The following is a 243,793-nucleotide window of genomic DNA, read 5'->3' on the forward strand; positions in this document are numbered from 1 at the left end:
CTATGGTATATTCTGTTGCTGTCATTAGGAGGAATTACAGTCTTTTAGCAGGTCTGTTATTGGATTTATTTCTTAATTCTAATTCAATATTTTTTAAACTTTCAGAATTTAACTATCATATAATAAAAAAAACTAAACCCAGTAGGATTATGGGTAGTTTATAATGCTTTGCTCAATATAAACTTCACTTTTTGCATTCATATAACCTTGAGGATTATACTTTGAAGTGTTCATCTCCTTTTTTCTATTAGCATGCTTCCTTTGATCATTATTGCTTTTAGGACAAACATTTCAGAAAGGCAGTTATCAAAATTTGTTTTATTATTCATATGTAAGGCCATTAGTGTATTTTTAAATTCCAAAGTGAGCACCTAAATTGGAAACAACAAGTAAGTTCATTTAACATTATTTACAAAGGTCTTACCACAGTACACAGAGAGTATAAATAAATCTGAATAATATGCTATACTTGCATTGAGGGAGTTTAAGCTTTAGCTGGAGATAGACACATATACAGCTAACTAAAATACAATTTAGTAACTGTCATTTTATGACGTTTTTATGGAAGCAAAGGACAGGATCTATTAATTATGTCTGAGAGGTGATTGGAAAGGCTTCACATAGGAGATTATATATTATCTTAAGGTCATGCCAGCTTTACCAGAAAGGTAAAACTTATTTATATATTATGTTTATTAGTGAAAATATTTTTAAACAACAAATCTCTTGGTAACACTAACATTATAAATGAGGGAAGATTCTTAAGGGCAACAGTTTGGTTGGGGAACAGACAGGGAAATTGTCTCAAAAGGGGTATTGCATAGCACTCATAATACTTAAGATTATATGTCACAGATCAACAAGAATAGCATCTGTAAAGATGCTTTTATTTATGCTTTATTTAGTCTGAGGCAATGTCATTGTCTTTTTAATTTTTTTCATTGTCCTTTTTAAAGATCATAGTTAATTTACCTGAAGAGGTTGATAGAGATTATTAAAGGAGGACAACCCCTTCCATCATCTCTTGATGCCACCACTGAGATATGTTTCATTCATATTATTTAGCTGCTTATTTTGAAACTGCATGTTTCTGTGATGTTTAAAATTTTCTTTTAAATATTTATTTATTTGGCTTCACCGGGTCCTAGTTGTGGCATGGGGGATCCAGTTCCCCAACCAGGGACTGAACCCAGATCCTTGCATTGGGAGTACCAAGTCTTAGCCACTGGACCACCAGGGAAGTTCCTGTGATTTTTTTTTTTTAAATAAGTATTTATAAGATTCTAATGAACATGTTCAAGACTCTAAGTGTTATAATTATTTGCCATCAAAATTTTCAGCTGATCAGGTAAGAATAGTGCTCTGAAAGATTGCAGAGAAACAAAATATTCGAGTTCCACTAGACTAGTGTACTTCCAAGAGGTAAAAATGATTAAAGTTATTATCCTTATAAATGTAACCGTTCCTGACTGGAAAGCAGACATAACCTAATAGAAGAAATGATAAAGGAGAAAGTGATTTTACACTTCAGTATTCTGTTAACTCTAATAAAATGATGATCACTTCTACTTTTGTCCATTCAACTAGTAAGTCAATATTTTGATTTTTTTCCATATTGGTCAGAAGAAGGGATATTTGAGTATTTATATCCATAGATCCTTATTTATTTGACCACCAAAATGCTACTTAAAATTTATTATTTTCATTGTGCAAGTTTTTAAAGTAAATGTGAGATAACATTGTAGAACAGTGAATGTGACTAGACATTGTGATATGGTAATTCACTGCAAGTCAAGACATTTTCTTGAGTCTTAAACATTTAACCCCTTCTTGACTTTGACAATTAAACATGTTTTTGGCTACTCAGACTGATTAAAATTGGTGGATTATTGAAAAAACTAGGTAATTGAGCTAAAAAAAGGCAAAATTACTACATGGGATTAAACTGAAAAATTAAAATACAGCTTATAAATGGATGTAAAAGGAGACTTGGGTATATAGGCTTTTTCTCTCCTGCTGTGTGTCTTATGGACTTTTATTTCAATGTAGTCCTCAGACATTTATTTTGAGTTACTGTTAAGTGGCATAACTGTAAACACTTTAACTTAATGTATACTTTAGTTTTTGTTTTAATGGTTTTTTTAAAATTTAGTATGTTTTCAACAATTCATGTTAATGGGGTTATACAATTAATACTTAGAAATGAAGTAAATCTACGTAAGAACAATAGTTTGTAAAAGAATAGTTCACAGGATAGCCAAGTTTTTAAAAAGTAGTAAAAATGTAAAGATTAAATCAGTTGAAAAATTGTTCAGTTATTGGTGCTTCCTACATGGCTCAGTGGTAGAGAGCATGCCTGCCACCACAAGAGACACAGATTAGATCCTGGTCGGGAAGATCCCCTGGAGGAGGAAATGGCAACCCACTCCAGTACTCTTGCCTGGAGAATCTCATGGACACAGGAGCCTGGAGGGCTACAGTCCATGGGGTCACAAAGAGTCGGGACGTGACTGAGCAACTCAAAGGGCATTTATAAGCAAAACCATTTTGTACCTTGTAACATTCCTTAGGCCTTTTCTTTCGAAGTTCTTATTTTAAAATTAGTTCCCAGATAGTAAAACACAACTACATTACATAATCTAAATGTTACATGGAAACAGGATAATTGCTAAAACACCACTATCTTATTACTTATTGATTAATATACAGTGCTGGGAAAACTGGGTACCTACTATGTTAAAAAGAAGATAAAAGTAAGAGGCACAAACTTATGTATGGAATAAGTACAAGGAAATGTTGTACAACATGGGGAATATAGCCAATATTTTATAATAACTGTAAGTAGAATATTACAGAGGAGGAGATGGATGGTATCACCGACTCGGTGGACATAAGTTTGCGCAAGCTTCAAGAGTTGATGATGGACAGGGAAGCCTGGCACGCTGCAGTCCATGGGGTCACAAAGAATCGGACACAACTGAGTGACTTAACTGAACTGTAGTAGAATATAACCTTTAAAAATTGTGAATCATAATATTGCACACCTGTAACATACAGCAACTATACTTCAATAAAAAAAGATGTCTTCTCAGTATCAAGAACTTCCAGATGGAAATAGATTTGTGAAAACATAAAGCCATGAATACTAAAAAGAATACCTGGAGTAAATATGTATGGAATATTAGAATGATTCCCACTTAAGCATAGCACCTCATGCAGAAGTCATAAAGAGAAATGTTGGTTGATTATAAAAATCCATGGGGGATGAATTTAAAGCACACTTAGAAAAGAAGTTTCGAAATATATGTATGACAAATGACTAATATTCCAAAAGTCTGAGGCATTCTTACAAATAAAGTTCATAGAAAAGAGTTCATAGAAGACATAAAAGTAGTCCAAAATTTATGACTAATTCAATCATATTAGTAAAAGATAAAACTAAAACAGTGAGAGACTTCATTTGTTGAATTGGCAAATATTTAACAAGTTAATACTCAGAATATGGTACAAGTATTGTAAGCAGAGCAGAAATGGACAATTTAGCAATATGTATCCAAACTGTACTTTGAAGCTGCATTACCATTTTATGTAGGAAATTATTAATAGAAAGTGGATACAAAGATTCTCTTACAACAAAGTTCACTACTGTGTTTATAATGGCAATTATGGAAAGCGTTCTAATTTTTCAGCAGTTAAAGTGGTGATGTTTCAGTGTTCTTTATTACATTTCTGTAAAATATCATTTCAAAATGATTTAAATAGGAATGAAAAAACTTCAGTTAAGCTTATAATAAATACTACTAAATATTGATTTGCTTACTCTGCTTCAGTTTTCTCAGTGATAAATTGTGGATAATGATAGTATCTACTCATAGGACCATTGGGACAATGAAGTCAGTTAATATATGAAAAACAGAATGAATAGTGCCTGACAGTAACGATAGTTAGCAATACTGTGTCGTATATTTGAAAATAGCTAAGAGAGTAGATTTTTAAAGTTCTCATAAGAAAGAAAAAAAAATGTATATTAGGTGGTAGTTACTAAAACTGGTAATCGTTTCACCATATATATATATAAATATAATATCAAATCATAATGTTGGGTACCTCAAACTTAAACCATGTTAGATGTCAGTAAAAGTGGAAAAAAAGTTTTAAAGTAAAAAGAGACTCAGACCCTAAAGAAAACATAGTGCTTGATACATAGTAAGTGCTAGGTGATGTTTGCTGTTATTCATTAATTCACAAAATACTTCTGAAATGTGAGATAATATAGAAAAATCTAGTTTTATGATATGCACATTATAGATACATGTATAAAAGATTTGATTCTTCTAATGAGATGGATGAAACTGGAGCCCATTATACAGAGTGAAGTAAGCCAGAAAGATAAAGACCATTACAGTATACTAACACATATATATGGAATTTAGAAAGATAGTAACGATAACCCTATATGCAAAACAGAAAAAAAGACACAGATGTATAGAACAGACTTTTGGACTCTGGGAGAAGAGGAGGGTGGGATGTTTCAAGAGAACAGTATTGAAACATGTATATTATCTAGGGTGAAACAGATCACCAGCCCAGGTTGGATGCATGAGACAAGTGCTCGCGCCTGGTGCACTGGGAAGACCCAGAGGGATCGGGTGGAGAGGGAGGTGGGAGGGGGGATTGGGATGGGGAATACATGTATATCCATGGCTGATTCATGTCAATGTATGACAAAAACCACTACAATATTGTAAAGTAATTAGCCTCCAACTAATTAAAAAAAAAGATTTGACTCTAATTTGGAAGAAGAAAATTGACTGACTTTAAAAAATTAGCCTAGGTTGACAGTAAGTGACCAAAGGATTACACTGTTAAATGCACTAAAATTGTTTGGAGGTTTTGTCCCTGCTACAGCATATCCTCTATGCCGATCTCAGGTTTATTTTGATATTAAACTATATCTGCTCTTTTCTTTTGAACAGGTTGGCTCAAAGCTAATCTCCTGTCACAAACTGGCATTGGCTTGTGTTATTCCCTACTTCAAAGCCATGTTTCTCTCTGAAATGGCTGAAGCCAAGCAAACACTGATTGAAATAAGAGATTTTGATGGTGATGCAATAGAAGACTTGGTAAAGTTTGTCTATTCTTCACGGCTCACTTTGACAGTTGACAATGTCCAGCCTCTCTTATATGCAGCCTGTATTCTACAGGTTGAACTGGTGGCTAGAGCTTGTTGTGAATACATGAAGTTACATTTTCATCCCTCCAACTGTCTGGCGGTAAGAGCCTTTGCAGAAAGTCACAATCGAATAGACTTAATGGACATGGCGGATCAGTATGCCTGTGAGCATTTTACTGAAGTGGTGGAGTGTGAAGACTTCGTGAGTGTGTCGCCTCAGCATCTCCATAAGCTTTTGTCCTCCAGTGACCTAAACATTGAGAATGAAAAGCAGGTCTATAGTGCTGCTATCAAGTGGCTTCTTGCCAATCCTCAGCATCATCCCAAGTGGTTGGATGAAACACTTGCACAGGTGGGGACAAATAAGATTGTATATAGAAAGGAAATGATAGGGAAACAAATCAGCATGTTCCATTTACCATAAAAGGTGGGGATTATCGATTGCTGTAATATAATGTGAAAATAGCTTTGACTCTCACTTTCCTGTACCATTTAAGGATAAGTCTGAACATGCTATATTTGAATTAGAAATGTCACTACCTTCTTTTTAACTTGAATATTTACAAAGCCCCTTTGAGATAGTAGTAATGAATATTTTATTTATGCTGAAATGTTCTGAGGAAACAGCTCTAAATTAATTTATAACTATTGTTTTATAATATAAAGTTTCTAAACTTACTGAACTGCTTTGCTAATGAAAGTTTATCTGTTCCTAGTGCATATAGATTTGTTCTCGAAAGAATTAATAAGACATCACTTTGTTTTCTTCCCTCACCATTTGTAGCTTCAAAAATGTCTCTTTTTGTTTACTTTTCCTATCAATAGGAGTTTTCTTAGATAGGGAGATGACAAATAGGCCTTAGAATTACCTTAACAGTAAGTTGGTCTACAAAACCAAAAAGTTTTATTATCTTGCACCTGTATCATATATTTGTGTATGTGTGTGTGCCTTTAACTCAGAATCACATTATGGGGTTTGATCATCCCTTTAATATACTAGACAGTCAATGCATCTTTAAGAGAAGAATGGTGAGTGCCTCTACTGAAAGAAGGGGATTATTCCTGAGTATAACCTTCCAAGTTGAAGAAAACAACACCTCTTTGCTTCAGATATGAGCATGTGTGTGTGTGTAAGAAATCACATTTGCATATGTTTGGTCTTAGCATTAAAAGGCAAACAAACATAGCAGCATAATTGTGTTTTGATTGTACGTTTTCTTTAACAGCAAGGGGCCTTAGGATTATGACAGTACCATTTTTGGAAGTGAATAAGTAGCTTGAATTAAGACAATTGAATTATTTTATCCAATCTACTTAAATCTGTTTAAAGGGGAGGATATAGTTAACATATAATCTGATTTCATTAGTACCGACCAGTACTGGGAGTTGCTTTAGAACTTGGCACAGTGAACTTCATGCACATGTTAGAAAGTAAATGAGATTTGAGGAGAACATTGCTGCAGTGAAAGTAGAGAATGAGCTATCCAATTGCAACTTATATTTATATCTGCAACTATTCATGATCTTAGGTTCGTTTGCCGCTGTTGCCAGTTGACTTTCTCATGGGTGTTGTGGCAAAAGAACAGATTGTCAAACAAAATCTAAAATGTAGAGATTTATTAGATGAAGCAAGAAATTACCACCTTCACTTGAGTAGCAGAGCAGTACCTGACTTCGAATACTCTATTCGGACTACCCCAAGGAAACATACTGCTGGTAATTAAATTACTCATTTTATCAACTCTGCTGGAAGGAGTTTTGTTCTTTTTGAGGGTTGTTCTGTGAATGTCTAAACCTGATTGTAAGATGATTTAGTATCGATTGTCTCAAAATAGTAATTGGCAAATAAGGTTATGTATGAATTTTTATCGTACATGACTTCAGATAGTTTTATTAATAAGCCAATTTTTTAAAAAGCCATAACAAGACATATACACTCTGAGGAGTCTGCTGAACTATCTCTTTCTTGAGAGTCTTTTTGATTTCCTCTAAGCAGAGTTAGTTCCTCTGTCATTTTTGCTTAAATGACACTTGCATTGCGCTTTTTTCACTGTGTTGCACTGAAATTTGACATGTTTTGAGCCCTTCAAAGACAAGTAAGTATCTTAATAGGTTTGTATCACAGGTACCAGGCATGGAGCTTGATACATGTTATATTTTTAAATATTTGTTTTTTCATTTCACCACAGCAAAACAAGGTACTAAATACATCTAATGTTAGTATAATAGACTATATTAGACTCTTAGAATATAAAGCTCTTATACTTGAGAGGCAAGTAGTTTTGCCTTTATTTGTCATAGTTTTTATGAGAAAATAAGTATGTTCACTTACGTTACTCTTCATAAAGAATATGGGACAAGGGGAAGTAAGTGTGGCCTATGAATTTAGGAGTCAGTAGTCTGAACAGAGACTTCCTGTACATCTCCTGTGGCCTAATGGGGTTATTAAATAAAGAGATTCGTGAAATAACCTAAAAAAAAAAGGCAATGCATGATCATGAATAGTGGGATTTTATCTAAATAGTATGAAGAAAGTTTGAACGTGGTAGATCTGCCTATGAGGAAGTTGTTGTTCGGTCACTCAGTCGTGTCCAACTCTGTGACCCCATGGACTGCAGCACACCAGGCTTCCCTGTCCTTCACCATCTCCTGGAGCTTGCTCAAACACATGTCCTTTGAGTCGGTGATGACATGCAACCATCTGATTCCAGCTTGTGCTTCATCCAGCCTGGTATTTCACATGATGTACTCTGCATATAAGTTAAATAAGCAGGGTGACAATATGCAACCTTGATGTACTCCTTTCCCAATTTGGAACCAGTCTATAGTTCTTCTAAATAATTAGTGTAACATGAAAAGGATGGCTTATTTATTTTCCCTCTTTATAGGTTGATATCAAGTATTAAATTTTTGAAGTGTAATTTTTTTTAGCTGTGAATCCTGTTTCAAGGGTTAAGGTGTTTAATTCTTCAGATTCAGATGTAAATTCAAAGATCTTGGCAGTCTATATTATATGCCAAACGTATATTAGACCCTCATATCCATGATCTCTTACATGATTGCAAGAACTTAGTGAAGGATTTGATCCTTATTAGAAAGATGGTGTTACTCTGTCTTATGGATAAGGAAAAAAAAAATCAGAGAGGGTCAAAAAATGCACAGGGCCACATGGAACAATGGAGAAAGGATTTGTGTCCTGATCTTCATTTTAATTTTTTCCATTCCATGTCATATTCCTGGATGATCTATATAGCTGAAATATTAGGGTCCACTTAACTAAAATCTAATTGGTAGTTGAGATTATAGTCTTGGATTGTAATTCCAGCTGTGCCATTAAGCATCTGTAATTTGGGGCAGATTTCATAATCTCTGAAGGCTTCAGTTTATTTATAAATAATTTTGGTTATGTGATCTTTAAAGTCTCTTTCAACTTTAAATTTCTCCAACTTTTAAAATATTGAATTAGTTGAAAAAGATGGCACAAGCAGTTCTGGTCACTCATTTTATGCAGTCATTTCAGCAAACATTTATTCAGTGTCTGTGTGTGCCAAGTTCTCACTTAGGCATTAGAAATGCAAACATAGGACTTCCCTGGTACTGTCCAGTGGTTGAGAGTCTGCCAGCCAATGCAAAGGACACTGACTCCATCCTCGGCCTGGGAAGATCCCACATGCTGCAGGGCAACTATGCCCAAGCACCACGACTTCTGAGGCCAAGCTCTAGAGCCCTTGGGCCACAACTTCTGAAGCCTACATGCCCTAGAGCCCTATACACACGCCCTGAGCTCCAGGACAAGACTAGCCACCCCAGTGAGAAGCCCAGGCACTGCAACTCACAAAAGCCTATATGCACAGCAGCGAAGACCCAGTGCAGCCAAAAATAAATAAAAATTATTTTTTAAAATAGTATTAAGAAGAAAACAAATGCAAACAAAAATAGAACATAGCCATTCCTGTTTTGAGAGAACTTTCAGTCTGATCTAGAGAAATAGACATATGAGTAAGTAAATGCAATAAAGTGTTATAGGTGCTTTGATAAAATCACAAAATAGAGAGGGAAGCAAAAAGAGTGGTTATTTTTATTTTAGAAGGGCCAGCAAAGGTTTTATAGAGAAAGTAACCCCCAGTCTTAGTTTTCAGTAATAGTTGTTTTTCTGGGTGCCAGTATGAATGGTAGTTTCCAGAAGTTGCTGTCAGAGCATTGAGGATGATCACTCTATGGGCTGACGCAGGAGCTTGAACATTAAGGTAAGAGAGAGAATCGGGTTATAGACCCCGCAAGGCCATTATGCCGTACTAAGGCTTTATCTTGTAGAGCAGAGGTTCTCATAGTAGGAGGCAAGTGGTGGCCTCTTGACCAACAGCATCAGCATTCACTTAGGAGCTTTTTAGAAATTCATAACTTTGGACCTACCCAAACCCACTGAATCAAACTCTTGGGAGTGGGGAAAGGTCAGGCCCAGCCATCTTGTGTTTTATGAAGTTCTCCTGGTGATTCTGAATGAGAATAAAGTGTTGATTTTTTCTTTTTAAACAATGTGGTAAAATGCATATAAAAATTGCCATTTTAACCTTCTAAAGTTAATTTTTAATGGAGTATAGTTTTACAATGTTGTGTTTGTTTCTGCTGTACAGTTCACCATTTTAAAACAGTTAGTGAAAATTTTTAATGATTACTGATACAGGTATGACAGGCTGTTGAAAGAGCCTTTGAATTATTCTGTTGACAATCTGAAAGCAGAAAAGAGCACTGAGTGGTAAGAGAACAGGATTTTGCAGTAACAGCTGATGAGGCTCTGAACTGAGGGTGGCAGTGCGGATAACAGTGCGGTGAAAGTACATCTCAGGGAAGGAAGAGGATGTTTACATAGGTGAGGAAGGAAGACCCTTCTGTGTGGGGTATGAGGTGCCTCTGGGACACCAAGTGGAAACGTGACCTAGAAATGTATTTTGGAAGGCATTATGATACGATGGAAATTTTAGTCAAAGGATTGAACTTTTCCCATTGTGAGTATGAAATATGTGAGAAGCAGGCTGAGAATGAAGCATAGAAAACATAGGAAAGAGAAATGATTGGAGACAAAAGGAGACTTTTTGACATTACGGAAATCAAGAGAGTTGAGTTTCCAAAAAACAGGGTGATCAGTATATCAAATGTTGTATTCAGTCAAAAATTATGAGCTTGTTGAATTTTGTCATGACTTTATTAACAAGAGCAGTTTATCAGGGTGTGTGAGGATCTCAGCATATTGTAGAGGGGCGTTAGCAAGCAGAGAAAACTGATGTTAATCCTTTTGTTGTTCAGTCATTCAGTCATGTTTGACTCTGTGACCCCATGGACTGCAGCACACCAGGCTTCCCTGACCTTCTCTATCTCCCAGAGTTTGCTCAAACTCATGTCCATTGAGTCAGTGATCCTGTTCTTTGAGAAGTTCAAATCAGGGGAAAAATTAAAATTAGATTTTTAGTAGTATAGTGATATTAAATGCTACCCAAGTAACTTTTTTTTTTCCTGTTAATCAAAATTTTGACTTCCTAAGTTTCTTTCTACACCTTAAAATATTTTTTTTTAAATTAGGGGGAATTCCCTGGTGATCCAGGGCTGTCACTGCCAAGGGCCTGGGTTCAGTCCCTGGTTGGGGAACTAACATCTCACAAGTTGTGTGGCGAGGTCAAAAATAAAAGATAAAAATAAAATTAACTGTAAGAAAAAAAAATTAGGGAGCTGTGATTTTAACCTATATCTTGTGGTTTTACCTTTAGGTGTGCTGTTTTGTGTAGGTGGTCGAGGTGGATCGGGTGACCCCTTCCGCAGTATTGAATGCTATTCTATCAACAAAAACAGTTGGTTCTTTGGACCAGAAATGAACAGTCGAAGGCGACATGTGGGTGTAATCTCAGTGGAAGGTGGGTCTGCTTTTGGGTGAAATCCCATCGCGTCATCACAGTGCTCCTGTTAAATATTTGAACTTTGGGAATTTCTTTCTGAAGAAAATTCCTACATTGTAAAATATGTTTCAGTATATCAATAAATTATTTGGGTGGTGAATATTTACTTTTTGCCCAAAGATGCTCTGTGTACAGTCTCTTGCATATAGATGCTTAATAGGAGATGAGTATTAAGGAAAAGGGAGTTAAATTTTTCTGAGTTTTCACAAAATAACCAAACTAAACAAAAATATTTATTGAACCCAAATAGTAAGTATATATCAGCTTTTTTTCTGTACCCATGTATGCCCACCCTATTATTTTTGAAATAAGGTTTTTTTAAATTAATAAAAGTGGATTAATTGCAAAGTCATAGATAAATTATTTGGAGACTTTAAAAAATCACTTATGATTATAAAAGTTATAAATGCTTTGGGGAAAATATAAAAACATTGTAATAAAAAATAAAAATCATCTGTAATACCTAGTTATGGCTAACATTTTGGTATGTAGTAGTTCCAATTTTTGTTTCATTTAGAACAGGTTCGATGTATTAAGGGTTTTATATTTTATTTATATAAAAACATTTCATTTTATTAAATGTTCTTTGTAAGGATGACTAGTGATTTTGTCTAATAAATAATAAAAAGTGGAGAAACCTAGGGGTGCAATACTGTATAAGCATTTAAATAACTTCTTGTAAAATAGAATTTTTCAGATGTTTTATTAGTAGAATCTTACATTTACTTTCATTTGACTACTGAAGTGACATCATAATGTTGAATAGAAGAATATTTGTTAAAAGTTAATTTATCATGCTATTTTAATTATATATTCAATATATAAATTTATTTGGAATCACATGAAAATACTTCTCTACTTGACAGGTAAAGTGTATGCAGTGGGTGGACATGATGGCAATGAACATTTAGGTAGCATGGAGATGTTTGATCCTCTCACTAATAAATGGATGATGAAGGCATCAATGAACACAAAGAGGTAGGTCAGTGTGGACATTTATTGTTATTTGTTGGTGGAAAATAAAACTTCCTGTATCTGAAAGAGCTAATTTTTCACTCTTTACATTTTTAGAAACTTTAAATAACTTCTTAAACACATTTTGTTGAAGCATCCAATATGACTCTAATTTTAGAAATTTTCCTGAGAATCAAGAATAGAATCATGTCTTTGAGTGTGATAATGGTTGTCATCATTTTGACTTACACCTGAGCATTTGTTGTTTTAAGTTTTTATTTTTAAATAATTTTAGATTTTCAGAAAAGATTAAAAAATAGTTGAGTTCCTATGTAGTAGAGGTTCTCAACTGAAATAATTTTGTACATGGGGATCCACTGCCATTTAATTTTCTCTTCTTGATTAATTTAACAGTGTTCTTAACTGAGTTTTCTTATGTGGTAAAAATATGAAAAATTAGTGGACAAATAGAGTAACAATGAAACATAGACATTATTGTACGTAAAATAGATAGCCAGTAGGAATTTGCTATATGATGCAAGGAGCTCAAAACTCGTCCTCTGTGATGACCTAGAGGGGTGGGAGGGAGGCTCAAGAGGGATCCGGACACATGTACACCTGTGACTGATTCATGTCGATGTGTGGCAGAAGCCAACACAATATTATAAGGCAAGTATCCTCCAATTAAAAATAAATTTTAAAAATATGGAAAATTAGATGGAAACGTGAAAAGATTTTGGCCATCTTTTCCCACTTATGAAGAGAAGGAATCTTACTAGGAAAATCCCTATTCTTAACATATGCTGCTATGCTACTTATCTATAAATGACCTTTTAATACTTTAGTAGGGCTTGATTTATGCTACATGGCAACTACAAATCAATGGTTTAAATTCCAACAAGTGAATTAAAAAAGGGGAGAAAATCCTAAAGTACATTTTTAATTTTTATATCCTTGCCTGTTTATCTGCTAAGCTGATTTTTTAGCTGAGAATTGAGTGAAACTTGTCTAACAAAATAGCAGTTGAATTTCTTTAGTCTTATAAAATATGCCCTGAATGCTGCCATACCTTTCCAACTGTATACAGAATAATATAACTGCAATTATTTCCTCACATTATTTGCTTCTATAATTTGTATCCCCCAAATGATTGTTTCAGTGTGCACTCCAAGATCATACTCAGGTGTTAAATGGTTTTCTTTATTGTCCTCCCCTTTCTTTTTTATCTTTTCAGTAGAATGGATACTGGTGTTTGTTCAAGTTATAGTTTTATTGAAACCCATCATCCTAACAGAGCATCTCTAGGGGTTAATTTACTTTTCAGTAAATACTTAAGTGCCCTTTGCAAGATATATCAAGTGCTGAAGATACAGCAGTAAATAAGATAGCCAAGGTCTCTCTACCTCCATGGAGCTTACACTCTAAAAGGCGAGATAGAAATAGACGTAATTACATGGGTAATAATGTTAGCACCACATAAGTAAAAGATGCTTGAGAATGGATATCGTAATGTCAGTTTCATAGGTGAGAAGTCCAGCAATTTTAACCAACTTTTCCACCTACAGTCTCAGAAGTCAAGATCAAGGTGTAGGCTGTAGACTCTAATGGAGGTTCTGGGGAAGAAACTGCTTCCAGGTCATTTAGGTTATGGATAAAATTCAGCTCTTTGCGATTGAAGGACGGAGTTTGTTTTTACTGGCTGAAGGCCAGGGGTCACTCAGCTCCTAGAGGCCACTCTTACTTAGGCCTTTCCAGGTGTTCCCCTCCATCTTCAAACAAGCAAACAGCTTGCAGAATCCACCCCGTTCTTTGAGTTTCTGACCTGTCTTCTGCTACCAGATGAAGAAACATCTCTGCTTTTATAGGGCTTATGTGTTTAAATCAGGCCGGTTCACATCATCTCTATCTTGCCACATAATGTAGCATAATCAGGAGTAAAACTAGAGAGTGAATATTGTGGAGAGAGGCATCTTATAATCTGCCTAGCACAGGGAGGTGGACAGTAAGCTTCACTTTAGATTAAAGTTAAGGTTGAAGATCCAGACAGATTTGAAGTAGAAGTTGGATGTATGTCTGGAAATATATATTAGTATTGTCATAAATCCATGGAAAGAATCAGATTGTCTATAGAGAGAGTGTAGGGTGATAAGAGGCCTTAGAGAACTTCACAATTCAGTGATGGAATAGAGAAGAATGCACTCATGAAGGAAGCTGTAGGAAGCAATCAGAAATGTTTTATGCCTTTGTAGTTTAAGGGGTGAAGGGTCAGGGGAATTACACTCACTTATGTCATGACATAACACCTGTATGTTCTAGAGTGCACATATGTGTTCACCCACACCTGGAAGTTTTTATAACAGTATTTTATAAGTCACTGCTTTATACTCAATGGAAAAGAGGTTAAGGAAATGAAATGAAGGATAATGTTATGTTTAAGAATTCTTTCCAGAGTACTATCTTGATAAACTGAGAGTTAGACTGTCAGTAGAGCAGCAGCTCTCTCCAGTGATGACGACAGCTAATACAGAGCACTGACTGTGGGTCAGTCACTGTTCTCAGTGCATTACGGTATTGACTCCTTTTATCAGCTGTGTCTGCTCCTTCTCAAATGGACAGATGAAGAAATAAGGTAGTTATAGGTTTAAACAATATACCTTATGCAGAGTACACACCAAGTCAGTGACAGATAGGTTTTAGAAAAGTTCAACTTTTGATGTCATTTTTTTAAAAAATTGATGTAATTTTTTTGATACAATTTTTTTTTCCAGTCACCATTCTGATGAATTAGCTTTTCACTTAGGCTAAGTCTCTTCTGTTCCAAGATAAATAGATGCCCTTCAGAAGTAAAGCAATGTGATATAAAGCTTGTAATATAAAACTGATAATGCAGGAGACCCCAGTTCAATTCCTGGGTTGGGAAGATCCCCTGGAGAAGGGATAGGCTACTCACTCCAGTGTTCTGGCCTGGAGAATTCCATGGACTGAAAGTCCACGGGGTTGCAAAGAGTTGGACACGACTGAGCGACTGTCACTCACTCACTCTATGTGATGTGATGAAATACTGGAACAAAATGTGCTCTGCAGTTACATGAATTTAGTAATGAGATTAACTTTGACCTCTCTAGCAAACCATTTTTGTCAGTTCATCAGCCTCTCACTTCTGCAGCTGACTGTTGTACTAATTGAATCTTTCAGACTCCATTTATAGTGTTTTGTTGGATTTTCCTTTATTCTTTCATTTAAGTTTAACCTGTATTTGTTGTTTAGTCACTAAGTTGTGTCCAACTCTTTTTGCAAACCTATAGACTGTAGCCCACCAGGCTTCTCTCTCCATGGGATTTTCCAGGCAAGAATGCTGGAGTGGGTTGCCATTTCCTTTTCCAGGGGATCTTCCTGACCCACAGATCAAACCTGTGTCTCCTGCACTGCGTGGTTCTTTTACCACTGAGCCACCAGGGAAGCCCTTAATCTGTGTAGGCTATGCAGTATAAAACTCCAGAGGGCACTGTTCACATAGAATCGCACAATTTGACAACTCTGTAGCCATCTACTCAGAAGCTTTGATAAATCGAAAAATAATGTGAGAAAAAGCCACATTGACATTTAAGGTGATAAATGAATGCATTAGCACACTTTTTTTGCTGCCTTTTTTCTGGAAACAAGTCAGAATGCAAAAGCGTGTTCTGTTTTTTTGCAGGCGAGGAATTGCCTTGGCTTCCTTGGGAGGCCCAATTTATGCCATTGGAGGGTTAGATGACAACACTTGCTTCAATGATGTGGAGAGATATGACATAGAATCTGACCAGTGGAGTACAGTGGCACCAATGAATACCCCCCGTGGAGGCGTTGGCTCCGTGGCTCTCGTGGTGGGTTACATCCCAGCTTGGTCACTGGATTGCATTGTATTCCATCCCTGACTTAGTAAGAAAGGGTCTGGTACATTCATATCTCCAGTATGCAGATTACACACCAGATTATTTCACGAAATACTGCTCTCTTGCACATTTTGGTCTACCTTTAGGACAGCATATAAATCATTTCAAAATCTAATGTTTTTATATTTTTTGTCTTTGTTTAGAACCATGTTTATGCAGTAGGTGGCAATGATGGAGTAGCTTCTCTGTCTAGTGTGGAGAGGTATGATCCACATCTCGATAAGTGGATAGAAGTTAAAGAGATGGGTCAGCGAAGAGCAGGCAATGGAGTTAGTGAGCTCCATGGTTGCTTATACGTTGTTGGTGAGTGAATGGTTTTCTCTAGTTTAATTTTTTACAGGACATACAATGATAGTGTCACAAAACAACACAGTAACATAACTTACTTTCCATTTAGGCTCAAGTGGAATCAGTCCTAAGATCTGCTCTTGCGTTCTTCAGGTTCATGGGCTTGCTTCTCTGTTTACATCTTCATCTTTCATGTTTAAAACTCTGCCTCATTGTTTTTACTTAGGAGTGGCAAGTATGTCTAAAGTGGGAGATTACATTGAAATATGAATATTTTTTTAAATGTAAGGACACAGGTTGAATGTGCTTTGCTGCAGTAAATCTAAGACATGTTTTTCTCATCTTCAAGGGAATTGTGTTGACTGCTTTAAGCAAATCAGTAGGTATTTCGTATTCATGATGGTGGTTAGCATCTCTGTATTGCTTTTTGACTTTTTACTATATAGTAGAGTTGGAGGGAACCATAGGGCAGGTAGTACTTGTTAGGACTTTAACATGCATATGAATAATAATAAGATATTGTTAAATTGCAAGGGAAGGGTCCCAGATTCTGTAACAGCTCATAAGTGATAGTATTATTTCTGGTCCACTCAACACATTTCCAGTGGCAGGGCTTTTAAAGGACTATGAGATGGAAATAATAATGTCTATTTTTAAGAATTAAGAATCTGAGATTATGTTAAACATCTCAGCTGTGTCTACTACCTTACCAGTAAATGGGTAGCTATATTGTGATTAGTAATCCCTTCCTTTATAGGAGGAGATGTGTTTGGAGAGATGGTCACTAGCCTCATACTCTCTCATGTTAATATGAACTGGTGTTACAAAATTCAGAGTGCTTGATAAGAGAGTAGGATATTGTTAGCACTTAAAACATCTGCAAGTAATACAAGTCATATTGGATATCTCAGTGCTTACATGTATTAAAGAGGGAAAATAACATAATTTACCCTTTTAGTCTTGTCTGATCATCACAGCACCTCTTTGAGGTGGTCAGAAACTGAGAGAGTGAATATTTACTCATAGTCACATGCCTAAGTAAGCTGACAAAGCTGGAATTTGAAGAAGGGTCTGTGAGAACCCAGAGCTGTTTACAGTACACCAATGCTCCTCTCACAGCTCCCTACCATCATTGTTTCTGTTACTTGTTAAATTTTCTGAGCCCTTGTAGGTAAAACAGACATGATAAAAATAAGACTGACTCAGGTTGAACCTTTAAAAAAAAAAAAACCCCTCTTGTTCATCCAAGTCCTACTTAAAACATGTACAATTGATTTGAATAAGAAAACTTTGAAGGTAAACTGTATGTCCAGTAAGCTAATTGCATCCTGACTTTTCTGTTCCTTTGCTCTGAGCTTTTTTTTTTTTTTTTTTTAGCTTTGAGCTTTTTGTTCAAGATTTATATGCCTTACCTAGGAAGAGTATAGGGAGCCAAAGAAAAAGAATGCCATCAAAAAATAGAACTACCTTGTATTATAAACTTAATCTCCTCCATTAACATCAGCAATAATTAAAGCTAAAGCCTTTTTTGTAGTGGAAAAATGTTTTATATCATAGTTGTGGTGGGGATGGCATGACTACATTTGTTCAGTGAGTTTTATCTGTTGATTTAATGAAATTAAACCCATTACAGAAGCTGACTTTGTTGATTTATTTTTTAACCTGACCTTGTTTCTAAAAGGACTGATCATAATATCAACACTTCCTGTCCCAGGAAAATAGGCTTAGTCACCCAGACCTGTTACTCACATAGACGGAGATGGAGCCTAAAAAGAGACACGTTTATTTTTCAAAGGAAAGAGCATTGTTAAAATAGTAGTCTCTATGTTTAACACTCAGGAACATGATAAGTAACATTGTTAAGATAATCTATAGAGAGGACTGTCAGCATTGAGAAATGTAGCATGAATATAGTTAAGGCAAAAATTGGTAAGAATTCAATCATAGTCCACCATCTCTGCAGTTATGATTGCAATTATAGTACTAAGGGAAACAGTTGGAAAATTTTGACTTATCTAAACAAGTCAAGTAATTTAGTATGATTTATTCTCATCTCAAGCCTTACTGTTTAAAAATCTAATATATACACAGAAGTAATATATGCACAGAAGGAATCTCAGTATTTTTTGCTTGCCTCTAGGATGCTAAGGAAAAATGATATTAAATGTCTGTGGGTCTTTTTCTTCCTAAATCATCTGCTTAAATATAGGGACTCCAGTTTTTCTCACTTTAAGATTTTTAATCCTAACACTGAGGAAAGTAATACTTAAATTATCTTGAATTGTAGAAAATGTGTAATAGGAGTTGGTAGTAGTGATAGATGTTTGGGTTTTCTAAAATGTTTTGAAAAGATTGGCTTTCAAAAGCTTTTGAATTGAGATTTAATGGTTAATTTCTATGAAGCATAATACTGTTTTAAAATTTTTCCTTTACATAGGTGGTTTTGATGATAATTCTCCTCTGAGTTCTGTTGAACGGTATGACCCTCGAAGCAACAAATGGGATTACGTAGCAGCCCTTACCACTCCCAGGGGTGGAGTAGGGATTGCAACAGTGATGGGCAAAATCTTTGCAGTTGGTGGCCATAATGGAAATGCATATCTAAATACAGTGGAAGCATTTGATCCAGTGCTGAATAGGTAACTTTTATGTTTGCTTTATGCTTTAATGGGATCTTCCAGTAACAGATTATTTCAGAACACTAAAGTGTTGCTTTTTGTTTGTTGAGTTGCTGAGTTATGTCCGACCCTACGACGCCATGAACTACAGCATACCAGTCTCCCCTGTCCTTCACTATCTCCCAGAGTTTGCTCAGACTCATGTCCATTGAGTTGGTGATGCTATCTAATCATCTCATCCTCTGCCGCCCCCTTCTCCTCTTGCCTTCAGTCTTTCCCAGCATCAGGGTCTTTTCCAGTGAGTCAGCTCTTTGCATCAAGTGGCCAAAGTATTGAAGCTTCAACATCAGTCCTTCCATTGAATACTCAGGACTGATTTCATTTAGGATGGACTGGTTAGATCTCCTTGCAGTCCAAGGGACTCTCAAGAGTCTTCTCCAACACCACAGTTCAAAAGCATCAATTCTTCAGTGCTCAGCCTTTTTATGGCCCGACTCTTAGATCCATACGTGACTACTGGAAAAACCATAGCTTTGGCTAGACAGACCTTTGTTGACAAAGTGATGTCTCTTTTTAATATGCTCCCCAGGTTTGTCATAGTTTTCCTTCCAAGGAGCAAGTGTCTTTTAATTTCATGGCTGCAGTCACTGTCTGCAGTGATTTTGGAGCCCGAGAAAATCTGTCACCACTTCTACTTTTTCCTCTTCTGTTTGCCATGAAGTAATAACATGATTTTAGTTTTTGAATGTTGAGTTTCAAGCCAGCTTTTTCACTGTGAGCTTTCATAAAACCTCATCAAGAGGCTCTTTAGTTCCTCTTCACTTTCTGCCATTATAGTGGTATCATCTGCATATCTGAGGCTGTTGATATGTCTCCCCGAAATCTTGGCTCCAGCTTGTGCTTCATCCAGCCGAGCATTTCGCACGAGGTACTCTGCATAGAGGTTGAATAAGCAGGGTCAGTATACAGCCTTGTTGTACTCCTTTCCCAATTTTGAACCAGTCAGTTGTTTCATGTCCGTTTCTAATTGTTGCTTCTTGACCTGCATACAGCTTTCTCAGGAGACAGGTAAGGAGGTCTGGTATTCCCATCTTTTTGAGAATTTTCCAGTTTGTTGTGATCCACAAAGTCAAAAACTTTAAGTCAATGAAGCATAAGTAGATGTTTTTCTGGAATTCCCCTGCTTTCTCCATGATCCAGCAAATGTTGACAATTTGATCTCTGGTTCCTCTGCCTTTTCTAAACCCATCTTGTACATCTGGAAGTTCTCAGTTTACATACTGCTGAAGCCTAGCTTGAAGGATTTTGAGCATTACTTTCTAGCATGTGAAATGAGCACAATTGTGCAGTAGTTTGAAAATTTTTGGCATTGCCCTTCTTTAGGATTGGAATGAAAATTGACCTTTTCCAGTCCTGTGGCCACTGCTGAGTTTTCCAAATTTGCTGGCATATTGAGTGCAGCACTTCCACAGCATCATCTTTTAGGATTTGAAGTAGCTCAACTGGAATTCCATCTCCTTCACTAGCTTTGTTCATAGTAATGTTTCCGAAGGCCCACTTGACTTCACACTCCAGGACATCTGACTCTAGCTGAGTGATCACAGCATCATGGTTACCTGAGTCATTAAGACCTTTGTTGTACAGTTTTTCTGTGCAGTTTCTTTTTTGTACAATTTCTCTTCTGCTTCTGTTAGGTCCATACCGCTTCTGTCCTTTGTTGTCCCCATCTTTGCATGAAATGTTCCTTTGGAATCTCTAATTTTCTTGAAGAGATCTCTAGTCTTTCTCATTCTGTTGTTTTCCTCTATTTCTTGGCATTGTTCATGAAGGAAAGTTTTCTTATCTCTCCTTGCTATTCTTTGGAACTCTTCATTCAGATGGGTATATCTTTCCTTTTCTCCTTTGCCTTTTGCTTCTCTTTCCTCAGCTATTTGTAAGGCCTCCTCAGACAACCATTTTGCCTTTTTGCATTTCTTTTTCTTGGGAATGGTTTTGGTCACTGCCTCCTATACATTGTTACAAACCTCTGTCCATAGTTCTTCAGGCACTGTCTAATTAGGTCTAGTCCCTTGAATCACTTCCACTGTGTAATCATAAGGGATCTGAATTAGGTCATACCTGAATGGCCTAGTGATTTTCCCTACTTTCTTCAGTTTAAGTCTGATTTTTGCGATAAGGAGTTCATGATCTGAGCCACAGTCAGCCTCTGGTCTTGTTTTTGCTGACTGTATAGTTTCTCCATCTTTGGCTGCAAAGAATATAATCAATCTAATTTTGGTATTGACCATCATTGGTAATGTCCATGTGTAGAGTCGTCTCTTGTGTTGTTGGAAGAGGGTGTTTGCCATGACCAGTGTGTTCTCTTGGCAAAGCTGTTAGCCTTTGCTCTGCTTCATTTTGTACTCAAGGCCAAACTTGCCTATTACTCCAGATATCTCTTGATTTCCTACTTTTGCACGTCAGTACCATATAATGAAAAGAACATCTTTTTTGGGTGTTCTAGAAGATCTTTAGGTCTTCATAGAACTGTTCAACTTCATCTTCTTTGGCATTAGTGGTTGAGGCATAGACTTGGATTCCTGTGATATTGAATGTTTTGCCTTCTAAACAATCTGAGATCATTCTGTTGTTTTGAGATTGCATCCAAGTACTGCATTTTGGACCGTTTTGTTGACTATGAGGGCTACTTCATTTCTTCTAAGGGATTCTTGCCTACAGTAGTAGATACAATGGTCATTTGAATTAAATTTGCCCATTCCAGCCCAGTTTAGTTCACTGATTCCTAAAATGTCGATATTCACTCTTGCCATCTCCTGTTTCACTACTTCCAATTTGCCTTCATTCATGGACCTAACTTTCCACGTTCCTATGCAGTATTGTTCTTTACAGCATCAGACTTTACTTCCATCACCAGTCACATCCACAGCTGGGCATCATTTCTGCTTTGGCTCAGCCTCTTCATTCCTTCTGGAGCTGTTTCTCGGTTCTTCTCCAGTAGCGTATTGGACACCTACTGACTTGGTGGGTTCATCTTTCAGTGTCATATCTTTCTTCCTTTTCATACTGTTCTGTTGGTCTCAATTGGTTCATTGGTCTCAGTTGGTCATTGTCAAATTCTGATGGCTGGCCACTAGTCTCTTCCTCTTCAAGGCTCTCATCATCTTTGCAAAATTTCTTGAACCACCCTCACTGTATGTTCATTAGCAGTTCCTGGGCCAAATGCATTGTTGAAGTTGTAAGTTGTCTGTGCTGCTTTACAACCCATTTTAAACTCAAATAAAAAAATCACTTGAATTTGTGTTTTGTCTAACATCATTTCTATAATCTAAAATAAATATAAAATAGCAAGTAATAAGTCAACAAAAAACATAAAGCAAGAAATGCACATTAAAATGATGTGTAACATAAAGCATTTATTTAAGAATGTATTCCAATATCAAACCACAGAGTTCCACATGAGAAGCCACAGTTACTTTTGCACCAACCTAATACTTCCCTCCACTCTTCCCCAACAGCATACTGGACACCTCTGACCAGGGGGGCTCAACTTCTGGGTGTCACATCTTCTCGGCTTTTCATCCTTCGTGGGGTCCTTGTAGCAGGAATACTGGAGTGGACTGCCACTCCCTCCTCAGGGGACCATGTTTTGTCAGAACTCTTCACTGTGACCCATCCATCTTGGGCGCCGTGTGTGGCATGGCTCATCATTTCATTGAATCACATAAGCCCTTTCACCATGACAAGGATGTGATCCATAAAAGGGAAAATGCTGCTGGATGTAGTTAAAAGAAATGTTTGGGGTTAGCTTACTGTCTTTCAAAACCAGTCTCTGAATAGGGAGTTTTTGTTTTGTCTTATGAGTGAAGCGAGTCATGATTTAAGGTAACATCCTTTCTTCTCTGTCTTTTCAGGTGGGAGCTTGTTGGATCTGTGTCTCACTGCAGAGCTGGAGCAGGTGTAGCTGTATGTGCCTGTTTAACTAGCCAAATCCGAGATGTAGGTCACGGATCCAGCAATGTGGTTGACTGTATGTGACTTGAGTTCGAGTCACCAACAGTTTAGTCTTATCTGACAGGCAAGAAAGACAAGGAGGATTTTGTAATGGCCACCTTTGAGCAGTTTTAACTATTACTAGAGTGTCATGTAAATGTAAACTGTTGTATGTGACTGAGTGCAACTTTTGGAATGGTAGCTGAAGAATTACTAGTAATAAAGTTAATATTTCCCACTTTAACAAATAATTAAGTAGGGAAAGAAGACAGTCTAAGCTGAAACCTCCTCCAAAAAAAAAAAAAGAAACGTTTAACAGAGTGGAGTGCCAGAACCTTGAAATTAACTTTTTTTTTTTTTAAGTGTGGATGAATGAAAATGCAAAATGAAGTCACTTGCTGAGCTTTACCTTTTGCCTAAAGGCATTGACCTTAGGCATTGGATTTTCCCTCTGGGGAGGTAAGAACCTGTTCATCAACTCAGAGATACCAGGACTCCTAACAGACCTGCTCCATTTGAAGATCATTTCTCCTTGGTGCTGATGAATTTATGCCTTGCTTTCTTCTAGGTGTTGATTTGTCAATTCCTTGGATATTTACAGAAGTAGGAAAAATATTTCATCTTTCTGAGTGTCCCTGGGCTGTGTTTTCAGAAGCCTATAGGATTATAGGCTTCATTTCAGTTTGAATTGTTAGGACAACAAAAGATCTAAATGAACAGTTCCATCTGAATGAATCTACACTTATTTTTTCATGTGAAAGGGGTTTTGTTTCATAGTAATAAAAATGGAATCACATGAGATTATTAGAGGAGAAAGCTTTAGAGTCAGCATTATTCTAGTGCCCACTTGAGACCTTGATTGAATGGGAGTGGTGTCCATTATGCGACTCCCTAATGATGCAACTCCGAGAATGTGTTTAACACTCTTTGATTTAACTATTTCATTCTGAATCTGAGATTTATTATCCTTCTATTTTGCTATTTGCCACCATCATAGTTTTTCTAACTGTACAGAATTTGGATTTATTTATTATGAGAAATTGAATTCATTTCTACAAAAGCCCTTTACAGACTTTAGTTGAACTGTTGATTAGTTCATATCCGTCTTTACCAATAAAAGATAATTGTAAAAGCAAAGGAAGATAAAACTTTTTCTCTTGTTACATTTCTCTCCAGTGTACTTACTGAATTTTAATTGAAAATATTTCTGTACATTGCTTTGAAGGCAGGCTGTTTATACACCTGTTGATCTAACAGCTCTTCATGGTTTTACCAGCATTATAAAGTGACTTACTCATTATATGTATATATTTTTATAAATATTTATGAAGGATATTAAATTATTCTATTTTGTATTTGCAGTGCAGTTTGGTACTTCTCTTCCAGACGTTCTTGAATTCTCCTTTAGTTATGCCTTAGAATTTAGTATAGTTTGTTGATGTCAGTCATCTTTTTCATGAAGAAGCTAGGGCAATGCAGAACACTGCTCCATCCACCCAGTCCTGAAGTTAACTGCCTAGTAGCTGTGATGGGCCTTGTTAAATGACAGCCTAGACTTGTCAGTACAGCAAGGCAAAAAGCCACATTACAAAAGCTAGTGCTTTGTGTATATTCAATCAAAAAAATAAGGTAAAGAAAATATAAAAGAGAACTCAGCTAGCAGAAAAAGGTCTTTCATGAAGCCAACCTAAATGTTCCTAAATTATGGCAATTTTTGCTGTCAGCCTGTGGGCAAGTCCATAAGTCATTGCTGAATCTGAACTGATGTTCTCTTGTACAACTGTAACCGTATTTCAGTCAACCCCCAAAGCAGATAACTCTGTAGCACTCACTGGACTGGCTACAACTGGCTGCATGTGGAGAGTAAGGCTCAAAACCTGGCTTCAGCTCTTTCCCAGGTCTAATGGACTTCCTGTATTATAATACTTGTCTAGGGATGGTTGCCTAATGTCATATTTATTTTGGGAGGTGGATCTTTTATTCTTTCTAAGGTTATTTAAAAAATGTTTTTTCTTTTATTTCTGCCTTTGTCATGAGTATAGCATTTGAGAGCATGAAGGTGTTATATTTCCATTACTAGTTTTATAAATATTGGAGTCATCTAACATTACTAAGTTGGTACTCTAGCTACCCATAAAATATGAACTACTCCTAAGGGAAGTAATGTGAAGTAAACCACACATGGCTAACTGTTACATTATGTACAGGCCATCAGAAGTACAGCCCTGAAGGACCTGACAATAGTATGAAAAGATTAAAGTGGATTCAGTATGCAGTCTCTTTATTAAAAACATTTTTTGAGATATGAAGTGTGAATCATGTCGAAGGAATTCTGTGTTTGAAAGGTGATTATACTGATGGGAATAGAAGGATGAAATACTCAAAGATGGCTACTAAGTTGTGAGGCCTGTCACTTTAACTTCGGATGTTAATACCATCTACCAAAAAGACGTAAAAGAGAGCTAAAATTCTAAATTATAAATGGAAAACAAGAAAAAGTAAAAATTGGCACATTTAAGAAATATTTCTAGGTGCTTTTGAGTGATTCTCCCATACTGTCATTAAAGCTGCTGCATTTACCTGTGTTGTACTGCCACTTTAAAAATAAATTACTTGGTAATGTTTTTGCTTAATTTCACTATATTCTGTGTAACTATCTTTTAAACATTTGAATGACCTTTGTACTCTAAAAAGTATTATTCTGTTAACTCCTAAATGCATTTTAAACTCTACAATGCTGTTAAATGCCTAGATAAGACATAAAATTGCATAAACTACTCTTGAAGATGGTAAACTTAAAAGAGTTTTGTTCCTTTTTTCCTCCATGTCTTATAGAAAATACATTTAGAATCTAATTCATGTCTTACCAGTTAAGAATGTTTTCTGTGGTTTCTTATATCAGACTCCTAAAGAAATTATATTGGGATGTCACTGTCTCTTTTTCTGCTTTATGTAGAGTGACAAGTAGCAAAAGAACTTCTCTATACTATTTTCTTAAAACCATATGTAAATTTGTGTAGTAATATTCCAGCAAATCAAAATAGTAAAACTCTCATATATACTACCAAGTCCAGAGATCAGAAAGTTGGATTCACATCAGTGCTATTTATTGATTCAAAATATATTGTGTGTATCTATTATGAATAGAAATATGAGTATTATGTGTCTGTTATCCTTTCTGTATAGTGTATGTAACTTTGCTTTTGTTTTTGCTTTGATAGAATCTTTTCAAAAGGATGTAATTGTTTATTCTCCATCCTTCAAATACAAAATTGATTTAGTAGGTTGGCTGAAATATTTTTTTCTCCAAAGAAAGGATCTTTATGTTTAATATGAAGATTTTTGTTAACCCTTAAGGAGCTTAAAGGCAACAGACTGAGCAGTTGTCTCTTCAGCAGTTGTAGACTTATACTATTTAGAAATAAGATTCTTTATGCATTAAGATGTTGTCCTTCCAATTAGTAACCTCGTGAATCTTTAATTTTGTTTTCTGCCTGTCTTGCCATTGCTAAAAACTTTTCTGAAACTCTTCCTTGGAAACAACCTGAAGATCCATTTGTAAGTCATCCAAGAGAATTAGTCTCATCATAGTCATACAAGAACAAACGTGGTTGCCAGAGGAGGTGGATGGGGAATGGAGAAATAGGTGCGGGAGATGAAGAAGTATAAGATAACTTGGTTGCAAAATAAATGTGTCATGGGTAAGAAAACAGTATGATAGTTTCTTTGAAGGGAACTCTGGGAATTCCATTGTAGTGCAAAAATTCTGGTGGTTTTTGTTGTTTTAACAAGTCATTTTTCCATTATTTTATTGGTTGAGGCTAAATTCAGCCTATTTGAACTATAAGGGGTTTCTTAAATTTGGGTAGTAATCATGGGGTGTACTGATAACTTCAATTTGTTTATTAATAACTACAGTTTAATGTAATGCCTGCATCACTCACTTTATAATGACATTTTAATCTTTACAGTAGTTCTGCAATTGAGAGCTACTAGATACAGGAAGTAGCTTGTCCAAAATTTACAAATAGTCACTGGTTAACCAATATTCCTCTGACTGAAAAATTCTACTGTTCTACCTAACTAGCTGTGTCTCTGCTTTCTCAAAAAGTATGCATATTTAAGGAAGGATTTTGTTTTTCATAGCTGCTGGTTGGCAGTATAAAAGTGTTTCTGGTCACTACTACTCATTTTTTGGACACTTATTTCCATTTATTATATTGAGATATTGTTATAAGTTTTATGTGTACAACATAATGATTCAGTATACATATACATTGTGAAATGGTCACCACAAGAATTCCATCATCATAGTTTTTTCCCTTGAAATGAGAAGTTTTAAGATCTATTCTCTCAGCTCCTTTCAGATATGCCATACAACACTATTAACTATAGTCACAATGCCATACGTTACATGCCCAGGACTTATTTTTTTATATTTGGAAATTTGTATTAATACCTTTTGACCCCCTTTACCTATTTCTCCCATCCCCTACACTGTCTCTGGTAACCACTGATGACTGTACTTCTTTATTTAATATTTGATAACATAAGTGGAAATATTTGTGTGACATGTAAGTTTTTAAGCATAGTAATGAAACACCTGTGCATTCAGTCCCTAATTATTAACATTCCTGGTAGTCCTGACTGTGCCTTTTGTTCCTTCTCAATTCCAATCCCCAGCCAGCCGTTCTCGCTAGAGGTAAGTACTGTCCTGAGTCATTCGTCTCTTTGCGCTTTCTTGTTTTCATACAAATATGAAAGCTACATTGTGTACTTTGTAATTGAAGAGTTGACGAGGCCCAGAAAACTCCAGCCCTTTCAGACCTGCCTCAGATCCTTTGTCCTGTTGCTATCGGAGAAGGCGAAGCACCTTCCACCTCCCAGTGCTGCTCTGGGGCTGGACCTCCGGATCTCTCGGTGAGTGCCTTTGGCTCTCTCGTGGTTCACGTACTGGCTGCTCATACACATGCATACCCTCTCAGTTGTTATTAACACTGCAGAGGTCTTATACCTGCTTAAATTGTGGGGTTCCTGAGAAACCTATTTTGATTAGGATATTATGCACAGGTTAAAAAAATTTTTTTAATCCTACTTGCCCTGGCTAGTTTATGCTTTGGAAGGATGAGGATTAAGTGGTCAGAAATTTTAGCAGTGACGGTGGTTTACTTGCTAAGTTGTGTCCGACTCTTGGAACCCCCATGGACAGTAGCCCACCAGGCTCCTCTGTCCATGGGATTTCCCAGGCAGGAATACTGCAGTGGGTTGCCATTCCCTTCTCCAGAGGATCTTGCTGACCTAGGGATTGAACCGAGAGCTTGAACTCGAGTCCCCTGCATTGCAGGTGGATTCTTTTACTTACTCCTGAGCCACCAGGGAAGCCCATATACTACTAGATCCCTCTGTGAAACTTACCTGTTGAGTATCTTAGTAGACCTTAAGCTTTTTGGTCCCATGTATTTATCATGTCTAAAGTGTTTTCTCAAATTTAAATGGAGAGTTTTTAATTCATAAACTGTTTCCTTGGTATAGCTGTGTCTATTACTTTGTGCTTCTCTGCCTTGAGTGTCTGAAGTATGTGGTTTTATTATATACACCAGTACCTTTTAACAGCAGTGTGCTAAATCCCTTCAAAATATTGATGTAGATTCAGAAAATATTTGTGTTCTGCCTGAGACTTTGCAACTTCCCTTTGTTTTAAAAAAAAGTTTCTGCTTTGGCTTTTGGCCAAAAGTAATAAAGTTCCTACCTGACCATAAATTCCCTGATTTCCCCCTATGCGTCTGCAAACAATTATCTTTTTTCCTGTCTGGAGACCAGAGCTCAGGACTGAATGACACAGTGGCTATTTGCCTTACATTCTAACACAGTCCTCTAGGTTCTTCCTCTTCCTCGCTTCATTTCTCAGTACGTATTTTAATGCAGTACTAAATCAGTGTGCTCGCATAGGAGCCAGATTTATTGAATTGTAATTCATATGATAAAAAACTGACCCACTAGATTTACAACCTATGATTTAGTAAATATAGAGTTGTGTCAAATCAGGGCTTCCCAGGTGGCACGAGTGGTAAAGAACCCGCCTGCTAATGCAGGAGACATGAGATGTGGATTCGATCCCTGGGCCGGGAAGATCCTCTAGAGAAGGGCATGGCAGCTCACTCCAGTATTCTTGCCTGGAGAATCCCATGGACAGAGGAGCCTGGTAGGCTACCGTCCATGGGGGTCACAAGAGTTGGACTAAACTAAATTGACTAACACACATGTGCCAACATCACCATAACCCAGATTTAGTTCATTTCCATCATGCTCCCCAAATTTTCATGAGCCCCTCTTGGGGTCAGTCTTCACTCCCTCCCTCTTTTCTTCTCTGCTTCTCACTCAAGGCAACCACTAATGTGGTTTCTCTCCATAAACTTGCCTTTTCTGAGTATGTCATGTAAGTGAAATCAAATGCTCTATATAGCATTTTGTACCTGGCTGTTTAACTTAGCATAATGTTTTGAGGTCCATTTCACCTGTACTGTAGTCGTTTTAATACTGAACAGTAGTAGTCTGTCTTACATTCTTCGGCCATTTACCAGTTGATCATTTCAGTTTCCAGTTTGGGGGTATCACGCAAAATGCTGCCACAAATGTTCATAAACATGTCCATGTGAACATGTTTTCATGTATCATGGGTGAATTCACACAAGTGGAATTGCTGGTTTTTACAGTTATCCACAGGGACTGTACTATATTCCCATCAGTACAGTAGGAGGTTTCTGCTTTCTCATCATCCTCTCTAACACTTTCTCTTTGATTACAGCCATTCTTCTGGGTGTGAAGTGGTATCTCATTGTGATTAAACCAGTGTATTTAACAGCAATTTTTCCCTAAAGGAAATAGTTGTTGGTCAGTCACATATTTGTGTCTGACTCTTTGAGACCTCATGGACTGCAGCACACCAGGCTTCCCTGTCTTTCACTTTGCTCAAACTCCTGTCCACTGAGTTGGTGATGCCACCCAGCCATCTCATCTCTGTTGCTCCCTTCTCCTGCCTTCAATCTTTCCCAGCATCAGGGTCTTTTCCAGTGAGTCGACTCTTCGCATCAGGTGGCCGAAGTACTGGAGTTTCGGTCCTTCCGGTGAATATTCAGGGTTAATTTCCTTTAGGATTGACTGATTTGATCTCACAGTTTAAGGGACTTTCAGGAGTCTTCTCCAATACCCCAGTCGAAAGCATCAATGCGCACGGCCTTCTTTATGGTCCAAGGAAGTGGCTGCTCTCTAGTGGTGCATTCCTCACATTACACTTGGGAAAAGGGCATTAATAGGAAGCTTGAAGCTAAAATGTGTTAACGTTTACATGCGTTTCAGGCTGTGCCTGCATCATTTAGCTCACTGAGTGCAATTTGAGGCCCGGGTCCAAAATGTTTTCTTAATTGCCTTTTTTAATCATCTTCAGAACCTGGCTGTGGCTTTTACTTAATCCCTGGAGGTGCATTATAATCAAGCCAAGGTTTTGTGCTTCGGATCTCAGCTACTTTACATACTCGGCATCTCGTGGCATAAAGGTTTACACCTGTGGAGTGGCTAATGCCTATGAAGATAGGGAGGAAAAGGCCAGAGACAGTTCTGTTGACTCAAACTTACTACATCCTTTCAAATGACAGCCAGAGGAATAAACAATTCTTACCAGTGGAACGAATGTAAATTCCTTTTAATGAATTGCACACAAATGGAATGTCTGGAGGTTCCTGGTATTTTCAGGTAACACTTTGTAAATATGCCTGTAGAGAGCTGTAAAACTTGAAGAGAATGGGTCTCAGTTGCCCCAGGCTCTCGGGGCTCTCAAGCAATGAGAGCACTCGGCACATTAAAGATCGTGAAGAAATTGAGCTCAGGAAGGAACCTGGCCAGCCACTGGATTAAGGAATGTGTATTTGTGAAGTAAAGATGTGGCTTCAGGAAATTAGGGTAGAAGGAACTCTTTGGCCAACTCAGTACATATGTGAAATATTAAATTTCCCTAACCTCTTAGGCCTTAGCACAATGCATTTACCTAACGATGCATTTTGCTTTCTTGACATGTTTGTAAAATGATCATGTATGTGTCTATGTGTATACACAGACACACACATGCATGCCTGAGTACAAAGTAGTTAGAAAGCATGATGGATGAGCCGGCCCATGGCTGATTTACTGCTTCAGTCAAATGGAGGAGGTGAGAGGAGAGGCTGGACCATCCACCTGTGACACTTGACTACACAGTAATTCTACTCTATAGTAAATGAAATTATGTTATCAATTGGGTGGATAAGGGGGTATAAGATTTAGGGTAGATGATACATAGTTTGACTTCAGGATACACACTAGATAGGAGGCAAATTGATATTGGAGAATTAATTTTAAACACGAATCACAACTTTAAAAATGTGGTAATGAATGTCACCTTTCAAAAGATTCATATGTGGAAGTTTTGATTAATCTGATGTCATCACTGCCAAAACAGAACTTATAGAGACACTATTATTTAATGAGGACCGTTTTTATCCTCTGCCTTTGTTTTGGAACCAAGTCTGGTGATTTATATGAAGAGTATTGTTTAAGTCTTCCCAGAAAAACTATCATAAAGTAAGTAGGATTGTATGTATGCTTGCCTGTCCAGTTCTACAGTTTTTTCAAGACAATTTTATAAACTTGTGATCAAGGGTGACAAGTGTGTAGAACCCCACTTTATCCCCCCCATGATGATCTTGAAGGACAGTGATCTTTTAACACATGTTTAATAGGGAAATGTTTGATTATTAATATTTTCACTATGTAGACTTTAGGATATCATTTATTTCAACTTTTTTTTTTTTGCTACAGATGAGGAAATAAATACAGTACCTTACATTCAGGTAACTTGACAAGACAGAACATGATAGTGGTTTTGCCTAGACACTGATGGAAGTGAGAGGTGTCCAGCTGGGGTCCAAGATACTCAAAGCCCTCAAAGTCTTCAGTTTCTGAGTTAAAGTTTTATTTGGTCCCTTTACTCTCAAACTTGGAGGACCCAAGGGGAATTCATGCTGCTACCTGGTTTAGCTATCTTATATTTGCTGGTAATTGAACCTTTACAGGTTACTTTACATTGTTCATGACTTTAAAATTTTTATGCTAATTTCTTCAAGGGTTTATCACATCAAATTTTACTCTATTTTTTTAATTTGGCTGCACCACTTAACTTATGAGATCTTAGTTCCCCAGCAGGGATTGAACCCTGGCTGTGAAAGGGCAGAGTTCTAACCACTGGAGCACCAGTCCCTATTTCTCTTTATTAAGAAGAAAACCTATTGATCTCAACAGTCACTGGAAGTATACTGTTGTCTTGACTAGTTCTGGTAAATGGTGAAAATCCACAGGACAACATGTATAGCAACATCAGACGGGGTCCCTCCTGTTGTGCTCCTTAAGTTTCCATGATGGCAAGATTTTCAGGACTTCCTGCTTTATAAAACCTAATTCCTGCTCACAATCCAGTTTTCCTGATTGTCTCCAGTAAAGTGCAAAAATAGTTAAATGTTAACAGTGTTAGGATACTGGTTGTGGATGACATTTAAACAGCTTATAAAAGTCACTTTAGTTCCTCCTAAGCAAAATTTCTTTTATAACTTCAAGTCAATCAAGATGTGTATCATACTGAGTTTCACCTACTACTAACTGCTTGACCATAGATATATAAGCCTAAATCTCATCATCTGTAAAGCAAGGTAATGAAATGACTAATTCAAAAGGTTTGTAAAAATACACACCACGGGCCTTCTCGGCTGGACTACGGTAAAGAATCCACCTGCCAACCCAGGGGGCCACGGGTTTGATCCCTGATCCTGAGTATCCCATGGAGCAGCGAAGCCCGTGCACCACGGCTGCTGAGCCCACAGCCCTAGAGCCTGTGCCCTGGGACGAGAGAAGCCACTGTAAGGAGAAGCCTGCTCACTGCAACTAGTGAGAAGCCCCCTCTCGTTGTTTAACTAGAGAGAGCCCGGGGGCAGCAATGAAGACCCAACACAGCCGAGAAACAAAAACGACTATGGAAAGTACACAGCACACGAGCTTTAACACGCATTCTTACCATATTTCACTTTCCAGGTCTGTTGTGCAAAAGGGAAGGGAAAGTATCATGGATGTAGTGAATGAAAGGAAAAAAGGCAAGGTGGCTCTGTTTTGCTGTGGGGAATTCAGGACCAATACACAGGCATAGGAGGAGTGTCCTCTGCCTAACAGATAAGCTGGCTTATGCCATGCTGTCCAGCTTGAAATAGCTCAGTCCGACCAGTGTAGCCACAGTGGTTGGCTTTAAAATAGCACCTAGGTTACAGAGGGTCACTGAAGGCTGTGACAACAGATGTTTGAATGGAAAGATCCCTAATTTGAAGTTACCTGTCAACCTTCATGAAGAAGAGACATGCAGTTCAGAAGCTGGGCACCCTGACGTACACTTTATGCCAACGTGCATTCTGAATGGATGGCAGAAAAATCTCACAGGGATGAAAGATTACACTCTTCCCTTGCCTTTCACCTTTATTTAAAATCAAAAGAGCGACTTCCTTGGTGGTCCAGTGGCTAAGATGCCACAGTTCGATTGCAACAAGACAGAGGCTCAATCCCTGATCCGGGAAGATCCCGCGTGCTGAGGAGCAGCTAAGCCCGCAGGCCACCTCTGCACCTTCTGAAGCCCGCTCACCTCAAGCCAGTGCTCGAGGGGAGCCACCACAGTGAGGAGCCACATGCAGCGAGAGAGCGTATCCCAGCAGCCACCACAGTGAGGAGCCACATGCAGCGAGAGAGCGTATCCCAGCAGCCACAACTAGGCAAGCGTGTGCAGCAAGACCCAGTGAAGGGAGAAGCGTGTGCAGCAAGACCCAGTGAAGGGAGGGGAGAGAACGGGACTAGTCAAGTAAGGCACGGGAGTGACGCATCACAATGAAATTTTAGACTAGATCCATGTGGGCCACAGAGAAACCTATGGTGAAATTCACCCTGTACCTCCAGTGGGTTTCAAAACTTCACCAGAATTTTACAGCTTCCAGTTTCATCCAGGAGAATGGCATTTGCTTGGACCAAGAAGTAAGTTTTAAAGATGAATGGAGCTTCAAACCCTAAGGACCCATGTCAGTGATGTGATCACTCACCCGGACATTGGCCCTGGCCTCCAGCATTAGAAATGATGGGAAATGCTGTAAGCGGCCCATGATGTCTCCCAAGGTGCAGGCAATGGAACAGACTTGGGAAGAATCATGTAATCAAAAACCTAGTCCAAGTTTCTTAACTTACAAATGAGAAGGAAAAGATAATCTCACAGAAATGAGCTAAATATAGGACTACACACTCCACAGAATTAAACACCAAGTGGCCAAATAAGTTTGTGGCAAAATGGTTTATTTCAGATGTCAGAGAATGCAAATTGAGGTAGTAAAGACTTTTACTTTGCAATCAAAGTGGGCAAGAATGTAAGCTCATCCACAGTTGGTATAAGAGCTTTTTGGGAGAAGTGGTTTGGTAACAAAAAAATTCTTTAATTGGTCTGTCTTTTGACCCAGACAATCCCCCTTCCAGAAATTTATCCTGTAGTAACACTTGTAAGGGCTTCCCCGGTGGCCCAGATGGTAAAGCATCTGCTTGCAATGCTGGAGACCCGGGTTCAATCCCTGGGTTGGCAAGATCCCTGGAGAAGGGAATGGCAGCCCACTCCTGGAAAACCCCATGGACGGAGGAACCTGGTAGGCTATAGTCCTTGGGGTCGCAAAGAGTTGGCCATAACTGATCGACTGCACTTTCACTTCTTTTCAACACTTGTAAAAATGCAAGACAATATGTGGACCAAGAACCCTCAGTGCAGCACTGTTAGGCAACAGCTGAATAACTGGGCCAGGAGCGGCTTCTGGGGGCTCAAATGATAAAGAATCTGCCTGCAATGCAGGGGACCTGGGTCCGATCCCTGGGTCAGGAAGATTCCCTGGAGAAGGGAATGGCTACCCACTCCAGCATTGTTGCCTGGAGAATTCCATGGACAGAGGAGCCTGGCGGGTTACTGTCCATGGGATCACAAAGAATCACGACTGAGTGATGAACACACAGGGGTGGCTTGCATGCACAAAGGGATAACGTTTAGGTAAATGATTTATCTTTACTTGCACAATATTTTTTACAGCCAAAATGATCAACATAGAAGACATAGAGTGGGGAAAAGTCTGAATGTAGTTCATCCAAATTTGTGTTTAAAGATAAGTGCCCAAAGGTCCTGGAAGGAGATGCATCAGACTTGATGGTGGTTTACTCTGGGGAGGAAGGGATAAAGTCGACTTGCTCTTAGGCTTTTTTTGCTCTATGTGCTTCTGTGTCATCTGACTATTTGTAAATCAGTTTGAAAACAATCTTTTAAAAACTTCCAAAATGGGGCTTCCCTGGGGGTTCAGTGGTAAAGAATCTGCCAGCCAATGCTGGGGACACGGATTCGATCCCTGGTCTGGGAAGATCCCACATGCGGGAAAGAACTTAAGCCTGTGCACCACAACTACTGAGCCCGTGCTCTGCAACAAGAAGCCCCTGCAGTGAGAAGCCTGCGTAACACAGCCAGAGAGTAGGCGCTGGTTGCCGCAACTACAGAAAAGCCCTCACAGAGTGACGAAAACCCAGCACAGACAAAAATAAATTAAAAATTTTAAAAAGTCCAAAATGATACTTATAGATATGTAGGCTTCGGAGAGCTGCAAAACCACTCTACCAGTCACTTATTCCCTTGAGATGCTTGTAAGTCCTCAGTTGTGACCTTGTGTACCAAGTCCTACCTGCAGGAGAACTCTCTTCAGAGACCACAGAACAAAGATGAGAAAGGAGGGAGTTGAATAGTTCACTAAAGACCTTTTCCTAAAGCCCATGCAACTGAATACACTTGGTTTTCCAACAGTGTGTAGATACGTAGGAATGTATGGGGGGCGGGGGCACAGGTGATAATTTACAGGAATATTTAGCAGTGGAGAGATGCAAACCCATAACTGTTTCTGTCTCCTACATGTGAAATAAGGTAAATGAGATGTTGGGGCTGGGTCCCAGTAATAGAGAAGGGTGATATAAAGCACTTATCTGAAGCAGGCACATGGTCTTTTCAAGCTATAATAGAAATGTCTGTTTACAAAGTATTTCAAGGCCCGCCCTCCAGTCTGTCCAAAGGGCACAGGTCTTTATTATCAGAGACTAGATGTCTCGCTGGAGTTTTGGCTTTCAGCTGAGCATGGTCCGTGGAGAAACCACAAACACTGAAAGAAGCCTAAGACAAAACACGCTAGATGGGTACAGTTATCTAATCACAACCAGAAGAGCAGATAAACCCTCAATTATATTTGGGTAAAGACCTACTGGTCTTCAGAGTTTAAAATGGGTTGAAGAGTTTTGAACACCACTTAGGGGTCCTAATTTAAAGTGGCCTGGACTGTGACAATTCACATTCCCGACAACCATGGCAAATAGTGAACAAATATTCATTTAAATAACAGGCTCCAAAAGTGCCTGAATACTTATGAAGAGACAAAAGGACACGCAGAGAGGTGTGTGTCTTACCTTCAAGTTGCTGCCGGTGATCAGCAGTAGTAAAATTGTCTTCCAGTGTCTGGCAAACAGTCCTTACATACCTTGAGATACCAAAAGCAGAAACTGCAGATGTTGGTAGAAGCGGGCCTACTTAAGACTCAACAAACTTTGTTTAAAAATGCTATAATAAAAACTGCAAACCAAAAGATAATTTGGAGAGAAGTATTTACAACATAGTTAAGAGGTTAACCTCAAAAGGAAAAAGATGAATATCCTGGAGGAATAATTTCTTTTTTTTTTGTTTTTTAAACTGCTCCGCATCCTCTTCCTTTATTAATGAAACGCTTCCTAGTGGTGAATTCATTCCATATGACTTAAATGAAAACTTTCCGTGTATCTACCCAGCTAGGCTCTTGAATTAGGTCTAGAGTATTAGCCCGTAACCTCTGCACTACAAATGGCAACTTCATATGTAACGAAAAACACATCAGCACCATAAGAGTGAAAATGTAAATGAAACCATCAGATTTCCCACCGATCAACTTGGGTCACCTTTTCCTTTTCATGTTTTCCAAACATAATAACCATGGTTAGTAAAGGACCAGATTATCAATGTATGCTAAAACCTCTAAGTGAAACATGGTTGGTACAGGGCAAAGCCCATATTTATGAGTTTTGGCGACTGTATCCTCACCACAGACTTGAAGTTAGCAACACTAATAGGAGCACACGTAGGGAAAAACAAATCCAAGATGTAGGACATTGTATTAGGAAATGCATGCTGATGTTTTTAGGGGTGAAATAGACACATGCACCCATTTTACATAAAGAAAATATGGGGAAAAACTGTTGAATGTGCACAACTAGCTTGCTTCAGGGATGGCTGTGGAAGCAATTCTTTATACTAACTCTAAATTAGGGATAACCTCAGTGTTTAGCAGGGTAGTTGGTATTAAATAAACTGGTTACAAACATACAATGAACAACTATGGAAAATTCATAATAGACAAGCTATGACATGGCAAGGTTTTGTGAAAATTCAGACCCATCTTTTAAGGCCTAGTTCAAGTGATAGCTTTTGTCTGAGCTTCTCTTAATCGGGGCTCCATCACCCCCTTTTCCCCCACTTGCCACTGCAGACTTACCACCGTCATTGCTGGCTGTCAACTCTACTGTGAGCTTGCCAAGGGCAGGTAGGCCCCTGTTTATTCGTGAGGACTGATAAAAGTAGAGGTCAGCCTAAAGTAAGGAAGAACAAATATCAAAGTAGGAGAGGTGGGGAGCAAGGTCTTTATCAGTGTTCAGTCAGGGACCGAAGGTCACCTGTGGGAATACCGCAGCACAGTGAGGGGAGGCGGGAGGTTTAAAAAAGCCCCCAGTCTGAGTGTTTAGGGCAGAGGCACTAGACTAAGCACTCTCTACACCATCTAACGTGCTCCTACCTAAGTAGATACCAAATCGGTTTTCGTTGATGAGAAAAGCAGCCCAGACAGGTTAACTAACTTGCCCACGGTCACACAGCAGACCAGAGAGCAGGATTTGAATTAGACAGTCTCATATTTCAGCATGTAGAGTATTATTCCTTTCGGAGTAGCAAAGGGAAGGGAAACCAGATGGCCTTTAGAGTCTTTCCAATATCAACATTCTACAAATATGTCCACCCACACCCTGCAAACTGCAAAGAGGCAGATTTGGTCACTTGCACCTGGCAATTGATGTTAGGATAAGCGACCTAATGCTGGTGGTATCAGGCTTGTTTGTGAATGAGGTCTTGTAACTAAACTGAACAGAAGGAATCGCTACCTTCTCCCTGCCCCTTTTCCATTTCAACAAAACACACTGTGAATAATGGCAAATTATTCCACGTGAGACTCTCCCGGGCTGTGAGTGGTAACTACCTATAGCAATTTTAGGAATTCCTTTACAATTACAGGCAAAGTGAAAGCATGCATTCCACGCCAATGATTTCTCTAAACTTTTATTAATTTTTTTTTTTTACAGCTCGATCCTCTAGTGAAAAGTAAAGAATCTGAAGACAAACAAGTCAATTACATGTTTTTTTAAACAGCAATGAATCCTCATTACAGAGAACAAAAGATCTGTGGCACATTATCTTTGGAAAGATCTTTTGCAAATTTTTCTTCTAAAAAAAAAAACTATAATTCTCACAGATCACGTATGTCTCTTTCAAAGGACCATACAAGGCAGCTAAATTTTGTTCACAAAAGCCCCAGGTCGCAGTTCCGTTGCTGAAGTAGATAAAACACAGAGTCCCCCTTCTCTCTGTGCTGCACAACTTCCCGCTGGGCACGTCACTGCTTCCCTATCCTACGTACAAAATCACTGTGTGGACTAGATAGCTGGCACCTTATTACACAATAATTAAAGAAAAATTCATATTATTTTAGAGATAGACCAGTGATCTTCATTGATCGACTGGACGATTTATTCTTTTTTAAACAATTTTAATAATACCAAGATTTGACTTTCCTCTAAGGTTACAAGAAAGCAAAAAATATATAATATAATATATAATGGTAATAAATTAAAAAAAAAAAAGGCAACCCTGCTCAGGTATCATCCAAAACATGACCACATTCAGAAGAAAACACACACACACACACGATTTGGGACACACGTGTATAAACACACACACCAACATGAACAGTGTACACTTGATATCCGAGGAGGGGGTGTGCAGTCTTAACAATACATGTCGATGGCCTGAACAAAAGGCGGATCCTGCCTTCTGTCATTAAACAAAAGTTAAATTGACAAAAGGTAATACTGCCTGTATTAAGCATCGCTTCAACATCTACTTTTGAGCAAAGAAAGCCATCTTGCTTAGGTCAGCCACTGCCTGGTCTGACCAGCGCAGCGTGGCCAGCCTCAGTGGTCTTACGCCCTTGTCCTTTCAGGCCGATAGAGTAATAAGATCTTAGCTCCCAGGGGGCTGTAAGTTTCCTGCCTGTCCTCTTGGGCAGAGAAATACAGGCAACTTCTCAACCCATCACAGTACCTGTTGCTATCCAGCACACCACGGAACAGAATGTAATGTCTTTCCCTGAGACAGCGGGAAATGTACAGCCACCTTAAGAGATGTGGTAGACGGTGCTTGTCAACTCCTCATAAATAAGAACTAATGAACATGGCCAGTGGTCACAATTCATTCCCAGATTTTTGGTGACTGACATAAGGGGACTGAATAGTTGAAGTTTATATGGTAGAAATACCACTTGTCATGTTTGTTGGAAAATCCCCCACACCACTCTGCCACTCCACCTCCTCCCACCAACAAAATGACAAAAGAAAACTACAGGGGGGAAAAAAATCCATAAATTCTAAGTAGAACCAAAAACAAAAGAAGCAACTCACTAGAGAAAGAGAAAAAGGGACCAAGTACCGCTCTCTCCCTGACGCACCCCCACAATGAACGTATCTCTATGCTTGTGTTTCTAAAAGGCAGCCAAATATTCCAGCAACATTTAAATACTGCTAATCGGCAGTAAAGAGTGTAATAGATGGAGTGACAAGGTTTTTCACAGATTTTGTGTAGTGTCTGGGAAAATAAATCCTTGAGCAAAAAGTAGGCTCTGTGGTGGGAGGTAAGGAATCAGAGCCTGATTTGATTCATTTACATAAAAGATGCACAAATACATCTCCAACTTTATGAGAACAGAAGAGAAAAAGGTGTAAGTTCCACCTGATGTCTCTCAGAGCCATGGCAAAATGAATACAGCATTATTCCAAAATCCGGTTCGGTCAACAAAGGCACAATAAATATATTCAATTCAGTCAGCTTCTTATTTTCTGTGTATGCATGTCCACACACACATTTCCTTTCATATATTAGAGATAAAGAGTTCTGTTCATTTTGGAGGGCACGATGGTTTTTCTTTTTTTGCTTCTAAAAATTATTGAACAGGGATCATAAAATAGTAAGTTCTTGATCCTGACATTAATATTTGAGGTACCAATTAAGGCAAGTTTTTAGCCAGAAAGGGGTATAGTTTGTTAGCTTCTAAACATCCCAAGATTGGGAATTAAAGGACACAGAATGAGGAAGATAAATGAGGAAGATAAAAATAAATTTCCCCAATTTGTCTTGGGGAAATAGTTAAACATTTTGGTCAAAACAAATTGTAAAATAAAGGTCCTTTTGTTAAAAAAAAAAAAGATGCCTTTTCCATTCAGTATTGAGGTTAAATCATAGCATCAGATAAGTCATCCTTCTGCTATAGCTCTACTCCTGACAATATGCCAGGTGGACCCTCCCATCTTCTACCATAGATGGCACATGGCCAACGTTTCACATTCTTAACCCAGTGTAATTTGGTAAATTTCAGTGAAATGTCTTTCATTGTTTATCAGGGCCCTCAGTCTGGCTAAAACCTTAAATTCAGTGATTCACATTTTAATTATCTCCAGGAAGGACAGAAACATTCAACATTTTATAAGTAAAACAGTGTTCTTCCATTTCCTAGTAAAGATGGACAGACACACATACATACACACACATACAAACACGAAACTGTAGTGCCAAAGGCAAAATTTTTAGACTCCATTTTTCACTCAAGATGTTCTGCATTTGCCTCACTGTGAAGTGTGTACTATTATGGTTGTTATAAGAACTTCACATATTCAAAGGCTTAATTTTATAATCTAGTCCCTTCAATTATCTACTGCGGTACAAATTTTGCCTTTGGGAAATTAAGCATGCAATGAAAAAGTGCATATGACTTAAAAATCCTTTAGGTTTCTATATACAACTGTAACAGTGAAAAGACATTATGAACATGAAGGATTTATCAGCCACTACCCTTTACATCCTCTATTTTAAAAGTTGCCATTAAGAATTCTTTTGGGCACAATGCATGTTGCAGTTAAGAATCAGAAATACTCCATGATCAAAATAGTACAAACTGATCTCTGCAAGGGACAAATAAAATCTTTATATAAAGGTCAGGGTGGAAAAGACACACACACAAAGCATAAGGCCGCTGAAAAAGCAATCGCCTCTTCTAGAAATGGCTGGGAAATTGACTTGGGAAATGTCTTGGGAAGACTTGGGGAAATGTCTTCAGTTCAGGGGCACTCGGCTCCTGACGAGACACACACACTCGGCGTGGTCTGCATAGATCGGAGCCTGTCCTTAAGAACAGACCCTTCCATACTGACAGGTGGCTTGCCCTGGGGAGTGATGGGGTGAAGGGGCTGGGAATGACCAAGGGAGTAAGAGGGGAAAGAAGGTGTTTAGTAACCACAGAAGCCTGATTCTGGTGTCTCGTCTCCTACACAGAAGAGCCTGACACACAGTGCCGCAAGCACACGACCTTCCAGGCAATTACTGTTCATGTAACAGGCTGCTTTTTAAACGAGGAGTTTAGAAAGGACCGTGGCTCTGCCTTAGAGCAGCAATAGATGACATCGGTCCATCGAGATCGCACATCAGTTATTACTGCTACTGTAATTCTCTCGCTCTAACCTAAGCTGGCGATAACCGAAGAACAGGCTGGATAATAAACGATATGGAAGGAACAGCTTCACACAAACAATTTATATTGCGAAAAATAAGCTTCACTCCCGTCCTCTCTACATCCCTTTTACGTAGTTACCAAGAAAGTTCTTACATTCATCGTATGGACTTTAGACCTCTTCATTATAAATAAAGATGGCACGCCCTTCTTCACTAATAAATAAATATGACAATGTCCAACACGCTTGGGAGGAAACAACACGCAGGGAAGTGGAATGGGATGAAGGAAGAAAAATAAACCAGCTGCAGCGGTAACACTCCTCAATTGTGATACATGTGCAAATTCTACTTCTAAAAGGGATAAAAAGAATTAGCTTCTAAAAATACTACATTCGTAATAATGCTTCCAATAATAACCCTCAAAGTTTCAATGAAAAAAATTTGTGCTTATGGATATGTGGGAATTCTGGGGTTTCATATTTTTGTTGTTCTTTATTTCCCCCACATTTAGGTCATTCAAAATAAACTTGGCTTAATGTATAGAATCTGGCAAAAACAACTTACAGGAAGGCCACAGATCTTCTTCAATCTAATCAAATCCAGTTGACAGTGTGCACTCTGGAGTGAAGGCATGCGGTGACTTTATTATTATTATTAAGTCCAATTAACTACCCCAAATCTCCACAGCCTCTCAGGGAGTTAATTTCCCCTAGACAAAGACAATCAAGGGCTCTCAAAGTCTAATTTTGCTATAAATATAAAGTAATTCGTAGCAGAAAAATATAGCCTCTCTAAGAAGTAGATTTCCTTTTTCTTCGTTCGCTGACAAAACTCTGAGTCGGTTAGACAACGTAAGTTTCTGTATAACCAGGCCACAGAGCAGCACCTCAAAATCCAGCTCTACTTCACAAAAATTAAGAAGCGTTTCAACCCTCTGGTCACGGGTGAGTGTTGATTCCCCTCTTCCCCAAAGCAGAAAATGCAGAATACAGTCAATGTGACTGCCTCTTGCCGGAGCAGGGGATGGGACGGCGGCACTAGGCCCTCCGCAGCACGTGGCACGTGGAGATGCGGGCGGCGCTGGCGGTGGAGATGCGGGTGGAGATGCAGATGCTGTAGCTCCGTCAGGGCCGCCTTCCAGCACCGGAACGGGGAACTCGGAGCTGGGCTGCACGTGCAGTGTCCAGGCAGCGGGGGTGCTTTCAACTTTATATATTAGGACAATGCCTGGTATTATCGGAGCCATTGCTCACTGGCAGGAGGGGGGTGCAGCGGAGTCCTCCACAACTCATGTTTTATGGGTGACCATTAGAATTTATTAAACAAATACTCCCCCCCACAACTTAAAAAACAGATTACCCACAAAACCCTACACCACAACTCACTGGTTTAAAAAAAAAATTTCCTTCTGGGAATGAACTAATGTGGCTACTGAGATGATGTGAATTTGATTTCAGAGTTGAAATTGCTTCTCCTCATTTCATTCGCATTCTGCTGGTTAAAAAAATATAGAAATGTTTCTAGACCAAGAATACGCCCACTCAGGCTACATTGCACTTCCATCCTTTAGTTAGGAAAGGCAAGATCATCTCTGAGGCCAGCCTCCTTCCTTTCTGCTTCTGCAAAACCATCCTGTCCAACCAGCGATCCCACAGTTCTCAAGCTTCAGTGAACAAACGTCCTGGCCACCTCATGGTGCTTCTCTTCTTGAGTTTGGTATTCTAAAGAGACAAATGTCTGGACTGTTTTGAGGCTTCCAATGTGCAAAATAGTTCCCAAGGCATTGAATCCACCTGGGCCTCCGTTAAGGTGTTTTGGTTACTTGTTTTAGCCGCTGGAAACCCTGTCTTGTATAGTGCACCAGATCCACCAAACTGCTGTTGAGGGCCAAAGTGCACACACTTGTGCTGAGCTGAGCAAAGAATTCTGCGAACAAAGCAAACCCAAAACCACGTAAACACACTCGCACATGCAAAAATAAAAACACAAAACATCAAAGAAGTCAAGGTTCCAGAAACTTGATCCCCACAGTATTCTGTACTTCCTCTAGCACAGCAAAAAAAAAAAAAAAAAAAAAAAAAATCACAATCTACTGTAATGGTTTACTAATTCTCCACATCTCTCCAGTGGTTCTAAAAGTGGAGGAACTATGTTTGTTTCAGCATTGACTCTATAATGCCTGGCACAGTGGCTGACATCATACTTTTGGATCAATGGATGCATGAATGAAAACAAACAAAAATACCCAACATGTTTTAAAAAAAAAGCACCATTAGTTTGCTAAGGAAGAAAATGAAGTTTCAGGAGGCTGTGAGGAATTCTGATTGCTTCTCTATAGCCAGGCAAGAATACGTCCAGGCTTTCATCTGGTATTTACATATATGCTTTTACTTAATGGTCACAACCACCAAACAGTTCCTCTGATAGGATGATCGATCATCTCCTAAACCTTGGATTTCTCCAAGGGCCTTCTTCTCAAACAAGACTCAAGACTGTTCACTAAGCTGTATTTTTCCTATATGGTTGCTAACCGTCTTTCTTGATGTACACTGAAAACTAACAATAAGCTCAGTATTTTAGGTGATGCCACTTCCCATGTCAAAGGTGTTGTGCCTGGTGAGAGCTGATGCCTTTCCTTCTGCACTTTCTTTGCCCTTTCGCTGGCACTTTGGTTCACGGGGAAATAATGATACCAAATGCTTCCCTCGTAGCTCAGCTGGTAAAGAATCCGCCTGCAGTACAGAAACCCTGGGTTCAACTACCAGGTCGGGAGGACGCCCTGGAGAAGGAGAGGGCAACCCGCTCCAGTATTCTTGCCTGCACCAGGTCGGGAGGACGCCCTGGAGAAGGAGAGGGCAACCCGCTCCAGTATTCCTGCCTGCAAACTCCCACGGACAGTATAGCCAGGCAGAGACCCTAGGTCCATGGGGTTGCGAGGGTCGGACATGATCTAGCAACTAAACCACCACCAATGATACCAAAACTTCCAAAGGGGCACAGTGCAGAAGCCACTTCTAATTTAATTTTGTTAAGACTGAGTCACAGAAATCCATCTCAAGGAAGACCTGTGACAGAATGGAGAAAATGCGAGAAGAGTAAATAGCTACAACTTCCTCTTCTTCAAAACACTGAACAGATGGTGGGACTGTAAGTTGGGGCAGTCACTGTGGCAAACAGTATGGAGGTTCCTCAAAAAGCTAAAAACAGAACTGCCACATGATCTAGCAACTCCACACCCCTGAGCATATATCCAGACAAAACTCTAACTCAAAAAGATATATGCACCCAGATGGTCAATTCATGATGATGCATGACAGAAATCAAACCAATACAGTAAAGCAATCATCAATCAATTAAAAATAAATATTTTTCTAAAAAAGAAAAAGATATATGCACCTAGACTTTCACAGCTGCACTATTCACAATAGCCAACGCATGAAAAGAAACTAAATGTTTACCCACAGATGAATGGACAAAGACATAGTCCATATATCCAGTGCACTACTATGCAGCCATGAAAAAGAATGAAATAATGCCATTTGCCGCAACATGGGTGGACCCAGAGATTATCATACTAAGTGAGGTTAAGTCAGCAAGAGAAAGACAAATACCATAAGCTGTCACTTGCATGTGGAATCTAAAATATGACAAATGAACTTACCTATGAGACAGAAACAGACTCGCAGGTATAGAGAGCAGACTTAGTTGCCAAGGTGGAGGGGAGGTGAGCGAGGCTGGATTAAGAGTTTGGAGTTGGCAGATGCAAACCATTACATGTAGCATAGAATGAATGGATAAACAACCAGGTCCTACTCTATAGCACAGGTAACTATATTCAACAACCTGTGTAAGCCGTAATGGAAAATAATAAAATAAAGAATATATATATGGGCAACTGGATCACTTTGCTTTACAGCAGAAATTAACACAACATTGTAAATCACCTATAATTGAAAACAACAAAAACAAAAAGGCCAAAACACTGAAGGGAACACAAAATGTTATTCCCCGCCCAATCCCCATGGCCCGATGACGACCACCACAGAACCATTTACCTTTGTTCTTCCTGGTTAGGACCTCAGCCTGTTCCCACAGGTCAAAGGCAGTAAGGACGTGGGAAGTAATGCTGACGTAGGAGGATGTCATGTTCTGGATGGTGACTGGGGTGCTGATGGTGGGGGGCAGTGCCCCGCTCCCCACGCTGCCCGCGCTTGACTGGGACCCTATGGAGCTGGCCGGAGAAGGGATCGGTGAGAGGGGGGACGGTGTGCCTGTGCCTCTGGGAAGCGGGAGAAAAGAGAACTGGTTAATCACCTAAACTGCTTCTGGAACGGCAGTCCCAGTCACCCGGTCTCTGCATGTACCTGCCAAGATGCCAGTCACTTCTGTGAGGTCCAAGAGGCGCCCTTCCCCTTCAGGATGTTGGAAATTTATTTGCTAAAGCACAGTGGCATCGGACCCTCCAAGTGGAAAAAGGAACTGGATGTGGGGAAGGTGGCCTTCCCTGGACACAGAACTGGGTGGGCCGATCCGTATTCCCAGTGTACTCCTGGGCCCTCTGCATCTGGAATCTCTTCTCTCCCCACCCCCTAACTCCAGCTTCTCCTGGGAAGACAACACTTCCCCTGAGAAGATGCGCATCATCTCTGACATATTCCTTCTTTCATCCACTCAATAAACATCCCTGAGCTCCTCCTCTGCACCTGGCGCTCTCCCAGACCCTGGGGACACATCCCAGCTTCCTTCCTGTCACCTAACTCGTCTCCTTGCATTTATCACGTCTCCTTGCATTTATCACGTCTCCTCCTACTTTTCTATTGCTTCGCCTGCCTCACGAGCACTGTCTCTGCACGTCTAGGTGCTCTGGGTAAACACCTGCTGAACTTGTGACTGGCTGAACAGGGGACAGTCCACGAGGAGACTGGGCCTCAGAGCCTCACAGCGCGCCCTCTGCTCTCCAAGGGACCGTCCGCCCGCACCTGCAAGCGCGCCTTGACATGGATCAGATGAGAAAGCAAGTGCAGTCACTCAGACCTAAGCACTGAGGCATATGAACGGAAAGACGGGCCAGCGGCCGTGACCTGGTGACACCCGCCCTGGGCTCGGTGGGGCCTCAGGGATCCGACGTGTCACCGGCAGAAGGCACGCTTTGAAGGACCAGAGTAGGATGCCCCGCTGAGGGCAGCAGTTCCTGTCTGCCTTGTTTACTGAGGCTTTCCTGCACCTACAACAAGGTCTGGTACCAGGCGGGTGCTCAGAGTCGCCTGGTGAAGGACCGATCTAAAAGTATGTGAGTGATACAGAGCAAGAAGTGGCCTATGGCATCCCTTATGGGTGGAATCTAAAAAGAAATGATACAAATAAACTTGTGTACAAAACAGACTCACAGACTCAGAGAACAAAGGTATGGCGGCTAGGGGAAGGAGGGCGGGAAGGGGCGGTTAGGGAGTTTGGGATGGACGTGTGCGCACTGCCTGCTGAAAACGGATAACCAGCAAGGGCCTCCTACAGCTGAGGGGACTCCGTCCAATGTTACGCAGCAGCCTGGATGCGAGGGGAGTCTGGGGGAGAACGGACACATGTGTACGGAGAGCTGAGTCCCTCGGCTGCCCACCCGAAGCTACCACAACACTGTTAACCGGCTACACTCCAATATAAAATAAAAACTTAAAAAACAAAGTGACTGACAACCTGTTATTTGGGAATAATACCTCAGAGGTGGGAGTCATTTTCAGAGGTAAAGAATTTCGTTCTCAATCAGGACTGTTTTTTTTTTTTTTTTTTTTAAGAGAAACCATGTGGGAATCTCCTCTTTTGAAGCTGCTGGAAATGGGGCAGGCTTCTAGGTGATGCTCTTAAAATAGCAAAACCCATCAGAACTGGGAGCTTTTCAAGGAGGATGACCAAATTAAAAAAAAAAAAAATACTAGACAAGCACTAAAGGGCAGGAAATTCTGTATCTTCACCTTAAAAACACCTGCACAAGGACTCTGCTTTTTGACAGCTCATGGGATAGCAGTTCACAAAGTGGGGGAAGGAATTTGGCTTTTCTTTCTTCGTATCTGTTACAGATCCTGAAAAGGTGGCAGGCAACTGGTTCTGCAAACTTCTCGTTTAGTGAAATGCCAAGAAGGCAAGCTGTACAGAACAGTGGTTCCCAGCCTTTTCAGCATCAGGGCCCAGTTTTGAGGAAGACAATTTTTCCATGGACTTTGGGGGGTGGTGGTGGTGGTGGTGGTGGGCATGGGATGGTTTCAGGATGATTCAAGCGCATTACGTTTATTATGCACTTTATTTCTATTGTTATTACATCAGCTCCACCTCAGATCATCAGCAGGCATTAGATCCTGGAGGTGAGGGACCTCTGGTCTAGAAGGATAAAGGACTTTGGTTCTACTAGCTTTGCCTGTTGCATTGTTGGGCATATCTAAACATCCTCAAGTTCTGAAATATGGACCCTGTATTCTTTGCAATTATCTTTTTATGTTGCCCAACCAGCAAGTATCGTGATTTCTAATGACTCCTCAAAAAGGTAGAGATGTGCTGGTGATTTCAGTTGAAGAAGCAAGACGGCACATAGAAGTATATAATTTTTGACATGCTGAAGACGCACACACACACAAATCACTCAGTCGTCTCCGACTCTTGGCAACCCCGTGGACTGTAGCCTACCAGGCTCCTCCGTCCATGGGATTCTCCAGGCAAGAATCCTGGAGTGGGTTACCATTGCCTTCTCTAGGGGATCACCTCGACCCAGGGATCGAATCCGGGTTTCCCGCATTGGAGGCAGGCGCTTTAACCTCTGAGCCACCAGGGAAGCCCAGAAGGCACACGAGAGGCACATAAAAAAGCACTTAACACTGGCAGTTATTTCAGTTAGGCTAGTCATTACCTTGCAATGCATGGAGAAGGTGCCTGGGCAACCTTGGAAGAAGTCTTCAAGAAGTGTTCGTTAAGAGTGCGGGAATACTTTATTGCCATGTCTTTTTTACAACGAAACATCGCCATGTTCAAAATGGACTGGCAACGCATGCTGTGAACATAAACGTAAGTGGAAATGAAGCACTGCCTTGGAGACATGAGTATTACCACTACAGACAGCAAGCCACCAAACCTTTTCCACCCTGAGGAACACCACTGGATTTTCCTCATTAACAAGCGGAGGAACACCAAGAATCTCCCTGTACTAGCACCAGAAGTAAATACAGGTGAAACAACAGCGATATTTGTTGTTGTTCAGTCACTAAGCTGTGTATGTTCGTCTCTTTGCGACCCCATGGACTGCAGCACACCAGACTTCCCTGTCCTTCACCATCTCCCAGAGTTTGCTCAAACTCATGTCCATTGAGTCAGTGATGCCATCCAACCATCTCATCCTCTGTTGACCCCTTCTCCTGCCCTCAATCTTTCCCAGCTTCAGGCTTTTCCAATGAGTTGGTTCTTTTCCAATTAATGGGCTTCCTTTGGGGCTCAGACGGTAAAGAATCCCCCTGCATTCTAATGGTCAAACACAGATATACATGGATATAATTTAAGTCACAAGACCAAAGAATCTGAGTCATCAGTAAAATGGCAGTAGACGACATCTCATAACAATTAACCACCAGTGGGATTAACCCCTTGACACACATCCTCTCACTTTCTGGTACTGTTTCACCTTTCATTATTATTTTCATTTTAAGAAAACAAGATATCAAACTCTCTTGGTAACATCAAGAGATGCAAAAGCAAATGTAATGCTCTTTAGACAAAGGGAAAAATACACACCATAGAACAGCAAATATCTTCTCCTGTGTTGGTGTTGTGGCATCCGAGAAGGATTTTAATGACAATATGAACCTACAGGAAAATATACATGTACATCAAGTCAAAATAGGCAGTCAGAAAACTCCAGGCACAAAGACACACTATGTTTGTCTTGGTTTCATATTGATTTTTCCTAAAGATGTAACGACACGACGGCAGCATAGAACACAAACGAGGCTTTGGCGCGATAATTCAAGCCATTCAGAAGACGAGGTGAGGACATGCCTGCTCTCTCACCTATCCACCTGCGTGAAACCAAGTAGACCTGTGTTCTTACTGAGTCCCCTGCTGAAACGCAGGTGATAAAGATGAGAGAGCTGCAGCGGAGACGAGAGGGCATCTGATAAGTAAGTCAAGCTGGAAAAAACCAACCCCCTCCCTAAAGGGACTGGCATTTCACAGTTCACTTGGCTGGACCGAGTTATTCTGGTCAAGCACTTCACCTGGAACACACTTTCAGTTTATGATAAAAAAAAATTAAAAAAAAAAAAAACCAACTTCCTGGATCAGTGACTTCTTAAAGACTCCCCTTTGTTAAGTTGTCCTCATACCGAAGTTCACATGGATAAAAGCCGTCAAGGTGAGGGCAGGAAGTACTAAGAGGAAGACAACACGGGCAGGCACTCACTTAATGAGGTCCACGGTTTCCGAGTAGATGGAGTATGCCGACTTGGACGCGGGGCTCTCCGACTCCATGGCGATGCCGCACTCAATGAAGGACAAGGCAGCCTCCAGGTATTTAAAAGCCTTCCCGACCTTGTCCGTCTGTGGGTGAAGAACATGGTCCTTGTTAAGCCTAACACAGACTTTTCCTTAGTTTCTCATACATGTTCTTTACAGAAACTGGCCTCCACCGTTCTTAGCTGAACTATGGCTGGAAGGAAGTCAAAGACAGACTAACTTAACCATGATAACCAAAAGCCCATCCGCTCTGACCTACTGAGAACTTTCTTCCAGCAAAAATTCAGTAGGAAAGAGAACACAATCTTGTATTAACACTCACTTCTCAAAATCTACTGAAGTACATACTCAAGCTAAGGGAGTAAGTACACGGTCCCCTTGTTACTAGCGTGCAGTTACCCATTATATGATTTTCCTGAAAAATAGGTTATGCTATACATCTAGGATAATGCATTCACAGTTTCTTTCTATGTGCTGAACTTTATCTTTTAACAAGTAAAAAAAATGTTCTGGTTTACAAGCATCTCAGGTATCATGTTGAACAATAATCTTTTGATGTATTTTACAGCCCAACAGATCCCCTCTTTGGAAGCCTGGGTTAAGGGCACAAGGCGGTCCTCTGGGTCAACAGGGATAACATTTCAGAGTCCCTCAACGGGAATGCAGACGGAGGAATGCAACCAGATACTGGCGGTCAGTTAAGCCTGAATACACATTTTGTCACTTAACACTCTTCTCACTTGGTGGAATTCAGCCAACTCAACAGAGACTGGGGCGAGAGCCTCCACTTTCCTCTCCACATGCATATGCAGCACACGGTGTAAGAGCAACTGATCAACCTGACATGTGCAAGGCTGTAGTTTCTGCTAATGCCTCTAACCTGGTATGTTCAAAAAGGAAGACTGAAAACCGTAAAGACGTAGTGGAGTGTAAAGAGATGGTGACGAATTAGCAAAGAAACATGGTCTGGCAAAGAAAGATGGCTGCTACCTTTCATTTTTAAAAATTAACTTGATTTTAAGACATTTCTTCTAGAGAAACCAGGCTCAGAAAATCAGTGACAGAAAGAATAAAAATCCAATCAGCATGCCCCAAATCATCAACAGTAAAGGGTCTTATTGGTTTGCTTCACTGATGGGAATTTAACTCTTCCAATTTACTTATCCAACACCATCTCTTTCATGGGATTTTCAAAATTTATATTGGCCTCAGGGTAGAAACAAAAATAACTATACTAAGGCAATTTGCCAATTCCCACTTCTTTGAGAATTCTGTAAGGTCACTAAGGATAATATTCCTGTGATAACTCTACGGGCCTCCTGGGACAGTGCTAAAGGTGTTACATGCTGCGCTAATGTGCTCAGTCGTGTCAGACTCTTTACAACCCCGCAGACTGTAGCCTGCCAGGCTCTTCCGTCCCTGGGATTTTCCAGGCAAGAAGACTGCAGTGGGTTGCAGAGTTCTAATTTCCTTACCCAACAATAAGTAAAAGCAGAACAGAGATGAAATACATTCCTCTCAAAGAGTTGCACAAGACTGAGCGACTGAACTGAACTGAATTGATACTTAGTTATGGACAACTGTCTGATATGCAAGATGGACATGTTTAAGACATTGTTAGTTATGGACTTAACTATCTGATTCGCAAGATGGACATGTTTAAGACATTGTGCGATTAAAGGAAAACAGAATAAAGAGGCTGGCCACTCAGGTTTCCATCCAAACCAGCATATTTTGAGAGTAGAATGAGTTAATATTGTTTATTAAAATGGATGCAATAGCCATAGGAAGGGAGAAAGAAGATGTGCATATGTGCAGATGAAATACGACATACAAAGAAGTTCCCAGGAGTCGTAATCTTGTTTGAATAATGAGGGACTCTAGTGCTGAAAGTGCCCAATGTCAAGATAAGCTGTCGGTAAGTGGCAAAGTACCTGATATTTACTCTATTTCAAAAACCCAAAGATATATACAGTTCTCACAACAGCCTCGGAGAAGTGAAAGGAAGAGGCTGAGGACATGGTATTGGCTGGTGTAGCTTGAGGCAGCTTAGCCTGACTCAGGTTATCCCGGTACAGAGTCACTTTGCAGATAGTGCCTAACTTTGCCTGTGACCCTCTTACGGCAGCCAACACGAGAAGGACTCAATAAGCATCCTACCCTGATGAACAGTGACCTGATAAAAGGGACTTCGCCCAGCCCTCCCAAGCCTGAGAATAGATGCCAGTCTACAGACTGGGGGTGAGGAACACTGAGAGGGGTGGGTGTGGATTTTGAGGCCACCATGGATGGATCCCATTCAATCCCCGTGGACCACCAGAGTTTGTGGTTACGTCTGCATGTGGCAGAACCAAAGCAACTGACGCTGCTGTGGTACAAAGTTCAACATATGGTCTCTGCATGAGTTTGGGTGTAGGGAATACACCACGTAAATAAAACCCCAGAGTCTTAGATGTTTAACTATGACCAAGGGCAAGCCTTATCTGACTATACTGCAGCACAGAATTAAAAGCAGATTTAATTATGTATGCAACTAACAAAAACTGCCACCTTCCAGAAGGTCCAACAGCCACCAGGGAAAGAGAGTTCCTTGCCTGTCTACCAACAGAGCCATCTTCAGCCTCACTGTAAAATCTCCTCTGATGGCACTGGTCCACTGTTCACTGTGAGTCTCTCTGGGGCTTTCAAATAATTTCGGAATGCAGGCTACCTTACTTTTTGAAATGTTTTGGGGTGAACACAAACTGACCAGCTTTCAAAAAGCCAGAGTTGTTTTTCAGATCCAAAGAACGGATTCAGTGGGACAAGGAAGCACTTGTGTGTATTACATAAAACAGTATCAGGCAGATCAACTTTCACTCATGTAGACATAAAACACACGCTGATACTCTATCTGCCCACGATCAAACTGAATCAATGAAGCCACAATCATGTTACTCCACTAGGAAGCCTTCACCCCTCACTGATTCTGACCCTGCTGATGCTCTTATGCCCCACGCTGCCCTTCCTTCCCCCACCACCCCACTCCACGGTTAGTGATGTGGAATACGGCAGAATGAGACGGCAAGTATTTTATCAGAAAACATTCCACCCAAGGGAGAACGAGCCAAGACGGACCACTAATTCTGCTTTGTCCTTCAACCTTTTGGCTTCCTTCAGGTGAAAATCGGCTTGTTGTCTGAAAGAGAAGAAAAAGACCATGAGTGGGTCACAGGAAGCTACAGGTACTGGACTGGAAGGAAAGGACTAGAGGGTGAAAAGGACGGGGGGACAGGGGGGTGGGGGTGTGTGAATGGGAGGCAGCGGGGGAGGAGGTAGGCGAAGATGAAGGGAGCAGCACCCAAGGTCTTACTTGTCAAACTTCACATGAGGCTTCCCTGGTTTGGAGTTACCATTTGGCAAAGAAGGCACTGGAAAACGGTTTGCAGTATCTCCAGAAGATCCCTTGAAAAAAATAATCACAATGATCACCTTCTCACATTTAAGATCACTGATGCAAACCTATTCGGTTGGTGCAAACGTAACTGCGGCTTCAGACCGTGAATTTTAAATCATTATAACTAGGCTCGAACACATATTTATTAATCAAAACAGGAACTATTACAATCAACATATTTTTGCCCATGAGAAATAAGTTTATTTATTCCCATAGTGTAAAAATCCGTGCTGTGGGATTTGATGAACTCTTGGAAAGCATTTTCTGTCTCCTGCTGGTTGTGGAAGCATTTTCCCTGCAAAAAGTTGTTGACATGCTTGAAGAAATGGTAGTTGACTGGCAAAAAGGTCTGGTGAATATGGCAGATGAGGCAAAACTTCGTAGCTCAATTAGTTCAACTTTCAAAGTGTTGGTTGTGCAACGTACGGTTGGGTGTTGCTGTGGAGAACTGGGCTCTTTCTGTTGACCAATGCTGGCTGCAGGCGTTGCAGTTTTTGGTGCAGCTTATCGAATCACTGAGCACACTTCTCAGATGTAACGGTTTCGCTGGGATTCAGAAAGCGGTAGTGGACCAGACGGGCAGGAGACTATCACACAGTGACCGTGACTTTTTCCTGGTGCAAGTCTGGCTTCGGGGCTGCACCAGAGCGTCTTCTTCAACCGCTGACATCGCCGGCTGTCACATACAATCCACTTTCCGCCGTACGTCACAATCTTATCAAGAAATGGCTCACTGTTGTTTTATAGAATAAGATGACCCTTCAAAACAATGATTTTTTAAAATTTCTGATCAACTCATGAGGCACCCACTTACCAAGCTTTTTTACCTTTCCAGTTTGCTTCAATTGACAAACAACTACAGAACAGTCGATGCTGAGTTCTTCAGCAACTTCTCGTTAAGTGGACCAGCTTCAATGATTGCTCTCAATTGGTCATTGTCAACTTCTGATGGCCGGCCATTATGCCCTTTACGTTAAGGTTCTTGTCTCCTTTGCAAAACTTCTGGAAACACCACTGCACTGTACCTTCATTAGCAGTTCCTGGGTCAAATGAGTTGTTGATGTTGCAAGCTGTCGCCACTGTTTTACAGCTCATTTTGAACTCAAATAAGAAAATCACTCAAATTTGCTTTTTGTCTAACATCATTTCCATAGTCTAAAATAAACAGCAAGTAATAAGCCACTAGCAAAAAAACACAAAGTGAGAAATACGCATTGAAATAAATGTATAACACATCATACTTAAGAATATATTTCAATACCAAACGGCAAATTTCAACAATGCAAAACCACAATTACTTTTGCACCAACCTAATACTATTTCTCTAAATTAGCCCAAAAGGAGCTCAAAAGAGAAGAACTCAAACACTGCACACTTTGGCTTAGTCAAGCATTTTCTCAGCTAAATTCAACTGAAACTGTAGATTTTTATTGTATCGGGGACACAGAAAAGTCACAAGACAAGAATATTCAAAAGAACAGACTATCAGCAAACCAAATTTAACACTTACTCTCAGGCAACACACACACACACACACACTCTTACCCATTCCAGGTTAACAGGAAGAAAGGAATTTGTATTTGAGAAAGCAAATTTTTCCCCCCATTATCACTAATAATGAAAGTATCTGAGATCAAACATCCAAGCCAAGAACTAACCATGTTTTACTGCAAAACTCTGACAGAAAATTAACCCAAGCATCTATTCTGTATTTTCATGTCTGAACTTAAGAATAAACTGCCACCTAAATGTTCATGTGACAGAACTGCTTCTTACTCTCCCTCTGCAAAGTGAAGATTTAAGCACAAATTACACTATTCTGGCTTTATTAAAAGTGATGAAATAAAAAAAATAAAATAAAATAAAAGTGATGAAATAGCTGTGAAATACCATCAGTCAAGACTTATTGGAGCATTTAAAGATCTACCAACATGTCCCCTATCCAACATGACTGCGTCCCTCCTTACTTTGTGTTCTGTGGAGCTTCCTGAGACCTTCCCCTCTGCTTTTCTGTGTTTGGAGGCGGAAGGGTCTCTGTGGCTGCCCTTGTTACTACTGGCACTTTTGGGGGGGTCCTGGCCGCCGGGGTCTTCCTGCCTTGGCCTCTTCTGTGCAGGTTTGGCTGGCTTCTGGGAGGACGAGGACGAGGATGACACGAGTGAAGGGGGAAGCATTTCCTTCTTTGAGGGCTCAGAGGAGGGCCTGGACATTCTGGAATGAAACATGATGCAAACGAAGTTAAGGCAGAACACGAACCACACAGCTTCGTTGTTTGGCTTAAAAGGACAAAGTAGCTGTTGACACGAAAGATTAAGATATCACAGAGCATGAAATCCATTTTTGTGGAAAGGCCAAATTTCAGAGCCTTTTTTTTTGAAACCTTTGAAAAATCGAGTCCTACCTATGAGTAATAAATGAGGTTGATAAACGAGGTTGCGTAACTTGTCACGAAGCTTGAGAGTCTGCCCGCAGTCTTAAACTTTTACCCAAACGACTCTGCCTGCAGCAGCCGCTGCACAACCTGCACCTCCTCGGCCCCCTCACCTCCGACCCCCTCCCCCTTCTCTCTCTCATCTCTGTTGGTTCACATGGTGACACGACTCCCTCACTTTTGCCAAAGCTTTCTGTGCTTTTGATAAATCTGAGTTTGCTGCCAAACCAACCACTCCTCTGAGGTCCTCGTGGAGGAAACAAAACAAATTTAGCGTATCGTCAAAATGAACTCCAAAGAGTTGACTATTCTCTCATTCTGTTGCAGAAGGAAAATGTTTGTCAGGGCACATGATCCAGGAAGCTTTGATCGCCTTTGCAGACTGTTCCTAGCCTCTATACTCACTTTGATTTGGAAGATTCCTTGTGGGAAGAGGAAGATGACGACTGTGACTTGACTTCCTTCTCCAGCCTGACTTTCTTGCTATCGTGGTCTTTTTCTGCTTCACCCTATTATTGTATAACATTAAACTGTTACAAACACAACTGTGCAGACAAAATAGAGAAAAAAAATACACAGCAAAGGCAATGAGAACAATGAGACTTGTGGGAACATCTAAACACACACGGCAACCTTTCAGTATCCACACTGTGTTTTGGGAGAGGGCGGGCGGCAGACCATATAGATGTGATGTGATTTATACTGAGACAGACTTGTGCATCAGGAAGGACTATTCCTCAAACTCAGGAAAAGAAGGATATCCAAAAAAGGAAAGAACCAGGTTTTTCTCTTCCCAGGAAGCGAAACAGTTGTGTTATTCCATGACAACATGTACATCCAATTTATAGAGGGTCCATATGCGGGCTCCTCCCACGGGCCTAAGCTCACATGATGGCCTATAGCGAAGAGTCACTAGCTTCTAACAGGACAATAAAGTGATCAGTGGGAGTCCTTCAATCAGCTCAGGTGCATCAGACCTAAACTCCTCCGACTATCAGCTCACCAGGAAAGAAATCTGGGACCAATCTAAGCCAACCCCTAAAAAATCGAAATCCTCTCTTCGAGCCTTAACAGGAAAAACATTTTTCACGTGATCCAATTGTAGGAGGCCCTGGTTTTCACCACAGTCTCTCCCTTGTTCTCTGAATGTCTCCAAGAAAAATGAATAAAATTAAGATGTGTGGGTTCAAGCTCTGCTAATAAGCAGTCTGGCCTTGCTAAAAAGAAGGGAAAAGCAGAGACATAGCCTACCCTACCCTCCCCCCCAACCCTCGCATTCCCCAAGCACAGGTGCTTGGGTTTGTGTCTCAATCCAGCCTTTCGCAAACTCTGCTGAAAACGTTTATCTCATTTCAAAAGATAAGGTGGTGTGTGTACATTAGAGGGGAAAATATGGGTGGGGAAAGAAACTCCAAACCAAGGCTTGTGCCCCTGGAGACAATCTCACACTGTCTCACACTCCTTCCCAGAGCCAGACAGGCGAGTCTAGAGCGACAAATGAAGTCAAGGACTTTGTGCAAAAACGGAGAATGTAATCACTTTCCTACTGATGAAAAGCTGAAGTGCCAATATTTTAGATACACTGGATTAAACTATTTAAATTGTTTTCACTGGGTTTTTTTTCCCCTTTAATATTTTTAACGTGGCTACCAGAGAATGTCAAATTATGAAAATGTAAAATTAGATCACATGATATTGCTACTGGACAGATCTATTTTTTATACTTTTCTAGGTGTGATGTGAAAAATGGACCTTGAATTTCCTATGAGCTGATGCAAATGAAGAACTACTTGATGTACAGGTTAAATAAACGAAAAACAAATCAGCTGCTCGTGATGAAAGACTGGGGGACAAAAGGATCTTGAAGGACCTAGCAAGGAGCGAACACGTAATGAGAATAAGCACATCCCACGGGCACAACTGAATCACAACAAGTGATTTCCCACGGCTGTTTGCTTCTGGTGTGGTGGGCAGCGCAGGTGGGCAGCACAGGCCCAGACACAGGTCAGGAGAGATGAGAGAGGGACCCTGGCAGTGGCCGGGGGGCTTGCTGGGGCTCAGCATGTAACTCACCCTGCATTCAACAATTCACAATGGGAACACTTTGAGGCACTCGATGTTGGCAGAGAAACAGAATAAGCCGGAAATGACCGGTTAGAACAGAACTGTACTCCTGGTGGGCACCTCATCACTGCACCCAGTGTGCCCAAGAGGCTCTGCTACCAACGGCCCCCGGGGAATTTCTCTTGAGTTTCAGATTAAAGGCCACACAGCTGGCCCAGCAAACACTGCAAGAGGTGGGAAATTTATCTTTGGGAAAGGTCACAGAATGTGCTAACATATCCAGACAGATGATTAACTTGCACACAAAAGTGAAAGTGAAGTCGCTCAGTCATGCCCAACTCTTTGCGACCCCAAGGACCATAGCCTACCACGTTCCTCCGTCCATGGGATTTTCCAGGCAAGAATACTGGAGTGGGTTGCCATTTCCTTCTCCAGGAGATCTTCCCGACCCAGGGATTGAACCCAGGGCTCCTGCATTGTAGGCAGATGCTTTACCATCTAAGCCACCAGGGAACTTGCACACGAAGTTAATTATTAATACACTGTGGCTCAGCTGGTAAAGAATCCGCCTGCAGTGCGAGAGACATGGACTGTATAGTCTATGGGGTCTCAAAGAGTCGGACATAACTGAGCGACTTTCACTTCACTTTTTTTTACAGAGTTGTTTTGTTGTTTTCCCAGCCACAGTGCATAGCATGTAGCATCTTAGTTCCCTGGCCAAGGATTGAATCCTCATCCCCTACAGTGGAAGAGCAGACTTCCAATCATACTTTAAAAAAAAAAAAAAAATTATATTTTTAGCTGTGCTGGGACTTCATTGCCACTCAGGCTTTCTCTAGTTGTGGCAAGTGAAGAGCCACTCTTCATTGCAGGGAGTGGGCTTCTCATTGCAGAAGCTTCTCATCTTGCAGAGCACAGGCTCCAAGGCACTTGGGCTTTAGAAGTTGCAGCTCACGGGCCCTACAGCGTGGGGTCAGCAGCTGTGGTGCACAAGTTTACTTGCCCGGCAGGAATATGGGATCTTCCTGGACCAGCGATTAAACCCATGTCCCCGGCACCAGCCGGTGGGTTCTCAGCCCACTGCACTACAAGGGAAGTCCTCACACTGTTTTAAATAGAAGGCATCTCCAGGCAGTTAACAACACAAAGGATAAGTCCTGAAGATAAAGTTAAGTATAAATGGTCCACAAGGTTACTTTCTAAAGGAAACGGCAAACTCCAGAGGCAGAAGAGTTAATTTTTGTTTGTATACCTTCATGCTGCTTAAGACATGCTAGTTACGACTAGAAACCAAAGTGGCAGGTCTTACAAACCACACATGAAAACATGATTCCTAGTGAGTCAATCCCCACAAACTGGTTTAACTCCGGCTTGTGCCAACTGGTGACTCAAAAGAACAGCCCAGAACCAAGGATCACCTTTGACGTTAGCTTTAGCAACTGTGCTGGCACTTACTGGAATAATATGCTTTATACTGACATGCAACAACTTAGAAGCCGGTAATATTCTGTCGGCTGGTAGAAAGTATTAGGTGCTCAGTCATGTCCAATTCTTTGTGACCCCATGGACTGTAGCCTGCCAGGTTCCTCCATCCATGGGGTTCTCCAGGCAAGAATACTGCAGTGGGTGGCCAATCCCTCCTCCAGGGGATCGTTCCGACTCAGGGATTGAACCTGGGTCTGCTGCATTGCAGGCAGATTCTTTACCATCTAAGCCACCAGGGAAACCAGTAAGCCATTACACCAATTAAGCAAAATTCCCTTCTGCTGATTGTGTCTGCTTTGACGGAGTGCACTCCCATGAGCCTGGGTTGGTATTTTCACACTTGGAACCCTCGCGTCCTCTGCAGAAACAGTCCTGGAGGCGTCCCTGGAGCAGGCACTCTGTGAACTTTCTCCGCTGGCACAGAAGCCAGCCTGCACTACCTCTAGAAGTGGATCTAGGATTAGGCAAAGGGCCACTGGAGAGGGAGTTGTCCCATCCAGGGGGGTAAGGGAATGCAGACTTGATCCAAGACTGGAAAGCAGAAAAAGGTGAGGTGTTCCTGAGAGGTTTCTGGGTCAAGAGACCATTTGAAAGAGAGGTAAACATGATGCTTTTTTCGGGAGGTAAAAAAGAGTCTCCTCTGCCCCGGGGCTTATCCACAGATCAAGTCTCAGGTCTGGGTCTTGGAAGTTCCCTTTTTCCAGAAAAACAATGTTCCTATGGTGCCCACATCTCCACTAGGAGGAAGCTCCTCGTGACTCACTTGTTGACTTTTCCTAACCTGGTGGCCCAGGAAGCCTCAGATTACCTGCCAGAGGCTGCCCTACCTGCAGACTGGAGCCAAAGGACGAGAGTGATGACCATAAAAGGAAGCGCTGGGGCTGTGCGCCGCTGAGCCGGTTTCTGGAGAGGAGGCCTCCAGGGCACTCAACTCACCAGCCAGGTATTGCAAGTAAAAGGGGAGTTTGTTGTCGCTAAGTTGTGTCCGACTGTGAAGGCTCCTCCGTCCATGGGATCTCCCAGGCAAGAGTACTAGAGTGGGTTGCCATTTCCTCCTCCAGGGTATCTTCCCAACCCAGGAATGGAACTCGCATCTCCTACTTTGCAGGTGGATTCTTTACCACCAAGCCATCAGGGGGAAGCCCTCAAGCCTTTCTGGATCCCATCAGTGAACAAGATGGGATGGCTGAACAAGAGACGCATGAGGTCCAATCCTAAACTCTATCACCCTCTCCCATGGGGAAGCAAATCGACTTGGCAGCACACGGAGCAGAGCAGAAGTGGAGAAGCAGCCTTTGGGGAAGTTCAGGTGCTTTGCCAAGATCTGCCTCTGCAGGCGACTCAGTGAGACAGCAAGGCAGACGAGTCCAAGCTGACCCCAAGAATGAGGGTGGAGACTGACTGAGAAGGCGGGTTATATTCACTGGGCTAAGTACCGCAGAAGAGCAAAATGTACCCACTTTTCCCCTTCTTTCTCATCAGGGAAACACAGGCATTAGACTGGCCCTAATACAGCTCTCCATGTGATGTTTCTCGGGTAACTAACAGGCATGAAGAAATTAGATGTAAGTGGTTTTAGGAAATTATAGGGATGACTTCAAACCCTTGATTTTGAAGGATAATAACCAGGAATGTCTATCTGGAGAAACAACCCAAGAGAAAACAGGCAGATCTTGGACAGAAGGGAAGGTCTAAACCAACCATCAAGCAATAAAAATGCACATTTTCCCACCAGATCCCATAATTTCCCTCCCCCTTCCTCAAAACACATATAAACCATGCAAGGCTTCCAATGTGCTTCTAAAAGCATCCAACCTTCTTGGTCAGTAAAGCAATCATTTAGAAAAAGGGAAAGACTGGAAAGAACGTAACCTCCCTGTTTTGGTATTTGCCTAAACGAGACTGCTGAGACAGTCTAGAGTTTTATTTGAAAGACGTCCGTAAGGTGACTGAATTAAATGAGATTACCTATGAGAAGTAATGAAGGACAGAGTCACACTTGTAACTGAACAACATCATCTACAAAAAGTGCCTAGAGCAAGGCTTAGCTCTCTGAATGTTTGGTGCGCTTTTAGAATCCTTTCCTTTGTACTGCCTTGATTATATACTGTGTTGTGCCTCTAAACTTCAACTTCTCTTCCAAGTCTGGAAAACAGGAAGCTTAAAAATTACATAAAAGAAAATATAAGTTCTAGTTTAAATTCTAAACTGTAATCAGGTAGAAGAAATTCTGTAGTTTAGGTAAAGACCACGTAAGTTCATGCCCATTTACCCTCATGATTTTCTCTACTTTTTCTCATGAATTGTCCCCGAACCACTCCTTTAAAGTAGAAGAAAAGAAGGCAGGTACACTTCTACAGGTACCACATTCGATGGGTTCATCACAGCTGTTAACCACCATTAACTCCTTACAATCATCTTCTCACACTTTTGAGTCTAAAATGGCTTCAAGGATCTGTTGTGCGTGTGCGTGTGCATGTATGTCCGACTCTGTGACCCTGTGGACTGTAGCCTGCCATGTTCCTCTATCCATGGGATTCTCCAGGCAAGAATACTGGAGTGGGCTGACATTTCCTTCTCCAAAGGATCTCTCCAAACCAGGGATCAAACCCACATCCCCTGCACGCATCTCTTGCATGGCAGGCAGCAGATTCTCTACTGCTGAGCCACTGGGAAAGCCCCCTCAAGAATCTGTTAACAATCTGAAAATACTTAATAAATTTCACGGCAAGAAAGGGATGGGAAGTAGCAGGTACATTATTCAATTGCTCTCACTACTTCTTCATGGAGCTTTTTCTAGTGTTCACACTCGATATGAAGACCATGAACATTATCCAAATATGGAAGAAAGCACCCAAGCTTAAAAAGAGATCTGGGTGGGACTTTCCTGATGGTCCAGTGGTCTGTACTTCCAATGCAAAGGGCCCGGGGTTCAATCCCTGGTTGGGAAACTAGACCCCACAGGCTGAAACTAAAGATTCCACATACTGAAACTTAAGACCTAGCGCAGCCAAGTAAACTAAATTTAAAAGATAGAGAGAGACCTGGGCTGCCCATGGAGCAGCCCCACTCAAAGGGTGGCAGCCACGGCGCCCTGAGCAAGCAGAGTCAGGGTCTTGACAAGAAAGGGGGAGCCTGACCCTCACAGAGAGAACCTGAGGGTACGATGTTCAGTCTTAACACCAGCTGGAATCCAGCAGGGAGTAAAACCAATGACACACGCTTCTCTGATCATGAAGTAACCACGCAGTCGGCGGCTGTTTGTATTTGTCTAAAGGCTCCTAAGTAATGTTTGTAACTAGTGACATACTTCAGATCAGGAATTCCTAGATCTATGATATTTAAACGCACCACACTGGAGAGATTTCTCAATTCACAACCACTAGCTCTGTACAATCCTGCCCTGGCAACAAGCTTCTGCTCCAGAGCCTTAGGCATTAGGTAATCTGAGGAATAATCTGCCTACAGTGCAGGTGACCCAGGTTTGATTCCTGGGTCGGGAAGATGCCCTGGAGAAGGAAATGGCAACTCACTCCAGTACTGTTGCCTGAAGAATCCCATGGATGGAGGAGTCTGGTGGGCTACAGTCCATGGGGTCACAAGAGTTGGACACGACTTGGTGATTAAACCACCACCACCAATCTGAGGAGTCAGAAGATATGAGGGGAATGGGAGGAATGTTTAAGAGGGAGGGGCCATATGTATACTTTGGCTGAAACCAACACAACATTGTAAAGCTTATCCTCTAATTTAAAATAAATTAAAAAAAGGGGGGGGGGGGTGGAGAATAGTAAAGCAAAAAGGAAAAAAGAAAACCACCAATGGGGAGTGTGCAGGGTGATGCTCATCCCTCTACCAGGACTCAGGGCTTCCCAGTAGATGGGGACATGCAGCCAGGGTTTGGACTCACTGGTTCAGATCCTGATCCTGTCACTCCCACAGCAAACAGGCAGGCCGCTCCCAAGGCCAGATTGCTCAGCTGTTTGCCAGAGCTTTAAAGCAAGCATGTACTTGCCTAAGCTGAGGGGGTCATTACTTCTCCATCCTTTGAACAGGAAGATGAATGAGCTGCCCCAGCAGAGCTCAGCCAAGAGCTGCAAGTGGCTTTCAGAGGACACAGTTCAGAGACTCAACAGGGAGAGCCAGCTTCCTTTGGAGGAGCTGCAGGCAGAGCTTCTAGACTTGCGCTGGAGGGTGGACTGAGCTGACAGCCGTCCAGGGAGACTCCAGTTTCCACCTGGTTAGTAAGCGCTTTAGAAGCTAATACTTCTCCCCACTTGAATTGAGGCAGAAGGTCAGCCATGGAGACTAGATAACATTGGGGCTGGCCAAAAAGTTCGTTTGGGTTTTTCCATAAGGTGTAATGGAAAAAAACTGAATGACCTTTTTGGCCAACCCAAGGTTATGGTAGCTGGGAGACAGGTGATAAAAGACTTCCCAGGAGGAAGTAAAAGAGTGCATTTTTGAGGCTTTCTCGGGCATGTTATATGTAGGCACCATTTCCCTAGCCTGGTCTATCACCATTTTCTCCATGAAGTTTCACACCTCTTACATACACACATTGTTTTATAAGTTATCAGGGGACTTCCCTGGTGGACCAGTGGTTAAGAATATGCCTTCTGATGCAGGAGATATGGGTTGGATCCCTGGTCAAGGAATCAAGATCCTTGGGGCAACTAAGCCACAACCATAAAGAAATCCCCTCCGCCACAGCAAAGATCCAGCACAGCCAAAAAGAAGGGGGAAAAAAAAAAAAAAACTACCAGGCACGTGAAAATGTCTGCTTCTAGCTGAAACAGCACTGCCAGTTAGCACATTTGATCCCATCCCCACTGGGCTCACCCACTGCAATTACGGTAGTAATACACCCCCTCACGGCTCATTGGACAAGGTGCTGGAGAAACTGGCCCCTTTACTATTTGGTAAAGTCATGTTATATTTTTAACCTCATGGAGTAATCAGTCAAATCAGACATGACAGCAGGCTTCATGATCTTTCTGTCCTTGTTATTCTTAGTTCAACTTCCGTAACTGAGAAGTTTTTTATGTATCTGCAGGAGTGTTAAACTTTTTATTCCTTCTCGGCAGGAAAGAGTTGGCCCTTCTTGTGCCTTTCATTCTGAATCTTGGGTAGGTTGGTTTGGGAATGTCACTGGGGCAGAGGGGAATTCACCAATATCTCATCACCCAGAAGCAGTGAAAAAAATACATCGAGAGCTCAGTAATTCAGAATAAAGGTTGAAAGGACACTGTTCAAAATACCGTATGTCCAAGTAAAGAGGGTCTTAAATAACGCAGAGGTTACTGTTTCTTTTATTATGTTTATTCCTTAAGTGAAGCTTCCAAACACTGCTAAAAGACAGACTACTTCACAATGCACCATAAGAGCCTATATTACTCAAAAAGATGCCCTAACCATCTCTGTAATAGCCCTAAAACTTTTTTCCACAATGCTCTTATTATTAAAAGTCATTAACAGAGGTCATAAATTCTCAAATATGGTGGTTTCAAATTAATGAGGTATTGTGTTGCCATGAGTTAAAATATGGACGTAATATCAGTATTAAAAAGATCAAACCACAGAGGTAAAATTCAGTGTCCATCATTTCTGTCAGTACATCATTTCATTTCATATAAGGTTTTAATTTCTAGAGGAAAACCTAATGGGCCAGCACCTCCCTGGCGGTACAGAGGATAAGAAGCGGCCTGTCAATGCCAAGAAGACAGGTTTGATCCCTGCTCTGGGAAGATTCCATGTGTCACGGAGCAGCTAAGCCCATGCGTCACAACTACTGAGCCAGTGCTTTAGAGCCTGGGACCTGCAATTACTGAGCCAGTGCACCTCTTGCTCATGTTCTGCGGTAAGAGAGGCCACAACAGTGAGAAGCCCCCACACCACAACTAGAGAGGAGAACCCCGCTCTCCGTAACTAGAGAAAAGCCCATGCAGCGACAAAGACCCAGCACAGCCCAAAAAATATAAATAAAAATAATAAAACTAGTGGGTCAGGTGTAAACACCAATGTTGTCCAAACAGATAAAACACATACCCTTAACGCTATATTATTCTAAAGCAGTATGTCCTTCTCAATGACTGCCTCATCTTTATTTCAAACTAGAAGCCTGTTGAAGTAATCTGACATTTATTAACACTCATCTACAGTGAAACACTAACTGGTACTAGTCACAAAAGCAACAAGGAATCCAAAGATTTCCAGCCTCTTCTAAGACAGTTCAGGGTTATGTGAACATAAACTTCTAAAGACAATCTAGCGCCAAGCACAGCCCCTGGAGTGCACGCTGGAGTGGTCCCTGGAGTGGCCCCTGGAGTGGTCCACGCTGGAGGGGAGGGTTGGTCTCGCACACTCACCTTTCTCTTTTTGGCCAACTTGCTGGCGTTTTCTGAGCTTCTCTTCTCAGGATCTGGCTTCTTCCCTGCTGGTGGCTGTTTGTCTTCCGGTTTCTTCGGGCGGCTGCCCTTCCCTGGGGGCTGGGGTATCCGAGACAGGAGGTCGAGCGTGATCTTCACCACCAAGCTTGGTGGCGGCAGAGCGTCCCTGAGCGGGGAGAGCAGCTTGGTGTCTCTCGAAGGCACCGGGGGTTTGTCCTTGCGGCGGTCCTCCTGGACCACCACGGCCAGCCTGCAGCCACTAGTCCTGGCGCCAGCGCCGCTGCCGCCACCGCGGACAGGGCCCTGGCTCTGGGTCAAGGGAACGAGCGCAAAGTGCTCGGGGCTCCGGTCCTCTGCCGCCGCGTCCTTCGGGGGCACCTTCGGGGGGCCGCTGCGGTGCTTCTTCCGGTCGCTGGGAGCGGGCACCGCCGGCTTGGGCTCCCGGCTGTCTGCGGTGCGGGGACGCCCTTTCGTCTTCACCTTGGGCTTGTCTTTGGAGGGCTGGTCCTTGGAGGCCGGGGCAGGAAGTCCGGGCTCGCTCTCCACCTGCAGGCAGGCGCGCGCTTCCGCAGGCGCATCCGCGTGGCCGGGGGCGGAAGCCTTGATGGGCTTTTTGGGCTGTTTACTTCCCACAGTTTGCCTTTGGGGGGGCTCCTGCTGGGCAGGGGACTTCTGACAGCTCCTCTTGCCCACGTGGGGGCCTTCGGAAGGGACCCGGGGGGCTTTGCTGGAGCCTTTGGGGAGAGGCTCTTTGGACTCTGGGCGCTCGTGGCCCGCGGTGGCGCTGTCGCCGCCCTTGCCCTTAGTGTCCGGGTGTCGGGCCGGGGGCTCCGTGCTACCCGGGGCCTCCGTGGGCACCGCGGGCTGGCTGACTTTGGTCAGCCAGTTGTCCAGCTGCCATTTGTTGGTTGTCGGAGGCTCGGGCTGCAAACAAGGAAAAAGAAGACAGGGTTAGCTAAACAGTAACATACTTCTCCCCTGGGTTAGTCACCCAGCGCTACTGGACTATCCCGGGGAGATGCAGCCACTCCAAACCTAAGAATTCAGGCCCTTTTGATCCCCCTCTAATTACAGATTAAATAAATCCTATAACAATTAACTCTTAAAACGATCTTCCCATTGTTCATGCTGCAGGAATTCCAGCTGTAGCAGACACTAATAATAGACCATTAGATACTGACCGGTGCTGACCACTGTCAACTGCTGAGAAATCTGCATAATAAAGATTTTGCTTCACTGATAATTACAGTATAATTTAAACAGAATTTTCATTTTGACTTGTGAAGTATCCTATCAGGAAATGATAGGAAAGAATGAAGAGTAAAAAGAACCCTTTTATCAAGGATTTTCAGAAGAAGGTCAATGAATAAACTAAGTCTTGGTGGTTATGGATGGGTTTCGTGGTTTATCCCTTTTTTTTTTTTACAAAGTCATCAATCGAAAATGACTTTCTTCAAGACTTGATTTCTCAATGTACTTAAAAACACTAATACATTATAGTTTATCACAGATATACTGTCTTCTGAATTTCAAATTTTACTTCCGGGTAAAAAGAACTAAGTGAGGTCACGAGTCAACCACGAGCTCGCCCCGCCCCCCGAATTCTTTAAAAATCAAACACGAAGCCTCTTGTTACAGGTAGTCTGGTTTGAACAGCACCTGTTTTTCTAAGAAACACAGGGAGGCCCCCGAGCACACAACTGAGAGAGTGAGATTATACTGTGCAACTCACTAGGAGAATAAACAAAAGTCCTGGGCTTCTCCTGTTATCCTAACAGCAGATATCGTGTTGAAATCTTTGCTGCTGACTATTGGTGCATCACATTCTCTCTCTCCCCAACTGGGCTATTAGATCTCATTAAAGGAATGATAAGGACGACTTCATCTCCAAATTCTACTTTTATGTCTTGCACACATTGGTGTACGTGAGATATTTATTTCGGCACTTCTACTGGTATCGTGGGGCTTCCTGGGTAGCTCGAATGGTAAAGAATCTGCCTGCAATGCGGGAGACCTGGGTTCGATCCCTAGGTTGGGAAGATCCCCTGGAGAAGGGAATGGCAACCCACTCCAGTATTCTTGCCTGGAGAATTCCATGGACACTGGTATATTACTGTACCTGTAAATTTTACGTTCTTTGGGAAAATATTCATGTGTTAACAGAGTAACGATTACTTTCTTTTTAAAGGGCAGTGTATCACTGGCATGCTGCATGTTTTTCTTAAGATCCATTCTGACAGGTGGTTTGTATGAATGACTAAATTATTTCCACAACACTCCAGGAAGTTAACTGAAAGATACCTCACGTGGGATTTAACTGATTAGATTATGGATAAGGCCGATCACTCCAATAAGTGGATGATATTTTATAGGGGAGACTGCTGCTAACAATTTTTCCAAGTGGGATATCCCAAACGATTCAACTCAAAACACACACACACACACACACACACACACACACACACACACACAACATGTCTAAGAAATGTAGATATAATGTAAAGGCTTTGGGGCCAGGAAAAAAATTTTAGGTAATAAACTGGTCCAGTAGCTAGTTTGGGCTTAGTATGATGGTAGTAAAAGAGAACTTAGAGGAACTCTAAGGAAAGAGGGCTACAGAATTTTGCTGCTGTTTTCCTGCTTAAGACCATGTATCTTCGTGGTACCTCCCTCCACTTATACCAACTCTATCCCCATGCGCTCATTCCAATTTCAGAGCGAGGAGGAAGGGAAGAAGGAAAAGCTACCCTAACCAAGTCCCACATGATTTAAAACTGCACTCAATATTCTAACAAGACAGGACGGTTGTTTAGGGTAGAGAAAAGATTCACACCCAGCTCTACTTGTCAGACGCTATTTCTTGCAAAGACTTGAGGGGGTGGTAGTTCTAATCCACTGGGAAGGAGCCAAACCCTTCAAACACTCTCAGGAAAGGTACAGGGAACCCTCACCAGGGCTATGCTGAGAAGCCCACCACAGCAAGGGACGCTCTTGCTCTCTAGAGGAGCGTTTATACATGAACCAAAAGGGAAGGTCATCCCTGGTATAAATAACAGCTGCTCCCCTCCCCCAACCCCAAACAGGGCTTTGATACATTTAGTAGTCCCTAAAGGAATGTCCTGGATACAGAAATAAAACACATTTTCTACCACTGTGGTCCTAAAAATGGCCAGAAGGGAGGCCTATGGCCCAATTGCAGGGCAGAACTGAGTATGTCCAGACAAGGGGAAGGGGTGGAGTGATCCTTTTTGTACTTACTATGACCACGTAAAATGGACAGAATTCCTTTAAGGCTAGGTATTATTTGAGTGCTGAGATGGGGGAAAGTTTTACATAAGGGACTGATGAAAACTAGACAGGATCCAGGTTTAGACTTTTGATTTTCCTCACCCTTTCTTCATGCCCCACCCCCAATCTCCTAAGGCGGGATCAACCCAAACACTGCACAGAGGAGGTGCAAAAACATATGAGCCTTTTAATAAACGTCTGGCTGTATGTCTCTTTACTTCTCACTTCTCAAGATGCAAATTTCATTTATTTTAGGCTGAATTATTCTGAAAGAAAAGCTCTGAGCTATGCACAACATACATCCACTGTTTTTGTAAACCAACATAGTTGTTGTGAGGGAGTACAACTCCAAGACTTAGAAGAAAAAAAAACACAACAGAGAGAAGAGGCATGGTGTTGTAAGAATAAAAGGCTTCCTGGTTAAATGGCTATGGGTTTCAATTTTAGTGCTAATACTTCCTTACAGGTGAAAAGAAAACTCCCAACCTTCTAGGATTCATGGTTTTATCACATAATTTATGAAGAAAGTATCAAGAGCTTAGCAGATAATCAACCATGGTAGTTTACTACCAAAGCACTGGATTAGAAAGAATTAGATTAGAAAACTAAGCAGATGCTTGAATAACTGACAATAGGAGTCATTTTTCCCTGAACTGTACTTAAGCAGTGAAAGGTTGATGCGTCCCATATATTCTGAAAAGCTGAGGTTTACATGCTGACTGACTATAAAGCAGAGACTCAAAGTGGCTTTCCCCCAAGTTCACCACCAGCCTGTTGGCACACATATAACATTTCCTATCTCGTAAGATCACTGGATGACTTCGTCAAACGAATTTTAAATAGACTTTTAAGAAGTGAACTTCTCAGCATTAAAAATAAAACATAGAGTGAAAAAGTTAAAACTAGTAACTACAGGCTATTATGGAATTCATGTAGTGCTCGACTAACTCAGTTTTACAATAATGCAGGTATTTATTTTAAAAGGAAAGAAAGGTTGTTAAATAACTCTGGGGAAAATTGAAGGTTTAAAACCTAGACAAAGACAAAAACAGGTCTGAGGAAGCCAAGCCTTGGTATGTAACCAACAAAACCATACTGAAGTCTAAGTTTGCACAGTAACAGAAATGTAAAATATGAACCTATTTAGAAAAGTGATTTTTTAAAAAGTAAAGTAGAATGGGAACATCATTTTGCATCGAAGAGTCTCTAAATCTATTCTATTCAATAACCTCTTGAGCAGTAAGATACAACCATTGAGTTGGCCGGAAAGTTTGTTCAGATTTTTCCATCAGGTGGTACAGAAAAACCCAACCAAACTTTTAGGCCAACCCAATGTTTCATTAATACAAATGCCTGATTAAATTTTTCTTACGAGTTTCAATTATTCAGTCAAATCTGTGCCATTTCCATTTTATTTTGATCGAATTTTATGATTTAATTGGATTCTCTCGCTTATCATAGTAACCAAACAAGCATGTAGATTTTCCTTCGTGAATAAGGTGAGATCTAAAGCAAAGACCTTATGAACAGTAACCTGAACAAGCACATAGTTTCTCTGTAGAGAATATTCAGTAATTTTTCCCCTGGGGCATAGGAAAATTACTTCAACAGCAACTTGTGCCTCAGGAGAGACCAGCTCCCAGAAATACAGAGTAGCTTCTAAAATCTGAAAGGCACTTCAAGTGCAAAAATGCTGATCTATGTTTATTCACTCCAAAAATATTTACTGAGCACTTAACGCTATGCCAGACATAAACTGGTATCTAACAACAACAACAAAATGATACTCGGTTACTTCCTCATCCTCCCTTGCCCTCAGACAGAGCTTCAGCCAGGACACCATCTCCAGATGTATTTAGTTAATGCACTAATGCAGTGGCCTTGTTTTCTTAACAGCAGAGACAAATACTGAAAACTTCAACACTTGTTTAATCAGGAAGTCTCATTTCCTGGGATTCCTACCTGAAATACACAGAATACTTTTCTCTATACAAGTGGGTCTGGGTCTCTAACAATGCCTTTCCGTGCAAACATTTTTCACTGCTCCACCAAGTGTAGAAGACTGGGCAACTCTTACTGTTACTCCATTTCTTGTACTCAGCACTCCAGTAAATAGCATATATCCTCCAGATAAATTTAGTGCCTGAGATTTTCAGTCTCCTCTGTTTATCTTTACAATACCTCCGGAGGGTGGCGGATAGGCAACTTGGGGCAGAGGGACCAAGAAAGACAGCTCTGGCAAAACTACTTTGCCATCCATTTAATGCACAGGCTTTTAGTGATTCAAAAATAGAACCTCTGATGGCTCCTTTCTAGTTCACTGTTCCTGCCCTTTGCTAAAACAGGCTGTCTCCTTTTGATTGAATTCATGCATTCCTGAAATTTCAAAACGCTTTCTCATTAATATGAAAATAGCTGCCTACTGAAAACAGTCTTCGGTTCTCAAAAGAAGGGAAAAGAAAAGGGGGTGTACATGTTCTCAATGAGTTTCTTTTCAGAATGGCTCTGGCAGCCACACGGTAGGACCCATCCTTTTCAACAGGAGGGAGAAGACCTCGCCCCCCAAACTCCACCATCAGATGCCTGGTGAGCAAGTAAACAAACAGCCGACTGCGCGAAGCAGGAAAGCGCCGCCCCGGGGGATGGGACGGGGCGGCACCCGGGCTTCCAGCCCCGAGGTCGACGGCGCCCCGGTACCTCGGGAGCCGGGGCTTCTTGGGGCTCGTTCTCCTCGCTGTCACTGGAGCTGCTCTCGCTCTCCGAGTCCGAGGAGCTGTCGGAGTCGCTGGTGCTCTCCGACTCGGCGCTGCTGGAATGTGCTGAGGCCGCGGCTGCTGGCAGCGCCGGCGGAGCGCTGCGGGGAAGCGACAGAGGCAGTCAGAGACCCAGGCGAGGCGGATTCCTTCCCTCTTTACTCACTCCGCTCTTTGCCCGCTCTTCTGCTACTCGAAAGAACAAGAGAACCCTGCAGGTCCTCCTCCTGTGTAGCGCACGGAACAATGCTCAGTGTCATGAGGCAGCCTGCATGGCGGAGGAGTCTGGGCGAGAATGGATACAGGTGTATGCAGGGCTGGGTCCCTGTGCCGTCCACCTGAAACCGTCACATTGGCTATATCCCAATACGACATAAAAAGTTTTTTTAATTTTTTAAAAGCTAAAAAAAAAAAAAAAAAAAAAAGCCCAACATAATAAAAACTAAGCGAAAGTCGCTCAGTCGTGTCCGACTCTACGACCCCATGGACTTCTAGAGTCCATGGAATTCTCCAGGCCAGAATACTGGAGTGGGTAGCCTTTCCCTTCTCCAGGGGATCTTTCCAACCCAGGGATCAAACCCAGGTCTCCTGCATTGCCGGCGGATTCTTTACCAGCGGAGCTACAAGGGAAGCCCAAGATTACTGGAGTGGGTAGCCTATCCCTTCTCCAGTGGATCTTCCCGACCCAGAGTGAGCTATCAGGGAAGGCTTAACAAAAACTAATGCTCTATCCAAAAAAAACCAAAAGGGGGGGTGGGGATAACCAACAAAGACCTACTGTGTAGCACATGGAAATCTGCTCAATGTTATGTGGCAGCCTAGATGGGAGCAGAGTTTGGGGGAGAAGGGATACACATACATGTATGGCTGAGTCCCTCTGTTGTCCACCTGAAACTATCACAGCTGTTAATCAGTTATACCCCAATACAAAGTAAAAAGTTAAAAAAAAAAAAAGAAAAAAGATTACCTTGCAGTACTACAAGGCATGACCATGATATCCAATTGACAGCAAGGCCTATCCGTGGTGGCTCAAAAATCAGTGAAAACCCTTGAAACAGCTCACCAGATAACTGCCTCAAAAGCCTGGGGGATTTTTCTGAAGAACACTGCGAGCTATGTAAACTGCCAAGATGCCAGCTGCTCCAGATTAGGTGTTGACAAACCATGGCCCGAGCTGGCTGCCTGCTTTTCTAAATAAAGTTTTATTGCAATACATCCACACCCCTTATTTCCTGCATCGTCCGGGTCTGCTTCCGCACTGCCAAAGCAGAGCTGAGGAGCTGCAGCATAGGCTTTATGGCCGACAAAGCCTAAAGCCTTGACTTTCTGACCTTTCAAGTTTGCTGAGGCCTGCAATATAAAACCCAAAGAAGTTGACTTATAAAAGAACAGCCAGTCCATTGAAGTGTCCCTGCAGTCTCGATATGAGAACTGCAGAGTAGCCAGAGGCTGCTGAATACAAATGGCGTTCCTTTGGAAAGTGATAATCCACTCGCACTTCTGGGGAGATGATAAAATGGGCCTTCTTTGTGAGAGGTCTAGGATCATCCCCAAATATCAGCTGAATATCAGAGAGAATAACAACTGTTAAGTTTTCAGAACAGGGCAAAAACTCTAGGCCTCTGAGAAAACATAGTGATCACGCTGCTGGACATACAAAGAATGGCAAAGTATATCTTAAAGCCTTGCCCCAGATGGAATTAGCCAAAGCAGTTAATAACTACAATTGTGAAAGCCTCCGGATCTACTCAAAAAATTTTCAAAATAACCAATGTATTAAATAACTATATTAGAATAATGAAAAAATTATTAGACAGTAATAAAGTCACTAGTTAAGGCGATTTTTAAACAAACACTGTATAAAAACAGAATTTTCTCATATCAAATTTGTAGTAGCTTAAGCCAGTGTGAGTCAGCAAGAGATACACTTTCAATATTTTTCCTGCCTCTAATGTATCCTCCACTTTGCAGGGATTTTTTTTTCCCCCTCTTTTTTCCCCCTCCTCCACTCCTATGACAAAGTTAGGTTACTTTGTCTTATTTTCTAAGTTGTTACAAGCCATGAGAAATGACTGAACAAAATGAGCTATAAATAAGCAGAGTTTACGAATCCTTAATATCTCACATAATTAAGTGAAACTCCCCCACATTAACAGAAACTCAGCTGGATGAGAGGTTTTCAGCAGTGAGCTTGTCTCAAAATGGGTGACCACCTCTCAAGGGACTAACACAGCTCCAGGGAGCTGGATGCTCTGTCCATGGAGGACAGATACTGGCATATTAAATCATAAAATTCAGTGCCAAAGGAGACGGTAAATAAAGGTAGTTCAGAAAATTTCCATTTTCAGCAATGAAAGCATTACATTTTCTAAAACACGGTTAGCTGTTTACAAAGTGAAAAGGGTGCCATTTTCTCACACTAAAATGTACTGCAGTTCATTTCTAAAAAGCACCTAAAGCAATTGGAAAATCAACACAACTGCAAAGACAGGGACTATGGAAAACAACTTCTAGAAATAATTCGGCTTTAGTTTTGAAGACATAGTAAACCTCTCCCTTTCATAAAAACACTGGGCTCTTCAATATAACTTCTCAAATGCTGGTTACATAATACTGATGGAAGTGATTAAAGCTTATTTTAAAGGCTCAAATTTTAAACATACAAAGCCAACTAAAGATTCAGGTGGACACAGGGACTCTTTCTCTTTTATAAACAACCTCTCTAGGGCTGACTTAAGCTTCCACAATATTAAACAGGTCCTTTCTTTTACCTGTGATCTTCCGTCTCCTCCCATGAAGATGCTATGAAAGTACTAAATGAAACTAATTTCCCCATTTGGTAGGAAAAAGCAAACATTCTGTGTAGATGGGGAGAAACCAGAACACAGTACCTTGGAGGTGCAGGTGCGAAAGGAGGCTTCTCCGAGGTCTAGGCATTCATAGTAAGAGGAAGAAGGACCAGGAAAAGAACAAAAAAACAGGGTAAGTGGCTCTGAAATACTGAGGATTAAAGGACTCTTGGTATCACGGGGTGTACAGAACTTACTTGATCGCTGTCACTGTCCTCACTGTCACTGAGCTGAAGGTCATCTTTGAGCATGCTGGAACAAGCAGGGGCAGAGACATTGCAGAATTTAAAATAATGTCCAAAAACGCTTTTTCACATATAAACAGGAAAAAGTGCTTAATGTAACAAGAGGGAGTGGGACAGGTATAACTTTTTTTAATTCACCAAATGCTTCATTTTCCTGGAAATGTTACGTTTTCCAATTTAAACACAGAAACTTGTTCAGTCCAAGCTCCTTATCATTTCAAAGCTGAATGTTTCACACATTCAGAGCATTAAAAGCAGAACTACAAGTTCTACAAGGGGTTTGTTGCCAGCCCTGAGACTTAAGTTCCCAGGTCCACACAAAGAAAACAACAAAAACAGTGCCAGACACTTAAAAAGTACTATTATTAATTAATACTTATGTATTATATTATTCTAATAATACTTTTCATTAAATAAACTATTAAATAAAATAATATTATTAATTTAAAAGTACTATATTAACCTAATAAATACAGAAAAAGATGTATGAAGCTTATTGAGGCAACTGTCACCAGTTACATCTTTGTCCAAAAGACATTATTAACATTGAACTTTTTTATACACACACAAACCTCTTCCTCTGTCTGCTTGAACACTAATCAGTAGACAAAGCAGTAGACAAATGCAAATAGGATTGTTGTCTAAAAAATTATTAACCTTACTGCTATCATTCAGGTAGAAATTATGAAAGAAACTCAGCTCATGTCCTCAAAGTTATATTAAGACTTATCTCTAGGCATTCAGGCTTATGATGAACCTAAATATTAAAAGCAAACATTTTCCAATCTGTACATGTTTATTCCGATCTTAGTCCCTTCCCTACCCCTCCTCTTCTTTACCTCCTCCATGGAGATATCCAACATCAGAGGAATAAATCAGTAATTGTTCCCTCCCACTTCCCCAAAATTTACAAGCATGACTATTTGAGGATATGTTGCAAGTGAAACTGGGGGAAAAAATAGGGAGTATTATTGATGTTCCAAAAAGCAAATTATATAGAAGTTACAATCCTTGAGTACTTCTAAAAATACCTCTTCAATATTCTTATCAACAATTTTTATTGCAAACTCATTGTTCAGTCACTAACCTGCCAGTGAAGTAATAAGCAGGCATTATTTTGGGGGGAATCTATGGTAAAAAAAAAAAAAAAACAAAAAACACTTCAAATGCACTAAAAAAATCTTGTGATAAGTTTCTTCACAAAAAATGAAAACTGTTAGCCACTTGTAAACGTAGACCTTGCTCAACATTTATCTATGTGTGTTCGGCCGTGTCCGACTCTTTGCAATCCTTCAGACTGTAGCCCACTAGGCTCCTCTGTCCATGGGTTTCTCCAGGCAAGAATACTGACGTGGGTTGCCATTTCCTCCTCCAGGGGATCTTCCCAACCCAGGGATCGAACCCGAGTCTTCTGCATCTCCTGCCACCTGGGAAGCCCAATATTTACCAAGTAGAAGCTAAATTCCTATTTTAGCAAGGCTAGAAGACACAGCCTTCAGATGCAGAACTTGGCAGCAGCAATCATAATGATGTACAAGAAAAAGTCACTCAACAGGTTTACTGCTTTAAAAACAGCCTGGCTGGGATATACACAAGCAGAAGACAAAAGATACATCTTTCTGTAAAGCAATTATCCTTCAATAAAAAAATTAATTAAAAAAAAAAGATATCTTTGGAAGAAATGTTAGATATAATATAACTAGGGGGAAAAAAAAAAACCTGGCAAAGTATATTCAATATAAACCAGCAACAACAAAACCACAGTAAATGGAACTCTTTGTTTCCCAGTCATTGGGTTTGTTTTGTATAAAGCTGATTTGCCTTAATTTCCTGAAACATCAATGATCATGTAATCCAACCACACTTCCTGTTGCAAGCAGAGGGCTAACTAAAAACTTTGTTTGCTTAGCTACTGAATGCCGAGCTTCTGCGCTATATACTCTCAAGTCAGAAAGTATATAAGATACTGCATGTGCAGTTAACTCAGAAAGGACTTGTTCTGACTTCTACTCGGCCTGCTCTGAGGGAATAAAAAGGGACTAGAAAAATGCTGTCCTAGATCCTTCTCCTCTTCAGAGCATTAGGTAGGCAGATGATAACAAAATAGGCCTGCAGGTTATTCAAGACCGAAAGGGCTGACCGATAGTGACCTGTAAAAAAGACTGCTGAAGATACCTCCAAAGAAGCATTAACTCAAAAAAGAAAAAGAGAGAGAAGAAACTAATAATGTCAAACAAAACCAAACACTTATGTAGGATGTACTAAGGATTTACACGTGGTATTAGGTTGGCCAAAAAGTTCCTTTGGGTTGTCCATGCCATCTTACAGGAAAAGCCTAAACAAACTTAATGGTCAATCCGACATTTCACTTATCAAAATTCATGGGCATCATTTATTTGACACAAGAGTCAGCAGACATAATGTATTATGTCTTGCAACTGAGCCAGCAGTAGCCATAGACTCTTCCAGAAACCAAGGTTTATTCTATCGTTAGTGATGGGTAGCTCAATATAAATCAGTAGTGGGGAAAGAGATATTTTCTCAAATTTTGGATAACAAACATATATTGCATCTCTAAAAAGAAAAAAGGTTACTTAAAAAACATGACTAAGGTTTGTTAATATGGAAAATTAAACATCAATGCCATTATAATTTTTTAAAAAAGAACCTACATAGTTGGGAAAAAATGTTACTTGAGGACAGGTAAAGGTGTTATGTTTAAAGGGATCAGCTGCTAAACTCCCCTACTTGTGCCACGAATACCTGAATTTGAGGCCATGCATATCACTAAATTACCATACCAGTTATGTTTTAGGATATTCATATAAGATAAATTACTATACTATGCTTCATATACTATACTCTATTGATATATGCAATAGACTGGTCTTTGAATGTAAAGATGACAAATTACAGCACATCTGGGTGAGCACCTTTGCACCAACTAAAAGACAAGCAAACCTCTTAGATCTAGTCTCCTTCATACCAATAAACCTAAGTTAAGAAACGGAAGACCCGAGGGCCATACTGAACTGTAAGCTTTTCTGAAGTAGGATCAAGTCATTTTCGCCTTCATATTTTATCTAGAACTTGGTAGGCAGCCTAAGAAACTGGTTGAATGAACAGCTTCCCTTTTACTGATTAAGTAACAGTACCACATAGCTGTGTCCTTTCTGTGATCTGAACTTGCACTGATTTTATGCACATCCCCATGGGCTGGCTCTGATCACCCCCTCACATCCTAAGGGATGAGGAAACAGCTCAGAATAGTCACCTAACGTGCCTAAAATCATGAAATTGGTTATATGCTGGAGCTGGCACGCAAAAGCCATTTCATTGGATGCCATCTCCTAGCTCTGGCCAACATAGGACAGTTAGTTCATTCCCTAACTGAGGGAATGAAAACGAAGTGCCAGAAGCCACTGAGAGAAAGACTCAAGTTTAAAAGAAAGTAAGAACTATACTGCTGGAGTAAAATGAATACACTATTCTCCTCCTGCCTTCAATCTTTCCCAGCATCAGGGTCCATTCAAATGAGTCAGTTCTTTGCATCAGGTGGCCAAAGTATGGGAGTTTCAGCTTCAGCATCAGTCCTTCCAGTGAATATTCAGGACTGATTTTCCTTTAGGATGGACTGGTTTACATACTACTTAAACTGGTCAAATAATGAATTTCATTTCCAAACTTCAAGGGGAAAAAAAAAAGTTATTTCAAAGCATATGGAACCATATGGCCAGGCCTGGTACTGTTCAAAAGAAAGCAAGTGCTCAGGTAAAGCGACTCTTTGAACTACCATGTAGGTTTAACCACATTTTACATGATTGGTTGCGTAAACTTCTTCCTGAAGGTTCACAAACAATCCTCAACCCCTTTGTCCAACTGCGTTCCTCAGACAGCTGTTCTGCAAAGCTGAAAGAGCTGCATACAGGTTCCAACAGGCATGCTGCAGCAGCTCAGAGCCTGCTGGTTACTGTGTGAAGACACACCAGGCAAGCCTTTCTTCTTTTACTATCCCTTAGTACTAGGCTTACCCAAAGCTTCAACTGCCAATATGCTGTAACATCTTAATTCAGAACCCCAAACTCTTTCAATACACTGATTTCTTGGCTTAACATTTCCTATGATCGGGCCATACCTTTGATTTGGAAAAGAGCAAGTGGAGGCAAGCTCAAAGTAGTTGCTTGTGATTAATAAGTCACAACTCTGGCATGAGGTGTGCCCACAATGGCAAATGAAGTGATATGTACTTTTCAAAAACCACTAATGAGCATGTGAGAACGTGTAAACCTGCACAATTCTCATATTTCCCAAATGTTTAAATTACACCAGGATTTGATTTCTTTTTTGGTGACGTGCAGAAATAAGGACTGCAAATGCTATGTGCAGCAGGTGATGGGAGGTGACAAGTTATTTAGAGGGCTCCACATGCCATAAACTTTTAAAAAATGAAAAAGTGGAGCCCCTAAGACACTGTGACACAATATAAAAGGGGAGACTCTCGAAATGGTGACATAATTGGCAGAATTCAAGTTTATGGAGAGACCGTCTATGGGAGATGGTGGGCTAACAGGGAAAAGTGACTGGATACATGATTCACTATAGTATGTGACCTTAAGGTTAATAAGGCAAAAATTATAGCTAGAGGTGTGAAAGATTATTTAAACTCCACAGATGAAGTGAAGATTTTCTGAAGTCAAACAAGGACATGAGAAAAATCACAAGGGTATAAATGAGGGAGAAGTCGAAGTCTGTGTGTGTTAATAGCTCCATCATGTCCGATTCTCTGTGACCCTATGGACCACAGCCAGATATGTTCTTCCATCCATGAGATTCTCCAGGCAAGAATACTGGAGTGCGTAGCCATTCCCTTCTCCAGGGGATCTTCCCAATCCGGGGATCAAACCCAGGTCTGTATTGCAGCAGATTCTTTACTGTCTGAGCCACCAGGGAAACCCACTGAAGTTAATAAATAAGATTAAGTCATTAAGTATGATAAATAAGATACTAGTACAAGATAACATACTAGGCAACTGGAAACAAAATCTAGAAAAATGATTACTGAAAATGATATTCTATTAAACATTGCTTATAGGTATTTAATCAAGTTTATGTGCAATGTTTTTTCCTTCTATATTTACTGAGTATTTATTATGTGCCAGGCCCTGCTCTGGACTTCATGGATACAACTCTAAGCAGACAGAAATCCCTGTCTTGTGCACTCAGAGCCCAGGGGAGGCAGGTAAGTAACCAAGCTACATTCTTTCTCAATGTATAACAAGGCTGCAGAGGGGAGAAAAGCATAAAAGAGAAAGATGGGCATGGGTTGTTCTACATCAGGTTAGTTAGGGAAGACTGTACTGATAAAGGGATGCCATCCAAGGAGGCAACTGAAAGGAGGAGAAATGGAGGAAGAAATGGTGCAAGAAATGGGGGAGGGAGATTAGGGCACAGAAAACAGGAGCAAAGCCAGTGTGGCCAGAGTGGGAAGTATGTGTGTGAGTTCGGGGTCCTGGGGGAGCATACAGGAGGAGGTGAAGAGGTAGGTTATAGGTTACGGAAGGCCGTGGAGGCCTCTGCAGGGTGGCTGAGTAGGCAAACTCTGGGGTCACTTACTCGAGTAAAGTAGCAGTATGATTAAAAGTAAGACTTAAACAGTCTCTTAAGGACACCTTGAAGTTATGTCTTCCACACGCAAATGATCACTTCAGAGTGGTCACTTCCACTAGACCCTAGACAGCACATTAAAAAAGCAGAGGCATTACTTTGCTGACAAAGGACCGTCTAGTCAAAGCTATGCTTTTTCCAGTAGTCACGTATGGATGTGAGAGTTGGACTATAACAAAAGCTGAGCGCTGAAGAATTGAAGCTTTTGAATTGTGGTGTTGGAGAAGACTCTTGAGAGTCCCTTGGAGATCTAACCAGTCAATCCTAAAGGAAATCAGTCCTGGGTGTTCATTGGAAGGACTGATGATGAAGCTGAAACTCCAATACTTTGGCCACCTGATGCTAAGAGCTGACTCATTGGAAAAGACCCTGATGCTAGGAAAGATTGAAGGCAGGAGAAGGGGATGACAGAGGATGGGGTGGTTGGATGGCATCACTGACTCGATGAACGTGAGTCTGAGCAAGCTCCGGGAGTTGGTGATGGACAGGGAAGCCTGGTGTGCTGCAATCCATGGGGTTGCAAAGAGTCAGACACGACTGAGGGACTGAACTGAACTGAGTCACTTCCAATAAGAATTGTTGCTGCTCAGTCACTCAGCCATGTCTGACTCTTTGCAACTCCATGGACTGCAGCACGCCTGGCTCTTCTGTCCTTCGCTCTCTTCTGGTTTGCTCAAATTCATGTCCATTGAGTCAGTGATGCTATCTAGCAACCTCATCCTCTGCTGGCCCCTTCTCCTTTTGCCATCAATCACACCCAGCATCAGGGTTTTTTTTACCTCAGCATTATTCCTTCAGTGAACGTTCAGGGTTGATTTCCTTGGTTTTCAAATGCCTTTAGAGCCTGCAGCCCATCAAGCCCCTTTTAAGGTGGCAAGTATTATCTGCCTCCCTCTCACCATTCAGGTTCCAGATCAAATGCCACCTACTCTGAGACACTTTCCTGAGCCTCCCAGAAGTATCAACACCACCACCACCCCCAAATACCTCCTCAAGCCCGTCCCTATCACATCACCTAGTTTGTATTATATGCCACCTGCATTTAGTTACAAGGCATGGAAGACAAGGGCTTTATCTTATTGGCTACTGTTTCCCCAACCACCAGCCACACAGCATATGTTTAAGAATTAAGTACTGAATGAATGAATGGAGGCAACTTTTGGAAGCATCTCCAAATTGCCTGGTACCAAGCCCAGAGAATAATATTTATATAATTGGGGTCAAAGCATGTTAAAGAATGAGAATGATTTTTCTTATGCATAACATAAACAAACTCATTTACGTAACACCTACTGTACAACAGGCACTTGATAAACTTATTCTTCTTGTCCATTTCATTTGACCTTTGGTCTAAGACCAAGTATATATTATCATAAAGGGGTGCTCCCAGAATAGTTCAAACCATCATTTGAGAAATATATATAGATCCAAGGGGAATACTTTGGAGATGACTGTCCAGCACTTTAGCAGTATTTTTTATAATTATTTAAAAGATGCTTTGGACTTCCCTGGTGGTCCAGTGGTTAAGAATCCATCTGCCAAATCAGGGACACAGGTTCAGTAACTGGTCCGAGAGGAGTCCACAGGCCTTGGGGCAACTACTGGCCCACCTGCCACAACTACTGAAGCCCATGTGCCTACAGCCTGTGCTCTGAACCAAGAGAAGCCATTGCAATGAGAAGCCCATGCACAGCAATGAAGACCCAGCACAGCCAAAAAGTTAATATAAAAATACATATATGTGTGTCATTTCATGGCTTCACCAGAATATCCCTTCAATATTAAGCAAGTCCCTAGCATAAATTTTCATACAATGTTAAGTTAAATATTGTCCTGCATGAGAGCCTAGAATATGGTCTACTAAAGCCAGAAATCCAAGAATTAAATTGACTATTCCAAAAGACTGCAATTCTACCATGAAAGGAGGTGCTTCTGCATTTGGGAGTTTTACCATTTTCCAAATATTGATTTATGTGTTCCGGTAACTGTAATTCTGAAATAAGCAAATTTTTCAAACACTGTTCAGAATGACCACTTGTTTGCTTTCACCCAAGCATGGAAATTTTCAGTACCCAGTATTATAAATTCTCACATCTTCCACAGCATGGCTAATAGTAACTCATTAAAAAAAAAAAAAAAAAAAGCTATGTTCCTTATTCTCTTTCATTTAATACCTCTACTTTTTTCTCTTGAAAAACAGAACATTTTCTTCTATATCTAGGTCACTAAAATAATTATGAATACCAGTAACTTTGGATTCACAATTACTTATTCAGTTGGGAATAAAAACAGAGTGCATCTTTTTCTAGCAATGCCAGATATTTGAGAACCAAGAATTATTATTATTAATGAAAAGCTCTTTATTTCCATTTTGCGAAGCTGAAGGTTTAGGTAGACGTACAAATGTATCACTGACCAGCACAAATATATGTTCCTTGTTTTCAAAAGAGCTGAAGAACTGTGAATAAGGGACAGGGGTATACTCGCAAGGACAAATAATTTATAAGTTTAGCCCCTTAGGGTAACTTCTACTATTAATACTTCTTTCAAACATTTATCAGCAAATAGCCCTTTAAGTCAAAGCTGTCAGCTGAAATAAAGATCTCAGGTGAGACACCTTCATAAAGCACAAACTTTTTTGTTAACTGAAGTTCAGATGACTTATAATGTTGTGTTAATTTCTGCTGTTCAGCAAAGTGATTCAGTTTTACATATATATATATACACACACACATATATAAGTGAAAGTATTAGTCGCTCAGTTGTGTCTCTTTGGGACTTTATGGACAGTAGTATGCCAGGCTCCTCTGTCCATGGAATTTTCCAGGCCAGAATACTGGAATGGGTTGCCATTCCCTTCTCCAGGGGATCTTCCAAACCCAGGGATTGAACCCTGGGTCTCCTGCATTGGCAGATGCATACTTTACCATCTAAGCCACCAGTGAATCCCGATCAAACTTCCAGGACAATCCCAACCCCAGTCTTCAGGTTCAAATGGTTCCCCTCATGTGAAAAGAGATGTTCCAAGTAAGTGATAAAAATTTCAAATTGCTGGGCTTCCCTGGTGACTCAGTGGTAAAGAATCTACCTGCTAATGCAGGACATCCTGATCCCTGGATCCAGGAAGATCCCACATGCTGTGCAGCTATAAAGACCCAGTACAGTCGTAAATAAATATATTTAAAAATTATATTTTCAAATTGCTGTAATTGTTCACTTCTCTAACTGATAATTTCTGCAGCAAAAACAAACATAAAGGAGGGCACCATCTAGTTAGGACCTGGCAACGTGGGGGGAGGTAGAGGGTGGGAAGGAGAAGCAAGTCAGTCACAACAATGCCCATCAACTCCTGTATAGTTTCTAAAACACTAGCACGTTATCCCTTTTGAGAGGTTGGCAAAAGCACTGATACTAGGAAAGTGTGTCTGAATGTACTACCCACGATCACACACACGAAGGAAATAATGTGGCTGTTGTTAGTAAGTCATAGCCAACTCTTTGTGACCCCATGGACTGTAGCCCACCAGGCTCCTCTGTCCATGGGGATACTCCAGGCAAGAATACTGGAGTGGGTTGCCACGCCCTCCTCCAGGGGATCTTCCTGACCCAGGGACTGCACCCTTGTCTCCGGCTTCGCGGGCAGATTCTTTACCACTGAGCCACCTACCTGGGAAGCCCAAAGGGCATAACAGCTGTACAGAAAAAGAAAATACTTTGTACTGCGCCCTGAGAACTCAACAGACCTATCTTAGAAAGGCAGAGAATTCCAAAGCTAGGAGCCCTTAAATCAACATCCCCTCCCCTAAACTTGGGAGCAAACAGCATTGGATTCCTAGCTAATCCCTCCCCTGTGGTGCGTGGTAGAATGAATTCATCACTTGACAGCTAACTAGAGTTTCAACTACATAGATTAAAAGTAACGGATTCAAGACATTTCTGTCACACCTACATCTTCTACCACCTGGCTACTGCCCCCAAGTCTGGACAGATGTTAAAAGTTAACACAGACTCTCCACAGCTTATTCTCCAGTACCAGGTCCTCTGTTCCCCCCTTTTATAAGCATCATTCCACTTTTGCAAGGAGGCCCAAGTACTAGGAACTCTGAAACAAAAAGTATTAAGGCCTAGATTGATTTTTAAAACCAAAGTACAAATGACCCTGAAATTAACATCTTCTTTCCTGACATTCAAAGTGCATTAGACGGTCTCCTGCCAGGCTCTGGGCCATTCAGACAGTTTAACTGCTTGTCAAAGAACTTCAAGCTGACACAAGATCAAATGAGCCTGTGAGCGCTAAGAGATCGGCCATACTAACTCTGAAACAACACTTGCACTCCACAGAGTTAACTGGGACTTGGCTGTCATCCAATCTCCATAAAAGTGAACCTTTTCCCCATTGGGACATTTCATGTCGGCACTAATCAACACTGCCAACCCCCTGGGCATACAGCCCACCATATTCATCCAGCCTCAAGACTTCTCTCTCCCACACCCCTCTGGTTCTCTCTACCTGCACCAGACCCTGCTTTCCTCCCTTCTCCAAATCTATTAGGATCAAAACAAACGTTCTTCTCCAGGTTAATTTTATACATGGCAAAGCAATAGTTTTTATCCAGAAAACACTACAGGGACTTCCCCAGTGGTCCACTGGTTAAGAATCTGCCAGCCAATGCAGGGGACACAGGTTCGATCCCTGGTCCGGGAAGATTCCACATGCCACGGGGCAACTAAGCCGGTGCACCACAACATTTGAGCCCGAGTGCCGTAGAGCCCACACTCTGCGATAAGAGGCGCCACGGCAGTGAGAAGCCTAGGTACCACAACTAGAGAGTGGCCCCTGCTCGCTGCAACTAGAGAAAGCCCTTGCACAGCTACGAAGAGCCAGTACAGCCAAAAAATAAATATACATGTAAATTATTTAAAATTTTTCAAATTAAAAAATAAAGAAAACACTACACGTGTCACAGGATATAAGCATATATCATATAACAAAGTTGCAGACACCTCTGATTTCAGTGGTTTAACTCACTTCATCAGGAGAGCAGCCCCAAGTAGCAACATGGTCAGAGAAAAGGCTCTGAGTCCCTACGAACGACCTCAGCCTGAAAGTGGATGGAGACCAGAGTGGGCAGGGGCAGCTCGGACCGGGTCAGATCCAGCTGCCTTTCTCCCTCCACACACCGGCCGAGGACACAGCCCCTTCCGTCCTTGGGTGCAGCTGCCCCCGCTCGCTCTGCTCCTCAGGGAGCTCCTGCTCTCTGCTCTTATTGCCCAGTTCTTGTACGGTTGCAAGCGCTTCAACTTGCCTTCCCTCCCTCGCTGCCCTCGATAAAGACATTAGCCGGACCCTCTTACGGTCTATGCGCCTTTACTACCAACCATTACATCAAGAGCACAAGGTGTAGCGCCTGAGGGAACTCACAGAGCATCCACAGGGTTATTGCAAGTGTGAGTGTGGTCCCTGGAGGCGTCCTGTCGCTCCTTCACCAGCCATCAACTGGCTTAACCAACCACCTGCACCTCTAAATGCAATCTAAGGCGGTGATTCTCGAGCTGCAGAATGCAGGAGTAAAAACAAATTTTTCTTTAAGCAAAAAGAAAGGGAAAAAGAAAAGGCAAAAACAACAACAACAAAAAGGCCAAGAATAACTAACATAGGGTTAATTTTTTTTCTAGTAAAGGAGAATAAAGCAAAAATTCATCAACAGGTTTTTATTATACACCCAAATCCAACCTGGAAACTATAATAAATTTTTCTTTTCAACAATAAAAACAACAACAACAAAAATAACCAAACTATTTTTTTTCTTACTTTATCATCAAGAAGTCAAAGTAACTACATCGAGGACCGGGCACTGGAAATAGTTATTTTACCCAGTCTCATATTCAGTCATGGTGAAGACAGAAAACCACCTCTTTGCCTCAACTATACAGTTTCCAAAATACTCAACCCAGCACAGCACCGCCTTCCAAAAATGCATGGGACAAATACTAGGCCTTAAAATAAGAAGAAAGTTGAAGTCCTCAGAGACAAGCAATGCTGTGTTAGTAACTGATCAAATATCTGAGGCAAGAAAGATCTCCTCACTCACTAGCTGAACCACTGCTAGTCATGAAAAGAATTATTACTTCAATACCACCAAGAAATGACAAATTAGGTCAAAATGCTGGTTTAAAATTCTCTACTATGTAGTTTCAACTGTTTCAAAAACCCCAAACATATCTGGACTTACTTGGCCTTAATAAAGAACAGCTGGGCAGCAAGACATTCTTTATTAGTTAAAACGAGGCCAAAAAAGTGGCAGAAAATCTGAAACTGTGCACATCCCCCCAGATTTGCTTCCAAAAGCTAAAGCTATTTAAGACTGAAATTTATAAAGCTAAAACCTTCTATTTTCCAGAGTTAACATGTAAATAACGGCTCAAATGCCTTTCTTTTTGAGAAAACCCCTTAGCAAATGCTTAAGGTGCCTAAACTTTCAACGGGAGAACTTAACCCCAGTAGAAATGTAGGTCATTTCTTCCCATCACAACTCAGCAGTGTTTTATGAGTCATCTTTTGAAAGCAAGGGGGGGAAAAAATCTAAGCAACAGATTTACATGGGAAATTATAACGTTATAAACTTTTAATAAACAAAAGCATGTTACTTACGATGTTCCCTGCTGAGAATTACTATGAGTTTTTGAAGATGTATCATATTGTTCTGTGGAGGAGGGAAAAATGATCAGACGAGCATAATGACAAATACAAGACTGCTAGTTATAAATCCCCTCTTTTTTTTTTTTCCTGCTATTTCCCCACCACCTTTTCACCTAGACACTTAGTACACTTAAATTTTGTCAACAGAGAGCTATTATCAAATAACATTTATGTTACACCTTGAGAGAGGGCTTGCTCAGAACTGGAAAACCCTGAGTACTACCCTGGCAGCCGACCCCTCCGCACCATGATGCCACCCCACCTGGTCTGATGTCACACATCCATCAGCGATTTGCTAGCACTCTCTTTCACAGCCTCTGTCCTTGGCCACCTGTGCTCCCACCTATCCCCCCATCTTTCAACACCCCCGATTCATTCATTCAACTGCTGGTCACAAACTGCCTTTTAGACACCAAGATGCTCAAGACATTTGTCCCCATCCTCAATGAGCATACAGCTGACTGAGGGACAGCAAATAGGAGCATGCATCTACATAAGATCAGCACACAAACCCATCATCTAAATGAAACACCCTGGGAATCTAGAGATTCATCACTCCATTGGTCGTGATGAAAGAAGGCAAATCAGAAAAGAAAGAAAATTAACTGTGTGTGTTGCGAAGGATGGGTGAGATTTTTTAGCAGAAATGACTGTGGGCAAGAGGGAGATAAGGGTGAAGGCGGCTCTCAGGCAGGAGACGATGTGAGGGAAGGCAGGAAACGTGGGAGCAACTGAAATGGTGCAGGTGAGAAAGGGGAAGGCTGGGGTGCAGAGTGTGTGGAGGGCAGCACGCGGGGCCCTGGGAGGTCAGAGGGCTCCAAGGGCCATGTGGGACGTTAACACTTTGAGGCGCCACCAGGGCACGATACAACAGTTTCTCAGAAAGAGTAACCTGCTGGTGCTACCTGACACAACCCAGAAAGGAACAGGAAGTGTTAAGTGTAGAGACTGAAGGGCAGCTGGGAGACCGTGCTGTGTCTGGACCTGATGCAGAAGCTGAATGGTAACAAGGGTGCCTTTCAGAAGCGGGGACTAGAGCAACCACAAACGACCCAGGAGACCCTGGAATAACTGCAGTTCAGGCCTTCGTCCTCATGGGGGCAGCAGCTCTTACCTGGTATTTTTAGATCATTTCCCCTTCGGGCTAGCAAATTAGGGCTGGGATGACAAATTAAAGGGGCTAAAGTCCACGCACACAGGCTCCCACACAGACATCCTGACCAGGTCCTAAGCTCCATGAGGCTCTGGTAATCCTCAAGCAGCTGTGTTTTTTGCACATGTGGACATAAATCCTGGGACATACAGGGATGTATAGATGGGATGTACTTCATTCTCTGTGTGCATGCATGCTAAATCGCTTCAGTCATGTCTGAATCTCTGTGGCCCCATGGACTGCAGCTCACCAGGCTCCTCTGTTCATGGGATTCTCCAGGCAAGAATACTGGAGTGGGTTGCTGTGCCCACCTCCAAGGGATCTTCCTGACCCAGGGATCAAACTCCCGTCTCTTTTGTCTCCTGCCTTGGCAACCGGGTTCTTTACCACTTCATTCTCTACAGATTCCAAAAGTTTTCATGAAATTTGAATTTGCTTGTTGGGCATACTTTGAGAAACAGATGTCACGCTTCACTTTGCTGAAAGCTATTATCTGCACATACTCCACTCCATCTTAAAGCAACACACAACCAGACCCCTCTCGGGTCCGATCAGCGCCTTCCCCTACACCCACCCACATTCTCACAGGGGTAAACCAGCTTTCCAGAACCCATAGACAAAATGGCAGCAGCATAGAAGACCCCAAGGTAACAAGCATTTGCTGAGCCCAGACCTACAGAAGACCTGCCAGCATCTGAAAACTTCTCATCAGGGCAAGGAGGACTCAGCCTACACTATTCCACAGGCCTGGAGGGCCTCCACCCCTGGCCAAGTTCAACTGTATTTTGGTAAAAGGAGAAATTACACAATTTAAAGGATCACAGGGTCTTTTTAAACCAGGAGGTAGCAATCATGCAGGCTGTGAGTGACTCAGTAGAAGGCATATAATATGCATGACTGGCAGCCCTAGAGCGTGTGGCGGGGGGAGTGGGGGGTGGAGAAGCAAGGACAGGGGTACAGAGCAGTCCTGCCCACAGGTGAACTGTGCCACTTCACTTGTAGTCTATCTTTGGACAGGCTGCCAAGAGGTTGAGAAACAGAGATTTCCCAATCTGCCCAATACCATGCAAGATGGTCAGGTCCATATCTCTGCAATTGGGGGAAATTTAGTTAGGAATTATTTACAAGGTCTTACTCAGTATCTGTAGAGCAGGGAGCAGCAAACTTTTTCTGTAAAGGTCTGATGGTGACTATTTTAAACTTTGCTTGCTATATAGTGTGGGACTAACAATAAATGAATGAGCATGGCTGTGTCCTAATAAAACCTTCTTTACAAAAACTAGCTGGGCAACAGATTTGACCCTTAGGCTATAGGCTTCCCCTATTCTAGAGGAAGACTTTTCCACTTCTTGTTTTTCCTCATCTCTTTTGTTCTCCTCAAATCCTTGCAATTGAAACAACTGGATAATCAAGGGAAAAATATAAGTGAGGGAAAAGAATGAGATGGAGAGATCTGAAGAGTTACCTTCATGGAATATCTATGAGCAACCTTCTCTCACACATATAAACACACCACACAGCTTACTATGGCCTCCCTAAGTCCTGTGAAGACCGAAGCATCGTAGCTTGGGCACTTACCCTATGTTGATGAACTAAATGACTGGAAGTACATCAGTCATTTTTGTAAGGCTTGAAATGCCTTGGATATAGTTGGGAAACAAAGAATTTAGTGAACCAAAGGGTTACGGATGAAGAGAAAGGCTAGATGCAATTAAGGTTCTGTTTCCTCCTGAATTCTCCAGTATTTACAATTCATTTTAAAGAACCAAAAAAGAATTATATGGCCAATATATACAGAAGGTCTAAAGAAGCTGTCCGCTTCCTTGCAGAAATTTCTTTTGTTTAAAATAAATACAAGAAACACAGAAAATACTCCAATCTGTTCTTTTATACAATTCCTGGGTAACAATGCTTTTAGAGTCACTCTCAAGATATTGATCGCATGTCAGGTAATGCCAAATTATATTTGTTAGGTACTTTAGTAAGACACTTTCATTAGCTCTTTGTGTTAATCTGAAATTCCACCTAGAGAACAGCTTTATATTTGCCCTTCCCAGCTTTAACCTCATCTCTGCTGAGGTTAATCTCATCATTTTCCATGAATGTTTTCTATATTAAAACAGTAAAAAACATGCTTTATTCTCCAATGCCATAATCAGTTCCACATATTTACTTACTTTGGTTTGGGACTGCAGAACTGATATGCTGAGAATCCTAGAAAGAAAAATGAAAATCTCTAGTTAATAAAATATTAAGGTTTGTAAATCCAAGGTTGTGCCACTGCTGAATCTGATCAATGCTGATAAATCTAATTTTTACATAAAATGGGTTTTCTGTCTTCTGCTGTTCCCTAGAGTTCATTTTTCCTTCCAAAGTATAATGCTTTACCTTAAAATCAATAATGAATATTTTTTAAGAAAAAAATTATCATTAAAAAATATGTTTAGTATCTAACATGGGAAATTCTGGTTTGGGTAGATTAAAATCTCAATGACATCATGGAAAGGAATAGTGATAATATGTCAACAATATGCATGTATACCAGGCTGGAATGAACACAGATCTGAGGTGACATTTCTATATTCTGAAGGTTATCCAAAAGTACAAAAACCAAAACCAAAAAAAAAAAGGGCAATGTTTTTAATATATTGATCACAAATACTTCAACAGAATCTTGTAAGTCGGCAATTTACCTTGCTATTAAAACCACCACAAATGTAGCTGATCACATTAAACTTTGAAGCAATGCAGGAGGTGTGACAAGTATAAAAGTGTGTCTGTCTGTACCTAGATTCTGTAGTAGGAAACAGACATGCCACCTCACTTTTCCCTCTGTACCTCTGTTGTTCCCCCTAAGGAAAAGACTCTAAAAAAAAAAAAAAGAATTTATTATAAGGTCTTGATTACTTTCATACTCTACAAAATCCTACACACATGTAAGACGTTCTTATTGACATAACTGAAGAGTGAAGAAGCATTTGAAAGCATTAGGAAGCACTTTAGGAGCTAAATTAATTGCAATGTTAACCTATTCTCTAAAGAGTTCAATAAATAGTACTTGATTAATCCAGCACACAGCAATACTTCAGACCTTGTCACTGGTGTGGATGCAGTGCCTGCTAGACTCGTAAGGAATTACCTTTGTGGGAAAAGGAAATTTGGAGGGCTCAGCTGTACTAGGCGTGTGTATTGCTGTCAAAGGAGGAGGCCATGAGTGGGTCATTTCCTGGAAAGAGATTTGGAATGGGAAGAAAAAGTAAATTATAAATAGAACATTTATTGCTACTTAAGTCAACTTTTTAAACGGAATGCACAGTGGAGTGATGGTAAATGGAAAGTAAAATCTTAAAAGTTATTTCAGTGACTTAAAAAAAAAAAATTCCTACTTGGTGGGCTCTGTTCAAAAGCTGAAGCTCTCCAACAAACAAAACTAAAAAGAGATCAGTTTGAAGAAGAAAAACAAGAGCATAGAACATGAATGGTCTGAACATTCTGAACAGCATGAAGCATAAAAAACGGTAGTAGGTGTTACTGGCTTATGTAACTACGAACACTCAGTCCTGTCTCAATGCTTTCTTTCTCCCTTAGCGTCTTTATTGCATTTCCTGGAATTATTTAAGTTCAAAGGAAGAAGAACTTTCCTGTTTGACTTAAGCAAACAAGTAATTCAGGTCACTTGTTCCACTTGGGAGAGTTTTAATGGATTTGACCCTTCTCTGGTACACATTATTAGGACATAAGAACTTTTGCAGAGAAGGCGTTAAAAAGCGACTGGCCCTTTCCATTAACAGAAGTTTCATTTCTATTCACTGTTTACATGCAAGCAAGATTTGTTTTACAAATTAATATGTTTCTCTTGACATGAGTCCTGTTTTTCTAAGCTCCTTCACTGGCTAAAAAACCAGAGGCATGGGGTGGGGCAGGTGGGAGGGGCTTAAGGAGGGAGGGGACACATGTACGCCTACGGCTGATTCGCGCTGTTGTTTGGCGGACACTGACACAACACTGTAAAGCAATTATCCCCCAATTAAAAATAACTTTTTTAAAAATGAGAAACAAAATGTTAGATGAAAGGTGTCTAATTGCAAATATGCACACACAACACATATGCATGCACACACTTTGTTCAAGAGTTCAAACAGCCACTGGAGATTATCACCAGACCTTCCCTTTCACAGCTGAGAAAAATGAGGTCTAAAATGTCAGGGGCAGGTCCCCCAGGAAGCTGAGAGCTGCGAGTGCAGGGAACGGCCCCTCCGCGGCCGTTCTAAGAGAAAGAAGCCCATCCCTGCATGGGCCAGACCTGCCGGGAAAACTGGCTGAAGGTCTAGCAGGCAACCCTCCAGGACTAGGCTGGGGCCCGCAGATGACACCATGTTACCTCACCTGTAAAAGGCACTGTGCTTTTACCCCAGTGCTGACCAACCTCTCCATCTCCCCTAGAAATGCCATCTGATGCTTGTGAGACCTGGAGATGGAGCTGGAGGCAAAGTATCCCCATGGCCCACCTCCACCCACATCCTCCCCACCAGTCCCTGCAGCTGCCCAGGACAGACATAAAGCACCTGGCACAGTGACAAGCAAAGTAACCGATGCTGGCCTCAGGAATTTTTGTTAAAGGTGATATCATGCCCTCGCTCACTTGACTAACCATTGTTCAGTACAAAAGAGGAAATCTAAACAAAAATAGAATGGAAAGAGTAACAGCTCTGGAGCCAAAGTCCCAGAATGGATCTTAACTCTGCTGCTCAGGTTAGCCTGAGGGGTTTGCATGCTCCAAGCCTCAGTTCCCAGGAATAGGCAGGCGAAGACCAGTTCTTTTTCCAAAGTACAAAGTGCTAGAGGGACTTCCCTGGTGGTCCACTCTCTGAGCTTTCATGGAACTCTGCTTAATGTTACGTGGCAGTCTGGATGGGTGGGAAGTCTGGGGGAGAATGGATCCATGTATGTGTATGGCTGTGTCCCTTTGCTGTCCAACTAAAACTACCACAACATTGATAATTGGCTATATCCCAACACTAAACAAAAAGTTTTTTTCTTTTTTAATGTACTATAAAAAGAAAAAGAAGACTCTGCTTTCACAGTAGGGGACACAGGTTTGATCCCTGGTTGGGAAACTAAGATCCCACAAGCTATGTGGCCAAAGATGAAGAAAACCATAAACCAAAGAAACAAAAATAAAGTGTTGGAATATATGATCAGAGAAAGCAATTAAAAGCACTACATCTTTTAATTAAAAGCCTAGATTTTAAAGAACTTCAATACTGCACCAAAGAGCTTCCTGCTGTTTTATTTATCTGACTATACTTGAAGGTGTGGGACCATAAAAACGATGGTTATGATGTAAGAACATGTAATAAGTGAGGCGTCTGAAAGTACCACCCTTCGGTCTTCCAAGAATTTCTTTAGAATCCCAACAGTGTCTATGCCTTTTAGTCACCAGTGATTCCCAAGAAACATCCATTGTCCTCTCACTGCCTAAGGCTGCTCCCAACTATTAAATTAGGCAGTTGGAAAAGTGTGTAAACTCTTTCAGGCCTTAAGTGGTTTGCTGGGAGTGTGAAAAGAATTTATATACTTCCCTAAACGCTGAGCTTACGAGAAGTTAGGCCTTAGGAGGACTGGGGCCGTAGGAGAGGAGGCTGCCCAGAATCGCCGGGCCCTGAATTAACCCCTGCTTCACCAATGGCTTATCACGTGAATGCGGGCAAGTCACGGAGCACCTGCTTCGCTTCCGACCTTCCAGGTGCCATTGCTCCTATCTCCCCCCACCCTCCACCCTGCTCATTTTGCTCCAGACTCACCACTCCTCTTCTAATACGCCGACCTGCTCTCACCTCAAGGCTTCTGCCCTCTTTCCTCTGCTTTCTCGTCCATTCACTTGCCTGCTCTAAGACTCACAGTGCTTACCAACAGCTGACACTTACATATTTATCTTCTCCCACCATGATCTTCACGAGAGGAAGGGATTCCTATTCCTATGGCATTGATTCTAGTGCTGAGAAAAGTATGTGTGTCTTCACAGATACTTGCTGAATAAATGAATGAGTGAACAAATCATGGTGCTACCACTCACTGGACCAGTGTCCCCGGAATGCTGCACTGAGATAATGTAAAACAACAACAACAACAACAACAACACTGCAGAAACTTCCCCAAAAGGCTCCAGGCTGTGGCACTGGAAGTGGAAAACCTGAGCCGTTTCACAGGCTCACTGAGGGCACCATCCCCGTCTGGACCCTTGCTGATAACCAATCCCCGGTTTCTGGTAGAGTCTGTCTATTTTCTCACCCTGCCAGTCTGCTCGAGTCATAGGCTACCACTCACTGCCCCTTCAGTAAAAGACTTCCACTCTTAGTATTTCCACCGGAGAGGACTAGTTACTGTTTCTATCACCCAAGAAGATCTTTGTTAGGATTCCTGGCAGTCTTTGTGTAAATTACTGGTAGGAGATAAGAACAGGAACCACAAGGCAGAGGGAAGTTATCTGGATGGACAACAAAGAGTGAGAGCTGCATTTGACCCTGGAGTCATCTACTATCTACCAGCCTGGGGCTGTCACCTTACTCAGGAGGAAACTGAAGTCCAGTGACCTAGTGGAGGCCCATCCATGCCCCTCTTCAACCAGCATAATCTGCAATTTACTTTCTCTATTATGATCTCCAAATGAACACACTCATCTGTGGCTTGCATTAACCATCTACTTTCAAGGATTTCCAGGTAAGCAAGAACCCATTAACGTGATGTTGGCAAAGAGGCAAGGGAAGATGGACGAGTTTATTAAATTAAAATTGCTCACCTGATGGTCTAATACCATCACCTTACATAAAGGACTTGACAAGTCACATAGCGCATCAAAACACAAGAGAAGCATCTGACACATGCAGGAGACGAATAATCATTATTGTTGCATTTACTTTTGAAACAACCATGGAACAAATCATACACAATTTCAGAGAAAATGCTAAGGTCATATTTTACAACTAAGACGTGTATTACTTTTATGACTCATCTTACCAAAGAATTTCAAAAATACCAGAGGGAAAGGATAGAACAAAAGCCCGATCAAGAGTACTTATTAGTACTTATTTGCTGATTGGCAAAAAATTCTCATTTTCAGCCAGTACAAAGTATGTTTCCTTAGAGGTATTTCTTAGAAAATTCTAACTATAAAAGTAGGGGACCAAAGACAGTAAAACAAAACTAATGGAACTGTCTCCCCAACATTTGGTTAGATACCACATTTGTCAAAAGCTGTACAAATGAGAAGGTAACAAATACACTTAATTACTGGTTTCAGCACCAACTCACTTAATACTTTACAATGAAAAATTAAGCCAAAAATAACTGGTAAACATATATTTTGAGGGAAAAAAGTATACAGTAGAGATAAAAATTAATAGGTACAAGTGTCACTTTTCTTCTACTTAAAAAAGAAACCAACCAAAATTCAGAAACATTATAGTAAAAGATAAAGTGAGAGTATCACTAAAAGTTACATGGAAGAAAATTAAAAGCTAGAGAGGAGGAATGAGAAATAAACAAACAAAACTCTCAGTTATTACAGCTACTGAACTTGAGCATTAAATTTAGCTCTAAATTTCCTGGAAGTTAAAGCCAAAATGGGAAACATAACAGTTTGTATAATTCTCTGATAAAAAGGAAGCATGCTGGTTCATGAGAATTTTTTTTTCCCCTGGAGCTGAATTCTAGAAGGAATTTGTTATCCGTGTGTAAGGAAAACTGAACAAATGGATAATGGCTTCAATGATGTATTTGTAGAGGCAGCACAAATGTTCCCAGCATGGTCTCAATCAACAAGAGCAAAAAATAACCCTTTCAAGGGAGGTCTAAAGATGTCCATATATTTTCTGTTTTTCTTTTTATCCCTTTAAAAAATTCATGGTCTCATTGAAGATGGGCCCGCACCAATGATGTGTCTCCCATAAAACACCAAGAGGTGAAAATCAAGCACTCCTTAACCCGGGGTGCCTCCCACTGCAGCAACACAGTGAGTCTCCTCTCTGCGGGGTTAGGGGGGTAAGGGGTGGGAGTGTTGGTGACTGATTCCCTTGAGTTTTTTATCAGAAAAGCCTGAGGGAGGGGTCCAAAAACTCTGGTCCAAATGTCTTGAAGTTTGTAGAGTTCATTTCAATTAAAATCCATCAGAGAGTCTGATGGTTTCCTAAGCCTCCCTTTGTTATTATTCTGGTTAATTTGCTTTGGGAGGTATGATAGGGAGGAGGTGAACTGTTTAAAGGAGTTCAGAATATCAACTGTTCATTCAAGTCAAATAAAATGAATGTATGTCTGCCTACTTAAGTGTGTCTTCAAGCGAGGAATAATTATCAATCATCTCACCTTCAGAATCTCTTCAACACAATGGACTTCATTGGAGTAGGTCTGCTGTAAGGGAAAAGCAAGAAAAAGATTAGCAAACAAAACAAAGATTAGCACACAAACAAAAATAACTACAGTGTTGGTATTAGTGGATGCTATTAGTACTTATAGCAACACTTCTTGTAAGGACAATCACCCCAGGGCCCCCCTTTTATTACTACTAAAAACTAAGTAAGAGAAACTTCACATTCTATCATGAGATAAAACCAGAGATAAACCTGACCTAATTGTGAAAAAAAGGGTTCTGCTGGAGACAATGACAGATGAATTGTGACCCGCAGGTCAAGAGCTTCTGATGGAACATGTGTATATTAAAGAAAACGAGTACATTAGTGAATCTAGGGGAATAATAGATATAACAAGAGTGGAGGGAGAAAGGGAAAACCTGTAATTTTCCTGCTTCGCAGCAACATGTCCACTGAGCCACATTACATGAACACAAAGATGGCGATCATCCTGAATGTCTTACTGAGCCCACAATAAGGAAGTCAGACTCCAATCAAGCACAGATTTTACAATGAGAGTTTAACCTGCCAAAAATTAGTCTTAAAGTTGAATGTTAAGAGTCAGACACGACTGAGCGACTTCACTTTCACTTTTCATTTTCACACATCGGAGAAGGAAATGGCAACCCACTCCAGTGTTCTTGCCTGGAGAATCCCAGGGACAGGGGAGCCTGGTGGGCTGCCATCTATGGGATCACAAAGAGTCGGACATGACTGAAGTGACTTAGCAGCAGCCCTACTTGAAGTCAGCATTTCCATCTGTAGACACACACACACACACACAAAATATTGCCCCAGAGACAGACCCTAAGGAGAGAGATTACCTAGCTTCTTAGAGCAAAGACCCTCTTGCTTACTCCTGGGTAAAGAAATGACAGCTGCTGTTGCTAGTATGTCATAACCACGATGTTTAGGAAATTTCACTTTCCAATCTTTATAAAGTGCAAAGACAATGGAAAAGTAAAATCTTTTAAAAAGAAAAAAAAAAAAAAAACCTCTTTATCCTTAACTAGAGATATGGAACAAATTCCCCAACTTCGTGGTTTTCAAATGGGGTAGCAACTTTCTATGTCAACCGGAGTCAAGTGCCCTGGGCAAACCCTCCTATACAACCCCCCCGCACCCCCACCCAACAATACACACGCTTTTCCTGCCCCTGTGGTGTAGAAAGTGCTGCTGGTCCAACGTTTGCCTCACAGCCTGAGTGTAGATGGAAAAGGGTTCTTCTCAGGGCTCTCGTTTCTCATTCGTGTGTAATTTAATATGGCACTGGTCGCTAATTCCTGATCTGGGGTTTATTAATCCACCATTTTCCTCATTCCTGTTTCCTTAAGGAAAAGGAAAAGTGCATACAGCATTCACACTCTCCTGGAATTGAATCTAGTGGACACGTCAAATTTCAAATGCAGTTTGACCTGCCTGGGTCTGGTTTTAAAACATGTAAATTTCACAGAGCCAGTTTTATTCAAACATGTGCAATTTGCTGTTTTCGAGGTAGGGGTCTGAAAGTTAGGAGATAAGTCAGGGTCAGGCCCAACTGGACCTGCCCTTAGGCACTGTGCATGTTAACAAGAGGACTTGCTTATCAGTTTTCATTTTTCAAGACTATTAAGGAATGTCTAAAAACATTACAGCACAAACGTCAGAAACGAATGCTGTTGTGACCTGAGGGTAAAACATGCAATTATATCCTATGGTTCCAATTTTTCACGTGTCATTAGGAACAATAACAATTAGGAATTGAAGTAAAATCAACAGAACAAAGCAGACGACTACTGACTCTGGTTAAATAGTTGCCGCCATCCTTTCTGCCGCTGGAATGAGAATTCAATTAAAATATCTGGCAGGACTTTGCTGGCGGTCCAGTGGTTAAGAATCCGCCTGAAAATGCAGGGCTCGATCTCTGCTGTGGGAATATCCCACATGCTGTGGGGCAACTGAGTCCATGCACCACAACTACTGAGTCCTCTCGTCCTAGAGCCCATGCTCTGCACCAAGAGAACCCTGGGCATCACAACTAGAGAGGTGACCCTGCTCACTGGAGGGTTAGAGAAACTGGAGAAAGTCCACTCACAGCAACAAAGACCGAGCGCATCCAAAAATAAGAAAGGAAAATAAATAAAATATCCGGCGATCAGCGGGGAGGCAGCTGGTGGAAGGATGGGGTGGGAGGTTGGAGTTAGCAGGTGCAAACTATTATATACAGAATGGATAAGCAACAAGGTCCTACTGTATAGCAGAGAGAACTATATCCTATGATGAACCATAAGGGAAAAGAATATTAAAAAAGAAAACATATGTGTATGTGTGTGTGTTTGTGTGTGTATATATATATATAAAACTAAGTCACTTTGCTATACAGCAGAAATTAACACAACACTGTAAGTCGACTATATTTCAATTTTTAAAATATTAATAAAAAAATCTGGCAATCAATGAAATAGTGAAGCACAGTTGTAATGAGGGCAGAAAACACTTGCCCACTGCTTTGAACAGAATGGGATCAGGAAGCAGCCATGTCAGGAGACTAAAAGACTTTCTGATCTTTGTAATATTACTCAAGCCATCAACTCTTAGCCAAGATGTTTGATGTCACTAAAATATCTGTTTTTCCTTACAAATTTTATTACGTGAGACGAGCCAGAATTGAAGAAATTTTTTCTATAGATTATTGTTTATTGCTATCAGAGTAAGATAAATAGTGCTAAACTAGAGTACAGTAGGTATTTCAGCTGTGCTTGCAAAGAAAGACCTATACGGACAGGCTGCCTTGTTTTTAAAAAGTACAACTTGGCACCTCCAAGTCTGCCACTGGAAGGAGACTTTCCAAAAAGGGAGGAGTGCTTCAACAAAGCATTATGGCTTAATCCCCTTCCTTGAAATCCACTTTGCCCACAGCATATCCAGCTGAGTCCTGCCACCCCTGCTCAGAGAATCCAGGCTCTCCCTTTAACACTGGGGCCAAAGAATAAACAAGCAACCTCTCTGAAGCAGGGCCAAGTTCAGACTGGACATCTTTAGGTAAGATTTCCTCAAAGAACAAGAGGTGATTAAAAAGCAGCAACAACAAAAATCAATGCTAACTGCATGAATGCAGAAGCTCTAGTCTGTGGGTTCTTCCCTGTCTACTTTTCCTTCTGGGGCAGGAACACTGACGTCAGCACTTACACCGCAAATCACACAGCAGTCTCCCACCCTCAATATCTAGGTTCCTAGAGGAGACCAGGAGAAGGCAATGGCACCCCACTCCAGTCCTCTTGCCTAGAAAATCCCATGGACGGAAGAGCCTGGTAGGCTGTGGTCCGTGGGGTTGCTAAGAGTCGGAGACGACTGAGCGACTTCACTTTCACTTTTCATTTTCATGCACTGGAGAAAGAAATGGTGACCCACTCCAGTGTTCTTGCCTGGAGGATCCCAGGGACGGGGAAGCCTGGTGGGCTGCCGTCTATGGGGTCGCACAGAGTCGGACACGACTGAAGCGACTTAGCAGCAGCAGCAGAGGAGACCAACTTAGCTACTCTATACATCTGTGTGTTTGCGTGTGTGTTAAGTTGCTTCAGTTGGGTCTGACTCTTTGTGATTCTATGGACTGTAGCCTGCCAGGTTCCTCTGTCCATGGGATTCTCCAGGCAAGCATACTGGAGTGGGTTGCCATGCCCTCCTCCAGGGGATCTTCCTGATCCAGGGGTAGAACCTGGGTCTATTAAGTCTCCCCACTCCGGCAGGTAGGTTATTTACCACTAGCACCACATGGAAAGCCCTCGCACATCTGAGGGTCCTGTATAATAGACAGGCCGCCCGATGGAGCCCTCACTTTCCCAGGGAGTATGGCCTTAACATAGGAACCAAAATCCTACTCAGCTGAAAAAACAGTAGGTACTTAATGAGTACACACTGTACTTGTTACTGCATTAAACTCACATTATTTCATAACATGTTATAGAAATACGGAAAAACCCAAACGAACTTCTTGGCCAACCCAATATTATTTCCTCCATTTGATACCATCTGTTACAAGGTGCACCATCATTAGCTTGGCAGGGGAAAAAGTTAAGACACGAAATGTACTCATCAACTGTAGATACATCCCTCATTACAGATGCTGAAAAATGAAATAAAAATCTGAGGGAATTCTGTATGATACTCTTAATTCTCACATCAATCTTGTGGTATTACCCCACTTAAAAAAATGAACACTTAAATTCTAAAGAAACTAACTTACATGTCCAGGGTTACACAGTGCACTCAAGTGACTGAGCCCACCTTTCTAATATTGCTACACGACTGTCCCCAAAACCTCAACTTCAGGCCAGACACAAATATACTAGTATTTAAGGAGAGGGGTATAATATCCCAGTTGTCGTATGCAAAACCAAAACCATTTTTCAAAGAGTACCGTTTCCCTTGGGCTTGTGCAAAGAAGTGGGTAATCAGCCTTAACTGCTTCTTACTACTGTGGGTACTTTAGACCAGCAAAAGCAGCGATGCTGGCCTCGGTCTGATTTCTCACTCTTCCTGGAATGACATTGTGTAATCCTAAGGACATGCACTAATACCAAAATAAAAGATGTCAGTAAATGTCCCCTAAGCATGACACAGTTTGTTTTAATAAGCTAAAAAGAGGCAGATGGAAGAAATATACCTCACCGCTGAGACCACGGGGCTCTGGCAATATTGTGTTTTAAGTCTCTCAAGTTTCAACAGAGCAGCACTTTTTTAAACAATGCTGTTCTCAAAAAAGGCTTAGTTATCACTAACCAGAACTGCAGGGAGCACAGAGGCAGCATGCTGATGAAGGCGGCCAAGAGATCTTGGATCCTAGTTCTGGCTCCGCTGAGGATCAGGTCTTGCGATGCTGGCTAAGGTTCAACTTCTCTGGAACTATCTCCTCGTGGCAATGAAGGGATAATATTACCAATCCTAACCACTTCGCAGGGTTAGTATGAAGGTCAAATGTGAAACTTTAAAAACTCTCAGGAGGCACTGATCCGTGAAATCAATACATGGGGCCAACATTATCAAGGTGGTCTTCACTGGCATTATAGCTTTAAAAGAAACCCTAATGGTTCTCTGTCAGCATATGTTTTAGAATATTAAACAAAAGCTCACACTGTTTTTCTTCAAACATAGTGGGCTGACCAAAAAGTTCATTTGTGCTTTCCCTAAGAGCTTATGGAAAGCTCGAATGAGCTTTTTGGCCAGCTCAACATGTCACCTCTCAGCCTGCGGCTCAGTCTATGGATCTACTATGCTGCTCGCGCACATGCATGTGCTCAGTCGTGTCCGACTCTTTGCAGCCCCGTGGACTGTAGCCCGCCAGGCTTCTCTGTCCATGGGATTCTCCAGGCAAGAAGACTGGAGAATCTCCACTTCCTCCTCCACGGGATCTCCCCAACCCAGGGATGGAACCCATGTCTCCTTTGTCTTCCGCACTGGCAGGCGGATTCTTTACCACTGGAGTTCACCGAGCTCCAACGAACTAGCTAAGCCACGCTCCTCCCGCCCCCGTGGAACCCCTTTCCCTCTCCCACCTGTGTCGGGATGAGTCCTACTCAGAGTCTGAGTTGCAGATTAAAAACCACCTTTTGGGAAGCACTCCTTGATTCCCTCACTCCTGAAACTGAGCAGGTGTGCCCATGGCTGCGTGTACTTTTCCTGCCAAAGCTCCTCCCATCCCACCATCTCTGCTGCTTCTAGATCACCAGTTCCAGGGTGGCAGGGGCCAGGTCTGCCTTCTGAATCACCAGTCACATGCTGCCTGCCACACAGAGGCCGCCAATCAACATTTGCCGTTGTGGTTTTCAGCCTCTGAACTCAAGAGTATGAAAACAGATGTCCAATTTGTAGAGCTTCAGAGACTTTCTAAATGCTGTAGCGTCTCTGAATAATAAGCCAACATCTTAATGAACAAACTACACAGAAGTAAACACACCAGAGACAGAAAGGAAACTGCTTTTCATTGTTTTCTCCTTCCACACATTAAGATTACTCTTAGAAACTATTTTTCACATATCAGATTGGCAAAACAAAAAAGGAAAGAACTGACAATACTCGTCTGAGAGAGAGGTGGGGAATCAGGCACTCAAATTCCAGGGCTGGTGGGAGGGTAACGCAGCACAATCTCTGAAGACAGCGGTTTGGCAAGAGCTACCAAATTCTAATTTCCCAAACTCTGACCCAGCAGTATGAGCTCGAGCACTAACTCCTAAGTGCACAAAAAGATATATGCACAAACTATTCATTTCAGTCTAGTCTGCAAATAGTAAGGTACTAAAAAAAAAAAATCTAAATGCCCATCTCTAGGTAGTTGGCTAAGAAAACTGTGTTACATGCCCCTACACAGAAATACTATGCAACCATGACAAAGAATGAGGGCGCTCTTCATGCGCGGAGCTGGGTAATCTCTAAGATGTATTGTTAAGGGGGGAGGGGAAGGCGCAGGTGCAGCACATGCCAGGATTTGAATAAATGAAAAGGTGATGTCAGAAGAGAACATATATGTCAAGTTACTTATGATGCATAAAATACCACTGGGAATAACACAAGAAGCCTTTAACATCAGCTACTTCTAGAAAGAAAATTAAGTTGCTAGAGGGCTAGCATAATGGGAAGATTTTTTACTGTATATCTTTTTACTATCTTAAAATAATTAATTTATTTTTAATTTATTTTTATTTTTGGCCATGCAACATCTGAAATCTTAGTTCCTTGCACAGGAATCAAACTCACACCCCTTGCCTTGGAATCACAGAGTCTTAACCATTGGACCACAGGGGAAGTCCGTTTTTTCACTTTTTCAATTCTGCATTATGAAATATATCATGTATTCAGAAATAAAATCACAAAGATTAGATTGAGATTTTTTCTTTAAATATAGGAATAAACATTTTTTCTCAAAAGTACAGCCAAAGGTCTCTGCCACATTTGTGCTTATGATCTATCAGCTTTCCTCTAGGGACCCAATAACTTGCCTTCTCCCAAACACACATCTCAATGAATCTGTCCACAGCTTCCTCCCTGGTGCTCGGGGACTGCCCCATGTAACACTCGGCACACAGAACGGTTCCTGGATTTACTGTCAGCCTTCCTGTGAGGTGCTCCCGGGCAAACCTAGGACTTGATGTCTCGCCCAGTATTTGCTGGCTACTTCACACTTGCTTCCCAAATGAGACTACTGCAAAGTCCCTGAAAGACACGTATTTGGGGGGGGGGGGGGGGGGGGTTGGCCTCTCTTTTAATCAGTCATGCTTATTACATACCGGGCAGATGCATATGACGTAGACAAAGCCTTACAGGATTGTTGTGGGGACAAAATAAGACAAGGCACGTTAAAGCTAACGCCACACAAACAAACCTAAGCATTTATCATGAAGATGCCATGATCAGCATTTCCCAGAGATGGATTAGAAGAGGAAACCAAAAGGCCTGCCTGAGCAAGATTCTGATATAAAATTCGTTTTATTCTGTAAATACAAAGTAAATTACCTACATAGCGAGGCCAATTCCAAGAACTTGCTCATACCACTGGGGTGTGCCTACTCGGGCTGGAAAAAGCACAAGGCTGAACAGTATTATTTCTTCAGGAGTGTCATGCCCTTCGGGGATCTATCTAAATGTCGATTTCCACACCCAGTATTCTAGGTAAGAATTTTTTTAAGTCCCTGGACATATTTATGGAAACACTTACAGTACAAAGATGGAGAAGGAAATGGCAACTCACTCCAGTATTCTTGCCTGGGAAATCCCATGGACAGAGGAGACTGCAGTCCCTGGGGTCATTAAGAGTTGACATGACTGAGCATGAGCATGATGGCACAAAGAGGGGAAAAAAGGAAAACTGGATTGTTAATATAGAAGGAAGGATAAAGGATTAGAAAACAGAGAACAAGACACCCTTTGCAGTTTTCCTAAAGATGAATAGTAGTATAATGCAAACTAATTTTGACTGTCAAACTCTTCCTTTAAAAAATGAAACACCCTCCATCTCTACCCAAATATTTTCAAACAACAGCAAGGGTCAGAGTACTATTTTTCTTAAAAAGGTGATTAAGCGGCAACATGTAGCAAAGAATTACTCACATATTCCCTGGAAGCCTCTGTAATGTCAAACTGGTCTGCTAGGTGTGGAGGATACCACAATTAATGTTACACTAACTGCAGACATCTCTATAGTTCTCCAAGTAAATGTTTCAAGGAGAAGAGCAAAGACTGATGAAGGACAAGACTATCTTCAATGATGAGGAATGTATAGGTCAGCTACAGCTATCCTCCAACAAAAGTTTACTGTGGAAAGACCAAGCAATCCTACTCACACTGGAAGATCTAGAAAGGGGACAGCAGTGTGGAAACACAGGTGTCACAAACACTAGTAGCTCATTCCCAGAAGTTCCTTCACCCTGACTCGGCATCTACCTTCAACTCCAAATGGTAACCCAAGGTGTTCTGTCTCCCCCGAACTGGTTTCCTACAGGCAGTGGATGCATACTCAGTCACATCTAACTCTTTGCAACCCCATGGATTGTAGCCCACCATGCTCCTCTGTCCAAGGGATTTCCCAGGCAAGAATACCAGAGTGGGTTGCCATTTCCTACATGTAGGGTCTGGGTTTATTCATCCCAGTATCTCCTAGGGCCTTGGCATAATTCTGGAATAGCACAGATATGCAAGTTGTATTTGTCCAATGAATAAATTTGATTTTGTCATCTCATGGCATCTTTGACAGAATTCTCAAACCCGTTCAGTTCACTCAGTCATATCTGACTCTGCAATTTGGGGAGTTTCTCAGACAGCCAAGTTTCTGATGTGGCAGTAACATCAGAACATGATTGTTGGAGGAGGGTTACACTGGGCAGGCTTGAGTGGAGTAAAGGAAGGGTATATCTCTCTTTGAGTCTGGAGATCAAGAAATAGTTCAGGATAGGGACTTCTCTGGTGGCCCAGTGGCTGAGATTCCTCGCTTCCAATGCAGGGGGCCTGGGTTTGATCCCTGGTCAGGGAACTAGATCCCACGTGCCACAACTAAAGATCCCACATGTTGCAGCTAAAACCCAGCACAGCCATATAAATAAATAAATATTTCTTTAAAGAAAAAGAAATAGTTCAGGGTAAATGCAGGAAAAGGATGCTGGAAACTTGGGAGATGCGCTAGCACCCTAACTTACTTTATATTAAATGGCAGCTAATATCCACAGATGTCTTTTTAGGTAAACTGCTCCTTTATAAGCTCCTATATTATCTGTCTGTATTTCACCAGCTAAAGCAAAAACAGGCTAAAAAACGAAAAATAAAAAACCCTAAATATCATTACTGAAACTTACAACCCCTTACAGGAAGGAATATTTTGAACTATATGTACTATAAAGATCAACATGAGTAATTAGAGCCTTCTATTTCTTTCCAGGCACTTTGATTGTTACCAGTGTAGCAATTTGCTTTAATTAGTGTCATAAAGAATTTATTCTTCTAAAGTATATGAAATTTATAAAAGCTCATAATTTATATTAACTTAACTACTTAAAATATTCTGGAAATTCTGTTTTGATCTCTATTTAAAGAAGGGATCTTTTCATTATGAAACCTAGGGTATAGTTCTTAAGATCTGGTTTAAGTAAATAAAACAGGTACTGTGAATAGCTGTTTCCCATATATGTGTTGTAACACTTACTTTATATAAACATACAAATGAATATGAAGGGACTAATAAAAGTGCTAGTTTCATTTATTTTATTACTACTAAATTTCCTGAGATCACACAAGTATAAATTTTAATATATTTGTAAGACTTCTACAGAGTCACATGAAAGTTTTTATTTTAAAAATACTACTTATGTTGCAGCAATATATGCAGAAATGTTTTCAGTAAACATTCTTTATGACCACAGGTCAACTAGCTTGTTGGTGTTAAAGTTACAAGGGGTGGGATGTCCCCAAGATGAGTTTAAACAGACTTAAAAACAAAGCAAATGTATAGAACTTAATGTTGTTTGACAGTAAATATATCTAACCCCTGTTATTCGCCAACTTTCTAACTTTTTGACTGTGAACCATTACCATTCGCCGTGTAATAAGGAATCAGAAAGCCCCGATGGTCTAGGACTTGAAAACACTGTGCCTTTGATGGAAGATCACATGAGACCCCACGAAGCCCATTGTGGGCATAGCAACCATGAATGATTGAGTAAGACTGGCTAAAAGGCACTGCTTTAAAAAAAGAAAAAAAGGCCTCACAAAGAACAAGTCTAGACACTGGTTCCATTCCAGTGATAATAAACGGACAAGTTCTTTCAAACGGTCCCAATTCTATGACCTAACTCCCCTTCCACAACCTATTCTACTCACTAAAACAACATTTAGAGCTGGTTTTTGTTTTTAAGAGGAATTTAATTTTCATTTATGGGTGGGTACATGAATTTGCAAAGCAAGAGCCATCTTCATCCCTTTCATTGTGACCACGCTCACTCCATTCCCATCCTGCTTGGCTCCTTCCCCACCCTCGCACAGACACACACACACAGACACATGCACACATGAGTCCTCTCTCACAAATCATATTAAGTGATGGTTCTGAGTCTAAAACAATACTACCCCGAAGTTACATTGTCAAGCATGACAGGATTTATAGACGCATAAACCTGTATTACTGCTCCTTTTTGAGTGTATGTGTCCACCGAATTTAAGTGACAGACAATGTTCAGGAACCATGTCTAATTCTGTGTTTCATAGGGTGCCTGGGCATTTTTTTTTTAATCGCTGGGCAGAAATGAAGACTACAGAGGCACCAGGAGAAAAAAAAAACACCCTTCCATCAGTTTCTGGATGAGGTTGAAAGAAACTGAAGTCATATGAACAAGATAAGTCATTTAATCCACTCTTTGTCTAAAAGGACATAAAGATTTTTATCCTAGGCTTTTTTCCAGCAGTAATCTCAACAGTCCCCCCCCCCCCCCCCCCCCCCAGCGGCTAGGTGTTGGTTGTCTGTCTCCTGGCATCATGATTTTTAAAAACAAAAAAACAGAACTGGGGGGTAGGGGAGAGAGGGAGGAGAGAAAATTACTGAAGCGGTAGACCAGAGGCAATATATACTCTGAGGAAGCAATCTGAGCTTCAAACTATCTTGGGGATTACTGATACTATAATAAACAGAGGAGAGAAGGCAAATAAAGATGGCCTTCCCTTTTATACCTTAATTCTGAATTAGTAAATTCCTTTTATTTGGGGGGGAAGTGCGTCTTTAATATTGGGTGGTAACAAACAGGTTACTTACCAGGGTCTAGAAAAAGGGCCAGAGATCATTGAAGAAAGTACAATTATTTAATACAACACTATGGTGGTTATAAATCACATACTTAATCATGTTAAAGAGCAGCTAAATTTAAGAGACTATTGCTTCTCTGTCCATGGAATTCTCCAGGCAAGAATACTAGAGTGGGTTGCCATTTCCTTCTCCAGGGGATCCTCACCACCCAGGATTGAACCTGTGCCTCCCGCATTGCAGGCAGATTCTTTACTGTCTTTACAGCGAAGCCCATTTTCTTTTCTACAATTTATTAAAAACCAGATTCATTGGGGGTGGGGGGTGGGGATGCTTCTAATTCCACTGACTCTCAGGTAGGTTTAATAATCTTTTCCTTTCTATGGACTATCTTGGTATGTAAGTTTAGACAAACTCTATGAGACTTCCAGAAAGTTCATTTCATAAAGTGACTGAACTGGCAAAAGTGAACAGGTTTAATAACAAAGTTTTGAATAACAGTCACTCAGCAGGTGCCAGTTTTTCTTTTTTAAATAAACATAAGGGACAGGCTAGATAAATACATATAAAAGAATTATTCTTGAATTTATTTTACACAGGTATTTAAAATGTGCCAAGGAGAAATTTTCCTTTGCTTGTAAAATAAATGTGCTCTAATGCCTGCTGAACTTAAAAGCATTAACCGTCTGTACATCTTCCACAACTCTACCATATCTAAGACCACAATTCTAAAAGCTATCATAGAAGACAACAGGTTCATGCTCATTTGAAAACAAACAGCAGTGAGGGACTCTCTGCATCTTTCCCCACCTCAGTAAACCTGTCTCAGCCCTTCTGACCCTCATCCCCTCACAGTAACACACACGGAATGAAAGCGCTCTTGACTTTAACCCAGAGCCCTGACCCAAGACCCAGACTGGCTCCCCTGGTGGCTCAGATAATGAAGAGTCCGCCTGCAGTGCGGCAGACCCGGGTTGGATCCCTGGGCTGGGAGGATCCCCTGGAGAAGGGAATGGCCATCTACTCCAGTACTCTTGCCTGGAGAATCCCATGGACAGAGGAGTCAGGCGGGCTACAGCCCACCGGGTCTCAGAGGCAGACACAACTGAGCGACTAACATTTTCCAGGCACTCGACCACATGTGTCCTAACTCCCAATATTCCTGCATTTACTGTCATTTCTGTGTTCTCCTTTTGCTTCTACACATTCTAGAATGCAGAATCTAGATGCCAGAGAAGAGGGACTATGAAAAATAGGCCATCATTCTAATAGGAACAACAAAAGCAACTCCACTTGAAAACTGCCTTTAGGAGATGAGAGGGCCAATCCACCAGAAGTAAATTAAGTCTCAGTAGTGCACCAATCCAACTGTGGCCCCCGTGACTATTCCACACACCTGGGCCAAGCCCCAACGGGGAAAAGGCACCTGGAACCTGCTTCACTTTTTCCCTGATATTACCATAATCACAGTGCCAGTTTGGGGGAGGGGCACAGGCCCTCGGGGGCCAGGGCAGTGTGTTTGTGTTGGGGGTGGGTGGGGGGGGGGTGTCCTTTCAATATATTCTTTAATTGGTATGAAAAAAAGTGAAAATGTTAGTTGCTCAGTTGTGTCTGACTCTTTGTGACCCCACAGACTATAGCCTGCCAGGCTCCTCTGTCCATGGAACTCTCCATTCAAGAGCACTGGAGTGGGTTGTCATGCCCTCCTCCAGGGAATCTCCCCAACCCAGGGATCGAACCTGGGTCTCCTGCACTACAGGCAGATTCTTTTACTGTCTGAGCCACCAGCCAAATCCTCTGCAAAAAATAAGCAGTGCTATTAATATTGTCACAATAATGCTGTCTACCAAGTAGCATTAAATGAACCTGAAAAGCTTTAGACTGGCTCCTGAGAAGGTAAGTCTTATCTGTTTTCCTCTTTTAGTGAAACTTTTAAGAAGCATCTCAATGTCAAAAAAAATTGATTTCTTAGTAAGATTCTCTCAAAAGCTTTTTGTAAGACAAATAAACCAGTTTTTTCTGGACTTAACTAGAACACAATCTTGAAAAACAAAAACTTGGGAGGAACACAAACCACTGGAAAACTCTACAGCTTCCTAAGTATGAGGGTCAACACACCCCCAACTCGGCTTTATGACATAGCTCCTACTTTGAAAAGCCAAAAGGCATAATCTAAATTTAAATCAGTCAATCAAGAGTTTGCACTGTAACAACTTGAGGGTTCTGCCTGCTTTCTCATTATTTCTGCCCAATTTCTGAGCTCTCTCACTGAGATAAGATTCTCTACTGTTTAACCTTAAAGTAAACAAATTTTAATTTTTGAGGGGAAAAAGTGGAAACACTGCCATGTTCTCTAGTCAGCCTTTCATCAGATAAATTTAGACCCCAGAAAGATACAGACTATGTGATCATACAAACTATGCTGATCAAGTTCAGTTCAGTCACTTAGTCGTGTCTGACTCTTTGCAACCCCATGGACTGCAGCACACCAGGCTTCCCTGTCAATCATCAACTCCCGGAGCTTGCTCAGACTCATGTCCATCGAGTCAGTGATGCGTGCTGATCAATAAGATCCACAAAGCTACAAGAACATTAAAATGTATCTACTAGGGCTTCCCTGGTGGCTCTGTGGTAAAGAATCTGCCTGCCAATGCAGGAGACAAGAGTCTGATCCCTGATCTGGGAAGATCCCACATGCCAAGGAGCAACCAAGCCTGAGTACCACCACTACTGACCCCCTGGCTACAACTACTGAAGCCCACGCTCTAGAACCCGTGCTCCACAAGAGAAGCCACTGCAATGACAAGCCCACACACTGCATCCAGAGAAAAGTCACACAGCAATGAAGACCCAGCACAGCCAAAAGTAAATAGAATTTTTTAAATGTATCTAGTACACCTGCTTGCACTAAAGTAAGATTACTTCTAAATATTCCTAGACTAGTAGAAATCAATATGACATATGTTAAAACTTGGGTAGGAGCTCCACAATCTTTTATTATATTTGACTTAAATTCCATTTGTCTGCCAAAAAACAAAGCAATAAAAGCCAAAAGGGAGTGGAGGGGTGGGTAGTGTACACGTGTATAGACAAATATTTAAGCTTTTACGACACCAGTATCTTCGATCCGTACCTTTACTCTGGGAAGACCCAAAAAAAAAAAAAATGTTAAGTTTTTTGCCAAGTTTGGTTTGCCAAGTGATACAGAAGTTCAAGATCAGAGTTTGAAAGTTGGACAAAATATCTGACTAGTAAGTAACTGCTTATTTTTAAATGTTTTTCATTTCTTTCAAATGCACTGCCTTGATATGCTGTAATTTGGAAGAGACAGAAAGCACGACCGTGATACTTTCTCTGCTCCTGCTCCATTATATCATGAGAGAGAGACAGGGAGAGAACGGAAAATCCATAATCCAAACCAACAACCATGCAAATCTCAAGAGGTGAGGCGAGTCTCCAGGGGCAGCCAAAACTGAAAAAAAAAAAAAGAAAGAAAGCCGCAGCGCACCACCTGTCTGCCAGCCATCAAGTGTACACCGCGGGAGGGGACGGGGAGGCGCTGGTGCCGAGTCTGGGAGGCTTACTTACACCCTGTTTGTGAGGTCACGCTCACAGCGGCGCTCAACTACACAGTTTGTTCGGATCCTTCACTCCTTTGATGTCAGCCCCTAACCGAGGAGGCAAAGAGAAGAAAAGGAGGGAAGGAGGAAAGAAGCCAAGTGGGGAAGGGAGGAAGCAGGAGGAGGGGATCAAGAAGGGGAGAGAGAAGGCGGTTTTCCTGGGAGGGCTCGGCCTTCGCACCTGAGCCTCAGTCACGGGCTCACTGGTACTTACTGCGGGGCAGCTGTGATGGGGGCACTCACCTCCGTGAACATGTCTTACTGCCTTCCTACATGGCCAAGAGGCTTTCCTGTCTCCACACATCCCCTGGCCAGCCCTAATCAGTGCCACTGGGTCACTGTCTTTTGCGCTGGCAGCTGCAATGGCGGCCCTGACAGGAAAGAACTTTTCATCTCTTCCCTTGGACTGAGCCATAGGCAGCAAGCAGCGAGCGCTCCCAGGCACAACTCCCCTGGCTCTGCTCCGAAAAAATGCTCTCTCAAGTACACCGTTGCTTAGCAATATTTGCCTTCCCCCTGTACGTCTGAAATTGGCAACATCTGTCCCTTTGGCAGTTTTGACTTGTGCACGGCGCCATGCTCATAGTTTAAAAACACATTCCGCTTGATGACATGGGCAAGACTCCACTCCTCCCATCTCCCCGCAAAACCACGAATGTGGAAGCTCCCCCCCGCACAAGGTTTAATCTTCACTTGGTTTTAAAGATCTCCGATCTAAACATCCACAGGTTTCAAAATACTGACGCTGAGTAGGACTTCCTATTACACCCCACCTATATAGTGCTGTCTGCATAATTACACCTGAGGGTGTGTCTGAACTAAAAATCCCCTTTAGTCTGACATTTTTTTATGTAACATTTTCTATTGTAAGGTATTATCTGTAAATACTTATTAGTAAAATAAGATATAAAGGCAATTCATTCATGGTGTAGGGAGGGTAGATTTCATGCTCACACTATAGCCCAACCTCACAAACAAAGACACACACACACTGACACAGAACAATGGCAGAGGAACCTAAGAAGTCCAGAGAACAAAAGTTCATTTAAGCAATTACAACGTTATGAATTTCAAAACAAATGGCCTTAAGTTTCCTAAGTTTTTAATGCATCCCTCAACACAGCCATCTTAGTGATTTACTGAGGTTACTCATTAACACCATAAAAGTAGTTCATAATACTGTAATTTTATACATAGGGGAAAAAAACTAATAAAAATAAAACTTTATGGGTAGTATATATGTTCTGCATGTAATTTTACTTTCTATCTAGCACATCAAAGAGCAATAAAAGCAATAATATTAAAAAGCATAAAAATGAACTAAGAATTGAACCATCATGCTATGTGCCTTCAAACTTGGGCATGTAGACATTTTTGTTTACTTAAACAAACCAGGCTACAATTTTCTTTTTCCCCAAACTAATCTTAACATATTACAAACACATGTTCTCAGAAACATTTTATAGGAACTAAGTTCTAGTTACAAAGGGCAGGCTGACCTAACACTCTCATCAAATCTCTACCCAGCAGTGACAGAAGCACAAAAGCCTGGGTGATACCAATGGCCACTAAAAATACATCCAAAACGTCCTTGACAAGGTTTAACAATAGCCCTACAATTCCATAACACGCTTAGATCCATAACCCTGCTTTAGCCGCAAATGTGGTCAACACCAAAGAACACGCTTCTTACCAAGGCTCATCCCTCACTACTTGCCCAGGTCCATACAATAATTCCTGTGAAGTCAGGCTTTTTTTTTACTGCAGTTTATGGGGGAAATTTGTGCAGACTTAGCAAACGAGAATTCTCAAAAATCTCAGATATTCCTCCACTTCATCCTCAGTGGTTCTGGCCTTGCAGGCTAGTGCTTATGAGCAAAGTTCCGAGTTGGACATACCAGCCGCGAGACACGACCCTGCCAGGGACCAGCTATTTAAGTTCTCTGCATGGAAAGAGCTTAAGCACAGTGCCTGCTACACAGTACATTCTCAATAAAACAGACATCATTTTCACTCACATATTAATCTTATCACAGTACAAAATCTGGGATCCAAAATCACTGCAGATGGTGATTGCAGCCATGAAATTAAAGATGCTTACTCCTTGGAAAGAAAGTTATGACCAACCTAGACAGCATATTAAAAAGCAGAGACATTACTTTGCCAACAAAGGTCTGTCTAGTCAAGGCTATGGTTTTTCCATTGGTCACGTATGGATGTGAGAGTTTGACTATAAAGAAGCTGAGCGCCAAAAAATAGATGCTTTTGAACTGTGGTGTTGGAGACGACTCTTGAGAGTCCCTTGAACTGCAAGGATATCAAACAGTAATCCTAAAGGAAATAAGTCCTGAATGTCTGTTGGAAGGACTGATGCTGAAGCTGAAGCTCCAATACTTTGACCACTGATGCGAAAAACTGACTCACTGGAAAAGACCCTGATGCTGTGAAAGACTGAAGGCATGAGGAGAAGGGGACCAGATGGTTGTATGGCATTACTGACTGGACATGAGTTTGAGTAAGCTCCAGGAGTTGGTGATGGACAGGAAAGACTGGCATGCTGCAGTCCATGGGGTTGCAAAGAGTCGGACATGACTGAGCGACCAGACTGAACTCAGTTGCTAAATACTGCACACACTGTTTGTTGTTGTTGAGCACCTCTCTGTGATTTCTCTTTAAACAGCCAGTCTCTTTAGCTCTGAGGGAGCCATCACCTACTAGACACCTGTGTCTGCAATAGGTTTCTAATAAATTCTGAATTAATTAATGTGGGGAAAACAGGATGATTTGTAAGGGCTGGGAGACCCGGCCCTGGGGACTAGGAGAATGGTGAGAGTCAGGGCAGGGCTGTGGTGCTGTCCATTTGGCAAGTGCTGATAAACCTTGGGGGTTTGGTTGAGACTTCCTCCAGGAGACCCTCACATCAAGCTATTTATGGGACAAGAGGAAAGTGCAGAACAGATATCCCCTGAGATGAGTTCCAGGCCCAAGAGGGAAAAGCAAGAACTGGCCATTCAGCACTGCCCTTCTACGTGACTGTCCCTTTATGGGGCCACAGTGGGCCACTAGAAAGTCAAATCCAGGGGTTTACTTAACCAACTACTAGAGCATTATTGAGAATGTCTCCACTTTGAGGCTTCTGGTGTGAGACCTGCTCTTAAGAGTGAATGCCACAATCTACCCCACGTTGTCAATCAATCAATATCAGGTCTGCAAGTAAGGGAACTAAAACACAGACTGTAACGCTCTAATCGAAATCAGCTCTATCTTCATTACCATGCAGTGATGGTTCTACCCTATTCTGATATTCTGAAGAAAATCGATGGCCCCTCTACTGTTTTCACTCCTGAAAATACTCCATATTCAAATAGTCCAGCCCCATTCTTCTTCAAATCCTACCCACCCAATAACTTGCACGACAACCTGCTGGCACGATCAGAAATACATTTCACACAGTATTATCATAAAAGCCATCTAAAAGACACTCCTCACTCAAAAATGCCGACCATATGGCGTTAGCAGCAGGAGGAGCAGTAACAGCTGTCAGCAGCAGAAACATTTATTAAGCACCAGTTGGATGGAGAAGCGGAAGCACAGGGGAAAGAAAATGATGAACAAAATTTGGTTCTGAATTGAGGAAAGTTTTTCAAGCATGAAAAGGTCCCCCACTGATGAAGGCAAAGAGTTGTCTTAAGTCACACTGAGGCATCAAGCTTATTCTGTGACACCGCCCCATCTCTAACTGAATTTCCTAATTCTCCATGACTCAAAGTCTAGTCTGAAACAGTTTTACCCAAACTTCACTAAATTTCACATTATCCTGACAGTGATACCATATTATAATACTACCTGCACTGTTGTTTTGTTTTAAATCAACTTATGATCAATCCACTTTTTTACTTGGCTTCATCTTAAGTAATATTTATGAAATTCTGGGTTTGATATGAACTCACATTAAAATACATAAAAATTGGTGCCCATATATTCTTTCAGAAGTTCATGCTCTAATCAATACTACTTAAACCAAACGCTGAATGAACATCTTGGGACATACTGATGATTTTTAGTTAAGCTGTAGCAATTCCGTACCTTGTAAAATCTTCCTACTTTATTTGTGTACCCGAGTGTTGCCTGTCCCTCACAAATTACACGAAAACATGAACTTACTCATGCCTTTCCTACCTGAACCCAGAACACCAATTAACACTATATGATGTACAGGTCAGTTATCTTTTTTCCATATGTTCCATGATGCCCAAATATCAACACAACTGAAAGCCCTGACAAGTTCTCACAACAACCAATAAAACCCTGGAATCCTGAAAATGCAGCAGGACTAAATACTCAAATTAGCAGCACAAAGTATTTATTCAAGTCTCTTATTTTAAAAAGCACACTTTAAAACATGAGTAAAACAAAAACTACTGTAATGATGTAAAGTAATTAGCCTCCAACTAATAAAAAAAAAAAAAAAAAAAAAAGAAGTTGCATAAAACATGAGTAAAATTAAACCCATGGTATAGAATTTCATTACATCACCAAAACAGAGAATACCACCATCAAATCAACCCAAAACATTAGGATGTCTCTTAAGACCCTGGTGACTACTAAATATAATTACAATGTCAATAGAGACAACCTGAAGATGGGTAGTGGACACTTCTCCCACAGTGTGAATTTGCTTTCACTCTCAAGGGAAGGTGGGATACCCCAGTTACTATATGGTAGGCTAATATATTGTCCTATTTCATTTTCACAACAGCCCTGTGGTTCAGGTAGAATTTGTCCCACTTATAAGTAAAGGAAAATGAGCCCAGATATTCTGACTCCACAGTGTTATGCATTAGAAACATTACCTCCCATGTAATATTTCCTTTGTTGTTGTTCGTTAAGTCATGTCTGACTCTTTGCAACCCCATGGACTGCAGCATGCCAGGGTTCCCTGTCCTTCACTTCATCTGCCAAATATTCCTTAAATATTTTCTTAAAGCCTTAATATTCAAAACTTTTCAACTGCCTCAATTTCAGATTATAAGCTAAGGCAAAGAGACAAATCCACATTTACTCAGACCTTTAGAATAGTGTTAAAATAACCATGATAATGGTGTGATACACAAGCTATTTATTAAATAATTACTATATGCCAATAACACATCTAAGGGTTTCACAAACAGTTTCTTCTTTAAGCCTAAAATCTAAAAAATACTCTATTACTGTTTCTGTTTTATAGATAAGAAACTGAGGCTTGAGCAGTAATTTTTAGTAGTTGAGTAATTTGCCTATAGTCTAACCACTAATTCAAGGTAAAAATTAGATTCAAACCCAAATCTGCCTTAATCCAAAACCCACACTCTTAACCACTACTTATAATGCCTATTGGATTAGTACCCCAGCTCACCCCACCAACCCAAAAAAACTCTTCAGGTGTATCTTCCTACCCTCCAACAATATCCAGAGTGTTTAGCATTCCATGGATTACATGTTCTGTTATATATTTATTATTCATCCCTAGTTATAGAATTATCAAGACATCAAAATGCTCAGCAAGGATATTGCTAGGAGTAAAAAAGATGACATCCAAGAAGAAAGAACAGTTTGGAAATTCTCCCCAAAACATCACAGCCCCGTTCTCCAACAGTATGCTAGCTATACTAATCAGGGCTTCCCTGGTGGCTCAGCTGGTAAAGAATCCGCCTGCAATGAGAGAGACCTGGGTTCCATCCCTGGGTTAGGAAGATCCCCTGGGGAAGGGAACAGTTACCCACTCCAGTATTCTGGCCTGGAAAATTCCAAGGACTGTATAGTCCATGGGGCCACAAACAGTCAGACACAACTGAGCGACTTTCACTCACTTATACTAATTAAGGATACCTGTACAAGTATAGAATATTCTACTCTACAGACCCTGTTGGGCTTCCCAGGTGACGCAGTAGGAAAGAATCCACCTGCTAGCACAGGTTCAATCCCTGGGTCGGGAAGATCCCCTGGAGGAGGAAATGGCAACCAGAATTCTTGCCTGGAGAATTCCATGGACAGAAGAGGCAGGCTATAGTCCATGGGGTCGCAGAGTCAGGCACGACTGAATGACTGAGCATGCACAGACCCTGTACACTACAGAAACTTAAACGTGAGTTGTCTATGTAATTCCAGGATCAAAATTGATAAGACCAGCTCTGGGGGGGGCTGGGGGTGGTGGTGATGGAGTCTCTGGAGCCCCCCTCCCCCACACCAGAAGTCAGAGCTTTATATCCTCCCTCTCTGATGCAACCAATAAAGGCTGTTCACAAGACGAAAACAAAAACACATACACGTTGCTAAGATCAAAGGAAGGAAAGCAGTTCTCGTTTGCTGAATGGGTGTTGAAAACCAACTTCCTATCATTCACTGTAAAAACAAGAAAAGTAATTTAGAATAAAAGGTACTAAACAGTATGCTAATGGACTTGATATAGGAAATTGCATCACAGTTCAATTGTGAGAATTCAAACTCTTTTTTAAAAAAGAACCATAATATTTTGGAGTAGAAAAGAACATAATGATTATCCACCCCCTCATCACACACAGAAAAAAACTAAGCCAAGTGCATTTCTAGTTGGTGACAAGAAGGGTAAGAATCCACATTTCATTGTTTATGGTAATAGTGAAAACTCTAAAAAAAAGGGGGTGGGGGTGGGAATTCTCAAGTAAGCTAACTTGTGGGAGTTTTTCTTCAACTAAAATACGAACAAGTGTCTAAATCACATACTTAGCAGTTTATAGGAAAACATCTTCACATTCGGACACATAGGCAAAAAGATAAAGAAGACATGCAGGACCTACTTTATGATGTTTCATTTAGAAGTCTGCAAATCAACCCCTTTTCAGTTTCACTGTGTGTGTGCATGTGTCCAACTCCTTATGACCCCATGGACTGCAGCCCTCCAGGCTCCTCGGTGCATGGGATTTCTCAGCCAAGAATACTGGAGTAGGTTGCCATGTCCTCCTCCAGGGGATCTTCCCAACCCAGGGATTGAACCAGCATCTCATGCATTGCAGGTGGATTCTTTACCCACTGAGCTACCTGGGAAACTTTTAGTTTCACCAAGGGACTTCCCTGGTAGTCTAGCAGCTAAGGCTCCGGACTCCCAATGCAGAGGGACTGGGTTCAATCGTTGGTCAGGGAACTAGATCCCACATGCCACAACTAAGACCCAGTGCAGTCAAATAAATAATAAGCATTAAATCTTTCTGAAAAGATGCGTTTTTTTCGTGTCTGGGTTCTCATCTCTCATCTCCCTCTGCCCAGAGGGAGGCACAATCACAGGACAGAGAGATGCTGTACTTCACAGGGAGAGGACACCCACACTCCCAGGGCTGGGGCAGATGGCAGGTGGGGCATAGGAGCACTGGGGCAAGCCAGAGCATGCTCCTTCAAGGGCTGGCCAACTGCTGTTCTTCAGAAATGCCAGTCTTACGTTGCCAATGCTTCCAGTACTTTAAGGGAAAAAAAAAAAAATCAAAATCTAGATTTCAGTGTGATACCTACAAATTTTCAGATGCTGTAACAAAATTAACACACCAGACAAGATGTGCCCCTCTAGGTGAGCACCCTCATTGAGTTCAAAGCTTCCCCCCACAGAGGGAATTGGTAACTGGGAAACATGCCCATTTTGAAGAGAAGGATCTCTTTTATCCTGAAGATAGCCCCATATGGGGCTTCGAGGTGATGCTAGTGGTAAAGAATCTGCCTGCCGGCGCATGAGACTTAAGAGACTTGGGTTCGATCCCTAGGTCACGAAGATCCTCTGAAGGAGGGCACAGCAACCCACACCAGTATTCTTGCCTGGAGAATCTCAAGGACAGAGGAGCCTGGCAGGCTATAGCCCATAGGGATGCAAAGAGTTGGACGTGACTGAAGCGACTTAGCAAACACAGCCCCATGCACAGAATGGACGTCTTCAGTTCCCTCCAAGAGATGTTGAGAAGCATGAGGCAGGCTCACTGCTGACCTGGGATGGTCTCCTGCCAGAGCCTTGGGTTCGCAGCGGCAGCCTGACAGATCTCAAGAAACATGAACCAAGGAGGCAAAAAACAAACCACCGTGCGGTTATTTTATATGACTTGCACGAAATACATCTGTGAACTATAGGTGACTCATAATACAATAAAGGACTAATTAGGTTCAGAACAACACACCAGTGTTTTCCCTCCTCTTAGCAACTAGTTCACTGGAATCCTGAGAGAACATAAGAGACATAAAGGACCCTGGTGTCTGGTTTACCCTTTACTGCAAGATAATTAATCTTACTAGAAAATTAAACCCAGGCTGCCAGGCGGGCATTTTCAGGGTCAATAATTCTTAAGTTACTAGGATACCCATTAATGATACCCAAGTGGTATAGAGGAGTTACTGCCTCTACCCAAAATGGCTGGCTTGTTCCCAAAAATGTGATTCATTCAGGGCAAAATATTTAAATCTGCAAATCCTTGGAGATTAGCAGCAATTTTATTGTAAGTACCACTTAGACATTTTAAACAGACACACAGACACAAGGAAGGACTTCCCTGGTGGTTCAGATGGTTAAAGAATCCTCCCGCAATGCAGGAGCCCTAGGTTCGATCCCTGAGTTGGGAAGATTCCCCTGGAGAAGGGAATGGCAAGCCACTCTTGCCTGGAGAATCCACATGGACAGTGGGAACCTAGCGGGTTACAGTCCATAGGGTTGCAAAGAGTCAGACACAACTAACGCTTTCACTAAAGGAAATCTGGAGTCTTAATTAAACTAGTGCAAAGCATTTATATACACAGCAGATACATAAAAATCATTACTTTTCAATTTTTCTAGTACATAAACCTGATTAATCTCTAAATTCAATACTGAAAAGCACAGCAAATTAAGGCTGGCACTCTACTAAGAACACCTACTAATCGGATTACGCTGCTTATTTTCAAATCTACACCCAACAATGCCTAGAACGACCTGGGAAATAAACAGGCTGGAAATGGTAATTTGAACAATTCCTCTAAAAAAATTATTGAACTTAGTGCCTGCTGCCAGTGTCCTAAAACAGGAAATTCGATGCCACAGAGAACTGTTTTCCCCCTCTCTTCCAACAAACACTTATTAGAGGTGATCTTTCAGACTCCAGATCAAAGTAAACTGGGTAAGAACTCTCAAGCTGAGCATAGGGCAGGAAATTGCCCTGTTTGGCTCCAGTCCTCACCTGTACTGAACACAAAGGACAAACAAGCATATGAGACCAGTGACCCCACCCTCAAAAACGGGGCCAAGGAGAAGTGCTGAGGCTGGAGGTGTGGGCTCCAGGACCAGAGGGGGAAATCCTTGCTCAGGAGTCTGGGTAACAGTCTCCCTGGGTTTGGAGGTGCGGGCAGGAGGGCCCCAGCCCACACCTGGAAAGACAGGTAAGAAGGGAACTGGAGGTTCTTTTTCTGGAGGCAATGGAGAGGTTCCAAGGGATCTTAAACTAGGACAACTTGATCCGGCTTTCATATAATAATTATCATGCGGAACAGTGTGGCAGATGGTTTGAAGAAAACAGGCAGGAAGGCAGGTTGGAAGGAAGCTGCAAGAGCTCAAATAAGTGACAAGAAGCCCAACCACAAGACGTCCCTGGTGGTTCCATGGCTAAGACTCTGCGCTCCCAATGCAAGGATCTGCATTCGATCCCTGGTCAGAGAACTAGATCCCACATGCTGCAACCAAGAATTACCAGGCCGTAACCAACTGAAGAAAGAAAGAACCCACATGCATCAATAAAGATCAAAGATCCCAAGTGCCACAACTAAGACCTAGTGCAGCCAAATAAATAATAAATAAAATTTTAAAAAAGAAAAGCTAAACTATAAAGGGGTAGTGAGGAATGCAGAAAAGGAAAAGCTTTCCACAGACATTTACAAAGTAATCCCCGTACAACTGGGTTGCCAGGGGGATAAGGCAGAAGATACTAGAAAGGAACTGAGACGGACAAGCCAGGAAGGAGGAGAAAGCTTGGAGTGTGTGTGTGAAGAGGCCCAGGGGAGGCAGACGTGAAAGCCGCCGTGCTCAGGTTCTCTGCGAGATGCTGCTGCAGCATTTACAAGAACTGCCTAGTGAGCAGTGGACAAGAAAGGAGGCAGAGCTCAGAAAACTCTGGGGAATCTCAGGCTGGGAAAATCAACCTGGTGGTCATCAGTGGTTCAAGAGTTAAAGCCCTGAGTGGAGATGAGACTAACCAGAGAAAGGTTGAAGGAGGAGAAAAGATGGTTGAGGGCAGACCCTGAAGAAGGGGTGGGACAGGCAGCTTCTGGAGGAGACTGGAGCGTGTCTGAAGAGGGGCAGCAGAGGATGGGATGGTTAGATGGCATCACCAACTCAACGGGCATGAATCTGAGCAAATTCCAAGAGACAGTGGAGGACAGAGGAGCCTGGTGTGCTGCAGTCCACGGGGCTGCAAAGAATCGGACACCACTTAGCGACGGAACAACTGAAGAGGTAGAAGAGAGAGTAGGCAACACAAAAGGACAGTGTATGCGGGGATGGCGGCCAGTAGTGTCAGAAGTCACAAAGAGATCATGCAGGCTACGCTCAAGCACACTCCTGGACCTGGGCATCTGGAGGCCATCACCGGGGGCCCGGGCATGGAGGCACACAGCAGCCTGCAGTGGGTTCAGAAAGTGGATGGAGGAGAGCAAGCAAGCACAGAGTGTTTACCTACTTCTGTCTCCAGAGCTTGAGCTTCAAAGGGAACAAGAAGCAGTCGGAGCAAGACACCGCAGTGAGGAAGGGTTTGTTTGGCCTTTTCAGCTAGAAAGGTCTGGATGGAACTATAGATTGTTAGGAAAGAGCCATGTGACGGGAGAAAGATGTAAGGCAACCAGAAAGGGTGTGCAGGTGGCCAGGCAAGAGGAAGAACACCTCCTTCTCAGAGATCAAAAGGAAAGAGCGAACTGGTGGGTGTGGATGTGGAATTTTTTTTTTTTTAGTCATCGTAGGTGGAAGGCATTGAGATTTATACCTGGTGACGGCCTCCTCTAAATAGTAGAAGCAAAGTTAAAGGCCTCAGAGCAAGCCACATGGCTGCCACCAAGGGTGAGCTGGAGTCACCTTGTCGTTTGAAGCATCTGTGCCACCCAACACGTGCATTGGTCAGATGCCGACACGAACACACGGCCAGGCAGAAAAACAGAACGCTCCTAATGCCTTGTTAAAAGTGTTACACAAAGGGTCATGACTCCAGAGAAGACATGTTGTCTGGCAGAAAGAGTATGAGAACCAGAGGGCAAGGGTCCTGGTTTCATGCCCCCCAGCTCTGCCACTTATGAGCTTAGATCATTAAACTTCTTAGAGACTCTGTTCCACGGCGTGTTAGATGGTGGTTCGTGCCAACTGCCCTGCCCAGCTCACATGGTTGCTGTGACAATCGAAAGGAAGCAAATAAACAAGGGCTTGGGGAATTAAAAGGGGGTGGGTGGGGAGGGGGGGGCAGTCGAGTATTTCCGAGTGCATAAGCTTTGTAAGGGCTTCCCTGGGAGCTCAGCGGTAAGGAATCTGCGTGCTAACACAGGAGATGGAGGTTTGATTCCAGAGCTGGGAAGAATCCCTGGGGCAGGGTATGGTAACCCACTCCAGTGTTCTTGCCTAGAGAATCCCCATGGACAGAGAAGCCTGGTGGGCTATATAGTCCATGGGTCACAAAGAGTCAGACACAACTGACGTGACTACACACACACGCACAAGCTTTGTAAAGTGAAATATTTACACCAGGTGTTGCCAAACTCTGGGAAAGGTGGCCACTGAGGGGTGAGCAGGATGCCATGGAGCTACCAGGCAGGGATGGGGCGGGTGGTGGTCCCGCACCTTGGCAAACCGGCTTTTAAAAGCTCGAAAACCCGCAGGCAAATAAATGCTTTCTTTCCCCAGGCTCTTCATCTGAGTAACACCTGACCATCAAATGTTTAGGGCTTTATTCACCTCGAAACACGGTACCTGGGCACTCCTGGTCCCTCTGATCTGATCCCACCTACACACTCAAGTTACACTCCAATACCCAGGAACATATTCTGAGTCTTCCTGCCTCCTCAAAGCTAACTTCTCACCTTGTTCCTCAAAGTCCAGCTCAAATTTCAACTCTAATCACACCCACCACCACTTACTGAGCTCTTACTACGTACCTAGTACTGACTTAAGCACTTCATAAGGACGGCCCTCAATCCACTGGCCCCACTGCACAGAAGAATAAACGGACAACACAGCAAGGTCGAGCTCCTCTGCCTCCACCCAACCTCCTTGAACCAAAGGTCCAGCTACTTCTATTAGATTTCACACCGTTTCCTGTCTTTATGTCTTTTCTCTCCTTAATCCTTGAGCCTGGAATATACTTTCACCAGTACCCAAAGTGCTCCAGGAAGTGAAAGTGAAGTCGTTCAGTTGTGTCTAACTTTTTGTGACCCCATGGACTGTAGCCCACTAGGCTCCTCCATCCATGAGATTTTCCAGACAAGAGTACTGGAGTGGGTTTGCCATTTCCCTCTCCAGGGGATCTTCCCAACCCAGGGATCAAACCTGGGTCTCCCTCATTGTAGGCAGACGCTTTACCGTCTGAGCTACCAGGGAAGCCCCAGAAGTGCTCCAGAAGTCAACTCAAAAAAAAAAAAAAAAAAAAGTGCAGCTTCCTCTTTTGAAAGTCAGTATAACGTAGGTGTCACAGTTAAGGGCGTCAACTCGAGCTAACCTACTAGGATCTGGGTTCTAGATCCAGCACTCACAGCCCGGGTGAACGTGGAACAAATGAATCTCTCCGCATCTCTGTAAATCTCTAAGTAAAAAGGGAGAGTAACAGTGCTGATACATAGAAAGCGTTTGGAGCAGTTCCTATCATAATGTGTGCAAGACTACAGTGCACAGTACGTGACGGTAATTAGTAATTCCACATTCTCTTTTCATACTGGTGATACTTTATATGTTTTATGGCATGAATCAATGGACTGTCTTTTATTTATTTTTTATAAATAAAAAAAACTAAAAACTCTTTCTTAGCTCCCCTTCGTATCTAGAGGGTGTTCAAACATGGCTGACTAAAATGACAGAAACCTAGAATGTAAGAAGTGAATCCTTCTATGACTAAATTGTTCCTGACAGAAAAGGTTTTTAACATTTTGCAAGAATGTCCAGATTATTTGGCAATAGGAGAAATAATTTTTTTTTAACAAGTTAACATGTTCTCAGGCATGTGAAGGAAAAAATGTTGGAAGTAACATAAGAAACTTTAATTATTCTACTAAATTTTTTCTCTGTAAAATGCAATAGCAAACATTTGCTTTGGGGTGGAGTGTTTTAAAAACTGAGTTGTAAGGGAAAGGAGAATCCACCGAAGGGACTCTGAAAGGCACAGAATGCCCTTCTTTCTTAATTCATGCAATTCAAAGCTTTAGTCTCGCCCAATATGAACTTTCGGAGTTCTTTTTTTTATAAACTGGAACAAAAAAAAAAAAAAAAACCCTAGGGTGATTTATCTAAAGGACAGAGCTAGAAGTAGGACCTCTAATTACTTAAATACTGAGACCTCTAGATTAAAACATTAAACCTCAAAAGCTTTCAGCCGAAGGGATTAAGGAGATTAGAATGGGCTTGACAAATTACCACAGGGTTAGGGGGGTGGAAAAAAGCAGAGAAAAAGTAGGCCAAGCTTAAACAGGGAATAAAATGAGGTTCAAGAAAAATCTAATGAAGTGTGTGGACCCTGAGCATCTGTGGGGAAGGGGGGTAGGGTGGGGAGTGTGCAGGGAGGAGAGAACGGTCGACCTTGGGATTTCAACAATTAAAAAGGAACAACATTCATGCAGAACTGCTTAGAAAGTTCTTGGAAAATGTGAACGTGCTGCAAAGTTAACCTTGGAAAATGATTTTCAAATAGATCTTGGCAACTAGAGAGGAGAAATCCAAGGCCAAAAACTAAACTTGTTATGATAACATGAAGCAAGATCTTCTCTTTAAAGGCATGCTGCTTAAATATCTCATGCATATCAGCCACTCCCTCCAGAGCCTCAGTCAAGACCACTAACTGGGTCATCAACAGGACTCCCCTTGGAATATCTGGTTTTCTGTCCCTGAAGATCATCAGCTGGCTGAAAATAAAACACAATTAATCCAGAGAAGAGCTGCAGTGACTCTGCGAGAGCCTGGGAGAGCACACAGCCTGGAAAGATTCTAAAGTAGTGAACGTCTCCACCTTGGCAGAGGCACAGCGTGAGGGACCCAGGGGGGATCCAATAACCCTCCACAAACATCTCAAGTGTGAAAACAACAAAGAGGAACAGGAATTTCTTATCCTGGTACCAAATGTACTTCTGGCATCATGAGAAGGAAAGTAAAACCTACAAAGAAAACAACTCCAGTTAATACCACCCAAAATGATGTTCCAGGTTCAATCGTAGGCTGTCTTCTTGCTCTTTAAGCAATTCTATTCTTTGCACCAACTCATTTCTAGCAATTTTAGAGCTCTTTTTTCAAAAATATTTTGCTTCTGTTATTTAAAATGTTTCCTTCAGAGTTTAAAGAGTTTCTTCAAACTGAAGAAAAAAAAAAAAAATGCCAGGATCAGGAAATTAAAGGTGGCAGCATCTACTCAGCTCTAGCTGGCGAAACAGAAAATCTGATTTTTCACCAGATTCCTCCATTTTGTAAATATTGGCTCAAAGGGGAGGAAAAAAAGAAAAAAACACATTATATAGGCAAAACAAAATAGTCTGCAGGTCCAGTCTAGCCCTTGGACTGTTTGCAGCTTCAACTCAAACTTGTCAGTCATTTGCCACTATTTTTAAACTTCTATATTTAGATATTTGGGGATCTAAAATTTAGCCAAGCAGATACAGGTTAGTCACTATTCATTATTTCTCATAAAAAGAAAGTACTCTGCCTCAGACTCTCAACATCCTCGAAGAACTGTGCACACAGACAACCTTTTTCGCTCTGCCATCGTTTTCCTCACAAACATGTAAGTCACATAGGTCTACCCAAGTTAACGAGCTCCAGCTCATGGAATCTAATTTAAATTTGCAATAAAAGAGCTACAGTAATACAAATATTAGGAAACTGAGTGAGGCTAAATAAGTTTGTATCAGAATCTGACTTTCCCCCATGAGCTTGAAAATGTTGGAGACTCAAGGAAAAAAGGGCTTCCGTGCCAAAAGAAACTGGAGACAGAAGAGACACAGGTTTGATCCCTAGGCAGGGAAGATCCCCTGGAAGACAGCATGGCAAACCACTCCAGCATTTCTTGCCAGGAGAATCCCCATGGAAAGAGGTGCCTGATGGGCTTACAGTCCAAAGGGTCACAAAAAGTTGGACACGACTGAAGTAACTTAGCACGCAAGGAAAAAAGAAAAAAAAATACATGAGCTGTAGAGAAAGTGTGTATGTAGGCTTGCGGGCGCTAGCCCCTTATTTCTTCCCTGTGGTTCCTCTCATGTCCTGCTCAGCACAAGCAGACTCACCAATTCAGCAGATCTTTTGGTCTCAGGGTCCACATGGGAAACCCCAGAACCCCCAGAAAGGAGGCTCTTCTTGAACTTCTTGCGGCTTGTTATCAGTCCTTCTAAAACAGTTTTATTTCCAGGCTCTAGGAGAAACCTCGTGAAAATCAGCTACAAACACTTGAGTCCACCTGTACACTTGCTGAATTTTCTATGATGGGGCCCAGGAATTTTTATTTTTAGACATTTGTATTTTTAACCAGCTTCCCCCAGGTGATTCAAAACCTGCCACTGAGTTTCAGAATGAATGCATAAAATGAATGCACAAATTCCCTTTGATCTACAGTCCAGGGTTTATAACCCAAGAAAACATCCAACGGTCTCTGTACATCATGCAGCATAAACCACTGGCACATACTTGCCCTCTGCTTGGAATACTGATATGGTTTAACTCCTAACACACCTACTGTATAGCCTGGATGCTGGTGTGCCCCCAGAAGTCAGGCTGAGATCCTGTCTCCCAAAGGTGATGACAGTAAGGGGTGGGGGCCTCAGGGAGATGCTTAAGTTGTGAGGGTAGAGTCCTCAGAAATGGAATTGATGCCTTTGAAAAGTTTCAGAGAGTATTTTGAAAGGAAAAATCTTTTCTAGTTATCCAGCCTTGTAATTAAATAATTTTGAATAGCCAAAAAAAAAAAAAAAAAAAAAGAAAAGTTTCAGAGAAAGTCCTAGTCCCTCCCACCATGTAAGGACGCAGCAAGAAGGCATCGGCTGGGAACCAACAAGAGAGCCCTCATGAGAACGTGACCATGCTGATGGCCTGATCTTGGACTTTTAGCCTCCAGAACTGTGAGAAATGAATTTCTACAGTTTACAAGCCATTCAATCTGCGGCATTTTGTTATAGCAGGTAGCATGGTCTAAGGTAACTTCTCACTTTCTTCAGTTCCACTCACCATTCAGATCTCACTCAATGCTTCCCCTGAGGAGTCTTCCCTAAGCACCTACATTCTAAGCCACAATCCCCCCTTTGGATCTTATAATAGTTTTTGTGTTGTGTTAAGTCACTTCAGTCGTGTCCCACTCTTTGCAACACCATGGACCGTAGCCCTCCAGGCTCCTGCTATCCATGGGATTTTCCAGGCAAGAATACTGGAAGGTGTTGCCATTTCTTTCTCCAAGGGATCTTCCCAAATCAGGGATCAAACTTGCATCTCTTATATCTCCTGCATTGGCAGGTGGGTTCTTGACCACCAATGCCACAGGGAAGTCCCAATAATAACCGTTTGCAAATTCCCTTATATTATAGAATTAGATTAGATCCACTTACATTATAGGGTTAATAGAACCTGCCAGAGTTCTCACACATTGATCTGAGTGGTTATTTGAATAGTGTCAGTTTCTAACTAGATAGTTAAGGTCCAAGAGGACAAAAATCACCTGGGATTTGCCCACCACTATAACCCCATCCTCAGCACCAGGCTTGCCATCTCCATACTTGAAGATATATTAAAGTACAGAACTAATGATGGGATATGGAAGGGGGGAACTTAACAATACTCTGAGTGATGCATTAGCAGGATATACACCATTGACATAGCAGAAGTGAACCTCTTTAGGGGTTAGATCATTTCATAATGGGGAAGTTCCTCTTTTCAGAGTATAAGACAGTAATAGAGCTAAACAAGAAAGTAGGGAAGACTATGCATGAACACAAAGGGAATCATTTATCACAGTTTTCCCTGTGGATTACTCCACACTATGAGGCCGGCGGTTTACTTAAAATGGAAGGTGTAATTTAAGAGTTGCCATGCGTTAAGGTAGTCCAACAATGAATTCACAGCTGCAGGTGACACCTGAGTCTTGAAAGGAGGCTGAAGGATTTGGTATCAGAAAATGTTCCCAAATGATGTCATGAGAGGCCACAGCGAAGAGCAACTGCTTTGCAGAAATGAGAAACCATCAGATCTCAAAGCCAGATTTCTCTGGAGGGGAATGACGTAGGACCATACGAGCATGTAGAAGCAGAAGCAAGTTTAAACTGACAGTAAACTTTGCTGGGTTCCAGGGACTTATTTGCGTAAGTTAAGATACTTGAAATATTTACACATACACTTCAAACCTTGAATGGAAAAAACAGAAACCTAGCATTTCCCTTCATCTATAAGCAGATTCTCACATTTCCAAGATGACCTTTGATTCTTTTTGTTGCCAAAGACCCAGTAGGACCCCATTTCTTTCCACCCCTGAGCTTGCCACAGGTTGTAGAACTGAGCCAGGGAAAGCCCGGTTGAGGGCCTCTTCAGCTGCACCTGCCTGGTCCCCAAACTTCAAACCCTCACTACATGCAAACACAGCCCAAATTTATTTCCAGTGCTAAGATGAGATTTCTTTTGTGTTATGATTTCCATTCATCTTGTGTGAAACTTCCAGGATTTAAGCTATGTCAAGTGGTTCAGAATGGAGTCCCAGTGACCAATGTGAACATCTGTATTAGTTGTTTTGAAAAGTCTACCACAGAGTCATGAATGTCTTAACAGCAAGACCATGACACCCACAGATAACTCCTTAAAATGAGCCCGCGGAGCCAAGCAACTGAAGGCTCTCCCCGGGAGGACCCGCCTCCCCTCCTGAGAGCTAGCCCATGGCTGCTGGAGGTTCTGTCCTAGCAGAGGGCAAATTCTGCTCATGCTTGTCCCAAGACCTGTGGCTGAACCAGAAGAAACTGCTCATGCCAAGATGCTGCCTTTCTGGACTTCTTGGAGTGGTTCGTCATCCCTTTTCCTATTTTTCCCATTTGACTGACCTGTGCCATGTGCTTATTGAACACTGGCTCCATTTCATTTATTTCCAAACCTGTGATTCTTACCCCTCCACAAACACCCAGTCTTAATGTTTTCTCTGGGCTGGTCTACTACTGACCATGGTCAACGTGTCCTGTCTACCTAGATACTAAACGGTATCTTGAACATAATGTACAATCTACCCAGAGCTCCTGGTTTTCCCTCCAAACCTGTTCGGCCCAGGTCAACTCCATCTCTGGAGCAGGGATCATCTCACCACCCAAACCTCTCTAATAGCAACCTCCTCAGGACTTCCCTGGTGATCCAGTGGTTGAGACTCCAAGCTCTCAATGCAAGGGACAAGGGTTCAATTCCTGGTAGGGGAACTAAGATCCCATTTTGTTGCAAGGCATTATTGCCCCCACCCACCCCCCAAAAAATAGATCCTTCCTTGATGTCTCACTTTCACTCACACCTCAAGCCCACTCACATCTACATTCAATCACAAAGCCCTGCCCGATACATCTGGAATCTGTCTGCTTCTCACCACATCCACTACCGTTATCCTACTCCAAGCCATCAGCATCTCCTACCCCCACAGTCTGGCCTCCCTACTTCGGTCACCTTTGTCCCTCCAGGCCATTCTCCACCCAGAAGCCAGAGTGATCCTTTTCAAAAATAAAGAAAGTAGATATATCATTCTCCTGCTCAAGACCCTCCAGTGGTCTCCAAGAATTTTTTTTTGTGAGGGAGTAGAATTGCTTTACAATATTGTGTTCATTTCTGCTATACTATTAAGTGAATCAGCTATATATATACCTCCACTCCCTCTTGACCTTCCCTCCCACCCCTTCCCACCCACGTAGGTCATCACAGAGCTCGAAGCTAAGCTCCCAGTGCTATACAACTGCTTCCCACTAGCTATTTTTCACAGGGTAGTGTGAATATGCATCCGTCTTAATCTCCCAGTTCACCCTACCCTCCTTCCCCTCACACATCCATTCCCTCTGCCAGCATCTCTATTCCTGCCCTGCAAACAGATTCATCTGTACCATTTTTCTAGATTCCACATATATGCGTTAATACACGGTATTTGCTTTTTCTTTCTGATTTACTTCTCATTCTGACCTGGGGCTTCCTTGGTGGCTCAGATGGTAAAGAATCTGCCTGCAATGTGGGAGACCAGGGTTCCATCCATCTCTGGGCGGGGAAGATCCCCTGGAGAAGGAAATGGCAACCCACTCCAGTATTCTTGCCTGGAGAATCCCATGGACAGAGGAGCCTGGTGGGCTACAGTTCATGGGGTGGAAAAGAGTCTGAAAGACTGAGAGATATCTTATCTGATTTCCTTACTTTGCTCCCTGCAGATTTAAAAAGCAGAAGTAGAAAGATGGTAGAACTGAGAGTTTAGTTAGAACTGAGTAGTTAGTTCTACTAGCTAAACTGCTCTGCTACTAACTAAACTGTAGGAAAATTAAGTGCCTTCAGCCTTCTATGCTTTATTTGCAAAATGAAAGGGCTGTAGGTTTTTTAATATATATGAAATTCTAATATTCTGAATCCAGTATACAATTTAACATGCCTACCTCCGCTTACTCTAATTTTCCCTTTCAGTAAAATGTGTTTCATCAGTCCTGCCTCTAAGCACAGCTCCTCCAGCCCAAGGTCCATGCTTAGGAGCACTCACACAGAGATGCCTTGGTTTTCCTCTCATTTGTTCCCTTCAGGTAGAAAAGCACTAGAAAGGAATCTCAGCCCTCCATCTGGGCAGCTCCATCTCTGCTGTGGCAACTCTACAGCCGGAAGGCATCCACACGAAACGGCAGAGTTCTGGCTGTGCCCTCAGATGGTCATTTCAAGCCACTATACATCTTCCAGTTGACACAAGACTAAAACCAACATTGCAGAGAAAAACCCAGCACAGACGGTGTGCTCTGGCCTCTGTTTAGTCCGAATGTTGACCCGGTGGTAATTTTTTTCCCTGTAGTATTTTAGGAGAGACTAAGTTTTAACAGTGAGCATGACTCATCCCAGAAAGGAATACCATCTTCTAGGAGAACCAACTAAACTATACAAACTCAGTGTTTCCCATGAAATGGAAGGACAGAAATTAGTAAGGAACTCATACATATGTACGTGGTTTGAGAATAAAGGACTCCAGGCAGACGAGATCACTTTCCCATTTAGGTCCGTTTTAAACAACACGCTTTGATGGAAGCAGTAAGGAAGGGAGAACAAAGAAACAAACCGCAAAACCCTCACGCTCAGAAAGCCAGGAAAGGAAACCTCCTCCAACCTGCCTTAGGACAAATTCAGCAAATAAAGGAAAACCACTTAGCCATGCCCATGTCCCTTCCCGTAGCTCTATCAACAGCCAACTTCCCCTTCCGCCCTGGTATTCTCTGCGCTTCTGCACCACGGCCACAAACAGCCCAAGAAGTTGCTTATTTTCTTGTTCTACATTCAGAGTTTACCTGCTCTGGGGTTAGTGCCCTGCTTTTTTTTTTCCTGTCCCCCACCCTTTATGCTTTTCTTTGATTCACCAGAATACTAAAATTTGAGATTTTTAAATCCAGTCTATATGTTTTAAAAACCATAAAGTATTGTCATCTTATTGGGTCTACGAACTGAAAATAAATGGTAAGTCTATGAAATGCAAGATCTTACTTAAAAGAGCTAAAAACAAATCTAAACTCTAGCCAGAGAGCACCAGTATTCCTGCTCCCCAGACTGACTCCCCTTCATTACAAGTTCTATGCCCAGAGCCCTCCAATGCCCTAGCCTCAGCCCATCCTCCTATGCCACCCACACCGTCCAGGGGCTCCAAGACAGTGGACACCACAACAGCCACTGGCTTGACAGCCCTGCTCAGAGGCCGGACGGAGCTACCACGTTAAAATGAAGGCTGACTACAAACAGAGGCTGAAGACCAAATGTTTACCTCTACTCATTTGCTGATAGTAGATTAAAAAAAAAAAAAAAAAAGAAAGAAAATCCCATTCTCTTATCACCAAATCTATGGAGGATTTCGTTCAGTCCAAAAAATGTCCACTCAGAAAATATGCAAGAATATGTACACTTATGGCTGATTTGTGTTGTTTTAAGGCAGAAACCAATACAACCCTGTAAAGCCATGACCCAATTAAAAACAAGTTAAAAAGAAAATATGCAAGGGCCACCTAATGCGGTCCTATGTTTGAAATATGTATTAAGTCCAAGGAGTTTTAAGACCCTGGAGACATCTCAACTGGCCTTATCTTTTTTTTCTTTTAAACCAATAAAGCAAAATGTTATCTGCTATCCTCTCACCTAAAAAAGTCTACAGGAAAACCTGTTGGCTGAATTTACGTGGGCTCACAATCTTAAGGCTGAAGTCTGAGGCTTCCTCTATGCACCTAGTAGCAGACAGTTTTTGAACTGTTGTCATGTGTATAGGCCGACCTTCACACTAGCCTGCCTTCTCTCTGGGGCAGGGACCCACCCTGGGCTTACCCATATGATTGGGCATTTGGTAGACAACGCAAATATTTGCTAATTTGCCTTAAAATTGTTTTAAAGCAAATTTAGTTGCTTAGTTTTTTGGGGGAAGGAAAAAAAAAGTCAAATTGTCCCCTTACCTTTTTTAAAAAACTAGGAAAATATAACAGACCTTATTTGATAAATAAAGCAAAGAAAATTCCAATATGTTCTTTCTGAATTATAAGGAGGGCTGACTGATCATAGGGGTTTCCCCAGTGGCCCAGTGGTTAAGGATCCGCCTACAATGGAGGAGATGCAGGCAAACCCTGGGTCGGGAAGATCCCCTAGAGGAGGAAATGGTAACTCACTCCAGTATTCTTGCCTAGATAATCCCATGGACAGAAGAGCTTGGTGGGCTACAGTCCACAGGATCACCATAAGTCAGACATGACTGACCACAGGAGGAAGGACCTCTGTTCTCCACCTTCATTCTCTGCCCTTCCCCAATGCTCATCCCAGCACAAAATGTTCAATAAATGCCTCACAGCAGTGAATGTGTATAACTTACACAGTTAAAGGGAAAGTTCTGCCATCTTGGTCATTTCTACCATCCTCTCCGACCACCCCCCCCACCCCCAGCCATTTCTAATTTTTCTTCAGCCCACAAACCAGTCACATTTCGAAGATATCCAGAGACACTCCAGCTCAAGAGTTAATTGTGGCCAGAACCCTAACCTCTTCTAAACTAAAAGCTGAAGTCCCAAAGAAACAGAGTTTCCTCCTTCAAGATAAGTGTTATCTTTCCAGCTGAAGATCCTGGAGTCTTTTTTTTTAAACCTTCCAACACTGGTATCTGGGTGCACATACAAGACTTTGAGCAATGGGTTTGCAAATTAGAATGTCTATACATGCAACTGAACCACAGGCTTAACCTTAACAGGTAAGTGCTAAAATAAATTCACTTCAAACATTTCACTTTGCACTATGAATGTGAACTTGAATAACTGCTGATAATTTAGAACTGCAGTGCTAGGACGGGTGCCCTGATTCTCCTCATTCAAGCACCACACTGCCATGTGTCAAAAGAGCAGAAAATGAATTTTTTCTTTGTTGAAAAAGATTTGAATGTTTTGGTTTCATCAAAAAGCCATCGTTGAATAACATTCTGTATTATATTTGTGACTCACTCTCAAATGCGATGTCACCACACCCCCACTCTTCTTTTGTAGATGGTAAATAAAACTGAAATTTAGTTTCAAAGTTTCTTACAATTTACAGGGAACAAATCTTTAAAAATTAATACTTTGCCTTCAACATTTTGACCTCTTATTTTTATGGTTTGGATCTGAGGAAGAACTAACTGGGGCAGAGCATGTATCAACCAAAACAATTTTTTTCTTTATATTTTCTTTAATGAAGTCATGCCCCTGCCCCACAAAGTTAAAAATATCAAAGACAGCTCAAAACCTTTCTGGAACTTTCATGATAGAACTGTTCTCTGCCTTGACTGGGTTCTGGATCAGGTGTACACATTTTTCAAAATGTGATGTCCTCTAACCATCTCTACATTTTACTGTATGTAAATCATGGCTCAATAAAAAGATCTTTCAAGACTTCCCACAAATCACATTTCAATATCTGTCATGAGTAATCCACCTCGGACCTGAGTTTCCTATGTGCAACAAGATCCTAAAGCCAGGAAGGAATCTCCCTCCACAAAGGCCACAGACACCCCTGCCCTGAAACCTCCAGAACACGACCCCTCAGATCTTCCTTCCCGCAGGCATCGCCCCAGATATGAACCTCCACTCACCTCGACTGACTGAGAAGGCATCTTCAGCTTTGTGAGCTTGGCTTTGGCAGGCACTTTTAAGTCTGATTTCTCAAAGGTCTGCTGCCGGTACTCCTCCGGCAGGGGTTTCAGTTCGGGAGACTCGCTAGGAGCCTGGTCTTGACCGTCCATGGGCCGGACATAAGCCGTGGGCTTTTGCTGCATTGCAAGGCTTTTTGAGGGGAGGGAGGGCGGGGGGAAAGTCTGAGAAGGTGGCTGAGGAGGGGCTACCCCGAGGCTGGCCACTGCCACTGTGCCGTCTTGAGGGGCCTCCTTATCACACACCTTCACTGCTAGGTCCTTGGGAGACTTGGCCAGGCAGTAGCCCTTACTGCTGCTGCTGGGAACTCTGCCGCCTCCCTGCGTCCTGGGAGCAGCCTGCTGGTTGGAATGTACGGGTGACAGAGGGGGCACTGGGGAAGGCAAAGAGAAGAGAGGCGAAAGCTCCCTCTCCGGAGCGGAGTCTGTCGTCAGAGCACAGTGGTCCCCCTCAGCCCTGCGGTCACCCTTTTTGTGATGACTAGAGCCGTACCCCTCCTGACCGAGGCGCTCTTGGGTCAGGTGCTGGCTGTCCAGTGGGCCGTAGCTTTTGACATGGAGACTTGGCATTGGTTCCATTCTTGGCTGTGCCATCTTTGGGTGGTGGCCGATGTTACCAGCAGGAAGTGGTCCACAGGCAGGAGTGTTAACGGGCTGGTGGTGGACACTGGTGTGCAAGGAGTGGGGTGGAATGCTGCTCCCCTTCTCAGGAAATAAAGGGTATCTTGGCTTCCCCAGCCTATTTTCGGAAGCATCCAAGCGCTGGGGGTGGGACTTGCTACTGAGGAACTCCTTCATCTCTTCATAGTTTCCCAGCATGTTCTGTATCCGACTGGATAGCTCATCACCTTTCTCTGTCTGAAAAAAGAGAAAACAGCAGAGTTAGATACTAACGGACAAAGCAAGAAGGGAAATCACCATTTAGTAAACCACGTTACATAATGCCATTAGAAAAGAAACATCTCAATATAATGTGTAACACAGAATTTAACATGCAACTTCAACTCAACTCCCCTGTTGAGAAGCCTGCCATGGACAAATATTACTAAATACAGGACACGAACATTACAAAAGAAAACCACAAACTTTGATCATTTTGATTAATGAGGTTGAGAACTTTTATATTTTGTTTTCAAAAACAATCTCTAGGATAACTGTCTTATTTCCACAGTTGCGACCCTTGTTCAGACTCACTTTCAACACAAAGTCAAACATGCTGATAAATCGGACTTTTCCGTATTCAAGAAATACCTTGTATGGCTCTCCAAAAAGGGGGATCTTTTCAGAAAATGCCTCTTTATCTTGGTGAGCTTCCTGGTTGCGTCTTTCCTTCTCTCTAATTCGAAGCAGGTTTCTGTCTTCATTGTACAAGCTGCTTCAGACGCCACAAAAGAACAGAAACAAAGTTTATCAGTATCCAAGCCTTGCTGCGTTCGCACATTTGTGAGGGAGGCAAGGACAGCTCAGAAAGCTGTGACAACAGAGAGATAATTTAAAGAAAGCACAAGGGACCTCCCTGGAGGTCCAGTGGCCAAGACTCCAAGTTCCCAATGCAGGGGGCCTGGTTCGACTCCTGGTCAGGGAACCAGATCCCTCATGCCGAAACAAAGAGCCTGCATGCCAAATAAATAAATAAAAACAAATACTAAAAAAAGAAAGAAAGAAAGCCCAAGTGTCTCATCCTACTCCTAAATTAAGGCCACAGTCAACTAACTGGCTGTGACCCTCCAGCTCCGGTCCTGGCTCTGGAAACCTAAGCATTCATTTTGCCCGCCTGCCTTTGTGGCTCAGGGCTGACTCCAAACGGAACAGTCTTTTATAGTCAGTGGGGGAACTGAGACAAGATTAATGATATTTTTGCTTCCAGTCTGCAAAATACCAGGTAGAGGTAGAAGCTTTTCATCTGAAGAAGTCAGCAGGATGTGAACTTTAAAAAGGCTGTTTTCCTGGATCAGTATTGTACATTTTGGAAGATTAAAATCAAAGGGCTTATTTCATAATTAAAAGATTACCAGGCACCCAAAACAGCATTTACTTTCTTTTCAGCCCACTCTCCTGGAAGTGTCTTAGCATGTAAACCTGAAAAGATAATTTTTATTTCTCATTTCAAGTGTCAAGGATGGGAAAATCCGATTTTAGATGTCAGCTCTACCACAGAGAAACCTATAATCTGATGGCCGAACTTAAACCACATAAAAATGTATCCTAAATCATCAGCCCTGGCACCGAAGGGGTTAAGATCTGTCAAATCACAAAAAATGGAAACCCACAAGAGTGCAGTTTCCGCGTATAAACCAGAAGTGGGCTTGCCTTAGGTCAGAACTGAGGCCAGGCCATCCCAACCCCACACATGATATGGGTAGAATAATGAAAATAAGAACTGTTAAGAAGGGGCTTTCCCTGGTGGCTCAGGGGTGAAGAATCCACTTGCCAGGTTCAGGTGACATGGGTTCGATCCCTGACCCGGGAAGATCCCACGTGCCTCGCAGCAAGGAAGCCCGTGGACCACAACTACTGAGCCTGTGCTCTAGGGCCCGCGAGCCACAACTACTGAAGCCCAAATGCCCTAGAGCCCGTGCTCCACAACAAGAGAAGCTACGGCGATGAGAAGCCCATCCATCACAGCTAGAGAAAAGACCATGCAACAGGGAAGACCATGCACAGCCAAAAATTTTTTTAATTATTTGAAGAAAGAAAAAAAAAAAAAAAACCATTGGAAGACTTCTGTCCTCATAGACGTGCTTTAGCATATCTACTGAACCTTTCCCCCAGTTTATTATCTGAATAAATCTAAAAATATTCAGCTGTCTCTCCAAGGCACTATGGGCCTTAGAAATTCTAGCCTTGCTGTTGGACACCTACCCTCCACTCCCTTTCTCGGCCTCTCTCAGGACTTCTCTGATTTTCCTGACCTGAGCCTACTTATTGGTCTCCCTGCCTCCCCCATGTTGCATCCCTCTAATTTAGCCTTCTCGTGGAAAGAAATCTGACCTAAGGCTCTGGTTAAGTGTTCAACAGCTCTTTGCTGCTACAGAATTAACTCTCAACCCTTGCTTTGGCACTAAAAACTCCCCCATGAGCTAGATCGACCCCAAAAATGACCTCGTTGCCTGCCAGCTGGCCCATCATGTGCATTCTACATGACAGCCATGTCCATTTCCCAAACACATCTGGTCAAGGGCACCCCCCTGTTCTAGTGCCCCCAACCCCAGAACCCCCTTTCACTGAAGGATAACCATTCTTCCAGGACCCGTGTACCCACAAAGTATGATTCTCCTGCAAATCACCTCTATATTCCAGGCACACCAGCCTACTCCCTGCTTCTCAGTGATATTGCAGACTTCGATGCTTTCATTTTCATTATATGAATTTCTTCTGCTTCTCTCTCAACCACATACACTAGCCCCAATTTCCAACTACCAGTAACTATCTGGAGTGACTCCAATTTCACCCACACTCAAGACTTCCTCCAATCCACCTGATGATACATCATGTGGTTCTCCCTCTCTTTTCCCCTTTCCCCATGAAAAGAGGAAGACCCATCAGAAAAGAACCTCTCATATTTTTCTGTCTCCTGGTGCTAATGCAGAGCACTCTGCATAAAAGCCAAACACTCAATGTTTTTTAATTTAAAAGTAGTCGCTAGGCTTAACAGTGTATTACTTCTAATTTTTAAAATATAACTCTGAAAGACACGTGTAAGAACATTGTTTAAAAAATTATAATCACTAAAAAATGACTCTGCTATTTCAATCTATAGGTTGGGGGAGGGGAATGGCATGGTAGAGGCTAACCTACCCAGTTGAATTCACTGGGATGCAGTAAAGAATACCTGCTTGGACTACAACAGCACAAACTTTTCCTCGATGATGGGGTATTTTGATATCAGATTTTAAGAGGACAACAATGTGACCATTTATGTGAGTCAATGTACTAAAAATGCCGAGGGAAAACTAAACCAAAAACTGACTTATGGAGTCTTCTTTAAAGAGAATCTGAAACTCACACACTTCAGACAGACTTATTTCTGGGTGACAGCAGTGCAGTGGACCTGTTGACCACTCCAGAATTCCTGCAATGGTTTTATGATTTTGGTGATCCTTGTTGGCTGAAAAACAAGGAAAAGAACCACGTAGCATTAACATCCAACTATGGGAGCCAAGTTTAAGAGGGTTGATGAGAAAGCAGCTTTTCCTTCAAACTTGCTTCACGGCCACTTTGTTTTTGCAGGGAGGGGTGGGGCATAACACAAGTCCTTGACGCAACTTGAACTCCCAAGCTTCTCTTCTGCAAAGCTACCTGGTACAGACACCCCACACGGGCGCATGGAGAAGGGGATGCAGCTCTGCAAGGTTCTCCCTTGTCTGATTCTGCTGGTTACATCAGTGGAGTTTCTAGAGCCTGATTTGTTTATGAGTGTTCACAGCCCGTGGCTCTGTTAAAAGAGCTCTGCCCACTTCTGAGTAACTGCTACCTTTCTTAAAAAAGGGAACCCTAAATGACAAAATTCTCAGTCCTGGATTAAACACTGAGCATGTATAATACCAGTGCCTTAAATAGTAGGCTGCTCAGGGTCCTTGCTTAAGTTTCCTGTCAATTGCATGCACGTGAAGACAAGCTACACTGGTTTACAGTTACAAAAGTATTTTAAATTGATCATTAGGGGTTTTACCATGCTTCTAGATTTTTATTCCAAAATAATACAAGCTGCTACATAAATAATGAGAAGAACAACCCAATTTTACAAAATTTCAAACACTGGCTCGCGACTCAAAAACTGAGGCTCATATCTCCTACCAGGAAGAAATTCTACTAAAGATTCTGCTTAAAGGTTTTACTTCATTAATTAAAAAAAAGAAAAGTTCAAAAGCCACACCCAGATTTCACTGGCAGACATATGTAATCTTAGAGCAATTTTTTTTTTTCCCCTTTAGGCTTTTAAAAGACTTTATTGGGCGCTTTTTTCCCCCCATGTCAGTTTTGAGATGAACTTTGAGTATTTTTTTTTTCTTATTCACCATTACCCTTCAACTAAGAAACCCAAAATAGTGAGGTGGGGAAAAGCCATCCCAGGTGTCACCAGTAGGATGAGTTTTATGAGGTCTAAACTTGGTGAGAGAAAACTCACTCTCACCCACACTGTCTACTGGGCAACTCCCTCTTGGGTCTTGCTCACCAAGGCCCCTGGGCAGGGCAGAGGAAGGCAGAAGAGACACGAAGTGACCAGTCCAAGCCCCAGGACAACACAGGGTAAACTGTGAGCCCTCATTTCCTCTAGAATGTCTACTTTCTCGTAACTAACAGGATTTTGCCAGTCATACCGGTGGCTTTCTGGTTTACTTGGCTTTTACTTAGGTTTGCAGCTGGAAAAGACACTGATGCTGGGAAAGACTGAAGGCAAAGGGAGAGGGGGCAGCAGAAGATGAGATGGTTGGATGGCATCACTGAGTCAATGGACGTGAACTTGAGCCAACTCCAGGAGATAGTGGAGGACAGAGGAGGCTGGAATGCTGCAGTCCATGGAGGCACAGAGAGTCAGACAAGACTTAGTGACTAAACAACAACAAAGTTTCCAGTGGCTTAAGGAATGATTTGTTAAAGTCATCGTGCACATTTTCTCATGAATATCTTCTTTTTCTTGGTTTCCTGTTGAAATCAGGGGAAGTTTACATTTTAAAAACATTAACTCAGTGAGTAGCATGAGTAAACCATTGTTCAGCATCTTACACATCACTGGTTTTAAACCAAGGTGCAGCAAGGAGGGGGTGGATGGAAGAATTTTAAATGAGGGGATTTTAGGAAGTAGTAAATGTCCTACGTGATTCATAAACTCTGTAATTACCTTTGAATAATTACAAGTTGACTACCATTTCTCTTAATTAAAGGTGGCAGTTTTTCCTCTGGCATGAAGAGGGGGAGGGGGGCGGGGGATGCATTCTTGCTCTCACAGCATCACTTTATCCTTACATCAGTCTTGTTAGACTTGATCACTATTCACATAAAGTGCCTTACAGCTGGTCCTTTGTGTCTGGAGATGAGGAACTCTCAGTCTTGGAGGGACCGTAGGTCATTTCCTATGAGGGACTTGAGCACCCGGGGATTCTGATGTCAAAGGAGGTCCCGGCACCACACCTAGCAGACACCAAGGGACGAGTTCCCCTTCACTGATTTCTTCACAGCTCTCTGCATTAGACAAGAGGTACTCAAACTTCAGTGAGCCTCAGAAGCACCAGGAGGACTTGTTCAAACCCAGACCTCAGAGACCCGCCCCCAGAGTTTCTGATTGAGTCAATCTGGTGTGGCACCTGAAGTCTGCATGTTGAACAAGTTTCTACGTGGCTCTGGAGAGTATGAGAGAGCACAGTCTTCAGGGGTTCTATAACTGCTTCAGGCTCACCCAGAAAAATAACAGTGAGGCTGAGAGGGGCAGAGCCAAGGACAGCCCTCACTCAGCACAGGCCAATCAGCGTGCACTACTTTACAGACATCGCATCAGTCTATAATAGTCACAACTGCTCTGTGAGAAGGAGACATTAACTCTGTTCCCAAGTGGAAAAAAAAAAAGGTTCAGAGATGATCTTGCTATTATTAATATTAAATGATAGACCTGAAAATTCAAGTACAGGTCACCTGACACCAAAGCCTGTGCTCCGAATTACTGTTTAGCTAGCAAAGCTTTCAGGCTGCACAGAACACGAAGGCATGCTAAAGTGTGCTAGTTTACAAGCAGTCATCACTTCTTACCGGGCTTCCCAGGTAAAGAATCCGCCTGCCACTGCAGGAGACACAGGTTCGATTCCTAGGTTGGGAAGATCCCCTGGGGAAGGAAACGACTACCCACCTTCAGGATTCTTGCCTGGGAAATCCCACGGACTGAGGAGCCTGGCAGATCACCAAGAATTGGACATGACTGAGCACCCCTGAGCATGACTCACTGGAAGAGACCCTGATGCCGGGAAAGAGTGAAGGCAGGAGGAGACGGGGAAGACAGAGGATGAGATGGTTGGATGGCATCACTGACTTGATGAACATGAGTTTCAGTAATCTCTGGGAGTTGGTGATGGACAGGGAAGCCTGGGGTGTCACAAAGAGTCAGACACGACTGAGTGACCCAACTGAACTTAGCATGCATGCATCACGCATAATTTCTTATAATGCCTTAGTCTCAGAGAGGTACATATCAACAATTCGGGTATTATGCCTGCTAGGGGAGCCTCCTGGAGCCGTAAAACACATGCTCAGTTAAACGTATTCACACAGGTCTGTCCCTGCCTAAGGACTCAACAGTGGGCCCTGGGAATGGGAGAAACGGAGGAGGGAGGGAAAGGGAAAAAAAGAGACAGTGGAGGTGGGTAATGAATGAAGCTGCTCCTCAAATTATAAAAACTGTGCTACAATGCTTATGCTAGAGCCTTTTTTAATTTACAGATTTAAGGTCACTGACCCCATAATAACCTCTGGATTCGCAAGTCATCTCTAATGTGTTCAGGGGCTCTTCACATTAATTTCTTTCAAGAACAGGCTGTAAATAAACTTGCACTAAAGTAGCCATTATATGCCCGATCCTGGGCTCCGCTCCCATTAACTTCTGGTCGGCTGACCTAGGCCATATTCTTAGGGCCTCGGTGCCAGCTTTCTGGTCAGCCCAGGAGTCCCCACCTGGGGGGCGAGAAACAAGTCACATGGTGATTAGAAGTGGTTGACTGCATTCGAAAACAAGCCCACGTGCTGAAGTGCCCCAGGCGGGGCGGGGTGCAAAGTCTGACCACCCAGCAGATATTCATGAGTTTCACCAAGAGTGTGCAAAACCATTCCTAGATAGGGAATTACTTAGCAGCAGCCAAGTTCTTAGGGCTTCCCTGATGGCCCAGCTGCCTGCCAATGTAGCAGCCGCCGGTTCGATTCATGGGTCGGGAAGATCCCCTAGAGAAGGAAATGGCAACCCACTCCAGGATTCTTGCCTGAGAAATCCCACGGACAGAGGAGCCTGGCAGGCTACAGTCCACGGGGTCGCAAAGAGTTGGACACGACTGAGCGACTAAGCGACAGCAAGCAGCCAGGTTCTTGGATTACGCACTATTGTCCACTGTCTGAAAGGTTCGATGCAGATGTCTCAAAAAGATTTCTGCAAAATGCATTAAACCACCTCCTTGACCACATTTTTTTTTTTAAATTAAATGAACTAGAAAGACCAATGGAGGAAGAAACCACAGGCTTCAATTTCCAGTGCCTGGCGAGAAAGCAGTGACATATGAGATCCATGAGCCATCACTAAGGTGGGCTGCATCCTAGATGCTCTCACGGACAGAATTCCAGCCCTCTCCATCAGGAAGGAGCCCAGGAACCTGAAGGAAGCTGGGAGAGCCAAAAGTGCCAGGGTGTGCTCACTTCCAAAGAGGTTGGGGAGACCTCTGAGGAGGTCAAAGCTGCCCAGTCAGCGCCTGAAAGCAGTCACTGGGTCAACCCCACGCTGAGGCCTGTTAGGACCCATTGACTCCCACCTTTCAAACGCTTCTCCTTGGGGGTCTGGGCCCATGTGCTAGAACACCAAGATAAAAAGAAGAAACCACAGCTCTGGAAGGACTGGTGAGAAGTGAGCCCCCTCTTTCTCGCTCCCGTGCACTAAAAGAAGAAAAGAGCCTGCTACATGGAAGAAGGGGATGGAAGACCTGGGCTGAGTCTGGGATGCTGGGCACGCTGCCGTTGTCTGGTTGGAAGCACCTTCCCCGGGCTGAGCCCACGGGCCCTGCTGCTAATCTAGGTTAGGCAGGCAGGGGGCCGAATGCCACCGGGCGCTGCCATGGCAACTGGGCCCATGGGGCAGGCCGTGCACAGCTGACTACCCACTTACCACCCTTGACTGGTCACTTCGCACAGACCTCCCTGTGATGGATGTGACCAGTTCACGCTGAAAGGTTTAATTCTACCTCGGAGGCCAGAGTGCCATTTCTCCCGTGTTTTTATCTTCCTGGGTGTCGAAGAGGGAAATCCGGAAATCGACGGGGTGCGTTCATTCTGGAAAGGAATGAGCCTTCTCGCTGTTTTCGAAGCTTTTTGCCATTCTGATTTGAACATACACAGGACAGAGCAAAATGCACAAAAGACAGGAGACTCTGGCGTAGAGAGCAGAGACCTCTGTCACAGACGATGGGCAAAAAAGACAGCAGGCGTGGGTGCTTACTCGTTGTGCGAGTAACTTTTGGGGGTTGCCCAAAAAGTTCGTTCTGATTTTTCTCTAACATCTTACACAAACACCCAAAATTTTTGGCCAATCCCACTGTTTGAAAATCACCCCTACTGACTTTTCAAGTCCATCTTCTGGCCCTCTTGTTTCCATGTGTTCTATTCCTACAATCTGGGGATCAGAGAACAGCTCGCATATCTCGCTTTACAAACCAAATGTCCAACCTTTCTCTTGTCCTTACCGTAAAGACCTTTCCCCCCCCATAAAGACATTTTAAAGTGAGAAATCAAAGTGGCTCCATGTATTAAGGTAGAAGAAATTTTGCCTCAAAGAAAAAAGCATGTTTTCATCTCCTTCTCTGTGCACGTGGAAGAATTCACAACAGGTTTTCTCATAATAAAAATTACTCAGCTAAACTTTGCAAGGATTTCACCTTCATTACCTCCCCTACCACTTAACACACACAATAAACATAAAGAAAAAAACAAACAAAACCCCCCAAAAAACAGTGACTTAATCCTAAAAGAAAATCTGGTTTTATATTTTAAAAAATCAGCATCAGCCACAGTGAAATGACAAAATAGCACTATGTCACAGTTGTTTTCCTGGAAAAGCTCCCAGGGGATCATCTCAAACTAACTGCTTGCCACAAAACACTCAGCCTCATTAAAATACTGAAAGAGCTGCATGTGTTTCCATTTTGCAAAATTCAATCAACCTTTAAGATACTTTATATACCTTAAAGGCAGACTCTCTGAGTTTTAGATTGAGACAGCCCCGGATGGGCAAACTTGAAGGGAAAAAAATGACTCACTCCACTTCTCTGATGAGAGACATGCTAATTTACTTTTCAAAATGAATCTGCCAAAAAAAAAAAAAAAGAATCTGCCAGGTGATTCTGCAGGCATATTAATGTGGAGCAAAGGTCTGAAAAGATACACTTTACAAAATTATATCCAGAAGGAACACCAGATCAGGATTGGGAGGGGAGGGGAAGGGGGTAGTGTTTAGGAGGTAGTGGGATAGGGTTTAGGGAGTATCTTACTTTAAAATTCTGTTTTAACATGCTTTTCACAAGGAAGTATTCATTAATCACTGTATAATTAAAAGTTCTAATTAAAACCAAAAGAACAGCGTAACCATATAACAGTATCAAGATCAATAGTAAAGAAATACTGGGGTGGTGACCTTTTTGGCAATAACCCTCCCTTTGCGTGATGCTAAGTTGCTTCAGTTGTGTCCGACTCTGTGACCCTGTGGATTGTAGCCCACCAGGCTCCTCTGTCCATGGGATCCTCCAGGCAAGAACACTGGAGTGGGTTGCCATGCCCTTCTCCAATAACTCTCCCTGGAACCTCTGAAAACTCACTTTGGATCCTGGATTAAGTCTCAGATAATGCTCAATAAGCATTATAGACGCCTCCTCCTAAAACTGCATTGAAGACTGCTTCAAAGTTCAAACGCCAGCAGCTATTTTTACTTGGAGTACTGTCAACTATAACCCATTTTGTGCTTAATAAGTCATAGAGGGAATTCCCTGGTGGTCCAGTGGTTAGGACTCCAAGCTTTCACTGCTGAAGGCCCGGGTTCAATCCCTGGTTGGAGAACTAAGATCCTGCAAGTCCTGCAGCAAAGCCAAAAAATAAAAAGTAAATAAATCATATAATCATATTTTGAGGGGCATTTTTTTTTTTTACCCTGTAGATGGGAAAGAACAAGAGCTTGCCTTTCTCATTAACTGCTCTTAAAAGGGGTGTGGGGGAAAAAAGGGGGGGTTGTGGGGGAAGCCATATGGGAAGGGAGGCACTGCCCCAACCAAAGCGGGATGAGTGGGGCCAAGAGACAGAGCAGCTAAGGCACCCCATGATACAGTGCACCAGGTCCGTACCTTCCAAACACAGTTTAAAGACAAAAAAACTAGTACTGACCAAGGGAGGACATCACGTCAATGACACAATTACACAAACCATACCAGGGAAAAGAAATCACTCTCAACCTCGAAGATTTTAACGATGAATATTATCCAGCCATTAAACATTTTTAGTGTTACTCGAAACGCGAACAAATCTTTCTGTTACTGAAAAATTTCAGAAAGCTCAGTCTCTAAGAAGCGTTCCCTAAAATGCCGGCAGTACTTTGCTGCTGTTGACTTGCTAAGTCGTGTCCAACTCTTTAGTAACCCCATGGACTGTAGCCCACCAGGCTCCTCTGTCCATGGGATTTCCCAGGCAGGAATCACTGGAATAGGCTCCCATTTCCTTCTCCAGGGGATATTCCAGCCCCAGGGATTGAGCCCGTGTCTCTTGCATTAGCAGGCGGATTCTTCACCACTGAGCCACCAGGGAAGCCCAATAAAGCATCTGTTTTTAATGTTACTTGAGAACGTGTTACTGACAAATTCCAGAAAACTTTGTCTCTGAGCAGGGTTCCCTAAAATGCTGACTGTGTGTGTGTGTGTGTGTGCACACGCGTGCTCAGTCATGTGACTCTTTTGTGACCCCATGGACTGTAGCTCCCCAGGCTCCTCTGTCTGTGGAATTTTCCAGGCAAGAATACTGGAGTGGGTAGCCATTCCTTTCTCCAGGGGATCTTCCCAACCCAGGAATCAAATCCAGGTCTCCTGCATTGCAGGCAGATTCTTCACCATCTGAGTCACCTGGGGGCCCTTGACAGAACTCAGCTGAAGTTAACTGAAAGGACTCATGGCACCAGGCTCACTAGAGAAAAATCTGCCACCTGACTAGTTATTTACGTCTCCCTCTTTAGTTACAAAGACCACTGATCTGACCACAGATCAGAGCCCCTCTGACGGCCTGCTGGCTGGCCCTGCACATCTGGCGCCCATCAGACACACGGGTAGAAGCTGCAGGCTGTTCCACTGCAAGTCTGGCCTGTACTAGGACCAACCAGAGCTCTGGCCTCATTCCCAGGCCATTCTTCTTACACACTCAACTGACCATGAAGGACCACATCACATACCTATAAAATAATGAGGCTGGTCAACGTCTGTATCATTACAGCCACAAATTAAAAGAATGCTGTGGTCACAGACTAGGAAAGAATGCAGACAAGCAAGCTTAAAAAGTTCTGTTTTGTTTTTAATGCTTGCCTCATTTAATTCATACTCAACTTTAAAAAAAAAAAAAAGAGTCTGGGACATTAAATCAATTAAGCATCCACAATTCAAAAGAAGTGCTGTGTGGACTTCCTCACTTCTCATCCTGGGCTCCCCAGCTCCACAAAGCTGCCTCTTTCTTAAAAACCATGAATCCAATCTTGTTATTCGCCCCTCTGATCAGCCTTCTGAGCCTACAGGACTAAAGCTGCTAGGTGGGTGAGCCAAGCACCTCTTCACCACTTGGCCTCTACTGATTAAGGCTCAACTCTCATGGACCAAAAAAACAACCCTTCCTGCCCCCTACCTCGCCTCTCAACCCTCTGGGCACTGGCCCTCCTCTGCCAGTTTCCTAATGAACTCCTAACCTGACTTTTAAAGCCTTCCAAAATATCACTGCCTCCAGCCTCAACCTCCACCGCCAACCTCCGGCTATGCATGCCTCTTCCTCGGGGTCCCCCTGTTGCTGCCAGCCCGCCCGTGTTCACACTGGCAGAAGCAAGCAGAGCCGTGTGAGCCTGACAGGCGACCTGACTAGACTGCGAGCTCCTAAGGACAAGGGCTGTGCCCGCGAGCTGAGCAAAGAGTGATGCCTAATGCTCATCTTTGGACCTGCCGCTGGTGGCCAGGCGGCTGAGACGCCACGCCCCCAACGCTGGGGGCCCGGTTTTGATCCCTGGTCAGGGAGCTAGATCCCACATGCCTGCATTTGCCTGGCACAGCCAAATAAATAAATAATTTAAAAAATAACGCATCTTTGACTAAAGCAATTCTCTCCCCGGCATTACTCAGTTGCAAGCAACCCAGAATTCTGTGGAATTCTGCCAATCTTCCTTATTATTTGATGACAAAATATGATTCACAGTCTGATACCTAAAACCAATTCTACCAGACTGTTGTACCCATCAAATGACTCAACCTAGAAGGAAACTGACATCATTCTTTCCTAGACCAGCCATGAAAGCTGCCTGGACGAACACCGTATGTTTATCAGCTAATGTTACAGGTTTTATGCTTTAATTAGTCATAAAAGTATACTACACCAAAGGGGGAGGAAAAAAAAAACCCGAGTAACGTTTATAGCAAATACACATTTAATTTTAAATCAACAAGAGTCAGAATAAGCTGTCTCTAGGAGTAAAACATCAGCAACAAAAATCCCACAAGGAAAACCTCTCAGTGACGTTATAAATGAGTCGTGGGGAAAACAAAGAAAATACAAGATCTAGAAAAGATCATTTTAAAACACCAATCAGAGTCTGTGGCTTCTTCCACTGCTGAAAGCCCCCCCCCTTTAGTATACGTGCTGCCGAAGCAAGCACAAGACTGAAATCCTGAAGCCTGGCCTGGAGGGCTCCATCCCCACTCTCTCTCAACTGCTACCTCCCAGACCTACTCCCTTCCTCAAACGTTAGTTCTCAGTCGTGTCCAACTCTTCGCAACCCCATGGTTGCCAGGCTCCTCTGACCACAGAATTCTCCAGGCAAGAATACTGAAGTGGGGTGCCATTTCCTTCTTCAGGGGATCTTCCCGACCCAGGAATCGAACCTGGGTCTCCCACTTTGCAGGCAGATTCTTCACCATCTGAGCCAGAAGGAAAGCCCCATTTCCGTCCCCAGGCCCTTCTTTAACTACCAGCCATACCAGCCTTTTTCCATGCCCAGGAACAGGTCGAGTCACGTGTTGCTGATCCCAGGCTGGGTGATGGTCCCTAGAGCTGAGGACAATGTTGTCAGTAATACCTTCCAGTGTTTATCAGCTCCTCATCCAGGTCCCAGGCCTAAAAGGCTGCTGTCCCAGCGCGGCGGGAGCTCTCTAGGACTTCACCCTGCTATGTCTTTTCATCACTAAAACTGTCTTGGCTGTTCATTTATCAGTTTAACTCTGGCGCCCCATCCTCACCTCCAGGAAGAATGTAAGCTGTAGAAGGTTAGTCATCTTTCCCCTCTTGAGCCTCCCTAGGTACACCCAGCTCTAACCCATTAAGCTGAATAGATATTGGTTGAGTGGATGGAATTCTGTGCACAGACGCAGAAGCAGGAGTGGATTCTTTTTACTTTTAGCTTAAAAAAAAAAAAAAATCACAGAACTTGAACTTAACAGATTTTCAAAAGATATTCATTTTTAAAAACTAGGCAGTTATGAACAGCAACTTCTAAATGATTAACACATCAAATTTTCAAGTACCATATATTATAATATTAATAGAAAATGAAATAATTAATTTCCAAATTAATCTTATGTCTCATGATATGGCTAAAATGTCCCTGAAGGGATTTTAAAGAAGCAACTCTTATTTCAGATTATTCAGGAGTAAATTATTTTTTGTTTATTTTAAAGAGATGACCGTCATAAGAAATCAAGCATACTAAATAAATACCTTTTGTCAGAACAGTTTGAGCACCAGGTAATTCCTAACACACAACCAAACTGGACAAATTACCTCCTATAGAACAGCCTGGAAAATGGCACAGGATCTACCATTCCAAGAGGAAGAATCCCTCCAATGACTGAACTTCTAACACACATTCCAGAAAACCAATTGCACCACGTACGATAAGAAGAACCGTTTGAAACTGGGCCAGCGTACCAAATACAGCTTCAGCCAGAACAAATGCTCAGGGTTGAGACTTGCTAACCAGCAGCAAAAAGCAACAGGAAAAGGCTTACACTTGGAAAATGAAAGGAAAAGCAATGTCTGTGTATTGATAAGAACTGTGGGGAACAATGGCACAGTAAGGAAACCGGCAAGATGCAATTTATTACTCTAAAGAAGAAAGTATGAAGAAACATTTACTCTTTAAATAAGTACACAGAGATGCAATACATTTTCCAGTTACTGAACCAACCTCCCCCCACCCGCCACTGTAGGGGCTCTTCCTCCATCCATTTAATGAAGCTCATTCCATCAAGGGAGAGGATCTCGAACACTAAATTCAAGGCCTCTCCATCCCCTCATCAACATACAACTTCTAGTAGAAGAAATCACTGCCAATTATATTGTGTTGGCCAAAAAGTTCTCCGGGTTCTTCTATACCATCGCTTGGAAAAACCTGAATGAACTTTTTGGCCAGCCCAAGTATTTTTAAGTAAGCCTAGTTAAAAAGGCTGCTGTGGCCACACATACGGAGAATGAGATTTTCTGAAAAAGACTTAGAAAGTTTTCAGGCTCTAACAATCACATGGAATAAAAAAACCACATGCCTGTCTAATCTTACTTGCATATTACCAGATGACAAAAAATGTAAGAATAAAGTGTTCTATAAGTGTTTTTACAGAATCATCAGCATTTTCCCCCCCATTTACCTCTTGACTTAGAATTCTCTTTCCCTTTGGTTTAACTGCACACGTCATGCTTGTTTTCACAAAAAGAAAGCTTAATGTCATAAAAGCTAGAGGTGGTCTCATTATTCCATTTCGTTCCCCAGAAATTTTAAGAAGGAAGACCAGGGCAATCGTTATAGGAGGAGCAAGCTGGAGACGTGTATTGGTATTTTATAACAGCAACAAGCAACAATTACATGTTTCTAAATATTCTCGTTTTCACCCTCACCCCAGCTCACCTCCTACCGCCTGCTATAATTGGCATCGCCTTAAAGCTAAACAGTCAGTCATTGTTTTTCTGGAGAAGTCGCCCTTCATTTTGACCTCTGCTGAGCAGTGTCATGAGCCTCACAAAGCCTGTGAGGATGCTCTGGGCCGGGCTGTGGCCCAGGCATGAGCATTTGTATTCGGACTAGACCATCACTACCAACAAGCAGCTCACAAGCATAAGACAAAGAATACTTAACGACTTCATAAAGTCTCCAGCCACGTTCCTCAATGCTAATAAATGAGGATTTGAGAGCTCAATTACTCAAAAAAGAAAATTCCACTTCAGGATTTTTAGAGCTGATGTCCTTTATAATGCTTTAACATTTTCAAGTCTCTTTGAAAAGCAGAGGTTAATATATCTACTGGGGCTTCCTAGGTGGCTCAGTGGTAAAAGAATCTACTAGCCAGTGCAGGACACTCAAGAGATGTGGGTTTGATCTCTGAGTCGGGAAGATCCCCTGGAGTAGGAAATGGCAATATATCTAAGGGAAGGAAATAACAAGTAAACATTCAAAATGACCAAACACACTGATTACACATTAAAGACCTCTGATCATAAAATATTTCCTTCAAACAGAATTGCATTTAAAATATATGCCACCTGAAGTTATTCTAAGAGCACTAATGCACTTATCTGTCTATGGTTTTCTGCAGTCTGATTTAAGATCTTAATCCTCACAGACTGGTAACAGAAGACCTCTTTGTTTCCAGCAAATATTGACTCCTCTGTGCTAGACGTAGGGACAAAAGAAGTAAGGAGGCCACAATTTATTTAGAGGGAGAAATACAAAAGGGGGAACCACTGAGAGGCTGGTTACAAGTGCTAAAGAATAGGGGAGAAAAACGCCAGGTCTAAATGCAGGGCCTTGGATGATTTAATTAGAGAGCACTGACATCTAAGACTTCCCTGGTGGTCCATCAGCTCAGACTCCACACTACCAACGCAGAAGGCCAGGTTCGATCCTTGACCAGGAAACTAGATCCCTATGCTGCAACTAACAGTTTGCTGCTGCAACCAAGATCGAAGATCCCGAGGGCTGCAGCAAAGACCTGGTGCAACCAAATACTTTTTTTTTTTTTTTTAAACAAAAGCAGTGACATCTGAGCTTGAAGGATGAGCAGAAGTCTAGAAGAGGAGATGGAACCCTCCCCACCTCCCTACTGAGAAAGGGGACCACTGGCTACGGGGTGTTTACACCCACCTCACCTCATTCCCCAACTCCAAATTTCTCATGGGAAGGGGTCAGAGGACACTGGGTTATTTGTGGGGGCGACCATTTTCTGCACCCATCCTCCCCGCTGGGTCGGCCCAGGCCTCGATGACCTTTCTCAGGGCAACAATCCCCTGTGGGAGAATATGGCCTGTGGGCTTTCCTCAGTATGAAACAAACTATCTCCAATACCACGCACACCAAAAACTGTCAGTGTCTGGAGAAAAACAGAGTTCAGAACGTCAAAGTTCAGAACGTCCATGGACTTAAATCACAGAAACAACAGGGATCACTCTGTCCACGCCCTTTTTCCTCCTCGAGACCCCAAAGAGTGCCGTTAGAGCACCAGCCCGTTACAGAGCCTGGCTCTGCCAAGTCTGGTCTGATTTCCTAAGGCGAATGATTTTACTCTATTCCCATGACCTCCAATATATCCTTCGGTTTGCTGATCCAGCAGTCACAATTCCAGGGCTGAAAAAGTTCCCCACTAAATTAAAAAGAAAAATTAATTGAACATCCCCACCCCAAACTCTTCCTTGGTTTTTTAACGTGATTAGCCCAGAAATTTCCGTGTGGTATGTAAAATTAATGAAAGGAAACTAGGGTTACCAGTGGCAAGGGAAAGATTTTTTTTTTTAATGTTCCTGTTCAACATTAATCAACGCTTAAATCCCAATTTATAAATGTACAATGAGCAAAGCTAGCAGAAACAAAAAGATGAATTAGACAAAGGGTTGGCAAACGGTGACCTGCAGGCCAGTGCGGCCCAGGTGCCTGTTGTAAGCATTTACCGGAACCCTGCTCATCTGTTCACATACTGTCTCTGCTGCAGAGATCCTGAAACAGCAGAGGTGAGTGCCTGCAGGGGTGGACAGTGGCAGCGAAGAATGCATGAGCAGGAAAGCCTAAACTATGTGCCATCTGGGTCTTTACAGAAGAGGTTTGTCAACGCCTGAATCTTAAGACAGAAAAATAAAGGGTGAACGTTTTGGGGACTTTCCTGGTTGGGAAGATCCCCTGGAGAAGGGAAAGACTACCCACTCCAGTATTCTGGCCTGCAGAATTCCATGGCCTATATATATAGTCCATGTGGTCACATAAGAGTCGGACACGACTGAGTAACTTTCACCTTTCATGTACCGGTCGTCCAGGGGCTAAGACTCTATGCTCCCAATGCAGGGGACGCAGGTCTGATCCCTGTTCAGGGAACTAGATCCCACATGCCACAACTTATGAAGTTTCAGAGTTCATATGTGGAAACTAAAAAAAAAAGAAAACAACAAAGATCCCGAGTGCTGCAACTAACACCTGGAGAAGCCAAATAAATTCATAAATAGATGCTTCTGAAAATAAAGTGCATTTTTGGAGTGTTTCATTTAAAGGAGTGCCTCTGAAATAATTTTTTCTGGAATACACAAGTCTTTCAGTAACAACAAATTTCTCTCTCATCGGCCTTTCCTGTCTCGAGGGAAAAGGTAGAAAATCTCTTTTCTTATCTCTGATTAGCTCATGTTAACACCTCACTCTTATTCCAAAAGATTTAACATAAGGTAGTGGGTGGTGAGAAGTGTCCCAAGGGAGTAGCCTGCAGACTCCAGCACCACCCCCTCTAGAATGAGGATGTTATCCACTGCCTCCAGGACTCAGGTCCCCATCTGCAATGCCAGGCCTGATGGTCAACAGCCTCCAAAAAAGTATATGCTGGCACTGCTGTATTCAAAATGCATAACCTACAGTGCTACTGGTAATTTTGCTGAGTGTTAGGTGGCAGCCTGGATGAAAGTAGAGTTTCAGGGAGAATGGATACATGTATATACATGGCTGGGCCTCTTTGCTGTCCACCTGAAACTATTGCAACATTGTTAATTGGCTATCCCCCAATATAAAATAAAAAGTTAACAAAAAGCGGGTGTTGGTGGATGTTCAAGAACTGTTATGAGGCATAAAAACCATGCCAGCACTGGTTCCAGCTGCATCTTCAATGGAATAATGGCCTTCACGCTACAATTCTTTATAATTTAGGAGGAAATAGATGGAAAAGGACAGGATGTGAGGGCGATGGCAGGGCAGAAGAAAACATTAGGAGAAGCTCTGGGATTAAAAATTCCCAAGGCACAGTGAGTCCATCCAACTTCCCTGAGCTATCTAGTCCAGCAGGCGGGTGTGGTTTCTGGAAAATATGAAGAATTAAGCCTGTGGCTGCTATAAAAGGTCAGAACTTACTGTTCCTCAAATGTCCTGGTTCTTTAGAAGTCTGGTGGGAGAGTGCACCACTAGATTTGAGTGCCTCTCTTTAAAAATAAAAGGACATCTGTTAGGTTGGCCACAGAAGAAAACTGGTTGACAGCCCTGATGAAATTAAACTGATCTTCAAATGGAGGTGAAGTAAACCTCTTGTTTGAAATCTTCTTCCTTCTTATTTTAAAACCTCTCAGGGGATCTCCCACCAATTAAGACTGCTACACCCCCTCTGCCCTCAGGGGGTGTTGCCTCCTTTACAACTTTGGATCAATCTTACATTCAACTACAACCTTACAATGAAGTACCTGGAAAATGCTGGGAACACGGACAATAGACTTTACTGAAAGCTGGAACATAACAGAAGAGAAGTAGGTACCATGCAACCAGGATGTTTGATTGACAGGTTACAACTTGTCTCACTTTATCTTGCTGTCCCTGAAAGTGAAGTCGCTCAGTCGTGTCCGACTCTTTGTGACCCTGTGGACTGCAGCCTCCCAGGTTCTTCCGTCCATGGAATTCTCCAGGCAAGAGTACTGGAGTGACTTGCCATTTCCTTCTCCAGTGGATCCTCCCAACCCAGGGATCGAACCTGGGTCTCCAGCATTGTAGGCAAACGCTTTACCCTCTGAGCCACCAGGGAAGTTGCTGTCCCTGGTTATCTACAAATCCACTGCCAGGGAAGACTTGCGGTCACCCCCAGCCTTCTCTCAGCCTCCCCAAGAGGGAGGCGTCTCTCAGTCGGCTCAAGAGGGCCCACGCCTGCAGGATGAGGAACATCATGCTAAGTCCAGATCTTTCAGGAGAGCCCATCTCCCTCCCTGTGACTTCGCAGCACAGCGCTGGAAGAACACAACCTAACCATCCTCTAACACACTGCACATGTGTGTGTGTGTGTGTGTGTGTGTATCTTGTCTGTCTTAGTTCCCCCAACCACACCCTAACCATCCTCTAACACACTGCACGTACGTGTGTGTGTGTGTGTGTGTGTGTGTGTGTGTATCTTGTCTGTCTATCTTAGTTCCCCAACCAGGGTGGATGTGTGTCTGTCTGTTTAAGTTCCCCAACCAGAGAATGAACCCAGGCCCTCAGCAGTGAAAGCATGGAATCCTAACCTGGACCCCATGGAATTCCTGAAGACATGCACTTTAAAGTAACAGGGGGTGGTTTACTTGCATTCTTTCATAGGCATTTTACTGTTCCACAAAAGTAGGAAGGTTTAAAAGAATGGACAGGGTCTTACTGTCTTCACTGGTGGGAGGGCTAATGCCAAAAAATAGTATCTTTAATCATTTTGGGGTCAGATTGAAAAGCTCAAAGAACTCTGCAAAGAAGGATTTGCTTATTTTCAGGAAAGCAGTCACCATATCCCCAACCACAGACACAGAATAAATTTTAGTTTGTAATAGTCATGGGAGAAGTCATTTTCAAAACAATTTGCAACCTATCTTAGAAGGATCAAAATCCCAGAAACTCAATAAAACAATCCAGGAGAATTGTTAGAGAAAATCTAGGTAATGAAAAACCTATTGGAAGGTTTTGGTCTGAGACCTCAAGAAGCTACCTAAATAATCTCAAAATGAGATATTATCAAGCACATATAGCTCATCTTACAATTAAAAACAAAACAAGACAAAACAAAAAACAGGAATGACACCCTGAAAGGAGGAAAAGATAAAACAGAAGTGTGTCTATTTATATATCTTCCCATCATTTTCCCACATCCACACCAAAAAATAACCCCAAGATTAGTTCTGTAACTTAAGAGGGGTGTGGGTTACACAGACACACGCATTGTCAAAATACACCAGGACAGTAAAGATTTGTCCATCTTGTGGGACATAGGTTTTGTAGCAGAAGAAAAAAAAAAACAAACCTGTAAATAAATACTTTAGTTAATGATATAACAGCCAAAGTATTTAGGGGAAGTATGTTGATATCTGCAATTAATATAAAAAGCACAGATGCCCGGATGGATACAGGAAGGAAGAAATGAATAGACACGTGGTAATGCAAGTAAAGTGAAAGTCACTCAGTCTTCATGATCCCATAGACTATACAGTCCATGGAATTCTCCAGGCCAGGATACTGGAGTGGGTGGTGGTGGTCTCTTCTCCAGGGGATCTTCCCAACCTGGGGATCGAACCCAGGTCTCCTGCATTGCAGGGGGATTCTTTACCAGCTGAGACACCAGGGAGTCCCTTGGGCAGCAAGGAGATCAAACCAGTCAATCCTAAAAGAAATCAACCCTGATTATTCATTGGAAGGACTGATGCTGAAGCTAAAGCTCCAATACTTTGGCCACCTAATGCAAAGAGTTGACTCACTGGAAAAGACCCTGATGCTGGGAAAGATTGGAAGCAGGAGGAAAAGGAGACGACAGCGATGAGACAGTTGGATGGCATCATCTACTCAATGGACATGAGTCTGAGCAAGCTCCGGGCACTGGTGACAGACAGGGAAGCCTGGAGTGCTGCAGTCCATGGGGTGGGCAAAGAGTCAGACACGACTGTGCGACTGAACTGAAGGCAAGCAGAACTCTTAACAATATAACCTGGGAATACAGCTTTTTACTGTGGAATTCCTTCTTCTCTGAATGTTTGAAAACGCCCCTATTGTAATATTAAGAAAAACCACCGCAAGAGTGAGTAAACATGATAAGGATCCGAAAGCCCCGCCACGTGCCACATGTTTCATCAGACACATTCAGAGACTTATGGGGCAATCTGAAGTTTTATCAGAAAGGAATACCTGGGGAGCATAACGCTCATCTGAAAAATAGCATGGTGGACTTTGGAAGGAAAAGAACCTAAGCATGGTCCTGAGCTTGTGAGACACAGGACTCGCTCTGCTGTGAACGGAACTGAAGCAGCCTGGGCGTCTGCATGCATGCTGCTATCTCCGCACACACACCGGGCACAGCCTTCTCTCCTTCAGAGCCAAGCCCCGGCTCCTGCCCCTACTGAGAAACTACAAGCCAGCCAGCAGAGACACACACGCCACTTGCAGGAGTAAGTTTTGGCTCCCATCGGCAAAGCTTTCAGGGTGGTCTCCCAGGAACCACAGGGAAGACAATCACCTTTCCCGCCTCCCGCCTCCCATCTTCAACTTTAAAAGAAAAAAACAAAAACAAAAAACTGCTGCTTTTCCTGACTTGAGAACTAGGTTGTTTGGAGGTTTTGGAAAGTTAATCTTTGATTCTTGTCCTATTTCTTCATGTACTGATGTAGGGCCTATAAAAGAAACCCCAGAATCACATTTCCTTCTTCATATTTCAATGTGTTTCTCTTGCAAGTTCTTCCCTACAAAATTACCAAGCCAGAAAGCTTTGGGTTTTAAAGAGGTCTTGATTCTATGGTTCTATTTTACCTAGTTTGAGTTGATTCTATGGTTCTATTTTACCTAGTTTGAGTTACATTTGATATCTAAGATACAAAAGGCCCAGATTTTAGAAATGCATTTTATACAATTGAATCTGTACTACAATAGGTGGTTACCTTATACCTACCAATCTTCTTTTCTGTACATTTTTTTTTCCCCTCAAACTAGTTCAAAATGCTGCTGCAATCAACCACGTCTCTGCCAGATATACTGAGGCTCAAGGCACTCAGAACTTTTTCCTTGCTCCTTTAAAAGGCTCACCTTAGTTCTCTGCTAATGGGCCCTGGGCACCTCTGATTTCTCTACCACCTCCAGCTATGGAGCAACTCAAAGTCTGGCCACTCAAGGACTCCAAACAGGGACCATGGCTTTGCTGAATTTGGGGAAGGCAAAGAGGAGGCTGAGCAATACAGGGCCAGATGGAATATTCTGGTGACTAGCTGTGCTCCTTTTGGCAAGTCATTTAACCTCTCTGAGTCTCAGCTTCAATGGTTGTTAAAACGGATGGTGCTAATGATTGTGCCAATTCCCTAAGATTAATATGAGGATTCAGTGAACTAATGACCGCTAAACTGCATGGTAAACAGAGCACTCAAGTGGATAAGAAAGAAGCCTGAAAACATCTCCCAGGTGTACCTCCAGGCTAAGAAGACTGTGTTCTTTATCCACGTGGGGTGGACACTTCCCTAATTCGCAACCTGGAGCCACCCAAGCCTTGCGTTTCAACAAATCTTCTCCTTATCACACTCACAAGTGCCTCTTCCATTTTCTGAACTTCTGTGAGAAGCCTGATGACTTCTCCCTTTCCCACAGGATGGTACAATCCACACAGCACTCAGCAGGGCCTTGTGCACTGTGTCCCACTCAGCCCACATAACTCCCATTTGGGGCCAGCACCGAATGAGCTGGAGTCTGATTACAGCGTAAGGTGCTCTCTGAAGCACAAGTCCCCCCAGATCTACGCACTGAGGGCCCTGCAGAGGAGGGATCCTCCACCACGGCACTATCGACATCCTGAGCCGAGTCGTTCTTTCTCGTGGTGGCTGTCCTGTGCATTGTAGGAAGGTTAGCTGGGTCCTCTGCCTCTATCTCAGAAGATGGCAGGTAGCACACCGTATTTGATCCTGCTTTGAGGATCAAATATGTTTCCAGAAACTGCCAAATACCCCTGGGGCGGCGGGGGGTGGTAAAAGGCCCTCAATACCCTTCTTTCCCTTTCTCCCTTACATTGAGAGCCACTGCTCGAGAGAATGAAAAAAGACCTCAAGTCACTGTCTTACTTTTCTACTGAGAAAGCAGACCGAAAACAAACAGATCTTTCCTAACAGCTACATTGATGGCTGTCACCTTCGAGGCTGGCATGACTAGCTACTGTCAAAAGAGAAAGTCACAATTCGCTAAGCTGTGGTTCCTCTTCTTAAAGATGGAGATACCTATACAAAGGTTTAGGACTGTTTTAGGCATTCAATTACCTAATGCGTACGTAAAAAGCAAGGCGGCCCAGTGTTAAAGAATCAGCCTCCCAACCAGGCGAGTTGGGTTCAATCGCTGGGTCGGGAAAATCCCCCTGGAGAAACAAATAGCAATACACTCCAGTATTCTTGCCTGGAAAATTCCTTGGACAGGGGAACCTGGCAGGCTACAGTTCGTGGAGTGGTAAAGAGTCAGACACGACTTAGCGACTAAACAACAATGCATACCTAATGCTTAGCCCAGTGTCTGGGCACATAGCTAAGTATTCAATAATTTTGAGCTATTAATAATAAATACATTTGGAGTCCAACAACCTGAACACTGGTGCCCCCCACCCAGTTCCCATTCTTCCTATGCCCCTCCCCCTCCTCTCATCCCTGAGGAGAAAGTAAAATCATTCAATTAAACATGATACAATGGTCCCCAGAGCCGAAAACATCCCCCAGAATAGGCAGAAACAAAAGAAAACAAGGTCAACCCAAGGACGGCGTGAGAAGCAGGATGCATTTCATTCTAAAAAGAGGCAGAAGGGTGTCTGTTTCACTCATAGTGAGTGTCTCATAAGGCTTCACATTTATCCGCAAAGGTTCCATCCACATGTATCTCCCCTTCCAAATCCTACAGGAGTTCCCTGAGTAACAAATACCCCACAACTTCAAATGGCTGCATCGTTTGCCTAAATCCCCTATGGGGCAAGACCAAGCTGTGGGGAAAACGGTGCTGGGCATTAGGACAGACTGACCTCACATTTCTTTTGCACGTTTCATCACCCTGATAGGAATTTTACAAATACCATGTTTCCCTATTCTCCCTCCCTTTTCCTGCTTGAGTCACAGTTCATTTAAAAAAAAAAAAAAAAAAAGTCACATACAATCGTGTTCTGCTTTTTCCATCCATCCTTTGTTCCATCAGTAAACCAAGGAACACTGGCCATGTGGATAAGTGTGTGAGGATAAAGACAGTTATCCTGGAAGCCTGGAAGAGCGCTGCAGTGGCAGTCACTTGCTGGGTAACCAGGGTCAGTCAATAAATCAATCTCCACTAGCCTCAGTTTTTTTCATCTGTGCAACAGGAGTGATCATCTCTGCCATACAGATGCAAAGATCTCAAATGTACAAAGTTCCTGGCTCAGACCATGTACATACATGTGTTAGTCGCTCAGTCATGTCCAACTCTTCACAACCTTATGGACTGTAGCCCACCATGCTCCTCTGTCCATGGGATTATCCAGGCAAGAATACTGGAGTGGGTTGCCCTGCCCTCCTCGAGGGGGATCTGCCTGACCCAGAGATTGAACCTGCATCTCTTACATCTCCTGCATCGGCAGGTGGGTTCTTAACCACTAGCATAACCTTGGAAGCCCCAGAACATAACAGAATAAATGACTGTTATTATCATACACCAAAAATATACATAAAGCCTCTATCCTTCAAAGTGTCCAAGTTTACCGACAGGAATGCTCCCAAGATAATTCACTTTTTCCCATATTCTCCCCCTGCCTCCAGCATTAAACCCAAAGATCCTTTATACCACTCCTTCCTCCTACCAAAACAGACAAGCAAAAAACTAACTGGAGTATAGGATAAACCATCCTATTCAAGCATGGTTTGTATGTTTTGTTTTATCAACTGCACTGTTTTCCATTATTGTTCCAAAGGTTTGACATTTTGGAAGCATGAGTGAAGAAACACTGGGTTCAGCCTGGGGGCTTAACCTTCATCACATGAGTTTCATTGCTGTTTCTGCTGCTTTTTCTGTTTCAAACCCATTTTAGGGAGAAAAGCAGTTAATAATGAGGAAACTATCTATGCTTTAAAAGAAAAGAAAGTCCTAATACCTACTGAAATAACCACCCACTCTTATCAGCCCAACTAGGAAAATATAGTGGAAAAAAGTCATTTCTGAATTAAATCAGAAATGTTTTCCTCAAGTAAATGAGTAATTACAGTGACTCTTACTGTCCTATGGTTTGGGCACAGTTTTTAAAGGAATTCCATAAGAATATATCTGAATTTTCCATTCCTATATATTTAAATGAATTTGATTAAGACTTTTACAAAGTTAAAGACAACTGTCAAAAATTTATTTTCTTACTGATTTTAAAATGAGATTGATAAAAATACAAAAAAGGCAATTTTTCAAACTAATATTTAAAAGCATACTTAGAACTAATGATTTCAGCCTGCATGTATGATTCCAACTTCTACCTAGGTGATATTTGGGTTCTGTGTGAGCATGCATGAACAATATCTGCAAATGTGAATAGAAAAAAAAAAGATCCCACAAGGGGTCTTCAATTATTACAAGTTTGTGGGCTATACTAGCTCTTCAACTACGACAGTCTGGTAAGTAAACACAAATGAGTGAAGTACACAAACATGGTGTTCAGTGTAATTTCCATAACCGGAACCATGAACAGGCTGTGACAGCCATTAAACCAAAGTGGCAGTGTGTTAATACCTCCATTCCTACTTTTGGCTCCTAGCACAATATATAAAATAAAACCTTGCTGTAGTCAATGTTAACTGGGCTCTCTTCAGCTTCCAAAAATGTATTCTTTGTGTGGCATTTCTAAGCATAAAAGATCTGAAAGTCTTCATCTGTTCCTTCTCAAATTTAAGAGAAAAATGACAATCTCAAAAATCACAACAGCCTAAAGTAACCCCTATCTCATCTTCTTTCCCACTGTATGTTGAATAAATCACTTACCAAATGTATACAAAGAATAATTCAAGTATACGAAAACATTTAAGGTGTAAAGAAAAAGCTGAAAAGGAACACAAAGAATATATTTGGTCAAGCTCTTGAGATTTATAAGATATTATAAAGATATTTATAAGACATTATAAGAAAGATATTTCTCTCTCATCTTAATTACAGTTAACTTAAAAATGTTGCTTTTATTTTACTGAACTTCAAAAAGATTTTAAAGTGCCTAAATTATATCTAATATGGTCAAGGAAAAGTGAAAAACCAAAAACTCTGCTAGAAAGTGAGATACTATCCACAGCAAAACAGAGATGGCAAAATACCCCTTCTGCCCAGAGCCAGATGTAAATCACCTACAGAAATAAAATTCCACTGAGAGTTACACTAATAATACATTCATTCCTGACAGAAACAAACACATATTTTCACTTCTTTCTGGAGAAACTGAGGCAATTCAGGATTTCCCAAATGTTTCCAAGATGAATGAGTGGTGTCTGGCTGGTGATTCAGTAGTCCCTGGCATTCGAACCTACCTTTTCTTTCCATTCCGTGAAAATCTACAAAGAACAGAGGAATCCTGTTTAGAACTTTAATCCTTCTGAAAAACAGGATGAGGCTTTATAAGTTTGTTAGGAAGTCTTCCTATTAAAAACTACCAGTTTTCTGACAAACTGCTCGAGTTGATCTTGAAAAATATACATGAGAAAATATTCATGAAAATTCTGAAAGCATGAAGGGATAAAGAAAGGGGACTAGCTCCATCACATATCAAAACACATTATAAAGGTACAGTCATTGAGTTGATGGTGGTTCTTGAACAGAGAACAAAATGTTTAGTCTGGGGACAGGAAGGTGGAGGTGGGGTGGGCTGGACCACCCCTCCCACTCCTTAAACCAAAATAAAATCCACAGGAATGAAAAATGTAAAAAGATACATCTTTTATTTTCAAAAAATGTCACTGATACTCAAAGACACTTTCTGGAAGTTATCTATAAAAAACTAACACCTTCAAGGGGAGTGATCTAAAATGAAAGAGAACAACTGTGAATATTTTGCATCAAAAGCATTGCATCCACATTTGTAAAGCAGAAACTTAAGAAGATGGTAGGAGAAACAGAAACTCTCTAATTGTATAAGACTTTATTCATCCCTCAGTCCACAGCAGAATAAATGGACAAAGAGTATAGAAGTAGTGTAAAATAGATGTAATGTGCAAACCCACATATAACTCTGGACCCTGAAAATACCTTCTTTTCACATGTTCACAATACAGTCATAAAATTACCATATATTATGCCCCAAAAGAGCTACAGCTAAATACATGAAATGAATGCATGTATGAGAGTTATATGAAAGTAACTATGAAATGGAGGTACAAGAGAGATGAGATGATGATGAATATAGGATCCCTGAAGTAACTCTATATAATTAAATACTGCCCTGAAGCATGCAAGAGGGTAAGAATTTTCAGTTCCTCTAGTAGTTTGTTGTGGTCACTTTTTTTTTTAAGAAGCCATAGAATCCCTTGAGAAAAAGGTACTTAAAACCATCTGGTACTTCCTAAAATATCCAAGGTAGAGGATTATCTATTTCTATATATAAACTAAAAGAACACCAACTCGTACTGTATTTTCATGTTTAATTAACTTCAATGAGAAGTTCATTCCTGGGCTTTGCTTAAACTTAATATTATACAAATTACTTCTTCAAGATCTGTTTTTGACAGAGATAGGCCATCTTTCACCCCACTCCCCATAACAGCCTTTCACGTGTATAAAAAGATGCTTTGTATATTAACGTTTTTAAAATAGCTAGCCTTAAAAACCTTTCTCACAGTCTACATCTTCATTCCCTGATGACTGTCCTCACTGAGCTGGGACTTCCCTATTACATCCTTTGTTTGATGGCTTCCAAACTAAGAAAACATCCTCGAAGGTTTCTTTTTCCATATGTTTAATTTGTTTATAAGCATGCACTAACCAACGCTAAGTCTTAAAAAACATAATCTCTGTTTTTAAAGTTCAAGTTACATTGTTATGGAACTCATTTTGCCTTCATTAAACTAAAATTTTAAAAAAACAAAACAACACAGCTGAGTTTTGATAGACTTAATTCACAAACAAATTGTATTTTGAGAAACTGCTCCATGATGGTTATTTCCTAAAATCATACTTGCCCTGTTTTAAAAATGCCATCCTTCTCACCAGCATCACTTGTTTCCATGCACATTCTGAAAGGACAATTAATTCTAACTTGTCATGATTTGCATTTTCTCCATTTCAGGTTAACTTCCTTGAAGGACTTCACAGCCCACGTGGGACCAAGTTTCCCACACTCCCTTATTCTCCCGCCTGGCTGGGTTTCTGTCATAGCACCGAAAGCAGTTTGCTGTTGCTCTGCGGCCGGTTTGCTGATCTTCTGTCTTCCTGTGGGAAGGGAGACCCTGAGCAACACAAGGCCCTGCTCACACAATGCTGGCTCGGCGTGAACAGTGAGGCTCCATCAACTAAGGATACAGAGAACCAATGCTAAAAGCGCTGTCCATGCATGGGAATCGGCCACAGCCACTAAGCTATTAATACCTATGGATAATCTTTAAGTGGGCTTCCCAGGTGGCGCAGTGGTAAAGAATCCATGTGCCAGTGCAGGAAACACAAGATTTGAGGGCTCAATCCCTTCAGGAAGATCTCCTGGAGGAGGAAATGGCAACCCACTCCAGTATTCTTGCCTGGGAAATCCCCCGGACAGAGGAGCCTGGAGGGCTGCAGTCCATGGGGTCGCAAAAGAGTCAGAGGCTACTGAGAGTGCACACACACGCACGCACGCACGCACACACACATGCGCGCGCGCGCGCACACACACACAGTCTTTAAGTAGGTAAAAATTAACACCCAGAAACAGTGAATTCTGATACCATCCCATAACACACTGATGCCTCCAAAATAGAAAAACACACTGGGCAAATTCATTCGGTCAAGGCAGCCACGCAGCAGACAGCGAAGCAGGGCCTCACAGCTTTTTTTTGTTTTTTGTTTTCCCAGAACAGCTGTCACTACCATCACACATGCACGTACAGACAACTTTGCAGCATGTCGTGAAATATTTCTGTTTGTAAAATAGGTCTATCTTTTCTGGAAGGTTGGAGCACACCATCAACTGAAGGCACGCGGTCACCACCTTTCCTGGCAGGAACCCGATTCTAATAATTTCCAGAAGCTTCATTTCATTAACGTTATCTTTGCATGCGAGGGTGTACTAAACGAGACAAGCTAATTTCTGCCTGAATGTTTTTTTTTACTAAGTGCACTGAAGTAACAACTTCTAGGGCCATTTTGTAGTTATGAAAGAAAGGATGCATATTTATCCTTTATTACATATTTGAGATATATATATGCGCGCACACACACACACACACACACATATACCATATATCCTATATATGTGTGATATTTGAGTATTGGCTGGAACTTTCTTCTGCAATTTTAGCAACAGTTGATGCTTTAAATTTGGTTTTCTTTCAACATTCCTTTTCATACTGGAAAAGGAAAAAAAAAAAGGAATGCTGAAAGAAAACCAAATAGTCCAGTAGTCATGTATGGATGTTGGAGTATAAAGAAAGCTGAGCACCAAAGAATTGATGCTTTTGAACTGTGGTGTTGGAGAAGACTCTTGAGAGTCCCTTGGACTGCAAGGAGATCCAACCAGTCCATCCTAAAGGAGATCAGTCCTGGGTGTTCATTGGAAGGACTGATGATGAAGCTGAAACTCCAATACTTTGGCCATCTGATATGAAGAGCTGACTCACTGGAAAAGACCCTGATGCTGGGAAAGATTGAGGGCAAAAGGAGAAGGGGATGATAGAGGATGAGGTGGTTGGATGGCATCACCAACTCAATGGACATAAGTTTGAGCAAGCTCCAGGAGCTGGTGATGGACAGGGAAGCCTGGCGTACTGCAGTTCATGGCGTCACAAAGAGTTGGACATGACTGAGCAACTGAACTGAAACATTCCTTGATAAGTTTCTTTATCAAATAGCCCAATCAATTTAAGAAATACCAAAGGGATTTCTTTTATAGAAAAAAGTTGTGTCTTTAAGTCACATATAAATTTAAAACATTTCCTAATAATCAAATGCAAAACCAATCACATCTCAGAACCACTACTTTCACAGACACAACCACAGCTGACCATGAAGATAGTACATAACTCACAAGAATTCGAATGAATGGGCTGTGGGTGAGCATATATTTTGGTGGTTTCTCCAGAAAGTTAAGCACAAGACTGTCATAAGACCCAACAATTCCACTTCTAAACAAGAAAAACATTCTACACAAAGGACCTGCAAATATTCAGAGCAGCATTATTCAAATACCCCACCTCCACCAAAAAACAACAAAAAAAAGGCAAAACGCTGGAAACAAGTCTATCCTATCCACACAATGGAATGAATCATACAGCGATTAAAGGGACAGCGCTACTGACACCTGCCATGACACAGAGAAACTTCAAAAAAATTACATGAGTGAAAAACAGCCAGGTGCAAAAAAAAAGACAAGGTTCCATGCACATGAAGCACCCACAAAAGGCAAATTTACACCCAGACAAAAAGTAGATTAATGGTTGGATGGGGCATGAGGGGAGATAAAATGTTCTAAAATTGATTAATGGAGATAATTGCATTATTCAGTAAAGAAACTAAAAATCACTTGAAAAGGCCAAATTTTAAGATCTCCAGTATATGCCTCAAAGTTGTAAAGAGAGAGGGGGAAAAACCTTGGGCTGGGAAGAAGCATCCATAAAATGAGAAGTAACATGGGGGATGAAAGATCTGGGTGACAGTGAATATGCTTTGATTAAAGCTAACCCCTATCCACTTGCCAAAAAAAAAAAAAAAGTCACTTACACCATGATACCCAAAAGACCAAAAGGAGTAGAGAAGCTTCTACTTTGGTCTTCAAAATAATAAATACCATTAGCTTAGGGGTTTCACCACAGAATTATGGGTAACCTCAAATAGAAATCAAGTTTCATTCTAGGCTAATCATAACAACTGTCAAGACTTTTAAAAGCCCACAAATTAAACTCACATGAAGTAAATCTAATGATTTTCACTTTATCCTCAGAAAAACAGGACTGTTAAAATATGTTTGTAAGATGTATATAAGAATAGGTCCCTGTCATGAGGGTTAAAACAAAACTCCTACATTACCAGCAATATGATAGAAATGATCAAATTCAATCTTTTATTACTTCCCATCTAGGGCTTTCTGTCTTCCAGGCAGTTTCGACCTAAAAACAAAAATTAAGTTTAACTGGTTTACTCTGAAGTTTACTGAAACCAAGTGACACAGACCACACTGTATATTCATCTCTATATCTTCAGGTAGCAGAGCCTCATTGTGAAACAAATGTAACATACTGGGTTTCCTTCTACCCTTTAAGTATCCTAATGTTAGTAAATGTTGCTGCCTGATTTTTTCCATGTGGTACAAAGTTTGTATTCACACAGTCTTTTTTATTTTTTTAAATGGAGAGCTAGCACAAGTATGCCTGAACTCTAAGAGGGAGTTGAGAGAGAAAGCCAGATATACAGACTATAACAGAATAAGAGAAAAATCGTAATTACCAAAAATATAAATGCTATGTCAAAATTACTTGGAAAAAAACATAAAATGAGAGTGTTAGCTCCTGTTTCACAGTCTAGAACTTTGAACCAATAAGTGTTTTTAATAAAATTTTTTTAAAAATCCTATTTTAAATGGTCTATTAACTCAACAAGAAGTTATTTTCCTTAAAAAAAAAAACCAAAACTTAAAATTCTAAGATCATGAACTCAAATTTTTATCAGTGTTTTAGTAGCTAAAGTTACCACCTAACTAGGTAGATCATCTCACTTACAAACATTGAAGGTTAAAATATATATATATTATTTTGTCAATCATGAGACAAAAATATGTAACTCCTGCAAAGCTGGATAGGGAACAGGTTTCATACTTTCACACAAAACAATGGTAACTGGTTAATTTTATACCAGTTTCCATAAATTCACATCCCGGGCAAATCAGGTACACCTGTATTTTTAAAGCAAAGAGAATGGGGAGAGGAAAACAATTTAACAAGTTACCCAGATGCACGGTTACCCAGGATGAAAGCCACAGGACAGTCTCAGCTCTTGCACCACCACCAAAACATATGCCCCCCCATCAAAATTTAATTACACTGCACAACACTTTGTGAATTGAGCTTAATATTTTATCAACTGCTCTGCTTTTGACAGGACAGTTTCCTGAAGGAAAGTTCCAAGAATTGAAAAGTTCCAACACCCACATACCAGAAAGCGTTTCCTGAATTTTGTTACAGGAACTGACTTCTGCTGTAATTTTAACATTTACTTTCCAGAGGAGTTCCATTTAAAAATTTTTGTTGCAGAATCTTTGCTCGACGACAGAACACCTTAGGCGATGCTATTGCTTAAAAGTGGGGGGGGCAAACTTTTATTTCAGTTTCAAAAGTTGGGATGTGATTGACTGACTCACTGTACAACTGACTCAGTTGTAATTTTTTCCCTGGGACCAAAAACAACTGCCACCTGACTGGACGGGGGTGGGGGGTGAGGAGGGTGGGGCATGGAATTAGCAGTTTGGGGACGGAGCCCAGAGCAGACATGAAAGGGTTGATTAGGTAACCAACTCCTTAAGAAGTAATTCTTGGGAAAGCACAGCTTGAGCAAACATTGGAGGTTGCTTCTTGGTATCTCCCTTTTCATGTTTTAAATATAGGTGCATTTGGACATTTCAACTAACAGTTTGTAATTGGCACATAAATTTATAAAAGTAGACATCTTCCTTCTGTACCAACCTCTTGTTTATTTCAATGGGGGGAAGGGGGAACACATGTACCGATGAATATATATTAAATCAGAATGTAACGGCATTACATGATATAGTTTATATGACACTGTATCTCCCTCACACACACCCGATTTCACCAAGAGTGGTAGGTGGGCCTCTGGCCTCAGACCCAGCAGGGCTCCTCTACCCAAGCTCAACCCTGGACCCACCCACTAGGAATCTCTGGGCGAGGGTGGGGGGAGTGTAGAATCTGCCTGTTAGGAAGCTCTCGTGGTGTTTCTTGTGTCTAGTCCGGTTTGAGAACCTTGAGCTTAATATAACCACCCTGCCCCTAAAATATTCCTTCAGTTTTATGTTTCATTGCTCGACCAAGCAGTAAGCAATACTGGAAAGAAAGGCAAGATCCTTTGTGGGTAAAACACTGGCAAGCCAGTGACTCAAGAGTCATCTCCTGAAGTCTCCCCGGCCCACCCAAACAAAGGATCACGTGGCCCACAGGCCTCCAGGCGTTCACCGTCACAGGAGCCACGGGGAAGGACAATCCTTGGCACTTTCAGGACGTGGGGGAACTGTGGGTGTCCCTCTGGAAACACGATACCTAATCCCCAAATTAAGGCAATTTAGCTGTCAATAGAAATGCAATCTATTTCCCCCTTCTGTTTGCTGCAGTTCCTTCTGACAAGCTGTCACTACTGGGATTTCCTCTTAATATATTAAATCTGACGTCAAATTACTGCTTTGAGTAACAGCCTTAAGAATCTGACAGGGGTCCCAATCTGGCTAAATTAAAAAAGAAGCCAATAAACCAATGCAAGAAAACAACAGAGGTTCACCAGAGAAAAAGACTCGCAGGATATTAAGTTGGCTGGCTTTGTGGCCATCAGGTTAAGCTTTAACTCGCTGTGGGTAGATAGGAAAAGGGGAAAGTTTGCACAGGGGCAGGATTCTCAACACTGATCACTGCCAAGACACAAAAAGTCAGTGCTGGGATGGTTATTAAAGTTAATTTTTACTTCTGGGTCTCCAAGGGCATTAACACCAAAAGTTATAAATCTTATCCACCCACCCCCCCCAGGGCCTAAAGCTAAACGTCATCTGCTACAGACATAGTGAAGTGAAGTCGCTCAGTCCTACTCTTTGGGACCCCACGGACTATAGCCTACCAGGCTCCTCTGTCCATGGGATTTTCCAGGCAAGAGCACTGCAGTGGGTTGCCATTTCCTTCCCCAGGGGATCTTCCCAACCCAGGGATTGAACCTGGGTCTCCTGCATTGCCGGCAGACGCTTTACCATCTAAGCCACCAGTGAAGTCACAGACATACTCGAGCAACATATTATTTTGCCTTCTAGTTGCTATTTTATTTCGAGCAAAGGAAGACATTTACATTCATACAAACAATGAAGGGGGATTTTCCTTGTGGCACGGTGGATTAGAATATGGCTGCCAAAGCAGGGGACATGGGTTCGATACCTGCCACGGGAAGATCCCACACGCTGCGGAGCAACTAAGCTTGTGTGCCACAACTACTGAGTCGGCATGCTGCAACTACTGAAGCCCGCTCACCTAGAACCTGTGCTCAGCAACTAGGAGTAGCCGCCACTTGCTGCCAACTAGAGAAAAACTGCACACAGCAACGAAGACCCAGCACAGCCAGAAATAAATAACTTTTAAAAAATAAAATGAAGAACAATCTGAAGCAAAGCTAGAATACTACAATCTGGCTCCCCCCAATTTTTTTTTTTAACTGAAGGAAAAAGGATAGGCAACCATTTAAGCTATAAAAGTTATGCACCCACCCCATATCAATAAAATGTAACTGAACCACAACAGAGAGGTAGTGATACCCAAGCTTGGTACATTTGTACTTCTGAGCCAAAACAAGTTATCCTCAAGGTGCCCGCTGTATTTCCAACCGGTATGGGAGGTGAAGTCAGAATACACTGTAGCCGGTAGGCCTTTCTCACCCCCATGTCACGTACAGGACTTCCCCTTTCAGAGGACACATTTTGGAAATACACTTCTTGTCCTATCTTGGGAAGCAAATGAAATGGAGAGCTTTGCTTACGGAAAACTGAGTTTAGATATTTAGAAGCTATCAAGTCGTGTGTTACAACTCAAAGCAGTTATGAAGCTAACCAGCTTTATAATTCCTCCATTTTACAGCTATTAAGTAAACACGTAGATGCGCATGCTCAAAACAAGTGACAGTACCCAGATGAGGGTGATTTCTCTTATCGATGATTAAGATAATGAATATATTTGAAATTTAAGTTGCTTAAATGAAGCATTCACTGAATTCCATTTTCAAAAGAGTATAGAACCAGTTAGTGAACACCTTTTCATGGTACAGTATGGAATCCCCTAACTCTCATGAGACCACTTGAGTCCATTTTGCCAAAGAAGATCCCCATAAATCAGCTAATTAAAAAAAAAAAGACTCAATTCTCCTACCACCTTCATCATGAACCTGTCTTCTGAGTCAGGAAGCTCAGCTGGGCTCTCAGGAAGGAAATCACTTAAGGGACCTGTCTGTCTCTCTTCTGTCAAGGACACAGTTCACAACGGTGTCATAAGGGAAAAATGAAGACACTCACTGGGTCAAAATACTGCATAAATTATTTCCCTCTTGAAATCACTTCCTTGAACTGCACTTTCCAAAACACCAAACATTCTTCTTTGATATTTGCTCATATTTAATCAGAGCTTTTTTTGCTTTCATGAATTTTCTTCCAAGGTAATCTTTACAAAGCTCATAAATTGGGGGTGGGGGCAGAGGATGGGGCAAAACTGGTTCCATACCAGTTTAAGGGCCTTGACTTTTGCAATGGAAAACCTCCCCCACCAGAGTCAGAGATCCACCAGAAACCAGCTTCATAATAATCTTGGGAACAATCTGACTTTCCTCTGTTATTTTTTTTTTTAAACGTCATTAACTTTAGGCAAATTCAAACAAAAAACCTGTGGGAGAGTTCACTAAACCTAATTTCCTTTTGCAGTTTGTCTGAAAACTTTTTTTTTTTTTTTTTTTTTGAGACGCTCTCAGCCACTAGAGGCTACTCTACTAAAGAAGCAAGTTCAACTCATTGGAGCACCCCACCTACCCTAGCCCGGAGATGGGGGCCAGGGCTTCTCAGGTAGCACAAGGTGCATTTAAAACCAGTTAATCCCTACCGGTAGTTGAAGATACATATATATTCCTTTCTCATATTCAGGAACTGCTTCAATGAAAGGGTTAGCAGAGATGAAGAATCAAACAAAGCCCTCTTTTCTCTTTTATCCATCAACACATTCCTCAATATAAGGCAAGTTAATCCTCATAGAAAAGGATAGATCTACAAACTGATAGGATTTTATACCTTCCCCTACCCATCATAGGGTTTACCAGTCCACAAAAGACAGTGGGCCAGGATATATAGGTCTATGAAAATACTTTCCAAGAGCTTTAGGTCAGCATTTGGAAACTAAAGCCATGGTCTGTAACTATTTCACATTAAAGGAAGCAAGTTTGTTACAATTCTCACAGGAAGTGTCATCAATGTATCTGCTGTGCTTATAGATTCCCAAGAACTGCACACACTGATCTGAGAGAGGAGGCATAGAGCATGCTCTGCTTTAACCAATGTTGTACTTTTAAGTAACTGCCTTTCTCCACAATTCTGAAAAGGCAAACCATATATTTGACGTTCTCAGAATACTGACCGAAAATCTAATTTTTTAAAATTTAGGCAATTGACCTTTCATTCAGTAAATGTCTTCCATATCTAGCAGAAGAAATAACAAAGCAAAACAAAACAATCGATTTGTTACTTTCTGCTTTAAAGTGAAGGAGAGGATTATGCAACCTTAACTGATGAAATTTCAGAAGCCAGAAGATAACTTAAGTAGTCCCTCCTTCGTTCAAAGTACTTCTCGCTTATGCAGGGGACACTAAAAATATGAGACAGTATCTTAAAGAGCTGACTAGAGAAGAAATACACATGAAACATTAGTCATACACCATCCAGTGCTACAAAATTCAACTTCATCTAAGTTTCCATCTACTTCTTCTACTCAAAAAACAACAGAAAACAAATTATTTAAGCAATGCACAGTGAAATTATTGTGGTTAGAACAAGCTGAGCTATTAATGTTTAGATCCATTAGTCGTGTCTGACTCTCTTCGGGTGGACCAAAGCCTGCTAGTTCTTCTGTCCATGGGATTCTCGTGGCAGGAATATTGGAGTGGGTTGCCATGCCCGTCTCCAGGGGATCTTTCCAACCCAGGGATCAAACTCATGTCTCTTAAGTCTCCTGCACTGGAAGCAGGTTCTTTACCACTAGCGCCACCTGGGTGTGTATGTATAATATGCGTGTGTGTGTGTGTGTGTGAGTGTGTGTGTGCGCGTGTAATGGAATGTTACTCAGCCTTTAAAAAGAATGAAATGATGTTATTCACAGTAATATGGTTGGATTTAGAGACTGTTATACTGAGTGAAGTCAAACAGAAAAAGAAATGATATTGCTTACAAGCAGAATCTTTAAAAAAAAATACCAATGAACATAAAACAGAAACAGATAACAGATGAACTTATGGCTGGGGGGGAGGGTGGATGGGGAAGAAGAGTTAGGGAGCTTGGGATTGACATGCACTCACTGCTATATTTTAAATGGATAACCAACAAGGACCTACTATATAGCACAGGGAACTCTGCTCAAAGTTACATAACAACCTAAATGGGAAAATAATTTGAAAAGAACAGATACATGTATATGCACAACTCAATCACTCTGCTGGACACCTGAAACACAACATTGTTGATCAACTGTACTCTGATACAAAGTTTATAAAAGCAATAAACTACAGGAAAGTTAAATCCTGATGTTTCAGTGTCCTGAAACACTGGGAGTTAGACAAAATAGTAATTTTAAAAAGTAGCAGTTTAGAACAATGCCGATCATATAATATTGCATGAAAACAAAATTCAGATTATATCTGCGATGAATGTAACTAAAATGATTTCTGGACCCTCTGCAGAAGAAATACAAAATAAATAAAACACAGTTATTGATGTGGTAAAAAGAAAGAAGGCTTCCCACCTGGGAGCTAATGGTAAAGAACCTGCCTGCCAGTCCAGGAGATCAAGAGATGTGGGTTCGATCCCTGGGTGAGTCAGAAAGATCCCCTGGAGGAGGGCACTGCACCCCACTCCAGTATTCTTGCCTGGAAAACTTCAGGGTCAGAGGAGCCTGGCAGGTTACAGTCTATGGGGGTTGCAAAGAATAGGACACAACTGAACATGCGAGTGCGTGCTCGCACACACACAGAAAAGAAAATGCACGTTTACTACTTGTGAGAGACACTCCCATAATGCAGGCATAATGCAAACAAGACATCATGGCCTTGTGGCTTTGTTTCTAGTTCAAGGGCACATCTGAAGGCCAGGTAGAAGAGCGGAATGTGTACAGTCTTCCTATTTCAACCACCAGCAAACTGAACGACTATGCTGATAACTCAGATTTCTACATCTTGCAGCAGAGTATTTCTGGCAGAAACTGCTTTTTTGTGCTTTTAGATTGAGGCTCTGCAGCTCCCCTTTGACACCTCATCTCAGCATTAAAGAGGCGGCCTGGAAGCGAGGAAATGCTGCAGGCTGCTCAGGAGTCGGGCACTGCTCCACCTGGGTAACCTCAAGCAAGAAAAGACTGACTGGGCCTTAGTTTCCTGAACAAATGTGAAAAATAAAAAGTACTTACCTATTTAAGTGACTGCAAAGAGTCAACCAGGTAATCCAATTACAGCTGCTGTGCCTGGCACACAGCCATGTCCAATTTAGCTATTACCTCATTTTACTCTTCATTAGTTTAAGGGCGCAGACACTGAAATCACTCACACCTGAGTTCAAATCACTGCTTTCTAGCTTTGAGCGTGGTTAGATACTATTTAATTTCTTAATCACAGTGTCTTAATCCAAGGTTTTGATGCCCTGGACCCTTCAGGCAGTTTACATTTCAGTCAAGGCTAGTAAAAATAAATATGCAACTGTAGTTTCTCAGCAAAGTTTTCCTACAACACGGCCCCAAGAACCTCCTTCTTAGAAAAAACAATAAAATGGGGGCAGGGGATAAACCACTGAGAGAAGAGGATTAATTATATACAAAGCACATAGAAGACGCTCTACAGAGTGAAATTCTCTTCCTAGAAAGTTCTATCTCTTAGGAAAAAATTTTAAACTCATCAAGCCCACACTTCAACAGGAAAGCATCTATTTCTCTGACATATCTGGGTCTTCAGACCTGACTTGTGTTTAGCCTTGTAAGGTTCCCCCAAATGACTCTACGACCTCAAAAAGCAACTTGAGGAGCCCTCCAACTATTTTAAACGTGACACCAAAGGACTTTCTAATAAAACTGAAAGTTAAAAAAGAAGGCATATCTAAGTTCTTAAGCCTCCTTTAGCCCCAATTGCTGTCACAACTAAAATGACAGCACACACAGCAGTCTGAATCTCCTAATCACTGATGCCTTGTCATCACTCTTAAAAGGCTCATTTACCAAAAGGAAAAAAAAAAAAAAGGTAACCAGGGAAAGCCAGGGTTGGAGGTTCTTACTATAGCGTTCCTCTGACAGCAACTGCTGTTCATTATCCTCTCCCTTCACCGATCCCGGTACATTCCCGTTCTTTGCCTACTCAGCAGATTCACGAAAGCTGTGCCGTTTTATGTGCGATCGTACATTTTGGCAGTAAAATTTCCAGTCACTTACCAGGCAAATTCTCAACCACCAAGCCCCAAGGCGAACTGTTTCGCGTTAATTGATTTCCAAAATGCTGCTCAAGGTATTACCAGAGGGAGGGGGAAAAATCAGGAGAACCTAAAGGAGGTGCACAAAGAAACTAAAGGATGATTTGGGCAAAGGCAGACAGGTTAAGCCACCTTGATTTCCTTGAAAATAATTGGGGGGGGGGGGATAGGAGAGAAATCTAACTTGAACCTTAACTCGATCCCTCTTCCTCTCCTCTGCAGAAATGGTCTAGTACGTTCTCCAGACTTTTTTTTACTTTTTAAAATCTGACATAAATAACGATGAGAAAGCAATGACAAAGCTGCTTCCTGCCCGTCTTCTTCACGGCACCCCAACCCTTCTCCTGCAACCTTCCATCCCCCTCGCCACTCACACACATTTGGAAAAGTTTCTCTCGGTGTCTGCCTTACCTTGACTGGGCTGCCATAATTCAGTCTGTAGAGCTCAAGGTCTGCCGTCCATCAGCGCCTCCAAGCCGCGGCCCTCCTGCCGGCGCCGCGCTCACCATTTGCCGGGGCCGGGCGGGGACGATTCCCCAGCGCGACTCCCCGAGGTGACGGGACTACCTGCTCCTCGAGCCCGGGCGCCCTCAGCGCAGCCTCCGGCTCCGAGCGTATTGGCTCGCGCTAATCCTGATAGACATCCGGGCACTGGGGCCTCTGCAGGCGCGCTCCACTCCGGACCGGCCGGGGGAGCGTCGCGTCCGAAGCCGAAAGCGACGGCGATCCCGGCGGGCGACTCCGGAGCAAGGGACGCCGCGCGGGTTCCCTCGGCGCCAAGCCCACCAACGCGCAGCTCCCGCCGAGCGGCGCTGGCACGGCGGCCCGCGTTAGCAAGGGAAAAGAAACCGTCCTTGGGCTCACCTCGAGTTGTCCGAGTTCGCGCGGACACCCCCGCCCACAAAGTTCTGGTGGTACGGCCCGACTCCTTAAAAGGGCAGGGCGCTCGGCCGGGCGAGCCCGAGGCTGTGCCGGGCGGGGGCGCCGAGCCCCGACGCAGCCCAGCTGGCCCGCTCGCAGCCGAGCCCCGCCTGCAGGCTCCTGGCGACCGCTCTCCTGCCAAGGTTTTAACAATGTACACACACGGCCGGAACACTCAATACCCCGGCGCTCCGAACTCCAGCCGCGGTTTGAATCAGTGTTGAATATTGGGGCCCCAGAACCTGAAGTGAACCAAGAATTAAACAAAAAAAACCCAAAGCAGCAGACCAAGTTCTCTACTTTTGATCGTGCCAACGCTTGCAGTCAGGAAATGTGCGACTACCGCACACTTGTTTGACTAGGTCGGCTTTCAGTTTTGATTTCGTTTCACTGAAACAAATGTCTACAAAACGCCGTCTCTGTTACTGGACAACATGCAGACACGAAAAGGCAACAACAACTCGTTTGGCACTGAAAGAGGTCATTAATGAACTGACCAGTTTCTAGAACATAACTTAGGATGCAAGCCGACAATATGTTAAACGGTGTAAGCACAAACGAAACCGTGTCCTGCTAAGGGGACCAGGGGAGGCATTTAAACTCTGCCCAGAGCTAAGCAGGAGACAGCGTCGCTGGACATGGGGAACGGTGGGCTTCAGCATCTCACTGGGGACCAGCAGCACGCTGTAGGGGGCTGAAAACTTAAATGCATGTCGTCCCCCGCCATCTAGAATCATGACGATGGCACCAAACTCGCAGAGTTACTACTCCAGACTATATTGCTAAGGAGCCATGCATAGAGAAATGTTGACATCTGCCTGAAAACTGCAAGGCTGTGGGGTGGGGGCTGATGAGGCAGGAGGAAGGCACAAAAGCATCTTTATAGTGGTTCTCAAAGTGGGATCCGTGGTCTCCCGGGAGTCCCTGAGACCTTCTCAAAGGTCACAGCTATTTTTAGACTAACACAAAGACACTGTCCTTTTCACTGTGCTGACATTTGCACTGATGGTGCAAAAGCAATTGTGGGGAAACTGCTGGAGCCTTATCACTCAACAAGGCAGTGGCTCTTCACCACACATTAGCAGTTTAAAAAAAAGTGTTTCCTTTACATAAATACTTAATGAAACGACCAGTAGGGATTACTACTTTTATTAAATCTTGACCCTTGCATACAGGTCATTTGGGTGTTCTTTGTGACAAAATGGGAAAGTAGGCATGTATGGATGTAAGGGATGGACCATAAAGAAGGCTAATTGCCAAAGAACTGATGCATTTGAACTGTGGTGTTGGACAAGACTCTTGAGAGTTCCTTGGACTGCAAGGAGATCAAACCAGTCGCTCCTGAAGGAAATCAGTTCTCAATATTCACTGGAAGGACTGAGGCTGAAGCTGGAGCTCCAATACTTTGGCCACCTGATTTGAAGAGTCGACTCATTAGAAAAGACTCTAATTCTGGGAAAGATTGAAAGCAGGAAGAGAAGGGGACAATAGAGGACAAGATGATTGGATGGCATCACCAACTCAATAGAAATGCATTTGAGCAAACTCCTGGAGAGGGAAGCCTGGCGTGCTGCAGTTCATGGCGTCACAAAGAGTCGGACATGACTGAGCAACTGAACTGACTGACTGACTGATTTGTTACCTGGCAGTCATTTTCACAAAAATGAACAAAATGAGTGTTTCTTCCAGGAAAACAACTGACAGTATTTATTGCCAATGATAAAATTTGAGTTTTGAAGCATTTTGGAAAACTTGACACCTGTCATGTTGAGCTTGACAGCTTCGCAATACTTAAAGACATCCCTGATGAGGTAAGGACAGTAAGGAATGTGGCTTTAGAAGACCTGCCTAACCTAGTGACCAAAATTTTCTAAATAGTACAAAATCATGCATGGGTAAAAGATCCACTAAAAATGCAGGAAAGACCAATGGATTTTAATATATGAAAGTTTAAAAACAGCTCAATGAAATGACTCCAGATTCTACACTGCAACTAACCTTTAGGAAACTATGATTGTAGAGTTTTGATATAATACCAAAAAGGTATTAAAGTACTCCTCCTTTTCCTGTGTGAGGCTACATTTCCTCATTTTCTTCATAGATTTCAACCAAAATAACACTGCAACACACTGAATTCAGAAACAGATATGAGAATCCAGCTGTCTTCTATTAAGCTAGACAGTAAAGAGATTTGCATAACGCTATTTCTCTTACTAAAGTTTTTAATTTTGGAAATAGTTTTGTTTTTCTCAAAATAAAAACATTATTTAAGTTAACAGGTAATGGGTTACCTCTTAGCCCATCTTTCTCACAGTTATTCTAAATACCAACCATGATCATCTATGCTTTAAATTGGTATTAGACATATAAAAGCAGCAGAAACAATACTGCATAATGGCATTTACTTACAAAATTTCCATTTATCACTGGCTAGTAATGTAAAATCACTTATATTAAAACTACATTTTCCCCGGTGAACTGTGTTGTTCTAATCCACGAAAGAGGAGGAAATGAAAGAATACAGCAAATATTCACATGCAAGGAAATACGAAGTCAACAGATCTCCAGTACACCTGACATTCCCAGAGCTCTCAAAATCATTTGTAATGTAAATTACTGAGGGTAATTTGAAACTGAAGTGGGATTACACTCGATTTGTAATAGTTCTAACAAAACTATAGGAAAGTGCGGGAGAAATGATTCTGGAATTGGATACTGCCTGTGACTGAAGAAGTAGTGCAGTACACACGTGGGCGTGATTTTCTCCAAGTGTTTTGAAAACACCATTGTATCCAACCTACAGTCTTGTTCAGCAGTGAAAATGAACAAAAGACATTCTTAACCTTTTGGGGGCACAGAATTCCTTGGCTTCCTGATGAGATTTGAGGATACAGACCCATACACACAATATTTGCTATACTTTGATGTTTAAGGTTCCCATGCAGCCCACTTGGGGAGGATCGGAGGCTCCATAGACTTCAGGTGAGGAATCCTTGGCCCCGAAGGTTCACTCAAACTGGACCAGCTAATGAACCAATTTACCTTACAAATAAGGAGTATGTTGTTGTTGATCAGTTGCTAAGCGAAAAGTGTTAGTCATTCAGTCCTGTCCGACTCTTTGCAACTCCATGGACTGTAGCCCTCCAGGCTTCTCTGTCCATGGGATTTCCCAGCAAGAATACTGGAGTGGGTAGCCATTCCCTTCTCCAGGGGATCTTCCCAACCCAGGGATCGAACTTGAGTCTCCTACATTACAGGCAGATTCTTTACAGCCTGAGCCACCAGGGAAGCCCCAGTGTAGTATATACTCACAGATACTTACTTCATCCTTTGGGCTATAACCCAGTACTCTACCCTGGGTTTTACTGCTCAGATTGTTCTGGCTCTGGCCACTGGAAGCCCTTTCCCATCAGCTCCTGATCCCTTTGACTTGCTTCCATCTGTTTTGCCTTTTAAGCACTTCCTTACTTTCTGGTACTATGAGGCTCCAGGCTCACCTATTTTCTCTGCCACAGCTTTCTCTAGAATCGGCTATTTCCCCCACATATCAGTCTCTTATCCTTACAAGCTACTGCCCAATCTCCTGCCATCACAGCCAAACTTCCTAAACAAACAGTGGTCAGCTTGCTTTGTGATCCCAACTTCCTCAAAACTCTCCTCTGTGGACTTGCATACCTCTCTCTCTATTTGGGAGTAACTCACTGTGTTTTATAATTATTTCTGCTCATACATCCAGGAACCAAAAAGATGCTAGAAAATGTCCCTTATCTCTCCATCTGTAGGCTATCTTGGACAAAAACATCAGTGACCCTCCAGAACTGTAACTCCAACACAAACCTCTTCCCACAAAGCCAAGTTCATTCTTCCCAGCTGCCCAAAACCACTTTCCTGGGTATAAAAAAGGCACTTTGGCAGGCTCTCTCGAAAGGATTGTTCACTTAGTGAAATGTATCACCTCAGAAATGCCAAGAGCCACCCATCTTTCAAACTGAGCTGCTGCTTGGATCTGCAAAGGGTGGTTTCTCTAGACAGGGAGGGGACAGTCTTCACCGGAGAAGGGATGTGGGGGAGGGGTTATTGTTGTTCAGTCACTAAGTCTTGCCGACTCTTTCCAACTCCAGGGACTGCAGCATGCTAGCTAGGCTTTCCTGACCTTCCCTATCTCCCGGAGTTTGTTCAAACTTATGTTCATTGAATCGGTGATGCTATTTAACCATCTCATCCTCTGCCACCCCTCTTTCCTCCTGCCTTCAATCTTTCCCAGCATCAGGGTCTTTTCCAATGAGTCGGTTCTTTGCATTAGGTGGCCAAAGTATGAAGTCTCAGCATAACAGGATCAGTCCTTTCAATGAATATTTAGGGTTGATTTCCTTTGGGATTGATGGGTTTGATCTTCTTGAAGTCCAAGGGACTCTCAAGAATCTTCTCTAGCACCATAGTTCAAAAGCGTCAGTTCTTTGGCACTCTGCCTTCTTTATGGTTAGCTGATTCCATTCTTGGGAATAAAAGCAGAAGGCAGAATTCAGAGGACTTTCAATTAGCAGATCAGGGGACATGCAGAAGCATATTCAGCCCAGGAGAAAACAAGCATTTTGAAACTAGCTGTATAGATTTAATCAGTCTCAAAATGCTTTTTCTCCTCCTGGGTTAAGAATGCTTTTATCCTTGCATTTTACAAAAATATTTTATGACATGAAAAATATAGTATAAGGTTAAAGAAAGGTTGTTATACAGTGTACTTGTTATGAACCCACTTCATCAAACTTGAAAATAAATTTGTGTATCCAAAAGGCTGAGTGGGTCTGTACCAAAGGCTAGCTACAGCTATGCCTGGCTGGAAGGATGGAATGACTTTTCTTATTCTGGGCATTTAAAAATATTCTAAGTATTATAAAATGAACATTTATCTGTATTGTTATTTATTAACTTATCATTTTTGCAATGTAATAATTTATGATTATTGTAGAAAATAAACTATGACCAAATCTTAACTCCAGAAAGGAGACCAAAGGAGATCATCTAATCCACTTCTCCATGCAAGAATGCGCTTTCTCCTCCTAAACTGGTCTGTTTGCATATCTCCAGGGAAAACTTCTTTACAGAAGGCCGAGGGCCAAAAAAAATGATGCTTTTGAATTGTGGTGCTGGAGAAGACTCTTGAGAGTTACCTGGACTGCACGGAGATCAAACCAGTCAATCCTAAAGAAAATCAACTCTGAATGTTCACTGGAAGGACATGCTGAAGCTGAAGCTCCAAGACTTTGGCCACCTGATGCAAAGAGCTAACTCATTGGAAAAGACCCTGATGCTGGGAAAGGCTGAAGGTAAAAGGAGAAGGGGGTGGCAGAGGCTGAGATGGCTAGAGAGCAACGCCAACTCAACAGACATGAATCTGAGCAAACTCCAGGAGTTGGTGATGGACAGGGAAACCTGGCGGACTGCAGTCCATGGAGTTGCAAAGGGTCGACACTTCTGAGCGACTGAACTGAAAACCGGGTCCGCTGTATCTTTGCCTTGTACCTGATATGTTTATTCATTTATCTTAGTTACTGATATGGCTGGGCTGAAGTTCTATCAGCTTGTCTTCCATTTGTTTCTTTGAGTTCCTCTGCTACTCCAGGCCTGCATTCCTTTGCTAACTTTCAGGCCCCACCCAAACTACAGTAGCAGAAACTTGCTGGGTGTGGTCCAACAAGCCCTCGAGGTGACTGTGTTTCACCCTCAAGTTTAGATACCACTGCTCTATGGCCCACAGTATGCATCCTTAACCTACCAACTTATATTTAATGAGTCAATATTGTACCAGTTTGCTGAGTCTTCCATCATCTGATTCCTACTGGAAACTTGAAATAACCATAATGTCTTTCAATCTTTCCAGAACATCTACCATTCTTTTCGTTCAGGTTCTTCATACATCATCATACTTTTTCAATAGCTTAATAAGAAGTATTTCCTTTGCCAAGTCTCTCCCCACTCAGCCTTCAGTCCCACTGCAAGCATATATTGTTCCTAAAATACTTATCAGATGTTACTCTCTCACCAAAAAAAAAAAGAAGGAAAAAAAAAAAAATGTGTCTTCCCTGCCTCCGGCTGAAGAATAAACTTGTTACAGGGGCATCTAATTAATACCCTTCCCAATTTGGCCCAACATCAGTAGCTTTCTTTCTCATTCACCAACCTCCCTCAGTCCCCTCCCCACCCTATCACCACAAAAGCCCTCCAGCCAGATACTTTTCACCACCTCTGCACAGTCTTCTTGGAATGCCTCTTCCCCAGCTGGAGACACCCTGGGCTGCTGGTTTAGTCCCTAAGTCATGTTGGACTCTTACAATTCCCCAAGGACTGTAGGTCACCAGGCTCCTCTGTCCATGGCATTTTCCAGGCGAGAATACTGGAGGTGGGTCATCATTTCCTCCTCCAGGGGAATATCCTGACCCAGGGATCAACCCCAGGTCTCCTGCATCGCAGGCAGATCCTTTACTGACTGAACCACAAGGGAACAAATCCCAACCAAGGCAGTTCTTCTCAGAAGACTTCTCTGATATCTTACCTTTACACCCTTTACCTACTAAAACCTCTTAACTCTCAAGTCTATCAAGTCATGAGGCTGGATGAGATTGAAGGGAATGTTTGTTTACGGGAAAGGCAGCCAGAAGATAATGCAGATAATTAAGGAACAAAACTGTGAAGAACTCTGCTGGAGGGGTAGAAGGCAAGATTTCCTCCTGCCTCTGAATGCCCCCCACAGCCGACCTGAGGCACTCTCTCATCATGCAGTCACCGGACTCTGACCTGGGTCCACCAACGAAGCAACTGGAGACCGTGAGCTATTTTCAACATTTCTGAAAGTCCAAAGAAATCACATATTTGCCCATGGAAAGTGTGTGAACGACTCACTCTGCTCTGGGCTTTTCTGGAGCTCAGGACAACTGAGTGTAGCAACATCAGTTGTTAACTCATGCTGATCCGGAAGTCCAGCTGACAACTGTATGTGGTCGGATTGAGTTAAAAATAGAAAAACAAACAAAATTATTTTAAATGGAGTTTGCTTGTTAGAGGGACTCTTTCAAAACATGAGATTCAAAGGAAAAGGGGACAAATAGAAAAAAAAAACAAAACAAAAAACTCCCACACAGAGGACATCACTTTGAAGGCAGGTACTTCCCCTTTGGAACAACAACAACTTCCCCTTGGATGTGAACTATGGGCTGTGTTGCTTAATTGCTGAGTGGTGTCCGGCTCCTTGTGGCCTCATGGACTGTAGCCCGCCAGTCTCCTCTACCCATGGGATTTCCCAGGGAAGAATACCGGAGTACTGCACTGGCATCTCCTGCATTGGCAAGTGGTTTCTTTTCTGCTGAGCCAGCGGGGAACTAATGAAACCAAATCTCCAGACTGGGCGGTGGTTTACAACCTTGGCTACACATCTGAGAATCACCTGGGGGAGACTGATCAATTCCTGACACTCAGGCCGCATCCTAAGTCAGTTAATCTCTGGAGGGGGACCCGTGCATCTGTATTTGTTAAAATGTCCTCACGTGATTTAATGTGCAGCCACATTTGAGAGTCTCTGCTTTTGAGCCTTGATCCTCCGAGTGAGGGATACAGAGTCAGACTTGCAGCGCCCTGCATGGGATACTTGTTAGAAATGCAAACTCTTAGGTTTCATCCCAGATCTACCAAATTAGCATCTGCATTTTAGTAAAATCCCGAAACTCCAATACTTCGGCCACCTGATGCAAAGAGCTGACTCATTTGAAAAGACCCTGATGCTGGGAAAGATTGAGGGCAGGAGGAGAAGGGGGACAGAGGATGAGATGGTTGGATGGCATCACCGACTCAATGGACATGGGTTTGGGTGGACTCCGGGAGTTGGTGATGGACAGGGAGGACTGGCGTGCTGCGGGGGGTCGCAAAGAGTCGGACACGACTTAGCGACTGAACTGAACTAGTGATCTGTATGCCCATTAAGGTCTGAGAAACATTGCTTTATAAAATACAGAGCATTTAAGACTTGCCTAACCCAGCATCATGTACAGTTGCCAAGATATGGGAGCAACCTAAGTGTCAATCAATGTCTAACTAGATAAAGAACATGTCTAGTATACATATACAATGGAATCCTACTTAGCCATCAAAAATGACATTTGGCCACTTGCAGCAACATGGGTGGACTTGGTGGGCATTATACTAAGGGAAGTTAAGTCAGAAAAAGATAAATACTGTATGAGAGCATTTATATATAGAATCTAAAAATTACAACAAACTAGTGAATAGGACCAAAAAGAAACAGACTCACAGATGCAGAGACCAAACTAGTGATTACTAGTGGGGAGAAGGCAGAGGAGAGGGACAATTAGGAGTAGAAGATTAAGAAGTACAAACTATTATGTGTAAAATAAGCTACAAGTAAGACTTCCCTGGTAGTCCAGTGGCTAAGACTTCGCACTCCCAATGCAGAAGGCCTCGGTTCAATCCCTGGTCAGGGAACTAGATCCCATATGTTGCAACTAAGAGTTCACATGTCACAACAAAGATCCTTCATGCTGCAACTAAGACCTGGTGGAGCCAAACAAATAATAACTTTTTTTGTAATAAGCTACAAGGATATATCATAAAACACAAAGAGGATAGCCAATATTTTACAATAACTATAAGCTCAAATGTTATTTGAGTATGACCTTTAAAAATTGTGAGACACTGTATTGTATACCTGTAACATATAATACTGTACATTAACTACACTTAAAAAATATTCAATTCGTACTCATTTAAACCGTGTTAAAGTATTAAGGTGTCATCAAATTAGAATATCTTCATTAAAGTAATTGACTAATTGGATTTACAAATAATAAATAAATGGAAAACTCAGACAACAACAAAATGAATTGCTTAACCTCTCAAAGACAAGTGAATATTTCCTTGACCTTCGGTCTAAAACATTAATCTCTAAACAATGTTTTGCAACAGTCCTCTTTGTTGTTGGAGCCTTTTCCACCCCTTCAAACTACTCTCAAATTTTCCTAATTACATGTAAGAAAAGGGGAAGATGTAAGAACTGGAAGAAAGAGGCTATTTCCCAGTCTTTCTTTGCAGGCCTGTTTTTTCCTTTTGTGAGGGGGAAAAAAATTACATACACAGACAAGCCACAATGCTCAGTAAATTGCAGCTTTTAAGTTACAGTAAGATCTGATCTCTGCATACATAAAAGAGATTACATCAACTGATGACATTTCTTGTGATACCCAGGCCTGTTCTAAATGTGGTCCTTTTTATCCCCAGCAAATGTTTAAATTCCACCAACTCAAAATCTAATTTGGGGTACCAATTTTACTTTCCATTTGAGGATGGAGGATTTCCTCCCCAAAGTCAGGGGAGTTTTATTTGAGGTTTATTTACCGTGAGCTCTGTCTCTTACATGGGCTTCCCTGGCGGCTCAGACAGTACAGAATCCGCCTGCAATGCACAGCATCCAGGTTTGATCCCTGGGTCAGGAAGAGCCCCTGGAGAAAGGAATGGCAACCCACTCCAGTATTCCTGCCTATAGAATTCCATGAGCAGAAGGGCTGGTGGGTTACAGTCTATGGGGTCACAAAGAGTCAGACATGACTGAATGACTACCAGGTCACAGGCAAAACGGAAAAATTAAGATGAAATCAAATCAACATTTATTAAGCACATGTACCATCCAAAGTCCTATGCAACCCTATAGAAGAGGTCTTTTAGGTTTTAATACTTGTCTTTTAAGAGCTTACTGTAACCAATGGAAAGAGCTGCTCCATTTTCTCAGTTCTAAGAATCTTAAAAATACAGTTGACGTAAACAACTCAGGGATTAGAGGCACCCTTCCCCCTTTGCAGAAATACCATGTACCACTTAACAGTGCACCCTCCAGACTTGAGGTTCCTCCATATTTGAGATTCTGCATCTGCAGATTCAACCAACCTGGGACTCTGCAGTGCTACGTACACACTCACTGTCAATAATCCCGGTACAGGTGGACGTGAACAGTCCAAACCCATATATTCAAGGGTCAACTGTAAAACAAATCTAAAGAACAAAAAGTTGATTCACAACCAGTTAAAGCTTTTCCTAATCAAGGGCCTATAAGTTATTGAGCTAATTCAATAGTTTTAAGCATAAGGATGGATTCGTTAAAGAGAAAACCACAGCAGTGGGAGTTTCCTAACCATCCAGTGGCTAGGACTCAGCACTTTAACTGCCAGATCCCAGGTTCAATGGCTGATCAGGGAACTAAGATCCCACAGGCTGAGCAGTGTAGCAAAATTTTAAAAAAAAATTAAAAAAAGAAAATTACAGTAATTTTAGTTTACAGTATCACCTATTTTCTCAGAAAGAAGGTTCAAGTTGAGAATTCTGAACTGGGAAGCTGTGAGTGCCCTGGACACCTCAAAGCCACTGGCCTCATGCCTTCAAACACTTAACAACTTAACAGGCTTAACACTTTTCACTTGGAAATTCACAGAAAAAGGACTTTCACCCAATATGACACAGTACGCATATTTGAGACACTTGCTTGGCCCCAGTGAAAAGCAAGGTTCTGGGAATCATTTTGCTAGTGATATGAATGGCCAGTGTTTGCTGACTGCCCACAGTATGTCTGGCCCTGCTCTAAGTGCTCTGCTGATATTAAATTAATTCCCACCACAAGCTGTTAAGCCAAGTACAGTATTACCATCCTGTTCTGCTGCTAATGCATCACGGCAGCCCACCAGGCTCCCCCATCTCTAGGATTCTCCAGGCAAGAACACTGGAGTGGGTTGCCATTTCCTTCCTTCCCCAGGTAAAGAAAGTGAAGTCCAAGAAGTCAGGTAATTTTCTCTAAGTCATGCAGCTGGAGGTGGTGGGACTGAGCTATGACCCTAGCACCCTGGCTCCAGGGTCCCATTCTCAATCACCATGCCCTGCAGCCTCTCCAGAGAGCCTACACCCTCTAGAGGGAACAGTCGTAGGATGATGTTTACAGTCTTTAAGGAAATCATTTTTCCTGCCATCTAGCTGTGTTTCATCACACTCACTCCCAAATTTGACTTCTGAGCCCAGCTGGATGGCTTCTGCAAAAGGCAACTGGTCATTTATTATCACGGTTGGTTGGTCTGGTTTCCTTTAGAAGTATCTGGGGTTGAAATTCAATGTTTGGGACCAGAGGACCTGCCATTTTTCTATGACTATTTACAAAAAGCAATTGGAAGTAAACATGGAACTCCCTTTTTTCAACCTGATATTTCAGGTATCATGAACACTAAAGTCCCCCACCAGAACTCACAAGTCACACCGAAGATGTCATTTTTACCCTTCAGAAAAAGATGGTGGTGGAAAGTCTGCACAGCTGCAAGTTAATATGACCAAGTCTGTTGGGGGGGGGAGGGGCAATAGTTATTCATCTAGGCTCACATGCGACCCCATGGACTGTAACCTACCCAGTTCCTCTGTGCATTGGATTCTCCAGGCAAGAATACTGGAATGGGTTTCCCTTCCCTTCTCCAGGAGATCTTCCCGACCCAGGGATTGAACCTTTGTCTCCTGAGTCTCCTGCATTGGCATTCAATTCTTTACCACTGAGCCACCTGGAAAGCCCAGTGTCATCTAGGACAAATTTTTCTGAACAGAAAGTGGTTTTAGAATAAGAGCTAACTTGGCTGAAATAATTTCAACAAACAGCAATCCCCTCCCTTTAACAAATGCATTATTGCAAGGGGCCATACATGTAGGCTATAGCTTTCAAAGACCCTCATATAAGGGGATCACAGCTGAGAGACCAAGATAAAATAATAAAAAACTATTTTCTACCCAATTTTTCTAACACTCATACATTTATTTATCAGAGTTGAATCAAGTTCCTGGGAAAGACTCTTTCTGGCCAGACTCCTACTGCATACATGCAATGTAATACTTAGGCCCGAGTTTTTCAATAAACTTTGATGACATCTATAGCATGTTAACCCAAGATATCTTTGGCAAGCATCTCCCTGGCCTATGCACCATTGGTACCTAGCAGTTGGTGGCTAGTTGTTCCTGGAGGGCACCCTCTGTGTGGGCAGTCTGAAACTGCTCTTGGGGAACCTGGGGTTTCCAGAACTTGTGTTGTAAGCTCTGGCACACAGCTCTTGGGAGGTGAATTCCATGACCCAATGTTTTTTTCACATGTCTTTGATGTTGACAGTCAACCAAGGCTCTTTGGGTATTACCAAAACAAGGGTTGGAGAGGGAAATGGCAACCCACTCCAGTATTCTTGCCAGGAGAATTCCATGGATGGGGGAGCCTGGCAGGCTGCAGTTCAAGGGGTTGAAAAGGGTAGAACATGACTGAGCTTTCACATCACTTCAAAGCAAGGGTGCTATGCGCCTCCCTACCCTGAAGGGATCCTTGACCAGGAGAAAAGCTCAGAGCAGCTTCCTAGGGCCGACTAGATAATTCAGCCAAAGCCCTGGAGCTCCTGCTCCAGCCCATCCCCCCCACTCCCCCACGCTCCCAAGAGGTACACTGATTAAATAAAGTTTTGAGTACAAGCAACACCACGGCTTGCATATAATAGTAAGATTTGGGGAAGAAAAATCAGTGGGAGTGGCTATTATATGAGGAACAGAGAGAAAACAGAAAACAGACATTCAATCCTCTTCCTTATTTCACAGGTAAGAAATTCAACCACCAGGGTTTTCCAGGCTTAAATAGACTTTAATTTGAAGACTTTAAAAACACACACATAATACTATTACCCCACCTAAAATGTTTCCTTTAATCTTCATTAATATTTATAAAATTTTCTTTTGCTAACCTCAAATATCCAGTTAGTCTTCAAGTTTAATTGGTGTGCCCAGATCTAAACAGGATCCTTTTTTTTAAAAGTTGCTGAGTCGTGTCTGACTCTTTGACACCCCATGGACTGTATAGTCCATGGAATTCTCCAGGCCAGAATACTGGAGTGGGTAGTCTTTCCCTTCTCCAGGGAATCTTCCCAACCCAGGGATCGAACCCAGGTCTCCCACATTGCAGGCGATTCTTCACCAGCTGAGCCACCAAGGAAGCCCCATACGCAACATGCCTGCCCGTGTGCTCAGTCAAGTCCGCCTCTTTGCAACCCCGTGGACTGTAGCCGGCCAGGCTCCTCTGTCCATGGGATTCTCCAGGCAAGAACACTGCAGTGGGTTGCCATTTCCTTCTCCCATATGCAACATAAGTATACATAAATAACATACAAAAAAAACTGTAAGTAACTTATATGGTTATGGGTTTATAAGGAAATGAACAAAATAGTAAACTAATATTTAGTTAGTATGCTATGATTTGAAACAGACACATTTGAGAACTGAATGATCTGACTGGGTTGGCCAAAAAGTTCATGCGGGTCTTTCACCTGAATGAACTTTTTGGCCAACCCAGTATTTGTTTTTTAAAAAAACTTTCTAAGAGCTCTTTAAACGGTGCTTGACTTCTTCTTGCCACATTAACTCACAATACAAAGCAAACATCTTTTTCCTGTACCTTGGCAAATTGCCATATTCATTTCTAAGTATGGCTCAACTTCCAACATTTCATCCTTTGCTCTTCAGGGTGGTGAAATATCTCCAGGACTTCTTTTAACATGAGTGCTTTTGAGGCACTGCTTCCCCTGGGACATCTTCATCCTTCCCATCTCCATCACTTTGCTTATTTATGTCGGTAAGTTACCTTCACTCTGCTCATTCAGGGCTGCACATGCCCAGTCAGCGATTTTGTCTTCAAGTTCATTTATGCTCTATCAGAATTTCACTTCCAGCATCGTCACTTTTTGTTTCTCTCCTGCACTTTTGTCTCTGTTGGCCAGTTCTCCCTTTCAATTATCCGTTTGTGGGAAATGTCATATTGGTTTATCACTAGGGCACACGGAGGCAACAAACTAAGATACGCTTTGCTATCTCTGCATGAACTAAATGAGCAACTCGGTGACCAGTCACCAAAAGGCTTTTAAAAAAGTGATGTGATTGGTTACGGATCCGGAGGCCATTTGTTATTTATATAGTGATGTTTGGAGTAATGAGCTAGCAGCAAAGTTTATACTTTGTGAAGCTGCTGTGCTAACTGAAATCTGAACCACTGTGTTGAGGGACCAGTATCACTTAAACCACGTAACTAAAGTTTGTGCTCACTGGAACTGCGCAAAGTAAGGACTATGATTCCTCTCAATAAACAAACCACCTTCAGAAACTATTAAATCCATATGTTCATTGTTGCTTTCATTTTTTAAAGAGATCACTCCCCCCTCCAATTTTGACTCAAGTTTTGGTTTATAATTATGTGTAGCATCTAGTAGTTCCAAAGTGAGCCACAAAGCAAGGTACCTTCAGGAGAGCTTAGTATCTGTTTTTGTCCCACCATCAATTTTTGGTTCATCCTATTAATATTCTTTAATATAAGCAAATACATATACATTTTCATATTCTTCCTCCCTTCCTAAGTAAAAGCACAATTATACATACTATTCTACATCTTACTTTTTCAAATAATATATCATAGAGATCAAACAACAGTTAAAAAAAAAGAGAGTGGAAGACAGTCCTCATTTCTTTTTTCTTTTTCTCATGTCAGAAAGGTAATGTGCCGATGTCCTAACAAGGTTTGGAGGGAGGACATGTCACGCAGCAGTGTGACCACCCAATCATCGTGCTCATGAACTACAAAAGGATCATTTCTTTTTTATAGTTGTATAATCCTCCATTGTGTTGAAGGACCAAACTTTTTATTTTTAATATTTATTTATTTGGCTGCACTGGCCTTAGTTGCAGCATGTGGGATCTTTAGTTCTGGAATACAAACTCTTAGTTGTGTCATATGGGATCTAGTTCCCTGACAAGGGATTGATCCTGGGTTCCCTGCATTAGGAGCATAGGATTTTAGCTACTGGACCATCAGGTTAGTCCCAAAGAACCAGATTTATTTACTTTTTAAAACCAACTCCCTTGGAAGAAATGGACAAGTTCTTAGAGAAGTATAACTTTCCAAAACTGAACCAGGAAGAAATAGAAGATCTTAACAAAACGATCACAAGCAAGGAAATCGAAACTGTAATCAGAAATCTTCCAGCAAACAAAAGCCCAGGACCAGATGGCTTCACAGCTGAATTCTACCAAAAATTTAGAGAAGAGCTAACACCTATCTTACTCAAACTCTTCCAGAAAATTGCAGAAGAAGGTAAACTTCCAAACTCATTCTATGAGGCCACCATCACCCTAATTCCAAAACCAGACAAAGATGCCACAAAAAAAGAAAACTACAGGCCAATATCACTGATGAACATAGATGCAAAAATCCTTAACAAAATTCTAGCAAACAGAATCCAACAACATATTAAAAAAATCAGTCATCATGACCAAGTGGGCTTTATCCCAGGAATGCAAGGATTCTTTAATATCCGCAAATCAATCAATGTAATACACCACACTAACAAATTGAAAGATAAAAACCATATGATTATCTCAATAGATGCAGAAAAAGCCTTTGACAAAATTCAACATCCATTTATGATTAAAACTCTCCAGAAAGCAGGAATAGAAGGAACATACCTCAACATAATAAAAGCTATATATGACAAACCCACAGCAAGCATCACCCTCAATGGTGAAAAATTGAAAGCATTTCCCCTGAAATCAGGAACAAGACAAGGGTGCCCACTCTCACCACTACTATTCAACATAGTTTTGGAAGTGTTGGCCACAGCAATCAGGGCAGAAAAAGAAGTAAAAGGAATCCAGATAGGAAAAGAAGAAGTGAAACTCTCGCTGTTTGCAGATGACATGATCCTCTACATAGAAAACCCTAAAGACTCTACCAGAAAATTACTAGAACTAATCAACGAATACAGTCAAGTTGCACGATATAAAATTAACACACAGAAATCTCTTGCATTCCTATACACTAACAATGAGAAAACAGAAAGAGAAATTAAGGAAACCATACCATTCACCATTGCAACAAAAAGAATAAAATACTTAGGAGTATATCTACTTAAAGAAACAAAAGACCTATACATAGAAAACTATAAAACACTGATGAAAGAAATCAAAGAGGACACAAGCAGATGGAGAAATATACCGTGTTCATGGATTGGAAGAATCAATATTGTCAAAATGGCTATACTACCCAAAGTAATCTATAGATTCAATGCAATCCCTATCAAACTACCAACAGTATTTTTCACAGAACTAGAACAAATAATTTCACAATTTGTATGGAAATACAAAAAACCTCGAATAGCCAAAGTAATCCTGAGAAAGAAGAATGGAACTGGAGGAATCAATCTGCCTGACTTCAGACTCTACTACAAAAGCCACAGTCATCAAGACAGTATGGTACTGGCACAAAGACAGAAATATAGATCAATGGAACAGAATAGAAAGCCCAGAGATAAATCCACGAACCTATGGTCACCTTATCTTCGACAAAGGAGGCAAGGATATACAATGGAAAAAAGATAACCTCTTTAACAAGTGGTGTGGGAAAATCTGGTCAACCACCTGTAAAGGAATGAACCTCAGAAGCACATTTTCACCACTGACCACAAGAAATAACGCAAAATGGTTAAAGTCTATTAAGACCCGAACTACCGCCAGCTCCTAGCAGGGATCTAGGCAAAACACTCTGGGTCCATAATCCTTCATCCCTATGCCAACAGAATTCAGAATAAATAGCAAAAATAAAAAACTGTAAGGTAACTTATTGGTATGTTAAAAGGAAATGAACAAAATAGTAAACTATATTTAGTAGATGCATGATTAAACAGACACTTTGAGAACTGATGATTGACGGGGCAAAATAAGTTCATGCGGGTCTTCACCTAATGAACTTTTTGCCAACCCAGTATTGTTTTTAAAAAAACTTTCTAAGAGCTCTTTAAACGTGCTTGACTTCTCTTGCCACTGAACTCACATACCAAGCAAAACTTTTTCACTATACTTGAAACTGCCATATCATCAAATATGGCCAACTTCCAACATTTCGATCCATTGCTCTTCAGGGGGTGAAATATCTCCAGGATGCTTTTAACAGATCTTTTAGCACTCTCCTGGACACTTCATCCTTCCCACTCATCACTTTGCTATTTATGTCAGTAAGTTACCTCATGCCAATTCAGAAGCTGCACATGCCAGTCAGCATTTGTCTCAAGTTCATTATGGCTCTATCAAATTTCACTTCAGCATCGTCACTTTGTTCTCTCTGCAGATTGTGTCTCTGTGGAAAAGTCGTACCCTTCAATTACCGTTTGTGGGAAATGTCATATTGTTATACTAGGGCACACAGGAAAACTAAGATAGCTATTCTATCTCTGCATGAACTAAATGAGCAACTCGTGACCAGTCACCAAAAGGCTTTTAAAAAGTATGTGATTGGTTACGATCCGGAGGACCATTTGATTTAATAGTGATGTTTGAGTAATGACAGCAGCAATAGTTCATACTTGTGCAGCTGCTGTGTACTGAAATTGAACCACTGGTTGAGGGACCATGGATCACTTAAACCACGTAACAAAGTATGTGCTCACTGAACTCGCAAAGTAATGGACTGATGATTCCTCTCAATAAACAACCACCTCAGGAAACTATTAATGCCATAATGTTATTGATTGCTTTCATTTTTAAGAATCACTCCCCTCCAATTTGACTCAAGTTTTGGTTTATAATTATGGTAACATTTAGTAGTTCAAAGTGAGCCAAAAGCAAGGTACTCAGAAGACTTTATCGTTTTGTCCCACCATCAATTTTGGTTATCCTATTATATTCTTAGATATAACAATACATATACATTTATATTCTTCCTCCCTCCTAAGTAAAAGACATAACATTACTATCTAACGATCTTACTTTGCAAATAATTATAGTAGAGATAACAAGTTAAAAAAAAGATGGAAGACAGTCTCATTCTTTTTCTTTTCTATGTACAGAAGGTAATGCCGATGCTCCTAACAAGGTTTGGAGGGAGGACATGGTCAACGCAGTCGGTGTGACCACCCATATCGTGCTCAGAACTACAAAGGATCATTTCTTTTTTGATAGTGGTATAGTCCTCCGATTGTGTTGAGGACAACTTTATTTGAATATTTATTTAATTGCTGCACTGGCCTTGTTCAGTTTCTTGTTGAAACAAACTCTTAGTTGTGCCATATGGGATCTAGTTCCCTGACAAGGGATTGATCCTGGGTTCCCTGCATTAGGAGCATAGGATTTTAGCTACTGGACCACCAGGTTAGTCCCAAAGAACCAGATTTCTTTACTTTTAAAACCAACTCCTTGTTGACATTTGGATTACTTCCAATCTTTTGCTATCACATAGAGTCTGTAATGAACAAACTTGTAGATATCTTTTTCTTATTTTTGCCAGTATATCTTGGGGATAAATTCCTAGAAGTGAGCTGGCTAGAGCAGAGGTAAGTGCCAATGTAATTTTGCAGCCTACTGCCAAATTCTCCTCATAGGGTTATTCGTTAGGCATTCCCATCAGCTATGAGAGCGCAGCACTTTCCCCTCTTCGGTCTTATCCACAAAACATGCTGTCAAAAACTTGTGCTTTTTACCACCTTGACAGACAAGATATGATAGAGTAGTGTCCTTTCATTTGCATCTCTCTTATCATGCATGACTGAGCATCTTTTCATCGTAAAGGGACATTTGAAAATGTAACTGCTTTGACAGGTTTGATATTTTAGAATCAAAATTTTCAAAGAAGCTTTTCACAAAAATAAAGAACTGTTAAACATAAGCCTTAATTCTGAGTCATCTAAATACACCCCTCCATACTCACACACACACATAGGCTTTGGTCATGCCGGTTTATCTAATCAACACACAATTGAGGGGGTTTTGCCCCGGGACCTGGTCCTGCTATCCTAACACAGGTGGGCAGAGGGTATGGGAAGGCCAAGGATGAACAGCTCATCTGGCACCCCAGTGGTCTGCACAGCACTGGAGTCGAGAGCATCTGATGCAACTTTTAGTATGGAGTAGTTCATTGGGCTAAAAGAGAAAGGGTTTTCTAGGCTTTAGAGGTAGTTTAAGCAAAGAGTAATAAACGGTCATAGCAGAGCAAGCCTGCCTTTTCCATTAAAAAAGAAAAAAAAAGTGGTGGAATAGCCGACAGGTACCAGAGAACTATGGTGACAAAAACAGAGACAGACACAGCAAAAGCCTGCAGGCATGCTAAATCACCTCAGTTGTGTCCAGCTCTTTGCAACTGGACGGACTGTAGCCCGCCAGGCTCCTCTGTCCATGGGATTCTCCAGGCAAAAATACTAGAGTGGGTGGCCATGCCCTCCTCCAGGGGATCTTCCCAACCCAGGGATTGAACCCCGTCTCCTTATGTTTCCTGCATTTGCAAACAGGTTCTTTGCCACTAGCAGCACCTGGGAAGCCCAGCAAAAGCCTAAGTGAAAGTGAAAGTGTTAGTCGCTCAGTGGTGTCCAACTCTTTGGAATCCATGGACTGTAGCCCAGAGTCTCCTCAGTCAATGGGATTTTCTAGGCAAGAATACTGGAGTGGGTTGCCATTTCCTTCCCCAGGGGAGGATCAAACATGGCAAAAGCCTAAAAGTTCTGTAATAAAAACCTGTAACTAAGAGCCTCTAATCTAATGTAATACCAAACACTGATTAAGGAGGCCAAGAAAAAGTCATTCAAAAATAAAGAATCCAGGAAGGTATTTTGTCCAAGGCCAAGGATATAACCCCCAGCCCACATGGGTGGAATCCTTTCTATTTAGGATTACAATCTGAGAAAGGAGCAGGCTTCCTGTGAAACTTTACACTGTGCAATTTACTAGACAGAGTCTGTCATGATACAAACATGAAATGTAACAATGAGAAATGAGCTACCACCACCAATGAGACAGCATTAAAAAAAAATAAATCACTCAGAGATTCTCTGATCGAAGTAATTAGACATCTAAACAAAAACCCCAATACAACTAAACCACTTCATAGCTTAGTTCTCATTAAACCTATCAGCAACCATTTACCTTTTCCCTCACACCCACAATTAAGACTAGAAGAGTCAACACAACCCAGGGCAGAATACACGGCTGATTCATCTTCGCATCCCCATAGCACCATGTGCGGTAGGCACTCAATAAATATTTGGTGTATGCAAGAATGAAAACACCCTGCCGTAGCAACATGCCCAGACTTTTCCATGGGAGGCTCTTTCTCCTGAAATTATAAGTTGAGGCAACTCCCTAATAAACCTTTCAAATAAATGCAACAAACAGTCCTGAAGCATCCAGTATGCCCAGTGTTAGGCACTGTTCTTGGCACTGGCATGGAAAGATGAGTAACCCATATTCCTTAACACCCTGAGGGAACTCAGTCTTCTGTGAGAAATTCGAACTATAAAACACAATGGGAAAATGCCACCGCGGAGGAAAAAACGTTGTGGGAACCCAGGTGGAGGAACAAGTAATTATGCTGGGAATGAGGGGGAAAGGTGAGCTCAGAGAACCCACAAAAATTCAGCTCCAGCCCCTTCCTCCCCAATACACACGCTCACACTCCCTCTAAAATGGTACTTGAAAGAGGGACCCATGAGCGAGTCACTCCACTGCAAATAACCCTTCAAGGGTCTACAGTAAGTCAATGCAAAGTTCAGGACCCCCACCACCCTCTGTGCTAGACATGGTTCTGAGCATTTTATTATAAGTACTTAATCCTTACAATGACCTGATGAGGTTGCTGCTACCATCATCTCAGTTTTAGAGATGAAGAAACTGAGTTACAGAATTAAAAAAAAAAACCACTCCAGATTATCTGGGAAAGTCCATGGACAGAGGAGCCTGGCGGGCTGCAGTCCATGGGGTTACATGACTGAGCATGTGTGCGTGGGGGTGGAGGGAGATGGGTTGGTAGCAATAAACTGGTAGAACTAAAAAAAAAAACCTTGTCCTAGATAGTGGGCATGGGCTGGGCTCTGAGCCCAGCTTTGGCACTCAGAGATCCTTTTGTAACCACCTATTTCTCTGCCTCAAGTCCTGCCTCTGGGCTTTCTTTGCACTATAAAGCTTTAGTAATATCAAACTACTTTAAATTCTGTGAACACAACTCAAATTGCTTCAAACCTTTGCCCTTCTGCACGGGAAGCCCGTCAGCCACCCCTCACAAACGCTTCCACTGCATTGCGATAAAAACTTCGGGTGCCCCTCCCATGATCAAAGTACCTTTTGTTACATCCCTCCATCATTGAGTGTATCACAATGGATTATAACTAGTCAACTGCATTTACATTTCTACCAATAGGTATTCTCTACTTCAGTTCAGTTCAGTCGCTCGATCATATCCGACTCTATGATCCCATGGACTGCAGCATGCCAGGTCTCCCTGTCCATCACCAACTCCTGGAGTTTGCTCAAACTCATGTCCATTGAGTAGGTGATGCCATCCAACCATCTCATCCTCTGTCGTCCCCTCCTTGTGATAACTAACCTTTGCTATGCTTTACTGGAATTATTTCTTTAAATGTCTTTTTTTAAATGCCACCTCCTTAGAGAGGCCAATCCTGACTCTATTTTTATCTAAAACTGATTTTCCAAGAGACTTCCCTGATGGTCCAGTGGTTAAAACTCCAAGCTTCCACTGCAGGGGGCACAGGTTCTATCTCTGGTTGGGCAACTAAGATCCCACACGCCCAGCAGCGCAGCTACTTCAATTCTTCAAAAAGAATTGATTTTCCTACTCACCCAGGTTACTTGCTTTCTCAGATCAATGGCTGTCCCTTGCTCATAGTATGTCTCACAGACCCATTTTTAAAATTTGATGTGTCTCCCCCACTAGAACATATGCTTCATGAGGGGCAGGAAGTATTAACTCTTTTGTCAGTATATTTTCAACACCTAACCCTATGACATAGGAAATATTAACAAATATCTGTATATCTGCCTCCTTTCACTATCCAATCCTTTAAAAAGAAAGACTGTCTTAATGAGTTCTGTATTCCTAGCACACAGCGCACAGGAAGCCCTCAATAAACTTTTGTTGAACTGAAACCAAATAAAGGTTAAGGGAGGATAAATAGAATTTCCCTAGGAAAACAAAGTAGCACTGGAAGATGACTCCAGGCCTGGAACCAACATGGTCAGAAAAACAGGAGGCATGAGAAGACCTGGCTTTTAGGGAAAAACAATGAAAAGTCATGATGCACTAGAAGTAGCTGAGGAGAGAAGTAGAAAAAGCACTCAAGAGGTGGGTGCCCAGCAGGCTGCAGACGCCCGCAATATTTTTCTTTAGGCAGCAATGACCTAGTAGAGTTTTTAAAGCAGTCATGGTTTTAGAAAGATCCTTCCAGTAGACAAAGTGGGTGGAGGCGGCAGCGGTCAGCTGGAAGTACAAGAACTGGAGCCGACTGGGAAAAATCCAGGAAGAAGTGTCTTTATATATATATATAAATTTGACCACCCCATATGCGATCTTAGTTCCCTGACCAGGGATGGAACACATGGCCCTTCCATGGGAAGCATGGAGTCTTAGCCATTGGACTACCAGCCAAGTCCTCCAGGCGGGACTGTCAATAGTATTCATAAGACTGGGATAGAAAAGGGAATCCGAGACCAGAAAGGATGGCAGAATCCCCACACTACAACCTGATAGCTTCATCTTTGTGACGTGACCCCCATCTTTAGCTAGTCAACAAAGTTCTTTTCTGAATGCAAACCATGTGAGCAAAACATTACATCCAGCTTTTTCTTTTAAATGTGTACCAAACGCTTTCCTGCGGTTTCACATTGTTGGCTTTCAAGATACTCAAGATGAATACTGTTAATTAGAAAACATACCACCCTTTCAGGAAATCACAAGTTAGCCATTCTTGATGGCATTTCCTGTCTAATCCCTTCATCTGCAGTTAAAATCTTAGGAGAAACGCGACCTCACAGCAACCAAAATGACAACGATGGGAATGCCACAAGGAGGAGTCTATATTTAATATAAATCCCTGCATTTACAAAAACTCTCAAGTTTAAGTAGGACTAAGTGGAATTCTGCCACAGCAATGCCTCAAGCAAGACCGTATGAGGCCAAAGCCCCCCCTCCCACCAAAAATGAAAGCAATAATGAATCAGGAGAATCTTGATTCTTAGCAGAAAGACCACACACACATGTCACCTCCTTCTGTGATCCTGTAACATTGTATCAACACTTCCATTTCAGCATTTATCACAGTTTAATAATTTATGTGTGCACCTATCTTCCTGGTTAAACAGAAAGGGACCCCTCATATTTTGATCCTCTTTGAGATACCAGATTTTAACACACCATCTAACATAGTAAATATTCCATAAGCACTTGGCTCAATAAATGAATCAAGGAAAAACTTCCAAAAAGGGGGAGGGGGAAGCTTTCATAATAAAAACTTTCTTTTTCAACCTTTTTAAAAGTCAATTTTATTATTTTTGGCTGCGCCGGGTCTTTGTTGCTGCTCGTGGGTTTTCTCTACTTGCAGTTCACTGGCTCCTCATTGCAATGGGTTCTCCTGCTGTGGAGCACAGGTGCCCTGCGGTATATGGAATCTTCCTGGGCCAGGGATCGAACTTGCGTCCTCAGCATTGGCTGCTGCTGCTGCTAAGTCACTTCAGTCGTGCCTGACTCTGTGTGACCCCACAGACGGCAGCCCACCAGGCTCCCCCGTCCCTGGGATTCTCCACGCAAGAACACTGGGGTGGGTTGCCATTTCCTTCTCCAATGCATGAAAGTGAAAAGTGAAAGTGAAGTCACTCAGTCATGTCCGAGTCTCAGCGACCCCATGGACTGCAGCCTACCAGGCTCCTCCGTCCACAGGATTTTCCGGGCAAGAGGACTGGAGTGGGGTGCCACTGCCTTCTCCAATGCATTGGCAGGCAGATTCTTTACCATTGGACCACAAGTAGAGTCCAATAAAAACTTTCTTAAAAAAAAAAACAAAAAAAAAACTTTCTTAGTCATCTTCTGATTCTAGGAAATAAAGCTAAGCAAATCTGAGTTGGAAACTTCCCATCTCTTTACCAAATCAATCTCCTTCCAAAAATAATAAGGAGAAAGGTAAGCTGCTGTGCTAGTCTAAATATTTGCATTAAAATTGGAGGATCACACCATAATTTGCACACTTTTTTCCCCTACTGCAAAGGGTGTGGGAATTTAAGGGGAAAAAATGGGAACTTGGAAAGCCCAATGTAAAATTCAGCATAACCTACTAAGCATTATTTCCACAGTGTATCACACTCTCACCCTGACCCCTCCTCCCAGAGGCTGCAGCTGCCAGGTGTGATGGGGGCATAGGACCCAACCTAACTGGTCTCCCCGCCTCTGGCCTCTGCCAGCTCCACTTTTTGTTGCCAAAGGAACCTCCCTACAGCAAGCACAGACTGTGATTAACAGGACCAAAATGAAATCATTGTCCTCCTCCCTCCAACGCCTCCGTGCCGCAGAGCACTTCTTCAGGTCAATTGCAACATCAGGGCCAGATGCCTCAGGGGTGTCTCTGACCTCCCAAAAGCAACAAGTGTAAATCCTACAGCTTGGTCGTTCCCAGTTTTCTTCCATCCCTCCCCTTCTTTCCATTTGCCCTGCTTTTTTTTACTCTCTCTTCCAGAGCTACCAGGCAGGCTTAGCCTAGATCAGCTGTGACCAAGAGAAAAATACTGGCAGCTACAACTAGCAATTTTAAATTGGCCAGGAGCCACATTAAAATCGTAAAAAGAAGCCAGTGCGGTAAATTCTAAGTATGTTTCATTTAAAACCAATATATCCCAGAAGTGTTTTCATTGTTTAACTTGTAACCAGTCTAAATGATGAGATCTTTGACATTTTTCTCCAGACCAAGTCTTTGAAATCTGTGTGTACTGTGTGTTTCCAGGACATCAGGACTGGTCTCTGTTCAGCCCAGACACAGGCGAGGGCACAACAGCCACACGTGGCCAGCGGCTATTGCGTTGAACAGAGACACGGAAGGCCTAGATGCAATGAACCCATTGCACCACCGCCTCCCTCTTTTCTCCTCTTGAAGATCCTTTAAGCGTTAGTTGCTCAGTCATGTCTGAGGCTTTGCAATCCCATGACTGCAACCTGCCAGGCTCCTCTGTCCATGAAGTTCTCCAGGCAAGCATACTGGAGTGCATAGCCATTCCCTTCTCCAGAGGATCTTTCCAATCTAGGGATGGAACCTGGGTCTCCTGCACTGCAGGCAGATTCTTTACCAGCTGAGCCGCCAGGGAAGACTTTAATCCAGTTGAAATAGACCATTCCCCCTAAGCCTCTTTCCTTCCATGTCACTCCTCTGGCTGTCCCTTGAGCAAGGCTTTGCCCCAAACTTCAATACCCCGTTCAACTGCTACCTCCTTCATGAAGCCTATCACATACCCTCCCTTCCTAATCCATCTTTCTCTCCTTTGCACTTCCAGGTCATCTGTGCAACTCTGTAACAACATCTGTGCTTTTGCCTGTCATACCCAACAGACTGTAAACTCCTTGAAGACTTGGTATTGCCATAACTCTGAAAGAACACAGTGCAGTGTTTTGTTGTTCTCTTGTTTTCATGGGAGTATAATTGCTTTACCATGTCGTGTTAGTTTCTGCAATACAAGGAAGTGAATCAGCTGCATATATACATATCTCCCCTCCCTCTTGGGCCTCCCTCCCACCCCCTCCTCCCATCCCACCCCTCTAAGTCATCACAGAGCCCCGAGCACCCTGTGCTACACAGCAGGTCCTGCTAGCTATCTATTTCACACATGATCGCTTCTCGGCCTCTTGGCTATGACGAAGTGTATTTTACACACAATAGTGTGTATATGTGCGTGTATATATACATATATCTGTCAATCCTAATCAGCAAAGTGTGCTGCACATTGCAAACCCCTGATAAACTTCTGATGAAGTGACTTCTTTAATTCATTAACCTTATTAAGAGACAAGTATACTCTTACCATGAATGTATGCCCAAGGTGCACGTAGTTTCCAGGTAAATTAAATTACTGCTCAGTACCTATTGGCAACACAAGAGCTCGTTGTTGGGTGCATCCCTACCTACCCTGTCATGGAAAAAGTGACATTTACACTCTGACCCAGAATTTTAGCAAATATCAGAGAGATCAGAAGCATCATATTCAAGGAAGAAGAGGACTGAGACCCAAACCCCTGGACATTCTACACAGCATCATGGGCTGTGTTCTTAATAATTAATCACAGATCTAACTATTAAAAATAATGTGCTCTCATCATACACTAGGAAATGGAAATTCTCTGGTTGGATACCCTTACCTGTATAACAGAGTGCTGAAGTGACAGCTAGAAGTCAGGACCTGATCCCTACTCTGTAATGTTTTATGTTCCTGTTGGGTCCCCATATGGCTCAGTTGGTAAAGAATCTGCCTGCAGTGCAGGAGACCCGGGTTCGATTCCTGGGTTGGGAGGATCCCCTGGATGAAGGAAATGGCAACCCGCTCCAGTATTCTTGCCTGGGAAAACCCATGAACAGAGGAGGAGCCTGGTGGGCTACAATCTATGAGACTGCATGAGTGGGATACGACTGAGCAACTAAATCACCACCGCCAAACCTTGGACCTTCTGTGTGAAATGAGATGCAGAGATAGCTTCCCGTAAGCTGCTTTTGCTCACACCCACAACAGAGATGTTTAGTGCTACTCCTCTGATCAAAACACTCAAATGAATGGCTTTCCATCTCACTTCCAACAGTTACAAGGGTCTCTACAATCTGGCCTCCTACTAGCTCTCTCATCCAACCACACCCACCCCCATCACCCTGGCTGCCTTACAGAGTACACACTGCCTCAGGGCCTTTGCACAGGCTCCCTCTACCTAAAAAGTTTTCCCCACCCCCAGCTTCCTAGTCTGGCTTATCTCCTTCAGGTCTCTGTCTAAATACTGCCTGACCAGAGAGCAGGCCTTTCCTGATGACCTAAAAGAAAATAGCATAACTTCACCTCATAGACCCAACACTAATTACCCTCACCAATCCTGCTTTATAACCTGACCTGCTGCATATTTACTCCTTGTCTTCAATGGACATGAGCACCAGAAAAGTAGACGCATGTTGGTTTTATTTCCTGCTATAGCCTCACCTCACAGACCAATGCCTGGAATACAATGGGAACACAAATATTTATTGGATGAATAAATGATTGTATAATATTTTAATTTTCTTAAGGAAGTGGCAGGATGAGGAACCATTCCTTCACTTTTTCAAATATTTCAGAAAATATTCATTAATATCTTAAACCTGACTACAAAATTAATATATGCACATCGTGAATAAAAAATTATTCCACTAAGTCATTCCACTAAGCAACCAGAATAATCCTATTCCCAAGAAAATTAATGTTGCAAGGGTTGGGGCCTGTCCTTTCAGATTCATTTTAACGCATGTTTGTCTAGATAGATGCATGCATCCTCAGTCGCTTCAGTCGTGTCCAACTCTTTGCGATCCTTTGAACCATAGCCCACCAGGCTCCTCTGTCAATGGGATTCTCCAGGCAAGAATACTGGAGTGGGTTGCCGTTTCCTTATCCCAGGAATCTTCCCGACCCAGGGATTGAACCCACATCCTTTATGTCTCCTCCACTGGTAGTGGGGGTGCTTTACCACTCTGGCCACAGATAGAGCTCTACACTCCTATCCATAAAAACAGACAATACCTTGGATTCTATTCCATAATTTAGGTAGTATATCATGTTATGTTGATACACATAGGATTATCTTATTCTCTTTAATAACTACTCAATTTTCTATTTTGTAGATCTAGCTAATGTAGAATCCAATCTCCTACCGAGGAACTCATTCGAGTGTCTTTCATTGCAAAAGGAACCTACAGAAAACAACCACCACCACCACAACAAAAAACAACTCAGGCCAAATAATTCACCCTCTAGCTCAGACATGAGAATCTCACCTACACATCTGGAGCCAGAGCAGAAACCTACCCACATTAATGAAGCAACGGAGAGGCACTCCATGCAGAGGGCACCGTGTGAGCGCTGAGGCCGATAAATGAGACCTTCTGCTTTCACCAAACGGCTCCTTCTCCCTCCATTGATTCGGCAAGCACTTATGAAACCACAGATGATTCTGGGGCCCACTCTGCCTTCTCTCTGTCTTCTGTTCCTTTTTCCACCTTCTGAAAGATGGCTGGTCACAACCCAGCCTAAGCCCCATGCAGACTTACCCCTACCAATTCTCCTTCACCCACGTGTTATGCGAAAAGGGATCCATGCAGGGTCCCCCTGAGACCCTCCAGGGCAGACTGCATTTCCTGAGCTGCCTTTGTAATTTACGCGGCAGTTTCTCCCCCTCTCCCATCCCCAGCAGCGGCATCGCAGAACAGGATGTGGCTCATAAATCTTTTCCCTCAGCTTACCTACCACCCACTGACTAGCTTATTTTCACAAGACCTGCCATTTCCCAGACTCCCCTAGTGTAAGCCTCCCATGGAAGGTCACAAAAGCGTGGTTCCTAAGACAAATACTCTTCTGTTATCACTTCTACATGGAATCTAAAAAATAAAATGAGTGTACATAAGGAGGCAGAAATGGACTCACAGATAAAGAAGACAAACCTGTGGTCACCACTGGGGAGAGGGACAATGGGAAGCAAGATGGGGTAGGAGATAAAGAGATACAACAGATGGGCAACAAGGATGCAGTGTACATCACAAGGACACACAGCTACTGTTTTGTAATAACTTTAAACGGAGTATAACCTATACAAATAGTGAACCAGTATGTTACGCCTGCAACTAATATCGTAAATTAATTATTCTTTTGCTGCTTAATCACTAAGCCGTGTCCGACTCTTTCAAGACCCCATGGACTGGAGCCCACCAGGCTCCTCTGTCCAGGCTCCTCTGTCCATGGGATTTTCCAGGCAAGAATACTGAAGTGGGTTGCTGTTTCATTCTCCAGGGTTAACTTCCCAGCTCAGGGATGGAACCCGTGTATCACGCATCCCCTACATTGCAGACATATTCTTTACTGCAGAGCCACCAGGGAACCAACTATACTTCAATTAAAACAAAAAAAGAAGCATGGTTCTTGTGATGGGCAAAGACCTCAGGAAAATGTCATACATCTGCCATTATGGGTGTAGAAAATTCTACAAGGGGCTATGAAGGAATGTTGATATCTTTAAAAGCACATCCTAAATTATTCGGAGAGAAAAACGTCAGGCAAATCACTAAGAGGCATTACCATTTCTTGATGGGCAGAGGCCAATTCTTATTTATCTTTAAATTATTTAATTAGTTCATTGAGTATCTTCTGAGTCTAGGTACAATGCCAGCCCTGGGAGACACAAAGATGACAGCTCTTAATCAGCTGTTCCATGACAGAATCTTGTAAGAAAGATAAATATAAAAGCAATCTAAGAAATAAATGATGAAATAAAATACTGTATCTTTGAGAGGCAGAGATCCATTAATGCTGGCAAGTGAGAGAAGTTGCACAGAAGAGGTCACTGAAGCAGCAGCTGAGGCGCAGCAGATGCTCTGAACCACTAGGGTCTTTTCTCTTGGCCCGCAAGGTAACAAGTCTCCTGGTTTTCCTCCCACTTCTCTGACGGTACCTTTCAATCTTCTTGAGCTTTCTTGCTGCTTAGTTTCCTGTTCTTAGGCATTTTCACCCTCTTACTCTCCTTGGGAATCTCATGTACAACTCTGATTCAATTTCTACTGAATAATATACATCCTGAGCCCAGATCTTCTCCAGTGAGCTCCATTCTTGGATAACCAATTACCCACTTAACATTTCCACTTGCAAGAATTTTCACAGGCATCTCAAACTACACTCTCCCCCAAAGAACATGTACCATCATCTCTCTTCTTCATCACTATCACAGCATCTCCCAGGAACAAAGCCAAGAGGTTGGGACTTCTCTTGATCCTTCTCTTTTACACATCCTTTACATCCAACTACCTACATATCCTTTTGTTGCTGTTGCTATTATTTTCCCCCAATTATCCTGAATCCCGTCTGTTTTCTCCATCCCTCTTGAGGGACTACTTAATAGGCCCCCTACTGGTTTCTGAGCTTCTACTTCAGCCCCACTAAACTGCATTCCCCACTTAACAAGTAATCTTTTAAAAGCAAATCTACCATTAATCTACTTAAAATTCTTTGATGGTTTCCCCATAAAGTCGAATTTTTTAGCATGCCCCCCAGATCAGTTCCTGGCCTGGTGCTCCATGTTCCAGTAGCACTTAAGTTCACGAAGTTCCTCCAAAGAACCCTATGCTTTTTATCCAAATCTTCAGAAGTATAATTCCTTTCCACCTGGAATACATTTCTCTTCTCATTCTACCACCCAACTTTTTCACCTGATTAACTCCTCAACATACATTAATTTTCTGCCTAACCATCACTTCCTCCAAGAAGTCTTCCCTGATTATTCTCTAAATCTACATTTAGGTGCTTGCTCTTCCTTTGTGTTAGTGTCCGACTCTTTTCGACCCCATGGACTGTAGCCCACCAGGCTCCTCGGTCCAGGGAATTCTTCAGGCAAGAATACTGGAGTGGGTAGCCAATCCCTTCTCTGGGGATCTTCCCAACCCAGGGATCAAACCTGGGTCTCCTACACTGGCAGGCAGATTCTCTACCATCTGAGCCACAAGGGAAGCCCTTCCTATGTGCTCCTGTAAAGCTCTGTACCCCCTGACAGGACTTACAGATCAAGGAATGAATGAATGATGCAGGGATGGGAGGAAGACACAGCATATGCCAAGGCCTGGTATTCGAAACACCAAGGTTTGTATATGGAATTGTGAGAACTTCTGTACAGCCAGGCAGCAGGGCTGGCAGAAAGACAGAAGTGATAGGAGATGAGACTTTAAGACTGAGGGGGCTTCCCTGGTAGGGAACCACTGGTGGCTCAGTGGTAAAGAATCTGCTTACCAGTGCAGGAGACCGGGGTTCCATCCCTGGTCTGGGAAGATCTCTCAGCGCTGTGTAGCAACTATTGAGCCTGTGCTCTAGAGCCTGAGCAGTGCTTCTGTTGAGCACATGTGCCGCAACTACTGAAGGCTGAGCACCCTAGAGCGCCTGCTCTGCAACACAAACCACCTCAAAGAGAAGCTTGCTCATTGCAATAGAGAGTAGCCTCCACTCACCACAACTGGAGAAAGTCTGTGCAGCAATGAAGACCCGGCACAACCAAAAAAAAAAGAAAAGGCAAAGCTGAGGCCCAGAGGATGGAGGTTTTGAACACTCTATTAAGGGATTCAACCTCTAAGCTGTGATAGGAAGCCCTGCAGGTTTTTAAAGTAAGGAAGCAATGAACATAGGGGAAACCTAACATAATCAAGTTTTCTCCCATTAAGGAACCACCAAGTTAGGCTTGGAGATAACGCCTAGCACTTAGAGGCGGAGAGGAAACCACTCACGGAAGTGATGGCACTCCGGAAGCAGTTCCTGGCACAGAAATCCAGAGATGGGAATACGGGGGTGGGGCAGAGGAGGGGTGGTGATTGTGCAGAGAACGTTTGTGGTGTAAGGAGGAAGCGAGTCACAGACAGAGGTCTGAGAAGTGACAGCTTTTTATCAGGTGGGAAAAGAGGGAGTTTCCCATGAAAGTGAAAGAGGCCCTTCAGAATGGTAAGGAGCTTATGAGCTAGGAGGAGTGTCCCTAAGAAAGGATCAGGGAGGGAGGGGTGGAATGTCCACATCCAACTTACTGGGCAGCACTCCGCACAGAGTAAGTGCTTAGCATTTGCTGACGTGCATGTAAGTCTGCATATAAGTCCCAGATTACTAAGTCACTCTCTTACTCCAGAAACTGTCACCTCGGGGAGATGGGGAGGATAAAAAGCACATCCACCCAAAACAGTTTTTTTTTTTAAATTAGATTTTAAAAAAAAAAAAAAAATCACACCCACTCCCCAATTCAAAGGATGCCAGGTGTGAATCCTTTTGAAAGGAGACCACAACATTTTCTTCATACAAATGATGACCCTCTACTTTTTCACATTGGGGGTTTTAACTATCCTCTGTCTTCAGAGAGAAGAGAAATGTTGTTTCTCATGTGGAAAGGTCATCTGCGTGGGTTCGAGTGGGGGACGCTGGTTCAAAGAATTGGGCAATGACAGACAAACGCTGATGGAGGAGATTGGGTGGGGGCGAGGGAAGGCAGACGCAAATACCCAGGAGCTGAAACGGGCACCTCTTGGAGGATCAACCAGCCGAGTGGCTGAACCAGATAACTCTTTCTGTGCTGGTGCTCAGTCGTGTCCGACTCTGACTCTGTGGACCACAGCCCACCAGGCTCCTCTGTCCATGGGATTTTCCCGGCAAGAATACTGGAGTGGGTTGCCATTTCCTCCTCCAGAGGATCTTCCCCAACCAGAGACTGAATCCATGTTTCCTGGATCTCCTGCACTGCAGGGAGACTTTTAATCTGCTAAGCCATCAGAGAAGCCCTGAATTCACAAATGCCCATTAGCCACATCATGATTCCCCACGTTAACATTTCCTTTCTTGAGCCACAGTGGAGTACCTATCTCCAAAATGCAGCCAAACCTCCAGGTCCTCTGGCGGCACTGCTTTCCTGGACAAAGATTTACGACACCAGAGGAGGAAAGAAAATGTTCTCCCTATGGGCCACTCCACCTCTCCCCGGCTCCTGGGTTGAGAACCGGCTCAGCAAGTACGCGTGTAGAGCCTCACATGTCTGTTGCAAAACAGACGAAAACATTGCTGCAAGATGACTTTGACAGATTAGCCTGAAAAGTGAAATACAGGTGACTTTTTAAGCATCATTGCTTATAAGGCTTGCTGTGCTTTGAAGCCATTTGTTTTTAAAAGGTCAACAAAGACAAATCGGTAGCAGTAAATTACTGTTTACACAATTCTGAAAACTTTATACACGGGCCTTAAAGTGTAGTTTTCAACACTTGGGTCAACAAGCCAATTGCCTCAATAGCTACGGGATCTCACAGAAACACCGAGTTAGCCCATTAGTAATAGAGCAAGGAGTTTGGGCTGTTTCTCCAAGAAAGGGCAAATAAATACCCATTATAACCATCATCCATCCTCCATCCCTAGACAGCCATGACTACAACGGCCACAAAGTCAATCACTCATTAATGGCTGGTTATTTGCAAAGCACAGAGATTAAACAGACCTCCAGTGTGAAAGAAATATACAATTTACACAGATGTGTGATGTAACACTAAGGCTGAGAGAAATAAGCACCAGAGGTCATATTGGCCGAGACTTAATCAGCAGAGAGAAACCACACAATAATATGAACAGAACTGTAATATAAAAAATGCTGGGGGACTCCCCCTGGGGGTCCAGTGATTGAGAATTCGCCTTCCAATGCAGGGGGCTCGGAACGATGCATGGTTGTGGAACTAAGATTCCACAAGCTGAGGGGCAACTAACCCCACCACAACTAACTACAGCCACAACTAGAGGAGCCCGCATGCTGCAACTAAAGAAAGCCGTGCACCTCAACAAAGAGTCCCTATGCCACAACAAAGACCCCGCCAGTGCACCCTCCCCCCCAAAAAAATTAAACTGTGATGGGGAAAAGGCCTATCCTGGTAGCCCAGTGGTAAAGGACCCACCTGCCAATGCAGGAGACTCGGGTTCAATCCCTGGGTCAGGGAGATGCCCTGGAGAAGGAAATGGCAACTCACTCCAGTATTCTTGCCTGGGAAATCCCATGGACATAGGAGTCTGGCGGGCTGCAGTCCCTGGGGTCACAAAGAGTCAGACATGACTTAGACACTGAACCATCACCACCGCCAGGGACTTTAAGAACATCATTGAGTTCAGGGATTTCCCTGGTGGTCCAGTGCCTAAGACTCCACATCCTCCCAATGCAGGGGGCCTGGGTTTGATCCCTGGTCAGGGAACTGCATCCCACACGCTGCACCTGAGGCTTCCTATGCTGCAACTAAGATCCCACATGCCATAACTAAAGATCCCACATGCCACAACTAAAGATCCCACGTGCCACAAGTGAAAACAAAAAAAAAAAGAGCCCACTTGCCACAACTAAATCCCAGTTTAGCCAAATAAATAAATATGGGGGGGGGGGGGGGGGGGAGAACATCACTGAGTTCAAATTCTCTGTACCCAGAACACTAAAATTAACAAAGGTGGGTCAAAAGAAAGGGAAGAAAATTACTATTTATTAAATACTGATTCAGTGCAGGTACTAAGTTTTAAAAAATACATTATCTCATGCAGTTCTCATTATATTATTTTACAGATGAAGGAAGTAAGAATTTGGAGAGGTTCAGTAAATTCCCATCATTACACATCTAGTTAGGGCTAGAAGTCAAGCCCAACTCTCAATGATTTCAAAATAAACTCACTTTCCCTTGAACTCAGGCTGCCTCTCCAGGTGAAAATTTAAGGGCAGAATCTCGGTGAGCCTGGAAGAAGTGTTCTACTCACCTGAGTCACTACTTTGAGCTGGCAACAGGAGAACAAAGAAGAAAAGTAACAATGATATTAAAAACTTTTCCAAGTGTCTTCCCATTTCATTCCATTCATTCCCTTAACTCCCAACTCTTCGTCCTTCACAAGAACACATATTTTCAAATGTTTTCTAGACAAATAAGGTATATTCTCTGCTCTCATTTATTAAATAGTCTCTGTCCCTTTGAATTTCAACACCTCCCTTCTTAAATTAAGGGTGATTTCATATCTCAGTTATCAAGTGTGGAGGGCATGTACATTTCTGCTGGATGTTAAAGATAACTTAAAAGGAGAACTGCTCCAGCTTCTAATGGCTGAGAGCTTAAGCTATGCAAAGGGTCACCACCTCACATGTGTGCAATGCTCTACAGACTGCAAAGTGATCCAGGGGCAGAGTGCACACGTCACGACCCCGAGAGCACGACAACAGCTCTAACTGTCTCAGGATGCACACCACTTCCAGCTTTCAATTTTAAAATTAATCTATCCCTTTCTGGTCAGCAGCTCATGAGTCATCCCTATCCCTTGCCATCCTTCCCTGTCTCCACCCCACCTTCCACACCCCAAGAGAAAAATACTGGCTTTGAAGACGTCCCTGGTGGTCCACTGGCTGGAACTCCATGCTCCCAATGCAGGAGGCCTGGGTTCAATTCCTGGTCAGGGAACTTGAGCCCATATGCTGCAACTAAGACCCAGCACAGCCAAATAAAATAAACATAAGCATTTGTTTTTAAAAGATTTTGGCTTTGGGCCTGCAGGAGAAAAGGATGCATGTTTCTCTGACTACTGGAGCCACGCTGAAGCCATCTCCCAGGAAGGTTTTATTTAGTACTCCTCTACAAAGTCAGAGGGTTTCCCAGGTGGCTCAGTGGTAAAGAATCCACCTGCCAAGCAGAAGATGCGGGTTCAATCCCTGGGTCGGGAAGATCCCCTGGAGAAGGAAGTGGCTGCCTACTCCCGTATTCTTGCCTGGGAAATCCCACGGACAGAGAAGCCTGGTGAGCTACAGTCCACTGGGCCACAAGAGTCGGATGCGACTTAGTGACTAAACAACAGTAAGGCCAGAAAAGAAAGTCAACAAAAAGGATTCCTGGCCCAAGCCTCAGTTTCAAACCAGAGCTCAGAAAGCATTTCCCTGCCACAGGCTTCTAGCAAGACAATGCAGAACAGACGGAGTCTGCTGTTGGCATCTGAACTCACAAAGCCGTGTCAAAGCATCTCCCACGTTCACACCATTCTACATCTTGGGGAAAGAAGTCCTTGAACGTTCTCTTATCTCTACTTGAAAACGGCTCAGCTGGAATGGAGCTCCTCTCTACCCCTCCAGCTGTGACCTCTGCTCCTTTCTCAAATCTTACAACTTGTTTAGAAGATATACTCAGAAGGTGATTACCAAACACTTGGGAAGTCAGTAAACACATTAGAATTCTTGGGTGCCCAGAGCCATACAGGTTCCACTCAGGTTACAAAGGGTCACTCTGGCCCCCCATCTATTTAAAATCTGGCTAAGGCTTGGACCGACTGCAACAAAGAAGCCAAGTGAAAAAACAGCAAGAGAGAGATAAGCTTGATGGGAAGCTGGGGACGCTGGAAAGAAAGTTTATTCGAAGGTGGACCTTCAGCTGCAGGGTTGAATTTAAAGAGCAGTTTCTAGGTCTTGGGTCCATAAAATGCTAGATTTCTCGTGCTAATAACACTGTTTTAATAGTATTGCTTTCAGTAAGAATGTGGAACATGAAATGTTCAAATACTGTAATTTTGGTTCAAAGTTTCGACCCAATGCCAAGCCTCGTACTACAGAAATGAAAGGAGTACTAACTTGAAACGAAAACTTGAAAACAGCAGCCTTTGGACTTTGGTGCAAAGTTCTAGGAATTTACTTCAAAACTGACCTCTTTCTGCCTTGCACGGGAGGAAGGCGTTTTTCTCTTGATGCTGGGTGGGAAAAGGAACAAAGGAGGGGTCTAAGCCCGCAGTCTCCCCCAGAGGAAAAGGGCTCAATAGTTTCTGCCCTGTTCCCCTTCTGGCAACAAAAATTAAGCTGGAGCCAAGACTTCAGTCTTCGACCTCACAGGGTACCTGCGGGGGGGCGGGGGACCCACCCCGGTGGAGCCATTTCTCCAGGATTTGCGAACCCTGGGTAACACAGGCTGCCTCTCTGTAGCCTTAACAAAGATCTCCAGTGCGAGCCGTCAAAATTCAAACGGAGAGCAGACCCACAGCTCTCCGTTAGGAAACCCTGTTTTCTTTTAATTAAAAAAAAAAATGTCGAGGTCACCCCTCAGCTTTGTTTACAAGTAATGAGTCCAGCAGCCCCCATTAATCACCCCTGGAGATTCTTTTACACTTTGATGTGAAAAGAGGCAGGGCCCATTGTGATGTCCACGACTCCAACTGCAGCCCTTTCACTTGCAAACGAAGCTCGGGCCCCCAGTAAGAACTGATTGTCAGAAAAAAATTCATTGCCTTTCCTACCAGTGATTTATCAGAGATGGGGAAAAGCGGTGGCTTTAAGACAACTTTCCGGAAAGGGTTCCCAGCACACCACTACTGCATTCCCAGCCTCCACTGGTTCTTTCTGCCCCACATGCCCACTTCTCAGAGCCTGGGAAAGGCAACTTTCTTCTCTTGAAGCCATCTCATCTGGGGGAACTTTCCTTCCCTCTCCTACAAGCTTTCCTGGGGGCCTGGGCTGTGTGTGTGTGCCCGGTCATGTCCAACTCTGCAACCCTGTGGACTGTAGCCCGCCAGGCTCCTCTGTCCCTGGGAGTCCCCAGGCAAGAATACTGGAGTGGGTTGCCATTTCCTCCTCCAGGGGATCTTCCTGACCCAAGGATCGAACCCATGTATCTTTCATCTCCTGCACTAGCAGGAGGGTTCTTTACCACTAGCGCCACCTGGGAAGCCCTTCCTGGGGGCGCCTAATGGTACTTAACCGGTCTGGTGTCTCCAGAACAACGCTGATACCAGCACCTGGGTTGGCCATAACAGACCCAAGACCATATCAATAATTAAGGCACAAGGCATCCATTTCCGCCATCTTTACCAGTCTCTTACATTAAAAGGAATTGAAAATTAAGGAAGTTTAAAAGGAAAGAGGATTTAAAGATTTAAAGATTTCTCGAAGAATCTGAGGTGGTAGTCAAAAAGAGGAAGGTTCACAGCAGAGCTAGGAAGATTTTTTTTTTTTCAAGTAAACTTTTAAAATTAGAATCTAACATGCATTGTATAAAGTGCTCAGCTCACACATGTTATTTTCACCAGGTGACATACCCCTGTAACTGGCATGCAGATCCAGTCATGGAAAAATAGCAGCACTCTTGGACTAGACAACTCTCTTGAGCAGAAAGACTTCTGTCAAATGTAAGTGAACTTTAGCGCTCACTCCATTCTACAGGAAATACCTGGGACAGAAGCACATAATTCTCAAACTCAGCACGAGAGACATAAGGAGACAGTACATTGTGGAGCAGCAGCCCTGGCCTCTACCCAAGAGATTTTGACAATGAAAATCTCCCCAGACACTGTCAAATGTGCCCCTACCCCCACCTCCAGGGAATAAAATTATTCCAGGTTGAGAACCACTGGTTTATAAGAACAAAAACACATTAACAGGAGCAGTCAGAGAAATCCACAAAGCAATGCAAACATTCAACTCGGTTTCCTTAGTCAATCCCCATCCCCACCCCCATCATCCCCACCAAATAAGCAGGGAAAATGCTCTAGGCTGACTTGACAAAGCCTAACACAGTATATGGGCTTCCCAGGAGGCTCAGCAGTCAAGAATCCACCCTCAATGCAGGAATGCAGGCGATGTGAGTTCAATCCCTGGGTTGGAAAGATCCCCTGGAGAAGGAAATGGCAACCTACTCCAGTATGCTTGCCTGGAGAATCCTATGGACAAAGGAACCTGGCAGGCTGTAAGTCATGGGGTAGGAAAGAGTCAGACATGACTGGGCGGACGCACGTGCATGTGCACCCACACACAACACAGTCAGCATTTTAGGGAACCCCTAGCAACTAAAAATCAACAACAATGCAGTATATGCACTTTGATTTGACTGAGTCAGGATGTAAACAACTTGAACAGACACTTTAAAACAATCTGAACAGTTTGGAGACGGGCTAATTAATAAATGAATCGAAAATCTAATTTTATTAGGTATGAGACTGACAGGCAATTATGTACGGAAAGAAATCCCCTTTAAAAAGGAGACACACATAAGGCAAAGCCAGAGTGAAAAAACAGATGTCTGGGATTGGCTTTAAATCACTTCAGCAAAGAACAAAAGAAAAAGGATACATTTTTTTTTTTTAAGTGCGGCAAAATATTGAGAAATGTTAAATCTGAGAAAGGCTATTTGAAAGTTAATGAAATATTCTACTGTCTGAATATTTCTACGATAAAATTTTTTCTTTCAAAGTGAAGGGAAAAGAGTGGAGGCAAGAAGTAGGATAAGATCTAAGTTAGGTTTTCATGCCTAGTCAGGGCCAATATTCTTTATTGCTGTTACGATGCACAAAATTTCTGTCTCTCTCTTGCCCCCTCATCCCATTTCCCTCCTTCCCAGTCTCCCTCTTTCTCTATTCCTTCAGACTGTCTCCCCCTTAACAAAAGGTCTGGGACCACCTCATGCTCTCAGTAGCTTTAGTTAAGACCTGCTCCCTTAACTATGTCTATTAACATCTTACCCATGTAAACACATACAATCCAATGTCTAAAATCACTTTAAACCCAACAACAACAAAAAGGTGACACTCTGCCTTACAGCTTAAGAAGAAAGCATTATCTGATGAAAAGCATCAAAACTTGTTGGTCAAAGGCAGAAATTGCCTAATAACATGTTAAATGTTATTTGGTAGAGAAAATTTTTCCACCAAAACAAACCAGTTGCACCAGCATTCCCTATAGCTTGATTCACACATTCAACTATTAATTTCTCCAAGCTTTTCCCTCCTCCAGTACAAGGAGCCAGATTACCATCTAATCTAACCACATTACAGGGTTATCATGAGACAGAAAACAAGACTCAGATTCTGAAATAATGTCCTCCAGGCTTCTGAAAAAGAGGAAACTGAAATATTCATCTTAATTCTGTTCCACAGATTCAAAAGGAGGCTGATGGCTCCTGCTTTAGAAGAAAAGGATTGTTATAACTGAAGCTTCCCCAAAAGAAAAAGGTTCTTCCCCAAATCAGGATAGTATAAAATTAGTATTCATACAAAGGTGGTATGAAAAGTGAAAAAGTGAAAGTGATAGTCACTCAGTCGCGTCCAACTCTTTGTGACCCCATGGAGCCTGCCACACTCCTCTGTCCATGGGATTCTCCAGGCAAGGATACTGGAGTGGGTTGCCAAGCCCTCCTCCAGGGAATCTTCCCAGCCCAGGGATGGAACCCACGTCTCTTATGTCTTGCATTGGCAGGCGCATTCTTGACCACTAGTGCCACTTGGGAAGCCCCATTCCTGGAGTAGCTCACAAAAGAATCCTTTCCAGCCAAAGAGCTGCCTCTAGACAAAGTCTTTCTCTTTTGAGGTAGAGTTGTGGAAGGTATTCATTCTCCTGAAACCCAGCTCCCTACTAGTATCACCAGAGCAAGAGAATTAATGATTTATGGAGGATTTTATCCTAGGCACTGGGATAAACACTTTACATACATTATTCTTGGTATCCTCATCTTAATGAGGCTTAAAAGTTGAGCAATTCAGCCAACATGTCAGAGATCTGAACACAAGTTACCCAGCCCTGGAGTCCCACACGCAAGTCCGTTACATCGCTTAGGCAACACAGAGTCAACTGGGCTTTTTTTTTTTTTAGATAAATTGTCCTCTTTATTTATTTACGGCTGTGCTGGGTCTTCACGTCTGCTCGGGCTTTTCCTCCGTTCGCAGAGAGCAGGGGCTACTCTCTAGCTGCAATGCACTGGCGTCTCCTGCGGCAGAGCATGGTCTGCAGGGTTCGTGAGCTTCAGTCGTTGCAGCACGTGAGCTCAGCAGCGTGGCTCCCAGGCTCTAGAACACAGGCTCAATAGCTGCAGGGCAGGAGCTAAGTTACTGCCTGGCACGTGGGATCTTCCCGCACCAGGGATCAAATCCGTGTCTTCTGCATTGGCAGGCGGATTCTTTACCCGCGAGCCACCAGGGAAGCCCCCCAGCTGGATTCTACTGGTGAAATTACTCAATACGTCTACAGTTGAGTCTCCTCCCCCCGCCCGCCACACACCCACTCACCACCAAATTTAACTGTCCGTTTGAGAAATAACTAATTCTGAAAAAAGATTTCCTCAGGCCTGAGATAAGTCTGAAACCAAAGTCTTTCAAACCCATCAAAGCGAACGACTCCTCTTAAACTATATACGACCATGACACACAGCAAACAACCATTTTCTAAAATAAAGGGAAACCATGCGTTCTGTATAAGAAACATTATTGCGCTTGTAAATCAGGCCTAAAACAACTTGCTGGGGAAACACAGGAAATTTCACAATTCCAGGTGTGGATTATTTACAATGCCCAGGCCAATCACAGTTTCAGGAAAACACAGCTTAGAGCCATTAATCTCTCTAGTGAGCATCTGGAAGGCAGGCCCCTGATTTACTCACACAAAGAAAATCTGTCCATATAATAGGTGTTAATCAGCTTAACACCTTGTAGCTTCCTCACTAATTGAGGGCTCCCCTCAATTAGGAGAGGTAAACATTATTTCAGACTCTCCTGGGGAAGGAGAGTGTGCAGGAGTATAGCATTATGGTTCAGGGTTCACAAAATGCAATCACTCAAATCTTTCCCCCAACCTGACAAGCATATCAGCAGATTTCCTAACACACACTGAAGGGAAAGAAGGGGCAGTCACATAGCAAAGGGGCATGTTCTCTCTTTCAACAAGGAGAAAGAAAAGTAATTTGAAACTCCAGGAAAAATAAAAACACCATCCAAAGATGAGGCAATTTAAAATGTGGCATGAATTTGAGCAATTCACTCAGCTTTAAGTGTTCACTTGTCCTGATCAATATGAAATGTCTCAAGTGGTACTTGGGTTGATTTTGAACCCACAGAGAAGAAATAAAACCCTAAATGCTATTTTGCTTCCCAATCAAAATAGTGTAAATAGTGCTTCTTGGTTTTTCAGCTTTTTTTTTTTATTAAAAGACAAAGCTCACAGAGGCACAGATGCTTATAAAATGTGCTGTCGACCTGGACAATTTAAAACTAAAAGCAGGGGACTTCTCTGGTGGTCCAGTGGTTAAGAATTCACTTGCCAGTACAGGGGACATGGGTTCGATCCCTAGTTTGGGAAGATCCCACGTGCCTCGGAGCAACTAAGCCCATGTACCACATCTACTGAGCCTGTGGGCCCTGGAACCCAGGCTCCGCAACGAGAAGCCAGGCACAGTGAGAAGCCCGAACACCACCAGAGAGTAGCCTCTGCTCGCCACAACTAGGGAAAGTTCTTGCACGGCAGCAATGACCCAGCGCCACCAAAAAGAACAATAATTAATTTTTTAAAAATACTAAAAGCAGAGCTAACAGTTGGAAGGTACAGCAGAGAAAAGTGGAAAAGGGTAAGGATAATTATGCTATCAGATTAGACAATGAAAAGTTGATGGAAATTTAGAAAATTTTAATATTGATTATATAGTAAAATATAGTACAGTAATTTAAAATACCTTATGATAAAGGCATACAAAGATATGTAAGTTTGTGAAATAAAAGAAAAATAACAAGCATCTTTTTGCCTGTTCATACTATTCATGGGGTTCCTGCAGCAAGAATACTGGAGTGGTTTTCACTAGTGGACCACGTATTGTCAAAACTCTCCACCATGACCTGTCCGTCTTGGGTGGTCCTGCAGGGCATGGCTCATAGTTTCACTGACTTACACGAGTCCCTTCACCAGACAAGGCTGTGATCCATGAAGACTGGTATGCTACAGTCCATGGGGTTGCAAAGACTCAGATATGACTTTAGCGGCTGATTGACAATAACATAAACATCAAAACTGAATAGACACCAAAAAGAGTATACTACTTGATTATTTTAAATAAAAATCAAAAGCAGGCAAGACAAACCCACAGTGTTAGACGTCGGAATAGTGGTAGGCTTTGAGAGAGACAGTAGCTAAGAGCAGACAGGAGGGGCTCCTGGGGAGCTGGTATTGTTGTTGCTTGATCGGTTACACAAGTGTGTTCACTTTGTGAAAATGCATTGAACTGTGCTAACAGTGTCAGCCCTTTTCAGTTTGTTACACTCCAATAACAATTTTTAGAAAGAACAAAAAGGGGAGGGGAAGGAAGGGGAGGAGAAATGTAAGTACATCAGATTGAGTAGTGTCAAATGTTGATAAGTGTGGGAGCCAGGGGAATAAGCTTATTTGTAAGAACTAAAACAAATATTGTCTTTACACATGACATTAATATTCTGGCCATGCTGATGACTTCTGGTAGCCCTGAGCAGAATAAGGATTCACACTCAGACTTCTATTTAGTTTGCACAATTATACCTGCCTACTCAATACACATCTGTTTCCGTTAAAATATGTGCTAGTCCTGGACCAGTTCCACATGAATTTGGTTTTTTTAGGGGGGACTAACATGACAAAACATTTAAACAAGTGAGATATTTGGGATATACTAAAAACAGAGCACTATTTAGGATTTCCTCTATCCTACTACTTGTACTATGTGTTAAAAGGACCACATCAGGGAGTTCAAAAGCTGAAAAGACAAATGTAACAAATAGTAACAACAGCTCTGTAATTGCTAGAATGTTACTATAAAGGGCAATTAGCTAGTCTAACAATCAGCAACAACAGAAAACAAACCTAAATAATAGAGTACAAAATATCTTTTTAAATCTTGCCACTGATGATACTGTTCAGTATTATAATTATTATAAACTATGATTCTTCTTCCAGAAATTACTCTGGATACAGTGTGAATAATCAGAAATAGCTGAAAAATCATACCTCAAAAAAACAGAATAGAAATTTAAAATTTCTTCACCCTGATACCTTTTTCATTAACCTGATATTTAGATTCCTTTGTAGAAAGACCTAGTTTTAATATTCTATAGAATTCAACTCTTAATTGATTAATTCAAACTCCAATCAAGATGCCAAGAATTTTTCTAGAAAATGACAAATGACTTCAGAGTACATGTGGAAATGCAATCAGATGTGACTAGCTCTAAAAATTCTAAAAATGAAAAGTATTGACTGAGAATCTGCCTAAATATTAAAATCTATAAAAATGCACTGAAATAGTACAGCACCGTTGGCAGAAGGGACAACTGGTGGCATAAGAGTCCAACAATAGACTCGAGAATGTGATGGATTTTGGACATGGCATTCAAATCAGTAAAGATGGATGATTTAATCAATTATGTTGGAACAACTGGTCAGCCTTTTGCTTAAAAAAAGGCTAACATCCCCCAGACTTTTTCATTTTCCTATTAATATGGAAATTTACAACACACACTTTACACTAAAATCAATTACAGATGGATCAAAACACTAAAAAGTCAAGGATCTAAAATGGGCAGCAAATGAAGAGGGCAAAGCAGCTAACTCGTCCGTGAAGCCAGCTGTGTGGGAATTGCAGCGAACTAAAAAGCATCCGTGCTTCCCCAGTTTTTCGTTCTTTCTTTTTAAACATCAAGTCTCCCTGGGGCAAGCTGACAGAGCAGATGTCTGTCTGCAAGAGGAAATCGGGTGGGAGTTTGGGAGTTCTGGCTGGGGAGAACTAAGTCTCAGCACACCTGAAAAGTAATGGCACACCACTTGAGAAGTTTTGAATTAGAAAGCTCATGTCTTCTCAAAAAGAGCAGGAGCTAGTTACTCGATTCCATCTGAGGGGTGCTCTATGGCAATACAAACCCAGTGCTGTTAAATTTTTTAAGAGAAGATGGAAGTCTAGATCGTTATGTAAAAATCACTGGCAGATATATACATATATCTATATAGAGAGATATTTAGGACACTGTGAGAGGCCAAACAAAACCCATCTGTTGGCCAGACCTGCCCCACAGGCTACCAGCTTACAAGTTCTGATTTAAATGCAAAAAAATGAAACCTTTCAAGTGCCAGCAGAAAACACATGACATTATTGTCTCAATTGTGGAACAGGAAAGACCTTCCGAAGCACAATCAAAACCAGAATCCATAGAAGACCAAGACATTTAACTGCGTAACAATTTAAAACTTATGTGTAACTGAACATAACGAATAAGCCTTAAAAAAAAAAAGAAAGGATGATAACAGTTTCCCCTCTGGCTCTAGCAGCACGTGGACTGTGGCAGCCTGGGCCACATGCCCTCCTCTGGGGGGGAGGAGAGGGCGCCAGATTTAACACCAGGACCACTGGGACCGCCCGCAGTACTGGAAGAGCTTTCTAAATGAGCCAGAAAGGAGGAGGATGTAGGAGAGCACCAGAAAGGTCCAGAATCACAGTCCCCATCATCCAATACTCAAGAAATATTAACTGAGTATGTTTCAGTCTACATGTCTCCTACTTTCATAGGTATTTGAATATCTAATAGTATAAATAACTGATCAGGGATATTAAGACTTCCTTCTGAATAGCAAATTGGTTATTCTTAATAACTGCTTCAGAATATAAATACACTGCTCGCAAGGAACCCTCATCATACACTATATGCAAGAAGGCAGTCAACTATGTGTGCAGAGTTGGAAGGAGAGATGTGATAGTTAACTATATCTGACAGAATTCCCTCTTCCAAGCCTCTCACAACAAGGCCGATTTCCTTGTGTTTCGGCACAAGCCAAACAGGTGCACATTTTCCCAAATCAGTGTGACCCGGGCCAGTTCCTCGAACACAGAATTAGGATGCTTGATCTAATATCACATCCACATGTTGAAGAAATGAGTTACAAGATTCAGAGAGTACTAGATTTAAAGAAAATATGTAGCCAGCCTAACAGGTTTGATTTCATCCAGAGAAGACAGAAATTTTCACACCTTTTCCTGCACCAGAGAATCCATAAGTCACATAAATAAAAAGGACCAACCTTATTCTTTGAAAAATTGATTATAAAATTCAACATCAAGGTATCTTTGCATCATGGACTTCATGGTTACCTGTTGCTGCCGCTGTTGACTCTTTCCGTAAACGCCATTGCTGCCAACTACTGGAAAGCGATGAGTCTGCTCATCTGAAAAAGAAACAGTAGCCTGTGAACATCAGCACATAAATAACTAAACTAACTGGTACACCTGAACCAGAAGGCATCTTACTAGACACAGAACTCAAAGCTCTCATTTGAATAATAGACATCGAACAATATTCATATTGAATAATAATTTCAATAATCGCATTGAATAACAGTTGTTCTTCACCAACTCTCAAAACTGTGTGAACACACTGACCGGCATATACCAAAGACCAAATGCACTTTAAGCCTGAAAACAATTTCAGCCAGGAAAAAAAAAAATGTGCACATGTATGTTTATCACGAGGAGGGAGAAAGGAAATAACACTTCCCCAGTGTCTAGTTTGTGCCAAGCCTTTAAAAATGACATTCCATGTAAACATTACAATACACTTGCAAGGTACATACTAAAATCCTCATATACTAAATAGCCCATTTTATATATAAGAAAAGTGAAACTCAGTTTTAAGTAATTTGCCTAAGGTAATAGGTTGTGTCAACAATCTCACTAGAATCAAAAGGGGGAAAGGTAAAAGTATGGACAAGAAAGAAAAGTTGATTTTCAAGGCTAAATACAAGTGAGCCCAGTAAAAGCCAATCTTGAGATTTTACTTCCACTCATAAAAGGCACTTAACCCCAAAGCAATTCTGGAGAGTTCTCTTGAAACAGTACTGGTTTAAAAAAAAAAAGCTGTTATCCAACCTGGGCAGACTGGCCTTGGTACCTATCTTGTATATCTCTTCTTAGAAACAACCTTTCTCTCAGTGTCTAACACCATCACCAGCTGGTTCCTTTTCCCTTTCTTGTCTGTATTTGTAAATTTACTGCTCTTATCCTAACTTGCTTTAAATAGTTTCAATTTTTTTTCAAACATCCTTAAGGCAAAAAGGCTTTGTTACTAAATTATCTTAGTACCAATTTAACAAACTATCTGATACAAATGGAAATAAATACAGATATTAAGTTTGTAACAATTTTTAGAGTGCCTGCTACTTTAAGAGTTTAACTGTCACACTTTCTGCCTGAGGCTGAAGAAACACTGGAACAGAGCCCTTCAGCTCAACTCTTTTATCTGACTTTTAGGTCTTTTATCTCCCCTCTCCAGGACTACAAGCTTTCCTTATTAGTAGATAACCATTTGTCAGTCTATCTCCTCCCCCAGAAAGAATGCAACATGGATGCTACAAACATTCTAATCAGACTCACCTCAGTAGAGCTCTAAAATTTTCAAGGTCAAACATGCTTTGGAGTAGGACACTCCTTCAGCTGGCTATAGTGGCCCTAGGCAAGTTTTCTAAATTCTCCAAATCAAATCCCCATCACCACCCCCTTTAAAGAAAGTAAGTGAAGCTGCTCAGTTGTGTCCGACTCTTTTGAGACCCAGTGGACTGTAGCCCACCAGGCTCCTCTGTCCATGGGATTCTCCAGGCAAGAATACTGGAATGGGTTGCCATTTCCTTCTCCAGGGGATCTTCCCGACCCAGGGATCAAACCCGGGTTTCCCACATTACAGGCATATGCTTTACCCTCTGAGCCACCAGGGAAGTCTCCCTCTTTACTCTCTCTCTCTCGGGTATACTTTGGGTGGAAGGAGGGGAAAGTATCCAGGCTTGTGGGATACCAGTTCCCCGAGCAGGTATTGAACCTGTGCCTTCGGCAATGAAAACAAGAGTCATAACCACTGGACCATCGTCCTCAAACACACACTTTTGTTTCTCTTTCCTCCTTTCTCTTTCTCTACCCTCCTTTCCCTCTCCCTTCCCCCACCTCCCCTCTCTCTTTCTCAACATAAAGAGCTAGTTCAGTTCAAGTTCAGTAGCTCAGTCATGTCTGACTCTTTGTGACTCCATGAACCACAGCACACCAGGCCTCCCTGTCCATCACCAACTCCTGGAGTTTACTCAAACTCATGTCCATCAAGTCGGTGATGCCATCCAGCCATCTCATCCTCTGTCATCCCCTTCTCCTCCTGCCCCCAATCCCTCCCAGCATCAGGGTCTTTTCCAATGAGTCAACTCTTCGCATGAGGTGGCCAAAATATTGGAATTTCAGCTTCAGCATCAGTCCTTCCAATGAACACCCAGGACTGATCTCCTTTAGGATGGACTGGTTGGATCTCCTTGCAGTCCAAGGGACTCTCAAGAGTTTTCTCCAACACCATAGTTCAAAAGCATCAATTCTTCAGCACTCAGCCTTCTTCACAGTCCAACTCTCACATCCATACTTGACCAATGGAAAAACCATAGCCTTGACTAGACGGACCTTTGTTGGCAAAGTAATGTCTCTGCTTTTTAATATGCTATCTAGGTTGGTCATAACTTTCTTTCCAAGGAGTAAGCGTCTTTTAATTTCATGGCTGGAATCACCATCTGCAGTGATTTTGGAGCCCCCAAAAATAAAGTCTGACACTGTTTCCACTGTTTCCCCATCTATTTGCCATGAAGTGATGGGACCAGATGCCATAATCTTAGTTTTCTGAATGTTGAGCTTTAAGCCAACTTTTTCACTCTCCTCTCTCACTTTCATCAAGAGGCTTTTTAGTTCCTCTTCACTATCTGCCATAAGGGTCGTGTCATCTGCATATCTGAGCTAGTAGTCCACAGCAAATAATCAACAAAACAGTAGGCATTGTTTTGGCATTAATCTTCCTAACACTGTGAAGGCTTCTCAAGAGTCCATGATATAGAGAAAGAAAGTGAAGTTGCTCAGTCATGTCGTGACTTTTTGTGACCCCCATGGACTGTAGCCTACCAGGCTCCTTTGTCCGTCCATGGGATTTTGCAGGCAAGAGTACTGGAGTGGGTGGCCATTTCCTTCTCCAGGGAATCTTCCTGACTCAGGGATCGAACCCGGGTCTCCTGCATTGTAGGCAGCTGCTTTTACTGCCTGAGCCACCAGGGGAGTCGGAATAGAGTCCATGATGGTTGTCCCCAAAACAGTCCTCCCAGTGAAGATGCCCCACCTGCTAGCTGCTCAATAGCCAAGAGCACCCACCCCAGGGCTGACTGCTGCAGAGAGGAGGAGGTGGGGAGCTAGGCTATTGAGGGAGTCTCACCTGACAAAGAGGTTCTGAGTTTCCTTGCTTGTTCATTTACTCACTGGGCCAACAACAACAAAAAATTTTTATTTTTTTTTTAAGATTTTTGGGGTGTGGACCATTTTTTAAAGTCTTTATTGAATTCGTTACCATGTTGCTTCTGTTTTATATTTTGGTTTCTTGGCCGAGGGGCATGTGGGTCCAAACCCCCTGCATTGAAAGTTGAAGACCCTAACCCTGGACCACCAGGGAAGCCCCCTGAGCCAACAAATATTTCCTGGGCCTCACGGTAAGAAGCGGAGAGTGAAGGAAATGGGCACTGAGCTTACCAACTACAGAAGGTGAGCAAAGATGAAGCATTCTATACAGATGTTCCACTGTTTTTGAAAAAGTGTCATAGAAAAAAAACAAAGCGAGAGGTGTAGAGGGCCAGAGCGGAAACGAGGTAAGGTGTTGCAATTTTATATCGAGTGGTCAGAGAAGGAAACATTTCAGCAAGGGCTTAAAGGAAGTGAGGAGCAAGCCACGCTGAGCTGTAGTAAAAGATGGCCTAGCTGTCAGGGTGATGAGGTGTCAGGGTTCACGTTCCTCAATGGTAATAAATGGACCACCCCAGTGGGAGATGCTGAGTGGGGGAAAGCGGGGTGGCGGTGGTGGGGACAGGGAGGTCTATGAGCAATCTCCGTGCCTTCCACTCAGTTTTGCTATGAACTCAACTGCTATAAAGAAATAAATAAAGCCTTTTTTTAATGGTCCTAGTGGAGAAGGAAATGGCAATCCACTCCAGCAGTCTTGCCTGAGAGATCCCACACAGAGGAGCTGGGTAGGCTACAGTCCATGGGGTCGCAAAGAGTCAGACATGACTGAGCAACCAAATCAAACAAAATCATCCTAGGAACTTTGAAACGTCTAAGACAGAAGGAATCAGCTGAATTCTGGGTCTCAAGACTGGTTTCTTAGGCAGGTGAGTGAAGTACAAAATGAAAGAGGCATTCTCTGAGTGATCTGGCCCTAGGCACAACTCGGGACTTGTGTGTACAACTCAGACTCATAACCTCAGTCTGAGCATGGACATCAAACATGGTGGCTCGATCCTTTCCACAGAGGCAAGGGCAAGGAGGCTGCATCACCACCAGATTATTGACTCATCTCCCAGAAAAGACCAAATTCAGCCTATCCTTCATCAACTCCCGGAGCTTGCTCAAACTCATGTCCATCGAGTCAGTGATGCCATCCAACCATCTTATCGTCTGTTGTCCCCTTCTCCTCCTGCCTTCAATATTTCCCAGCATCAGGGTCTTTTTCAATGAGTCAGTTCTTTGCATCAGGTGGCCAAAGTATTGGAGTTTCAGCTTCAGCATCAGTCCTTCCAATGAATATTCAGATACAAGGTTAGTTAGGCTAGAATGGAGGCTTGCTCTAGTTAGGAAAGTTATGACCCTAGAGTGCTGCTAAGGAAGATCATTAGTATGTGCTTCAGTTAATGTCTCCTTCAAAGAATCTTTCTTAAAAATAGCCACATTTGTACAAGAAGGTTTGTCCAATAAAATGTTTATAATAGCAAGGAAACTGGTAACAACCTAATACATACTAACACAGAAAGGATAAATTATGATACATGAAACACGGTGTAACATCAAAAAGGTTTATCCAAACAAGATGCTGAGCAAAATGTACACTGTGAGCCAATTTGCTTGAAAAGAAAATGCCTTCTTTTGATATTTATGCATAACGCACACCCTTAACACACACACACTCAACTGTTGATAGTGGTTTCTCTGGAAAGCAGCACTTTCATCTTTTATTCTGTATGCTATGAATCCTTTTATTGTCTGCGTAAACATTTTCTTCTCTAAGTATAATTGTTGGGGGTGGGGAATTTCCTGATCCATCAATACTGAAATCAGGTCTCCCTGAAGTCTTCATACATTTTTATATTATTTTCACCAGATTATAAAGACAAAACAGAAAAATAAGTGGGGGTGGGGGAGCCGGTTTAAAATCCTCCCATTAAAAAAAAGCAGGTAAGGGATTTCCCCAGTGATCCAGTAGTTAAGAATCTGCCTTGCAATGCAGGGGACATGCGTTCAATCCCTGGTCAGGGAACTAAGATTCCCCCATGCCTCAGAGCAATCGACTGAGCCCAAACTACTGAGACCACATGTGGCAACTAGAGAGCCGGCACTCCACAATGAATGATCTTGAATGACGCAACGAAGTTTCCGTGTGACACAACTAAGACCCAACAGCCAAATAAATAAAATAATTTTTAAAAATTTAAAGCAGGTAAGATTCCAACATGGCTCTATTTTAAAAACAGAATAATGCTGTGGAGCAAAAAAAAAAAAAAAAAAAAGGAAGCTTAAGCAAGACAGGTGATCCCTTTGGACAAATTAAGCCCTACCAGCCTCAATGCTCCCACCTGTAAAATGGAAAAACAACCTATTTTACAGAGTCACAGGGAACAGTGTTTTATAAATCTAGCTAAAATGCCCAGCACACTGACACATCATGGGCATTCAGTACACAGCAGTTCTTATTTAAGTCAGCAATGTCGATCTTAACTTTTACATAACTGACACAGACTGTTTCATGCAGGAATGTACTCTGTCAGATATATATTTAAGTGACCCTTCCACAGTCCTTTCAGCCTCTTGCAATGCAAATTTATTCAGAAATAAAAATGTCACATACATCAAACTGCTTTTCTCCCCAAAATAGAAGGAAAAACATTTCAAGTAAAAAAAAAAACACACAACTAGTATTTTTTTTTTTAAGTTTTAAAGATGCTCGCACCATATACATATAAAATTACAAGGAAAGAAAAAGAAGAGGAATACAAAAAAAAAAAAAAAAGACTCAGGATATTTTCAAATATTCTGTTTTAGGTTTTTTTTTTTTTTACATTTTATTTGTATTTTTATTTAAATTTACATTTAATTGGAGTATAATTGCTTTACCATACTGTGTTGGTTTCTGCCATGTATCAGCATAAATCAGCTATAGGTATATGTAAGTCCCCTCCCTCATGAACCTTCCTCTGGTTTTAGGTCAATCCTAGGAACCTATTCTCAGGGGCTTTTGCAATGATGTGCTGGTTTAAAGGCCTGCTTTGCAACCTCCTAGCTATAAGACCCAGAGAAGGCATTGGCAACCCACTCCAGTACTCTTGCCTGGAAGGTCCCATGGGCAGAGGAGCCTGGTAGGCTGCAGTCCATGGGGTCTTGAAGAGTCGGACATGACTGAGTAGACTCCACTTTCACTTTTCACTTTCATGCATTGGAGAAAGAAATGGCAACCTACTCCAGTGTTCTTGCCTGGAGAATCCCAGGGATGGGGGAGCCTGGTGGGCTGCCGTCTATGGGGTCACACAGAATCGGACACAACTGAAGTGACTTAGCAGCAGCAGCTATAAGACCTCAAGGTCTCAGCCTTATCAGTAACATGGAGCTTCCTGGGGGTTGTTGTAGGGTTAAATGAAATGGGTGTCATATTTTTAGCACAATGCCAAGCTCATGGTTAACATTCAATAGTAGTAGTTGTCCTGGTTATTTTTCTGCCAGCCAAAGCACATGTTCAAGACAATCTATATATTAGAGAAGCTTTTCAACTGGACAAACAGCTGCTAAGTAGGTCTCAAAGCCCCATGACCATGACCCAGTTTCCAGAGGAGAATATGAGGAAAACAACTGCCCAGAGGCCTGAGGATGTCTGGTCTGGTCTAGTCCCTGGTCAGCTCGCCTTCCCCTTTTCCACACATACCCTCCAGGAATAACAGCCTCTTGGTAATTGGCAATGTGTCAGCAGTGAGTCATGGGTCATACACTGTTTTCATCTGAATTCTCCAGAACTCTACCCCAAGCAGCTCATACTCTCAGGGCTCCAAACTGACCTGATCACCTACAGCTCCTCTAGCTCTCCAGCGCCACATGAAGCCCTCAGGACATTCATAATGGAACACGATTTCCCCAAGTCCCTCTTCTCCATCCACCGCCTTGAACAAGGTTCAGGCCCCAAACTCAAGTCCGCATTCCACAGCCTGTCAGCGCCCTCCCATCATTCAGCTCAGATGACACGTTCTCCAAAAGCCCTCCCTGAACGCAGCAGCAAATGTAGCACTGATGTGCCTCCAGCCAAACCATGAACTATTTCATCATATTCTATATAGGTTCAGAATGTGTCTAGCTGCAAGTAGTAATTGCTTAGTTAACAGAGGCTTCTAATATTTCTGGACTCCTCTGGTGGCTTAGTGGTAAAGAACCCACCTGTCAATGCAGGAGATGTGGGTTCAATCCCTAGGTTGGGAAGATCCCCTGGAGAAGGAAATGGCAACCCACTCCAGGATTCTTGCCTGGAAAATCCCACGGACAGAGGAGCCTGGTGCGAGCTACTATCCATGGGGTTGCAAAGAGTCAGACATGATTTGGCGACTAAACAACAACTTCTCCAGACCCTGATGCTGGGAAAGACTGAGGGCAAAAGGGGAAGAGGACGGCAGAGAACAAGGCGGTTAGATAGCATCACCGGCTCAATGGACATGAATCTGAGCAAACTCCAGCAGATAGTGAAGGACAGGGAAGCCTGGGATGCTGCAGTCCACCGGGTTGCAAAGAGTCAAACACAACTTAAGAGACTGAACAACAGCAACAATAGCAAGTCTAAAGGAAGGTGGCTACTGGCATAATTTTAGCCATACAATGAGGCCATTGGGAACTCTGACTCTTCCTGCTTGGCCACATTTAGCGTGCTGTCTTTAGGCACATCATTTCATGGTACAAAAAGGTTGCTGGTCATAACCAGACATCTTTTCAACATGCAAGGCAGGAGGAAGACGGGAGGACAAAGGTGTAGCTATGCCACATCAGTAAAGTCCTTCCCCAAACCTTTACTTATCTGAAAACCAAAACAGGTCACATGGCCTCCTCCAGCTTCAGGGGAAACAGGTAAATCAAGACACAAATTGTTATGACTGGCTGAGGACAAACATGATCTGTCACCTAAGGCTGCGTCAAGTGCTCAGTTCAGTTCAGTCACTCAGTCGTGTCCAACTCTCTGCGAACCCATGAGCCGAAGCACGCCAGGCCTCCCTGTCCATCACCAACTCCCGGAGTTTACTCAAACTCACGTCTATCGAGTTGGTGATGCCATCCAGCCATCTCATCCTCTGTCGTCCCCTTCTCCTCCTGCCCCCAATCCCTCCCAGCATCAGGGTCTTTTCCAATGAGTCAACTCTTCGCATCAGGTGGCCAAAGTGCTGGAGTTTCAGCTTCAGCATCAGTCCTTCCAATGAACACCCAGGACTGATGGGAAGTCCCACAGAGAGAGGGGCCTGGTGAGCTCAGTTCCTGGGGTTGCAAAGCGTCAGACACGACTGAGGGACTAAACAACAATAAGCTTATGCTATTGTGGCAAACTAAGCCCCACATCTCAGTGGCTTGATGGCACAAAAACTTATTTCTTGGTCATTCTTTATATTCATCGCATATGGTGGTGGCAGCGGTTAGGTGTTACGGAGGAGGCAGGGAGAAAAGCCAAGTTGGAAGCTCCACGATCTCAAAACGTGGCTGCAGAGTTTACCGTAGTAAATGAGACGTAGAGGGTCTCGTGAGAGCCACTTAAAGGCTTTGGTCCAGAAATACATGTTACTCTCACGAACAGCCTCCTGGACAGAATTAGTCACATGATTCTGCATGACATAGGAGGTGGAGAGCACGTGAACGTGGGCGGTAAATGTTTCTGCCTCATTCCCCACGGAATGGTAAAACATCCTACAACGCTTCATCCCTATTTTAGAATTTAGACCCATCAGACAAATGTCGTGGAATGAACTGAAAGTTAGGGATACCCCGTAAAACAATTCTTTCATCTTATAAGGCAATACTTAACATTAAAAAAAAACAAGCAAACAATTTTTTCCCCTTCAGGAGTAATAATAGGAAATACTTATACAGGACTTATTATGTTCTGCTTCAAGTACTTGCCAAATCATATTACCTTTAATCTACTCAACTACCCAGAAAGGGAGACACAATAGTATCTTAAACCCATTGTCTAAGGGAATGGGATAGTATCGGAAGCCAACTCTCCATGGGTCATTTCTGCATATTGTATAAGCAGAGGCACCAACTGCCTTTATTCCAGATGATCTTTAAGGATGCTTATATAGAGAACAGCCTTGAAAAATATATCTCCCTATGGAGCAAAGGGCAGGTGTGCTCACCGCCCATTATAAAAGATTAGGATTCCCTAAAGATGAGGATTTATCTTAGTGTTATCCACTGTGTTTGCAGGTACCATCTGCCTCTTTCCGCATCTCCCCTCTTTGGAAACTGGGTCTTAGGGAACCAGTGTAAGAAAATGGTAATAGTCTGGCTATAGCCATTATTACGAGTAATAAAGCCATTCCCAAGAGTCCATGAAACTGTGGCAGGTTAGTTTTTGAGCTTGAAAGTAGGGTAAAATGTCAGAGCCTTCACAGTTCTTGACAAGAAGTTAAGTAATCTGCCTGAGGTCTGACAGCTAGAGTAGGTGGCATATCCAAGATTCAAGCCCAAGCTGTCTGGCTTAGAAACCATGCTTTTAAATTCTCTGCTATGCTGCAGTGTTCCTCAAAGTGTAATTCCAGAACTAGAAGCATCAATATCACCTGCGAACATGTTATAAGTGCAAATTCTTGGGCATTACCCCAGACCTACTGAATCAGAAACTGTGGGGGTGGGAAAGGGAAAGACATATGTGTATCTCAAAGGCTTTTCAGGAAATTCTGATGCTTACTATAAGTTTGAAAAACACTACTATACTGCATATATTCACCATATCTATAAAATAGAAGGAAATGGTATGAGTATATCCTGATTTACATAGGGATTTGAATTGACCTTTCGTAACCTGAATAATAGATTTGAAGCACTAACAGAGATGATTCCTAAGCCCTTGCATTTAATTTTCAGGAAGGTAAGGGTCTTTATTTGGTACAAATAAGCACCGCATATCTGTTTAATAGGGCTACATATTCTCCTTTGGAGTCACAAATGTACATCCCAAATGCTAAATGAAAATACCTGCTTTTTTATTCCCATAATGATTAGAATTACTTAGCCAAGGAGAAACACTGTTTATATTTGAGAGTCAAGCTGTAGTTCTTGAAAAACAGGAAACCACATATCAACACGGCCAACACAGTGTACCACAGTAGAAAGGGCACCAGGCTTTGAGTCACAGAGTCAAGTCACTTAACTTCTTCAACTCAGTTTCCTGATTTTAAAATGGAAAATGAACTCCAACTTCAGAGTTGCAATTAGGCTTAAATGATATGTCCTGTGAATGCCATTGGTAAACAGCTGTTGTGTTCCGTGCTCTGTGGACTTAAACTCCACCTGCACGGGCTCTTTCTCTGCCTTAGCCTGGTGTTATCAGCTCCTCCAACACTGAGAGCACTGTCTGGCACTCAGATACTGGATTCTTATAAGGTATCGGAAATGAACATGAGGTATTACATTAATGATGTAATTGATTTCTCTGGACTCCACTTGTCACAATAATCTCAGTCATTTAATAGGAAAAAGTTGCTCGAGCAAGAAAGCCTTAGTCATGTTTTAAATGGGCCAGATAATTTAAGAAAATCAGCTGACTTTCTTCCCCTGGAGAACACTACTTTAAGAGTTCTGTCCTAAGGCATAAGACAGAAACGCCTATTAGCAACCCTCAAGGCCTGAGAGCCTCATGGTTTCCCATCTACAACAATCTCTTATGCTATTATGAACAGCCAGGAATAAAGATGTGCACCTACAAAGAACTAAATATTTCACATGTACTTCTGCATGGTGGTAGAATTTTAGTAAACAGATGACAGGGTTTATGTAATCTCTTGTAATAAAATCTAATATTAATTCAGCAAATATTAAATAAGCTACTGCTGTGCCTAAAAAGAGACTGCTGGAAAGCCACAGTCAATTACATATCATTGAGAACGGAAGTCATTGTTAACTGTATAATTTAATGAAAAATATCATTTATTTACAAAACTTTCTATGAGCATGGTAAATGCAGTTCCTTAATTTGAACTCTCTAACATACTTTCTCAATCTCCTGAAAAATTTGTTAATGGTCTAGTCTTAAAATAGGGGAACTCTGGGCTTTTACCTTCAACAGAAATACTAAGATAGCAAATGAATTCAAGGACATTTCAGGGTAGAGGTGCAATAGTAAGAATTTTCTAGCTATGATGCCACACCTTAAGGGATATCTGCAGGGTATATTGTCCCCTGTGTATGTCTTATAACAATCCAGATATTTATATATAAATTAGCTCTACCCTTTTCACAAGTGACAGCACAAATTTATCTTTAAGATTTGGAATTTTAATAATGGACTAACTTCATAAAGTCAACTTACTTGCATTATGCAAATTTGTTCAATGAAAGCACAGAAATTACAGAGTTGAGCATGAAAATCCTTTCATTTGCATCTTTAAAAATATGGAAAACAAGTTTGCCTTTCCCATTTTTTTTTTAAATTCATCTTTTCAACTCCCAAAGCACTATGACTTCAACTAAACAATCACATGGCTCCAGTGACTTATAAATGTTCCTAATAAAGATGCAACTCATATATATATATGTATCTTAGACAACTCTTCCATGTAATCAAAGCCAAATTAAGCAAGTATCTCAGTTAATAAAAATAACTTTTAGCTCCACTAATTCCTTGTAAAATTCAGTTAAACAAATAGGAAACGGAAGAGAAAGCCAGTTTTGACATAGTCTAACTACTAAAGGTCTAATAACCTCACAATGAAACAGTGACTTCTGGTGGCAAACAGTGACTTCTGGTGGAAATGCATGCATATCTTACATCTTGTAAGAGAAAGCAATATTGAAAATCACCTGATCTTTACTCTTGTCATAAATTCTCAGCCCCTTGATGATAATTTCTGTATTCAAAATTAGCACATTGTAAGTCTTGAAAATCATACTTTTAAGAGGTTGAAGAGTTAAGCAAATGCCAAAGACACTACAGAAATTCAATTGCCACAGTGAATGAATAAGACACATTAATCCTGATATGTAACAGTTCATTTTCTTCCTGCAAAGGGTCCACAGCAACCACCTCCAAGTTCCATATCTCCAGCCACATCATCGCTGTCAGTTCTATTTAGAAAAAGAAGAGAAGGGGTGCAGGGGTGAGGAAGTCCCCAATATTTAAATTCATTTTTCTCTCCAAAATCTTGTGTCCCCTCTTTGTCCTAAAGTGACCAAACGCGTCTCAAATTCACAGTTAGCTGAGTTCAAATTAGCTTTTTAAGTGCTAGTTATCTATTCTCCTACTTTCTCGGTTCCTTCGTTCTCTTGGGTCATTATCTCTTAGTTCTCCCCATTCCTCTTCTGCATATTTATCTTCAAATACAATACTTTCCAACCTTGGCAAACAGACACCACCTCTAAATGAAAGCAGGCAAACCATTCAGAGTTTTCAACTCTCCTGTGAATTTCCAGAATATCCACTCAAGGAACCCTTTCCACTAAAGATGAAAGGCAAGCTAAGGAAATACATTAGACACAGGAAGTAAACATTGGAACAGGGCATGCCTAGGTATTCTTAAGCCTCTAAGCAGAACTAGACTCCCGAGTCTCAAGGTCTTTCTTTTTCGTGACTTCTATCGCTACTCTGAGTCTGACACCAGGTAGGTCCGGGAGCCGGGTGCAGGGTCCCACCACCGTCTGTATCTTCTACCACCTCTGCATGACCTTGCTCTAAAACAATCTTCCACAAGCAAAACCACCCACATTCTCAGGCCGGTCCCTTGCCTGGGGTTTCTGTGCCTCAATTACTGAGCTCTTCTCACCTGCCAAGCGTCTCAAGGAGCACCCATAGGTCTTCGCCTTAATGTACTTCGCCTTTAAGTTTTAAATCTGTCTGGTTTCTGGAGGGTAAGTCATCCCTCCTCCCCGCCCCCACCCCCTCCTACAACGTGCACCAACTGGGTTAAGATTATCCCATCCCACTGTTTTGTTTAAAAAAAAAAAAAGAAACTTCATCTGCAAGTCCTTCCCCACCCCCAGTTTGACCCCCCTCCCCCGCCCCCACTGAGATGGGCTCCCGGAAGACCGGACTCGTCTCCACCTCCAAAGCCAAGGGTCTACCCAGGTCAATTTACATAACAATAGGGGTCTGCGGAGACTAACTTAGGAGGAAAGTCGCAAAACCCTTGCAGGTCCCTCGCAGCTTCATTAACGTAACTCCCAAGCACCTTAAGGTAAAGGATGATTCCTGTAACGCTCCAGGTCCTCTCCCTCCTAACTCGCCGACCCCAGCGCTCGCAAAGTAGGGGGGCTACCGTGTGGCAGTCAGAGGATCAGACATCAAGAAGAATGTATCACTGAGGGAAATAAACCAGTTCCACGCTCTGCAGACGCCGTCTCCCTCTGCGCCAGGAGCAGGTCTCAGAAGGTGCCTCCAACTTTTCCCCTCCCTGTCTAGAGTCTGCGGACCACCGCCGCACTCCTCCATCTCGATCACAATTTGAGGAGATTGGAACCACTAATCTCTCTCCTAGACGTAGGCGGGGGAGGGGTGACGATGAAGGGGGGAGGGGGCCTCGTAACGGAGGAGAGAAAGGCCCCGCTTTTACCCCCACCTCCCGGAGAAACTTCTGGGACTCTTCTATTACGCAACCCCGGGACCAGGTTCCAATACACGAACATCTTTCCGCAAGACGCGGGGCTCACGGGCAGACGTGGGATTCGGTGGAACGAGAGAGGTGGGGAGGAGGACGGGTGTCTTCCTGCACTCCCCTCCCCAGTTTTTCTAGACGCTACCTGCCGGGGGTTGGTAAGGGCGGTGGAGAGCTCGGCGTCTCCCTTGCCCGTTCTCCCCAAAGGTTCCCACCGGAAAAGTGGGAACGCCAAGCGACTTGAGTCAGCGTGCTGGGAAGCCGGCTGCGAGGCGGGAGAGCCGGGGCTTCCCAGAAGTCAGCGGCCCCGGCGCTGGGACCAGGATGACCACCCCCACATCCCAACCTCCAGCTGGGGGGAGCCGGGCGCAGGATTCCGCTCACCTTCCAGACCTGGAGTTCTCCAGTCTCGGCTCGCGCGCCTTCGCCGCCTCAGCCCGCCCCTGACCTGTTGCGGTGAGGAAGGGGCGCAGGTGCGGGGAGCGCGGGGCGCTCAGCGACGGCTCGCGCGGGACCCGGCGCCCAGCCGCGGAGGCGAGAACGCAGCTGTGCCAGCGACGCGCGCGGGCGGCGGCCGAGTGCGCAGGGGCCGCGCGCTCGTCCGCTCGCTGGCTGGCTAGCCCCGCGCGCCGGCGGCCCCCGGAACGCCAGGGAGGCGAGGCCCCGCCCTCCCCGGGAGGCCACGCCCCACCCCGAGTTTCTCGGCCCCGCCCTGCCCACGCCCTCTCGCTGGCACCACCCTGATGAGAGGAACTGCGCGGGCCCTCCGCGGGAGACCGGTGGGAGGACCCAGGGCCAGCAGCCTCTCGGAATGAATACTGCAGTGACCGTACACCGGCAGCGTGGGTGACCCTGCGCCGGCCTGGTGTGGGGCACCACAACCTTCTCGCTTTGCAGCGAGAATGAGCTTAGGGTCAAGTTTTGACTAAAAGTGTCAAGGAGTCTTTTCTGCAGTCTCCTATCCTTTAGAAAGGTGATAATAACTAACATCTGGAGAGGGTTTAACGGTTTGTAAAGGGCTTTTCGCACACAAGCCCGGCTCATCGGCATAACAGCCGCATAAAACAGATACAGTATTGCTGCCATCTCCCAAATAATGAAACCGAAGGGGTAAAAATAGTGTGCCCAGTGTCCGCAAGCTAAAAAGTGGCACGAGAAACCAGGCCTCCCAAATCCAGGCTCCCCAGTTCTTGCACTTCAGCAGCCCAACCCCAGAAAATTCTAATGGGTGTTGGAGCTTTGGCAAACAGACCCAAAAGAAGGCTACTGTTTGGATGCTACCCAATCCCTTCTTGGACATAGGAAAGAAAGCGTCCTCCTGAGCTCTTACTGGCGTCTTACCTTCCTCCCTGAAAAGGATGCAGGAAAATATCATCAAACGGCCCAGACAGGATTTTCTCCAATGTCTTAATGGTTTAAACTTTTTTTTCAGATTTTTTTTTTAATATGGACCATTTTTAAAGTCTTTATTGAATTTGTTACAGTATTCTGTTTTATGGTTGGTTGTTTTGGCCACGAGACACGTAGGATCTTAACTCCCTGCCAGGTATTGAACCCTGCCTTCTGCATTGGAACCTGAAGTCTTAACCACTGGACCACCAGGGAAGTCCCCTCTTAATGGTTTCAATGGGTGAAATCATTTGGATCAAGAAAATCACCTTTTTCATATGCAATATAATGTAAATTATATAATGTATGAAAATAACTCCTCTTCCTTGCCCTGTTTTTTCGTTTGTTGTTGTTGCTCTGCCCCTCCTGATTCCTTCATTGTCCACATAAACAGTGTTTGAAAACCTAAGCGATAGATATTCACATTTCCAAATTAAACCCTTGGCTGCTTGATCCCATGGATTGTTTTGCAAAATACAACTCTTTTCCCTACTCCCTATACTCTCACAATTATATAGATGTACCTTAACAGCTACAATAATTAAGGTGCCCCTGATGAGATCTGCTGTGCCTCTAGGTGAAAGCTTTGGAGGTCTTCCCTAGGCAGATGGGACAGCCAACACCCCGAACAGATGACAGTTTGCACGCTTCTTAAATGTTTCTAACAAAGATTGATATCTATTCTAATCATAATGAATATGTTAACCTTTTTGTTATGGAATTAATATATTTCATTGTAAAATATATATGCTTATATATAAATAAAATAAATATGTCATTTTTTAATTTTTTAAACACTTTATTTTATATTGGAGTATAACTGATGAATAACGCTGCAATAGTTTCAGGTGGACAGCAAAGGGACTCAGCCATACAAGCACTGGATCCATTTTCCTCAAACTCCCCTTCCATCTAGCCTGCCACATAACATTGAGCAGAATTCCCTATGCAATAAAGTAAGTCCTTGTTGGTTATCCATTATCAATATAGCAGCACATACTTGAATGAGTGCCTGCTAAGTTGCTCCAGTCATGTCCAACTCTTTGTGACCCTGTGGACTGTAGCCTGCCAGGCTCCTCTGTCCATGGGGATGCTCCAGGCAAGAATACTGCAGTGGGTTGCCATGTTCTTCAGGGGATTTTCCTGAGCCAGGGATTGAACCCACATCTCTTGCATCTCCTGCATTAGCAGGCAGATTCTTTACACTACCGCCATCTGGGAAGCTCAGTGAGTACCTATCCATCTGAAATTCCCTATCCTTTCTGCCCATCCTTTCCCTGCTGGCAACCATAAATTCATTCTCTAGGTCTGTGTGTCTGTTTCTGTTTTGTAAATAAGTTCATTTGTATAATTTTTTAGATTCTGTGGGTAAGGGACTTCATGCAATATTTCTCCTCTTTTTGACTCGTTTGATGCAGTGTGACAATCTTTAGGTTCATCCATGTTGTTGCAAATAGGATTATTTCATTCTTTTTGATAAACCTAGTCATACTTTATAATCTGTAGGTTTTTTTTAATCAATCTAAAACTTTTTCCTTTGTTGTGTTCCTAATTCAATAAAGTCTCCTAATGCCTTCAATCTGTAGTCAATTTAGTAAATAACATTGACAGTGAAAGTTTGATAATTTGACTTTACTGTTTTTGGAGGTAAGGGATGTAATGTCGCAGATTTTTTTGTTGTTGAAGATGATGTAGCTTTGGTTCAGAGGATAGCTCATGACATTGATAGGAATATTTTTAAAGCAATGTGCTAGGGGATGAACCATATCAATGACACAGAGCATCTGTTTTCATGAGCTTCTGGTGCCTTGCAGAAACAGGTGAATAAATAGACAATTCCAATGCATGCTTCTATTAATTAATTTCTGGAAAGGTAGTTCAGTTCAGTTGCTCAGTCATGTCCGACTCTTTGTGACCCCATGGACTGCAGTACACCAGGCCTCCCTGTCCATCACCAACTCCCGGAGTTTACTCAAACTCATGTCCATTGAGTCAGTGATGCCTTCCAGCCATCTCATCCTCTGTCATCCCCTTCTCCTCCTGCCTTCAATCTTTCCCAACATCAGGGTCTTTCCCAATGAGTCAGCTCTTTGTATCAGGTGGCCAAAGTATTGGAGTTTCAGCTTCAACATCAGTACTTCTAATGAACATTCAGGGCTGATTTCCTTTACCATTGACTTGTTGGATCTCCTTGCAGTCCAAGGGACTCTCAAGAGTTTTCTCCAACACCACAGTTCAAAACCATCAATTCTTCGGTGCTCAGCTTTCTTTATAGTCCAACTCTCACATCCATACATGACTACTGGAAAAACCATAAGCCTTAACGAGACGGACCTTTGTTGGCAAAGTAATGTCTCTGCTTTTTAATATGCTCTCTAGGTTGGTCATAACTTTTCTTTCAAGGAGTAATAGTCTTTTTATTTCATGACTGCAGTCACCATAAAGAAAAATCTGTCATTCTAGTGAGTTTTTAAGTTGCCTTTCTGCCTTTTCTCCAGGTCACAATGTATATAATCAGTTAATAAGCAGGTTGTTTTAAAAAGTGATTGAGTGCATGCTAAGTCGTTTCAGTAGCGTCCAATTCTGTGCAACCCCATGGATCATAGCCCATCAGGTTCCTCTGTCCATGGGATTCTCCAGGCAAGAACACTGGAGTGGGTTGCCATACCCTCCTCCAGGGGATCTTCCCAACCCAGGGATTGAACCCAGGTCTACTGCATTGCAAGCAGATTCTTTATCATCTGAGCCACAAGGGAAGCTATATCTAAATTTTTTAAAAGTGTATGACATAATTTAAAAGCGATTACACAAGGGAGATGCAGACATTACACTTTGTTAGCTACACTCTCCTCTATCTTCATTATAGGAATTCTTCAGTTACATTTTTAGTTCAGTGGCTGAAATTCTAGCACTTTCCTCATCTTTACAACCTAGTCACTTTATTTCTGATCATGTTTCTGCTAAGGTGAAGCATGTCTCTGACATAAGTGATCTTTTTTATAATACAACCGAAAAAAATTTTTGCCCTTTTTTTTTGCCCTTTTTAATAAAACTATGGAACTTTTTCAGCTGCCTCTTTGTGTAAGGACTCCTGGGTTTTACCTGAAATTTTTCAGCCATGATTCTACTTAAATTTCGCAAACAAACAAATGAATCTCCAGGGACTCAGAGAAGCTCATAGGCTGTACAGAACTGTACAAGGCAGGGTGGGAATACATGTTGAGATTAAGACTGAAGGGAATTGTGCCTGTATCACAACACTGACAGCTGTTTGCTTGGGCAGCCTGGAATATTCCTAAACTCTGTAGTCAGCAAGACCTGAGTCTTGTAAACCAGCAGTTTAAATGACGTTACTCCAAAATTACTGCATGTATATTTCAAAGGGAATGAATTACTTCAACGTGCAAGAAAGTCCTAACCAAACTGGCAGATAAATCCTAACCAAGCATACACTTGGTTATAAGCATACACTGGGTTGAAAACTTCAACCCAGATGGGGAAAGGTGGTATAGACGGGGAGCGGGGGACAGTGAGGGGGAGGAAGAAGGACTGGCCTAAGCCAGGCAAAGGGCAGGGGAGATAGAGCCAGTTTCCAAAAAAAAAGAATACAAAAGAAAGAGGGGAAGTAGGACCTCCAGCAAAGATTATGACGGCAGTGATGAGAAGATCGGAAAAATCAAAGGCAAACTGGTGGTGAAGGGCCCTACATGCCAACCTAGGGAGCACTCCTTTCATCCTAAGTGGAGGTTGATTTGATCAAGTTGCATTTTAGAAAAACTACTGTGGCTGCCAGATGAAAATGAAGATGAATAGGAGACAGTAATGCTGTAGTCCTAATCCCTGAGGCCATGGGAGAAAGTGTACTGAGAGCTGAGCACAGATTATAGGCAGACCCAGAAATTCTCAGTTTTTATATATCTACTTGGGAGGCAGATATGCAAATGTAAACCTGCTATCTTTTGCTGCAAGAAGTGTACAACCATTATAATTAAAGTAACTGCATTTTATCATGAACACTTTGCATAAAACATAGTTCTCAGTGAACTGACCTTACTTTTATTTTTTTTCTGACCTCATTTTTTTTCTAACAAGTACAATATGAGTTTTATATTATGTGTAAGTTTTTATTTATTGCTACTACACACTATTTCCCAATCCCAAAGAGATTATGAATATTTTTGAGTTATATGATATACAGTTAATTGACTTAGTATCTAACATTGTAATTTGGAAAATGGTAGTGAATCTAGAACAAAAGAATATAAGCACAAATTCATATTTTTCTCAATAAAAAATGTAGGTATTTAAGAATACCTACAGTTTACTAAACATTTCATACATGTGAAAGTGAAGTCGCTCAGTTGTGTCCAACTTTTTGCAATCCCATGGACTGTAGCCTAACAGGCTCCTCCATCCATGGGCTTTTCCAGGCAAGAATACTGGAGTCGGTTGTCATTTCCTTCTCCAGGAGATCTTCCCAACTGAGGGATTGAACCCAGGTCTCCCGCGTTGTAGGCAGATGCTTTACCATCTGAGCCACCAGGGAAGTCAATGTATTTCATACAAGGTTTTTTTTAACCCTTGAAAATATGTGTATAGCTCTAGTTCCTGTTTAAAGAAAGAATAAACTCAGAGAGATTATTCATCTCTATCATGATTATACAGTTCAAATAGCAGAGACAGTATTTGAACCCAGCTTTTCTATGGCTCAAGGTTATATTCTCTGTTGTTGTTGTTCAGTCATTAGGTCATGTCCAACTCTTTGTGACCCCATGGACTATAGCACACAAATTTCCCTGTCCTTCACCATCTCCCAGAGTTTGCTCAACTCATGTCCATTGAGTCGGTGATACCATCCAACCATCTCATTCTGTTTCCCTCTTCTCCTCCTGCCCTCGATCTTTCCCAGCATCAGGGTCTTTTCCAATGAATTGGCTTTTTGCATCAGGTGGCCAGAGTATTGGAGTTTCAGCTTCAGGATCAGTCTTTCCAATGAATATTCAGGGTTGATTTCCTTTAATATAAACATCCCAACCAATGTCTATTGCAGTTAAATCTATATCAGCAAGCCTGAGTGAGTTGGCAATAGGTTTTCATTCTGACAGTTACATCTGGAGGTTAAATAGGAATAGAATAAGTAAGCTGAGAGATGATGTGAAAATCAAATATTTGGAAAATGAAAAAGGGAAAGAAATAACAGACAGGACCAGAATACAAGAGCCAAGTTATGCTGAGGCACCAATGGGTGGTGAGCTCCCAGTGGAGCAAGATTGGGGGTAAAAGGGTCCTGAAGACTATGGTACAACATTAACCACACAGTTCACCACAACCCATCTCTCTCACCCGAGTTTCAAACTGTCACTCTCATTTGTTCACAGGAAATTTCCTCAGGGTAGTCCTGAGTTTTGTCACAGACAAAACATACTCAGCATACCTAGTATGAAGCTCATCATTTTTCACTCTGTCATTCATTCTACAACTCACCCAACTTAATTCCTCCTATTTAGTTTCCAACTTTGGTTGCTGGTACCTTTAAAGACCATGGTTCAAATGTCCATTTCCAAGGGAACCCTCCTACACTGTTGGTGGGAAGGAAAATTGGTGCAACCAACATGGAGAACAGTATGGAGCTTCCTTAAAAAATTAAAAATCGAGTTGCCATATAATCCAGCAATCCCACTCCTGGGCACATATCTGGAAAAGAGGAAAACTCTAATTTAAAAGTTTACATGTACCCCATGTGCCCCGAAGCAGCACTGTGTACAATAGACAAGATGTGGAAACAACTTAAATGTCCATAGAGGAATGGATAAAGAAGATATGCTACATACACACACAATGGAATATTACTCGGTCATGAAAAAGAATGAAATAACGCCATTTGCAGCAGTATGGATGGGCCTAGAGATGATTATATTAAGTC

General features: G+C 42.3%; 2 protein-coding genes and 1 non-coding gene across 14 annotated transcripts in view; 1 reads left to right on the forward strand and 2 right to left on the reverse strand.

The window, feature by feature from the left end:
• Positions 1-26,187, forward strand: part of KLHL8 (kelch like family member 8) — a 53,569-nt gene extending 27,382 nt beyond the window's left edge. For all 4 annotated transcript variants that reach the window (XM_070458161.1, XM_020905988.2, XM_070458162.1 and 1 more), the window contains 8 exons: positions 4,977-5,525; positions 6,703-6,889; positions 10,936-11,079; positions 11,988-12,099; positions 15,773-15,941; positions 16,154-16,313; positions 18,736-18,937; positions 22,828-26,187. In XM_070458161.1, coding sequence (XP_070314262.1) covers positions 4,977-5,525; positions 6,703-6,889; positions 10,936-11,079; positions 11,988-12,099; positions 15,773-15,941; positions 16,154-16,313; positions 18,736-18,937; positions 22,828-22,951 — 1,647 coding nt within the window. In that variant the 3' untranslated portion in view covers positions 22,952-26,187. The remainder of the gene's footprint in view (positions 1-4,976; positions 5,526-6,702; positions 6,890-10,935; positions 11,080-11,987; positions 12,100-15,772; positions 15,942-16,153; positions 16,314-18,735; positions 18,938-22,827) is intronic.
• Positions 26,188-38,419: 12,232 nt separating this feature from the next.
• On the reverse strand, positions 38,420-237,064 carry AFF1 (ALF transcription elongation factor 1). 9 transcript variants are annotated; one of them, XM_070458165.1, is made up of 21 exons: positions 236,866-237,064; positions 222,701-222,774; positions 136,963-137,083; positions 135,655-136,569; positions 97,239-97,283; positions 92,017-92,103; positions 91,055-91,091; positions 87,677-87,728; positions 75,313-75,367; positions 75,158-75,195; positions 72,211-72,367; positions 66,205-67,149; positions 56,693-56,796; positions 55,824-56,067; positions 53,773-53,864; positions 53,538-53,598; positions 50,368-50,504; positions 49,701-49,772; positions 48,826-48,966; positions 45,989-46,212; positions 38,420-43,859 (listed from the first exon to the last, which is right to left on the reverse strand). In XM_070458165.1, the coding sequence occupies exons 2-21, from the start codon at positions 222,736-222,738 to the stop codon at positions 43,738-43,740; spliced, it is 3,687 nt and encodes a 1,228-aa protein (XP_070314266.1). In that variant the 5' UTR covers positions 222,739-222,774; positions 236,866-237,064; the 3' UTR covers positions 38,420-43,737. The 9 variants fall into 9 exon arrangements, with proteins under 9 accessions (XP_070314266.1, XP_070314265.1, XP_070314267.1 ...); XM_070458164.1 differs by having other exon boundaries at positions 136,963-137,086; XM_070458166.1 differs by having other exon boundaries at positions 97,239-97,280; positions 136,963-137,086; positions 236,866-237,061.
• Positions 191,752-191,855, reverse strand: LOC139032105 (small nucleolar RNA U13). The gene has a single exon (XR_011484650.1). It is a non-coding gene; the product is annotated as a small nucleolar RNA U13 (small nucleolar RNA).
• Positions 237,065-243,793: the final 6,729 nt, after the last annotated feature.

This window comes from Odocoileus virginianus, chromosome 29 (genome assembly GCF_023699985.2).
Source record: "Odocoileus virginianus isolate 20LAN1187 ecotype Illinois chromosome 29, Ovbor_1.2, whole genome shotgun sequence".
Taxonomy (NCBI): domain Eukaryota; kingdom Metazoa; phylum Chordata; class Mammalia; order Artiodactyla; family Cervidae; genus Odocoileus; species Odocoileus virginianus.

Coding starts and splice junctions, on each gene's coding strand:
- AFF1 (XM_070458164.1), bottom strand. CDS start 222,738: ATGGCGTTTACGGAAAGAGTCAACAGCGGCAGCAACAG. Junction 97,284..135,654: donor TGCCTTCTCAGTCAGTCGAG/GTGAGTGGAGGT, acceptor TTTCCCTTACAG/CAGACCTACTCCAATGAAGT. Junction 56,797..66,204: donor AGTTGGCCAAAAAGAGAAAG/GTGAGTGTGCGA, acceptor ATACAATAATAG/GGTGAAGCAGAAAAAGACCA.